The sequence below is a fragment of the Magallana gigas genome, chromosome 1 (assembly GCF_963853765.1).
Source record: "Magallana gigas chromosome 1, xbMagGiga1.1, whole genome shotgun sequence".
NCBI classification, from domain to species: Eukaryota; Metazoa; Mollusca; class Bivalvia; order Ostreida; family Ostreidae; genus Magallana; species Magallana gigas.
This window is the reverse complement of record NC_088853.1, coordinates 49,603,388-49,851,135: the sequence shown is the minus strand read 5'-3', so window position 1 is coordinate 49,851,135 and position 247,748 is coordinate 49,603,388. Positions and strand designations below refer to the sequence as shown.

At 32.1% G+C, this 247,748-nt stretch overlaps 10 protein-coding genes and 3 long non-coding RNA genes across 25 annotated transcripts in view; 9 read left to right on the top strand and 4 right to left on the bottom strand.

The window, feature by feature from the left end:
• Nucleotides 1-2,159: 2,159 nt before the first annotated feature.
• Nucleotides 2,160-15,527, bottom strand: LOC136269615 (multiple epidermal growth factor-like domains protein 10). The gene is made up of 14 exons (XM_066079570.1): nt 15,425-15,527; nt 14,976-15,113; nt 13,761-13,892; nt 7,312-7,449; nt 6,983-7,117; nt 6,327-6,464; nt 5,989-6,123; nt 4,889-5,020; nt 4,532-4,669; nt 4,117-4,257; nt 3,748-3,885; nt 3,168-3,311; nt 2,872-2,986; nt 2,160-2,789 (listed from the first exon to the last, which is right to left on the bottom strand). The coding sequence occupies exons 4-14, from the start codon at nt 7,433-7,435 to the stop codon at nt 2,624-2,626; spliced, it is 1,506 nt and encodes a 501-aa protein (XP_065935642.1). The 5' UTR covers nt 7,436-7,449; nt 13,761-13,892; nt 14,976-15,113; nt 15,425-15,527; the 3' UTR covers nt 2,160-2,623.
• Nucleotides 15,528-16,374: 847 nt separating this feature from the next.
• On the bottom strand, nt 16,375-19,567 carry LOC109621082 (uncharacterized). The gene is made up of 3 exons (XR_010708694.1): nt 19,407-19,567; nt 18,434-18,534; nt 16,375-17,470 (listed from the first exon to the last, which is right to left on the bottom strand). It is a non-coding gene; the product is annotated as an uncharacterized lncRNA (long non-coding RNA).
• Nucleotides 19,568-36,447: 16,880 nt separating this feature from the next.
• LOC136273858 (multiple epidermal growth factor-like domains protein 11) lies at nt 36,448-42,618 on the bottom strand. Its single transcript, XM_066079550.1, has 9 exons — nt 42,318-42,618; nt 41,827-42,057; nt 40,336-40,587; nt 39,595-39,732; nt 38,319-38,456; nt 37,880-38,020; nt 37,570-37,707; nt 36,898-37,041; nt 36,448-36,704 (listed from the first exon to the last, which is right to left on the bottom strand). Exons 1-9 carry the CDS (start codon nt 42,376-42,378, stop codon nt 36,586-36,588), a joined length of 1,362 nt encoding a protein of 453 aa, XP_065935622.1. The 5' UTR covers nt 42,379-42,618; the 3' UTR covers nt 36,448-36,585.
• Nucleotides 42,619-48,893: 6,275 nt separating this feature from the next.
• LOC117687181 (uncharacterized) lies at nt 48,894-52,306 on the top strand. Of its 2 annotated transcripts, none has more exons than XR_010712126.1 (4): nt 48,894-48,999; nt 51,649-51,750; nt 51,919-52,011; nt 52,225-52,306. It is a non-coding gene; the product is annotated as an uncharacterized lncRNA (long non-coding RNA). The 2 variants fall into 2 exon arrangements; XR_010712123.1 differs by lacking the exon at nt 48,894-48,999 and adding an exon at nt 51,219-51,288.
• Nucleotides 52,307-79,427: 27,121 nt separating this feature from the next.
• Nucleotides 79,428-137,215, bottom strand: LOC105348212 (SAC3 domain-containing protein 1). 4 transcript variants are annotated; one of them, XM_066069600.1, is made up of 8 exons: nt 137,133-137,215; nt 104,877-104,930; nt 85,233-85,361; nt 84,146-84,307; nt 83,197-83,400; nt 82,569-82,721; nt 82,078-82,270; nt 79,428-80,165 (listed from the first exon to the last, which is right to left on the bottom strand). In XM_066069600.1, the coding sequence occupies exons 1-8, from the start codon at nt 137,198-137,200 to the stop codon at nt 79,650-79,652; spliced, it is 1,479 nt and encodes a 492-aa protein (XP_065925672.1). In that variant the 5' UTR covers nt 137,201-137,215; the 3' UTR covers nt 79,428-79,649. The 4 variants fall into 4 exon arrangements, with proteins under 4 accessions (XP_065925672.1, XP_065925665.1, XP_034322202.2 ...); XM_066069593.1 differs by lacking the exon at nt 137,133-137,215 and adding an exon at nt 108,663-108,733 and having other exon boundaries at nt 79,429-80,165; XM_034466311.2 differs by lacking the exons at nt 104,877-104,930; nt 137,133-137,215 and adding exons at nt 86,115-86,168; nt 87,921-88,010 and having other exon boundaries at nt 79,436-80,165.
• LOC136269585 (multiple epidermal growth factor-like domains protein 10) lies at nt 89,046-105,066 on the top strand. Its single transcript, XM_066069586.1, has 10 exons — nt 89,046-89,179; nt 90,500-90,730; nt 99,245-99,496; nt 99,731-99,868; nt 100,005-100,142; nt 100,724-100,864; nt 101,113-101,250; nt 102,081-102,224; nt 102,471-102,573; nt 102,671-105,066. Exons 1-10 carry the CDS (start codon nt 89,119-89,121, stop codon nt 102,873-102,875), a joined length of 1,551 nt encoding a protein of 516 aa, XP_065925658.1. The 5' UTR covers nt 89,046-89,118; the 3' UTR covers nt 102,876-105,066.
• LOC105324614 (scavenger receptor class F member 2) lies at nt 109,834-192,599 on the top strand. Of its 2 annotated transcripts, none has more exons than XM_066069574.1 (10): nt 109,834-109,930; nt 139,962-140,195; nt 188,381-188,632; nt 188,856-188,993; nt 189,133-189,270; nt 189,840-189,980; nt 190,273-190,410; nt 190,754-190,897; nt 191,140-191,242; nt 191,342-192,599. In XM_066069574.1, the coding sequence occupies exons 1-10, from the start codon at nt 109,870-109,872 to the stop codon at nt 191,544-191,546; spliced, it is 1,554 nt and encodes a 517-aa protein (XP_065925646.1). In that variant the 5' UTR covers nt 109,834-109,869; the 3' UTR covers nt 191,547-192,599. The 2 variants fall into 2 exon arrangements, with proteins under 2 accessions (XP_065925646.1, XP_065925642.1); XM_066069570.1 differs by lacking the exon at nt 109,834-109,930 and adding an exon at nt 138,247-138,404.
• On the top strand, nt 168,081-172,518 carry LOC136273856 (G2/M phase-specific E3 ubiquitin-protein ligase-like). The gene is made up of 10 exons (XM_066079541.1): nt 168,081-168,310; nt 168,444-168,750; nt 168,856-168,917; nt 169,011-169,177; nt 169,270-169,383; nt 169,497-169,810; nt 169,966-170,147; nt 170,244-170,416; nt 170,562-170,776; nt 171,039-172,518. Exons 2-10 carry the CDS (start codon nt 168,459-168,461, stop codon nt 171,290-171,292), a joined length of 1,773 nt encoding a protein of 590 aa, XP_065935613.1. The 5' UTR covers nt 168,081-168,310; nt 168,444-168,458; the 3' UTR covers nt 171,293-172,518.
• Nucleotides 175,597-178,224, top strand: LOC136273855 (uncharacterized). The gene is made up of 2 exons (XR_010712115.1): nt 175,597-175,665; nt 177,927-178,224. It is a non-coding gene; the product is annotated as an uncharacterized lncRNA (long non-coding RNA).
• Nucleotides 192,600-208,253: 15,654 nt separating the features above from the next.
• Nucleotides 208,254-213,851, top strand: LOC136269657 (multiple epidermal growth factor-like domains protein 10). Its single transcript, XM_066086603.1, has 9 exons — nt 208,254-208,266; nt 208,750-209,001; nt 209,225-209,362; nt 209,502-209,639; nt 210,209-210,349; nt 210,642-210,779; nt 211,123-211,266; nt 211,509-211,611; nt 212,702-213,851. The coding sequence occupies exons 1-9, from the start codon at nt 208,254-208,256 to the stop codon at nt 212,904-212,906; spliced, it is 1,272 nt and encodes a 423-aa protein (XP_065942675.1). The 3' UTR covers nt 212,907-213,851.
• Nucleotides 213,852-215,783: 1,932 nt separating this feature from the next.
• Nucleotides 215,784-226,297, top strand: LOC105324048 (platelet endothelial aggregation receptor 1). Of its 6 annotated transcripts, XM_066069615.1 has the most exons (8): nt 215,784-215,939; nt 221,063-221,287; nt 222,280-222,531; nt 222,729-222,794; nt 222,891-222,962; nt 223,091-223,228; nt 225,675-225,789; nt 225,879-226,297. In XM_066069615.1, exons 1-8 carry the CDS (start codon nt 215,876-215,878, stop codon nt 226,072-226,074), a joined length of 1,128 nt encoding a protein of 375 aa, XP_065925687.1. In that variant the 5' UTR covers nt 215,784-215,875; the 3' UTR covers nt 226,075-226,297. The 6 variants fall into 6 exon arrangements, with proteins under 6 accessions (XP_065925687.1, XP_065925703.1, XP_065925681.1 ...); XM_066069631.1 differs by lacking the exon at nt 223,091-223,228; XM_066069609.1 differs by having other exon boundaries at nt 222,729-222,962.
• Nucleotides 226,298-232,068: 5,771 nt separating this feature from the next.
• On the top strand, nt 232,069-240,949 carry LOC136269725 (uncharacterized). 2 transcript variants are annotated; one of them, XM_066069491.1, is made up of 7 exons: nt 232,069-232,200; nt 233,438-233,665; nt 235,553-235,807; nt 235,986-236,123; nt 237,035-237,172; nt 237,779-237,893; nt 237,976-240,949. In XM_066069491.1, exons 1-7 carry the CDS (start codon nt 232,140-232,142, stop codon nt 238,163-238,165), a joined length of 1,125 nt encoding a protein of 374 aa, XP_065925563.1. In that variant the 5' UTR covers nt 232,069-232,139; the 3' UTR covers nt 238,166-240,949. The 2 variants fall into 2 exon arrangements, with proteins under 2 accessions (XP_065925563.1, XP_065925568.1); XM_066069496.1 differs by having other exon boundaries at nt 237,991-240,948.
• A 3,374-nt stretch (nt 240,950-244,323) lies between these two features.
• The window catches only part of LOC105345149 (delta-like protein A), an 11,198-nt gene continuing 7,773 nt past the window's right edge, over nt 244,324-247,748 (top strand). For both annotated transcript variants that reach the window (XM_066069486.1, XM_066069489.1), the window contains exons 1-2: nt 244,324-244,463; nt 246,827-247,057. In XM_066069486.1, the coding sequence (XP_065925558.1) occupies nt 244,403-244,463; nt 246,827-247,057 (292 nt within the window). In that variant the 5' untranslated portion in view covers nt 244,324-244,402. The remainder of the gene's footprint in view (nt 244,464-246,826; nt 247,058-247,748) is intronic.

Here is a 247,748-nt window from a genome sequence, read left to right as displayed (position 1 = left end):
TTATGTCGTCTGCGTGTGATTTCTTTGATCGATACAAATGTAAACAATACTTACAAAACTGCTGGGGTTCCACGGGACATCCGTCAGAATGACCTAGATCGTCTCTCTATAGGAGAAACGATCTGTAGAAATACTGAGCCGTTAGTAGAATAGAAATAACGTTCTTGGTATCGTGAATGTTGCAGGATAACCTCCTCGTTCTCGAAGTGTTGTTTGAAATGGCTAACGCCTTGGCTTTTATATTTCAAAACAACATTTCTCGACCTCGGAAATTATTCTGCAACATTCACAAAAACTCTTACTTTATTTCTTAAATATTCCCTTAGTACAACGATCTGTTGACTTGTATTACATGTACATGTTGTCTAACGTCTGTCTTCCCGACATGTGTTGTTAAACATTTTGTCGTCCATTTCTATCGGTCTGGGTTTCCTTTTTTTTTTACCTATTGTCATCATACTTGTACAGTTTTTTTATGTTGCTTGCCTACTAATTCGCAAAATGCATTAAAAAGCAATTTTACTTACTTTGGCATCGGCTAAGGATTTGTTCAAGTAAGGTTTATAATTTTTTTTAGTTACTGGTACGCCGCCTCAAACGCTGATGTCGCCATTTTACCACTTGTTCACACTTCAATTTGTCACAAAACAATCTTTAAAATCTTTTCAAATTATTCCTTCATTGCCAAAATATGTATTGGGAAAATGTTAGAATAATTAACGAATTAACATTCATGGTTTTTTTTATATTATTTTTTTTTGAAAAGTACTTCTCGTTGTAGTTTTCATTTCTTTAAGTTAATTTAACTATTCTTTCTTGGAATTGTGCTGCGTGTCGAAATTATAATCTAGTATGCTTTAATTTACATACATTACTTCATACAGCATCTGATATGAAACCAAATTATTTCCCCCCAAAAAAACTAATTGTTTTTTTAGCAAATTTTTAGGATTTTTGGGTACAATTTTGACGTGCTAGTTAACTAGTGACGAAGATAAACAACCGAAGACTAAGCAATTTACGAAGCCGTGGTTCAATATGTGCTGTGAAATTTTCTAACTCTTGACCATGTCAATGGGAGAATTCAAGATTTGTCACACGATGTGAATGGGACAGATGATATTTTCAGTGAAAAAAAAAACCAAATAAGTGTCAAAAGTGGATTTTTATACGCTTTGTTTATCGATTTACATTTGTCCTTGACTTTCATATAATAACTTTTCTCACTATAATATAGTGATGATATATGATACAATTACGTAAATATAGCTTAACAACCTGAGATATTTATTAGGTTATGCCATTCAGTCGACTAAAATTTAACCAAAAATTAACTATTGAGGAAACTGAATGAGAAATAGGTGTGTCATTCAGTTCATCTTCAGGAACTTTCAGTTAACTTTTTTATTTTGTATAAAATCAGCTTTGTAAATGATATAAATATTCTATATTTTCTTCCTTAAACTTTACCAGGCATGGTTTTATGTTCAACAATTCTTCGATATAAACAAAATAATTTGATGTACGTCTTGTTAAACTAAAGGATTCAAAACCCATATGATTTCAATATGTAAAAAAAAAACATTGTTTAGTAAGATCAACAATAGTGTTTTCATTTACCGAGGAAGTTATATACATTGTAAATAACAACTGTATGATCTTAATCATGTTTGTTTTCTATTTTTTAAGTAGAATATCTTAATCGTCATTATTGTCGATTAGATCAGATAACGTAGAACGACCTTATAATGTACAACTTAGCTACTCTTACTTATGCATCTTTATTTTTTCAAGGTGTCAAGATCTCCATTAAAGAATGAATTAGTTACATTAAACACCCGCTTAAAACTGTACAGGGAAGCAACATGGACAACTTATTTCGATTTCTTTTTAATGCAATTTGTTATATTCAATAATTTTAGGATACTTTGTTAAGATTATTCCAGGTTGTGGTCATAAAACAGAATCAACATTTTATTAAATTATGTTTCCGGTAATAAGTGTACTAAGAGTATACTTGAGAGAGAGAGAGAGAGAGAGAGAGAGAGAGAGAGAGAGAGAGAGCTAGGGATAGAGAGGTCTTTCTTTTGTATATCTTGCAATAAGTTGATATAATGATTATTTAAGGAGCAAGCTAGATTAACAAATTTAATATTGTAATAACCTGTTTATTTACATAAACATTATAAAAACATAATGTAATATTTATAAGAAAAAAACAGAGATGAAATTCTTCGTACATCATTTCTTTACAATATCTGTGTTTTCTTGTCATTTCAATGAAAATATGTGTGAGCTGAATAAAAGGCTATACTGTCATTGTAATACTTAAAGGAGGTTTTTTTTGTTATACCTAAAACCAGCTGTTAAGATTAATAATTAGTTAATGTTTTGTTGCCAGCTTCTAGTTTCAACATGAACTTTAATAAAAACCAAACAAACAACATTTTTAATTCTCACTTGATTTTACAAACTGATGCAAATTAGTAACAAAATCACATGCATGCAATTTTGTTTCAATATCATTAATATTAAAATATCCAAGTCTTAAAACTTTACAGGAATTCCAATTATATAATCATTCTAATAAAACTAACTCCTAGTCATCTTTGAGTACCAATGATTATTGAAGGTCATCATAATCCGGATTCTTTATAACTTCACCAACTTCATCATAAACACAATTGTCGCCCGTATACATGATATTAGAAATTTTGCTGGAGCTTAAGTTTCCATTTTTCTCGTTTTCTTGCTTACGTTGGCACTTTGGCAAATGGTTTCTTAGAACTCTACAAAACAAAAGATAAAATTCATCATCTAGGTTCATTTTTAGAGATGAACGATGTATTCTTTAACATGCGAGTTTCTTACCTGATAACGAAGCATACAATGATAAAAACACTGACACAGAACAATGAAATAAAAGTGTAGAGTGGAGCTGCCAGCTGACATCTTGCTTCAGTCGATGGCAGAAACAGGTCATTTTCTGCGTTGAAAAATAACAAAAAATTATAATATGCTCTTTTTTCAAAGAAATAAACACTTAGTTTTGTTTTTTTTAATATAAATATAAAACATATAAGATGAGAATCTATTTTTAAATATAATGTTCAAATCGCAGTGTAATCAGTTTTTCTGTATTAAAATCCTCCAGATACTAGGAATACCTTCAACACAAAAGTCTCCTTGAAATCCGCTGACACATCCACGTGGACATTGACCAGTCACGTGGTGACATTGTTCCCCGTACACGTAAAGACAGTTTCCACAACTCAGAGAGCAGTTTGATCCATATGTGTTGTTACTGCAAACTAAAGTTTAAAAATGACAAAGTTATGTAACCTAATTGTATTTTTGCTTTTCAAATGAAACTAGCAACTATATATTTACTTAATTTAATAAGTAGCTCATTATTTATTTCTTTTAAAAAGAACAATACAGAAAATTTCCACATGCTGGCAGACTACTTTATATTCTAGAAGTGATAAAAAAAAAATTCGAATTGCCAAAAAAACCCAACCAACCTACCAAGCTAACCTGAACAACCAACTTAAACAAAATTGCACCGAGATGTTCATTAACCAAAAAATATCAAACGAGCAAAAAAAAAAGAATAAAGGAATAAATATAGATCTACCTTTAAAAAAACACTCTACCTTTAAAATTCTTTTTCAAAAATTCGAATCTATTTTTTTTTCTTTAAATTGTTAAGGATAATCTTTAATTTTCTGTGTTATATCTACTCACTGTTTTTACACTGAATGCCTTGATACCCATCGTTACATCCATTGGAACATGTGCCATCTATGTAGTGGCATTGTTCTTTGTGCAAACAGTGACCGCAATCATTTGCGCAATTTTCCCCAAATTTACCTCCGTTGCATTCTTTGTAGATAAACATTTGAAATGTAAATATTATAAAAAAAAAATGCCTATCAATTTTCTTTACTTAATCATTTAAGGATAATAAATGCATTTTTATGATCAACTAATGAACAACTGATGCACACTATTTAGTATTGTGGTTTGACCTACTTATTTGAAGGTCGTCGTTACATGTAACAAGTATTACACAACTTTTTTTCATTATTTACTACAAGGACTGAACCGTCTTACTAGTATCACAAGTCTGTCCTTTCCATCCCACTTTGCACTCTCCCTTACACCGCCCTGTCACCCTGTCACATCTCTCTGGAATTCCACAGTTGATGCTACATTTGTCTTCACAATTGTAACCATAGGGACCATAGGGACAGGCTAGAATTAAAAAGGTGTCAATTTTCACAATACATCTTTAACATGTTCTTAAAAATATTGAGTCGGTTCTTTATCACTACATATAACACTTTAACAGTGAAAAAATGAGTAATGAAATGTAAATTAAAAAAGAAAAGGAATGAAACAGGAAATACCCCAACTTTAAGAAACGATGTAACTGATGCTTGAGAAAACAATGTACATGTCATTCCTGCATGTTTCATCTTTGTTTTGAAAGTAGCTTATATAGTATATAGATATTTATGTCATATACCAATGTCACAGTTAAAGCCCGTGGCTCCTTTGTCACACCCATTAGGGCAGCTACCGTTCACGTGATTACACTGTTCTCCATTTCTGCAGTTTCCACAGATCTGTTTACAGCCTAATCCATAAGTGTTTTCGCTACATTCTGCCATTAAAAATGGTACAATATTTGCTAATAAGTACCAATTATATACACCAATGTAGAAATTTAAAGCGTTGGAGCATTAAAATAAAAACAAAATAATAAGGTATACCTTTATTATACACATTCCATACTTTTTTCCTTATTTTAACTGTGGATTACTTTTATACGTTTTATTTATTCAGTATATGTATATATACATCTAGATGATTTTTGTACTACCATTTTGGCAGGTTAAGCCATTCCATCCACGTTTACATCCAAACTCACAGTCACCATTAAATCTGTTACAGCTGTTGCAGTTTGCACCACATTTGATAGTACAATTTGGACCATACCAACCCGGAAGACAAGCTGTCAATGATAAAGTATTAACAATGAAAAATCGTTCCTGTTTTCTTACAGGCTATGAATCAGTCATTAACAAGGACAAGTAATATTTATTTCCCTCTTCTTTCTTGTCAAGCCCTGCTTTCACCAATATGGCATGATATCAGTTGAATTTTTTTTATCCTTTCCTCATTTTATCTACAGATCAACTCCTGTATAGTACAGTCATATATATGTATTCAACAAATTCAAACCTTCTAATTTCAAAACCTAATGTTCCAGCTTTAATTGCAAATAAATATTGAATTGTAATTCTTAAATTTTATTCTATTATATTTGTTCACGTGACACAATAAAATAAAATACCACTGAGTTGACAACTTAATCATACGATGAAGCACAACTACTGATTTCTGTTAATAGATTCAATAATACCGCTATTCAAGTAGAAAATCCCAATTTCTCTCATGACATTAAAATATCCAGCATAATGTTACTTAAACTAGAAACCTAATTCTTCACTTACATACTTGTATACCAGCGATCATTTCATGATCTATTTAAATAAAAAGCTAAGACAGGATCGATATGAAAAATAAATCATGGACAGATAAGAACATTGAAACAGGCCACATGCGCGGATCCAGAATTTTTTTCCAGGGGGGGTCCGAAGGATAATTGTGTTTGCCAGGGGGGGGGGTCCGAGGCATATTTTCGCGATAATTTTACTATGTAAATTTAATAAATTTTCATTTTCCAGGGGGGGGGGGGGTCGGGACCCCCCCGACCCCCCCTCTAGATCCGCGCATGGGCCATATGTGTAATTTGTTTTGTTTGTTGGTAGAATTGTTGAACTGTAATGTCGTAAACTAACGTGTGAGCAGAGTCAAACAATAACATTTATTTGGTTAATATTGAACATGCGATGTTGTTTTCTATTTTTGATAATTAAAAAAAAAAGAGATCGACGTTTTCACGCGTTTAAGTCTTACGCGAGTCACATGTATCTGGTTTCCACCCCACTTGACAGTGGCAATGTCCTGTTTTCCTGTCACATATCCCAGACATCTGACAATGGATGCTACAGTTGTGTTGACAGTTGTATCCATACGACCCGTTTGGACATTCTAAAGGAAATTAATCAATTTCAAAAACAATGGAACCATTTTTATTTTTTTTTTGGGGGGGGGGGGGTCAATTATCATTTCTTTTTGCACTGTTCGCAAATAAAAAAAAATTGTATACACAATGACAGATTAAAGTAGTAAAGCTAAAACAAAAATGCAAGTGGTAATGTAAAAAATAAGATAATAGTGTTACATTGAATAACCTTCTATACAACTAGGGCCATGGAATCCCATGTCACATCCTTTCATACATGTCCCATTAATGTGGTAACATTGTTCAAAGTTAAGACACGAACCACACTTCTCTGTACAATTGATCCCATACATATGACTATCACATGCTTAAAGATAAAGATAACTCATAATCATATATTTAAATAATACAGAAATGAAAATGGTTTTCCTATGTAATACAATTTAACATTGTTTTACATGCACTCTTTCACGAGGGCCGTTAAAAAATTTCGCGGACCCTGCTATTTTTACGGTAATCAAATAGAGATTTAGTTTCACAGAAACAAATACATGTATCAGTATAAAAACAGCATTTTTTTTTATCATTATAGGAACTTTCCCTTTAGTTAATTTCTATTACAAATATTGTTGTAAGAATATCGCAAAATTGTATGTATTTAAGTACAGTTTTTAAATAAATTATGGATAGCTGTCATTACTGGTTTACAATTTTGATGCAATTTTATTGATATTAACAATCATTTTCTTGATATCTTGATATTCTGTGTTGTATTTATTTCGTAAATGACTTAAAGAAAACAATTAACTACTACATACTTTATAAAAGATGCGACGTATATTATATATTCATGTAAAATTCATTCATTGTTAACAACATTCTTACGTGAGTCACACTTTTCTGGTTTCCAACCGACCTGACAGTAACAATGTCCTGTTTTCCTGTCACACACCCCAGGCACCTGGCAATGATTACTACAGGTATCGTGACAGTTGTATCCATACGACCCGTTTGAACATTCTAACATAAATTATATAACTTGAAAAAAATCTATGCAATATTTATTTTTGAATCATTTGTTCATTCAATTTTTCAGAATTTGTTAAAGTAAAAAAATAATTTTTAAACATCATAAAAGATTAAAGTGGTAAAATTTCAAATTAAAAATTGCAAGTGCTCTTTTAAAAAGGATTGATATTGTTACAATGAATAACCTTCAATACAATAAGATCCGTGGAATCCTCTGTCACATCCATTCATACAAGTTCCGTTTATGCGGTGGCATTGTTCAACGTTTAGACACGAACCACATTTCTCTGTACAATTGATCCCATACATATGACCATCGCATGCTTAAAAACAAAAATATATGGAAATAATATTCACACATCTTATGTATTACAGTATACTTTGTGGTACACTTTTAAACTCACATAATTAATACACAAATGTTTATTTCAATATTAGACTATATTTTTATACACTTGTGTTAATGTGAATGGTCTTTTGATTTTATGACACTGGCTTTATTTAAAACCAACAAAGGTTGATAAATCCACACCTCTTTTGTTAGGTATTTTGTATGAAAACTTTATCAAAGCAAGAGTATGAGGTATGATATTGATACAGGAGCGAATTAACAAATTATTGCGGGTCTATGTTTGTAAAAAAAATAAATCATCAAAAGGTAAACAGTTGAAATAATAATGCATACGTTACATTGACGAAAGAAGAAGTGACAGGCAGATGTCACACTCCGAAAAGCGTATGCTTGAGCCTATTTACGGTCTAAAATCTATTTTCAGCTTTCAAGAAACCAATAATTATAAAAAACTAAATTCCTGTAGTAAGTTGAAATTTAAACTCAGGGAACAAAGTACCATCAAAGTACCAAATAAATAACGCTGACTAGCAATTTATGAATTAAAATTTCTATTTCATCAAATTGTCTCTAACGGGGTTAGGTTAAGGAAGCATATGAGCAATTCAGCGTCTTATTTTGTTTGTAATACACAAAATGATCAGATGAAAATACTCATCTGAATCGGTTCGAAAACTTTTTGTAAGTGACACTGCAATGAAACCGGGAAGTACATTACTGTCACCTCGGTACATAATCACGTGATAACTATCAATTAAAATATATTTTTTAACATAAAATAAGGTAAGATAAAACAACATAACCCAGCAGTTTCCTCAAAACAATAAACATATTAAGTAAAAAAGAAACATCTCAGTATTGTTAATAGCTGCAGAACTGTAGCTCTCCGGGGGGAAAATATTGACAGACCAGAGAGCTACAGGGCCACCCATTGAAAAAATTGTATATTTATTGCGCTAGTTTTGGACTGATTTAATCTCGATGTTAATTCAACATACTTGATTTTCCGAGGTCGGTAGCGTGTTTCGGAGAAAGTCTGGGGAAAACAAAGAGGCGATATCAGTGGTAAATTGCATGAAGAATTTAATGGTACTCATTGTTTTCATAGAATTTGTGTATAAATAAGGTCAATCAGTCCAAGACTAGCGCACGTTTTTCTGCGCAATTAATATACAATTTTTTCAATGGGTGGCCCTGTAGCTCTCCGGTCTGTCAATATTTTTCCCCCGGAGAGCTACAGTTCTGCAGCTAACTTTTTCTTAAATATTTGATAAACCTAACTAATGTTTCAGATTTTTCATGTTCAATTCTCAACAAATAATACCTAAATACTTTAGTAGAGTTCTTAGATTGTTTTTTTTATATTTTGAATCTGCAATGATTTTCGATTAAATTTAGACAAAATTCCAATTTCAGTCATGAATGATATGTAGTAATCCACGTATTACTATCACAGGCACTTGTTTCTGAGAAAAATGTTTACCCTATAGTATAATAATAAAACAATGTATCTAACTCCGAATGAGGTAAACCACCCCCTCCCGTGTGTTGCAGTCGTTTTCGCTTTTATACGAAATGCAATGCAATGTTTAGTACCATTTTCTTCTACAATAAATTATCTAAACAACCATATATAGCATGCTTACTTTTGTTGTATTCTAATGTGCATAATCTGCGTCAAAACATGATAGACTCCAATTGAACCGTAGGCACTGACATGATGATATCGCAGAGAATAAAAAAAAATAAAAACTAACGTGATTTAAAAACATTCTCAGTGTCTAAAATTTGCAAAAAAACTAATGATGTTTAAATAAAAAAAATATTGCAAAATAAACGTTTCGTTAAGTTAATTGAATATGAATTGATGATCAGCCACTGCTAGCTGCTATTTTTAGCTATTGGTGAATTGCAAGGTTTTCGGTATACCTCGGGAATTTTCATTGCGTTGAAAGAAAGAAGAAGACAATCAACGGATAGTGGATTTTTAAAACATTTCAGGTGGTAGAATTTGAAAACACAGTAAATTTTGCAATGGAGCACAAAGAAGGATTTTGTTCATGGTATGAATTAAATACAATAATTAAATATGAATTAAATGAATAACTATATAATAGACAGCTTACACTTATAAAGAAAAATACAAAAACCTTTTTTTTTTCAATATACTTTAAGTTAATGGTTTACAATGGGCTGTGTGTATTTTGCAAATTTAAAAAAATCACAGTCACTCAGTTCTGATTTTACTAAAAAAAAACCTACAGCATACAATGCTTATATTTCTGTATTATACCAAGGAGGTTTTTTTGGTTTAATCTGAGTGCATGTTTGGCATCCATGTTTTTCCTTCGAGGTTATAAATAACTCGTTCAGTTTTCCTGTGTAATTTTAGAAACAGACTCCTCGCCAATTAGTATCCGAATTACTATTCTCTGCGATATCATCATGTCAGTGCCTACGGTTCAAATGGAGTCTATCATGTTTTGACGCAGATTATGCACATTAGAATACAACAAAAGTAAGCATGCTATATATGGTTGCTTAGATAATTTATTGTAGAAGAAAATGGTAATAAACACTTTTGCATTGCATTTCGTATAAAAGCGAAAACAACTGCAACACACGGGAGAGGGTGGTTTACCTCATTCGGAGTTAGATACCTTGTGTTATCATTATACTATAGGGTAATTTTTTTTCTCAGAAACAAGTGCCTGTGATTACTATTATAATTTTAATTCTTACAGCAGCGTGAAAGGGACATAAAAAAAATTAAAAATCGGACGAATTAGGATCTGTTCGAACAAATAAGTTATTTGTTCGGACGAATTACAATTTGATCGAACAAATAAGTTATTTGTATAGACGAATAACCTATTTGTGCGGAGGAATTAGGTATTTGTTCGAACGAAATAGCTATTTGTTCGGACGAATTGTGATTTGTGTTCGGACGAAATAGGATTTGTTCGGACAATATAAGCTATTTGGTTTGAAGAATTAGCTAATTGTTCAGACAAATCAGGATTTGTTTAGACGAGTTTGGATTTGTTCGGACGAAAAAGTTATTTGTTCGAACGAATTACAAGTTCTCCGGACGAATTGGTTTATTTGTTCGGACAAATGAGGATTTGTTCGAATATAATAGGATTAGATCGGACAAATAAATTATTTGTTCGGATGAATAAATTATTTGGTCTAGATAAGAAAATTATCATAACACTGAGAGAGAGAGAGAGAGAGAGAGAGAGAGAGAGAGAGAGAGAGAGAGAGAGAGAGAGAGAGAGAGAGAGAGAGACAGAGAGAGACAGAGACAGAGAGAGACAGAGACAGAGAGACAGAGATAGAGACAGAGAAAGAAAGAAAGAAAAAGGAAAGAAAGATTTGATAATCATGGATACGCAGACGTGAAAAGTCTAAATCAGTTAACGAGATCATGCACAGATCCAGGATTCCATGATAAAGGGGGGGGGGGTTAAAGATAAGTTTGTTTATCCCCCTCCCACCACCCTAACTCCTCTTCCGATCTTGAAATGCATCCCCTGGAGATGCCCATTCTAGGCAGGTTTTTCTTAAGTAGCTAACAAAAAAAATTCACGCTATGCCATAACAAATAATATTACTCCCGCCATTTATTGCAGAATTATGACAGATTTTTAGACTTGTGAGACTTATATTCTGGCAGCAAAGCAGATATAAAAAAAGATTTCAGATATTGTATAAATGCAAAGGCATCGAAAGATATTTCATATTGGGACAGCGAAATTCATCGATAAGTTTGGGGGGTGGGGGTACTTAATTTTTATTCCTTACCTTTGAAAACATAATATGTGTATCAAGATAACGCAGTTCATATTGATATTAAAGACGCAAATGTGCATCAACCATATATCTTAGATAATTTTAATTTCTTATGTTTACATAGTAAAGTTACCTAAAATAGGTCCAAGACCCCTTGGTAAACATGGATACATGTATTTCTTAAACAGCCCCCATCCCCCCGGAAACATGTTCAGGATCCGCGCATATGCATGTATAACCACCAATCATGTCCACGTAAATTTGATTCAACTTATCAATCTCTGTTAAACTTCAAAGACGTTAACAAATCCTTAAATGGATTTCCATGAATCGTGTGCTTACATATCATACATACTTTCAAAGCTCATAAAATATATGAGATCACTTGTTTCTAACTTACAATTCAAGGCTCTAATGTCGAACCTATGTAATTAATGTACTGTTGATTGTCAAAACACGCCAGAACAATGTATATATACCCCACTGTTAACCGTGTAAGCAATAAAGTTAACACTTCGCCTCTCCATTAAACAAAAATTGACAGTATCATCGCCACTCAAAAAACTACAGATCACCGTTCTTTACTTCATTTCAGTTTAAATTTTCAAATTTAATTTTCTGTTCTGGCAAAATTATTTTGGCGACGACCGCATCTGCCGCCTCTGTTCCAACATCATTGACAAATCAGTGACCAGTACTTGTAGAACAATTAAATGCTATCATTTGAAGGAAAAACGTCTTTAAAAGAAAGGTCCGGGGTGGCCTGATTTCAGACCTTCTCCCCTTTCATTATCTACATTATTGCCAGATCAGATTGTCTTGTGAATTACTTATAAAAATTTAATTTTTTATGTACAAATATAAATTATTCGTCCGAAGAAATAACAAATCCTAATTCGTCTGAACAAATTACTTATTCATCCGAACAAATCCTAATTCGTCTGAACAAATCCTAATTCGTATGAACAAATCCTATTTCGTCCGAACAAACAACATAATCGTCGAACAAATCCTAATTACTCCGAACAAGTCGTAATTTGTCTTAGCAAATCCAAATTTGCCAAACAGATCGTAATTCGTCCGAACAAATCCTAGTTCGTCCGACGAATAAGCTAACTATTTCGAACAAATAGCTTATATTGTTCGAACAAATCCTAATTCGTCCGAACAAATAACTTATTTGTCCGAACAAATAGCTAATTCCTCCGAACAACTATTTTTTTTTCATCTGGCACTTCCACGCCACCGTAATATTTTAACGAAAATATGTCTCTGGTTTTATCATTACCTTTAAGTCTACGTTTGGATGTTTTGATATTTGAATAGTTACATATTTGATAATAATGGATAGTCATTTTGCAGAACTAAATTCTTAAACACCCACTCTGTAGTTTTGATAAATACCATATTTTTGTTAACCAATAAACCCATCCACAATTCGGAAAGTATATATATATATATTTATTACCTAATCAAAGGGATTTTGTTGTTTTATTACAAATTAAATATTTGCGTCTATTTTGAACTGCCGGTCAATAGACTGCGATCTATTAGACAGCCGGTCAATAGACTGCGATCTATTGGACCGCTGGTCAATAGACTGCGATCGGTTGGACCGGCAATGTTTTTCAGAACGCAGGTATGTTAATGTTACATCCTTTCGATAGTTCCCAGGGAATGTATATTCCTTAACATAGACGCTGTTTTTAGTACTTGGTGAGACCAATTCAATGTTATCAAAATGGAGTATCAAATAATCAACAGTTTTAAAGCATCATACAAGGTAAAAGACTATTTAAAATCTAAAGGGTTGAAGACTCCTCCTTCTTTGTGTAAACTAATATTAAATTGAGATGTTGTAATGCATGCAACAGGTTTTGTGCATGTAAAAGATGAAAAAAATCTTAGTATATTGCATAATGGCACGAAAACCATCTGCAATATGCAAATTGTAAACCCCGAAAACTAAAAAAAGAAATTAGGCAATAAAACAATTATTTAATGCTTGAACAGTCAATAGACCAGAATGTTTTCCCTTGGTGCAGGGAACAGCTCAGTATGATCTCGCCTTCGGCCGTTGGCCTCGGGCAATAGATCTTACTGAGCTGTTCCCTGCACCTCGGGAAAAACATTCTGGTCTATTGACTGCTCAAGCATTAAATAATTGTAGAATATATATATATATATATATATAGAGAGAGAGAGAGAGAGAGAGAGAGAGAGAGAGAGAGAGAGAGAGAGAGAGAGAGAGAGAGAGAGAGAGAGAGAGAGAGAGAGAGAGAGAGTATGAGTATACGCCGAAGAAGCGATCAGGCGAAACGCTTTAGAATAAATTCGGGAGAAACGTTAACGGATTATTCCTTTATTGTCTGCTTAACTATTTAGTTCATGCAGCGCTCGCCCAAAACAGTCAAATTTTGTTTTACTTGAAAGGAAATATTTGTTTATTTTATATATGCATATAGAAGTAGATAAAGATGTCACTACCATTTTCGCAGTTTATTCCTTTCCACCCAGGCTTACATCCAAACTTACAGTCACCATTGAATCGGTTACAGCTTAAGCAATTCTGATGACATTTGGTAGTGCAGTTTTGACCATACCAACCAGGAAGACAGGCTATCAATGATAATAAAAAGAATAATATTTTCCTCTTTTATTTTTTCCAAACAAAACTTTTTTTAAAATCCAAATTAACGTCCTCATGTATTTATTATTAAAATTAAAGTTTCCTATTTTAATTACCGATTATTTTGTACAGATAAGTTCTCCCTTACATTATTATACTATTTAAAGAGACAGTACAGCTGAGAACACATGTGTGAATAACTTCAGATTCACCTATTGTATAGTTAGGAAATAAGAAATAACGTTTATTGTAATAATTGAAATACACGAAAATCCCTTTTACATATTTAATTAACGTAATTATGAGCTTCCGGAAATTCAAGGGCCGTACAAACCGGAATAATCTTATATCGTTTATTTGTACCACGTGGACTTTGATTGACAGTCATTGACACGTGCTGAAAACTACAAGATCTTTGTCCCACTACGGTCATCATGGAAAACGAGGTTAAAGCGATTCTCTAAATGAAACACATCCTTACTTACTCAATAATTTATAAATGGTTTACCAATTAAGGTTCATTTTAAAATGAATAGACAAAAATATGTCAAATAACCCCTCAAGGGGCCTCATTTATAAAAATAGATTTAGGTTGTGGCAACTCCTATGATAAACACGAAAAATACATGCTTACAAAATAATAATTGTGATTGTTTAAAAAACGTTGAACAGTTATTACCTATGATAAGTAGAAAAGACATATTTGTATCAACAAACCTGTCCAGGAGATTCTTCGCGAGCCCTGCATGTGTATTGTTTACAGTAAATACGCATGCGTAATAGTATAGAAGGCTGAACCCCGAACACGTTGCGATGTATTTATGTGATAGGTTATACGTAATTATTAATTTTAATGAAATAATTAGATTTATTGCATGTAGAACTTTGTAATTTTCTGAAAGTTTATACATTCATGAGTAGTACAAAAATACCGAACGCGATCGGAACATTTTTTCAAGTCGGTTTTTCGATAAGATGCGCCGTACTGTCTCTTTAACGAAGAAAACGACTATTATAGATAACTCTTGAATAAAACGACTATTTTATGTACGTTGTAATATATTTAACGTTACCTTTATTACATTTATCACCAAAAAATCCTAAATCACATCCGTTTGGACAACTTCCGTTCACGTGATTACACCGATTACCGTTACTACAGTTACCACATAAATGTCCACACTCAATACCGTACGTGCCAATGCTGCACTCTGTCAATATATATATATATATATATATATATATATATATATATATATATATATATATATATATATATATATATATATATATATATATATATATATATATATATATATATATAAAATTCATTGTCATGTAGTATGAGCATGAAGCAAAGGTTGTTTTTTTTTTTCGTGTAGCTTCTGCATTACTCTAAACATCAAAAACAGTTTAAATGAACAGTTTCACTCAAAAATAATATTTACACTAAAAACTGTATATTTTTATTTATCCTACCTTGCAGGTAAAACGTTAAAAATTTCAAAAACGACGTAATTACCTTTGTTGCAGTAAGGACCTTGGTATCCGTCAACACAACCCAGACACGTTCCATTCACAATGTTACAGTGACATTGACATTTCAGTGGGCAGGATAAGTAACATTTCTCTCCGTAATATCCTGGTATGGGACATCCTGGGATTTTTTATGTTCAAGAAAAGCAAAAATGTTTCAATCCTCTTGTAAAAAAGATATGTTTAATTTTTTAAAAAAATAGAATTTAGGTCTTCTTTAGGCTAAATATGGACCCATTCACACCTCACAGCCTACTCAATATTCAGGGTCATGAACCCTGGGGAGCATTCATTATTGTCCCCAAGAGAGACAACTCTTGAAAACATGCATTAACTATAGTCCGTTTCTTAAAGGGGCATGGTCACGATTTTGGTCAAAAATTATTTTTTCGATTTTAATGTTTACAATGCTTCAGTAAGGCATTTTTAATAGGCAACCACAATTTGAGTGTCATTTGATGAGTTATAAGAGTTAAAAGCTTACAATTCTTCCTTATGTAAACAAAGCGTTTGTTTACATTTTGAATGTTGAAGTAAAAATTCCAGTTTTAGACCCAAAATAAAGGTATTAATCGTTAGGGACTGTTTATTTATGCTTTAAATGAATAATACGATAGACAAACCAGCTTTAAAAAGATTTTTTACTGGTATATTGAACCTAGGTTTAACAAAAACAGGGCACGATCCTTGTTTACATGGCGAAGAATTGTGAGTTCTGTATCTTGCTTAAAACTCAATGACTGGCACCCAAATTTTATTTGGTAATTAGAAATGCATTCCTAAAGCATTGCAAATAATAAAAACAGAAAAATAAAATTTGACCAAAATCGTGACCATGCCCATTTAATCTTATTAAAATAAATAAATTGATAAACGTTTTCAAAGTATTTTAATTATAAATAAAATAATACATATAACAATGAGTAAAAGGCATGAAAAAGGCATGAAAGAAGTACATTTATTCATCAAATATAGTAGGCGGTACATGTACCTGGTGAATATTAAATGTATATTGCTTGTAGGTACATGTACATAAATCTACACAACTACATTCAATTAATACACTGTGTTATGTAAACTGAAAAAAAAATACACAGGTTGTAAGTCTAGAGATCTTTTTTAAAATGAATTTTCTTAAAATGAAAAATAAATTAATGAAATTGCATATATCATTCTAAAAAAATCATTATACTAATAGACACGAAGTTCAACATAAATAAAGTGATACATTAGATGAATAGGATATAATGTACAGCAATTTAAGATTTAGATGTCATTTTTCATATGAAAGGTAATTAAAACTCCATACCATTTAAACAATGAAAAGAATGTGTTTTATTGGTGTAAGTTTCATTCAAATGTTGTTTTTTTTTTTTATTAATAATATCATTTATGGTCACATCGAATCAGTTTACCTTCTTTTCTATGAATCATTTTCTCAAAGAAGTGTTATTTTCATACTTTATATTATTTTTAAACAAACATAAGACTCGAGCTTTGTTTACATAACAATAAATTCTTACCCCTGTATCTCTTTTATAACTTGACTTCTAACGTTCAAATTATGGTCAATTATTCAAAATGTGCAAGTATATCATTTTATGCATAAAGAAATTGAAATCAAAATTTTGATCTAAAATCGTGTCCAAGTCCCTATAAAAAAAACTTGTATAAAATAGTAAGGCTAAATTCCAATTTAAAAAAAATAGCTGTTTCCAAAAATGTTACATGTATATGAATATGTTATATAAAAACATATGTTAGATGGATGGGTAGGAAAAATACAAATTAAGTGCACTCGATAAAAAGTTTGCTGGTATTCATTATGTGAACACAATTCATCCAGTAACATTTAAAGTTATGCAACATAAATAAGAATGTTATGAATGATGTGTATAGAACAAATTCTTCTGTGGTTGGCTCCATAAATCTTGAAAAGATGGTGTGAGTTGGTAAAAAGGCAGAATAAGGTTCCATTCTAATCCTCATGCATTTCATTCAAGAAATATTCATTAATGTCATGGTCTGGAAACTAAAATAGAATAAACATAAAGTGTTAAGAGAATTACATGTAATTTTGCAAACATTGTGCATGCACTCATCAAATACTTACATGTATATATTCAATGACGTTATTTATGGAATGTGCAATTACTAACAATGTAATCTTTTCTAATATTGTACATACATGTATTACATCATTTTGCCACTAATTTTAAACCCAGCTGACAGTTTCTTTTTGTTATATATAGAGCGTCAAAAGATAGTTGCATCATGTGCATGTACTTTCAGTAATTTTAAAAGCCGAAAAACATTTCAGTACTACAAAACACTTTAAATTTGTCAAATAATTTTACAAATGTAATATGTACTAATGCACCAGTAAGTCACAAGTGATATATACTTTTTAAAGCAGTACAATGTATCACTTATAAGACAGCATCAGGAAACCTGGCTCAATCAATTCTGCACACACATGATAAATGTAATGAATGTGTAACTTCAATGGTGTAACTTCAAAGATATTTAGATATCCAGTGGACAGAAAGATATTAAATATATTAAACAAAGATCAAAGTCACAAACACTTATGTAACACTTATGTAACATATGATTGTCTGTATGAGTTTCAACTATCAACATTCTATGTACACCAAAATATGATTGCGTCAATAACAAAAACTAATCTGAAAAACATATTTCCAGCATAAGAAATTCATGGGATTTCTGCAAATCCCATTTACTCAGAGAGTGTAAAACACATCTCTTAAAGTTTATAATATTTTCAAACTCCTGGTATTCCTTTCAGAGGTTCCCACCCCTTAAAATACAGATAATCAAGCATATTTGCAACAAGATGCCCATATAAACCTTTCCCTTTTACACAAGACATTGTAGCTATTTAGATGACCTTGCTTAGCTTTCAATCATCTTAAACCAAATATATCTACATATGGAAGACAAGTTGTAAGTTTATTACATGACAAAGAAGTACCTTCTGGGCTTCAGCAGACATGACTGGGTCATTAGCAATATCAAATTGACAATATTTTCTATATTCCCGATCTTCAGATCATCTGGAAGCCGCAGGTAAATCTGTAGATTAGAAGAAAAAAGATACACTAGCTAGCTATCATTACAAAGCTAAATGCTGTCATTATCAAAACAAAAGGGTGTGTCCTAGATTACACTTTTCATGGGCACATGCAGTATCTGAGACATGGTCAAAACATTACCATGATAACAGCTATAACAACTCATTAAGTGGGAAATGACATATAACTATAAAATTTGTTATGGCTTTTCATACTCTCTCTCTCTCTCTCTCTCTCTCTCTCTCTCTCTCTCTCTCTCTCTCCATGATCTCTCTCAACATCTTTGTCAGCAATATTTCTAGTGCATTGTGGCATTATTGAAATATATATATATGGTTCAATCATGGAAGCAAGACAATCAATAACAATTACATGTACATGTACACTGTAAATACTCTCTCTCTCTCTCTCTGAGTCTATCTCTCTCTCTCATACTCTCAATCGTTTAATGTTATATTTACATAACAAATGCAGACCCTTGATTCATAAACACTCTCATCGTTAATAGATAAATAAGACATAAAGTTAACAGTTTGAATGAGATACAGATATCAAAACCACATGTACAGTGTATACATTGTACGTGTCGAGGAAATTCTGTATGGAAATGACTGAAAGCATGATTGATACAAACTCAATATTCTAGGAAAAACATACAATATTTTTTAACGTATGCTACATAACAATATGTGTAAAAACTGACTATAATACACCCGCATACACATTTCATACTAAAACATGTCTTTCAAGTCACATTTCATCAACGACCATTAATTATCGACATTTTTGTAACATGTGTACTAGACTTAATGCATTGTAGGCTTTTAAAAGAGTTTTTGAGTAGTTTAACAATGTAAGTAAGTATGTTCTTACCGACGAATGACTACTCCTTAGCACGTTTTAGATTGTTGACAAAATCGAGGATTGCTGTTCAGACTGTTTCATGCAGAACAAAATTTAACGAGATAAGGCTAATCACCCCAAACTTCGACTTCACATTAATAAACAATTCTTCTGCAACTTTAAATAATTTAAAAGCTTGCCAATATAATAAACAAAAACTTTTACTTACTTTTTCCATTTAAACTCCTCTCTCGATTTTCACGAGTATGAAACTGGTCTCGTTAAAATCCCGAGATATACGACGTTTTGACTTTCTCGGGTTTTTTCATTCTTTCGTGAATATAAAAACCAGAAAGGTTCCGATTATGCTAATAAGGCTGTGAGGTGTGCCATTGCTTGATCTGAATTGTTTACTTGTATGGTAAAGACTGACCGTAACTGTTTCTAATTTTTCTTGTTTAAAAATCTTGTAATTATGAGGTTTTCTATGTCGTTCTGTAATCAAGTTTTGCTAATTTTCTAATCACTTAGAAGGAGCTTAATTGTTTAAGATTTAAGATGTGAAAATCTTAGAAATATAAAAGATCATTTGTGAACACTCTACAATTTTAGGACACAAAATTTTTAAACTTAAACACAATGTTCTTAAAATGGTTAAAAGGAACACAGCGTGTTGACGTTGTCATAACCGTGGATCATAGAGGCATATTTTAAAAACAAGCGAGCGGATATTATTTTGAGAAGAATAGAGATGCCGTAAATTTCTTAGCAATCATTTTGAAGATGAATATAAGGTTTAAAAAAAAACCTTCGGGCGAATCATAATACTCCCTAAATACGCTTAAAATATATGCCTCTCATAAGTAATGACTTAAAGGTATTATAATGATCGTGCTACCTTCATAATTTTACAATGCACCATACGTTGAAGATCAGCTGAACTTTGAAATGCCACTCGCGGACAAAACTTTTTAGGATTTGTATTTGATAATCACATCAAAAGACCAATAAATTAAGATTAAAATTGCTTAAAAAATGACATTTTTGTGATCGTTAAAATGCAGCTAATGGTAAAATGCAATCAATTGATAACTCCTGGTCTAAAGAATAAAATTTCAAGGTTAATAACCGGTTAAAACGATATGGCGAGTAAGTACTAATTAAATAGCACATTCTTGAATAAGCGCAATGCTGAAATAAGGTAACTATTTTTTTAGGTACACGATCATATCTCCGTGATCTGCAATATCTGCATACCTTTTTAACAACATTCGTATAAGCAGATTTAATTGTAAACATTTTGGTTTTGCTTTTATAAGAGTAGTATCGGCAAACTAATATTTATAAGTATTTTTTACATACAAAATAGCAACTACATGTTTGTTACATCATCGATTACAAAAGCTTTTGTATTGAATTCACTCACCATAAACTTCTAGTTCACATAGCTCGTTGTATGCACCGCTCGTAGAATATCCAGCAGGATACGGGAAGTGAGTCCTGTTGTTGTAGTAGATGACGTATCTCCCGTGTGTGGTACACGTTATGTTTGTAGGGTTGGGTATTGTGGCATTGGTATAATTAGTATCCTTAAAACATAGCACTCCATCATCTTTGTTCGTTGTGTTCGATATGTACACAGAGAATCCTAAGAACCTAGATGTGTAACCGTTCCAACTATCTCAAAAAGTAAAGTTTGAAATAGAAATTAGCTTTTTTTTATTTTGAAAAAAGTATGAATTACAATTTTAATTCAATAAAACTTTATTTATATCATTTTATATAAGAAACATATAAACCACAAAAAAGCTTTGTTATGCAAAAAAAGCTGTTTCACACAGACATCCTTATTTTTTGAAAGTTCGTAGCAACGGCAATAATTTTTATAAATTTGAGCTAATTGTTTAGTCAAGTTGCTTAAAAGTTCAGGACATCAGGTTTTTTTTCTCACCATTGCTATCAAATATTCACTTTTGATATGTGAAAGATACCCATTTAAACATGCCTCAAAATGCTAAGAGCTACCTTATTTTCACTTGTAACCATAGCAACGGTTCTTAATTTTATCTTTAAATTCTTTATTGCACAATCATATTAGTGTGTATAAAAAAAAAATCAAGGTTTGCATTTTAAATTCAAACTAAATGAAGAAATCGTAATTTGAAATTCCTCTTTAGTTACCATCGAAACACTTTTAAAGTATGCGTTTCTCCATAATTTTTGTTCTCTTCAAAAGTGCAATTTTTTTTATAATATCTTTTTTGTTGTCATTATTCACTGTTCGTTGTTCTAAAATAAAGATTACAATGAATTTTTTAAATCTCTGTTATCATGGCAATTTGACCACATAAGAACAAAGAAATGATATTATACTATTCACCTCTACAAAGTCTATTAAACTGTAACAAAGTCCGTGACTATGCATTGCCACCTAGTTTTGATTCTTACATGGAATTGATAAAACTTCTTATAAATCAATTACCACTGACAATCAATATTTCCGATTCCTTATACCACAAAAAAGTTTACCAAAAAACCATTTCATTGTATAAACTAAATGTTTTATTCTAATATATGAAATGAATAAAATCTATTTATTTTAATTCAGCAATTATTAATTAATTACAAAAATATCTTTCTTAAAATTTGGGCAGGTTGACAAACTAAGATTATCGGAGTAATTTTATCTTCAGGAAAATGAACTTTTTTCCTTTAAAAAATGTACCTCTATATATCATTTTTTTACACTTTTATGACACATGACAAACCAAATGTTTCATATGCCTTCAAAACAAAAGAAATCAAGTATTCAAAAGGGTACAAATGCAATGTTCTCCACCTATTCATTTGTAGACTATAAGCTTCAATAATACGATAAATATGTCTCTAATTATTTAGGTAGTCTAATTTCTATAATTGTAAAGACGAACTTTGAATGCGGAGAGAGATTAATTTTAGTATCTACACGTTTCTACCAATAGCATGTACAGGCGATGCATAGAGTTTATTATTATTGTTCAAGCATTCAAAAAATAGACTGAAATTATAATTTCATTTCTGTTTTTAGATTGTAACAAAGTAAGTTTAACTAATTATACATTGTTAAATATATTCTATTGGTCAGTCTGTTTTTTGGCAGCTTAGCTCCAGATTCCAAATACCTGGAAGTACATGTAACCCTAAAGTAGTAGTTTCAAAAGAACCCCTTTAAAAATCGCTATTTCGCAGATAGAGCTATTTTGTGACACAGATATGTTTTTTGCCATGAGCTCCTTTCTGGTGATACTAAGCAACAAATTTTAAACATACCTTTAACATATCTTGCAGCCAACCGATAAAAAGTGAAATTCTTAAATGACAGTATTAAACGGTTTAGCAATTAGCAAATGTCTTTTTTAGCAATTACTTTGTTTTAAAGTTTTTAAAGGCAATAAATTGAAACCATTTCGTCAACATGTATTCGAGTGTAATATATTACGTTATCGTACATTTGTATAACCCCTTTTCAATCTCAGGTTTATAAGGTTAAAATAACATAAAATAACATGAAGTTACATTTTCACATTATTAAAACTGGGAGTGTTGAAACCTGTCCCAAACAATCATCATATCTGAACTTATTTTTCTGGTAATTACGTCCAACGCTCGGTTTTATTTATACGTTTGTGTGATGATAAAAATAGAAAACAAGAACTTAACAAATCTAGAAATGAACAGTTACTGAATTGTAATAAAAACAATATTTTCAGTCATCGGTAATCAGGTAATTTTCAGTTAAATTCATTTTTAGGCAGTTTGGCCTTAAAAAACTGATAGACAAGAGCCAATTCAGTATTTTTGTTTGTAATTTTGTTAGTTTATGTATTCTGTTTGATATCTGAGTGTCTCAAACTACACAACATGTAATAGAGTTAAAAATCAGAATACATGTAATATATACACTGTGCTTCAACAGATCAAAATCCTGCGTTTCCAGACCAAAATACAACTGCCTGGAACAAACACATTACTCCCTCCCTCCTCAAGCAATATTGATCTCTGTAAAATGTTTGACTTTTTTATACAATACTTCTTTAAAACATTCTTGATAGTATGCATATTTGAGAGAAAGTGGTTAACCTCTAGTGTTCGTTTGCCAATAAAGGAGGAGAGGGGGTTTGGTCCTGAGTTTAAAGAACAGTGAGCGTGCTAGAAGTAAGCATTCTTATCATGATCGCACAATCTTTATGTTGGAAGTAAAGATCCAAGCAGTAATTAAATGTTTCTTTATTCATAACAAATCAATTTCATTTTTGCATCTTTTTTTTACGTTTTACGCTTTAAATGCTTTGTGACAGTTAAAAAATGAAATGGAATAATTTACACGTGTGTTGCATAAATCTAATCATCTAAAATAGTAAGTCATCAGTAGTTTGGACAATTGAAATAATGGATCTTTTAGAAAATCACAAATCTAAGTACTAGATACCCCAGACAATGTTGTCGGTCCTGTACTGTATAAAGATGTGATGTATACTGAGTACTCCTCCCAGGTCTACCCGCCATTCTGCTGTTGATTTGTGGTCGGCTGACATCACACACTGTCCTCCATATACAGACAGGTCTGAATACAATCCATCCACAGCTTTATCCGCTCCCCACTCTCTTCTATAAGAGTAAGGGTGCTGCTGCCATGCTGATTTGTTTAATGCCAAATTTTCTGAAGGAAAAAAAATGCACAGCCTTAATTTTAAATAGGTAATATTTTTCTAATGTTTAAATGCGTTTTATGTGCACTCAAATTGTTATCGAAATTATCATATATATATGTTTCGTTTTATATCTTTTCTTTTTTAGCTTTACAGTGGTATCTCTTTTTTTTTCTTTTTTTTTTTAGATTTTTATTACTTGCTGTATGGTTAACGTCATTTTTCTTCCTGCTGCTTACAAATTACATTATAAACATTTTTTTTCATTTACTAAGTTGATGAAGGAAATAAATCATAAAATACTTTTAACATTGCTCATGACTAAATAAACTGTTGAATTTTTCACTTAATTGTCCGATTTTATTCTTATATTTTGGTATGAGTGATTTTTTTGCAATGATAAAGTCTCAGAGTTAAAAAAAAATGAGTGAGTTAACTCGTGTAGGTAGAACAAATGCTTTGTTATGTCTTTCATCAGTAAATAAATAGAGAAATGTCTTTTTTAAAATTAAAATATCAATAAATATTGAAGGGAAATATACTTTTCATTTGGACATTCAATCTATAAACCTTTCTCATTAAATACAGTATAAAAAAGTACCTTGCTAACCTTGAATATCAGTAAACCTTTTCAACTAGATATTTATTTCTTTAACAGATTATACATTTAAAAAAGTACTGGGGTTACTTGTAACGTCAAAATACCCAATACAATTAAAACCCTTTACTGACGGAAGAAAACAAAAACTTCAAAGGGCGAAATTGTTCCATTCAATCATCTGAAATGTGACCGAAATGCAACTAATAAGAGAAACTAAATAGAACTAGTAGGCTAATTGTTCGAGAACAATTAGAGGTCTTTCCACCTAATATTTTGATGAATTGCTAGATTGCTCAATAGGATATACAAAACATTACTATACCTATGATATATGTTGTACTATAAAATGGGAAAACCACAAGGCCATTAATTGATAAATGGTTTTAAAAGAGATTTTTTAGTTTTATTATTATCAAGCCATTTCTTTAAAAATTCCGTGTGGTATATATCGGTAAAGATTTATCTAATTACTTTTCTGAATTTTTTTCCACTTACTATGAACAAAACTGAGCCAAGTGAATATTCTTTACACAATCGTATAAACAGTAATGCTAACAATAGAAGAGAGTATTCTACAGGCTAGCTGTCTTTGTACAAAATGAATAACAAGTTCCACTTGAGTAACCACAGGACTTGATGTGATACCTGGCTGACACAATTGAATACCATATTGCGCAATCCAGCAAGCTATTGAAACCCTTACTATAATTCTGTATTTCAAATGATATGAAAATTCATTAATTGAAAGACTTCTAAATGACGTTGACCTTTGACCTTTATGTCATTTTGTTTGGCCAAGGTAGACGCTTCTATTCCAAGTGGTCCGAAGTCTGTACGACAAATAATAAAGAAGTTGGAAATGATTTTATAGAAAATTAAAAACTTTCAGGGGGAATAACTACTAGAAGAGGGCCTCAGATCCTTTCGGTATGAATAGATTGAAGAATCCTCCAAGTGTACTGAATACATTGGTAAAAGTTCCAAGTCTTTATCTTTTATGGTTTCAGAGGAGTAGCGATAACTACTACAAGGGGGCCTCAGATCTTTTTGGTATGAATAGATTGAAGAACCCTCTAAGTGTAATGAAGACATTGGTAAAAGTTCCAAATCTCTATCTCTTATGGTTTCAGAGGAGTAGCGATAACAAGCATTTCCTTCTCAAAGGGCAATAACTCTGTAAGTTCTGGGAGTTCTTTGACACAGGGTCAATTGGTACCATAACTTTTAATGAGCAATTACATAAAGTTTAAATTGTTTGGATAACTCTAATAATAAAAAAGTCACTCCGAGCTAAATAGAAAAAAAGAAGAAGAAGAAGAAACTAGTAGACTAATTGTTCTCGAACAATTAGAGGTCTTTCCACCTCATTGTTTTTTATGTTTGAAATAAGATTGCTTCAATAGAATAAAGTATTTTTTCTGCGTTACTTCATAAAAAAAGTGTTAAACGATTAAGTTTGCAATTTTTTATTGCTTAACCTTGACCTTTGACCTTTATGTCATTTTCATCGGACAAGGTAGACGCTTCAATACCAAGTGGTCCGATGTATCTATGATTATTGATTCAAAAGTTATTTGTGTTTTTTATTGAATGTTCGAAACTTTCAGGGGCAATAACTGCTAGAAAGGGACTTTGGACCCTGTCGGTAAGAATAGATTGAAGAAGCGTCTCAATATACTGAATACATTAGTAAAAGTTTCAAGTCTCTATCTCCAACGGTTAATTAGGAGTAGCGACAACAAGCATTTTGTACAATAGGGGCAATAACTCTATAATTGTTACATGGTAAGGGTCAAAGGGTTATATTTTGAAATGTCTTAAGATGTCCTACTACATCCATGAAAAAGTTTTTCTCTACCATCCTAAACATTAGAGATCTAAAAACTCATTGATTAAGAGATTTCCAAATGACCTTGACCTTTGACCTTTATATCATTTTGTTCATCCAAGGTAGACGCTTCCATCCCAAGTGGTCCGAAGTCTGTATAATAAGTAATAAAAAAGTTGGAAGTGATTTTATAGAAATGTAAATACTTTCAGGGGCAATAACTACTAGAAGGGGGGCTCAGATCATTTCGGTATGAATAGATTGAAAAACCCTCTAAGTGTACTAAAGACATTGGTAAAAGTTCCAAGTTTCTATCTCTTATGGTTTCAGAGGAGTAGCGATAACAAGCTTTTCGTACAAAAGGGGCAATAACTCAGTAACTATTTAAAAGAAAGAGCCAAGGGGATATATTTTAAAATGTCTTAAGATGTCCTATTACATCCATGAAAAAGTTTTTCTTTACTACACTAAACAAAAGAGATCTAAAAACTCATTAATTAAGAGATTTTCAGATGACCTTGACCTTTGACCTTTATGTAATTTTGTTCGGCCAAGGAAGACGCTTCCATCCCAAGTGGTCCGAAGTCTCTATGATAAATGATAAAAAAGTTGGATGGGATTTTATGGAAATTCAAATACTTTCAGGGGCAATAACTACTAGAAGGGGGTCTCGGATCCTTTCGGTGTTAGTAGATTGAAGAACCCTCTAAGTGTACTGAAGACATTGGTAAAAGTTCCAAGTCTCTATCTCTAATGGTTTCAGAGGAGTAGCGATAACAAGCTTTTCGTACACAAGGGCAATAACTTCGTAAGTTCTGGGAGTTATCAAGCAAAGGGTCATTTGGTACCATAACTTTTAATGGCCAATCACATAAAGAAAAAATTGTTTCAATATCTCTTGAAATAAAAAAGCTGTCCCTGGAAAAAAAGAGAAGAAAAAAAATAAGAATAACTAGTAGACTAATTGTTCTCGAACAATTAGAGGTCTTTCCACCTCATTGTTTTTTTATGTTTGAAATAAGATTGCTTGAATAGAATAAAATATTTCTTCTGCGTTACTTCATTTAAAAAAGTGTCAAACGATTAAGTTTGCAATTTTTTATTGCTTGACGACCTTGACCTTTGACCTTTATGTCATTTTCATCTGACAAGGTAGACGCTTCAATACCAAGTGGTCCGATGTATCTATGATTATTGATTCAAAAGTTATTTGTGTTTTTATTGAATGTTCGAAACTTTCAGGGGCAATAACTGCTAGAAAGGGACTTGGGACCCTGTTGGTATGAATAGATTGAAGAAGCGCCTAAGTATACTGAATACATTAGTAAAAGTTTCAAGTCTCTATCTCTAACGGTTAATGAGGAGTAGCGATAACAAGCATTTTGTACAATAGGGGCAATAACTCTATAATTGTTACATGGTAAGGGTTAAAGGTTTATATTTTGAAATGTCTTAAGATGTTCTACTACATCCATGAAAAACTTTTTCTCTACCATCCTAAACAAAAGAGATACAAAAACTCATTAATTAAGAGATTTCCAAATGACCTTGACCTTTGACCTTTATGTCATTTTGTTCGGCCAAGGTAGACGTTTCCATCCCAAGTGGTCCGAAGTCCCTATGATAAGTAATAAAAAAGTTGGAAGTGATTTTATAGAAATGTAAATACTTTCAGGGGCAATAACTACTAGAAGGGGGGCTCAGATCCTTTCGTTATGAATAGATTGAAGAACCCTCTAAGTGTACTGAAGACATTGGTAAAACTTCCAAGTTTCTATCTCTTATGGTTTCAGAGGAGTAGCGATAACAAGCTTTTCGTACACAAGGGCAATAACTTTGTAAGTTCTGGGAGTAATCGAGCAAAGGGTCATTTGGTACCATAACTTTTAATGGCCAATAACATAAAGAAAAAATTGTTTCAATATCTCTTGAAATAAAAAAGCTGTCCCTGGAAAAAAAGAGAAGAAAAAATAATAATAATAATAATAATAATAATAATAATAAAAAACATAAGAAATACAAAAGGTCTTTCACCTGAAAGGTGGAAAGACCTAATAATAAAAAACATAAGAAAAACAAAAGGTCTTTCACCTGAAAGGTGGAAAGACCTAAAAACATAAAGAAAACAAGAGGTCTTTCACCTGAAAGGTGGAAAGACCTAATTATTATCCAACTAGTCACCACTCCTGAGCATTCGGTGATATCAGTTGACTGAATGGCTTAGTGTAATTATGTGCTTGCTAAAAAAAAATAGCTATATAAATGAACAGTATATCACATTATCCTCACACAATTTTAATGCATACCTATATTAATCAAATGGTCCAACAAACAAATCAGATAATAATTAATATTTATACATTACCGTATAATATGACTTTACAAAATATACTGCTCAGTAAGAACATCCACAAAGTCCCCATTTTACGGGAAGTTATGATTGTGTGATCTGAATAGTTAATCTCGATCGTTTATGACGTACAACTACAAAAATGAATATTCAGACACATTTTTATGTATGCAAAATTGGTTATTACTCGTTATTTGATCACTAAGCGCCGTTGCTATTATGTACAACTGAGCTCCATCTACCTATGCATCTATATGTTTTTAATTAGAAGATTGCTTGAATACTGAATTGGCTACATTAAACACACTTTAATTTGTAAAAGGAAGCAACAAGGACGACCTAGTTTTATTCATTTTAAACGCAATCTGTAATATCCGTTAATTTTATTATACATGTTTAAGATTATCAGTTATAGTAAAGTATTATCAAGGATAGTTACTGTCATAAACCGAATTGTGATTCAATTGTGTTTTCTATATCTATCTATCTATCTATCTATCTATCTATCTATCTATCTATCTAAACCAATAAATTTACAAATATACATATTCACACACAAAAAATAAAATATTGACAAAAAAAAAGAAAAAAAAAGAAAAGAAAAGTGTATGATATCCAATTTATCATGGCCACCAATGGTGGAACATTTGTCTGTAGTGTCCCTCTAGTGTTCCTCCAATGTGTCTTCCTTCGGTACCACGTTTTAAGATAACGTCTTCCGTCCACCAGCTCCAGCATAGTAAGTGAATACACGAAGGAGGTTAATCGGGTTGTAAAATTTAAAATATCGGAACACTGGTGACAATGGCTGGATCATCACTGGGACATTGCTGGAACCTTGCTGGAACCTTTTTATTATATACAAACAACACTTTTTCAACTATAATGTTCCAGTTTAACAATATACTTATTTATCTAATTACCATAACGGCATACCATACAATCGCACCGAACATTACTCGCTCTAAAAAAACCGATAAGTGTATCAGACTCCTTAACGTATAAAACACTGTCACAGTTAAGCGTATAAGACCTCTTAACACGCAGAATAGTTAAGTGTATAAGACCCTTTAACATTACAAAACAGTCAATGTATTACCAATAACGCCTTATCAGACTACAAAATATAAACTCACAAATAAACTAGCAAACCATGCTTGTCACGCAAACGCATCAAAACTCTACGGTAAATAAACAAGTATGTAAAACGTTAACCCGAAACTACTTTCGAACACGTATAAAACAGTTACCAAAAGTCTTAAAGTCAGTTACCAAAAAGTCTTATAAAGAAAAACGAACCTACCCCCAATTGAGATAGGATACGGTAAAAAATACGCTTAGCTATACATCGTGTTACCATTGCAGTGCCTGCTAATGGACCCCCGGCTCACTGACCAAAAACATGCGTATTTATAGTAACATAATGAACAAATAGAACAGTCCGAGAATAGTCCATTATTGACCGATATCTGAAATGACAACATTTTAGGCACCAAAAATGATATGAACATAAATTAAAAATCAGTGGTACCCTACAAGAAAATTGTAAGCATGGATGAATCTATTGATTGTGACAAATAAATGTATTTAAAAATATTCCTATTTGTTATAAAAGACAAGATATACAAGACGCAGATGGAAAAATATGAAATGTTAATGCAACTTGATGACCTTTAAAGCACATTTGTCTTTTGAAATGTTTTTTTTTCTTTTTCGAATTCGAAATTGCCGAATTCACCATGCCTTATGGGTTGTAGACGCTCGTCAGACTTCCTCCACAAGTATATCTGACTGTTGTTACTGATATCTATTATATCAAAGGGTGATCAGATATACACTCTTTACAGTGAAATAGTGTCCTTATCTTAATTTCCTACTAAGGGCTTTTCTTATTGTCAATATTTTAAATGAAACTTCATGTTCAAGAAAATAAGTCCGGTTATAAATCTAATGTTAAGGGTATTCATTTAAAAAACTGTTTTATGTTATTGAATGTAGGGGAAATGGTTATTATCTTTTTCATATCAAAATACGATTCACGTTTGTGTGGACTTTGGTGGCATAAAACATTAACAACAATGAGAGAGAGAGAGAGAGAGAGAGAGAGAGAGAGAGAGAGAGATAGAGATACGACACCTAATATGTAAGCGATCGTATCAAAATACAGTTTTAGTGTATATAGTGATCACAACGAACACCTTTCAGTTGCTAAGGCTGACCAATCGATATCGGGGATCTAATAGGACACAAAACACGTTTGGATTTGCCCGGTCCTATGAGAAAACAACGTTTGTGAACACCATTACAATTTATGGAAATGGAAAACAAGAGACAATAACATTATTGCGCATATGTAATATAAGATTAAGAATAAAGACATGCAGAGAAATACTCTCAACAGAATAATGGAGCGTTGGTAAGGTGAACAAAGCAGTGTAGTTTTTGGTTTTCTCTTTAGTTAAATAAAATCAAGTATTATTAAAACCACATTTTTTAAAATGTCAATTTAATTAAAAAAAAAGAAAAGAGAATTCATTCAAGTTTTGATTCAAATTAAACATACGCAAAAAAGCAAATCCTTTTGTCTCTACAAATACACACATTTTTCACCGCATAGTATTAATCTGCAGCACAATTGACTCTAAAAGGGCTTAACAGTAACCTTTTCCCAATTTTAGCATCTAACGTAACACAAGTATTGGCTGGTTACGTGACAAAAAGAAATAGACATTTTTTTTCAAAATGTATCAATTGTTTTGACTTTTAATATTATCAGTTATCTATATAAATGAAACAGATGGGGTAAACAAAAGCGTATTATTTCAACAAGCGATTTAAATTGAAGAGCAAAAACGGTCTTATCATATACAATTTAAGGATAAGTCTACAAATAGACTCTTCACAAGTACCATACTGTTTGAAAATGCTTAGATTGCATTATAAGCACGGTTTTAACGCAAAACTATAAATTCATTTATGTATGATAATAGATTATGTTCTTGACGACGAATAGAAATTGTGTTAACAGTCGGCATTGCATGTATCGACTATCTTTTATATGCCACTCAACAGAGAGAGAGAGAGGCTCAACTCAATTAAATTCTTTTTAAGTGTTTTATGTGATAAATATGAGGCTTTTGAACATTGCAGAATTAAAATGAATTCTGTTATATTTTACTAAAATTTATTTGATAGTTGCTCCTCAATTATTTAAAATTCAAGTAAAATGTCGAAATCGTCATTGATGTCGATTTGATCGTAACATAGAAGGCTTAGTCAATGCTTTTATGCATGTATAAGTTTTCAGCCCGTGCGGTGCATTGAAAAATATAAAATCATAATATGCAGTAATATGGTTTTCAGATTCATAAGTCATGAACGATTCTTTATAGGAATTGACGACACAACACTTCATTGGTGTAAAAGATATATTTATGAATACATATTATTCGTAAAAATAGCCTAAACATTTTCCCAGAATTGTCTTCTGAAGAATGTAGACGATACAGAACGAGAAAAATGGGAGCGGGATTTGAAATGAGAAAGAAATCAGCTTATAAAATCTGTACTTCAATGAGCACTACTAGCATTTAAAAAACTGTTATCTCACATAATGTATTATTCTTCAAAACAAAAGTAGCTGTTGTTTTAAGTGATTATTTAGGAATACGTTATAAAGTGTCAAAAGCGATGTACTCAAAACGTTTGATTATAAATCAATTAGCATTTGTCTTGTGGAGAAAAACTTGTCTCGCTATAATTGATATAATCACGTACCTTACATATACCAACCTTGAAATCTTTACTAGGTTATATTATTTACATATATTGGCGTTGGAAACTGTCCAATATATAATAAAAATAAGAGCTGCAATATTGGGACTGAGTGCAACATCTGTGTCATTGAATACTTATATCTCAGTTAACATTCCTATTTTGCATATTAAAAACTGAAATCAACTATGTACATAAGGAAGATATTGTATATAATCCCTCTTAAGGCCAGGAGCGACCTACCTTCCATTATTTTCTGTTTTTCTAAAAAAAAAAAAATTATCGCCGTAATTTCCACTACAGAATTCAAAAATTATATTTTCATTTCTTATGATATTTTTTTCCATTTGGATATATAGTTTCAAATGAAAATATATTCTATGACTTTATAAAAACCAATTAAATTGCATTTTATATTCATTTAAAAGAGAAATTGAAAAATATTCTAACGATTCCAAAAATAGCCTGGTTGTGCATTTTAGGTTTGAGGCAACATTAACAGGTTTAAATGCAATTGAACAAGAAATGATCTATAAAGGATAACTCTAGCTCTCTCTCTCTCTCTCTCTCTCTCTCTCTCTCTCTCTCTCTCTATATATATATATATATATATATATATATATATATATAAGATAGAGTGAGAAAGAGAGAAAGAGAACTAGAGAAACTAAAAATTCTTTACTTTGAACAACTTGCAATGAATCGAATCTCAAAAGCAGGTTGGTTGAACAAATTAAGCATTGTTATTATCTGCTTATTTACGAATGTTACAAAATTATTATTTACCCAAGAGTTGATAATTTTTGTACATAATTACTTTATTCATGTCATTTTATTTCAAAGGACCTAGACACGATTATAAGTGAACATCAACAACAGACATAATAAAATTAGCTTCATGGAGTCATATTAAAAAAATCAGAACAATGTAGTAGAATAAATCCTGTATAAAAATATTTAAAATTTGTTCTCCCAGGTATTCTTATGTTTATCATAGAACCCCTTTTGCAAAATGAGTATTTTGTAGTCATATTACATATTGAGCATTGGTGTTCTTTTCTGACAAATCTTAAACGAGTGTTTATATATGGGGCAAATCTGAACCCCTTGCGTGCCCAAGAAATGACCAGGGGCAAAAGTCTAAACAATTTTGAAAAATAAACAAAACAATAAAATGCAAGTAAAACAATAAATAACAATATTTGAGTTTTTGAGAATTTAATTATAGTCTTCCGTTTTTAACGGAAGACCTTGTTATTTCGTTCTGTTTATTATTTTTTCCTCCGAATTTTGTGCATGCGATTTTTCAAAAACTATTCTTCCGATCTAAGCCTTTTTTTCACAGATAATTAGCTGTGGTCTGAGTTTTATATATTTTTGAAATGTTTTTGTCACTTCCGGTCCTAATATTCGACCGATTTTGTAATTTTTACGACATATTTTGAGCAGGGCTGATCTCATAAACTATGACAATTAGGACTAAGAATTTTTCAGGAAAGGTAAACTATGGTTTGAAGTTGTGCACTTCTCTAATTGTTTTGCACCAAAGGCGCAATTTCTTTGAGATCACTTCGACACGAAAATTGGGTACAAATTTGGTATCAATATTTTAATACGTTCTCATCTGCATGTTTTCATTACTTGATATTTTGTTGAGACATGTTATAATAAAGGTGGTAGAGTATCAAAAGTTTTTTCTAACAAAATCAAGAAAAGGGTCTGGTACCTTAAATTTAGAGCCAGGAGACTCGTAACTTCTATTATCCATAACTTAAAAACGATAGAGATTTTGTAAAGCAATAAAAAATCAAAGTTGTTGATTATAACAATATATGCGTTTTGTTATGTATTTTTTTTATCAGTTGATATTTTGTGAAGATATATATAACAAAAATGTTGGTGTATTAAACGTTTTATTCCAACAAATCAAGAAAATGGGGTCAGCCACTTTAATTGGGGACCAAGAGACTCATACATACTATTACAAATAATTTTAAAACGATCAAGATTCTGTAATGCGTTATCAAAATAAGTTGTTCATCGTTGGATAAATACCCCATTGCCATACCCATCTATTACGTAATTTAAGTTTTAGGGGCCAAAGTCCTTAAAATGTGACGCAATTTATCTTTGGAAGGAGACATCTTTTGTTAAGCATAATAGTAGAAAGATGTCTGCATTAATGATTCTAACCAATTCCACTAATCGAAAACCCGATGTCTGTCCCAATTACGGATCTACAGGGTTGGTCCATAAAATATTCACTCATTTGTTTCTCATAAATAAACGATAATTTTTGATTTTAGACTAACAATGTTAGTATTGAAGATACCCGTCGAATGAAATGAAGGAAAAGTGGCTTTAATAAAGGATCAATACACTTGTAAGTCAATTTCAAATAACTTAAAAATGATCAAATGTTGTTTTGCATCATAGAAGCAAAGTTTTTGATCGTAACAATATCTCTTTGAAAAAAAAAATCGAGAAAAAGGGGCTGGCCTTTCTTGATAAGGGACCAAAAGACTCGTTATATAAAGTAATAACATACAATTTAAAAACGATAAAGAAGCAATGTTGTTGATCGTAATAATATATGTTTGAAAAATCATTTCAAACCTAGCTTTGATATTTACTGTTCCGTATGTAAAAAAAAAAAAAAAAAAAAACAAACCAACAACCAAACAAAGACTTTGATAAACACTGTTAAAGATTTTTTGCGATCTATTACTTTAAATAAAAAGAGAAGGCAATTCTTAAATTTTAGACCGATTTTCGAGAAGAAAATATTTAAGGTTTTTTATCAAAATAATCCTATGCGAAAATCCCCCTGTTGATGAAAATTTTAAATGAAAAACAAACCAAACACAATTCTTACCCAATTTTACATATTGGTGTTGATAGTTTGAGAAATCAAATACAACTGTCTGTGTTTGAGTAGTATTTATTAAAAACAATTTAGGAAATATGCACAAATTGTAAATATATCATCAGTTTAAGATGCACAATTTTATACCATATGCAAATAATAACTTTAACATCCAATATGAACACCTATAATTAGCTAAGTATATCATAATCCTGATTCTTTGTAACGTCTCCCACTTCATCATAAGCAGAATTGGTAGTGTAGATTATATTAGAAATTTACTGGAGCCTAAGTTCCCTGCGGTCTTGTTGTCACGTTGACACTTCAGTAGATTGTTTCTAAAAGGAATATATATATATATATATATATATATATATATATATATATATATATATATATATATATATATATATATATATATATATTCACTAGCGCTTTCTGGATTTTAACATCTGTCCTCAGGTGAACATACTTAAGATATGAAATTGTTTTCCTTAGAAACGTTAATTATGACGTCATGATGTAATGAGGGTTTTTTCAGGGAAGGAATAAATTCATGATGTCATAATACAATAAATAAAACATTGTAATAACTCTCAAATTGACATATACCTGTCCAAAGTGATTAAATAATTGGCCGCTCACTGCCAGGAGAATGAGTTCCATAGGTCGTGATTTCATGCCCTGGCCTTGGCGGCGGTGCAGCTCCTCTGAAGTGTATTTTCCCCTGCTGTATGTACATTTAAGTTAATCAATATAGACCAGTATATGTCAAATTGAGATTTATTGCAATATTTGTGCTTATTACGTAAAACTGTTCAATGTGTATCATCGTTACGATCCTCTCAAATTGTCGTTTAGCTGTAATCGTCCCGAGTGGTTGGCCCGGTGGCCGCTCACTGCTAGGGTTCCATAGATCGTGAGTTCAAGCCCCGGTCGGGGCAGAGGTTGAGCTCCAGTATAGTGAATTACCATGTTTTTTATATGGATGGATAGATAGATAGATAGATAGATAGATAGATAGATAGATAGATAGATAGATAGATAGATAGATAGATAGATAGATAGATTTTTTTTCTAATTGTTAATATCTTTAAGTATCTTACCTTAGAATTAAAATAATGTTAATGAGTGCACTGACACAGAAAAGTGTGACAAAAGTGTAGAGTGGAGCTGACAGCTGACTTCTTGTTTCTGGCGATGATGGAAACCGGTCATTTTCTGCATTAAAAATCAAATACATTGACTTTGCTTCTTCTAAATTACAGATATTTAAGAATTTGTTTGTTTAACTACCTTTTAAAATTTTGGTAATAACATGATGACACATATAACAAATGATTATGCTGATAAACTTCAGAGTTTTTTAAGTGATATTCTTCAGATTAAGTTATAATTTAACAGGAATGACTACCATCATCACAGAGGCTCCCTTGAAAACCACTGACACATGCACGTGGACATTGACCGGTCACGTGATGGCATTGTTCGCCGTGCGCGTAAAGGCAGTTTCCACAACTCAGAGAACAGTTTGACCCATACGTGTTGTTATTGCAAACTTAATATTAAAAATGTCAAAGTTAAAAATAAAATATTGTACAAAATCAGCAAAAATAATATAACGACATTAAGTTGATATTTAATAGTTATTTTTGATAATAACCATAGCGTTAAACAGCTTATCTATTTATTTTATGAAGGATAGATGGTCCTTTTAGACTGCATTGGTTTCACTTTAGAAAAAAAACTCTTTATTTGCAAATATTTAATATCGTATGAAAGATGAAATAAAAATAACGTCACTAAATAATAGTTTTTGATTGTTAATTTATTGGCCATCCAACCTCTTAAGTAAGAATAATAAGAAAAGTAATGTTATGATGCCAGCATGCATTTATATCTGAAAAGAAAAGGGAAAAACTAACAACCAAACAAACAAACATTAAACAAGCAAATAGACATATACTAAAATCCAGATCTACCATAAAAATTCACTTTACTTTCAAAAATGATTTTCAAAAGATTCAAAGCAAATAGTCTGTATATTTTAAGTGCAATCTTTAGTCTACTAGGTTAATATACTAACTGTTTTTACACCGGATGCCTCGATACCCATCGTCACATCCATATAAACATGTGCCGTGTATGTAGTGACATTGTTCTTTGTGCAGACAGTGACCGCATTCATAGGTACAATTTGTCCCAAATTTACCTCCGTTGCACTCTTTAAATATACATAATTTTCATTACTTAATCATGTTTATAATGGATGCTTTTATAAACAACGGAGTTTCTCTTTTGAGTATTGTTGTTCGTTTTATCTATTTGACCGTTATCTGTACCTGTATCAAACAACATTTATTTCATCATGTACAACTAGAGCAAAATAATCGTACTGGTATTACATGTCAATCCTTCCCACCCAACTTGACATCCTCTATCACACTCCCCTGATACCCTGTCACATCTCTTTGGGTCTCCACAGTTGCTGCTACAATTTTTTTCACAGTTGTAACCATAGTAACCATAAGGACAGGCTGTAATTAAATGGGCTGACATTTTCACAGAATGCTCATTTTACATATTCGTAGAAAAGATCTTGTACATTATTATAATTATTATAAAAATCATTAAAATGAAAAACAAAAAATAGTTTCACATTAAGCTCATGATACACATTAAAAAAAAAATTTAGGAAGCACGAATTAACCAAATTTAATGACGTGATTATTTTATTGATCTACCATTACATGTGTCAAAACACAATAATCGCTAATTTTTGTTTATAAACTTGCATTCGCTGTGCTTCAAGTAATCTAATACAATTTCAATTACCAATGTCACAATAAACGCCATTGGCTCCTTTGTCACACCCATTAGGGCAGCTACCGTTCACATGATGACACTGTTCTCCATTTCTGCAGTTTCCACAAATCCGTTTACAGTCTAGACCAAAAGTGTTTCTGCTACATTCTGTCATAAGTATCGTACAATATATCCACAAAAGTACTGATTTTATACACCAACACAGAAATCAAAAGCCTTGAAACATGAAAATCAATAAATCTTTTTAAGGTTTACATTAATAATTGAATACTAATCTTTGTTTTATTTTTAGTGTTGGTTATTAACTACAAATGCTTTCTGTACATTTTATCTATTCAGTAATTAGGCAAAGCTGATATAATCTTTTTTGAAGACCAAATCATATCATGCATCGCTGACCATTCACAATATATTAGGAGGTATTCAGGTAGCAACAGCGATATGCTCCAAACAGGACGAACCGCTGTCCTGCTTATAATGAATCATTAAATGTAGATAATTCAGAACCACCAGAATCCTGCATCAGATGGCAGAGGCACAGAATGAAATTCGGTTAAATTCAGTATTGAATCTTGACGTGGTGAAAAAATGAGTTTATTCTTTGCCAGTGTTTCATTTGTATTACATTTGTGCTATTTTAAAGGACCAGATGGTCATAACAATCTTATGATATTCAAATCAAATCGAAAATTTTTAAGTAAAACATTGTACAGCAAAACTCGGTTATAACGAAGTCACTGGGACCTAAGAAATTACTTCGTTATATCCGTAATTCGTTATAACCGTATAAGAAATTCATTAAATTTACATAGCTGGGGATCCAAGATGACTTCGCTAAATCCGTGAATTCGCAATATCCGTGTTCGTACTAAACGAGTTTTACTGTATTGTCTTCAGTTTAAAGTTTAATTTAAAGTCATACATTGAAGGAAATCGAATTCCATGGGCAGCACATCTTACACTGCAAAGATGTTAATTTAGAACAACACTTATTTTTCAATATGGTTAAAATATATTATTATATACAATAAGTTGTATTAATGCACAGTTCAACGTTAATGTAAACAATGGTATTGCGTTGTTCTATTTTATAGATTAAAAAAAGCATAATCATATATGAAACTACTTTTAAAACCTAAATTGGCGATTATATTTTGGCTTAACATGTATTACATCCTGTGGTGCATTTTCATATACCAATTAATATGTGATTTATTCCATTATAATACCAAAGTTCTTATAGAACCGATATACTACGTTTATTTATACAAAAAAAATATAATACTTTTATCACAGTTTGGTCCAGTGTATCCTGGAAGACAGCCCAGACAGGTTCCATCCACGATATCACAGTGACCTCCCTGACAGTTCAGTGGACACGATGAGGAACAATACTCTCCGTAATATCCAGGTGTGGGACAGCCTAGTAATTTAAGACAAAAAAGAAGATTACGACGATCGATCGAGTTCATTTCTACAATAGAATGCTTAACAAAAACTTAGATTGAATAGATTTTTATTTTTTTTTCATTGGCCGTATCAAAAATTACCTTAATCATGTCATTTTGCAAAAAAAAAAAACCCCAAAAAACCATGCTTTGAAAACAAATAAAACATACATATTATTCAAAGTTTGAATGTTTGCTTTAAATGTTAAAGTAAAAAACATTAGATATATTGTAGGCATATTCAATAAGATTGTAAAAGCTTCATATAAAGTATAAAATGATAATAAATTGTTAAATACATTTCAGGTGCGTATAAAAGATTGACGTTTGCTTTAAAAAAATATAGTTTTGTTATTTGGAATAAATTTTATCGGCAGCGCGTCACATAATTTTATATAAAGGTAACCGTTTGTTTATTTGTTTAAGAAAAATAGCTTGCGCAAACCTGTTTACAAATAGTTGTAAGTAATGGTGATATTAGCATGTTATTATTTGCAACTTAACTTTTTTTTTTTACTACAAAAGCAAACAAGCATTTGGAAGATCTCATGTTACAAATGCATTGTGATTTTACTCGCCATACACTTCCACTTCGCATAACTCATTGAAAGCGTACAGGTCATATCCATCAGGGTACGGAGGGTGGGTCCTGTTGTTGTAGTAGATGACGTATCTCCCGTGTGTGATACACGTTATGTTTGTTGGATTAGGTATCGTGGAAGGAGTGTAGAAAGTATCCTTGAAACAGAGTACTCCGGTATCTTTGTTGCTTGTGTTTGATATGTATACAGAGAATCCAAGGAATCTACCGGTATAGCCGTTTCTTTTATCTTTGCGAATAAGAAATATATTGATATGAAAAAATAAATAGAGAATAATACATGCATACCATTTTCCATATCACAGCTAGTATAAGTCCAGTACTCCATTATCAGCATGAGGGCCGAAGGCCTGAGGGATAATATTGGTCGAGGGCTGGTACTGGCTGTGATATGAATAAGGGTATCTATTATTATATTTACTTTATTAATTAAAAAAAATCAACATGAATTAATTTATTTTAAATATCATGTACAAGTAGTTTGCACATGTATTAAATAAATATATGAGATCAAGTTGTTTTACAAACATGTAGCTTAACAACCGGACTTTCCCGAGGTTTTAAAAAAATAATTGCTCCAAAACATTTGGTAGCTTTTGAAGTTTACAACAGAACTTATAAAATGTTGACTAGAACAATTCTTTTTAGCTGTAAACTAAACATGCACAAATAAAAAGGCAGAGAGGTACTGCAAGGGGTGTGATACGGATCCGTATCATTCCTAGATCCCGATACGAGTTTTGATTATGTCATATGTATCAAATATGTAAAAAAAAAAACAAAAAAAAAAACAAAAAAAAACCTTGCATTTATTACTAAGTATGTAATAAATTGGTATATCTAGATACTGCAAAAATAAATAAATCGTAAAAACATGCAATTTGAACATAAATGATTAAAACAGTGTTATACTCTTGATTAATCCATAAAATAGCATGTTTAAAACACCAGCGACCTTCCAAACTTTCAGATTTTACCATTGCTTTCATTGTTATTTTTTAAGTATTTCAACATTTCATATAGACATTTTTTCACTTACAAAATAAACATACTCTCGTATAGCCAACCACGCTGAGTATATTTTATCCATAGATTAAAACTAAAATGGAACTGACAACAATCTAATATATTGTTATATTTATACAGTATTATTTATACATTTATATCTATTATTTTGATAGACATCCAAATAAATCGTGTTTCTTTCGTTGTCTGTACAACTATCCCGAAAGTTAAAAAAAAAACAGAGCGTCAATGTTTTGGAAGTTCAAACTTGAATCCTTTCTTTGAATCCATTTTATTTATTTAATTTTATCTACTGCAAGTGCTTTTTTAATATAGAGATAAGACATATTTTATATTTCATAAGACATATTTCATACATGTATTTCATATGTATTTAAAACGAAGAGTAAAAAAATCAATATCCGTGCGTAATAACACGTATATTTTTTTTTTTGATACTAACTCCAGAAGAGATTATCCGTCCTGTACTGTATAAAGATATGGTGTATACTGAGAACTCTTCCCAGATCTACCCGCCATTCTGCTGTTGTTAGTTCGTACGGCGCCGATACTGTACACTGTCCACCCCAACCAGACAGGTTTGAATACAGTCCATCAACAGCAAGAGATGCTCCCCAAGATTTCCAAGGATATGGATACAGCTGCCATGCTGGTTTGTTTAATGCAAGATTTTCTAGAAATATCAACAACAAAAAAATAATGAAGAAAATTTCAACAGATCAATCTCCGTTAATTGCTGTTGCTATGTATAGTATATAAAAAAAATTACCCAGTGTTTACAATATTGCTAGCGCTGTACACGTATATATGAGCAGTTGAACCTGGAAACCTACACCTATAAATTAAGATATTTCTGAACACATAACAATTCTTATATTTAATCTTTTTTGTATTCTTAAAAAGAAAAATACATCAGACAATTAAATGTCTTACCATATGATTTTCCAAGACTGATTAATACTGTGAATAAAGAACACACCAAAACCGCATTCATTACAAAGTCTGAACGTCTTATAGACTAGACACCCGTTAATCGAAAAAATGATTATGACCTTCCGAAGCGAATGTAAACTGATTATAAATATCAGATGATTATATTAGAATGTCTTATCTTGTAAAATGGGATTTAATGTACTTTTAACATCCTTGTTTTTATCATGCAAGCTGATTAACAGTTTTTTCCTTAACAAAGAACATTTCTATTGCAATCTGTTTTCAGTAAAGGAAGGCAATGTCCTTTTTATCTTGATATGACATTATTTCCTTCAAGTCAAATAAAGTAGCTTCTCCACCCTTAAATTAAGCAAAAGTAAATAAATGTCCTGGTAAGGAATAAAATACTGATCCTTGTTTTTACAACAACGATTATAATTGCATAATTGCAAATTTTTAAATCAGGGTGTATAACTTCTATATACTAAAAGTGGATTCCTTTCTGAAAAACTTCTTATATACTTGCGACTTATCCGCACAGTTTCGTGTTGTGATGAAACAATCTTTCCAGCAAGATGTAAATAAAGAATATAAAATCAACTATAAAATAAACACTAGAAGAATAATTGTTCTCGAACGATTAGAGGTATATCCACCTCATTGATTTTTAGCTAAGAGCATTTCTATTTCAATTCAATTAATGCAATATATTTTCTCTGCGTTTTTAATGAATGTCCGAAACTTTCAGGGACAATAACTGCTTGAAGGGGATCTCGGATCCTTTTGGTTTGACCAGATTGAGGAAGCCTCTAAGTGTACTGAAGACATTGGTAAAAGTTTCAATTCTCTACCTCTAACAGTTAATGAGGAGTAGCGATAACAATCATTTTATACAAGAGGGGCAATAACTTAATTGTTTCAAGATATAGACAGAAGGATTATATTTTTATTTGTCTTAGGAAGCTCTACTATATACTTTAAAAAGTTTCTCAATATCTTAAAAAAAAAAGAAATATAAAAACTCATTTAAACAGAGATATCAAATGACCTTGACCATGAACTTTATGCTATTTTAATTTTCCAAGGTAGACGCCTCAATTCCAAGTGGTCCGATGTCTGTAATAATATGGTAAAACAGTTTTAAGTGTTTTATTGTATGTTAAGGATTACGTTTACTCAGGGTTTGAGATCTCAATAAATATTTTTGCAAAGTTCAATATCTGAAGTCCAAAGTTAATTCAAAAACATAAAATAACTACGTTATTAACAAATATCGATATTGATATCCAAGATTTGTTTATTTGAGGGAGATATGCTCTGGCAAAGGTAGATTAATATAAAAACAGAGGAAATTCGGACTAATTTTTTTCATTTTCTTTTTTACTCTTAAAACTTTATTTTGCATTGGTATTGCAAAAGTTAAGTTTCAATTTTTTTTTTTCATATCATTTTACATATTTTATGGTTGTATTTACTCGTCTATACATTTATATCACTGGCTGGCACGCGATTGGAAAAATCTTTATCGATTCAAGATAAAATATCTCGAAATTTTTATCATTGACCTTATATAATGTTAATGTCAACATAATACCGACAACGAAAACAGTTTTAGGCAATCAATGGTTTGGAGCTCCTATTAGTCAGTTGTTTGTAAAACTTGATCAAAAATGGGTGCAATTTTGGAAATTGATGGAGGAAATTCGGACTAAATTAAACTTATGATATGAGCTTAAAACGATTCAGTCAAATATAAAATAAGTAAAGCTATTCGTATTTTTTCATTTCCCAATCTACAAATTGTTTTATTATTTCTAATAATTACAAAATAAAGAAAACCTTGAAAATGGTGGACAATTTTGACAAATTTTCATTCAGAGGTCACTAGCAGAAAAAGTAGGTCATTAACCTAGTTATTTGAAAGTGAAAAATAGCACCACATTAGTAGGGCCACAATGTGCAATAAGTAGTTTTTCGTTCCTATTAGTGGATTTTTTTTCGCTCCTGAGTAAACGTAATCCTTAATAATTTCAGGGGCAATACTGTTACTCTGGCCCTAATTCCAACACCCTATGAGTTAACATATTTGCCTAACTTCATTTGCTTCAACAAAAAGGAATTTAAGTGTATTGAAGCTACATAAAAATGATATATGATAGTAACTGCAGCTTTCCAATCAATATTGTTTACAATGCCACCCAGCTCTATTGACTAATATGCGGTCAACAACACCAGCTGAAGCTATAAGTATTCATTCATCAAGTTCAACTTTTTACTGTATCAAATTTCTTTATCTTCGCTACCCGTTATTTTTCGCCAAAATTTGATGTGATTGATCCGATATAAAAGCTGCATGTAGATATTAACTAACTTATTTATTTGAATTTTTGACTTTCCACTAACCTTTTTAAGGTCAGGTTTGCGGCGTGCATTTTTAAGAGCTGTACCAAATTTACATACCATTATATTCACTTCACGGATTTTTTTTTTCTCACAAAAGATCAAAGTTCATTAATTCAAATTTTCATATTGATGATATATAAATAATTTCGGTAAATTATGTATGTTTTTATTTGACTATTATGGGGGTTATTTATGCTTAATGCACACACATTCCTAAATAATGTCACTATTCATGCCATTAATCTTTTTTTTCAATTTCTAATGAACTTTTTTTTAAAATTAGAATAAAATGCAACAAAAGTCTCGATTTTGGACTATTATGTACACTAAAACATCTTATTTAAATCCTTTACAAGTCCACTGATTTAAAGAAAAATGGATCTTAGTATATATATATAATCTGGTTTTTCTAAAACACTATTCAATACAATATGATCCGCACTTTATTTTTGTGGAAATTGATAAAAAAAAAACTAGCGACATATTGTTGAAGGGAATAAATTATAAAGTACTCTTACCAAGAGCAAAAAAGTGTTTCAAACTTCTTTGGCCGATTTTATATTGACAGTCTGGCATAGTGACAAATAAAAAACATGACTGTATCTACATTGTAGCAATGGGTTTTCATGTGTCGACTATATCGGTTCATTAATTAAACATGTAACAATATGTAGATAGGAGAATTTATTTAGTATCGTCTCTTTCAGAAAAAAAGTAAGTGTTTTATGTCGTATGAAAATCAACTTGTTTAAAAATATATTTACTTTGAAGAAAAACAAATTGTTTTGTCATTTGTTTTTTTTTAAACTTTCATAAAACGAACCCTGGCCATCATACGAAGTTTATAAGCATATAGCGTACCAACCTTATACTGGTCATTCCTTCAAACGCTTTTAGCAAAGTATATCATTCTTTAATAGTTTATACTTGTATTTTAAAGGTATTGGTGTTACAACTTTATAATATTGCATACAATATATCGATTTGTCTTAGTTCAAAATTTAATCCTGATACACTATACTATGTAAACAATGCACATATAGTGAATAATTCAAGAAAATTACACAATTAATGACGTTATACCAAAGCAAGTTTTTTTTTTCATTGTGATAAAAAATATATACTTTAATACCTGCGCTTGATAATAATGAATCTATTCTCAAACTTCAAATTTGACGATTTTATATTGACTTAACGACTCCCCTTGGTATTTTAACGTGAAGCTTAAAAGATTGACCGTTTGATTATGAAGCGATTAATACACCTATATACAATCAATCTTTTTAAATTAAAGCGTTTATCTTTTTTTTCATTTTTCATCAAATGTATAGGCATATACATTTAGATAATCCTTTTTTTTTTACCATTTTTAGCATGTTTTTCCTTTCCATACAGGGATACATTCAAACTCACAGGTTCCATTTTATATGTTACAGCTATAGCAGTTTGGGTCGCATTTGTTATCACAGTTTGGACCATACCAACCAGGACGACAGGCTATCAATGATATTGACAATGAAAAATCGTTCCTGCTCCTTTGTCTTTGCTTTGCATTTTTTGTATATTCACTGTGACAGAACATATAATTAATGAACTGGAAGAATTTGTAGTCATCATGTACAATCGATCCAGCAGTACTAGTATAGTAAATGACCCGCTATATGAAGACAAAACCCCCTATTCAACTAATTTTACTGGTTGTAAAGACTGTTCTAAAAATAAAAAAAACTTTTTGTGAACGTATAACTTTAATTCTCAAAACGATATTTGGGGATAATATATTTATGCTCGTTGCTAAGCGAATAAAATAAAAATGAATCGGTCAAATTAGTCCCTTCATGTATTTATCTTCCCTTTTATTCCGTCGATTACAATAATTGCTTGTAGTTGTGATGCTTTTCAATAGATTTGTTTGAAGTCAGATTTTTATTTCAGTTTAATTTCTTTGTTCTACATGTAAAGATGCATCCGAATCAGACCGGACACTAACAAGATGTAATAACGCATGGATTACGTCAGACGTTGTTTTGTTACGTATGAATAATTACCTTAATGCTAGTTTAAAAACATGCTAACCAATTTCCTTTGAACGTACAGGTCCTTTGCATATATACCTTATAGAATTATAAATATTATTGTGTTCAAACTCTCTTGCAGTATCACGCAGCCAATTATTTTATTTAATTAGGGACTTTCTGTTTCACTGTTTAAAGGGACCTAAAACGATTTGAGACGAAAATTTTACATTTGATGTTTGTAAAAAATGGTTTACTTGTGTATTTTGAATGATTCATTAAAATTTGAATGTTAGAATCAAGACATAAGCAAGATATGGAGGGAAAAAGTCGTTGAAATGTAAACAAAGTTAGAGTCCTATATATTGATTAACAAATCATTTTAAGTGAAGAATTTACCATTTCTTCGGCAAATTAACGTGTGACAATCAAGATAAATGATAACATGTGTTCATGAATAATTTTATCGACAACAGAAAGCAACCATAGTTAAAAACAACACATAATGTAAAAAATAAAAGGATTTAAGTTCTGTTTACAAAACAAAGATTTATAACATCGCAACACTCTTGCAACTCAATAAAGGACTTTCAAAATTTGACAAAGCGTTGAAAACATCTATTTTGACTATATAGGACATTTAAAAGGAAAAACAAGTATTCCTTTTAAAGGAATGATCGGCAATAATAATATACTGATAGCTAGAAGCAATCAACATGATCAGTGTAATGTAAAATAATTAAAAAGTACTGGGGTTTTTTTTTTTTTTAAATTGGAATATTTTGAATCTGTAGACCATAATTTCATCATTATAAACCGTCAACAAATTTAATTTTGAAATAAATTTGGGGAAAGTCGCTCGTAAACTTCTTGTCTAGTTTTATATTTTAACGTAATTATTAAATGCTACATGTAATGTATCTTCTTCTTCTTCTTCATCAGAATACTGAGTACGGCTCTTCAAAGAGCATTAACACGTATACAAAGAAAGAGTTGTATTAAAACAATTTAATGCGACTGGAAAACATAACTTCCTATTGAGGTCGCACCTTAACGTAGCCTTGTTTATGAATCAAGCCGTCTTCCTAGCTACCATTATGCAACATCAATACATGGAGCATCTTCTTATGATTAAGGTCATTTCACCGAGGCCAACTGCATTACTGAATGAATCTTTCGATCGAAATTCTTACCCGTGAGACAAAATGAGCATTCTTGAATTAACAGGTCGAACTGTATTTTATGTATGTTTGCATTTCTTAAGGTAAACGAATTGAAATAAAACTGAGTAAAATGTTATATAAATACTAAACCAAACTTCAAGTTTTTATAAGAACTACTTATGCAAGCGGAATGTTTGCGCACGTGGAAGCATTTGCCGGATGCCTCATATGGACACAATAGTGATCGGCCAAAGCTGATCACAAAAATAAATTTTGAACAATATTGAGCTAAAATCGTGTCTAAGTCCATTTAACCTTTCGTATTTTATTGAGTAAGTTTTCTTCCTGTTGTTTACACTTGATATTGTTAACATTTGTTAATGTGTGTTGTTTAGGGAAATTAGACACGAACTACTACCCTTGTCATTTGAACGTAAATAATAATCACCATAAGTGTTGTGATGACTATATCCTTTCAAAATTCGATTTACGCAGACGAACTACTTGTCATGTCATTTGGATGTCAGAAAATAACTTTGCCTACTATGAATGGTATCATAAGACAGCTTACCAATCTTGAATTCCAGTAAACCCTTTAAACAAAGTTTTCATATATTGTAAGTTATATCCAAAAAAGTTAAATAATGGTACAGATAACAGATAAATGAACTAGTTCTGCAATTCAGTATCATGTCAATTTTGCTTAATTTTATTTTCAACAACTTTTTAATATTGTCATATGCGTGATACGAAGTTTGTAGGCCGTCGGAAAGACTTGAAATTGTTTAACAAAGAAGCCAGTTAGTAAATAAATGATTTTTATCTTACCGTATGATTTTACAATGCAAAACATGTCACTGAGAGTGAGTAAAACGTGCAGTGTTCTCATTTTACGGGGAAGTTATGTATGTATTGTACACACACATACACTGTGCAATTATACCTTGTAAGAAGTAAACCTACGAATCTTATTGCATATATACGTTCAAATGTATATCCTACTGTGCTTATATGTCATTTCTTTTTGGTCGAGTAAACTGGTTGTGTTGAAGTTCATTTGAGCTCATTTTAATTATGTGTCTAAGTATCTACAACAAAAAGGTAACAATATAACTATAAATTCATGAACTTAAGCAATAAACTCGATGAAAAGTTATAATGTTATAATTGCTAAAAATATATAAGTCAAGGACGACCAAACTCGATTGGTTAAAACTATACGTTAAACTTTTAATTTTTTTTTCAGATCAGTATTTTACTTTATAACCTGTTTTTGTTTGATGACAGTTTGTCAAACAATACCTAAAAAATCAAAACTATACTTTAAAGAATTGAGAAAAAAAATAGCCTTTGCCAGGTGGCGCAATGTGCGACATCGAACATTTCAAGTCTTTACGTTGTTGTTTTACCTTCAAAATCGTTTATGAACGCTTTATATCCGATAATGTCTTAAACAAAATAACATTTTCCTTAAACATATACTCTGACTGCACATTCGTGATGCATTTCAAGTTTTGTTTTTAATTTTACTACAGTTATTGCCGAGATCAAAGAGATGCCGCGGACATTATTCTCCAATATACCACGAACGTCATCTGTAAATTATGAGAGCAGAAATACCTATTTGTCTCGCATTGATTTCGAGAGTAAATCAAAAAAAAAAAAAATCAAATCGTGATAGCATTAAAACCATGTCAATTTCACGAGATAGTTCCAGTCAAAACGATGGGTATTGCCTTAAATGTTTATTTTTAAGAGAACAAAGCGGTTGTTCTTAGGACCTCCCTAGCACATTTTCACTGCCTGTTTTTACATAAAATATAACGTGTATTAGTTTAAATCGTATTAAATTGCCCTTAAAATATAATGAATATAATTCAAAGATATTTTATAATTAAGTGAAGAGTATCAAAAATCCAAAGAAAAATTCTGTCGTCTGCATGTGATTTCTTTGATCGATACAAATGTAAACAATACTTACAAAACTGCTGGGGTTACACGGAACAGCCGTCAAAATGACCTAGATCGTCGCTCTATAGCAGAAACGATCTGTAGAAATACTGAGCCGTTAGTAGAATAGAAATAAAGTTATTGTTATCGTGAATGTTGCAGAATAACCTCCTCGTTCTCGAAATGTAGTTTGAAACGGCTAACGCCTCGGCTTTTATATTTCAAAACAACATTTCTCGACCTCGGAAATTATTCTGCAACACTCACAAAAACCCATACTTTATTTCTTAAATATTCCCTTAGTACAACGAGCTGTTGACTTGTATTATATGTACATGTTGTCTAACGTCTGTCTTCCCGACATGTGTTGTTAAACATTTCGTCGTCCATTTCTATCAGTCTGGGTTTCTTTTTTTTACCTATTGTCATCATACTTGTACAGTTATTTTTTATGTCGCTTGCCTACTAATTTGCAAAATGCATTAAAAAGGAATTTTACTTATTTTGGCATCGGCTAAGGATTTGTTTAAGTAAGGTCTTTGCAATTTTTTTAGTTACTGGTACACCGCCTCAAACGCTGCTGTCGCCATTTTACCACTTGTTCACACTTCAATTTGTCACAAAACAATCTTAAAAATCTTTTTAAAAAATTCCTTCATTGCAAAAATATGTATTGGACAATTGTTGGAATAATTAACGAATTGACATGGATGTTTATTTGATTTTTTTTTTATATGAAAAGTACTTCTCGTTGTAGTTTTATTTCTTTAGGTTAATTTAACTATTCTTTTTTGGAATTGTGCTGCGTGTCGAAATTATAATCTAGTATGCTTTTATTTTACATACTTTATTTCATACAACATCTGATATGAAACCATAGCTTAAATGAAAATTACTTGAACACTTTGTCGCACGAATTTCATCTTCCCTTATCTTCGTTTAACTAAATAACGCCACTTGTCAACGCAATTTTGCGACAACTCTTGTAAATACAAAATATGTTTATAAATGCATGAAGTTTATTTTAAAATATTCGATAGTCTATACTATTATAATTCCTGACAGAAATTCCAAAAAAACAATTTAACAAAAAACCAATAGCTACAGGTTGGACTAAATACAAATATAAATTTTATAAGTACATTTAAGAGTCCCTTTTCAACAATAATTGTTCAACTTTCATAAATGGATCAAAGACATTAATAAATACCTTTTGCTATCTCGTATCAAGCACTATTCATTTGTGTTAAAGTATAGATCATTAAATATACTGGGATGGGGAAGAGAATCCCGAAATATTTTTGACAACGGAAACCATATGACAGGATGTTTTCAAGCATTTTTGGTATAAATAGGCCATTTCTAAGATACTACAGGTCATCTTGAGTTTTCTAATTAAAGTGAAGAAATCAGGAAAAGAATGTCACAACAACAACAACAGTATGTAATATCAATATCTTATGGAAAAAAACCAATGTGACAAATCTAAACGCTTTATCTTTCTTTAAGAACAAGTGTTTGTTTTAAACAGTAAGAAGTACCCTAATGTCTCCTTAACATGTTGTTTTGTTTTAGAGAACACATTTAAAAGAAGAATTGAAACAGCAACTCATTATGCTTAAAATATTTGTCTTGAAAACAATTCACTAGAACATTTTACTAAGCAAATTTGATTTGCCAATATAGAATTTAAAAAAAAATTACACGATGTTTCATAGGTTCATCTAAAAATTCTCGAGATTCAGATATAAGGATTAAAATATTAAAATATTTAAAATTAAAACTATTCTGAATTTTTAGCCTTAGCGCCCCACAACAAGGCCAGAAAAATATGACACAGGATGGAAAGACAGTGCGACCACAACATGGAGGCGGGCAACAGCATGGAGGCGGACAACAACAGTAAGTTTTATTTTGTGATAATATTCCAATGTTTGAATTCTTATTCATGATTCCATAAATGCAAGGAAACATTCGACAAATCATCTCTTTTACGACATTCTGCATTTCAATCAAAAAGTTGTTTGGATTCTAAGACAATTTTGAAAATTAACCTATTCTGAACTTTAGCCTTCATGCCCCACAACAAGGCCAAAAAAATATGACAAGGGGTGGAAAGACAGTGCGACCACAAGGTGGAGGTGGCAAATAATTTTAACTATGGTAAGCGTTGCTAAAAAAAATACCAGTTTAAAAAAAATAACTTAAACGAATCTATAAATCAATTATCACATTAACAACTGTTATGCTTCTTATTTGATATATATATATATATATATATATATATATATATATATATATATATATATATATATATATATATATATATATATATATATATATATATATATATATATATATATATATTCATTTCAGACTATGCTAACACTGCAGATGGAAGTTTAAATTTTTACGCCTTTTTATATTAATGGATACATTTCTTAACTTGTAATAACTTGTAATAATTTTGATCTAAGAAATAAATCATGGTGAAATTTCAATTTGTTGTTTAGCTCACTTGAACCGAAGGTTTAAATGAGCTTTTCTGACTACCCGTTGTCCGCAATCCGCCTGTCCGTCTGTCCGTCTGTAAACTTTTCACATTCACTTTTCTTAAACCACTAAACAAGTTCTTAACAAACTTGATACAAAGCATCCTTATGGAAAGGTGATTTAATACATGTAGAAAACATGTTAAACATTTTCTCATGAACTACAACACAACTGTTTTGTACATTAATATGCATACATTCTTGGCTATTGTTAATTCTTAATTGTTAAAGTTGTAACATCGGACCAACACTTGGGCCCCAGAAGGGGATCAAAGTTTAACATAGAAGTAAATAGGGATAATGTTTAAAAATCTTTTTTTCAAGAACTACAATGCTACAGTTTTTAGTTATTAGTCAAGCATCCTTGAATTGTGAAGATTTATACATATTGGAAGCTGTGAACCCTGACGAATACTTTGGCCCTAGACGGGAGTTTGAAATTATTCTTCTCAAGAACTACAGTGCAGCTGTTTGTGAGAATACTATGCACGCATCCATGACTATTATTGATTCTAAATTGGTAAAATTATAATCTATACATTATACGGATAAACATTTTTTTATAAAAGATAATATATTATAATTTTATAATTTTTACAATAGGTTAAAAAAATGTGAACATAACTTTGTTCCATAAATACGTATGCATGAAATATTCATTTAGTTCAATTAATCTTACGAACTTTGGGAAATTAATCTTCCATGTGTTCACATTCTTACCGCAACATAAATCCCATATATTTTTTAAAATGTATTGCATCGGTTTAGCATTTGCCCTTAAACACAAAAACAGTGACAATGACAGTGCATCACTAATGTTAAAGTGTCAAATAAGAAATTAACATTGTATGCCTTTTTAAACAACGTCGCATACTGATATCTTTTATTTTCAGCATTTAACTTCATTGCTAAAGATTTATTGGTGTATTATTTTCAAAAAAGTCATTGAAAAATAGCATAACCGTATACAGATTTTTACAAGTTAATTGTAACAACAAACATACTGGCTAATATGTTTTGCACGTGAGTTAAATTGTTGAAAAATAATAGTTGTTACCGTTGATATTTTAATAAGTTATTTATATAAATCACTGCAACCCAAAATAACACAAAAAACTTAGCATTAATCTCATTGAATTATCAATAGCTTTTGAATATTTGAGCACTTTACATACAATTTGTTCATAAATTGATATTGGGTAAATAAAATGAAAAGAACAAAGCTAATTTCAAAGATCAAATATATGTTCATAAAATTTGCAACACACCTGGAACCCCTGAGAGAAATAATTCAAACTACTATATACAGATTACTAAACAGGTAATGATAAAATTGAAATGATTAAAACTTTACGGAAAATTAATATATACAAGTTCATTAAGTAATATTTACATTTAATTCCACTTAGTGTGTTTACCTCTATTTTTAATGGATATTGAGGTAAATTCATACATACATGGCGGGACATGAATCGTTGCAATACAAAGCACGGCCTAGGCGTTATAATAAACGAATTCATCTAATTTGCAAAAACTTTTATTAATGTATTGTTTAGCTTTAAAATGACTTTATTTAATGATGTTTCATTCATTTGTGTCATCTTTATACTTTTACTGCTTATTTTCTTAAATTGTTGCTTTTGAAATCAATTGATTTAATCAATTAATCAATTGAAACTAACACCAAACTGAGCGCACGAACTCCAAAGACTTGCAACGACTTGTCTCAAATATCAAAGTAGCATGTAGTTACAATTGCAATATTAGTTTATATGAAACTTGTCTGTTCATTTTGTGTAACGTTGTTTTTGAAAATAATAATAATGTACGTACGAGGGTCAATCAAAAAATACGAAGACTTTTGTCATAGCTATGTTACTTAACGTCATATCATTACTAAATTTGGTAGACATAATTTAGCAATAGTTTCAAACAATTTGCAAGAAAAAAAGTTCATAAATTTGTTTATTTCTAAGAATTATTTAGAATCTAATCCTGCAAAAATGAGGTCACGGCGCACGGTCAAAATTTGTCTAATGTCAACAATAAACCATATAATGTTGAAAGTAATATCTCTATAAATTGGGCTTAAAGCCACATTAATATTGAAACTTCAAATTTAATATAGTCATGGTATTATATGTACCAAAGAATGACGGGATATACTGTTTTGTCGAACAGATATTAGTTATTAAAGACAGGTAGTCCTCTTTAGAATTGACTAAAAACATCGACGTCGCCGGACGTCACGGCGCAACGAAAAGTACAAACAAAATAGATTTAACTCAGGAAAAAACCGATACAATCTGTGAAAATGCTCAATGGTGCATAAAATAAGTCAACAATTATTTGCAAGTTTGTGTTTAACTGTAATAAATTTTGTGGGGGTGGTGGTCATTGTATTCTGAATATAAAACAGTCCGAAACAGTAAATATTTGGTCAAAAAAGAAGTAACGTCAACCGACGTTCCAGGTTATCCTTACTGTGAACTAAGATATACACGGCTAAAAAATGAAAACTTTGAAGAACTAACTTATGATTCAAGAACACATGTGTGCAAATAAGATGTTAAGTGGTTCAGTGCCATTTTAAATTGTAATGAGCAAGGCACAAAATACTAAGCGTGATATAAAGATTGGGTATATCTATAAACTGTGCGTGTTTAATCTTGACGTCATGTTTTGAACGTTACCATGTGCCGTGGTGACAAAACATGTTGTTTTTAAAAAGGGGTAACAAAAATACCGTTTCATCAAATGGACTAAAACTTCGCATATCAATAACATAAGTGTTGGTGCACAGATTAATTTGTTAAGTATGGCTTTCATGAATAATATATGATAGACAGCCACATTGTCTTCGTATTTTTTGATTGACCCTCGTTCTTCAATTTATTTTAATTGGTTATTGACAAAACGAATCAAGAGTACATGTAAAAAGAAAAAAGAACGCAGGTTTTATATATTTCTGCAATGATAGCTACCTGCACACTCATAAAGCACATATAAAAGAGTTTTAATGTTTGAATATCACATCAAAATGCATTTATTTTACAACTTTATATTCTATTTTTAATGCACGCATTTATTCAAACATTACTTTTATGCTGCATATTTTAATCCATCAGCAAACGCTTTATATAATCACACCACGAAACTCTGTTTTGATATACTTCGATACTCTTTTTAAAAACGTGTTACATGTAGGAGTAGCGAATTAATGGATGAAATATAAATACTGTAGAAACAGAAATATTCGTTGAGGATTTACTGTCGTTACTTTCATTGGCAGAATAAATCAACAAAAATAAATCCATGGCGGATTTTTAACCAAAGTATTAATGAATACAAAGAAATTACTATACAATTTATGATGAAATTAAATGCCAACGGAATTTTATTTCTGTTTTCTCATGCTGTACAACCTCACCGCAGCTCTGTTTTTTGCTGTCTGATAAATGAACTCAACACTTGTGCATGATGGAATATGTTCTTTATTGAAAATGACGAAAGTAAAGAAAAATATAAACAAAATAATTGGGGATCAGACCCCAAAACTGTTCACACAAAATGTTAAATAACTTATCATCATGCTTATCCCCTTAAATTGCAGAAAAACAATATTTTGTTCAAAATTATAAAAAAAAAGGTACAATATATATATAGGACCAACAAAAAGATGGCACCTCAAAAATAAAATATGCAGAATAGCAATAGTTTGTACACGAGGATGGTGGTGGGTGTATCAAAACATTATTCGTGCTACCACTCTCAGAGATGAAGACAGAATGACCCCACTCTCACTGGTCAGATACCGACTGCATCAAAATACTTGACCATATCGTTTAATTTGATTGACTGTTAAATTTAATTTGGGAGAATTACACCATGGATGTTTTTTTTACAATTACATAATAGGTCACTTGGAGCTTTTTAGACTAGAGATTTGGGCTAAAAATAAACATGGACAGTGAACACTGAAGGGAAAAACATAATATGGCCAACGACCTTTACAAGGCCTGGGAAAGAAATGCAATATATCTAATCAAACATCAACAAAACAAATTACACCATGTAGCATGTTCAAATTTTAAATATATCAACGAATAGCTGCTAAGAAATCTTTGAGGAAAATTTGTTCGAAAAATTTAGGATTAAAGTGAACAAAGTCCATATTTAACAAGAAGTTAACGTTCGATCCCGCCATAAAGCATGCCTTATCAAACAGTGTGTAAAAATTGTATTCACCTACAATGATAATTGCTTAGCAAAATGCGACAGAATTATTGTTACGGACAGACAGAAGAACAGACAGACAGACAAACACCCAAGTGTAAAACAGAGTACCCCATCTCCTTCAGAGCTGCGGTATCAAAGTAAAAAAAAAAGATGGAATTCTGCATAATACATAATACTTTTGTAAAGTTTTGTCACTAATAATGTTATGTTGCAAAGCATATTGTGCAATACTTTGACAATCACGCAAAACTAGTGACATTGTTGCCTGAAAAAGAAATCTGTTAATAAAGGTATAAAGTTAGAGTGAAATTAAACGTTAAGAAATTGGATGCATGCACATGATGCTTTATATACATCAAATTGATTTTTACATTTTCGGGTTTACGAGTTATCGCACTTTCAATGTATCTATGAAAATATAATGAGTTAAATTAAGCTGGTAGAAAATAACATCTTATATAATATTTGATTAATATGCATTGACAGACTTTGGTGCGATAATCAATTATGGGAAGATAGAAAAAATAATTGATTCAAAGAGAAATAATGATCAAAGGAAGAAAATCGATATGAATGGATGCTTTTTTTAAAGTTTAAAAAAAGAATGATTCATGAATGTCATTTTTTAAATTTATAATGCCTTACAAAAATCAACGAGAAAAACTCTTACATGTCAATAAAAACATTATTAAATCTTTTTAACAAAACCTTCATTCGTGAAGTACGCGTATCTCATTTGAAAATAATCAGTTAATGTTTGATTAAACAAAACCTATTTGAAAGATATAGTTACATTGCACATGCATCTGCATAAATACAGAGTTTGTAAAAACGTTAACGTGATAAATCAAGTATTTTATTCATCAAAATGTAAAAGCAATATGAGAGAGAGAGAGAGAGAGAGAGAGAGAGAGAGAGAGAGTTCTGGTTATCAGGCTTAGATATGCTAACTGAGTCCAGGAGCTACATGTATTGGGACTTCAGTTTGATAAAACTCTTCAATGTAAATATACCTTTCGCTTTCACCTAACCAGATCATTATTTACAGCCTGAGATAAGATGGTTTCACACATACCTACAGTGTTCACCAGATAAGAAAATATCTGTTGAGGAAAAAAAGGATAACAAAGAATAAACATATGGTTTTACATGGTTCCTATCAACAGGATACAAGTACGTGTACAAACAAAAACAACGAAAAATTTTGCCTAGTGAATTTTACCCCAGCAAACCAAAAATTTCTTTTAACATTACAAATAAATATTATCAGTTCAATGTAAATCAAATATCATTTCCTATTGAAATGCTACGACTTTCTCAAGAAAACTTATTTGTAAACTTTAATTAAAATACTTTTACTTGAGAAGAGAATGAGAATTAGGCATAAGTTAAATCTAAAGTGTTTTAAGTATCCCCTGAAACTTCGGAACACAGATTATTGATAATGCAATAAAGTCGCACAAAACCAAATGCCTTTGAATTGCATAATTTACAAATTGTAGTACAATCAAACAAATATTTTCAAGTATTTAAAAAAAACATTCTTTTAATATCGATACAAAATGTCCTGAGCAAAAATATTTTTGCTGATATCTATTTTGTTTTGCTTAAAATAACATTGTTTTGACATGCACTATGTGTACATATAGATACAAACATCTACTTTGTTACGTTTTAAATACGTTTTGCATCAAAAAGCATAATCTGCATTTTGCACAAAATATCGTGAACGTTAAATCCCGTTGGTGTGCTATACAGACACGGTCCTTTAATTTAAACAAACCTTCCCTGTTCATTAGATAGTACATACATGCATCCATCATCTTTACTAGAAACAAATCAATGTATGTCCTTTCTTATACATATATGTGTTTTTAAAGTCTTTTCTTAACACGTTGTTCATATAAGTTTTACTTTATGTACTTACATTTAGATTTCACACTAAAAAATGCCCAGTATATGTTTCGTCCCCATGCCGATTTCACAAAATGTAAGTCAGTTGACAAAAAAGCAAACTTATTAAATTCCGTCACTTGCAACTAACTTTTTATTTATCATTTAGTTAACTATAAAAAAAGCTTCACGCTATGTTCTATACATGTTTGTTTTTTTTTTATTGTAAATTACCTTTGGCACAAAACAATTAATAAAAATATTTTAGTATCATGTGTTTTTATGTTATGGCGATAAATAACAAGGTTTTCATGTTATGGCAATAAAAAGCAACGTTCTTTAAAATAGAACTCTTACATGTCATTGAAAATTATCAAATCTTTTTAACAAAAATTTTCATCCGTGGAGTATAAATAGCACATGCAGAGAGAGAGAGAGAGAGAGAGAGAGAGAGAGAGAGAGAGAGAGAGAGAGAGAGAGAGAGTTAAATTATTATGCACGTGACACATATTTCCTATATTGCTTAAAATCACATCTTTATACATTTTTACATACTGTAAAATTAAAGCGTAACGTATAATTTCAACACTCGGAGAGAACATTGTAAACAATACTCTAAATTGCCAAATGTAACGTTTATTTTATAAATCAAGATCTTAATTGCAATGTTTGCCCTTTTTAACTGGTTTACCACAGTCTCTGAAAGACGGGTTATGAAAACCTTTTGTGGATTGAAGCCATTATTAAAACAGTAAATGTTGTTTGGATATTTCATGAGCATACTCTCTGTACATATGGATCGTTTGAAAAATAAATTGTTTATTTATCAAGCAGATTCTGTCGTATTTACACTCAAGAAATAATCGACTCCTGGTCATCAACAGCAATCACATTTCATGTTTTAAAATCAAAGTGATATAGCACAGGGTGTTGTTTATAAGCGTTGATATTCTTTCCAATTTCTCAACTACACATTTGCCAGTTAGACCCAAAGGCAAACATTTTTTCGTCGACATTAATATTTCGCTTCCTCCTTCAAGAGGTCTTTGATTTCATTACTAATGTAAAGCTTGGAGAACTATGAGAAGGTAGACACGCTCTGCGTCAGGGACAATTTCATGCATGTATGTTACGAATGTTAGTCTTTTTTCCAGTTTAATCCATTTTATTGTGCTGAAATAAATCACATTCCTCTTACGACTACTTTATGTACATGGTGTTAAAATTATACAACGATGAAATCCTATAAATTTTTTTTAAATAACGTTAAAACTCGCAGTCATTTGAGATAATACTTATACGCTACATTTCTGTACTTTCACGAGCTTTTTTTATTTGATACAACAATGTATCCTTTATTCCTATTTTAAAAAATGGAATAAATGTCTAAAAAAAATAAAAATCGACAAAATATAATGCTGCCAAAAGATAAAATAGAAATAAATAGCAATAAATAAGTCCTACATGCCATTTTATTTGAAAAGTACGCATACAAAACAGGGTAGTGCCTTTTTGATCATCCAGAACATCTGTCGAACTGCGCAGCTGCAGACTTATTTTGAAGATTTAAAAAATCTGAAAAATATGATGGTGGTTCATAGGTGACGTCTCTACAACCATTTGGTGAGAAAAAGTATTAATTTTGCTAATTTAAGTGGTCATATTTTTATCTTCTTTTAATAAATCAAAATGCACATCTTTTATAACACCTTTTGTACCTTAAATCAAATACATATTCCCTAAAACACAACCCTGCCTTTTTTCTTTTTAAACACTTCTCACGTTTTTTTTAAAAATCTAAATCAATTTCTCTTAAAACACACTCCTATTCTATTTTTTATTCTGAATAGATATCGCCTAAAATGCATGTTTTACTTTTTTTCTTTAAACTACAATGCATTTCTCTTTAAACACGTGAAAACCTTCATTTTCCTTAAATCAAAATACATGTACATAAAATCTTACTTACTTATTTGCATCCTTTTTTTATATCAGATACTTTTTTACCCCGATAAATTTTCTGAAATACCTCTCTGATTATTTCCTTTATTAGATTATTATTATCTCCTAAAAAGCATTTTGCTTATTCTTTGACATATCTTTTTTTTTCATTTTCTACTTTAAATTACCGGTTTTTTTTCTTCTAAATACACTTGTGTTTCTTTTTTAAAAAGAATTCCTTTATCACATTTACACTATATGCATGTATATGTTCAATCATAATGATATCGTTACGGGGCATGCTACAATTAAAACTTATTTACGTATCTACATTAAGTTGAAATAAGAGAGAGAGAAAGATGAGAAACAGAGAGAGAGAGAGAGAGAGAGAGAGAGAGAGAGAGAGAAAGAGAGTAGCTGAAAGAAAGAGCTATTTATACTTATCTTACAATAGTATTAAACAAAATCGTATTAAATTCGAATTTTTGTATACAATACGCAACATATTTGAATTGTCATCAACAAATCTTATATCTAAAAACCTTTTTAAAAAATATATGCTTAAATACGTAATATTCATTACGGAACTATTACCTAACTTCTATGGAGAAGGCTTACATAGGCATTGCCTGCTGCCTAATCAATTTATGTAAATAAATGTATATTTGCATAATAAAATATGTTCAAATCAAATCCAAATCTAACATCTGATTGAACTTCTTTAAATCATAAAATAAAAAATAATAATATTGATTATAAAGATAATAATAAAAAGCACATGAAAACAAAACTTCATGGCTAAAAAAAACGTATCCAAAAATCATGCAAAATATTTTTGATAATAATGAAGTACTTTCAAGTTTCTTTACCAATAAATTTATGAAGGTATATCAACACGTATACTTGGTAGACCGAAAGTGAACAACCAAGCAGGAATAACCATTAGGCACATTTTTCAAGGATACTTGCTAAGAAACTTTTTTCTGTAACACTTTGTCATTGTAGATGAAAACTAACGGTACATAGTAAGCTTTTGAGAGAGAGAGAGAGAGAGAGAGAGAGAGAGAGAGAGAGAGAGAGAGAGTAGTTACATCTGCATATAGTGATAAACCGAACTCTATGTTCAAGATCTTAACCGTCATGCGGGACTTGAAAAAGTCCCCCAAAAATTGTGCAGATCTTCTTTTATACAAATAATCCTCTATCATTTGACAATTTTAAAGAAATAACATAATTCGAGATAACACTTCGTCTTTTCATCGATTGAATTGATTTATTTTTGGAGAGAATGATGAGAAATAGACACATATTGTTTTACATTATCTTGTTACGTAAGTTATGAACAGGATACATGCGCATGTATTTCTAAAGAAAGCAATATGTTGTGTACAGTGAAATTAAGTACAACAAATTTCTTCTCACAACCAAGTCACTATCAAACAGCACTACGATGCAAATAATGCAAACAGAGAAACGCCGTCTATTTCATTTTTGGACCACTTATTTTCTTGTATGCTTATAAAAAAACGTAATAGTTACGTCTTTTGAAAACACGGCCGTGATAAGGCAATAACCCTGTATGCAATATTAATGCTTTAAAAAATGCCATGTAAAACGTAATACAATGTTTGACGACCCTGGCTTGATAAAACCTTAATAATTTATGAATAGCTGAGACAATTAGACAATTAGAGTGTTTACTTATACACAGGTACGTGCAGTCAAGAACAAAAAGAAACCACGGCGAACTTAAAGTTTTTTAAGGGAAATGCATTAATCATACCAATTTTTTTTTGTATATTTCTGAAAGGGAATAAAATATCTTGATGTTTATAAAACGTTTTTAGAATATATTATAGTATAATGAACTACAAATTCTGACTTAAGTCATCTTCAAATCTGATATAAAGGTACACTTTTTAATATGTAACCTCATTTATACTACAATGAATGATACTTGTACGTGACTTTTTCAATAAATAAAATAACGATCTCCAAATAAAATGTTCTTTTTCTCTTTTTCTTCTTATTCTTGTACATTTACATGCCTCCACTTAAAAAATACCCTTCCCTGTCTTTTTTCTAAGTGAAAATATCGGTTCTTTTCTCGTAGATACATTTGTGGGATTTTTTTTATAAGAATATTTTTAACTCATTAAACTCATATAAATGTACATGTATATTTCAATTTAAATGACGCTAATTAGGAGGACGCCACAATTTGAATTCATTTACGTCTCTGTATGAAATTGAGAGAAAGAGAGAAAGGTAAAGACAAGAAGAGACAGAAAGAGAGAAGGACAAGAAAGAGCTACACGTACTTATACTTCTCTTACAATAGTAATAACGAATTTCAAATCGTATTTAATACGTTTTCATCTACATATTGCGTAACACAATTGAACCACCATGGACAATTCTTGAATTTAAAAAAGGTAAAGGCACTAGGCACATCATTCAAGGATACTCGCTAAGATTCTTTTTTCCTGTAACAATTTTACAGCAAACTAAATGGTATCTTTTACAAGTTGTCCTTTCATATAGCTGAATTGGTCAGTCACTATTATATATATTTTCATTTTATCCGTTTGCGTGCGACCAAACTTCTGAACAAACCTCAACATCGACGCAATTTCAGAACTGTAAATCACGCTGACCACCAATGCAAAGTGTATTTTGCAGATAGAGGCGGCTTTTTATAAGCAGCGGGATGCGGAAACAATCTCTAAAAATTGAAAATCCGTGGGCATATATGCATCGATTTATACATGAGAGAGAGAGAGAAAGAGACAGACAGACACACGCACAGAGACAGAGATAGTGCATCGATTCACTTGCATACAAACGGTCATTAAAGCGAGCGCTATGTTCAAGATCTTGACCGGCGAGCGGGCCCGATAAAGTGTGGGGAATTCTTCTAGTTACACAAAAAATCCGCCATCACGAGACATTTTTGAGGAAACAGAATAATTAGAGATACGGATGTGTTATATGTTCGTCGTCTTTTCACCGGATGAAAAAAAATGTTTTGGGGAAAATGACGAGAAATAGACACATGTGTTTTTTTACATTATCTTGTAACGTAAGCTATCAGCAGGATATATTTGCAAGCATATTTTAAAAAATCAACATGTTTCGAACATTGGAATAATGAAAAACATGTTGCTTTTTAAAACAAAGTAACTAGCATACAAAACTACTAAATAAACAATGCAATCAGAGAAATCCCTTTTATTTCTATGTTCCACTGATTTTCTTGTATGCTTATCAAAAAAAGTAATAGCAACGCCTTTTGAATTTAACATAGCTGTGTAAGGACAAATTTATACGGGTTAGAAAACACACCTTCCGCAATAAAGTTTTTAAAAAATATGTCAAACGTGACACAATTCATTACGATCCTGGTTTATTAAAAAGGTAATGATTGATGAATAGTTACGGTTATTAAAAAATCAAGGTGATCACTTATATTCACGTACATGCGGTTTACAAAACAGTAAGAGAAACCACGGTGTACTAAAATGGGGGGGTTTTTGGTATAGAAAATGCTTATATTACATGCATGCTAAACTAAAAGGAAATCTGATATTTAAATGTGTGTATACATGTAACTTTAGCAACTTCGTTTTTTTATTTATATATATATATACATGTTTCTCGCATTATCACCGGTGTGAGATCGGTTTTTCCTGTGTGAGACAGCAGTGTGAGATTTTTCTGACTTACACTGTGTATTACTACGCCGTTTTAAAACGTAAACAAATGTTGTCTGCTGTACGGAAATGTAAAATGGTGCATTGAGATTATCCATTAAGTAATTGTGTTGCTTAATTAATTACAATTTATCATATTTTTAATTAAAAAACTGTCGTATGCTCTCATTTTGACTTGCACTATTTGAAGCACGCGGAGGGATATACCGAAAGTAATCTTTTGAACGTCGTAACAGAAAGTTGTCAAACATCATTTTTTAAGGTAATATAATGCGAGAAAAATAATCATTCATTATATACTCGTGTGGGATAGTGAAATTCCACCTCGGGGCCAAGATTCACGGTCTAGGACTCGGCAAAGCCTCGTCCTAGACCGTGAATCTTGTCCCCGAGGTGGAATTTCACTATCTTACACTCGTAATAATGAATGATTCTATTAATCTCCTTAAAGATTCTCTCTTTTAAATCACACACAAATCCCTTATAAACCCCCCAGCCTCTTTTTTCTAAACAAAAAATATCTGCCTAAAAGTACTGTTTGCTTCTTTTTTGTCTTAAAATTTTAAGCACATATTTAAAAAAAAAAGGACTTATCTGCTTATTTTTAAAATCTAAATATCTATCTTTTAAACAAATTATACCTCTTTTTCTAGATCAATAAATTAATTTCAATACAAGTATCCGCCTTGATAGGTAAAGACAAAATTCCTTCAATACCTCTCTGCCTTTTTTTAAAAATCAAAAAATATATTTCTTAAAACCATATTCACCTTTAAGACACATCCCTGCCTTCTTTCCTCAAAACTAGAGTATATATCACCTAAAATACTGATCGAAATCAAAATACATATCACCTAAAACACATCTCTCAATCAAAATACAGGCCCCTTGAAACGAAATACTACCAAAACAAGAATGTAACTTCTAATCTCAGCTCTACTTTTTTTTTCTAAATCAAAATGCATAATATAACTTAAAACACATCCATGCTTTCTTTCCTCTGAATCAATATACATATTATCTAATACAAGCATCTACTTTTTTTTCTTCATATCAAAATGCATATCTCTTAAAACAAATACACGACTTTGTTTTCTCCAAATTAAAACGCATACTTAGTACTGCCTAAAACAAGCATGTACCTTATTTTTTCTACGTAAAAAAAATCTACTTTCTTTTCTTTAATTTAAAATCTTATATCTCTTAAAACAAATAAACTAAGTATACCTCCTTTTCCTTATATCAAAATACATATAACTTAAAACACATCTCAAAACTAAAATGTAGATCACCTTCAATACGTATCGGCTTTTTTTTTTTAGTCAAATACTGTTTTCCTCGTGAAATGTTTTCAAAATCCTCTCTGTTCATTTTCATTTAATTATCAAAATCCTAAACAGCATTTTTTCTTATATGCCTCCTCTTTTAAAATCAAACCCTTCTTGGTCCCAATTACTTATTTCCAATATCGGTACTTTTTTCCTATAGATATAGCTGCCAATCTTTTTTCCTGTAAAAATTACTTTAACCCAATTAAGGAGGTGTATGGCCATCTTGTACATTTCAGGATAAGAATATAAACATTTCTTGAAATGGCTTGTTTCTGCCCGAAATGTCAAAAGATATAAAAACAGTAAATAAGAAGTCCTACATGTCATTATGTTTGAAAAGTATGCATACAAGAGCAGAAAAATACCTATTCAATCATTCAGAATAGCTGTCGAACTGCGCAGCTATAGACTTATTTTGAAGATTTAAAAATCTGAAAAAATATGAATGGGGTTCATTGGTGTCCTCTCTTTTAATTATAACTAAAACATAAACTATCAAACTAAATACCAGAGGTTGGGTATAATTCAGAAATTAGAGGCGTCTAATTCTTTTTTAAACAGCGGGATGCGGACAAAATCTTTTAAAACGAAACCCGAATATGAATCGATTTACACATGAGAGAGAAACACACAGAACGAAGTGGGACCCGAGCGAGTCTGACAAAATAGTCTCTAGTCACGTGACTTATTCAGGAAAGACATGCATTAGAGACTAGGACGTGTCATAACGATGTACATTGTTTTTAGGAAAAGAGAACATCTGTTTCAGGAAAACGCAAGAAATAACAGAAACATTATTTTTTTTATTTCAATTTATCAACAGGATACATGTTCCTGTACTTGCAAAGGGAGTGGAATTTTCCTATACACATTGTACAATTTCAATGAAAGATTAAACAAACAAAACTATCAAAATAGCATTTGCTTTAAATGTTCTTCTATTAAGTTTTAAAACAACTAATGCATATTGATCTTAAATTAATTTCATGATAAATAATTTTGCCAGAGATACACTCATTTACGTTTGAGAGCATTTCATGTGTTTATAGAAGAAGGCATAAAATAGAATGCAAGTTTGTTAAAAGGGGAAAAAAACCAGAAACTTTTTTCTGAAATATCTTGGAATAAAATATAACACATGTTAAATGAAAAAATTAATGCATCAATTTTACCCATGACATGTCAATATGAAAATCTTAACATTCTGCATGTAATTACTATTTACATGCAAAGGCAAGGAATCGACGAAACAAAAATAATTGCCTACGTAACTGTTTTCTGTTCTATATGTATGTGTTGTTTATCGGCATTACCTATATGCTTATAAATTGGTTGCGATATATTTCGCATAAAGCTTTCAGTAAAGATCTTAGAAGAGTTGTCGAAAAAGTTCGTGGACACATGTAATTTGTTTCAAAATAATGTCGCCATTATCAGGAAAGTATTACAATATTTTAATATAGAGTATAATGATGCATATGTTTAAAAAATCAGAACAGTGTACGTTTTTGTTTTGGAGTTATCATTATATTCCCATTGCAAATACAGGCCGCACGACCCAGTATAACCTTTCTATAACGTCGTAGTCCTGGGTGTACCTAAGAATAATATACCGCAATTACCATTTAGTCAGAGGGTAACATGGTAATTGCATTCATTGATATATCTATACAATGTTCTTATATAAAAAAAAAATAAATGTAATATTAACAAATACACCAGGTCCCGTGGGCATAAAGGTTAGACAAGCTAAGTCTTGATGTCAGTCTCACTTATCCAAATTAGAGGAATGCTATTATATGCCGGTAGTAGAAAATTGAAACTGAAATCAAAACTTACCTCGTCTAACTTTTAAGGCCTCGGGTCTGGACAATCAAAAGCGATGCTTTATTGTTAAAACTGGTGTTTATATTTAAAAACAGGAAGTGCATGAATCAAAATCAGAGCATTCTTATATGAGGGAGCGTTTTATAAAAGGTGGACATCACCTTTGCTATATGTGTGTTGTATTATGTATATTAAGCTGAGAGTATGAAGAAAAAATATATATAGATTCACATTAAATGTTTAAAGAAGGTGCACCGAATGTGGGATAAACAGGTCTTTGGCATTTATGCAAATGATTTCAACTTAACAAAAATTACATGTATCACATTGAATAGCGAGCATTTTTTTTTTACAAAAATACTGTAGCAAACAAATGTATTACGATGGTGTTCATTTTAAAAACCTCTAAAAAAAGATATACACGTTTAAAATAGTGTAACCATTTTTATCCATATTAGCGATCGGACATCATTAGCGACATGTTATATTTTTTAAACAAAATAATATGTCACACAGTTTGTTTGAAATCGAGAGCATTAAAACTTCCAAATTTTAATTGATTATTTTTATTTCGTTTCTTTCGTATTGATAAATGCTGTATGTCATTTGAATTATTTGAGAGATAAAAAAGATCATTGATGAAGTATACACTTATGAATATTATTTGTAAAATTTTCGTTCGAGCATATCAACAAGTTGTATTATATTTGTTCGTGAAGACATGTATTTGAATGCTTGGATGCTTCATCCGCTTTTTTAAAGTATCAAGGAAAACCCACAAGTGACATTGAAGTACATTTAAATATTAGTTTTGTAGCAATTTTTGTCCCTAATAACTGCTTCAACAATAACAAATCCAGCAAAAGAGACTCACTAAAATCCTTTTTTTCTCCCAAAAATATGTCTGGTAGTGTAATATTTTGCGATAATAAGATTCATTAATAAGTTTTAATCGCACTGTATTGCTCAATTTACGAGCATGATAAATCAAAGAACTATTTTAAAAGTGCAATACATTACGTTATAAACCTGAATATCATATAGTAATGTTGATACATGTACAAATGCATGCACATGTAGAAGCACGTACTAATTGATCAACATTTCAAAAATTCTCGTACATGTACTATGCGTCAAGACTGTTAGACTTAAGCTAATTATGCACATTTATTACACATAGTGCATAAATCGAATACGTATTAAAACAGTTTGAGTCTATATATGAACAATTCAGGACAAACATGTGAGCATACACAAATCAAGTAATAAAGTTCAACATCGTTAACCATCTAAAGAACGTATATTGTTATTTTGAAGAAGATAAAAAATATAGCACACAAAATTAATTAGATTTAAATATCAATAAAAACACTATATATATATATATATATATATATATATATATATATATATATATATATATATATATATATATATATATATATATATATATATATATATATATATTAATGCATAAACAGATGCTTTCTAACCATTCTGAAAAGGAAATTTTACTGCAAACGTATTATTATACATTGTACCTTATTCAATGTAATAGTGTATTAATCATCTTACGCTTAATTAAAGTAAAATTTCGACGTTGAAATGATTTGTCACACTTGGAACTCATACAATAAGTAGCCAATATATTAACGCAAAAAATCTAACATGGGTGTACTCGCTGCAAGCAATGAATTGATGTGTTGAAACACTATTGGGATCGCAAATTGCACTTTTTAAAAGAACCATTTCCATTGGCCGATTTAGTACCCGCCCCCTCTTACTTGTTAACGTGCTATTGATAATTTATGCACCAGTGTCGTTTAACTCTGTATCAGAACTGCAAAAACTAAATCATTGCAATAAGTGACTTAGAGTTCTCACAACAATCGCACCATGTTTTAATGGTATAAACAATTGCCAAATTACATTGTTTAAACAGGATCTAACCCCATTCATTTATCAGTATAATGTTTCACCGATAAATTCAATCATTATTAATGCATCAGTTTTAGATGAGGCAGCATTTAATTTGTTGTAGCTTATTCCAGACACTAACAATACATATTACATCAATTGCATTTCGTTGATTTTTCACCGATGAGTAACACATTTTTACAAGTGTGCGTGTGCTTTCAAACAAACTTGAAATTAACGGCACGTAAACGTGTTCATTTTGGACTGATCTGTGATTAAGCTCACTCAGTCTGTAGAAACATTCATTTTATTACACCTTCCTTAATACTCATCAGAAAATTTCTACTACGGATGTTGGCACTTTACTTGCCACTGACTTTCTCTTAAACAGGCTAATCGACCTCGGATTGTAAAAGTCACAAGCAGATCGAGACGTCATTTTAAAGTTTTACATGTATATACTCAGTAAACAAACCACACCTCTTCATTAAATACGGAGCTGGTAACTATATGTTTCAAATATTTTAGTGCAGATTTATTCTTTCACGATAGTCAAAGCTGCGCTGACAACAAAACGAGACTAACGACCTGACTGGTCGACTGACCCACAGAGAGGTCAAAAACATTATACCCCATGCAGCTTGTTGCGCGGGGAATAATTACTTATAATTAAGAAACAAATAATAAATAACTACCAATCTCTAAAATTCTGTCATTCTAAATCAATCTGCATAATATCTTAATGATCTTAATTGTCTTTGTAATCTTAAATATATCATATATGTGTAAATATACAATAAAATAAGTTCAAACCAAACCAAACCAATCTTTAATTCAACTATAATAAAAACTACCAACGTAACACAAACCATCCTTATTTACCAATATGACAACATACCAGAGCAATCGCATAACAACCTTTTTTTTTAAATAATTTTATGTTTTCTTACTAGCTAAAAACTAACAACGTAAAACAAAATAATCTTACCTAAATAACATGCCAAAACCAGCACATACATGTAACAATATATTCATGCTTAAATCTATGGTACTGGTTCTTAATGCTTGTTTCCCAAATGCCGATATTAAAACATCAGAACAGAGTTTATGACGGGTTACGGAGAACTCAGTTTATGACGGGTTACAAAAAAACGTTTACGAACGCTCGCAAAGTGAAACATTCTCCGTAACTGTTTAATTGTTTACTAATACTTCAAGTACAACTCAGTTTCTGTGTTATATTAATCTACATCGATGTAGAGTGTGAGGTAGCGTGTACGAGAATATATATCAACGACAGAAAATCGAAAACTGATAACTACACATGTATATATGTATCCTATCGAGTGCCGCAAAAATACTGGAGAGAGAGAGAGAGAGAGAGAGAGAGAGAGAGAGAGAGAGAGAGAGAGAGAGAGAGAGACAGAGAGAGAGAGACAGAGAGAGAGAGAGAGAGAGAGAGAGAGAGAGAGAGAGAGAGAGAGAGAGAGGTACTTCACTGTAACTCAGAAATGCTTTTAATTCATATGCATGTAACCATGCATGAACAACATAGTCGAAGTTTATTGACGATATAAGTATTGACAATTAGACACGTTTTTTATTTAAAAAAAAAAACACCTTACAGAAAAAAGTCCTTCATATCAAATCTTTCTGCAAACATGCAATTTTGTGTTAAACATCTTCTTAATTTTGTTTATCTTTGGGAGTTGCTTTGGTTAAATGTTATAGTTACTTCAATCAACAAATGAACGAAATGTGTTGACATATTGTTCATTACTAAATTTTAAAAAATGGTCAAATAAGTTTAAAGGGGCGGAATTCCTAGGAAAAAATGGAATTCGACGTCCTTGGTACAGAAATATGGACATCTTTAATTTACATTGTGTCCTTATTAACTATAATGTGTCACCAAATTCAGTGAAACGGTCTAAAAGTAGTTGCAGTGACCAAAATATAACATTATATCACCCGCAACTTGTTTCGTACGTTATAATTGATAACAATTGCTGTACTTCTTGATCTATCTTCTTAATATCTACTTATATCTAAATAGCTTAATTACATGTAATGTAAAACTAACTTATAATAAAACTAACAACGTAAACTTAAAGTTTTCTTACCTAAATAACAAAATGTAAAAGCAATCACAAAACAAAAAACATAATTATTCTACGGGGTCCGTAGTGATTGTTTCACTAACAGTGAGATACAAACTTTAAAGCAAACTTTTTAACGGGCTATGGAGAACGTTTGCGGGCGTTAATGTTAATTATTACACTTTCATGTTAAATACTGAAATCTAATTGGTTTAGACGCAGTTGATAATCTGTTCTATTACCCTCAGCGTTAGCAACACACTTAGCATCGGGTAGCACAACGAATTGTTACATGAACATGTGCGTAAATTATGCGCGGACGGTTCGCCGTAGAATTCACGTCATTTTTATATAAAAGCAGTAAAAAAAATTCTAAAATTAAGACATTCAGTATAATAAAGTAAATAGTACCTGTTTGGGAGGATAACTGTTGAAACTGACACCCTGAGAAAACCATTGTCAACCTCCGCTTTGCGTCGGTTGACAATGGTTTCCTCGGGGTGTCAATTGCGACTGTTATCCTCCCAAACAGGCACTATTTATATAATATCACCCGCAACATGTTTCGTACGTTATAATTGATAACAATTGCTGTACTTCTTGATCCATCTTCTTAATATCTACTTATATCTAAATAGCTTAAATACATGTAATCTAAAACTAACTTATAATAAAACTAACAACGTAAAATTAAAGTTTTCTTACCTAAATAACAAAATGTAAAAGCAATCACAAACGTATTCATGCAAAAAAAAAAAACATAATTATTTTACGGGGTCCGTAGTGATTGTTTCACTAACAGTGAGATATAAACTTTAAAGCAAACTTTTTTACGGGCTATGGAAAACGTTTGCGGGCGCTAATGTGAATTACAACCTTATCCCTGATCGGGAATCTGGTTAAATACTGTAGATTCCTTATTTTACGCGAGTACTTAATTCAGCGATTCCCCCGTTTTGTTTCAAATTGCGAGAAAATAAGATCGCGAACATGGAATTTTTATATAATTTTTTTTTATAGTTGTCAGCTCTCGGAAAATAAAAGCGAGATTTTAAAATCGCGAGGCGTGCTTTTCGCAATTTTACGCGGATATTATAATTAATTCCTATTATTTAATGAAGAATTTACAAAAGTACTTTAAACAGAACTCAAGCTACATGTACATCGATGTAGCGGGCGAGGCGGCGTTTAAGAGAGAGAGAGAGAGAGAGAGAGAGAGAGAGAGAGAGAGAGACTATTTTACCTACTGTATAAATTAGTAATACATCACGTAAGTGTAGTTCCTTTAAATTTAAATGTATGAAGCCATGCACAAAAATTCATTTAATTTGACTTGATGTGCAACCTTTAATAAATGGGTTTTTTTCTGAATAAAAGAAATCTCCCAGAAAAATGCACTTTTTTTTAAACTTCTTTTTTTTTTAATTTTTATGAAGTTGTACTTGTTTAAGAGAGGCATTTCTGGCAAATTCTTTTTTACTACAATCAACATAAGTACTAAATATAAAACTCAAAAGAACAACACACTTTCACCGAATTCTAAGCATCGGCTTTTAAAAATGAGCTGCGCTGACAAACTGTTCATTGCTATATTGAATTCATTAAATGGGCAACTACGTGGGTTTAAAAGGGCAAAAATTCCACGAAAATATAATAAAATCGGAGTTTCTCGTATTTTCGCATTAACCCATAGTGTCTTTACTACCTACAATTTTTTTTTCACTCAATTCTGCGCTGCAGTTTGAAAGAAACTGCGCCCACAACAAAACAAAAATACTTCACTGTCTGACTGACAAAGAGGTCAAAAACATTATATTTTATACCTAGTAGCTTTGTTGCGTGTAGGTATAATAACTTATAACTAAAGTAACAAGTAATTAATTACTATCTATCTCTAGCACACCGTACTTCTACATATATATCTACTTAATATCTAAATGATCTAAGTACCTTAAATAATCTAAAAAAATAAACTATAATCAAACTAGCAAGATAAAACAAAGCATTCGCACCAAATAAATAGCATGCATGCCAAAGTAATCACAAAACAAAGTTTTCATGCCAAAACAAAGTCATTCTACTGCTTCATAGTGTTTGTTCCAATAATGGCGACACAAAAACTTAGAATACAGTTCATGGCGGGTTCACGGACGCTCGTAAAGTGAAACTATGGACCGCCTCAACTGCCTCATGTAGGTAATCTTCATAATATGATGATACTTCAACATTACATGATGGTACTTCAACATTACATACTGATATTTCAACATTACATGATGGTACTTTAACATTACGTGCTGATACTTCATCATTACATGATGGTACTTTAACATTACATGCTGATACTTCAACATTACGTGATGGTACTTTAACATTACGTGATGGTACTTTAACATTACGTGCTGATACTTTAACATTACATGCTGATACTTCATTATATGACGATACTTCACTATGCGGTGGTTCTAAAAATAGGGAAGTTTTAACATTGGGCTGTATTTCTGTTTCAGAGATTGATCATATAGGAGACTGAGACTAGTTTGGGTCATGTCAAAAAGCTGGAACTACAAATAATAAAAAACAGGATTCTGCTTGAAAATATATGTTATTGAAAAACTGTAGATACTCAAATTATGAAAACCACTGGCAAACAATTTGTGAGAAATTATGACAAGTTTTATGACATATGTGATTGCTTAAACTATTCTCTTTTTTTTTTTTTTTTAGATTATATTGACTTGTGAACAAATATTTTGATACATGTATCCCCTTTTCTATTGTATTTTTTTTTATCTTCTATATCTCCCTTTTTCTCTTTTCATTTACTGCTATATTTTTTTATCTATATTTTTTTTTTGCAAGAAAACACGTTTTCACACTATACGGATAATCTATTTCCTTTAGATTAATAAGATAATACAATATGTAGAATCTTGAAATGTATGAAATATGTCTGAAATATGTGTGTATGTGGATTTATGTGTAATGAGAGAGGATCTCTACTGAATAAAAATATTGTCGAAACATACGATTTATTTTGGTGCAATGTATTTAGGCAAACGACAACCACACATGCAACTTATAAGATCATGCAAAGGATAAAGAATTGCATTGCTGTTGAATCTGATTTTAGCAGTAACTGTACTGTTGAACAAATCAGTGCTTTCATTGCCCACTCTTTCACGTGGATCTCAAGGAAGAACCCATTAATCCCCATAAGTCCAATCTACATGTAACATGAATGACAGAAGTATTTGTTTAGGTGCTTTTTAAAAAAAAATTAGCTGTTCGCCCTGACTAAGCGCCAAAAGATTGGGTTCTGAATGCACATTTTCAGACCAAAATTCCCTGAAGGACTTTTGGTACCCCCTGATTTTTTTGCGCTGAGCCCCAATGAACTCACAATGCAGCCATTCTTTAAAATTTAAAATGACCCATTTAAAAGACAACACTTAATCAAATAGTAGCATTTGTTGAGTATCTCGATCTAAACAAGTTTTAGTGGACCTTAGTCCAATCTGATCAATCTCTGAAACAGAGAAACAGCCCAGTGTTAAAAACTTTTCAGGCATCCACGTGTTCTGAGTTTTAGCGTTTCCGTTCCCTAGGCGACGCTTCCCTAACCCTATTTTTAGAACTACCGCATAGTGAAGTTACCATCATATAATGAAGTATCAGCATGTAATGTTAAAGTATCAGCATGTAATGTTAAAGTACCATCATGAAATGTTAAAGTATCAGCATGTAATGTTAAAGTACCATCATGTAATGTTAAAGTATCAGCATGTAATGTTGAAGTATCAGCATGTAATGTTAAAGTACCATCATGTAATGTTAAAGTATCAGCATGTAATGTTGAAGTATCAGCACGTAATGTTAAAGTACCATCATGTAATGTTAAAGTATCAGCACGTAATGTTGAAGTATCATCATATTATGAAGATTATCTACATAAGGCAGTTGACGCGTTCCATATGAAACAGTATCTGCATATTCTTGCATTATATCTGATTCAGTACAAACTCAAGCTATCGACTTGATGAAGCATAAGAAACAGCGTACACAAGAATATTTTAACGCAGGAATGTCGATAAATATAAATGTGGCGCATCTGAAAATCTCGGGGTTTTTTTTGTATGTAAAACGCATCGAGAGCCGGACAGAGAGAGAGAGAGAGAGAGAGAGAGAGAGAGAGAGAGAGAATCATTAACCCCGCATTTAAATGATGATACCAACAACCTTTACAAGCGATCACGGCCGAGCCTTGTTCAGCAGAGAGGGTGCTTGCGAGCGCTCGCCAAATTCAAATATTAATGATATTTTTTTTGGCGAATTCTCGCGAGCACCTGCCTTGCTGAACACACATCTATTCAAAGCTGCATCATTCCCGATGTCAGGGGTTTCTCATCTTTTTGCGGAGCAGATCATAGACCCTTGACATGGAAAGATGACGCGGTGATATGAGCAACAAAGATCTTCACAACGAAGAGGGACCCGGGCGAGTCCGAGGAGGTTTCGAAAAGTCCAACTATTTATTGAAATATCCCTTAGTCACGTGACTTATTCAGGATACAGATGCATTCGAGAAAAGGACGTGTCATAAAAATGTACATTGTGTTTAGGAAAAGAGAACATCTGTTACAGGAAACCGCAAGAAAGAGCAGAAACATGTTTTTTTTTTCCTTTTATAGTTTCAATTTATCAATGGAAAACAAGTTCATGTACATTTAAAAGTGGAAATTTCCTTTACATATTGTACATTTTAAATTGAAAGACCAAGCAAACAGAACTATTACAATATTTTTCGTTTTTAATGGTCTTCTATTAAGTTAACGTTGTAAAACGGCTAATGCATATTTTTTTTTTTCGATTTCATGATTAATAATTTTGCAAGAGATACCCTCTTCTATGTTTTGGTACATTTGAAGTGAGTTTAAAAAAGTTCAAAATATAGAAATATAGGCATGTATGTTAAAAGAAAAACAGACATTTTTTTTTCTTCTGAAATATCTGGAAACAAAAAGCACTCGTCAAATGAAAGGATTATCAAATCAATTTTATCAATATCAAAAGAAAATCTCTTCATACTTATGAGTATTTACATGCAGCTGTAAAGGATCGATAAAAAAAAAATCTAACTTTTTTTCTTTGGCCCTATATAAAACGTGTTGTTTATCAACATAACCCAGTATATACTTATTAATTAGTTGTAAAAAAAAAAACATTTCGCACAAAGCGTTGAATATAGATCTTTGTAAATATATACTCTTTGCACATAAATATCTAGAACAGAATACGATTAAGAAATATATTTTTACCCATTCTTCACAACTACATTAATAGATGCAAGTCTTTTAGGGAAAGATTTACCAGATTATGAAATGTTTCATATGATAGGAATGACATTAAGTAACACAGAAAATCAAAGAATATTTTGATATATTTTGATATAACTTGAAATTGACACCCCTCGAAAACCATTGTCAACCTCCGCTTCGCGTCGGTTGACAATGGTTTTCGAGGGGTGTCAATTTCAACTGTTATCCTCCCAAACAGGCACTATTTATTTTGTTATACTGAATGTCTTAATTTTAAGAAAAATTTACTGCTTTTATATAGGAATAACGTGAATTCTACAGCGAACCGTACGCACATAATTTTCGCGCATGTAACATTTTTTAATGTTACCCGTTGCTAAGTGCGTTGCTAACGCTGAGGGTAATAGAAAATATTATTAACTGCGTCTTAACCAATCAGATTTCAGTATTTAACATGAAAGTATAACAATAACAAATGCACCTGGCCCATAACTTGAAAGTTGGAGGAGCGTTGTTTTCATCTTAGTCTCTCTTTTACGAAAGGAAAATTAGTATATACCGGTTTTGGAAAAAAGAAGTCGAAAGCGATGTTTTATTGTTAAAACTAGTAGTTATTGTTCAAAAACAGCAACTAGTATCATGTAAATCTTATACTGAAAAATAGGAGATACACGTATAAATTATTTAAATGTTTACATCGACCACGTATAAATTATTTAAATGTTTACATCGACCAAGTATGCTTCCCTCTATTTCTTACAGAAACTTTAGTTAATTCATAGCTCTTCAGAAATTAACAGGATTGATATGTACACGCCCCCTTTAATGATTGGTCGAGACCTACAGCGACTTAAACTAACAAGAAATTGACAGGACTAAAATTGACACGCCCCGTTCATCGATTGGTCGAAGCCTAGAGCGACCTGAGAAACATCACGGACTGCACGAAATAATCAGGACGATGTCAGATTAAAGTTCCCATAAAAGAAGATATGGTTGTAAATTTATTCTAACATACTGATTTACATGTACATTTACAGTGATTTTGTTAATTCAACGACAATTTTTTTTTTTTTTTTTTTTTTACAATATTCAAATGTATTTGTAGTAACAAATATATAATAATTAATATATTAGTGACAATAATAATAATAATAATAATAGTAATAATAATACATGTAATAAGAGCAATAGTAGTAGTAATAACAGCTATTATATCTGACTAAGTACCATATATACATATATATATATAGATAAACATACAATTCAACGACAATTGATTTGTCCAAAGAAAGATGTAAATATAGACAATAAAATGCTTTCTTTAATGAATTGATGAATTAGTACATAACCCGTGTTAGCTTCATCTACTGCTGCTTCTGGACGCTGTCTTAAAGGATCTTATTCTTTAATCGTTTGAAAATCAAAATTGAAATATCACACTAGTTTTGTGTAATTCAAACAAGAAATTCTTGAAAACGAGAGAGAGAGAGAGAGAGAGAGAGAGAGAGAGAGAGAGAGAGAGAGAGAGAGAGAGAGAGAGAGAGAGAGCGTCAAGTAAAAACTACTCCATGTGGTTATTAATTAAAAGTACATAAACATAAAACGGTGCAATCTTGCGCTGGACAAGAGTCAACGTTAGTATTCACAGCCCAGAATCAATAGCAGTAAGCTTCAATCACTTGACAGGAACTTTACTGAAAGAAAATTAACCATATATGGGAATGTTGAACTTAACAAAGTGATTCATGCATAAAGACAATTGTGAATTGCGAATTAGCGTAAAATCGAGTACTTTAGAAGTTTTCATTACCGGAAGCAAAGACAGGAGAGAGAGAGAGAGAGAGAGAGAGACAGAGAGACAGACAGACAGACAGACAGGACAAATGCATGTCATAAGTATACAGTAAATATATACATAAAAAATCATTTCCATAAGTTAAAAATAATAACGTATGCGCATAATACATGTACAATTTATCATACATGTACATTTTATGTACTTTTCTTCGAGAGACTCTCGCAAGAGTCTGGGATAAGGGAGACTAATCCAATCTGTGTTTGTAAAGGAAATAACTAACAAATAAATAACAACCCCCTCCTCCTCCTGATTTCAATACAATGGCGTCGGGACAAATAAGACAACATACTAATTCTTATTCCCCCCCCCCCCCCCCCCCACCATACAGGATGGTTTTGTGTGACAGGAAAGATAACTCTGAAGTTAGAATGAAATGTATGTACATCTTAATTTTTTTACTTGCTACTTAACACACAAATACAAATATTAACCTCATAGATGATAGGGAGGGTGCACAGGGACCAAACCCGTTTTAACATTGATTTCAATGTAACCGTAATTAATGCTAAAACGGGCTTGGTATATGGTTACATTGAAATTAATGTTTAAACGGGCTTGGTCACTGTAAGAGGGTGATAAAGAATGAAGTTTCTTAACACTCCCTTCACAAAATCTGTTTTCATCACTGACTCATGTTTTAAACTAATTGGAATATCTTAAATCATTTTCTAAATATAGTGGTTTTAAAAGTAAAAATAAAAATGACTTAGTATTAAACAAAAGAAAACTTATTTCGGTAGATTGAAAATTTTAAAAAATTAAATAAATAAATTTTAATCATGCAAAATAATTTACAAACCACTTTTAGCTATGCATCATTCGTATTTAATATTCATTTTATTCACAATTTTAAAACAAAGTAAATGATATTAGAAATTTATTTTATTCACAATTTTAAAACAAAGTAAATAATATTAGAATGCAATAGCAATCAATTATATAAAAAATGAAATGCATTTAAAAATTATACAATTGAATTTCTCTTAAAATTCGACTAACAAAAATTTATGTACGTATTTCTAAAAAGTGTGTACAGATAAAAAAAAACCCAGAAATCTTGTTGTAATAAAAAATTAAAATAAAATAATACACATCTAAAATCAATTTTAGTTAAGTTGTTGAGATTTTCATATCTTCAGTAGTGAAGAGTTCCTCTTCCCATGATTCACCAGTCAACCTTTCAGCGTTCCTTAAAACAGACTGTTTAATTTCCTTCTTCACAAAAGTCGCATTCGTCTCACTTCTTACATTTTCATTTTCCATGTTATTTTCACACATGTTGGTCTTATTTTCACTTTCATATCCTAATAAGTTGACACCAGAAACCTGACCTTGACATATCCTTTCACTTTGACCTTTTGCCATTGAATGTTTCTCTTCTTGACCTGTTCTCCCCCTCCCCCTTCCTCTCCCCCTCCCCCTTCCTCGTCCACTATGAGGCTTACTTTGGTTGTACTCTGTAAAAACCCCACACGGTGGGACTGTCGTCATAGGAGGTTCACATGAGTTATCTGTCCTTTGTTTTAAAACACTGAGCTCCATTGGATTGTCTTTGTGGAGGAGGAGTTTACACAGAGGTCTCTGACACAACAGGGAATCTATTCCTGAGATGCGGACTGATTGAATCTGTTTTAAAAATAAAACATGTTTTTAATTATTTAATATAATTAAGTAGATACATGTACATGTAAAAGTATAGGGCAACTTTGCAAAATGCTTCCAGCATGTTTCTGTGTTTGATGAAGACAAATACAATGGAAACTGATTACCCGCTGCAGCTTATGATAACATAATTGGTTAATGATTAAATTAAAAATTACATGCATACCTCTCAATTTCAGCAAAATATTTCCCTTGAATGGAAATAAAGAGTTAGTTAACAGTGCTATACCTTCCATGGTTTAATGTGCATGTAAGATACGGATTTGATTGAACAGAATAATCTTATGATATACAGAGAAACCATTACTTTTGTGGAATTTTATATTTGTGGTTTAAGTGAAAATGTTTGATATGTGCAGGGTTGTCTCTAAGACCCGGGAGGCGGGAAATTTCCCCGCTTATAATGACGTAATTACCCAGCTATTATTGCTCTGCTCCCGCGACCCCAATGGGAAGGACCCCAAGACCCCCCACCCCTTCTACTTTTTCTTTTCTGCCTTCTACTTCCATATTTAGAGACAACCCTGTATATGACGCAATGAGGTATTAATTATTTAGTTAAGTAGACCGTTAATGTTATTGCATATTTTAGAAATGATCATATAACCAGCATATAGTTTTACGTCTTCCATTGTTCAATGTAACAGATAAACTTATACGGTCAGATACGAATAAAAAAAAATCAAAGAAAATTCATTCCTCTGAAGTAACTGCAGGATGTACATGTTTATGACATTGTGTAATAAACAGAAATGTAAAGAAATTATCTGATCAAACAGCTTTTGTTTTAACTTTCTGTTAACCTTGAAAAACATGTACATGTAACATTTAGCTTATTCTTCATATAAATATGTACTTGTAAATAATCGTTTATACTTTATAAACTGAAAAAAAAAGAACTCTTAACTGAACATAAATTTGGTCACACACTGTGGATTAAATTTTAATACAATGTACCTTGTAACTGGTTTTTTTTTCTGCAGGTGCAAATGTTTGCATTTTGATTCAATACAGGTATAAAAGGAAACATTTAATTTTTGCCTCTGTTATGCTATATAATCATTCATTTGATAACTGAAATAAAGAAAATAATAAATACATTATTTTGCAATTTAAGTTCATGCCATTAAAATAATTAGGCAATTAAGACATGCTATGGCAATTCAAAGCAAAAATACCATTCCTAAAAAAATATAGCTTCATGGTACATGTGTATTTTATTTTACATCAAAGAGCAAATACATGTATTGAACTCTTACTTCCTTGTGAGAACAGAGAATTCAGTATGCAAAATGAACGCGGTTCATGGAAAAAGGGGCATAACTCTCATAAGTTAATTCTTTCAGTGCATCATATTATTGAATCTGCTAGTTTTATATGTGTATTAAACAGGGTACAGGTTATCTGGTAGATCTTAAATGATGATTATTGAAAAAATAAATACTAAGTGTATCGATTGCGATTTCCCTTGGAAGGAACCTGTATGGTCCAATTTATTGGCCATTACAATATCAAACAATTTTCCATACAAACCAATGTTCTTATAATGTTACAAACAGTTGCCTATTTACACCACTGGTCTCCTTTCAAAGTTAGAAATATTCAAAGTAAATAAAAATAATTTCTTTGTGGGCATACAAAATGAAATATTTAATCGTACGATGGCTTGAAATTATATAAATATAAGTAATAAGGAATCATTCTTTGAATATTATGAGGTGATAATTTCGATCAAATTGATCAAATTGATCATAAAGCCCTAAGGGCTTTATTGGATTTGATCATGCCCCGACCAAAATTATCACCTCATAATACTCAAAGAATGATTCCTTATTCCTCAAATCAAAAACAAAATCATATACTAGTATACATTTACCTTTTTCTCTGGTTCTCTGAATGAAGTTTTGAGGAAGACAACCCATTCCTGGTCCTGGATTTGAAGTCCACAGAACTGACAGATGGACACACACGCGTCCGAATCGTCAAACCAGAGCTGGTCAGCCAAGTGATGTAGGGGGTACTTCAGGGCTTTAGAACTATACCCATGGGCCATGATTCTCAGGGCATTCCTACCACAAGAAAAAAAAAGAAAAAGCCTTAATACAATTAAATTTCATTCAATACAGGTTAAATTGGCAGAGAAAATTCAAGGACAGTATGGCACAACTGCAACTGTGTGATATAAGCTCAAAAACAATATCAAAATGCAGTTTAATGATTAATAAACATGTTCTACATTTTTTCATATAAATACAGTGGTATTTCATTGTTTACATGCTTATATCAGTTTAATGTAATAATACATGCACTTCTCCATCAAGGATGTAGGTCGATCGATTTGTAGGCGTTTACTTAGTACGCACTTACATTTGTAACTGGGACAGATTTCTGTGAAAGGCACATAACAGAAGAGGGTGCTGTGTAAAACACTCTGACTTCAACCCTCTCAGGACTCTGATGTAATTTCTTAAGTAGTAGTCTAAACATATGCTGAAGGTCTGCTTCAGAACTTTGTCTTTCCTAAACATTTAAAAAGAAAATGTTATATATAAGCTTTTTTTCACATCTACCTGTAAAAAAGTATATCCATCGCAATGATCTTATTTCCACATGTTTAGCATGATCCTGTAAGTACTTTTAAAACCCACTGTAAAAATGTCTATGTTTTATATTTCAACACTGGACTTAGATTATGATCTGAAAACATTTCCTCTTCACTCCCTTTTTTTCACACAAGTTATAGTCCTTGCTCTCATAGTTAATAGGAAAATAAAATTATAAAGATGCTTCCATGAGAGAGAGAGAGAGAGAGAGAGAGAGAGAGAGAGAGAGAGAGGTGTGGATGGATGGACAGACAGATGGACAGACAGACAAATACACATAGTGTAAGACAGAGGATGTGAAGATGAAACAAAGAGAAGAATTGTGAAAGAGCACAAAAGACAAGACAAAAAATATAAATGCAGCAATTGTTTTAATTACCTAGAGACATTACCTTACACCACTTGGTAGTTCATAGTAATGCTGTAATGCCTCAGTTTGACCCAGATTGAATAACAGATAGAGGCCCTCAAACTCGACCCTGTTTTCAGAACAACTATCGCAGGCTGAATAAAGGGACAGTAACTGCTTGAGACATTCCTGTGTGTGCTGGGCATTGATTTTAGGATCATATCTGTCGATCTGCTCCTCACATAACCTGAAAGTCAAAAATCAAAACAGTTGAGGTGAACTACATGTACTTTCAGTTACCTAATATATCTCTTTTTTTGGGGGGGGGGGAATAAATGGTCGAATCAGCTTACATGTGATGTTAACTTAAATTTACAGCTTTTCTGAACTACAAAATTTATCTAATCTAATCAAGTTGTATATAACTCCATTCCAAAAAATAATTCTATAATTTATAATTATGTGTGATGGTCAGACCGGTTTGAATACCGGTGCCAGAAAGCTCAATTGGTAGAGCACCTGACTAGAGATTCAGGGGGGACCGGGTTCGAATCCTGGTCTGGTCCGTCATTATTTCTCCCATCCCGTTACATTTGGTGCTGTGACCAACCCCTGGAACTGACAGGTTTACTCCTGCCTGGGGAAGAGCCTGGGGTGATCTTTCAGGGCAAAGATCATTTATGGGAGAAGGAATGTGATGGTCAGACCGGTTCGAATTCTGGCGCCAGATAGCTCAATTAGTAGAGCACCTGACTAGAGATTCAGGGGGACCCGGGTTCGGATCCCAGTCTGGTCCGATCCGTCATTATTTCTCACATCTTATCACATATGATTACCTGTACTTGTGACACCAGCATACATGTAAAACAAGGCAGCATGTTCTATTAGAACTTAATAATTCAAATTCTTCCTCCTTGTTAACACTAAGATGAAATTAAATACAACTTATCAAATTTAGAAGTTTCAAATCTCTAGAGCCATGATTATATTACCTGTATTCAGCATAGATGTAAAACCTCACAGCGTATTCTAGCAGAGTTATCGCCTCTGGTCCGTCCAGTTGCTGTATCGTCATGTCTTGCCTGACCGCCCTCAGTCTATCGAAGATGAAGTCGTAAACCTCGGCCCAGGGACGGTCATTATTCTGGGCTACCCTGTGGACAGCGAAGATAAAGTACATATTGTTTCATAAAGCACTGGTAGAAACCATATCAGTTTGATCAAGGAGGAGCAAAGTTACTGACTGATTAAAATTGTACTGAATTGGATTTAAATTTAATACTTGATTATAACCTACTTTTCCATTGGCTGATCTAAAATTTTGCAACAATGAAATGTTTTCCTTTTTATAAATCTAATGGTGACAAAAATTAGCATCACTGTAAACAAAGAAATCTTTTAATATTAAAAAATGAAAAGCATCACTTCATCTAATATCTGGGGCTTAGTACTGATAAAGCAAGGGATTAAAAAGCTAACAGGAACCAAGTTTTTCTTTGAAAACATATTATTTAAGAAACATAGATAATCACATATTACAGAGGTCACCACCTATATTATGCCACCATCATTATACATAATTATTATATGAAATCTTGATTACCGTCTATTCCTTATTTTATGCCAGACCTTTTTTCTGCAATTCTGCTATTTAGTTTGGTACACAATATTAATATCAAGTTTCGTTTCGTGGAATCTACAGTACCGATAATTCAAATCACATCCCAAAATCATCTTCGCTAGCCAAGGGTTTACGATTCGCTTCTCTCCTCTACAAGTTGTAGAGGAGAGAAGCGGATCACAAACCCTTGGCTAGCGAAGATGTAGAGGAGAGAAGCGGATCGTAAACCCTTGGCTAGCGAAGATGCCAAAAATTAGTTCACTACCTTCATAGCAAATTTTCTATTCTGCACAAAGTATACATTACTATACTACTTTAATAAAGACAAAGACATTTTAGAATCTGCAAGGGTATAGCTTTTCATGATTTTTATACAAACTATTAATATTTTATTTCACTACAAATAAGGATTTTACAGTTAAATGTACCTAAATTTAAATCATGAGAATTGTTCTCACCTTCCCAGCAAGTACTCTACAGTTGTGTGTAACACTGGGCCAGGTCGAAGGTCTTGTGTTGGAATTTCATGTCTCCCTGCGGCAGACCGACTGTAGGACTTGACCATAAAAGCAGGATCAAGTTCTGACCTTTTAAGGATAATAAAAAAAATTAATTTACTTGTCAATTCAAATTGGTCTCAAACTATGCTTGAATGTCACAGGGTTGTCTCTAAGACCCGGGAGGCGGGTAATTCCCCCGCCTATAATGCCTTAATTACCCGGCTATTATTGCATTTCAAACACAATGTAGCTATAAGCAAGACCCCCAGACCCCCCTGCTACTTTTTCACTTCCTCCTTCTACTTCAATTTTTAGAGACAACCCTCAAAATCCACGATGTGAAAAATAGTATTAAGCTCTTTGACAAAAATGAAATGATTCAAAAACATAAAGCTACCCACCCACATAAATCCAGCCACATGTATATATATTTTTGTTTGTTTTTATGCAGGAGTTCAATAAAATAAAAATATACACATTTTAGGAATTACTCTTACAATCATTTTGTCTCTTTTTTCAAAAAAATGAATTATAAACCAGACAGCTAGTTGATATTTAACATACTTTTTTTGGTTTATCTAGGCTAAATTACTGTGGAGTCATTAAAATTCAAGGGGCGAAGTTTTGTGGATAGTGGGTTTTTTGTTTATTCGTGGGAATGTTTTTTCATGGATGCCTCATTTTTCAGTTTCAGAAAAAAAGATAACTCTTTTTAATTTGTTTTCATGGAAGATATAAATCTGTTGGGGAAGGTAAGGGGGGCTACCCAGGAAAATTGAGCTACCATGAAATTCCACAGCATCCGTTTGAAGAAATTTCTACAGTTAATGACGTACTAACCTTTCAGATCTGTAGACTTTTTCCAGTGGGTGAATGAGATTTTCTCTAATCCTCCTGCAATTCAAGTTTATCAAAATTGAAATAAAAGCAAACAGTATCATTTTTATCTTAATTTTATAGTCACAGAATTGTTTCACCTTTCATTATTTCATTTTTATCATATTTGTATAACACTGAAATCCTATCTGCCCTATTTATTTTTTTTTTTGGTGGTTAATATTCACTGCATATATATTTTTTTTAAATTCCCTCGTTCTATTTCCGAATCAGCACTAATAAAATTATGAATTGTCTTAGTTTTCTCTAATTATCAACTTTGTAGTGTTATTTCTGCTTCAAAGCACTAACATTTTTTTTTTACAACACATCTTTTGAATACAAATACATGTTAGTATCAGGGATGGGGTAATCGTAATCAGTAATCGTAATCAGCTGTAATCGATTACAGGTTGCTGAGTAATCATGAGTAATCAGTAATCATCCATTTTTCTGATTACAAGTAATTGTAATTTAATCGATTACTCTGTGAAAAAGTCCTGTAATCATGATTGGTTTTTGATTACTTTTATGATTACAATGACAAAATTCAGTAGGTTGAAGTCATTATTCATTGGTGCTTCTGAAACTTTTGAAGATGCCACATTGATGGTGCAGCAGGAAAATAATGTTTCTGTGAGTCTAGCTATTCCTGTGACACTGGATATTGAGCACATGCTTGCCGAACTATCAACAACCTATAACAACACGATGGTATCAACGTTGATGTCTTCAATGTCAAAAAGACTCACAATTTACAAAGATGATCATGTTTACCAACTATCAACAGTTTTAGATCCAAGATTTAAAACTAGGTGGTCAAAATCTCCTGCTACATGTAATATAGAAGAAAAACTACTAATGTATGCTAGGAGGCAAGACTTGACCTGTGAAAATTCCAGTGACGATGGATCTCCTCCAAGGAAAATTAGTTTACATTGATACCAGAATAAAGAGTCCTGTCAAAAAATGCAGTTTTTTTAAAAAAATGAAACATTTATACTATGAAAAAACTGAAAAACAAATAATGTAATCTAAAGTAATCACAAGTAATCATGATTACAATGAGGAAAAGTAATCTAATGTAATTGATTACTTTTAAAAATTGCTGTAATTAGCCTGTAATTGATTACTTTTAAAACCCAAAGTAATTGTAATTTAATCAATTGCTTTTGAAAGTAATCGACCCCATCCCTGGTTAGTATATACATGTACATGTAAGTCTGTGTACTTATATTTACATCTACTGAGTATGATTCCCTCTATTCTTTACGGAAACTAATGGTCAATTCATAGCTCTATAGAAAAAGACAGGACTGAAATCTACACACCCCATTTATCGATTGGTCGAAATCTACAGCGACCAAAGAAAAATCACAGACTGCATGAAATAGTCATGATGATGTCAGACTCAAATTCACATAGGAGACGATTTCACTGTTTCTTTTAGCTAACGTAGTATATACTGATGTACATTAACAGTAATTAAGTGAATTTTACTTACTTTTTACAATCTATTTATTTATTTGTTAAAAGAAAGATGTAAATGTAAAACAATAAAATGCTTTCTTAGATGATCCATGCGCGAAGAGACATTATGTCTGTGATGCGGGTTATGAAGGTAGAATCATTGCAGAGAAAAATTACATAACCTTCCTTAGAGTATTATGTATTTCTTCTGCATTACCGCCACCTTCATATACTCTGCAGGAATCACCAAATAAAGCATTTTATTGTTTAAAAATTGGACACATGGCGAAGAGGACATACATTTACATCACTGGCTCATTTCACGCTATTTAACCCCTAGCTGCACTCGCTCACACGGTTGCACCATGAATATGCTATTTACATTTCTTTTTCCTTTGCAGGACACATCTGAATACATTTTCCTGTTGAATTTGGGGCCAGTCTTTCCATCACACAAAATGTGTTCAATGTTGATATAGATGTTTATGTTTACATAACATTTACCCAAGTCTTGAAGCGTTTTAAAGATTGTGACAATTCAATGTAGTTTCGGAGTTTTTTGGGATTAGTTTCCGAAATGGGGAGACGCGGAAAAACGGATGCGGAACGAGACGCAAAAGTTAACAAAATCAATTTAATTTAATGAATCTCTTTAGGCTGATTGGTAGTTCTATATAATTCAAGAATATGATACAATCTTTAATTTGTAACAAAATTCCTCATTCTATCTATTAACAATTGCTGACGACTAAGCAGAGAAACAAATATATTTTTTTTTTAATCAAAATCAATCAATATTGTAGACCATTTCTCATTTTCTAGATAATGATTGAACGACAATCTTAACTAAAGGTTAAGAATTGTTATTTGCTGGTGTGGAACGAGATTTTAATTTTTTTTTTTACTCTACCCCCTCCCCCCCCCCCCCCCCCCCCACCCCCCTTGTGTGAAAAAAACCGAAATCGAAAAACTTTATTGGTAACAGTTCGATTATCTTTAATTTTATTTTCTAAATTTCAAAGTCATTTTAAAATATCTGATTATAAATGTTAATATGAGTATTTTGAATAACCTTTAAAAGTTTGAAATCGCCACTGTGGATTATTTTTAAAAGTGCATATGCTAAGAGTGAAATATATGATTGCAGACATTTCGTCTCCCTAAGACTGTTATGGTTTCATTTCAAACAGAGGTAATATATTAGCCTGAATATTTTTTTAAAATGTTGAAGTCGTTTCCTATTGTACAGAATATAAAGGGTCAAGAGGAAGATGCTTACAACTAATATTACTTGTAGATGAATAAGCAGATTTTACAATGTATACACATGTACATGTATATATACCTGCATGAAATCACCCTATCCGCAAGGAAGATTGATATTCTAATTCATACGGTGTTTTTTAATCTGTTTATTTAATTGGGTATGTATGTTTAGTTTATTTAAAAGTCTTGATTTTTACTTCCTGGATGGTTTATCATATAAAGAACAGCCATAATGGAGTCAGTTTTGTTTTTCTCTTTTCTGTCTGTATGGATCAGTCTTGGAAGAGCATATGGTAAGGCATTCTACTGACTTACTCGTTTATTTTAAAATTAACAAGGAATACATATTGTTACTTGTTGTTTTCATATTCAGGTTGAGGGGCAGAAGTCGGTCCCTTTCTCAGCCCTTTTCACAATAAATTACTTGTCGCTGTTCCCTTCCACACCGGGTAACGGACGCATATATACAACGTACTAATAATCCTGACGAAACCAAGCAGTTTGACGCTTATACTTTTAGCCCACAATAGCCTAGTACAAATTTTATATTACAATGTATCTTCATAATGGTATGCACCTTTAAAGGGACATGGTCACGATTTTGGTCTAAAATTATTTTTTCGATGTTTATGTTTACAATGCTTCAGTAAGGCATTTTTAATATGCAACCAAAATTTGAGTGTCATTCGTTGAGTTATAAGCGAGTTACAGAGCTTACAATTCTTCGTTATGTAAGCTGTGGTTTACATTTTGAATGTTGGAGTGAAAATTCCAATGTTATATCTGAAACGAATGTGTGAAACATTAGGAACTGTTTATTTATGCTTAAAATGAATAAGAAGATAGAAAAATCAGCTTGAAAAAGATTTTTACTGATATATTGAACCTATGTAACCAAAAACAGGACACGTGTCTTGTTTACATGATGAAGAGTTGTGAGCTCTGTATCTAGCTTATAAATCAACGATTGACTCTCAAATTTAATTTGATCATTAGAAGTACATTTCTTAGGCATTGTTAGTAATAAACAAAAAGAATTTGACCAAAATCGTGACCATGCCCCTTTAATACGTACGTTACATGAAAGTAGTACAACGAAATCACAAAACTTGACATTGTATATGTTTAAAATATGTGTATATATTATTACCATCAAAAACAGTGACAAAAAAAAAAACGAATTAAACGAACTGGTTATAAAAGTATGATATAAGTGCTGTTCTGCATTCCTTATATTGACCTAGCATTAATCGTTATATACCTCAAAGTAACAATTGTGTTCATAACTTTAAAATTTGATAGTTGGTGAAAAATTAAATTCAGTGCTAGGCAATGCCCCTCCACCCCACCATAGCACTAGTCATAAACCAAAATGCTTTATTGACATGCTCGTATCACAGGTACTTGAGGACAGGATCGACCCCCCCCCCCCCCCCTTCCAACCCCCTGACTTTAGAAAAGCATACACGTTACATGTTGTATAGGCAATATTGGCGTGTGAAGTAAACTCTTAATCCTTTTGTTTTACAAAGAACATGGCTTTGTCTAAGCCAGCATGACAGCTGTGTTCTTACAACAACCTTTCAGTGTTACATATAACCACTGTTTTACAGATAATCTTGCATTGAACAAATCAGCATGGCAGCAGTATCCTTACAACGGTAACGACGAAGTGTGGGGGGCGGATCGTGCTGTGGACGGACGGTATACAGACCTGTCTGCTTCTGGAGGACAGTGTGTGGTATCAGAAGGACAATCAACAGCAGAATGGCGGGTAGATCTGGGAAGAGTTCTCAGTATACATCACATCTTTATACAGTACAGGACGGATAATGTTGTCTGGGGTAAATTACATTAAAAAAAATAATTTTCTGAATAACATATTCTTATTGTACTTACATGTATGAACTTGAGTGTCGAATTTTAATTTAAAAGTTTTATATTTTCCACTTACTGCTAATCGAGCGTGTATGAGAGGTGAATGAGTGAATGTGTGAATGAGTTTTGGTTAGTCACGTGAGGATTTTGTTTACGGGTGTATGTTGACCACGTGTTTATTCTTCACTACTACAGTGCAGCTGACCAATAGAAATTTACAACTGAATTCATTAATATGCATGACTTTACTAACTCACTATAAATAGCGTAAATCCCGCCAATTCCCCAACCCCACGACTTTTATCTTCAAGGTAGAAACAGTGAAGTGTATCTTTACCTTACCTGTACAAGATATTTCATATATTTTGTAAACGCATAGTTCTGGATACCTGGTAAGCTTCCGTTTACCTTGTAATTAAAATATATTAATTGTAATTTACTTTTAATTTAGTTTATTCAAATATTCTAAATTACCGTGCGATGTTGCGTATGAATTGTGTACCTAACTGTTTGTGAGTGTAAGTATGTTTGTTAGTATAATCCTCGAAATAAAGGACCAGTGAATAGCTGAAATCAGAACCAGGGATTCAGCATTATTCATTCACACAAGACCCTGCGACACAAGTATTGATACAACATTATATAAATAGTGCCTGTTTGGGAGGGTAACAGTTGAAATTGACACCCCAAGGAAACCATTGTTGACACTGGTTTTCGAGGGGTGTCAATTTCAACTGTTATCCTCCCAAACAGGCACTATTTATTTTATTATACTGAATATCTTAATTTTAGAGATGTTTTTACTGCTTTTATATAGAAATTGCTCGAATTCCACGGCGAACCGTACGCGCATAATTTACGCGCATGTAACAATTCGTTATGTTACCCGTTGCTAAGTGTGTTGCTAACGCTGAAAGGTAATAGAACGGATTATCAACTGCACCTAAACCAATCAGATTTCAGTATTAAACATGAAAGTATAATAATACAACATCTTACATTATGCTCAAAACACATCATGCAATATTAAAGCATCGCGATTCTTTAACACATTAATTTCATGGTTATTTGTTAAATATAGTTTCGATATTATGTAAAAGATAATTTTAATCCATCATCTTAAGAAACAATATAAAGTATAACGACAGATATTCCAAGGCAGGACAAATTGAGGTACCGCATATTCTGATAATTTCGAAACTTTCATTTGAATGGTGTTCATTTGATTGTTGTGCAGTTTAGCCTTATATCATTTAAAAATGTGTAATTGTTGTTCCGTTCAAAGTAAAGACCTGAAATTTGGACGCAACCATTATCATTATCAAGGTCATATCAAAAGGTCACAAAGATGATGACGTCATTTAGCATTTTTATCAATTTACACCTTTGTCAAATATATACTTAAACCTTTGTTAATTTAAAACCCACCGTTAAATGTTTATCCTAATAATATATTTGATATTATTTAAACAAAAAAATGATGATTCATTCGGGATATGAAGGAATGTATTTTTCCTGCAATGTTGCATTGCAGTAAAAATACATAACCCGCGTTATATTAACATCTTTCTTTAACTAATAACTAATTTATAAACTGATTATGAAAAGTTAGTAAAATTCACTAAATTACTGTTAATGTACAAAAGTACGTTAGCTAAAAGAAACAGCCAAATCGTCTCCTGTGAGACTTTGAGTCTGGCATCGTCATGATTATTTCGTGCAGTCCGGAATTTTACTAAGGTCTCTGTAGGTTCAGACCAATCGATAAACAGGGCGTGTCAATTTCAGTCCTGTCACTTTCAGCCGCTGTAGATTTCGACCAATCGATAAATAGGGCGTGTAGATTTCAGTCTGGCTGTTTCTACAGAGCTATGCATTAACTATAAGTTTCCGTAAGAAATAGAGGAAATTATGCTTGGTAGATGTAAAAATATTATAATTACTGCATCATGACAATCACATTGCTAATTTTGATTTAAATTTGAACCATACAATTTCTTGTTAAAGACCGTTACATGTTGCACACTTTCGTCTTAAAGACGATTTACAAGTGCTATATGTAAATTATATCACATCAGAAGTTACTTTTGCTTACCAATTAGAATTTATTTCAGTGTCTGTTAGTAACAGAAATTTCTCTTGTATGAATATCAGTACCAACATTTTAGTAATATTTTAAAAAGAAACTTACTATAGTCTGTCCCAAGATATTTTTGCCGCATATTTTTTTAAATTATTCAATATTTATAAATACCTCTTGGTTCAGACGATGTTCATTCAATAGTATGAAAAAATCCCAAGATTGTCCCTTTGAAACGCTCCCTCTAGCTTGTCGGGTATCAGTACACGGCTAAAAATAAAAAGTCTACGAGGTTTTTCCATTGCCAAGGAGATGAAGACGCCCGGATGATAACGTTGCGCGAGGTGTCCCGAGAATTTCCGAATGGAGAAAAGATGTCAACATTCCCCATTATAAATCTCCGTAGGAAATCTGTTTTCGTTCCTGTGAATTTTTACGAGGGAAAAATGATAATGTGTGAATGAAGTTATCTTGGGAATTTCCCTTTCATGGATTTTAATTGCACTTTAGTCACAGGTATGTGTATTTTTATTAAAAACTGTTCAAATATGCAGCATATATATCTTGGGACAGAGTATAACATAGATAATTTTAACAATGTCTATTTCATTTTACACTCAACTGAAAGGGATTCAAATGGTAGGTTTGCTCACATTTTCAACTTCTCAGGCCTTTTCGACAGGCTCTATCGGAAAGGTTCGAAAAGCTGCGATTGGTTTGCTCAAGGCGATGTGGCAAAATATTGTCAGATCGGATTTTTTTCTTCAAATTTTACATATTTAATAAAAATATATCTCATTTCAATTTACAAAATTTCAGAAATAGGAAAAAATTATTTTACCTGTTTTGTACTACCTTAATGCTAAGCTATGGACTGCGAGTTTTTTTTTTTTAATGTTATGAGATTTATTTGCTATGCTAGAGAAAATTATATAGATTGATGGATGTTTTGGCACATGCCTGTTTATACTTTGAAATTTTACCAAACAAACCTCATTGTACAGAAAAGTCTCATAACTTTCGTAATCAATTACATGTAGTAACGAACTCAAGAAATCCATCAATTTTAAATTCCTGTATGCATTAAATTTTTTGAAAGAATTGCATAAGAGAGCAAAGTTGTATATAAAATACAAGGTTCATTGACATATATTGAAATGACGGATGTCAAGTCATAAATATTTCTTGAATACAGATTTGTTTTATTCCTCTTAAATGTTATACATGTAGCTTATAACCACAACCTTATTAAACAGAAATTTGTGAAATGGTCAAAAATAGAATGTGTCCATTTGAACTTATTAAAATGCTTCATGTATAATGTTAGTATTGTCTATTAAAACTTAAGGGACTGGATAGTCAACAGATAAAACATCATATCTACCTGCAATTTTAAGATATACATCCTTAAGCTATAACTATAATGTATTGAAAAGAAAAATAAATCCATATGCCTTTTTTAAAATTTTCATATTTTCCTAAATTTTGTTATAGAACTCTTCTTAAGGAAGGAGTCTTTTCATGTCAAAAATCCATCTTATAATAAGAAATTCATGAAATTTTGACACAGTCAAACTGATCATATTACAAATTGATTCATTCAGTGTAATCAAATTGACCCCCTTTTTATAATAAAGGGCAGGTCAAGGTCACGACCCTTTCCTCAACTTAAAGGATGAGAAAATAAAGATAGTTCTTTGCGGTTATGTAGACATCTGTATAAGATATGAAGACTCTATTCTTAAAGGGGCATGGTCACGATTTTGGTCAAACATTATTTTTTTTTAATTTTAATGTTTACAATGCTTTAGTAAGGCATTTTCAATAGGCAACCAAAATTTGAGTGTCATTTGATGAGATATAAGCGAGTTACAGAGCTTACAATTCTTCGCTATGTAAATTAAACAAAGCGTTTGTTCTCATTTTGAATGTTGAAGTAAAAATTCCACTTTTAGACCTAAAATAAATATGTTAATCGTTAGGAACTGTTTATTTATGCTTCAAATGACTAATAAGATAAGATTGTTGCTAGTATATATACTAAACACATGTAAACAAAAACAGGGCTCGGTCCTTGTTTACATGACGAAGAATTGTGAGCCTTGTATCTTGCTATAAACTCAACGACTGGCACTCAAATTTCATTTGATCATAAGAAATGAATTCTTAAAGCATTGCAAATAATAAAAACAGAAAAATAAAATTTGACCAAAATCGTGATCGTGATTTACGTTTGACAAGTCGAAAACCAGAAAAGACTCCTTCTTTAATTAAAAAAAAAAATCATTTTTATTAAAAAATGATTTTATTGTTAACATGTTCTAATTCCTCTTACATGTATATTAACAATTGTTGACATATGTACAACAATACAGTTTTATACATTATGCTCAAAACAGTTTCGTAATTCTTTGGCACATTCATTTTATGGTTATTTGTTATAGTTTAAAGTAGTACACAACACATGTGAAATCAATTATCTAAACCATGTTCTCATATACACAAAAAAGTTAACACAGGACGAAAAACCATCTTTAAGCAAGTCCTTAAAGGTGGCTTAAAGGTGACTTAAAGGAGCTTAAAGGCTATACAACCTTTAAGCCGCCTTTAAGTCACCTTTAAGCAAGTGCTTATAGGTCCTTAATGTCCAAACTTCTTTAAGCCACCTTTAAGCCACCTTTAAGCATCTTTAAGTGGCATTTACGCTCTCTTTACACTGCCTTTACACTGTCTTTAAGTGGCCTTTAAGTCAATATTGATCAAGCTGAACAATAAAAACATATATTAAATGCAAAAGCTCTTTTATAGAGATGGGAGGGGGTCATCCGAGTGATAATATAATTTCCAAGGAAGGGGGGGGGGGGGGTGTTCCAGGCGGTTTTAATCGTCGCTCCATTAAACACAGATCGCTATCATCAGCACCGCTCCGATGGACACAGATTGCCGTTATAAAATTCTTTATAATTTTTGGGGGGTTTCAAAATTATTGTAGGGATGAACGCAGTCTCTGTATCTTAATATGTGCATAAAACTAGTTAAAGTATGTTTGTTTCCTATTATAAATTAATCGGTGAAAAAAATCTCTCTCTCTCTCTCTCTCTCTCTCTCTCCCTCTCTCTCTCTTTCTCAGTTCATCCGGTTATTAAACAAAATAAAGATAATGAACCAAAAATGTATGATTTAATTTGTTAATCGGTTTAAGGTTTGTATTTTTTTTCCAATTTTCATTATTTCTAACTCTAGATCTGCTAGATACATGTTAAAGATGAAAAGACTCTCAACTGCCTTTGTTATATCGGGCAGGATATTACTGCTTTGTTTGTCTAGACATAGTTTTGTTCGTTTGTGTATATCTAATTAGAGTCTATTGTTTGTCCAACTTAAGAAAACCCCTGGAACTAACACAGAATATACAAGATATACACAACAGTTGTGTCGTGTGCCCAGGTGCATGTTTGTGTATATCTAATTAAAGTCTATTGTTTGTCCAACTTAAGAAAACCCCTGGAACTAACACAGAATATACAAGATATACACAACAGGTGTGCCGTGTGCCCAGGTGCACGTCAGGGTTTCTAAAGGCGTTGAATCTTAGTATGTACGAGTAAAAGTTAATTTACATTTGTAATTTATTTTCAAAGTATTATTTCCTAGCTCTGGGTTTCAAAGATGTTGCGTCTACAAATTAACGATACATGTATGTAAGAGTAAAATCTTGAGGCTAATTTATTAATGTACCGGTGATCATAAATAGGGGTTGATTATTTAAATATATGTATTAGGGTAAATATGTCAAATATACCCGGCCTGGCACATCATACAATTGTATGTACAAATCATTTGCAATTGCCACATGCAGTAAATACGTCACCGGTAATTGGTAATTTTGTTTGTTATAGAATTGATAGTTAATAAATCATGTACATACAATTACATGTAAATATTTAAACATATTGGAACGGCGCCGCGATCATGAAAACCGGGAAATTGCAGGAAATTGAACGAATACCCTAATAGTATCATTGCATTTAATAAAAGAAATGATTTCATTTTCTTTCTTACATTTTTATAGCTATAAATAAGATGAACGTATATCTACTGGGTTTAAATTTATTAACTACATGTAAGAAAGCCTACTATAGTGAACCTAACGGTTTCCATTTAGGTATAATATATTTTTGTTCACTGAAGACCAAGTTCCGTATTTCATTCTAAATACATGCATGCATGTAATTGTAATTTAATAAATAGATATAATTGATTGTTACAAACCGAATGATTTGTTAAAATCTTTTCAAGTAAACACATTCAATACAGTGATTCAATATCCACTGATATATAGGATATAAAAACGCTCATATATATGTAAGTTGCCGTGGCGCAGAGGATGTGTGGTGATGCTAGTAAACCAAGGGTCCCGGGTTCTATTCTCGCCGTGGCCGGTTTTTTTTATGTGTTTTTTTTTTCTTTTTTCTTTTTAGAACAGAAACCGTTTTAATACATTTTCTTTCATAAAGTTAATACATTTTGTTGGAAATTAAGCACAATATTGAATTAATTTTTTTTTTAATGGCTTAAAGGCGGCTTAAAGGTAGCTTAAAGGTGGCTTAAAGGTGGCTTAAAGAAGTTTGGACATTAAGGACCTATAAGTTGTCCTTAAAGGTGGCTTAAAGGTGGCTTAAAGATAGTCTTTAAGCTGCCTTTAAGCCATCTTTACGCTTTCTTTAAGCCACCTTTAAGCAATACATATAGCTTAAAGGTAGCTTAAAGGTGGCTTAAAGATCGTCTTTAAGCAACCTTTAAACACCTTTAAGCTATCTTTAAGGAGGACTTAAAGATGGTCATTCATCCTGTGTAATTTTTAATCCAATATCATATTTTCTTACATTATTCGATATTTATAAATAACTCTTGATTCAGACGATGCTCATTCAAAAGTATGGAAAAAACCAAAAAACAAAAGATTTCTCTTTTGAAATGCCCTTTCTAGGTTGTCAGGATTCAATACACGGCTAAAAATAGAAATTCCATGGGGATTTTGCATTGCATCGGCCATAATTTAGCCCGGATGATAACGTTAAAAAGTTGTGCGAGGTAATCCGAGTGACCTCCAAATGGAGAAAAGATGTCAAGATTCCCTATTATAAATATCCGTCTGAAATCCGTTTCTGTTTTATGATTTTTATGAGGGAAAAATGATAATGTGTAAATATAATTATCTTGGAAATGTTTCCTTTCATCGATTTCAATGGCACTTGTGTATTTTTATTAAAATCGTCCAAATGTGCAGAATAAATATCTTGGGACAAACTTTGCATAAAATAGCTTATGACCGCAACATAATTTAACAGAAATTTGTGAAATGGTCAATAATAGAATTTGTCCATTTGAACTTATAAAAATGTTTTATTATGTTATAGTATTGTCGGATTGTCAACAAATTAACCATTAGATCTACATACAATTTTAAGATATGAAACGAAAAGCTATTAACTATAATTAAATAAATAATTCAGTTAACTAGAATTGATCTATATGCTCTTTGAAAAATCATATTTTCCTAAATGTTGATATGGAACTCTTCTTAAAGAGGAGACCAATGCAGTATAAAATGGCAATGGCCACTGAACCCTCTTAAATGCTTTGCAATGATATTTTAATGCTGCAGTAACATGTATGCTATGATAGATGTGGTAAAAATGTTTTGATCGACTGTATTATAGAAATAAATAATTTAACCTTAAAAAAATATGTTTAAGGAACAGGCCACTTTAAAGACATTTTTATAACAGTATGGTTGATATTTGTAACCTGTACCTCTTAATGCTAATATTTTTTCAGTGTCTTTGCCTGTGATACCATTACGTATTGATTTTGCACTACATGTATACAGTCCAATGAATTAAACTGACAAATAATTGGTGCACAAGTTGGGCTTGCTTATTTATACTCAAATCTTAACGCGTACAATATTATCGCTTAAAATTATATCAATTTAAGTAATAAGAAGTATTCTTTGAATATAATGAAGTGATAATTTCTGTCGGAGTGTGATCAAAGCCTTGCTAAAGTCCTCTAGTTTTATTGGATTTGATCACGCCCCAACCAGAATTATCACCTCATAATACTCAAGGAATGAATCCTTATTCCTTAAATGTGGCAGTTGAAAACAACGGCTACACCGTAGAATTCTTTGGATTATCGGTTTTAAAGTTTTAAAGACACTTAGTATAGCAGGGCAACATAATCTAATCCTACAACCAAAACGTGTACTTTACATGAAAGATACTACTACAATAACAGAACTCACCTTGATGGGCATTCTGTGTATGCTTTCAAAATATTTCAAATAAGTGTTTTAAATTAAGTGTGATTTGTTGGTTTGTTTGTTGTTTCATAGATATAAACAATGGCTACACTGCTAGATTTCTGGGATATTCTGCCTACCTATCGAACTCAACCAATAAAGAGGACGGTGTTCTTTGTTTTAAGGACACCAGCTATACCAAAGCCACAATACCGAATCCTACAAACATCACGTGTATTACACAGGGGAGATATGTCATATACTACAACAACAGGACCCAGCCTCCGTATCCTACTGGGTATGATTCGATTGCTATGAATGAACTGTGTGAAGTTGAAGTGTATGGTGAGTACATTTAATAAAGAAGGTGTTTGTAAATTGATGAGCTAACGAGTGTTTCGTAGTTATGCTTATGTATTGTAGAAGTTAATAGATGAATGGTGGTAGAATTTTTGTATTCCGTTTCGAAAAAAGATACGTATACCGTATACATGCAGGGTATTGTAAGTAGGGATGTTTTAGTTTGGAGTATTGAGGTTTTGTCCTTAGTATGTATCATTACTTAAAATGTTTATATAGGATGTCCCATACCTGGATATTACGGAGAGGACTGTTCTTTACCATGTCCACAGAACTGTCAGGAAAGTCATTGTCACATTGTGGATGGAAGCTGTCTCGGCTGTGTACCAGGATACAAAGGTCCTACTTGTAATGAAAGTGAGAGGTTTTAATCCAGTCTTTAGATTATTCTATCAATTTTAAAGTTGAAATCATTGTTACTTAGTAGTTTATCAACCCATTTTGAACAGTAATCAGAACTTTATTATATTAAGTAAAAAAGCTTTTTTTTCAGAATGTCTTGATCAAACGTACGGCCTGGAGTGTCAAAGGAATTGTGGAAATTGTAAAAACAAAGAACCTTGTCATCACGTGAACGGAAATTGCCTGAACGGATGTGCCAGCGGATTTTATGGCGATACGTGCAATTTAGGTACTAACACTTACAGTCATAATATTGGGTTTTGAACTTCTTAAAGTATGACATATAGCAAGTATAAACTTTGGGAACTTATTTCCAATACTATAAACGTATTAAATGTGCCCGTGTATTCTAATTAGCTTATTTGGCGAAACGGGGCTTCCGCAAAATCAAGTACACCAACAAATGTTAAACATATAATATATGTAGATATATAGGTGCATTAAGACATGTGCTTAATCATTTCCACGCTTACTTAATGAAAAATGAATAACTGCAAGATACCGTACACGCCAAATATAATACGTTTTCAGTATCTCATGGGAAACATCATTAATTGTTGCTTGGTTTTCCGGGAGTAGCTTATCGTCTATCACTGTAAAAACATATTACATGTATATTTTTAAACGTCATTTTATAACAAGATCAAAGTTATAATTTAATACTTAATAAATGCAGTTTTTTCCAATATGTTTCGCTGCTTCTATTCGCTGTAAAAAAAAAACGAGAGTTGCCATTGAATTGCTAAATCAAAATTTAAAAAAATATATACTAGTGTCTTATAATTGACGCTATGTTTTGTCTATAAATAGATTGTCCTGACGGCTGGTATGGGTCTAACTGCCAGGAACAGTGTAACGTCAACTGTGGAGTTCCATACAGATGTGACAGGGTGACAGGGCAGTGTGAGGGAGGGTGCAGTGTTGGATGGAAAGGCGTCACGTGCGATACAAGTATAGAACTCATTCACCATTTATAAATTAATCAGTATTCAATGTCTTACGATAAAAACAAATGTATTGTCATGTTTGGAAGAAAAGTTAACTTAATATATGTATAGGCCGTGTAATTCTAATCAAATACATTTCATACTTTTGTTATATCTCTGTCTATATATTCATAGCTATATTGAAATTATGTAATGTTGAAATCCTATTTATTGCTGTTGCTAGTTAATTGTTAAATAGCGTGTATCAAATAGATTGCAATGGCGGACAGTTTGGACAGAATTGCAGCTCTGTTTGTGGCCACTGTCTTGACAAAGAACAATGCCACTACATCCATGGAACCTGTTCCAATGGATGTGATGACGGCTACCACGGACGAGACTGTACCCAAGGTATTAAAGGGACATGGACACGATGGTCATGGTCAAATCCTATTTTTCTGTTTTTATTATTTACAGTGCTTGAGGAAATCATTTTTAATTATCAAATGATATTTGAGAGTCAGTAGATAAGGTATAAGCAAGATACAGAGCTCACATTTCTTTGTCATGTAAACAAGGCCTATACCCGATTTTGTTTACGTGGGTTCAATATACCTGTAACGCACCTTTTGTTGAGCGGATTTGTCTATCTTCCTATTCATTTTTAGCATACATAAACAGTTCCTAACGTTTAACGCATTCTTTGTACGTCTAAAACTTGAATTTACAGTATGGCTTTTCGAAATTTAAACAAACGATTTGTTTACATAGCAAAGAAATGTAAACCCCGTAACTCGCTTTTTACTCAACAAATTACACCCAAATTTCGGTTGCCTATTGAAAATGCCTTACCGAAGATTAAAATCGGAAAAAATGATTGAAGACCAAAATTATGACCATGCCCTTTTAATAATTATCTATTTACCTGCAAAGAAACTGAAATATACAATGTATTTTAAAAAGATATACAAAGAAAATTACCTCAATTACATATTTGCATATTTCATCTCAACGGTTGTCAATGAATTCATAGCAGACAACATTACAGCCCTTTGATGTAACCAACAAATATTAAATTTGGTAAACGTAAAGAATAGAGTTCTATCTCCGCTGGTTTAAAGTTTGCGCTCAAAGATTCAAAAGCATTTCATCTTGCAAAAACCGTGAATGAATAATGCAAATTTTTGCAACTTATATAATTCCGTGTATGATTTGAATTGAATTCATTGTTGTTATTTTAGTTTGCAAAAACAATACATTTGGATCTAAATGTTCATTTACCTGTGGGAACTGCCTTTACCCGTATGGAGAACAATGCCATCATGAGACTGGTCAATGTCAACATGGATGTGACGTTGGTTTCCATGGTGATCGGTGCGATCAAGGTATCGATAGTTAGTGATTTACTGAAGGAAATATTTCTTGATTTTATCTCATATTTATAGTAGCACTCTGAATGATGTGAAGAAATTTGAATGTCTTGGATTTGTTTTATTTGATTGGATGCATTCAAAAAATAAGCTTTGAAGAGAGTTACACATGTCGTATAATGTTAAAGATATTCTTTATATGTCTTAATGAATTGATTTTTAACTATAACCGGGATTGAATTTATTTATTTTTTTAATCAGCTTCCAGTGATCCTGCGTCGACATGTCAATCATCCACTGCATTATATGTTTCTGTGACCATTATAGTGCTTAGTGTATTATTAAATGTGTTTTTAATCATCAGGTAGGCAAATTTTTAAATATATTTTTTCTCTATTGAGTTTTTTAGTTATAACAGGATTTTTTTTAATTTGATTAACGAATCGTTTATTCTTTTCTAGACAACTAAGAAAAAGCTTGTGTACATGTACATGTTTACAACAAAAGATCCCAGATAACGTCGATAAACACTTTGATGGAAAAAATATTGAGTTAGAAAAGACAACGCATTTTTCAAAGTCCAAGTATGACGAAGCAGAAGACAATGCTGCCTATCAAGAGCTTGAAGAAATAACGAAAGAATCCGCGTATAACAATCTTTCTTGATGGAATAATTAGGATCCAGAGTGGTTATGAATATATTTTTGTGAACGCTTATTAATTTATATTGAAAACCGCAGTTTATCGGCCAGGATGTACTTTCGATATAATAATAACTAGATGTTGTCATTAGACAGTAATACCCGCACCAAGTGTTTGCCCCTAAATAACACTGTTTTGTACCAGTTTAATTAAAAATGAAGGCCACATGCAAGCTCCGGTAATACATTTAAAAATTACAATTTTCATAACTGAAGGATGAGATCCCTTCCCATATGATATTACATATGAGCAGCACTTTATGTGCAATTTGGGGTTGAACTGTTTGCAGTGAATTTTCAGTTAATCAATAATCTTAACATTTCATGTCATAGAAAGTATAATGGTCTATATAATTATTACAAACAAAATTAAAAATTGAATTATGCCCCCTCCCCGTGGCGGTTGCCGGTTTTAGATTTGCTTCTGTGTGCCTACATGTACATCATCGTGTGCACAGATTTAGAGAAGGGGTGGGAGTGAGGGGTCCAGACCCCCCCCCCCCTGAAAATTCATTTATATCAATTGTAAAATTAACAAAAAAATACACCTTGGACCCCAATACTCTTACAGACATGTAAACACTCTAACCCACTGCGCTTCAATGTTAGGCAACATTATTTGGGGGGTAAATATTTAATTAATATTTAATATACTTTATTGTTTATCTCAATAGGAAGTATACATCACAATACTGCACCACCTTAAAGCTGTTATTTACCTAATAAAATAGTCCAAGTGGATTTGAAGAATAGGTCATAAAAATACATGCATGTTACAAATAACTGATCTTTGTCTGCAAATAATGCTGAAAAATTCAAATCTGTACTTTATTCATTTCTTGAGAAAATGAATAATTAGTAACAACAAGTTTTGTCAGGCGGCGCAATGTGCGACGTCGAAAATTTCCAGCCTTTTGTTGTTGCTAAACTCTCCACATCGTTGACGATAACATTAACGTTTTATTTCCGAAATGTCTTAGAAAAAATATTATCTTTGAACATGTACCCTGAGTGCACATTAAACATATATTTCTAGTTTGTTTTTTTTTTTGTTTTGTTTTTATTTTATTTTCTTAGTACAAACGACCTGTCGGCTCCAAACTTGCCCTGTATTTACTTGTAACGTCCGTCTTATCAAAATGTGTCGTTCAGCATTTTGACGTCCATTAATACAGTAGGGGTTTCTTTTTTCCACTTATTGCCATCATATTTGTTCTAATATTTTCAATGTTGTTTAACTACTCATTCACAAAACGCATTTCTAATCGAGTTTGTTAATTTCATTTACTTCCAAAGCCGCTTAAGATTTATTTCATGGTCTATACAAAATTGTATCAGTTACTGCTGCGCCGCCTTAAACGCTGACATCGTCATTTTATTACGAGTTAACTTTTTAACTTGTCACAAAACGCGCTATGAAATATTTGAAAGTTTTGTTATAGCCAGAACATTTTCTGTGTAAATAATACAATTGTTATCAAATATCAATGTATGTTTTATTTGCATTTTGCATTCGAACAGTACTTTTCCTCGCAATTTTCATTTCATAATGTTGATTTTAACATTTTTGTTTTTGACATTGCGCCGCATGTCGAATTTCTGATCTAACATGCTTTTATTTCACTAATTTATTCTCAAACAATATTTGATTTGAAAACATTATTTGAATGCAAATTTCTTGAACCCTCGGTGGCACAAATTTCATCTTCCTTTGTCTTCGATTAACTGAGTAACGCCACTTGTCTACGCTATTTTGGGACAATCCTCGTAATTCCATGGATGCGTTGTTTTTCAGTATTATTAAAAAGATAACTCTTTCTAAATCTGTTTTTGTGGAGGATATAGATCCATGGGAGAGGGCTACCCAGGAATACCAAAATTGAAAATTGAGCCACCGTGGACTCTATTGATTCCACAGCATCTGTTAATTGTTTAAAGAAGATTCTACAGTTAATGACATACTAACCTTTCAGATCTGTAGACTTTTTCCAGTGGGTGAATAAGATTTTCTCTAATCCTCCTGCAATTCAACTTTATGAAAATTAAATCAAACAGCAAACCATGCAATTTTTTTCTTTATTTTTATAGTCACTAAAGTGTTTCACCTTCCATTTTTTCATTTATTATGTTATTTGTGTTACACTGAAATCCTTTCTACCCTATTTGTTTTGGTGGTTAATATTCGCTGCATATATATTTTTTAAAGGGGCATGGTCACGATTTTGGTCAAAATTTATTTTTCTGTTTTTGATATTAACAATGCTTTATAAATGCATTTCTAATGATCAAATGAAATGTGGGTGCTCGTCAATGAGTTTTAAGCAAGATACAGGGCTCACAATTCTTCGTCATGTAAACAAGGCTCGTGCCCCTTTTTTGTTTACATAGGTTCAATATACAGTCATTTCATGCATATCTTTTACAATTTTATGCTATGCTATGGTATGCGATTTTAATGATATGCTATGAGATTTGTTTGCTATGCTATGAGATTTGTATGCTATGCTATGAGAAATTGAAATGAAGGGCTTAATGATATAGTATGCTATGTTATGCTATAGTATGCTATGAGATTTGAACAAAAACGCCTCCATACACAGAAGAGTTCCACACATTTCAAAGTAAAATAATAAGAAGCCAAAGTTTACCACAAATCTATTATGTAAACATTTATTTTTTCAAATTAAAACATTTAAAACCGAGTTAAAAGAATGTTGTATGCTATGCTATGGTATGATATGACGAATGCGATTCTATGAGATTGTATGCTATGGTATGAGATTCCAATGTTATGCTATGAGATTTCAATGCTATGCTATGTTATGGTGTATGTTGTAAAAGATATGCTTGAACCGGCTGTACCTGTAAAAATCTTTTTTCAAGATGATTTGTCTATATACTTATTCTTTTTAAGCATAAATAAACAGTTCTTAACGATTAACTCATTCATTTTAGGTCTAAACCTGACATTTTTACTTCAACATTCAAAATGTAAACAAAAGCTTTGTTTACATAGCGAGGAATTGTAAGCTCTGTAACTCGCTTATTACTCAACAAATGACACTCAAATGTTGGTTGCCAATTGAAAATGCCTTGCTGAAGCATTATAAACATTAAAATTGAAAAAATAAATTTTGACCAAAATCGTGACCATGCCCCTTTAAATTCCCTTGTTCTATTTCTGAATCAGCATTAATAAAGATATGAATTGTCTTGGTTTTCTCTAATTATCAATTTTGTAGTGGTATCTCTGCTTCAATGCACTAATATTTTTTTTATTTACAACACATCTTTTAAATCTATGAACGAAATATTTTCGGCTCTGAGTGTGAGACACACCTTCAACACTGTCAATGGCCACTGTGTCAGATTGAGATGTGCAGAAATGGATTAAAAATGATTTTGATGGGTAATTGTTAGGAAATAAAAACCAGGAATTGATTGACATCTGGTGTCTAACCTGTCACTATGCTTAAAAAGCTTTTCCTGTTTATCTCGTAATAAAACTGCTAATTGACATATGTTAATGCAGAATTTTTTTTTTAAACCAAAATGACTTGTGTTGTCAAATCTGCTGAAAATCATAATCAATGAATTGGCAGAATCGATTGTCTCTTACCAACTAATGATCAATCAATAATCAAATCAATTTAATATGTTCTTTTTTATTGTATTCATCTGTAAAACCTTAAATATTTTTTAAAGTAAATTATTACAATGATACGTATGTAATACATATTTAAACATAAGCTGCGTTCATCCAATGGAAGCATCATAAAACATAGTATGTAGTGATTGTTCTTGTCTGATCTGTTAGTATACACATGTACTGAGTATGATCAGAGACATAGATAACAGAGACTGATCGAAATCTCAAAAAATACCGTGGTCCCTATTGTAAAGTGTTCCCATGCAGTTTAAATCAGTAAATCTTTCTTATAAACAATTATATCGAAATATAAACAGCTAAAACCTATTACCAATACATTCAAAATATTATATGTTCATGAGTTTAGGTCATATAAACAATATTAAAGGAGGAGTTTTAGGAGGCAGTTGGCTACCCGTCGTGCGAGATTTCGCCGATGTTTTATAGCTGGCCAATATATTTTCTATATATAAATCTTATTTTTCTTTTTTTTTGTTTCAAAAATGTCTAAAACCTATGCATGCACACTTTTTATTAAAACAATATACTTTTGGTTTAAAATCATTATCTCAGTTAACTAAAATGTACTTCTCAAAGTAAGATTGGTCCTGCACCATTTCTCAACAACAAAACATGCTAATGGTGGAGTTGCCAATCTCTGTTATTAAAGCTGACATGAATTCATAAATACGCATTACTTCCTTTTTATCTCCGACTACCGCCATATTAGTTGTCGATTTCTATTGATTTGCTCATCGCTACACACCCCCTATATAAGGCGGAGAGCTCTCGTCATGCTTCACCGCATTCAGGAATTTCATACACCCGAACACGTTACCTTGGACGAAAAGACTTGTAAAAACGCGTTTTGATCAAAAATAATATGACAACCACTTCACTGGCAAGATATATCCAATAAACGACGAAACAAGACAGACTGAAATCCAGGCGCAGATACTTCAGAAATTCCTCGATTAAATGTAGACCATGTTCCTGTGTATGTTATAACATCGCACATGCGCAAACCACACCCTGTGGCAGATCGAGCAATGTCAATTATCGCATGGATTTTATAAACGGGGAGTTTTTGTAGGAACGGATAGAAACATTGTTACTTTCTTGGATTTACTATCATTTAGCTACTGTGTTGGATGTAGTGTCGCCAGGGTTTTCAAGAAGATGCAGACGTAATGCACTCTGAATGAACGACACACGTGTTCGATGTGCATGCGAAGTAAGGCAGCACTGTCTGTGCAAAATAATACAGATACCTTGGACATCCTTTCAAAGAATAAATATATTTTGTAATTCATTGATTGTTGTTTTCTTTATTCTTTATTACTACATTTTACTACATGTACAATGTGTAGTTCATGCATTAGAAGTCCGTGCAACGTGAATGCCTCGATCGGAAAGCAACCGACCGTAACTTTCTCAACCGGTATATATACCCCAGTGGCAGTAGAGGAGCGATCGAAACTAATATGGCGACCAAATGCTTTTATGAATTCATGTCAGCTTTAAGTCTCTATTATGATTCACTCTATTTCTTACAGAAACGTATGGTTAATTCATAGCTCTATAGAAACAGACAGGACTGAAATATACACGCCCCGTTTTATCGATTGGTCAAAACCTACAGCGACCTAAGAAAAATCACAGATTGCACGAAATAATCATGAAGATGTCAGACTCAAATTCACATAGGAGACGATTTGACTTTCTTTTAGCTAACTTACTGATGTACATTTACAGTTATTTTGTGATTTTGACTTACTATTTACAATCAATTTATTAATTTGTTAAAAGAAAGATGTAATATAAACAATATTATGCTTTCTTTGATGACTCATTCGGATTATGAAGGTAACAAACATTGCAGAATATTTTTTGCATAAACCACGTTAGTGTGTTATGTATTTTTTTCCGCAATGTCGTTACCTTCATACTCCGCATGAATCACCAAGCAAAGCATTTTATTGTTTATATATTGGACACACTGACTGCGACGAGGACATACATTTACGTCACTGGTTCATTTTTACGCTATTTAACCCCTAGCTGCACTCGCTCAAACGGTTGCACCATGAAGATGCAACTTACATTTCTTTTTCCTTTGCAGGACACATCTGAATACATTTTCCTATTAAATTTGGGACCAGTCTTTCCATCACACAAAAGTGTTCAATGTTGATATAGACGGTTATATTTATATAACATTACCCTAGTCTTGAAGCGTTTAAAAGATTGACAATTCAATGTAATTTCGGAGTTTTTTGGGATTAGTTTCCAAAATGGGGAGACGCGGAAAAACGGATGTGGAACGGGACGCAAAAGCTAACAAAAACTATTTCTTTAAGTTAATGAATCTCTTAAGGCTGATTGGTACTAAGGTATAATTAAAGAAAATGATATTATAATAAACTTCAATTTGCAACAAAATGCCTCATTCTATATGATAAGTAAACATTTGCTGACGACTAAGCTTAGAAACAAATATATTTTATTATCAAAATCAATACTGTAGACCATTTCTCATTTTTTGATAATAATTAAACAATAATCTTAAATAACGGTAAAGGATTTTTATTTGCTAGTTATGAAACTGGTGTGGAACCAGATTTTAATTAGTATTTTTTTACTCCCCCGTGACCCCCCCCCCCCCCCCCCCAAATCGAAAAGCTCTTATAGTAACTGTTTGGTTATCTTTATTATTTTTTATCAATTTCAAAGTCATATAAATATCCGATCATAAATATTTATATGAGTGTGTTGATAAACTTTAAAAGTTGGAAATCGCCATTAAGGATTTTTTTAAAATGTGCCTACAGTGTATGTACATGTGCATGTACATGCATAATTATAAGCTAAGAGTGGGTACGTATGATTGCAAACATTGACACGTACTTCCTTCGTCTCTATAAGACTGTTATGATTTCATTTCAAACAGACGTAATATTCTCTGAAATTTCGACGACATAAGTTTAAATTTCCTATTGTACAGAATATGATAGAGGGTCAGGTAGATGATGGCTATGACTAGATCTTGTAGACGAATAAACAGTTTTTACACTATACATGTATTTACATATGTACTTGTACCATAGCTTGGCGAGTTTTCTATTGTTAAAAGTGTGGGTTATATGTACAAGTACCTGTATGAAATTACACTCTCCACAGGGAAGATCTATTATTCTAATGTATACGGTTTTTTTTACGCATGGACTGTTTATTTGGGTATGTATATTAGTTTATTTAAAAGCCTTGATTTTTACTTCCTGGATGGTTTAACATATAAAAAACAGCCATAATGGAGGCAGTTTTATTTTGCTCTTTTCTGTCTGTATGGATCAGTCTTGGCAGAGCATATGGTAAGACATTCTACTGACTCTTTCATTTATTTATTTATTTACCAAGGAATACATATTGTGACTTATTGTTTTCATATTCAGGTCGACGGGCAGAAGTCGGTCCCTTTCTCAGCCCTTTTCACAATAAATTACTTGTCTCTGTTCCCTTCCACACGGTAACGGACGCATATATACAACGTACTAATAATCCTGACGAAACCAGGCAGTGTGACTCTTTTTTATACTTTTAGGCCACAATAGCCTACTTCAAATTTGATATTACAATGTGTCTTCATAATGATATGCCCCTTTAAAGGGGCATGGTCATGATTTTGGTCCAAATCATTTTTTGATTTTAATGTTTACAATGCTTCAGTTAGGCATTTTTAATAAGCAACCAAACTATGAGTGTCATTCGTTGAGTTATAAGCGAGTTACATAGCTTACAATTCTTCGCTATGTAAGCGAAGCTGTTGTTTTCATTTTGAATGTTGGAGTGAAAATTCCGATTTTATATCTGAAATGAATGTGTGACTTGGAACATTAGGAACTGTTTATTTATGCTTAAAATGAATAAGAAGATAGAAAAATCAGCTTGAGAAAGATTTTTACTGATATATTGAACCCATGTAACCAAATACAGGACACGTGCCTTGTTTACATGACGAAGAATTGTGAGCCCTGTGTCTAGCTTATAAATCAACGATTGACTCTCAAATTTCATTTGATCATTCGAGATGCATTTCAAAGGCATTGTAAATAATAAACATACAAAAAAATTAAAAGAATTTGACCAAAATCGTGACCATGCCTCTTTAATACGTACGTTACATGAAAGTAGTACACCGAAACCACAAAACTTGACATTGTATATGTTTAAAATATGTGTATATATTATTGTCATCAAAACAGCTAAAAAATAAAACGAACTGGTTATGAAAGTATAAAATGAGTGCTGTTCTGCATTCCTTATATTGACCTAGCTTTAATCGTTAAATACCTCAAAGTAACAATTGTGTTCATAACTTTTAAAAAAATTGATAGTTGGTGAAAAATTAAATTCAGTGGTAGGCAATGCCCCTCCACCCCACCATAGCACAAGTTATAAACCAAAATGCTTTATTGACATGCTCGTATTAAATGCATCCAATCATTGATTATTTTTTTTATTGCTAACTATACTGTACTTGACTCCCTGTATTATTAATTTCATACATAAGCATTTATTTAATAAAGTTGATTACTTCTCTCAAATTGAAATTTACGTGTCGATAAAAGTATTAATAATCTTTTTATGCAGTAATTATAATTTTAAATAAACCAGACTAGCAGCAGTATCCTTTCACATGTAATTGCGGACATTGTCTCCATGTGGATGAACGATATTCAGCACAACATATATGTACATGTAGATTTGCGTCTCTGACTTTAGAAAAGCATACATGATATAGGCAATATTGGCTTGTGAAGTAAATTCTTAACCGTTTTGTTTTACAGAGAACATGGCTTTGTCTAAGCCAGTATGACAGCTGTATCCTTACAACAACCTTTCAGAGTTACATATATCCACTGTTTTACAGATAATCTAGCATTAAACAAATCAGCATGGCAGCAGCATCCTTACCAAGGTAACGAAGATTGGGGAGCGGATCGTGCTGTAGATGGACGGTATACAAACCTGTCTGCTTTTGGAGGACAGTGTGTGATATCAGCCAACCATCAATCAACGGCAGAATGGCGGGTAGACCTGGGTGAAGTACTCAGTATACACCACATCTTTATACAGTACAGGACAGCTAATGTTGTCTGGGGTAAATTACATTTTAAAAAATAATTTTCTGAATAACATATTCTTATTGTACTTACATGTATGAACTTGAGTGTAAAATTGTTATTTAAAAGTTTTATACCCGGTATTTTGCGCATATTGCAAATCGAGCGTGCATGAAAGGTGAATGAGTGAATGTGTGAATGAGTTTTGGTTAGTCACGTGAGGATTTTGTTTACGGGTGTTTGTTGACCACGTGTTTATTCTTCACTACTATAGTGGAGCTGACCAATAGAAATTTACGACTGAATTCATTAATATGCATGACCTTACTAACTCACTATAAATAGCGTAAATCCCGCTAAGTCCCTAACCCCATGACTTTTATCTTCATGGTAGAAACAGTGGAGTGTACCTTTACCGTACCTTTGCAAGATATTTCATATATTTTGTAAACTCATAGTTCTGGATACCTGGTAAGCTTCCGTTTACCTTGTTATTGAAATATATGAATTGTAATTTACTTCTAATTTATTTTATTCAAATATTCTAAATTACCGTGCGATGTTGCAACTGTTGTGCAACTGTTTGTGAGTGTGAGTGTGTTTGTACTTATAGGTTTTATTTAATAGAATACAATCCTCTAAATAAAGAACCAGTGAATAGCTGAAATCAGTACCAGGGATTCAGCGTTATTTATTCACAAGACCCTGCGACACAAGTATTGATACAACATTACAATATCTTACATTATGCTCAAAACTACGGAAGCGTATTAGTGCCACTCTATATATATTTTTATTTTTTAAATTCCAACTTTAAAGTTGATTTTTCCAACTTTAAAGTTGGAATTTCCAACTTTAATCTTGGAATTTCCAACTTTAAAGTTGATTTTTCCAACTTTAAAGTTGTAATTTCCAACTTTAATCTTTGAATTTCCAACTTTTAAGTTGGAATTTCCAACTTTAAAGGTGAATTTTCCAACTTTAATTTAATCTTGGAATTTCCAACTTTAATCTTGTGATTCAATTCAACATACTTATTAATTGTTCAAGATTATCATGCACATTCTACCGTATACAGTACAGGCAACGCGGATCCCGTGTTTCCCGCGCCCCGTCACGGTATAAACACATCGAGGTGATCGGCCAGGTGAGACAGGTATACCGCGTTCCCATCACGGTAAACTCATCATCTACCTGTCCCCGCCACGGTAAAATTATCGATGGAAAAGTATCGTATACAAGCGGGAGTTATCTCCCCGAATGACAAATAAATTGAATGTTTCTTAATATTTAATGACGATATTTAACCAGATTTTGACAGAGATTATATCGAAATACTTGGAGTCTGTTTTACTATTTTTTTTATTTCATAGCTATTAAATAAATTATAAAAGTATTTAATTTAATACTCGTGCAGCAATTGCAAATAAAATATTTTCGAATCCATTATCATATTTTAAGAAGGTCGTTAAATTAAAAATTATCATGAAATGATTTTAATTGCCAATAAAATTATAAATATGTACGCAGTGTGATTGTGTTTTCTTAACAATTAATTGGTCCGCCTAAATTTGTATTGTTTGTTTTGAAGTCCATGCGTGTCAACTAATGATGAGCAAGTGATTAAAAATGAGGGCTTCCTATAAAATTACCAACCCGGTATTTTTAGCATGTTCCGTTCATTTCTTACAAGGTATTCTACGTGTAAAGAACATTTTTTGTGAATTCACGTTTAAGTGAATTTGTGTTGCGTTACTTTAGATACATATATGGCTCGTCGTTTGTCATAGCGCGAGGATTCCCACTTTCTAGTGCGTTACGTTTGCGACGACAATCTTTAAGTGCGAAGCCGTGTGTTCTTCAAGACTCAGTCTGACTGAGAGAGTAAGGAGCCTTAGAGATACCCAGAGTTGCATAAAATTATGTAATCGAAAGATATTGTGGGTATCCCATGTCATGGTGTCGTGATGGTGTACCAGCTACCCGCCGTGACGGAGGTTAGCGTTCGCTCGCGACCGAGCCCCCCTCTTTCTCCCTCTCTCTTAACATAATAACTAGATAAAAAAAATTTGAGAAGGAAATGTTGTTAAACCGTTCTTATGTTCTTACACATTTGAAGAAATTAAGAACATGTTTTGAAAGTTTTGTTTGCATTTCTTGCCGATAAAAAAACTTTTAAACATTTCAGTAAATGTATTGATATCATTTTATGTGGGCATGTACATGTAATCTTATTGAATATAAAGCTACTACAAATACAGTGTATGTAAACCCGTTTCCCGTTATCGTAACCTTACCCCCCCCCCCCCCCCCCCCCCCCCCGCTTTATGACTGTCGAAGTTAACTTTATTTGACTTTAGTCCCAATTGTTTTACACAAAGGTGTGAAACCGTCGCACTGACAGGAAATCACTCTACGCTTGAACGCACAGAATACACAGGAATGAGGCAGGTAGATAATCTGTGTAACGATTGACCAAGAAGCTTCTACATGCATATCAAACAATTTAACTAATAGTTATATCAAATAATTGATTCATTTTACTGCATTCTTTAACCACTAAACGTGTTGAAGATGTTCCTTCCCGCAAAAAACCTCCATTATAAACTAAAAGAGATAGGGAAAAACACAACGAATTAAACTTTCCAAACGCAGTATATCATGCATCACGAACATTGTAAAAAAAACTTAACTGTTAAACACACTTCTTATTTTCTTTATTAAGAATAAAACTTATAGAACGAAACTTTATCATGGAGGACACACGTGGTAGAGCTAGCGGGTTGATTTGATTGACAGGTGCAGCACGTGGACTCAAATCTGAAATTGCATGATAGATTCAATCACAGTGTACCATATTCTTTTATGAATACTAATTTTATGAATATTTAGTATTGGATATTAGTATATTTCACATAAGTGTACGTTAAATTACGCCTAAACGTCTCTCTCTCTCTCTCTCTCTCTCTCTCTCTCTCTCTCGTAAGGTGTTGTGCGATTAGACGAAGCCGTACGCGATATAGACTTTTTCTTTTGTCGTGAATAGGTGTGAAAACCCTCAAGGGCATGTCGTTTTCTACCCTGAGTTTGTTAATCACTACATGTATACACAGAAAATGATCGTGGCTTAAACTTTATATGTATACACAGGAAACGCATACTGATACACGTTATGATTCCATGTGCTTTAACGCAGCACCAACTTTATATATGAATGATAATTTTATTATTGAATGGAAAAATAGATTTCTTATTTGATTCCCGACATTTGTTCATTTCTCAATTTAAAACATACACAAGTCATGTATTGACAGTTTACGGCGCTATGCGTGTCAACTTATAAAATGAGAAGATAAAATTTCTCTGCATTGATACGAGTTCATCTTATGAAAATATTTAATTTTAAGATTGTTATAAAAACAGGATTATCAACTTATAGAAATAATAACTGAAATAAGCACGTCAAATACAAAGATATGTGTTCTTATTTACACATCACAAAATTTAACAGCATAATAATCATGTTATGTTGTAATTCGAATGTAGTTTCCGATTTCATGAAATTCTATTTCATAAATATAATTTATTAATTTTATAATAATATGGACCACAATTTATATACAATGCAGCTGTTATGCTTAAATCTGAAGTCGCATTTTTGACGTGGATTTACGCGACCTGCATTGCCTGTAATGTACAGTACAGGTAAAGTAACAACAACGAGCAGCAGTAGGAATAACGGTAAATCACACCGTCGCGGTGTCATCACGGTCGCTATCCATACCGCGATCAAAAACCGCGATGGTGTATCGCGGGAACGATAAAAATACCGTGACGGTAACGCGGGCCAATACGGGATCCGCGTTGCCTGTACTGTATGTATGTGTTAACTCAAAATTCTTTGTTGAAAATTGTAGAATAGATTATTGGTTACATATAATTACTTTCCTTAATGTTTTTCAGTACTATGCTTCATTATGCTTAATCCTTTTAATTCTTTTATTTATTGAGGATTTTTTTAATTTATTTTATATGTATCAAGCAACCTTTTATACACACACACACACACGCACACACACACACACACACACACACACACACACACACACATATATATATATATATATATATATATATATATATATATATATATATATATATATTTATATATATATTGATTATGACATACCGGTAGTTATTGTTTTCATGGAATTCAAAAAATAAAATTGAAATTATAATTATGACATGTTCTATTAATTCCAGTGAGTTCGAGTTGTGTTATTATTATATTGAGTTCTTCTTGAAAGCAAATGAGCGCCCCCATTCTTTTTATGAGTAAAACACTGGACAAAAATCATAGTATATATCTATCTATCTATATATATAAATGTAATAAAAATCAGCTTTAAAGTTGATTTTTCCAACTTTAAAGTTCGAAATTGCAAGATTAAAGTTGGAAATTCCAACTTTAAAGTTGGAAATTCCAAGATTAAAGTTGGAATTTCCAACTTTAAAGTTGGAAAAATCAACTTTAAAGTTGGAAATTCCAAGATTAAAGTTGGAAATTCCAACTTTAAAGTTGGAATTTTCAAGATTAAAGTTGGAAATTCCAGGATTAAAGTTGGAATTTCCAACTTTAAAGTTGGAAAAATCAACTCTAAAGTTGGAAATTCCAAGATTAAAGTTGGAAATTCCAACTTTAAAGTTGGAAAAATCAACTTTAAACTTGGAAATTCCAACTTTAAAGTTGGAAATTCCAAGATTAAAGTTGGAATTTCCAACTTTAAAGTTGGAAAAATCAACTTTAATCTGGAAATTCCAAGATTAAAGTTGAAAATTCCAACTTTAAAGTTGGAATTTTAAAGAAGAAAAAAATACAAAGTGGCACGAAGACCCTGCGACACAAGTATTGATACAACATTACAATATCTTACATTATGCTCAAAACTACGGAAGCGTATTAGTGCCACTCTATATATATTTTTATTTTTTAAATTCCAACTTTAAAGTTGATTTTTCCAACTTTAAAGTTGGAATTTCTAACTTTAATCTTGGAATTTCCAACTTTAAAGTTGATTTTTCCAACTTTAAAGTTGTAATTTCCAACTTTAATCTTCGAATTTCCAACTTTTAAGTTGGAATTTCCAACTTTAAAGGTGAATTTTCCAACTTTAATTTAATCTTGGAATTTCCAACTTTAATCTTGTGATTCAATTCAACATACTTATTAATTGTTCAAGATTATCATGCACATTCTACCGTATATGTATGTGTTAACTCAAAATTCTTTGTTGAAAATTGTAGAATAGATTATTGGTTACATATAATTACTTTCCTTAATGTTTTTCAGTACTATGCTTCATTATGCTTAATCCTTTTAATTCTTTTATTTATTGAGGATTTTTTTAATTTATTTTATATGTATCAAGCAACCTTTTATACACACACACACACACACACACATATATATATATATATATATATATATATATATATATATATATATATATATATATATATATATATATATATAAATCTGATTTAGGCATTGAGGAGACCATACCCTAAAATGTAGTTTAGGGAGACAATATACAACATTTTTATATGTGCATATTTTTAATGCAAATAGTCATTTAGAGGTCTTCAAGATTCAAATAACTTTACATGTGTTTTAATTTTTCAATATATCTTGTCCTTAAAAAAATACAGCAAAAATGGTCTCCTTAATATTTTGTTACTCTCTCATAAGGCTTAAGGAGACCGTGCATATATTTTCATATATATTTTTTATGGCTTAAGTAGACCATTCTTTTTTCCCATAATTTTCATGATTTGCAAATGCTCTATCATTTTTTATCGCCACGCAACATAGAATTAAGATATAATGCAAGGTCACTGTGTACATGTGCATGTATATGTAAGCTTTGTTAATATCTCACATAGTTGATGGTGTGGACTTTTAATATTCATAGTCGGTCATTTAGAGGTCTGTGGAATGGCAATAATCTCACATCTGTTTTAATTTTTCATTACTATTAGCCCTTAAAAATATACTATATTGTCACTCTAATATTTTGCTACTGTCTTATGCGGCTATGGGATACCGATAATACATTTTTATTAATATTACTTAATTAGGGTTTAGGTAGACCATTCTTTTTTTTACCATAACATTCGTGATTTGCAAGCCCTTTAATTTTCACTGTCCGGTTTTTTTTCGCATGTCACGAAATTTGCGAAAATGGGGAAAATATGTAGCATTTTAAATTTGCGTCCCTACTGAAGATTATCTTCTCAATTCAATCCATTCTACATGTATCCTAATGTGTTTTAGAATTTCACATTAATAAATGAAAAAAAAAAAACATTTCAAGTTCATGAACAAACTTTACTAATCATCAAAACTAATTTCAAATAGATTCCATTTATAATTTATGGACCAGGGTGTAAACATTAGTTAAATTTTGAAAGTTTAAACAATTAATCATTTCAAATTTATTAATAGAGCAATCATTTCCATTCAAAATTCAGTGTACATAACATGTCCATTATTTTGGTGAACTTGCAGTTCAATTACAACAGTTTCATTTTTTTCGGTGCAACAAAATCATGTTTGTAAGGATCTGTAAATTTATGAAATCAAAATATTCATAATCTATTTTCAACCTTCATATTTCAAATTTCATACATTTCAAGAAAATAAAGCTTTTAAAATTGATTTACTTAATATTCTTCATTATTCATATATAACAATAAAAAAAGGTGATCAAAGATCACGTATTGAATGAACCATTCATTAATAAATGTTAATGAATAACATTGATAATAAGTACACATGTAAGAAATTGACAAAGTTTAAAAGTTACCCTGGGAGCAAAAATGACTGATCAAATGCATGGCATAAAAAATATTAAAGGACGAACAGGATTATGCAGCTAAAAAAAATTCAAAATTTTCAAACATAAAGACATTAGGATGTCGTCTGCAATACATATCACGTTTAGGGGCCACTTTCTTGCCTTATAAGAAACAAAGGTAATCACAGATTACAAAGCACCGAGACGAGGCATCACCTTTATAAAGCATCACCTTTATGAGACCACCTTTATCATATAACCTGAAAATCATAGTTAATGATCTTGGATATCTATGGATACTGTTTCGAAACAATATCATATTACTGTATCATATGTTAAAAAATTGGATAATAATCATATGTTCATTTCATATATTTATATAAGATACACACATATAATAATAAAAATAAAATACTGTAATAAATAATGATGCAATATGATATTGTAACATATGATATGACATAGTGTCATATTAAATACATTATTGCATTTGATCACATAATACAATATCATAATATATGATACAATGTCATATCACATAATACATCACAATTTTGTAACACATTATATTATATTGTATACTTAAGTATGATATTATATAAATAGTGCCTGTTTGGGAGGGTAACAGTTGAAATTTTCGAGGGGTGTCAATTTCAACTGTTATCCTCCCAAACAGGCACTATTTATTTTGTTATACTGAATGTCTTTTTTAAAAATTTTAAGAAAATTTTACTGCTTTTATATAGGAATAACGTGAATTCTACAGCGAACCGTACGCGCATAATTTTCGCACATGTAACATTTTTTAATGTTACCCGTTGCCAAGTGCGTTGCTAACGCTGAGGGTAATAGTAAATATTATTAACTGCGTCTTAACCAATCAGATTTCAGTATTTAACATGAAAGTATAACAATGTATGATATTATATCATATTTGATACATAATATGATATTGTATCATAAGATACAATATAACTTGATTCAACATTGTATCAAATCATATGATACAATATCATGTGATACAGTAATATATTATATAATACAATATCACTTTATACAATATCGTATCATATGTTACAATATTATATATTCCAATATCAAATAATACTATTTCATGTGATAAAATAATATATTATATAAACCAATATCATTTTATACAATATCACATCATGTGATAAGATATTATATATTGCAATACAATATTGTATCATATTATACCATATTAAATATGGCAATATAATATGAAACAATAGCATGTGACAAAATAGTATATAATACATTATCATTTTATACAACATTGCATCATAATAAAAAATACTTTACATTACAATATAATGATACAATATCATATCATAATGCACAAAAATATTGATACAATATCCTACTAACTTTTTATAATATAATATATGATATAACGTTGTATCATATAAAACAATAGTGTATCAAATCTGACAATACTCACTGGCGTCGGAAGCAAATTGAAAGTGGGGGGGGGCTAGAAAAATTCTCAGAAATATTTCCCAAAATCATGAAAATCCTAATCCGTGGGGGGGGGGGGGGGGGGGGGGGGGAGTAGTATGCCTATCCAAAATTTTTTTTCCTACCCAAATTCTTTTTCTCCCCCAAATCATGAAATTCCTAATCCCTGGGGGGGGGGGGGGGGGAAGTAGGCCTATTACTCCAACCTTATCAATCTTTCACGGTAAATTTAGGAACAACTATAAACTATCCTTCCGTCGATAAAAAGTGGGGGGCTAAACCCTCTATAATGCTATGTGCCTAATGGATAGGTCTACATTTGCAAAAAAAGTGGGGGGGGGGGGGGCTAAGCCCCACCTAGCCCCCCCCTCCCCGGTTTCGACGCCTATGATACTATATCATATGAATCATGTTATATCATTTAACAACAAACACATCTATCAATCAGGTTAGAGTGAGGTAGGATATTCTTTTTAAACATCCTTGATAATAGAGATCAGGATCTGAAACTGAAGCAACCTCTATGATTCATTTATATTATAGTTAAATTAACTATGCAAACTATTGTCTATAAATCATGTGACCTGTTCCAAAATAACTAAACCTCATCCAGCATCCAAAACCTATGACTCAGATTCGGCATTCAAGCCTGCCAGATGCATCAGTATCATAAGACGCATCATCAATTCAAGTTTGGTTAAGTTAGGACCAGTCATTACTAAGATATATTTTTTAGCATCCTTGATTATGAAGATAAGGCTCTGCATCTGAAGCTACCTTTGCAATTCATTTATATTATAGTTAAATCAACTATGCAAGTTTGAAATAGTACTAAATAAATTTAATATGTGACCTGTTCCAAAAAACATAACCTCATCCAGCATCCGAAACCTATGGCTAAGATTCAGCATACAAGCCTTTCAGGTGCATCAGTATCTTAAGATGCATCATCCATGCAAGTTTGGATCAGTAGTAATTTAGAAATTGCTATCAAAGGCCACCTGCACCAAAAACTTTAACCTGTTCCAAAAACCTTAACCTCCAGCATCTAAAATTCATTGCCCAGATTCAGCATCCAAGTTTTTCAAGTTCATAAAAAGGTCCAGATGCATCATCCATGCAAGTTTGGTGAAGATAGGACAAGAAATAACTAAGATAAAGGACCTGCAACAAAAACTTTTACCAGGTCCGGACGCGGACGCCAGCAGTATAGCATAAGTTCCCCCGAACTTCGTCTCGGTGAGCTAAAAATAAATTATCATACATGCCCTACATCTTGTTGTTACATTACAGTTACATTATATGTAAAATGATGAGATTCATGTTTGCTTTTTCATTGATTTCATTTCATTTAATTTTTTAAATGTCCTAAGTCTTGTTGTTTTTCTCTCGTTGAAGATTTAAGATCTAATCTTCAAAAATTTGGTCCTCTCATCAAGCCGTTCCAATGAATACATTTCATGTTTTTCCAAAAACTCCTGGATTTCTCTTTTACCTTGAAAAGATTTTAAACATAATATGAACAATCAGAATTATTATATTGTTACATATTCATGTAAAAAGGATAATACCTATGTATAGATTCAAGGCATACCATACTCTGTATGGTTTTTGCTTCCACTACTTCTTGCTGAATATTTTGATTTTCATAAATACATTCATGCTCGAACTACATTCATCCACTTATATGTCAAGATTATCTGTTTTGAAATGCCCCCTCTACCGCTTTAGGCTTCAATACACAACCCAAAATAGAAAGCCTATAGGGATTTTGCATTGCATCGGCCATGAAATAGCCTGGATGACATAATTGAAAAATTGTATGAGGTATTTCAAGTGGGTTCTGAATGGTGAAAAGATGTAAACATTTCACATTATAAATCTCCATGAGAAATTTGTTTCTATTCCTGTAACTGTCACCTGAGTAGCATATAACCCATACACAAACTTGTCGAGGAGTCTCATATATGCATTTAATTAATTAGGTTTTATTCTGGAGTAGAAAAATTATAAATTAGTAATGACGGCCACTTCCCTGCCTGAAATCTTTCAAAAAGAACTGTGAAACCTACAATTTTGGCAAAAAACTTAAAAGATCGGGTCTACAAAATCATGAATTCAGTTTCCTTTCAGGTGTGTGGGAGTAAAAAGGATAATTTTTTAACATTATATGCAATAACACCTATACATCCATTTTGGCCCTGCCCTAGAGATAAAACCCATACTCCAGGGGACATGAAAATTAAAATTTCAGTAGAGGACTTCCTGGTAAACATAATTATAGGTCAGTTTTTTATACAGATGTGTGAGAATAGAGAAGAAAATGTTATAACATTATATGCATTAACACTATATTGCCTCCCCCCCTCATGTCCTGAACCCCTGACCCAGGGGCCATGAATTTTACAATTTAGGTAGAGGAGTTAGTGGACATCGTAACCATGTATTCAGTTTTTTGCCAACATGTGTGGGAGTAGAGAAGAAGATTTCTTCAGATTTAAAACATTTTACTATATGGCCATATTGGCCCCACCCTAGAGCCTGAACCCCTGACCCGGGGGTCATAAATTTCACAATTTTGGTAGAGGGCTTCATGGACTTTATAACCAGATATATATATATTTATATGGGAGTAGAAAAGAAGATTTTCTAAGATTTAATACATTTTTACTATATGGCCATATTGGCCCCACCCTAGAGCCTGAACCCCTGACCCAGGGGTCATGAATTTCACAATATGGACATCATAATCATGCATTTAGTTTTAACAAATATATATGGGGTAGAGAAGAAGATTTTCTAAGATTAAATACATATATACTATATGGCCATACTGGCCCCATTCTAGAGCCTGAACCCCTGACCCAGGGGCCATGAATTTCACAATTTATGTAGAGGGCTTCATGGACATTATAACTATGCAACCAGTTTTTTCCTAACATGTGTGGGAATAGAGAAGAATATTTTTTTAAATTTTGCTCTTTTTTTGCAAATTTGGCCCCACATGTGGCGCCCCGGGGGTAGTAGAGCCATGAATTTTACAATTTAGATTCCTCTCACCATAGAGATGCCTCACATCAAAAATGGTAATAATCAGCCCAGTAGTTTTTAAGAAGAAGTTAAAAATGTAAAATTGTTAAGGCACGATGCACGATAACAGACGAAAACGGATTGCAATAAACTCAGGTGACCTAAAAATTGCTAATTCATCAAATTGTGGATAGATAGACCAAGCAACAAAGATATATCACCTGAGCTGCTTTTAGTCTTCTTGGCTGCAACTGGGCTTGCAAGAACTTTAGTTCCATTATCATCTTCGATCTCAAAGAAGCACTCTGTAATAACAATATCATGAATATCTTACTTTGCAAATACTAAGGACAGGCATGCATAAAACGTAATGAAAAGAGAAAACATTATGGATGGGTTTTAATTATTAAACGATGCAAATCAATGTACCATTGTCATCTTAAATAAAGAAAGAAAATTATTGAGAAAAGTTTTTATCATTTCAATAATATGACTTCTATTACCCCCCCCCCCCCCCCCCCCCCCACCACCACTACCACACACAGATTCACACACTGATCACCTTGTGGTGTAACATCCGATGCATTTGCATTTCCACTCTCGCAGGGTTTGGACATCAAATCTTCTTCAGTCACATGTGATTCAGGTGCTGTACTTGGACCTTTAGGATTGTGCACATGTAACTCTGACACTCACCCTTTTAGATAAAATTTCAAAAATGTATACAAATACAAAAATTATTTAATGAAGAAAAAAAAAAAAGAAATACATACACAGTGATTTACCACACTAAAGCACTGCCCATATGCAAATGTGGGGGTATTTTACCCAGTTTTAAGCTTAAGTGTAAATTTTCCCTTACATGTAAATAATCCCTTTTACAGTATTGAAAGTGGTACTCAGCAAATGTAATTAAACACTTCACATTTTCATTACTATCTGAACATTTCTTGAAAGTCAAATGGAATTGTGCACTACAGCCTCTGTCACAAGTCACAAGGAAATAACTCCATCTATACATTGTCATTCAAAAGCCAGAAGCCTAACACCTAGCTGCAATAATGTAGCCCTTTCCTGTTTTTTTTTTTTGTTTTTTTTTGGGGGGGGGGAGGGGGGGGGGGAGTAAACATCAGTTATAAAAAATCGGAGAGGGCTACATTGTTGCAGCTACATATGTATGACTAACCTATTATCAAACAAGAAAAACATTCACAAAATATATTGAAACAAACCTATCAAGTTGACTTCTTTCATCACAGGAACTGAGAGAGGGAAAACAATGGTATGGAACTGCAAAAGATCAAAGAATCGTTATTGCATAAATAAAGTTTAAAACAAGAAATCTTTTAAAGAAACAGTTGCCCCTTTTGTGGCTTTATCAATCTTAAAATGATTACTTTCTTTCACAAGTCAAAATTAATTATTCTTACTAGACTTTGACCCGTGCGTGCACGGGTTGACATTGCATATGATATCGGACATTCACTACATCGACGCACCGTATTGTTTACAATTACATAACCAAGCTTTAAGCCTACAATAATGCTATTAATTTCACTACACTCTGCTTAGTTATAATAATCTGACAGGAATGCCTCCGATATACCCGTAATGTAGCAGAAAATTGCAGAATCGCTCCGAATCGATTTTTGAGAAAAATAATGAAGTTGTATTGAAAATAACAGTCAAATTATTCATAACAAACCATTCTGAGGCTGTAAATACTTTTCATCTAAATATTTAATTCATATTATTGAAGGATTCAACACTTTTTTGCTCGCTTCAAAATTACACACCATGTTGATATTCGGATCTCTTGGGATTTTACTCTAACACAGTGTATTTATATTTAGGAATATTATTACATATAGGAGAATTTATTACATCCATTACATTCCACTCATATCATGGAAATCAAATGCATTATCACAGCATTAGGGAGACCAGACAAATATGTTAATTGTTATACATAATAACGTTGCAACTTTGATTCTAATTCATTTACTTTGTTCAAAATGCTCACTGTTTTCTCTGAGGTTCAAGATGTCCTGTTTTTCCATTGCGTTGCGGCTAGCTCTCAATAAATCTGTGGTGGACTCTGTATAAAAGTACTAATATATTGTATTGTAAATACAAGCTTCAACACTTACTTTTTAAATCATTGCAAATTTTATTCCTTATGACTAATTAAAATAAATATTACAAATATATTACCGGTACATCCATTACATTCAACTCATGTCATGGAAATCAAATACATTATCCCAGCATTAAGGAGACCAAGCCCCAGGATCACATAATAACATTGCAACATTTAGTTTAATTCATTTACCTTGTTCAAAATACTCGGTGTTTTCTCTGTGGGTCAAGATGTCCCGTTTTCCCATTGTGTTGCGGCTAGATCTCAATGAATTTGGGGTGGACTCTGTAAAAAGTACCAATATATTGTATTGCAATTTCAAGTCTCTAAGTTTACTTCTTTATATCATTGCTAGGTTTATTCCTAATGATTAATAAAAATAAATATAACAAATATATTACATCCATTACATTCCACTAATATCATGGAAATCTAATGCATTATCACAGCATTAGGGAGACCAGACAAACAATTTTATTATACTTTCATGTTAAATGTTAAATATTGAAATCTGATTGGTTTAGACGCAGTTGGTAATCCGTTCTATTACCCTCAGCGTTAGCAACACACTTGGCAATTGGTAACACAACGAACTGTTACATGCGCTTAAATTATGAGCGTACGGTTTGTCGTAGAATTTACTTCATTTCTAAATAAAAGCAGTAAAATTTTCTTTAGAAATAAGACATTCAGTAAAATAAAATGAATAGTGCCTGTTTGGGGAGTATCTATTGAAATTGACACCCCTCGAAAACCATTGTCAACCTCCGCTCACTGCTTTACCTTAGGGTCAAGCTGTCCTGTTTTTCCATTGTGTTGCAGCTAGATCTCAATGAAACTGGGGTGGGCTCTGTAAAAAAGTACCAATATATTGTATCATAAATACATGCTTCTAAGTTTACTTCTTTATCTCTTTGCAAAACTTATTCCTAATGACTTATACATGTACTTATAAGTATAACAAATATATTACATCCATTACACGCGGCTATGTTAAGGCTGTCCGAAGCTAAATATATATCGAAAAATGATACTATTTTAATTATCGAAAAATGATTTAACTGAGTGAGTTTCTTTAAACTTTTATTACATAAGTTAACAGTGGCATCCAACACTATATTTGATGAATTTTTGTGACGTCATATATTTTTTTTAAGCACGCGACGGGTGTATTCTAACACGGTAAATAATCTATAAAAATCGCATCGGCACAAGTGAATAATGACATTAAATCAAAAATATTTTTATGAAAAATCCTTCGATAAGTAATGTATTTTGCAGTTCTTGCTGGGGGTTCATATAAATATTTCGTTTATTTGAAATATTATCAAGACATTTCGCACCGCCATCGAAATTAGGCACATTTTTACCTTTTAGGCTCGATTTACACAAAATCAGGTCAATCTGTAGGTTTCCCCCAGCAAAATTCACAGTGGTACTTATTTTCTCTCCCGATTTCACGTAAAATATACTAAGATTATTTTTATCTTTCACTTGTGCCAAACCGTTTTTTATATGCACATACATATCACCATTCATTAGAATACACGTAGCAGGGGGAGTCTCAAAACCATTAGTTTATGAATAGTTTTTTACCTATTACGAAGCTTTAAAACTGTTGATTTTTGTATACTCCATATCGGTGATATTGAATTTAGTATCACTAGTATTTACAACAGTGTCTATGTAAAGGAATGAAGCGGTTTTATTATGCACAATGAATATCACTTATTACGTTACGATACATTCCCTAAGAACGATCGAAAGGAATGCAGATCGTGACGTCAAAGTTAACTATGACGTAATATCTTATGAAGTACAGACAAGTGACTTTCTACATATTGCTGTGAAAATAATCGGGCAGCCTTAACATAGCCGCGCATTCCACTCATATCATGGAAATCAAATGCATTATCACAGCATTGGGGAGACCAAGCCCCAAGATCACGAGCAATCTTAGACTTGAGTAGTAAATTGTACACTGTCAGTGGCGTAGCTACCATGTTTGCTTATATGCCTGAGCATGCTCATCATTTGGGGGAAAAATCTGTAAAAAAATAAAGAAAAAAAAAATATAAAAAAAGAATTCAAGTATTAAGGTCCATACTTAGTTATTCCATCAGCCCGTTTCCGTCACTCGGTCCTACTTTATCCGAAATCAATGCTAAACAAAGACGTATTAAGCACCAAATATAGCCACACAATATGGTCTTAAAGTACCATATTAAAGAAACAGTACACAATGCATGTACCTAAAAAGGCAAATATTTATTTTGCAGTTGAACTTAGTTTTACACATTTTAAATTTCCCCGATAGAATATCACAGCTTTATTGAGATATTCATTACCATAAACTATGTGAAAATGAACTTAAGAATAAAAGCTTTGAGTGGGTCAAAGGCAAATGTCAAAAAAAATTTCTTCTTTTAACTTTTAATAAGTTTTGTGATTTTATTTTATGCCTAAACTATAACCAAAACAATTTTAACTGCCTAAAAATAGGCTTAAATAGTGAGCAATCCTTTCAATTTCTGCTTTAATTTTTCGTGTTAAAAATCGTCAGAATCCATGAGCTTCCAGGGGCTTTCGCCCCCTGGGCTTTGTCCTGGACCCACTGGGGGCCTCATGGTGGCTCCCACACCCCCTGCCATTTTAAGCGTGCACTTCGTTTCAGGTCTAGCTACCCCACTGACGGTATTAATGTTTCTTGCTTAAAAACATAATAACATTGCAACATTGAATTTAATTCATTTACCTGCTTCAAAATGCTCACTGTTTTCTCTGAGGGTCAAGATGCCCTGTTTTTCCATTGTGTTGCGGCTAGCTCTCAATGAATTTGGGGTGGACTCTGTAAAAATACCAATATATTGTATTGTAAATACAAGCTTCTACGTTTACTTTTTTAAATCATTGCAAATTTTATTCCTAATGATTAAACAAAATAAATATAACTGTTACAAATATATTACATCCAGTACATTCCACTCATATCATGTAAATCTAATGCATTATCACAGCATTAGGGAGACCAGATCAACATGTAGATTGTTATACACAACTACATTTCAAAGTATATTTAGTTAATATAAATGGATTTACTTTAGTCTGAATTAAAATGACTGGGCTCTCAGCCTCTTGTTCTTTCAGGTATTTTTTGCAAAGTGAAAATGGACTGCAGATGCAAAATTATTCTTTAAATAATAACATTCCCAAAACCTTCTTGTTTTCATCTGATTCAGAATCAGAACTTTTTTTTTTTTTATTAAATTTTTATTGTCATTTTCATAATTATTACAAGGAATTCAAAAAGACAAAGCAAATATTTATTGGCACTCACACACCCTTTCATACACTTGCACACATAAATATCAGAAACACATTCTAATTGTTTACAGGAGAATTAAATTTCAAAAATATTTTTCCAGTTTGACCATTGTTTGTCAAATTTTAACATTTCACATGATTTAATTGATATGTATCTTTCAACCTTATATTTGAAATAGATATGTTGTAATAGTCCCTTTAAGTGAGGGATCTTTTTTTGTTTCAAACAGTTAAAAATATACTGTTTGGTATACAAAATTATAAAGTTTACAACTTTGTTACCCTGATTTAGAGGTATTTCACCAAATATTACATTATTAACATTAAATCCAATTCTATTTGTAGTTTTACAATAGATATGCATGCTGAGTTTATTCCATAATGGCAGTATTTCTAAACATTTAATAAATACATGTTGAATTGTTTCTACATCTTCTTTGCAAAAAGAACAACAATCATCAGTGCTTACATTGATTTTTTTAAGATAGTATTTTGTAGGCAACATTCTGAAAAGAATTCTGTACTGAAGCCATTGTACTGAGGTATCAGCACTTGTTTTAAAACATACTTTAAAGAACTCTTTAACAGAAACATTAATTTCTAGTTGCATGGATAGTTCAGTGTTCCATTTCTGAATGGAACTTGGTATAATATCTTTACTATTAATAAGATTGTACAAGTTTTTCGAACATTTTTCAAACAGTAATACATACTCAAAGTAAAATGGAATGTATGGATAGTAATATTTTCTAACATCAGATCTTTTTATAGACTGAGATCTAAGGAAACTAGATATTGCATTAATAACACTGTTGTATAGCATTGTACATACATTAGACAGTCTATAATTTTGTGCAAAATCATGCTGTTTCAAAAACTGACCATCTTCATTTAGAAAGTCACCTATAGTTTTAATACCATGTTCATACCAATTATAAACAATGATAGGTTTATTACCAACACATATATTTGTATTGTACCAGATTGGCATAGCACATACATTTGTTGTAGATAATGAATAGTCAATTGTTCTTAAAACTTTTAACCATGAGTGTAAAACATCTTTCCAAAAATTATTACTATGATTTATTATGTTTTGTACATATTTGTCACCAAAGTCTAACAAATGCTTTACCACTTTGTTGCCATGAATGTCTAAAAATATATCCGTCCATGGTTTGTTATCTTTTGTTAACCTCTTTATCCATGAACATTTTAATGACACTAAAAAATTGTTAATATCCAACATTTTAATACCACCCTTTAAGTAGTCTTGAGTAATGAGTTGTCTCTTGACTTTATCTATTTTTGAATTCCATATAAATTCATAAAAAAGATTGGTAAGGGAAGAAATAATTTCTTTATCTGGACTTGGTAAGGAAATAAAAAGGTGATTGAGTTTTGGAAGAAGTAATGTTTTAACTACAGTAACTCGACCAAAAGGAGTAAGAATTCTCCTTTTCCACTGTTGTATTAAAGCTTTGATTTTAGGTATTTGAACACTATAGTTTAGACTAACAATTTTTTCTAACTCAACAGAGAATTCTATTCCCAGCAGATTGAATTTTGTACAACCCCACTCCAGTTTCCATCTTGTATGATGGTATACTTGTTTAGAAAATTTTTTTGAACCTATCCACACAATTTTTGTTTTTGAACTATTTATCTGCAATCCTGAAAAAGTTGAAAAAAGATCTATGGTATCCAGAGCAGCAAAAAGGGATTCTGAAGAACCATCAAGCACCAAGGTTGTGTCGTCAGCATATTGGGATATTTTATGTTCTTTTCCATTGGCTACAATGCCTCTAATATTTACATTTTGTTTAATAAGGATAGCTAATATTTCTGCACAAAGAATAAAAAGATATGGGGCAATTGGGTCGCCTTGTCTACAACCTCTATATATAGGAAATTGTTCAGATAGCACACCACACTGTAAAACAGAAGCTGTGATCTTGGTGTTTAGGATTTTTATCCAAGTGATTATATTTTCACCGAAACCAAAATATTTTAAAACTTTGTAAATAAATTTCCAGGATATAGAATCAAAAGCTTTCTCAAAATCTATGAGCACCAGTAAACCAGGTATATTTTTAGACTCAGTGAAGGATAATAAATCATAGACAAATCTAGTATTTTCACCAATATAACGACCCTTAATGAAGCCAGATTGGGTTTCCGATATTAAAAAATCTAAGGAGGATTTAATTCTATAACTAAGGCACCCTGAAATAAGTTTATAGAAAACATTCAAAAGAGTAATTGGGCGCCAGTTTTTTAAAAGTTGCCTAGGTTTGTCACCTTTTGGAAGACATGTAATGATTCCAAGTCTTTGCGATATAGGCAGCTCCCTATTAGCAAAAATATGATTAACAGCTAAAACAATATGGTCTTTGAGATCCCTCCAGAAAAACTTAAAAAATTCTACTGTAAAGCCGTCACTTCCCGGTGATTTGTTGTTTTTCATATTTTTTAAAACAGTAAGTATTTCATTCTCATATATACTACTCTCTAAAACTTTAGAGGTGTTTTTGTCCAACTTTGGAACCCCCAAATTTTGTATTAAATCCTCTAAGTTGCTATCTATGGTATCTGAATCTTTGCTAGCATAAAGGGTTTTATAAAAAGTTCTGACCTGATCTAAGATTTCAAACTGATCATAAATAGTTTTATCATCAATTTCTACTTTTTTTATAGTTTTATTCAAAAAATTCCGCGATTCTAAAGAACAAAAATATTTGCTAGGCTTTTCCCCTTCTTCAACCCATTTTGCTCGTGATCTAATGATATGACCCTGTAATTTTTCTTTCCTTAACCTTTCGAGTTTCAACTTCTTTTCCTCTAAAAGATCCAAATCTATGTTACACATTGCCTCAATAGTTTCAATTTCTTCAAGCAAGATTTTTTCAAATTTATCTCTCTCTTTTTTCTTGTATGATGAGTATGAAATAGTGATGCTCCGAATTTCCATGAGAAGAACTTCAAGAAATAAGCTATGATTTTGAAAAATATTCAGAATCAGAACTTGGCGAGTACTTTGATACACTAAATGGGTCAGAATCCACATCAGAGGGAACTGAAAGAAATTAAAACAATATAGAAAATTTTCTTTCATAAACATTCATCAATTATTAGTTTACCACATTTGGTAATTGATGTTTCTTTTTTATAAATCTGACAACAGACCACTGACTAAATCAAAATTTTCAGCCATGGTACAAAAACAAGACTGTACCAATATTCAGTGAAAAATGAATTCCAATTCAGATTGATGCTTAAATTAACTAACCTACCAAATCTGATAATTCTATGTAAATGTATATTTTTCAAGAAGTACATTCTGTAAACAATTTGCAAAATATACATATTCACTAAAGAAACAGATTTTGTAATTTATCTAACAAAAAACAATTTTGTTCTGCAAAGGAGACTCTCCACATTAGTGACAGATTCACAATGCACACTAACTTATATTAATAGCTTTTTGTTGGCATGGATGTTAGCGCGAGTGGGTCATGATGTGGGAAGAAGTTGGGGTGACTGGAGAAAACCCACGTGTCCAAGCAGGCGACCAATGTACCCTATCATATACAACAACTGTCGATCATGGGGATTAAACTTGGGTCGCAGTGGTGATAAGCAGGTGCATTGTCCACTGCACAACTGGACACCTCTTTCAAGCTTCTAATTTAATAGTGCTTGATAATGAAAACAAAATAAATCTATTCAGGTCAGCACAAGAACCGTATATAATGTTAAAATTGAAAGAAAATCAAACAACTATAAACAAAATAAAGTGAAATAAAACCTAACAAAACCATTACCAAAATCAAAAGGATCACAGCCTTTTCTGAAATCAATCAAAACTAGTACCGGTAAAAACATGTACATGAACAGGGGCTAGTGTTGTCACGATGATTGAATTTCAATCAATGATCAGTTGAAAAGGTTGTCGATTTATCATAATCGATTTTAGATTTTATAATCAATTATTCTCAGTCTGGGTTTATTACATTAATATTATACCTATCATTTTTTTTTCTAATCTGTATTGAATGAAATGAAAACTGTTGTGAGCTGGGGGTTTTCTTCAATCTCAAAAGATGTGTAACATTCTGCCTAATAAAAATACAGCAAAAGTCTTATAAGCTTTTAAAAGGAAGTGAAAATAGCACTTATATATTTTAGATTATACATAGCATAAAATTTAGTGCCCCATATTATTGAATTTAATATAATTTGTTACCGATTCGATTATTGACCGATCATCAGATGGCAAGAGACAACCAATTCTGCTGATTAATTGATCACGATTTTTAACCTATTTAACAACACTAACAGAAGTTTTAGGCTTGTTTTTCAATAAAAACATATAAATTATCTATTCCAATACTTTTTAAATTCTTGAGAAAAACCTATTTTTTAGATTAGTTTAAAACAAATCAATGTACAAAAAAATGCAAAAACAAAACCAAAGCCAGATAAGGAGATATCCAAAGCCTGATTGTAAATCACTAAACTCTCTCTTAATAATTATTTTTTGTGTATAATTAATCCAACCATTTTCCTACCTTGCTGCGCCACCGCAAGCTTTTCCCATCACAACCATAGTCATATACATGAAGTACTTCTTCCCCAACCACAATGTCTCTCTTAGCAAACAATCATAGGTATTCCCTTCCATTAAACACTCTGAGTTTATGGTGGAGTTTGCATCGTCCTTGCCATCATTTACAAACTGGCAGATACATGTATGGTTGTTCACTCCTGACAGCATCAATACTACAGTGTACATAAAAAGAAATCAAACCTTAAATAAGAAGCATATAATTACTGGTATTTTTGCTTGACTTAATTAGAATTGTTTATAGTTATTTCTAGAAACATTACTGCCATACATAAATGTTAAAATATTACATTTAGCTGCAGGTCTGTATCTCCTGGTCTGAAAAAAAAAATTGGATAAACGTTGCTTCAATTTTTTTTTTTCACATCAGGAGCTACATACCTCCAGCTTCATGTAAATATGTATAAATCGTATTACCAAAGTTCTTTTCCGGTATATTTATAAATAAATATTTTGTTTTCTGTGCTTGTCTTCAATCTCTCCTCCCCATCCTGTCCTTTTAATGTTTCTCCTGCAGGAGAAAATCTCCACTGACATGACTGGTTGTGCTAATAACTCCAAAACCTACATTAAAACCACAAGCACCTGTGTGAAAGCATTGTTTATATGCAAAGAAAACTTTTGGATTCATAAACATCTACATTAAGCCCCATTCACAATTGGCGTACGAGCACTTTACAACTCTTTGCGATCGGAATGTTTTAGATTCGCACGAGCTCTCTCATATATTGCATGAGGTCTCGCATTTGTTGCATGCGTTTTAGTGCTTGCATCAAGTCTCCTTAAAAATTGTGGACATGCACACTATTCAGACGCGACTGAATGCGATCCAAATCATCGCAGTGCAATGCACGAACAATATATAGTACGAACATTTTACAACATTTTGTATACTCACAAGAGTGCAGGTGCATGATTTTTAAAGGTCATATTAAGATGAATCGCTGCTGGAGAGAGAGAGAGAGAGAGAGAGAGAGAGTTGAATGTGATAATAGTCTACCATATATCATATGTGCATGTTCTAGTGAGAACATACATTAAATTGGTAAACAACAAAATATTTACAACCATCGACCATTTCTAATGCTATCATGTATGAAACATGTCATGTTATTCTAATAAATCAACAATTACAGGGGGAAGGGCGCCCCGGGTGCGCATAAACATTAAAATTAATACAAGTATCAAAAAGTAGTTTTAAAAGTGTTGCTACATTGGTCATGCTTCTGGATTGAATGTTCTTGAGAGCACATTGTGCACAACGCTGTGTAATCAAGACATACATGTTTTGCCTGGTCAACAGATCACACTCAGCCCACTTGATCATCAATCTTTATTATCGACATTTTTTAAGACAGAGATACGTTAAGACCGTAGTGATATACCAAAAAACGTCCACGTATCTTTAAAACATTTAAATGAAACCCATGTGTTATTAAAAGAGGAGAAAAAAACATGTATCAGCCAATTATTTCTTTGTATCCAGGATCTCCAGAATACATATTTGCTTTTTCATAACTTGTTTCAGGCATGTTTTTCATTTCCTAAGGTATAGTTAGCAGCTTGTGTATTATACAATTGTTTCTACTATACCAATGTTTCTGCTTACAAAATGCAAATGATTTTGACGTACCCGTTTTATAACCATTTATGTTCAAAGTGTAATTGTTATGAATTGGCTACAGCCTGATGAAAATACATCTTACATGTGTCTGGTTGCAGAGTTATTTATGCTAAAAATGTTCAGTAAAAATGTCACTATTTACTTTTTATTTAGTTATAATATTAGTCTCTTACAAATAAAGCAATAATGGAATAAATTATGACTTAAATCAAAATATTTTGATTTTCGTCCATATTAACAAATACACCTTAAATTTTGTTCTACAGTGACTACAGTCGTATCTGGTCTAAAATAATATTTTAAATATTTTACGTTTTAAAGTGGATTTTTTTTTCATTGTTTGATGTATATAGTGATTTGCCTGAAACTGGTACATGTACAATGGAAGAACTAAAGGAGTTTGTTAACCCCCTTCCCCAGAACTTCGACCTTGATTTCCCCAAATGAATACAGTAGAATTTAAAAGTTTTACACATGTATACATGTATATTGAAGTAAAAGTAATCATTGTCAAAGACGATACCTTGGGTTCACATCGCCAAGCTGGTCAAAACATTCTGTCATTCACCGAATAGGATGCAACTAATGACCGGTAACATTTGACTTTGTACTGACAAAAAAAAACACAACAACGTTAAAGCTGACATGAATTCATAAAAGCACAAGGTCGCCAAATTAGTTTCGATTGCTCCTCTTCTGCCACTAGGGTATATATACCGGTTGAGAAAGTTACGGTCGGTTGCTTTCCGATCGAGACATTCAGGTTGCACGGACTTCTAAATGCATGAACTTAACATTGTAGTAGAATGTTTGTAATTTAGAACAAAGAAAACAACAATCAATGAAACACAAAATATATTAATTCTTTGATTTTCCAATGTACCCGTATCATTTTGCACAGATAGTGCTATCTTACCGGTACTTCGCATGCACATCGAACACGTGTGTCGGTCATACAGAGTGCATATCGGCTGCTTCCTTTTAAAAACCCCTGCAACACTTCATCCAACACAGTAGTTAATCTATAGTAAATCCAAAAGAGTAACAACGTAACATCGTTTTTATCGGTTTTTACAAAATCTTATTATATTGTATTATATTATATAATATTATATTTGATAATAAAAAGAAACATTACGTTAAAGAGGCATGGTCACGATTTTAGTCAAAATTTAATATCTGATTGATATTGAACCTATGTGAACAAAAGCAGGACACGAGCCTTGTTTACATAACAAATTGTGAGCCCTATATCTTGCTTATAACTCTACGCTTGACTCTGAAATTTCATTCTTAAAGCATTGTAAATGATAAAAACAGAACAATATAATTTGACCAAAATCGTGACAATGTCCCTTCAATTCTAGGGTTTGTAAACTTTGCAATGTGTGAAAAAATCGTTTTTCGTTTTGATCACCAACATAGCATCCATATACTTATAAAGCACTCTTTATAGCGCTCTAGTAATGCACTTAAACTTGAGTAATGATTTGGCCAAAATGTATGTTTTTAAGAGACAAAAAAATGAAAAAAGCAAAAAATAAAATTAAATACAGTTTATCAAATTTAGAAATTTTGAATTTTTTACAATCATTTAATTAATTTGTTAAAAGAAAGATGTACATATAATCAATAAAATGCTTCCTTTGATGATTTATGCGGGTTATTAAGATAAAGTATCAAGATATTTATGCAGCAAATTTGGACGATTTTTAATAAAAATACACATACATGTGAAAGAAGTTCAATTGAAATAGTTTAAAGGGATAATCTCCAAGATAATTTCATTGACACATTATCATCTTTTACTCAGAAAAATTCACAGGAATGAAAACAGATTCCTTACGTAGATTAATAATGTGGAATGCTTTTTTATCCATTTGGAATACCATCGGAATACATCTCGCCATTTTTAAACGTTAACATCCAGGTTCCAGGCTTGCTGCAATACAAAATCCTCATAGACATATTAACATTTTTTAGCATTGTATTTAAAAACCTGATAATCTAACAGGGGCGTTGGACCGAGAAATCTTGAAAAATGTTCCTACTTCTGAATGAACATCGTCTGAACCCTGAGGTATTTATAAATATCAAGCAATTAAACAAAATGTGAATCCAGGATATCTTGGGACAGAGTATTGCGATCATTGCAGGAAAAAGGTTACATAACCCGCATTAGCGTGTTGTGTTTTTTCCGCAATGTCGTTACCTTCGTACCCCGCATGAATCACCAAGGAAGCATTTTATTGTTTATATATTGGACACACTGCAACGAGGACATACATTTACGTCACTGGTTCATTTTCACGCTATTTAACTCCTAGCTGCACTCGCTCAAACGGTTGCACCATGAAGATGCTACTTACATTTCTTTTTCCTTTGCAGGACACATCTGAATACATTTTCCTGTTGAATTTGGGGCCAGTCTTTCCATTACACTAAAAGTGTTCAATGTTGATATAGTTGTTTATATTTATATAACATTTACCCTAGTCTTAAAGCATTTTAAAGATTGTGACAATTCAATGTAATTTCGGAGTTTTTTGGGATTAGTTTCCGAAATGGGGAGACGCGGAAAAACGGATGCGGAACGGGACGCGAAAGCTAACAAAAACAATTTCTTTAAGTTAATGAATCTCTTAAGGCTGATTGGTACTTCGGTATAATTAAAGAAAATGATATTATAATAATCTTTAATTTGCAACAAAATGCCTCATTCTATATGATAAGTTAACATTCGCTGACAACTAAGCAGAGAAACAAATATATATATATTTTTTTATCAAAATCAATATTGTAGACCATTTCTTATTTTTTGATAATAATTGAACAATAATCTTAACTAACGGTAAAGGATTTTTATTTTCTAGTTATGAAACTGGTGTGGAACCAGATTTTAATTAGTATTTTTTTACTCCCCCGTGACCCCCCCCCCCCCCCCCCCCAAATCGAAAAGCTTTTTTAGTAACTGTTTGGTTATCTTTAATTTTTTTTTAATTTCAAAGTCATATAAATATCCGATCATAAATATTTATATGAGTGTGTTGATAAACTTTAAAAGTTGGAAATCGCCATTAAGGATTTTTTAAAAATGTGCCTACAGTGTATGTACATGTACATTTACATTCATATTTATAAGCTAAGAGTGGGTACGTATGATTGCAAACATTGACACGTACTTCCTTCGTCTCTATAAGACTGTTATGATTTCATTTCAAACAAACGTAATATTTTCTGAAATTTCGACGACATAAGTTTAAATTTCCTATTGTATAGAATATAATACAGAGGTAGATGATGGCTACAACTAGATCTTGTAGACGAACCAGTTTTTACACTATACATGTATTTACATATGTACTTGAACCATACCTTGGCGAGTTTTCTATTGTTAAAAGTGTGGGTTATATGTACAAGTACCTGTATAAAATTACACTCTCCGAGAGTAAGATCTATTATTCTAATTCATACGGGGTTTTTTTTACGCACGGTCTATTTATTTTGGTATGTATATTAGTTTATTTAAAAGCCTTGATTTTTACTTTCTGGATGGTTTAACATATAAAAAACAGCCATAATGGAGGCAGTTTTGTTTTGCTCTTTTCTGTCTGTATGGATCAGTCTTGGCAGAGCATATGGTAAGACATTCTACTGACTCTTTCATTTATTTATTTATTTACCAAGGAATACATATTGTGACTTATTGTTTTCATATCCAGGTAGACGGGCAGAAGTCGGTCCCTTTCTCAGCCCTTTTCACAATAAATTACTTGTCTCTGTTCCCTTCCACACGGTAACGGACGCATATATACAACGTACTAATAATCCTGACGAAACCAGGCAGTGTGACTCTTTTTTATACTTTTAGGCCACAATAGCCTACTTCAAATTTGATATTACAATGTGTCTTCATAATGACATGCCCCTTTAAAGGGGCATGGTCATGATTTTGGTCCAAAATCATTTTTTGATTTTAATGTTTACAATGCTTCAGTTAGGCATTTTTAAGAAGCAACCAAACTATGAGTGTCATTCGTTGAGTTATAAGCGAGTCACATAGCTTACAATTCTTCGCTATGTAAACGAAGATGTTGTTTTCATTTTGAATGTTGGAGTGAAAATTCCAATTTTATATCTGAAATGAATGTGTGACTTGAAACATTAGGAACTGTTTATATATGCTTAAAATGAATAAGAAGATAGAAAGATCAGCTTGAGAAAGATTTTTACTGATATATTGAACCTATGTAACCAAATACAGGACACTTGCTTTGTTTACATGACGAAAAATTGTGAGCCCTGTGTCTAGCTTATAAATCAACGATTGACTCTCAAATTGCATTTGATCATTCGAAATGCATTTCAAAGGCATTGTAAATAATAAACATACAAAAAAATTTAAAGAATTTGACCAAAATCGTGACCATGCCCCTTTAATACGTACGTTACATGAAAGTAGTACACCGAAACCACAAAACTTGACATTGTATATGTTTAAATATCTGTATATATTATTGTCATCAAAACAGCTAAAAAATAAAACGAACTGGTTATGAAAGTATAAAATGAGTGCTGTTCTGCATTCCTTATATTGACCTAGCTTTAATCGTTAAATACCTCAAAGTAACAATTGTGTTCATAACTTTTAAAAAAATTGATAGTTGGTGAAAAATTAAATTCAGTGGTAGGCAATGCCCCTCCACCCCACCATAGCACAAGTTATAAACCAAAATGCTTTATTGACATGCTCGTATTCAATGCATCCAATCATTGATTATTTTTTTTTATTGCTAACTATACTGTACTTGACTCCCTGTATTATTAATTTCATACATAAGCATTTATTTAATAAAGTTGATTACTTCTCTCAAATTGAAATTTACGTGTCGATAAAAGTATTAATAATCTTTTTATGCAGTAATTATAATTTTAAATAAACCAGACTAGCGGCAGTATCCTTTCACATGTAGTTGCGGACATTGTATCCATGTGGATGAACGATATTCAACACAACATACATGTACTTGTAGATTTTCGTCCCTGGCTTTAGAAAAGCATACATACATGATGTAGGCAAATATTGGCGGGTGAAGTAAATTCTTAACCGTTTTGTTTTACAGAGAACACGGCTTTGCCTAAGACAGCTGTATCCTTAAAACAACCTTTCAGTGTTATATATAACCACTGTTTTACAGATAATCTTGCATTGAACAAATCAGCATGGCAGCAGCATCCTTTCAACAATAACGACGATGTGTGGGGGGCGGATCGTGCTGTGGACGGACTGTATACTGACCTGTCTGCTGCTGGAGGACAATGTGTGGTGTCCGGAAACGCCCGATCAACAGCAGAATGGCGGGTAGATCTGGGAGTAGTACTCAGTATACATCACATCTTTATACAGTACAGGACTGATAACGCTGTCTGGGGTAGGTATGCATTAAACGAGACGATATGGCAATAAAAACGCATTTATAAGTTTATGCTTTAAATGAAGCAGTTTTAAAGATAAAACATTATACATGTACAGGTAGTTATCATTATATAATCAAATGTTCCATTAGTACCCCATGTGTTGGATTGATTATTTAAACAAATTACATTAAAAAAACCAATTTTCTGATTAACATATTCTTATTGTACTTACATGCATATGAACTAGTGTCGAATCGTTATTTAAAAGTTTTATATTTTGCACACGTTGCTAAAGCATGCTTAGGACAAAGTTATATCTTAGGAAAGAACTTTTTCCTAAGTTCATTACTTATTCGTTTCACTATTCCAGTCTTATCTTATGAAATTCCTAAGTTTTGTCTTAACTTTAAGACAGGTAAATCGATGTCTTAGGAACAAACTTAACATGGCGAATGTTTGTTTTATAATGAAATGAATCACATGCACATTAAAGTTGAACAAAAATACAAGAAAAACGAATCATTAGGACTTGTTAACTTTACTTCTTAAATGAAAATTTTAGAACTATCAAAATAAGCATAATCATATTTCTTCAATTAATTTCTTTTGTGTACACTTTTAATCTTAACCTTTTTTAAGATTATCTGGTCGCACGCGCAGATGGGTAGCGGGTATTGTTATAGCTAGTGCACTGATGACAATGAAATTATTCATGCCCGAGAATCACTGATATCATTAGTAGTTTGATAAAAATAGGAATAAATACTAAATAAAACTCAATATACAAAATGACTGGATGATTTGTCCTATCCCTCCACCAAATAAGCTTTTCTTTTACCGAAACAATTTTAGGTGTTTTCTTTGCGGTGGGGTGTGGGGCTGTTTATTTCAGTTTTTGTTTAGAGGGGTAGGAGTGACCGGCAAGTGGTTTAGGTATGTCGATTCTAAATCATCCATGGGAATGCTGTTTCATTAAGAAATATTTGTCGTGTATCCTCACTTCCTCTATCAGCCAAGATGCATTTATTTGCAGTGTTGTTTTTTTTTGTTTTTTTTTTTATTTGCAATTTATAAATTTTTCACATAAACAATCATACACACACTCATGCAATCTCAACAAGAATATACAATAAATAGTTTGAGGAATATTGTTGATACAACGTACAGAAAAGAAAATATACGAGTCTACTCTTGAAAAATATTTCTCCACAAAGTCCATCTTTTGTCAAATATTTTCATTTCAGAATTTGTATAAGATATACATTTTTCAATTTAATATTTCACTTTTAAGTAACATAATAAACCAGATAAACATGGAAGTTTGTTTTGTTTAGAAGAATAAAAAATGAATAGTTTTCCATATAATATAAGGAAATTCACAGCCATGTTTGTATCTAGAAGAGGACAATTTCCAAAAATGACATTTGATATATTGAAACCAACTCTTTCTGAAGTAGTATAATTATAAATGTGAATACTAAACTGATTCCACATAGCTAATGAATGGGAACAACTAACAGAAATATGCTAAATAGTTTCAGTAGAATTCCCACAGAATGAGCAATCATCGTTATCAGTAGCTTTTATCTTCTTCAGATAATTTTTAACTGGGAGAATTCTGTGTAAAATCCTATACTGGAACCATTGAGCAGCAGAATCTTTGGTCACACTAAAACATATTTTAACGAGGCCGGGTCTAATTTGTTCTGCCCTAGATTTTTGGATGAAACTTTTTACATGAATTTCTACTGATATAATTATTATTTTAAGATTAAAAAATAATACATTTACCACACCGTTTGTTTAGGGGGTCATCTCAAAGTTTGTTAATCTTTAACATAGGACCCTATGGGATTTTGGTTGAAATGTATCAATTTTGCATATTTTTTACATTTTTTCAAAACTTCTGCCCTAGGGATTTCTTTTTCTGTTCTACATATAAAAGTTATTGCTGGTTTGTTCCACGGGTCTTATCAAAGTTGATTTTTGTATGCCAAATTTTCCAGATTCGTCAGATAATGGCTATTTTTATTTGACAAAGGCGGAAAAGGTGATCTATATAGTATTATTAAATATACAGACATATTTAAGTAATAAAAAATATATATAACATCACATATTAAGGGTCATTAATATAAAATACATGGTTACTGTCTTGAAATATATGAATTAAGCTATATTTAGGCGGGTTAAGAAAACTTGACAGAGGGCTAGGCTTGCTGAACCCTCTTCACGTTTTCGACCCGAGCCCAAATATAGTTTATACTTCGAGACATTTATGTTTATTCCACAATATAACATTATTTTTACGCATCAAACGAGATATTTTCAACAATTTTCGCTCATTATTTGCAGTTGAAACTATCACGTCATGGCGTCAACCAAGCAAAAAAAATGACGTCACAATACAATTAAACGCTGCGCGAAAGCGTGCGTACTCGTTCTGTACTCGGCCTCGTTAAATACATCTTTGGTGGTTTTTTCTACATAACCATTAAGTGACATTTCAGAGTTCCATCTGACAACAGAAGCTGGAGTTTTGTCCTTAGTGTTAATATTTTTATAGATAATATTGGTACATTTTTTATAAAAGAACAATGGCTCATAATACAATGGTATAACGGGACCTATAGTATAACAATACATTTCTTTGGTGAAACTGAAAAGTCTTAAAAACTTTGCAATGACACTTATAATGCTATTATATTGCATTGTACATACATGACTAATGTTAAATTTGTTTTCAAACATCTCTTTTGGTAGAAAAGTTCCATTATCATCTAAGAAATCATTAACAGTTCTTACACCCTTTTCATACCAGTATTTTATAAACAAACTTTTCTTACCAACCGTTATCTTAGAATTGTACCATACAGGAGATGAAGTAACCTTGTAGGAATTTTGCAAGTTACCAATATATGATGCCAGTACATACAACCATGATTTTAAAACATCAACCCAAAAGTTGTTGGTTGTCTTATCTAAAAGGTTCTAAATAAAATTATCACCAAAATCCAGAATTTTTCTGACAGCAGTGTCACCATATATTGCAAAAAAAAATATGAATCCATGATTGTTCTCCTCTAAGGAGCTTTTGTATCCAGGAACTTTTTAACGATACTAAAAAATTATCAATATTGACCATATTAAGTCCACCGTTAACATATTTTTGGGTAACAACCTCCCGTTTGATTTTATCATACTTGGCTTTCCATAGAAATCTAAAGAGTTCTTGGGTCAAAGATGACAACAATTCTTTATTGGGGTTTGGTAAAAAGATAAAAAGATGATTGAGCTTCGGCAATATAAGTGTTTTAATTACGGTTACTCTTCCAATGGGAGTGAGAATTCGTCTATTCCATTGCTGAATCAATGCCAGTATCTTTGGTAATTGTTTATCATAATTTAAGTCAACAATTTTATTGAGATCAACTGAAAAATATATACCTAATAAATTGAATTTTCTTGAGCCAATCCAAATAATTTTTGTTTTCGAACTGTTAATTTTCAAACCAGATAACCTTGCAAAAAATTCTAAATTATCAAGAGCAGCAAAAAGAGACTGTTCAGAACCATCAAGGGTTAGTGAAGTGTCATCGGCATACTGTGTTAGTTTATATTCCTTGTTATAAATAATTATACCTTTTATTTCTTTGTTTTGTTTAATCAAAATAGAAAGTATTTCTGCACAAAGTATAAATAGATAAGGGGCAGCTGGGTCCTCTTGTCGACAACCGCGTTGAATACTAAATTGATCTGATAAGTAACCACTTTGCAGAATTGCAGATTTAAAATTGGTATTTAAAATTTTTACTCAGTCAATAATATATTTACTTAATCCAAATAATTCTAAAACTTTGTAAATGAATGACCATGAAATAGAATCAAAGGCTTTCTAAAAATCAATTAGCATAAGAAGGCCTGGGATGTTATTAAATTCTGTATAATCCATGAGGTCATAAATAAATCTAGTATTTTCACCTATAAACCTGCCCTGGATAAAACCGCTATGAGTATTGGAAATTAGCGTATCCAGAGTGGATTTGATCCTATAACTTATACAACCTGATACTAATTTATAAAAAACATTTAGAAGTGTAATAGGTCTCCAGTTTTTCAAAAATTGCCTAGGTTTGTCACCCTTTGTAAACAAGAAATTATACCAAGCCTCTGTGATATGGGTAATTGTTTTTTAATAAATATGTCATTGATAGCACTAATTATAAAATACTTTAAATCATTCCCCCCAAAAATTAAAGAATTCAGCCGTAAAACCATCACTGCCTGGTGACTTATTGGTTTTCATATCTTTAAGAACATGGAAAACTTTTCTGTAATATGTTCATCAAGTTTCTTTGAGACCTTATCATCTAAACATGGTACACTGGGAGAAGAGATCACACTCTGAATGTCGATATCATTCAGTTCATGATCAAAATTTTTATATAAATTTTCATAGAATATCTTAACATTATTCATAATTTCTGAATGATCATATATGATCTCTCCTCTTGTGTTAACTTTTTAATTGTTTTGTTGAGAAAGTTTCTAGATTCAAGGTGACAAAAGTATTTTGTAGGTTTTTCCCCAAGCTCTACCCATTTTGCCCTAGATCGAACAAAGTGGCCTTGTAGTTTTTCTTTTCGCAACTTTTCAAGTGCTGTTTTTTTATCTTCTAAAAAGGTATGATCAACAATCTTACTGTTATGTTCAATATCATTTCTTTAATACGAGCACATTCTAAATTATTGCGCTCTTTTTTTTCTTAAAGAGGAGTATGATATGGTAATTCCACGAATTTCTATAAGTAATATTTCCAAAAAAAGAGAGTCATTAAGTTTACATTTGGTCTCCATGGAACTATTTCCATACTGTGTTTTTACCATCTGTATTTGATTCTTGACCTTATCAACGTAAGTTTTGTCATAAAGTAGACTATTATTGAATTTCCATAAACCTCGTCCTCTTTCAAATGTATTTAATCTAAATTCAATATCTTCAACTATGTTTTCTTTTGTAAAAAAAACCCCTATTCTAATAACAACCATTACAAGAAACCTCGCGTTACATTAAACTTAGTTTAAAAGTTCCACATCTTTCCATTCTAAATGCATGTTAGTATTGTATCCCATTTTGAAATATACCGTAAGATATAGTAAAGTCATAATATTTGGATATCCCAACGGGTATTTTTAATTTAGGATTAAACATATCGGACTACACTGTTTTTATAATGGACCAACTAGGCAAACACAAAAATACACTCGATCATTTATAAAGAATAACAGAAATTATAGCAGTGACCAATTTTTTCAAATGATTCATGCTGTAAAGAATTAAATATACATGTAGCAAAAAACAAGAAAGATATTGCGATTTCTCAAATTCAAAAAATATCGTTTTCATGGTCAATATGGTTTTATAATGTTATTTTTATCTAATTGTGTATGCACGAACTATTTGCACTGTTTTTACACGTTTTAACTTTTTTTCTAATTTGTTTCTAGGTGAATAAGGGAATGTGTTTTTACATTTACTTAGAAAGTTTACACCCATGCCATATTGAAGAGAATTTACATGATCGATATCAGTAAGGCATTAATGAAATGATTTAAAAGTGGCTTGCTATGTATTTAAAGATAAGATTAAGTCAGCTGCGTTACACTAAGAAAGTTTTGTGAAACAGCTATGACAAATCTTATAACTTAGGCATATCTTAAGTTCTATCTTAGAAAACGTCTTAGGAAATCTTTGTGAAACGGGCCCCAGCTGACCAATAGAAAACGACTGAATTCATTAATATGCATGGCCGTACTAACTCACAATAAATAACGTACATGTAAATCCCGCCAATTCCGCAAACCCCACGATTTTTATCTTCATGGTAGAGACAGTGAAGTGTACTTTTTCCGTACCTGTGCAATATATTTCATATATTTTGTAGACTCATAGTTCTGGATGCCTGGCAAGCTTCCGTTTACCTTGTAATTAAAATATATTAATTAAGGTCTTCCGTTACAACGGAACACCTTCTAGTGATTGTAATGTTTTTTAAGGTCTTCCGTTTCCAACGGAAGACCTTATAGTGATTGTAATGTTTCTTTTTAAGGTCTTCCGTTTCCAACGGAAGACCTTATAGTGATTGTAAGGTTTTTTATTATTATTATTTTTTTTTTTCCTTTTTTTGTCCACAAGATTTCTCGGAGATGGCTGGATAGATATTTTTGAAATTTTCTGGAATGAAAGACAATGAAAATATCTCTAGGCGTTTTTTTCATTTTTTCAAAATTTATTTCCGGTCGTCCGTTTCCTGTCCAGCGTTGAAAAAGCTTGTCACCTCGAGATCTCAAAAACGGTTAAGTTTTGAACAGCCAAACTTTGTGGGATGATAGAACTATAGCTGTAGATGTGTTTAAACTATTTTGTTTTGTTCGTCGTAACTTCCGGTCGTCACCGGAAGCACTTCAAAAATTATCATTTTTACGCATTAAATTTCTTTTCCATAGAATAAACATAAAACTATAATTCTATACATAACTTATCTATGCGATGTTATATCAACCAAAAAATTCTACTTCCGGTGAGATATCTCAATTATCTCAGGTAGCTTTTTTAAAACACATTTTTGTACCCGCGAGATCTCAGAAACTATAAAAGATCAAATAATGAAACTTTCATGAATGATAGACATTTGATTGAAGATGTGTTTAACCAGTTTCATTTGGTCTTCCGTCACTTCCGGTCCACACAGGAAGAGAAAAAATAAAATCAAGCTTTTAATCAGTTTAACTGTTTTCCTTAGATATTTTAGGTATTTTTAATTATCAATTATGTTCAAAATGCAAGTTTAACTGAAATATTTAATACAATTTACACTGAGCACTTCCGTTTGTCCGTTTCCTGTCCCGAGACAAAAAACCTTATTTCGACGAGATCTTAAAAACGGTAACAATTTGAACAACCAAACATTGTGGGATGATAGATCTATGTATGTACATGGGTTTACATTAGTTTGTTCAATCCGGCGTAACTTCCGGTCGTCACAGGAAGTACATCCACTTTTGATTTTTTTTTTAAATATTTGGTTAATTAGCATGGAAGTAACATTTAAGCTATAGAAATACAAAAGGTCGTTTACACATCATAAATAAACAACAAAAAGTTCTACTTCCGGTGAGACATCTCAAATATCTCAGGTAGCCTTCTTTTTAAAAAAACAAAGTACCCACAAGATCTCAGAAACTGTGAGAGATCAAGAAACAAAATTTATATGTATAATTAACATTTGATTAAACATGTGTTTAACGGGTTTCATTTGGTCGTACGTCATTTCCGGTTCTCACTTGAAGCGTTCAAGGAATAGAAGATTTTTTTTTAACTTTACATTTGTTTTAATATTGTTTTATTATTTTTTAATGTTTTAATATTGTTTTAATATAAACGTACCGTAGGTAAATGAACTTAAACATCTTCTTTTCATTTCTTAAATCACTTCCGTTTGTCCGTTTCCGGTACCGAGACTAAAAACCTTTTTTTTAAAGAGATATTATAACTTACAAAAACTTGAACATCAAAACTTCGAGGAAAGACAAAACAACGTTTGAAGATATGTTTACTATGTTCTGTATGATACGGCGTACATGTAACTTCCGGTCGTCACAGAAAGTACTCAAGAATTGACATTTTGTCTTTTTTTTTATTTCTTTGGAATTCCTTTACAGTATATGTTATATCCATTTTCTGTTTACAAGAGAAATGGACGTTTTGTACAGATTAATACATGAGGAACGGAAGACCTTTTTGTTGCTATAGCAACAAGTGTCTAGTTATTATTATTATTATTATTATTTTTTTCCCCTTTTTCTCTCGTGAATTTCTCAGAGATGTCTTGATGGATTTTTATAAAATTTTCAGGAATGACAGAAAATAAAAAGATCTAGAGGATTTTAATTAAAAATATTCTAAATTCACTTCCGGTCGTCCGTTTCCTGTCCTGCGACAAAAAGCTTGTCACCTCGAGATCTAAGAAACGGTAAAGACTTAAACATTCAAACTTTGTGGGATGATAGACCTATAGCTGTAGATGTGTTAAAACACTTTTGTTTTGTTCGTCATAACTTCCGGTCGTCACCGGAAGCACTTAAAAAAAATTTTTTTTACGCATCAATTTTTTTGTCAATAGAATAAATATATAAGAATAAATCTATTCATAGGAAATCTCTGCGATGTAATATCAACAAAAAATTTCTACTTCCGGTGAGATATCTCAATTATCTCAGGTAGCTTTTTTAAAACACATTTTGTACCCGCGAGATATCAGAAACTATAAGCAATCAAGACACGAAACTTTCATAGATGATAGACATTTGATTGAAGATGTGTTTAACCGGTTTCATTTTGTCTTCCGTCACTTCCGGTCCATACCGGAAGAGTTAAAAAAAAGAGCTGTCTATCAGTTTAACTGTTTTCCTTTGATATATTTTAGTTAGATAAATGAAAAATAATGTACAAAAGGCAAGTATACAAGAAAGATTGAATACAATTTACATTGAACACTTCCGTTTGCCCGTTTCCTGTCCAGAGACCAAAAACCTGATTTCGACGAGATCTCAAAAACAGTAACGACTTGAACAACCAAACTTTGTGGGATGATAGACCTATGTATGTGCATGTGTTAACACTATTTTGTTTTATCCGGCGTAACTTCCGGTCGTCACAGGAAGTACACCCAATTTTGATATTTTTATCATTCACAATAATTTTCGTATCCATTTTTTATTTATTTGAGAGAAGCAATGTCTTACAGTTAAATTGAAATATGTATATCAAAACGGAAGACCTTTTTGTTGCTTTTGCAACAAGAGTCTAGTTAAGGTCTTCCGTTTCCAACGGAAGACCTTATAGTGATTGTAATGTTTCTTTTTATTATTATTATTAAGGTCTTCCGTTTCCAACGGAAGACCTTATAGTGATTGTAAGGTTTTTTATTATTATTATTTTTTTTTTTCCTTTTTTTGTCCACAAGATTTCTCGGAGATGGCTGGATAGATATTTTCGAAATTTTCTGGAATGAAAGACAATGATAATATCTCTAGGCGTTTTTTTCATTTTTTCAAAATTCATTTCCGGTCGTGCGTTTCCTGTCCCGCGTTGAAAAAGCTTGTCACCTCGAGATCTCAAAAACGGTAAAGTTTTGAACACCCAAACTTTGTGGGATGATAGACCTATAGCTGTAGATGTGTTTAAACTATTTTTTTTTGTTCGTCGTAACTTCCGGTCGTCACCGGAAGCACTTCAAAAATTATTATTTCTACGCATTAAATTTCTTTTCCATAGAATAAACATAAAACTATAATTCTATACATAAGTTACCTATGCGATGTTATATCAACAAAAAAATTCTACTTCCGGTGAGATATCTCAATTATCTCAGGTAGCTTTTTAAAAACACAATTTGTACCCGCGAGATCTCGGAAACTATAAGCGATCAAGACACGAAACTTTCATGGATGATAGACATTTGATTGAAGATGTGTTTAACCGGTTTCATTTTGTCTTCCGTCACTTCCGGTCCATACCGGAAGAGTTAAAAAAATCGAGCTGTTTATCAGTTTAACTGTTTTTCTTTGATATTTTTTAGTTAGATAAATGAAAAATAATGTACAAATGGCAAGTATACAAGAAATATTGAATACACTTCAGATTGAACACTTCCGTTTGCCCGTTTCCTGTCCAGAAACCATAAACCTTATTTCGACGAGATCTCAAAAACAGTAACGACTTGAACAACCAAACTTTGTGGGATGATAGACCTATGTATGTACATGTGTTAACACTATTTTGTTTTATCCGGCGTAACTTCCGGTCGTCACAGGAAGTACACCCAATTTTGATTTTTTAAAAATATTTTGGTTATTTAGCATTGAAGTAACATTTAGCTATAGAAATACAAAAAGTCATCTACACATGGTAAAAAAAGTTCTACTTCCGGTGAGACATCTCATATATCTCAGATAGCCTTCTTTTTTAAAAACAAAGTATAAATAAGATCTCAGAAACTGTGATAGATCAAGACACAAAGCTTATATATATTATATCCATTTTTTGTTTACAAGATAACTGGATTTTTTGTGCAGATTAATACATGAGGAACGGAAGACCTTTTTGTTGCTATAGCAACAAGAGTCTAGTTATTATTATTTTTTTCCCCTTTTTCTCTTGTGAATTTCTCAGAGATGTCTTGATGGATTTTTATAAAATTTTCAGGAATGACAGAAAATAAAAAGATCTAGAGGATTTTAATTAAAAATGTTCTAAATTCACTTCCGGTCGTCCGTTTCATGTCCCGCGACAAAAAGCTTGTCACCTCGAGATCTAAGAAACGGTAAAGACTTAAACATTCAAACTTTGTGGGATGATAGACCTATAGCTGTAGATGTGTTAAAACACTTTTGTTTTGTTCGTCATAACTTCCGGTCGTCACCGGAAGCACTTAAAAAAATTTTTTTTTACGCATCAATTTTTTTGTCAATAGAATAAATATATAAGAATAAATCTATTCATAGGAAATCTCTGCGATGTAATATCAACAAAAAATTTCTACTTCCGGTGAGATATCTCAATTATCTCAGGTAGCTTTTTTAAAACACATTTTGTACCCGCGAGATATCAGAAACTATAAGCGATCAAGACACGAAACTTTCATAGATGATAGACATTTGATTGAAGATGTGTTTAACCGGTTTCATTTTGTCTTCCGTCACTTCCGGTCCATACCGGAAGAGTTAAAAAAAAAGAGCTGTCTATCAGTTTAACTGTTTTCCTTTGATATATATTAGTTAGATAAATGAAAAATAATGTACAAAAGGCAAGTATACAAGAAACTTCCGTTTGCCCGTTTCCTGTCCAGAGACCAAAAACCTGATTTCGACGAGATCTCAAAAACAGTAACGACTTGAACAACCAAATTTTGTGGGATGATAGACCTATGTATGTACATGTGTTAACACTATTTTGTTTTATCCGGCGTAACTTCCGGTCGTCACAGGAAGTACACCCAATTTATGATATTTTTATAATTCACAATAATTTTCGTATCCATTTTTTATTTATGTGAGAGAAGCAATGTCTTACAGTAAAATTGATACTTCTATATCAAAACGGAAGACCTTTTTGTTGCTTTTGCAACAAGAGTCTAATTAAGGTCTTCCGTTTCCAACGGAAGACCTTATAGTGATTGTAATGTTTCTTATTATTATTATTTTTTTTTTTCCTTTTTTTGTCCACAAGATTTCTCAGAGATGGGTGAATAGATTTTTATGAAATTTTCTAGAATGAAAGAGAATGACAATATCTCGAGGCGTTTTTTTCATTTTGTCAAAAATCATTTCCGGTCGTCCGTTTCCTGTCCCGCATTGAAAAAGCTTGTATCAACGAGATCTCAGAAACGGTAAAAACTTCAACATCAAAACTTTGTGGGATGATAGACCTATAGCTGTAGATGTGTTAAAACTATTTTGTTTTGTTCGTCGTAACTTCCGGTCGTCACCGGAAGCACTTTAAAAATATCTACTTTTTCGCATAAAATTCCTTTTCCATAAAATAAATATATAAGGAAAAATCTATGCATAGGTTATCTATGCGATGTTAAATCAACAACAAAAATCTACTTCCGGTGAAATATCTCAAATATCTCAGGTAGCTTTTTTGAAACACATTTTGTACAAACGAGATCTCAGAAACTATAAGTGATCAAAGCACAAAACTTTCATGGATGATAGACATTTGATTGAAGATGTGTTTAACCGGTTTTGTTTTATCTTCCGTCACTTCCGGTCCACACAGAAAGAGTTCAAACAAATAGAGCCGTTTATCCATAAAACTGTTTTTCTTTTATATTTGTAGTGAAGTCGATGAACAATTAAGTAGAAAACGCAAGTACAAATGAAATTTTAAATACAATTCACATTGAGCACTTCCGGTCGTCCATTTCTTGTCCCGAGACAAAAAACCTTGTTTCGACGGGATCTCAAAAACGGTAACGACTTAAACAATCAAACTTAGTGGGATGATAGACCAATGTATGTAGATGTGTTCCCACTATTTTGTTTTGCTCGGCGTAACTTCCGGTCGTCACCGGAAGCACATAAAAAATAACTACTTTTACGCATTTAATTCCTTTATCATAAAATAAATATATAAGTATAAATTTTATGCTTAAGTTATCTATGCGATGTTATATCAACAACAAAATTCTACTTCCGGTGAGATATCATAAATATCTCAGGTAGCTTTTTTTAAACACATTTTGTATAAACGAGATCTCAGAAACTGTAAGTGATCAAAAGACAAAACTTTCATGGATGATAGACATTTGATTGAAGATGTGTTTAACCGGTTTTGTTTTATCTTCCGTCACTTCCGGTCCACACAGAAAGAGTTCAAACAAATAGAGCCGTTTATCCGTTAAACTGTTTTTCTTTTATATTTGTAGTGAAGTCGATGAACAATTAAGTAGAAAAGGCAAGTACAACAAAAATATTAAATACAATTTACATTGAGCACTTCCGGTCGTCCGTTTCCTGTCCCGAGACAAAAAACCTTTTTTCGACGAGATCTCAAAAACGGTAACGACTTAAACGATCAAGCTAAGTGGGATGATAGACCAATGTATGTAGATGTGTTCCCACTATTTTGTTTTGCTCGGCGTAACTTCCGGTTGTCACCGGAAGCACATAAAAAAATAACTTCTTTTACGCAATTAATTCCTTTATCATAAAATAAATATATAAGTATAAATTTTAAGCATAAGTTATATATGCGATGTTATATCAACAACAAAAATCTACTTCCGGTGAGAGATCTCAAATATTTCAGGTAGCTTTTTTAAAACACATTTTGTACAAACGAGATCTCAGAAACTAAATGTGATCAAAGCACAAAACTTTCATGGATGATAGACATTTGATTGAAAATGTATTTAACTGCTTTCATTTTGTTTTCCGTCGCTTCCGGTCCACACAGAAAGACTTCAAACAAATCGAGCTGTTAATCAAATTAACATAATTCTTCTGACATTTGTAGTGTGCTCGATGAACAATAAAGTACAAAGGACAAGTATACAAATAATATTTAATACAATTTACTTTGAGCACTTGCGTTTGTCTGTTTCCTGTTCCGAGACAAAAAACCTTATTTCGACGAGATCCCAGAAACAGTATTGACTTGAACAATCAAACTTTGTGGGATAATATACCTATGTATGTACATGTGTTTACACTATTTTGTTTGGTTCGGCGTAACTTCCAGTCGTCATCGGAAGCTCATCAATTTTTTTTCTTAATTTATATATAGGACATAGAATGAATATATCAGTATACAATCTTAGTTATTACATATATATAATGTTAAATTAGCAAATAAATTTTACTTCCGTTGAGATATCTCAAATATCTCTATGTAGCTTTTCCAAATGTGATGCCCGCGAGATTTTTGTCAATGTAAGTGATTGAGACACAAAGCTTTCGTGAATGATAGACATTTAATTGAAAATGTGTTTTACGGGTTTTATTTTGTCAACTGTCACTTCCGGTTCCCACCGTAAGGGTTCAAACAAATCATGTTTTTAACAAGTTTAACTAACCTTCTTGTGTGTTTTATCTAGCCCCATAAACAGTGATGCACGCTAAGCAAATGTATGCGAAATACGAGCCCTTTTTTAAAAACTTCCGTTCGTCCGTTTCCGGTCCCGAGACAGAAAACATTGTTTCAAAGATATCTCAAATTTGGCAGAGATGCGAACAACCAAACTTTGACGAAAGATTGACTTATGATAGTAAAACTGGTTAACATGTTTTGTTTAGTTCGTCGCTACTTCCGGTCGTCACAGAAAGTACTTCAAAAACTGATTTCTTTTTTATTCCGGTTGTTTTACATAGAAGTAACGTCTGGATATATCATTCACAATAATTATCACATCCACTATTTTTTCTATGTGAGAGAAGTAATGTCTTACAGTTAAATTGATACATGTAAATCAAAACGGAAGACCTTTTTGTTGCTTTTGCAACAAGAGTCTAGTTAAGGTCTTCCGTTTCCAACGGAAGACCTTATAGAGATTGTAATGTTTTTTATTATTATTTTTTTCCCATTTTTTGTCCACAAGATATGTCAGAGATGGCTGGATCGATTTACTTCAAGTTTTCAGGAGTGATAGAAAATGATCGTATCTCGAGGCGTTTTTTTCATTTTTTCAAAATCGACTTCCTGTCGTCTGTTTCCTGTCCCACGACAAAAAGCTTGTCACATCGAGATCTCAGAAACGATAAAGATTTGAACATCCAAACTTTGAGGGATGATAGACCTATAGTTGTAGATGTGTTCAAACACTTTTGTTTTGTTCGTCGTAGCTTCCGGTCGTCACCGGAAGCTCTTCAAAAATTATGCTTTTACGCATTTAATATATTTCTCGGAGAATTGAAGTATAAGTATACATGCTTACATATGTCATCTATCCGATGTTTAATAAACATAAGAATTCTACTTCCGGTGAGATATCTCAAATATCTCATGAAGCCTTTTTTAAAATAAATGTTTGAACCCCAAGATCTCAGAAACTGTAAGTGATCAAGACACGAAACTTACAGGGATGATAGACATTTGATAGAAGATGTGTTTAACCGGTTTTTTTTTTGTCGACCGTCACTTCTGGTCCACACAGGGTGACTTCAAACAAATCAAGTTTTTTTTAAGTTTAACCCGATTTCTCAGAGATGCATGGATGGATTTTCTTGAAATTTTTAGGACTGATAGAAAATGATAATATCTCCAGGCGTTTTTTTTCATTTTTTCAAAATTTACTTCCTGTCGTCCGTTTCCTGTCCCTTGACAAAAAGCTATGGACAATGAGATCTCAGAAACGATAAAGACTTGAACCTCCAAACTTTGAGGGATGATAGACCTATGGATGTAAATGTGTTTAAACTATTTTGTTCTGTTTGTTGTAACTTCCGGTCGTCACCGGAAGCACTTCAAACATTATGTTTTTACGCATTTTATTTCTTTTACACAAAATTGAAATATAAGTATAAGCGCTTTCATATGTCATCTATCCGATGATTAATAAACAAAAAAAAATACTTCCGGTGAGATATCTCAAATATCTCAGGTACTCTTTTCAAAACAAATATTATTACAGTTAGATCTCAGAAACTGTAAGTGACCAAGACACAAAACTTTCATGGCTGATAGACATTTGATAGAAGATGTGTTTAACCGCTCTCATTTTGTCAACCGTCACTTCCGGTCCACACCGGAAGATTTCAAACAATTCAAGATGTTTAAGAGTTTAACTGTTTTTGTTTGACAATATAAGATATGTTGATAGCCAATAAAGTGCTGTTGTGTAATGGTTAAGAAATACTAACTTTCATTTTCATTGAACACTTCCGTTTGTCCGTTTCCTGTCCCGAGATAAAAAAAACCTTGTTTCCTAGAGATTTCAAAAACGGTGACGACTTGAACAATCAAACTTTGTGGGATAATAGACCTATGTATGTACATGTGTATACATTATTTTGTTTTAATCGGCGTAATTTCCGGTCGTAGCCGGAAGCACTTCAAAAATTTGTTTTTTTTCATATTTTTTTCATTTAACATAAAATGAAAATATCAGTATACAATCTTACATATGTCATCTATATAATGTTAAATTAGCAAATAAATTTTACTTCCGGTGAGATATCTCAAATGTCTCTATGTAGCTTTCGTTTTTACAAATTTGATGTCCGCGAGATTTTTGTCACTGTAAGCGAATTAGACAAAAAACTTTCATGATTGATAGAAATTTCATTGGGGATGTGTTTAACGGGTTTAATTTTGTCAACTGTCACTTCCGGTTCTTACTGGAAGGGTTCAAACAAATCATGTTTTTAACAAGTTTAACTGACTTTCTTGGGTGTTTCATCTAGCCTGACATGCAGTGATGTACACTGAGCAAATGTATAAGAAAATCCAGCTTTTGTTTTTATTAATCACTTCCGTTTGTCCGTTTCCGGTCCCGAGACAAAAAATATTGTTTCAAAGAGATCTTAGATTTGGCAGACACGTGAACAACCAAACTTTGAGGAAAGATTAACTTATGATTGTACAAATGGTTAACATTTTTGTTTAGTTCGGCGATACTTCCGATCGTCACAGAAAGTACTTCAGAAATTGATTTCTTTTTCATTCTCGTTGTTTTACATGTAAGTAACGTCCGTATATATCATTCACGATAATTATCATACCCACTTTATTCTCTATTAGAGATGCAATGTCTTACAGTTAAATTGATACATGTATATCAAAACGGAAGACCTTTTTGTTGCTTTTGCAACAAGAGTCTAGTTATTATTATTATTTTTTTCCCAGTTTTTGTCCACAAGATTTCTCAGAGATGACTGGATAGATTTATGTGAAATTCTCTGGAATGGAAGAAAATGACAATATCTCGAGGCGTTTTTTTCATTTTGTCAAAAATCGTTTCCGGTCGTCCGTTTCCTGTCCCGCGTTGAAAAAGCTTGTACCAACGAGATCTCAGAAACGGTAAACACTTGAACATTCAAACTTTGTGGGATGATAGACCTATAGTTGTAGATGTGTTTAAACATTTTTGTTTTGTTCGGCGTAACTTCCGGTCGTCACCGGAAGCACTTCAAAATTTTTTGTTTTTACATATTTAATTTATTTCCCATAGAATAAAGATATTAGTATAGATCCTTACATATGTCATCTATTCAATGTTAAATAAACAAAAAAAATCTACTTCCGGTGAGATATCTCGATTATCTCAGGAAGCTTTTTTAAAACATATTTTGTACCCGCAAGTTCTCAGGTACTGTACGTGATTAAGACACGAAACTTTCACTAATCATAGACATTTGATTGAAGATGTGTTTAAACAGTTTCATTTTGTCTTCCGTCACTTCCGGTCCACAGCGGAAGAGTTCAAACAAATCAAACTGTTTATCCATAAAACTGTTTTTATTTGATAGTTTTAGCTACTTCGATGAATAATAATGTAAAATAGGAAAGTAGCAAGATATAAGAAATTTAAATTTCATTAAGCACTTCCGTTTGTCCGTTTCCTGTCCCGAGACAAAAAACCTTATATCGACGAGATCTCAAAAACGGTAACGACTTCAACAACCAAACTTTGTAGGATTATAGACCTGTGTATGGACACGTGTTAACACTATTTTGTTTCATCCGGCGTAACTTCCGGTCGTCACAGGAAGTACACCAAATTCTGATTTTTTAAAAAATATGTTGGTTATTTGGCATGGAAGTAACATTTTAGTTATAAAAATACAGGAGGTCATCCACAGATGGTAAAAAAAACCCAAAAAAGTTCTACTTCCGTTGAGACATCTGAAATATCTCAGGTAGCCTTCTTTTAAAAAAACAAACTACCCCCAAGATCTCAGAAACTTTGAGAGATAAAGACACAAAACTTGTATGGATAATGGACATTTGAACGAACATGTGTTTAACGGGTTCCATTTGGTCGTACGTCACTTCCGGTTTTCACTCGAAGTGATAAAATTAAAGCAATAAAAGGTTTTTTTTTTTTAAATTAGAATTTTTTTTGGCATATTACTCAATGTGATGAACAATAAGTTATCATAGGTAAATGTACTAAAATACGTATTTTCAATTTCTTAATCACTTCCGTTCGTTCCTTTCCGGTCTCGAGACAAAAACCATTTCTCAACGAGATATTATAACTAACAAAAACTTGAACATCCAAAATTTGAGGAAATACAAGGCAATGTATGAAGATATGTTTACTATGTTTTGTATGATCCGGCGTAACTTCCGGTCGTCACAGAAAGTACTCAAAAATGAAGCTTTGTCTTTTTGTTTTGTTTATTTCTTGGGAATTCTTTTTAAGTATAAATAATATCCATTTTCTGTTTACAAGAGAAATGCATCTTTTGTACAGATTTATACATGAGGAACGGAAGACCTTTTTGTTGCTATAGCAACAAGAGTCTAGTTATTATTATTAAGGTCTTCCGTTTTCCAACGGAAGACCTTATTGTTTTCGTTCGGTTTCTTTTTCCCTATTATTATTATTTTTCTTTTTTTTTCCAACCAATTTTGTGTACGCGATTTCTCTAAAACTACTCCACCGATTTACATGAAACTTTCAGGTCTGATAGATAATGATTTGAACCTTATTGGAAATTTTTTTTAATGATGACGTCACTTCCGGTTTTGAGTTATTTACAATTTAACGATTTTCAGAGGGTCGGCTTGTCCAGGGGTAAACTCCTAAACGATTTAAGATATTGAGTTCAAAATTTCAGGGATTGTAGACAAAAGGTTGGTGATCTGACATGTGGTATATATATTTTCCTGTGACCAAAAGCGCCGAAGCTCGCCCGAGCTCGAAAATTACAGTTAAAAAAGCGTCGTGATTTTTCGTGGTTTTCTTTCAATATCTCTTTCCTCGATCGTATTTTGTTATAACATGTAGAACAAAAAATCTTTATAAAGTCAAGAGCTTTTATGTGACATCAAGAAAAAGGGGCTTGCCCTTCAAATAAGGGGCTGAAGGGGCTCTAAAGTATTTTAATGATAACTTTTCCCTGTGAAATATTTTGTGATACATTATAGAAGCAATTATGTTTATTTTAACCTTATCCACCTACACATGGCAATCATTTACTCCTATGTTACGTAATTAGGGATTTTAAGGGGCCAGAAGTCCAAAACTTTGATGCTCAATATTTAAAAATGGAGGACAATTTTGAAAAGCAATATTGAACAAAAGATGCTCAAAATATGGAGCTTAACAATCTGCAACAATAATTTCTTTGTTATGCGGTCCCTAAAAGGAGTTACAGGGTCGGCCCCTAAAACGACCCTCTCAAGATATCTCGAGAACGGTACAAAATTTGTAAACACTTGTTGAACAAAAAGTGTTTGAATTGACAAGAGCTTTCATTTGAAATCATGAAAAAGGGGCTGGCCCTTCAAATAAGGGGCTGAAGTGCCTCTAAAGTCTTTTAATGATAACTTTTTACCGTGAAATATTTTGTGATACGTTATAGAAGGAATTATGTTCATTCTAACGTTATCCACCTATACATGGCAATCATTTACTACTATGTTACGTAATTAGGGATTTTGAGGGGCCAGAAGTCGAAAACTTTGATGCTCAATATTTAAAAATGGAGGACAATTTTGAAAAGCAATATTGAACAAAAGATGCTCAAAATATGGAGCTTAACAATCTGCAACAATAATTTCTTTGTTATGCGGTCCCTAAAAGGAGTTACAGGGTCGGCCCCTAAAACGACCCTCTCAAGATATCTCGAGAACGGTACAAAATTTGTAAACACTTGTTGAACAAAAAGTGTTTGAATTGACAAGAGCTTTCATTTGAAATCATGAAAAAGGGGCTGGCCCTTCAAATAAGGGGCTGAGGGGCTCTAAAGTCTTTTAATTATAGTTTTTTACTCTGAAATATTTTGTGATACGTTATAGAAGCAATTAAGTTCATTCTGAGGTTATTTACCTATACATGGTAATCATTTCCTCGTATGTTATGTAATTAGGGATTTTAAGGGGCCAGAAGTCCAACACTTTGATCTTCAATATCTCGAAATAGAGGAATATTCTGGAAAGCAGTATTTAACAAAAGATGCTCAAAATAATGTGCTTAACAATGTACAACCATATATTGTTTGTTATCTGGACCCTAAAAGGAGTTTTAGGACCGGATATTAAAACAATTTTTCCCAGATATCTCAAAAATGGTTACTAATTTCTAAACACTTATTAGCGGTACACAAAAATACCTTTTAACAAAAATGAATGAAAAGGAGCTGATCCCTCAAATAAGGGACACCAAAGGGATAGATAGTCTTTCACCCATTACACTCATATATTCCGCCTCCTTTTCCGGATAAGTTTCGTTGACGAAGATCAAGAGTAAGGTCATTCCTTATTCTAAAAATCGGACGGAAGACCTCCTCGTTGCTCGCAACGAGATCGTGTCTAGTTATTATTATTATTATTTTCCCAGTTTTTGTCCACAAGATATCTCAGAGATGGCTGGATAGATTTACTTGAAATTTTCAGGATTGATAGAAAATAATCATATCTCTAGGCAATTTTTTCATTTTTTTAAAATTCATTTCATGTCGTCCGTTTCCTGTCCCGCGACAAAAAGCTTGTCACATCGAGATCTCAGAAACGATAAACACTTGAACATCCAAACTTTGAGGGATGATAGACCTATAGTTGTAGATGTGTTTAAACATTTTTGTTTTGTTCGGCGTAACTTCCGGTCGTCACCGGAAGCTCTTCAATTTTTTTAGTTTTTACGTATTTAATTTATTTTCCATAGAATAAAGATATTAGTATAGATCCTTACATATGTCATCTATACAATGTTGAATAAACAAAAAAATTCTACTTCCGGTGAGATATCTCGATTATCTCAGGAAGCTTTTTTAAAACATATTTTGTACCCGCAAGTTCTCAGGTACTGTACGTGATCAAGACACGAAACTTTTACTAAACATAGACATTAGATTGAAGATGTGTTTAAACAGTTTCATTTTGTCTTCCGTCACTTCCAGTCCACAGCGGAAGAGTTCAAACAAATCAAACTGTTTATCCGTTAAACTGTTTTAATTTGATAGTTTTAGCTACTTCGATGAATAATAATGTAAAATAGGAAAGTAACAAGATATAAAAAATTTAAATTTCATTAAGCACTTCCGTTTGTCCGTTTCCTGTCCCGAGACAAAAAACCTTATATCGACGAGATCTCAAAAACGGTAACGACTTCAACAACCAAACTTTGTAGGATTATAGACCTATGTATGGACACGTGTTAACACTATTTTATTTCATCCGGCGTGACTTCCGGTCTTCACAGGAAGTACACCCAATTTTGATATTTTTAAAAATATTTTGGTTATTTAGCATGGAAGTAACATTTTAGTTATAAAAAATACAAGAGGTCATCCACACATGGTAAAAAAAAAACCCAAAAAAGATCTACTTCCGGTGAGACATCTTAAATATCTCAGGTAGCCTTCTTTTTAAAAAAAAAAACTACACCCAAGATCTCAGAAACTGTGAGAGATCAATACACAAAACTTGAATGGATAATGGACATTTGAATGAACATGTGTTAAACGGGTTCCATTTGGTCGTACGTCACTTCCGGTTTTCACTCGAAGTGTTTAAGCAATAAAAGTTGTTTTTTTTTTAACATTAGAATTTTTTTAACATTTTACTCAATGTGATGAACAAAAACATATCATAGGTAAATGTACTAAAATACGTATTTACAATTTCTTAATCACTTCCGTTCGTTCGTTTCCGGGCCCGAGATAAAAACCTTTTCTCAACGAGATATTATAACTAACAAAAACTTGAACATCCAAACTTTGAGGAAAGACAAGGCAATGTATGAAGATATGTTTACTATGTTTTGTATGATCTGGCGTAACTTCCGGTCGTCACAGAAAGTACTAAAAAAAATGATGTTTTGTCTTTTTGTTTTGTTTATTTCTTGGGAATTCCTTAACGGTATAAATTATATCCATTTTCTGTTTACAAGAGAAATGGATCTTTTGTACAGATTTATACATGAGGAACGGAAGACGTTTTTGTTGCTATAGCAACAAGAGTCTAGTTATTAAGGTCTTCCGTTTCCAACGGAAGACCTTATAGTGATTGTAATGTTTCTTTTTATTAAGGTCTTCCGTTTCCAACGGAAGACCTTATAGTGATTGTAAGGTTTTTTATTATTATTATTTTTTTCCCAGTTTTTGTCCACAAGATTTCTCAGAGATGACTGGATAGATTTATGTGAAATTTTCTGGAATGGAAGAAAATGACAATATTTCGAGGTGTTTTTTTCATTTTGTCAAAAATCGTTTCCGGTCGTCCGTTTCCTGTCCCGCGTTGAAAAAGCTTGTACCAACGAGATCTCAGAAACGGTAAACACTTGAACATCCAAACTTTGTGGGATGATAGACCTATAGTTGTAGATGTGTTTAAACATTTTTGTTTTGTTCGGCGTAACTTCCGGTCGTCACCGGAAGCACTTCAAAAATTTTTGTTTTTACATATTTAATTTATCTCCCATAAAATAAAGATATTAGTATAGATCGTTTCATATGTCATCTATACAATGTTAAATAAACAAAAAAAATCTACTTCCGGTGAGATATCTCGATTATCTCAGGAAGCTTTTTTAAAACATATTTTGTACCCGCAAGTTCTCAGGTACTGTACGTGATTAAGACACGAAACTTTCACTAATTATAGACATTTGATTGAAGATGTGTTTAAACAGTTTCATTTTGTCTTCCGTCACTTCCGGTCCACAGCGGAAGAGTTCAAACAAATCAAACTGTTTATCCATAAAACTGTTTTAATTTGATAGTTTTAGCTACTTCGATGAATAATAATGTAAAATAGGAAAGTAACACGATATAAACAATTTAAATTTCATTAAGCACTTCCGTTTGTCCGTTTCCTGTCCCGAGACAAAAAACCTTATATCGACGAGATCTCAAAAACGGTAACGACTTCAACAACCAAACTTTGTAGGATTATAGACCTTATGGACACGTGTTAACACTATTTTATTTCATCCGGCGTAACTTCCGGTCTTCACAGGAAGTACACCCAATTTTGATATTTTTAAAAATATTTTGGTTATTTAGCATTGAAGTAACATTTTAGCTATAGAAATACAAAAAGTCATCTACACATGGTAAAAAAAAGTTCTACTTCCGGTGAGACATCTCATATATCTCAGATAGCCTTCTTTTTTAAAAACAAAGAATAAATAAGATCTCAGAAACTATGATAGATCAAGACACAAAACTTATATATATTATTCATTTTCTGTTTACAAGATAACTGGATTTCTTGTGCAGATTAATACATGAGGAACGGAAGACCTTTTTGTTGCTATAGCAACAAGAGTCTAGTTAGGGTTTTCCGTTTTTCAACGGAAAACCCTTCTGTTATTCTACTGTTTCTTATTATTATTTTTTTTTTTCCCGCAAATTTTGTGCACGAGATTTCTCGAATATTTTTTGTCTGATTGCTATGAAACTTTCAGGGTATGTAGATGATATTAATATCTCTAGACGTTTTTTTCAAATTTTTAAAATTCACTTCCGGTTATGAGTTATTGCCCTTTAATTGAAAATTGGGGGGTCTTTTGTCCAGAGTTGATCTCGGGAACTACAGATGATAGATACATGAAATTTAGCAAAATTGTCGGTAACATTTTATAGTTTTGCTGGCATGAAAATTTTGGTAATTTCTTTGTTACTTTTTGAGCTATTTGTCGCCAAAGTTTAAGATTTTTTCGGGGCTGAAATTTTGTTGCTTTTTGTATTATAACCTTTAAACTAAAAATATTTTGTAAATACATATAGAACAAAAGTTGTTTAGAATAACGAGAGCTTTCATTTAAAATTAAGAAAAAAGGGCTGGCCCCTATAATTAGGGGTCAGCAGCTCATACACGTATTTTTCTGATAGCAAAAATCGTTATCATTTTATGAAAAAAAATTAATTCAGTTATTATTAATATATTAAATAATGTCACTTGGTATCAAATTAAACAAGTTCTGTGCTATATTTTTTTTTCAAATTTCATAAAACAAATATGTGAGAATCGTACATGAACGAGTTAATATGTCTACATAGACACACAAGCAAACAAATGCCACATTAAGGCCCAGGCATTTACTGCATTACGTTGTGTTGCGTCTTAGATAAATTGTTGTGATTCAATTTCATTTTTTTCATCTATATCATTTATGAATTCAATGAACACAAATTATTTAATCGTTCTATGTGCAACTATTTGTCGGGGCGCCCCTGTTTGTAACCCCCGCGCGCGCGCCGAATGTAAACAGTAACGAACGGCATTGTAGAAAAGAGAGAGCCGTAATGCAGAAGAGAAGTTGTGTATTCTTTCGGTGTACACATGCATTGTCAATTTTCTGTGAAACATATGAACATGCACAGGGAACAATACTACATATTTGTTTAAGGAGGATATTTTTCTCGTGTGAATCGTTTACGAGGAAATTCTGACAGCCACACTTCTGTCGACGATCAGCCGTTGATAAGCTACGTACGGAAGCCCGTAAGTGCCACATGATATATATAAAGAAAACTATATATAGAGAGAAAACCACATATATATAGAGAGAAAACCACATATATATATAAAGAAAACCACATATATATATATAGAGAAAACCATATATATATATATAAAGAAAACCATATATATATATATATATATATATATATATATATATATATATATATATATATATATATATATATATATAAAGAAAACCACACATATATATATAAAGAAAATTATATATATATATATATATATGTGTGTGTGTGCGTGAACCCAAAAATTTCCACTACGCGACCTTCACCGAACAAGGGAACCCTGCCTCCTCATCTGCATATCTACATAAAGCCCCGCCTCAGTGTCCAGCACTATCGCATAACGCTTCCGATGTCCAATGATACAAAATGCATAATTGTCGATATTGTGGTGCAGAAAACCAAAAAGACGTGTTTTGTTCAATATGTGGAGAAAAACTTGCTTCAAGATCAGAGGGTGAGTGTCTTTTTCTCGATTTGTAACATTTTGTTTTAAAAAGTTTTTTTTATATATAATGTTGCACGTTTCCGTAACGAACGAATTGTGTCTTTGGTTTTTTTCTGTTCAGAACAGTGAATTGAAGATGGAAAACGTTTTCTTTCATATTGCACTTTGTATAAAAATATACGACAGAATAATTTCTATATGGTGAATATCTAAGAATTTGATAATATTCAATATTTCTTTCATTGATCTACAATTACCCATTACCAACTGCTAGATTTATAAACTCTACTTACCGACTCAGGAAAAATAACATTCAAAAGTAAATATGTTAAAATATTGTACGTCAGAAATGTAATTTTCGTATATACTCTTCACTTGGTCCTATAAATGTAATGTCCAGAAGTTAATATAATGTAAATTTAAAATCATGCAGGCATTACTATATGTATTGTAAGTTACAATTGTATAAAGTGACTTAGTAATATGTCCATTGACCCGGGTGCCAATTAATTGAAATTTCGATATATTACTTTGAATAACATGTGTCATATATGCACAATTTCAATATAATAAACAGTTACTTACTTTACTTATAAAAGTTAAAAAAAAATGAATAAGAACGTGGTGCAAGGAGGGAAAAGATTTGTTTCATTAATTACCACTAATATTATCAAGGTGGTATGAGACATCTAAAGATATTAATATGGACAGAAGTACATAATGCCTGTCATCAAAATACTTCCACTGTTTTAGAGTTTTCAAATTTTACAACGTTTGACCAGAAAATAGTTTTAATTTTTTTTTTGAAAGGTAAAAAGTATATAAGCCCCAGCGAGATTCAAACTCATGCCTTACATATTCATAATCAACGACCTAACCCATTGCGGTACGCAGTTAGGAAATCATTTTGGTAAAGAAAAAATCATAATATTAAGCTTGAATTTATTGTTTATTACGATAGGATGTTCATCACAATACGGAGGTGTCCCGTGTAAAACACTTGCTAGCCGGCTAGCGAAGATGCGTGTAAAATTATTTTGAGGAACTGTTCCTCCTACTTTTTTTTTCATTTGATGCTTCGTGCCTTAAATGCACAGCATTTTTTTAAAAAGATATGTAGAAAACTAGACTTCAAACGAAACTGCCTACATTTTCTTTGATGCAACGTGCTTTAAAACACCTACAAAGTATGTGCATGTAAGTCTCAAGATTATAGAACATGCAAGTCATTTACATGTATTTCTCTCAAAACCATGAATTACCGGAAAAAAAATATTATAGATATTACAATGTGTTTGCCAGGGAGAGTCAATTTGCTTATCAGTGTAATTATCTTTAAAAGAGCTGCGAGATTTGTTGACAAGACGCTACACACCTAGCGCATTATTTAAAGTATACTAATCCTGATTATCTTATCTTAATCGTTCTTTTCATCGGCATTTACATGCAGGCATTGTTTACCAAATACTTGCTAATGGGGGTATTTTGCAAGCTAAGTTTGATTGTACATAATTAGGTCAAGATTCCCATCCCATCACCATCTGTTTGAAAGCAGATGCCTATTAATTATAACTCTAACATGTTGATGTAAATTAAGGCTCTAGCTGTGAAAATATGAAACTGCAGGACTGAGTATTTCATTCAATATGTTATCAGATTGTTGTTACATTATTCGTATATTCGAGTGTTGATTAGGTAACAATATTAGATCTCTTCGTCGTCGCTAATGACAGGAAAGCTAATCGTTCAATTTAAAAGAAGAATAGATAGATTATCTATTTCCAATAGGGCATCACAAAGAAATAACATAGTTAAAAAAACAAATTATGTAAGTAAATGTATTATAATTGATTATTATAATATCTTTCTTTATTTGCACAAGACATACATCTGATGACAAATGTTGATACATATGATAAAAATGCAATATTGGAATAATGGTATGGTACATGTACAAATATACATAATAGTGATATTGTGTTCGATCCGAGTTTAGTTTTAGAAACAGCCAATATGTTCTAAGTTTAAGTTTAAGTTAATGTTCTAAGTTTTCATTAGTTAAGTTTAGTAATTCGCCAAGATGATGTGCACCAATTCCTTTTGGCTGTTATGTTTGAGAAGCAAAAATGCGCCGGCTCAAGTATTAATGATTTACAACTCCAAGATGCTAAAAGAAAAACCCATATTATTTTCTAAAAATACAAGTACGTGTATGATTCTATTATATTACCATGATTTATCTAGATTTGTCAAGTGGTTGTGCAGAATATTTATGCAACCTAGTCCGACTTTTTTGATTGGGTTCGAATCCGGGAACAATTAAAATCTGTTTTATACATTATAATATTAATTTTAATTTCACGAAAAGGTAATCTAGACTATTTAAGAATTTCAGAACAAGGATATGTAAACGTTTGCTGTGCGAAGTCCCCATCATAAACTTGAATCATAAACATTTTCTTCTGAACAAGGGATTTCAAAACGATGTACGCATCAATATAGAAAGGATTTTTCTCACCTCACATTTTTATAATGAAAAAACAGAGTGTGTGGTTTTAAAAGATGTAGGTACATGTTGTTAAAAGTAAAAAAAAAAATCATTAAAAAGTACAAATAGATTTACAGATTAATGTGTTCCACCTTCGTATCTAGATTAGGCGTTTTTAAATTATATAGAAACATGCGATGATTATGATTACGAATCTGGCGGTTTTGAAGACTCAGAATCATATTTACATGTGTTCATGTAGCTCTAAAGAGAGATATTTTAAAGACGCTGGACGGTAGAAATCAAATTGATTTATGTAATAATCAAAACACAGAAGGCCATCCTAACTGTATTTGTAAACATCAAATGGTGGTTGCCATGTTTGATATATTTTTTTCAAGTTTTATGGTTTACATTACTCTAATAATGTAATTCTAATAATCAAAGTTTTAGTGTTGGCCGTAAAATTATACGCAAGATACAAACTCTCTCTCTCTCTCTCTCTCTCTCTCTCTCTCTCTCTCGATCGAGTATTCAAAACCAAAACAAAAACCACCAAACGAGTAGCAGAGAATTGTGAGCTCTGTACCTCGCTTTTAACTCGACCACTGACCCTCAAATTTCGGTTGCCTATTAAAGATGCAAAGCATTCTAAACATTAAAAAAAAGACCAAATCGTCACCATGTCACCTATCACTATAACTTTACTATTGTTACATTGCACATGTATATTGTTTATTTTCCACTAATTAGAAAATGTATTTTTGATTCTTACTAATTAAGAAATATTAGCTTTTAACGGCGACGATACTTAAATTTATTGTTTATTTTATTTTACACATTGTAGAAGCAAACTTGCCAACCCGCGGCATTCCATCGTATAAAGATTTTCAAAAAGTTCGCCAGGACAAGGAGGCAGAACGGAGACAAATATTTGTTGCAAAACGAAAAAAACCTTCGAGAATAAAAGTAGGTATTGTACATATACATGTATGTAGCTTTTTAAAAAAAAAAAAAGATTTTCTTATGCATATATTTATCTTATTGTTCACATATAGATTTTGTAATTATTTTATCAATGCAACATCTTTTAATTAATTAGATAAATGTTGGAGTGATGAGGCGTGTTGGGCATGAGGCAAAATATGTCAGAGGGAGTCTTCTGCCTGTAGAAATGTTCCCTTCAAGTACCGAAAGGGACGTTTTAGAGATGGCTACCAAAAAACACAAAATGAATGACAAATCGCTGCCCCTCGATGAGTATGTTCTTTTGTACAAGGATGGGTCAAGGGCAAAGACACTTCCAGGGACAACAAACATTTTTTCAGTTCGAGGATATAAGGAATTCATCGGGAAACCGTTCAATTCCATACAATTATTCATATGTCCGAAGGACGAATATGATTCCAGTAAGTAATTAGAGTATTAATATTTTTCTGTCAAAAATAATTGTAAACATACCATTATAAAATGTAATTTTCTATAATTATTTCTATAATTATTTATTTCTTCAGTTTCGACCAACAGCAGTGATTCAGATGATCTTCCTGATCCACATCTTAACACTGGTTATCAGGTTGGTTCGACATTTATTGTAAAGCTATTTCGATTTATTATGTACCAATATCTTTAACTTTAATCCTTATATTGAATTGATGTTGCTAATTAGGAAAGTGATGCTTCATGGGAAACACTGGGTACACCAGAACTTTTGCGAAGAAAGAAACCTCGCAACAAAACGGGGACGAAGAAACCTGTGTGTACCACTTCAAGTTCTTCAACGACAACAGACACGGAATCTAATGTGTTAAAAGCAGATAAATTGGCTCCATACAGGTAACTAAACTCAACACACAATATAAATATTAATATCTCAGAAGGTATAGAACTGTGTATTTATACTTAAACATATCTATATCATTTAAAAGGCAGTACATAACCATCCTTTCTGATGGATCCGAAGATGAAGATGAAGAGCGAGGTGCACAGAATCTATCGGCGTCTCCATCGGAGAACGATGCCAAGCAACACACAAATATCAGGTCATTTTACTAATTTTCTAAATTTGTATCATGCAGGTCAATTACATAATTGTTTTGAAATTTCTTTAATTTTTTAAAATATCTTTTTCTAAAACTTCATATATCCATTGTAGTTCCATGCCATCGAGAGAAACAAAGGATATTCTGCAGGAATTGGCTATGCAGATCCAGCCAAATAACATTTCACGATTTAACATAAATCGCCGAAATGTTTGGGATGGTGCTTGCAGGGGATTTCGGCGAAGTACTTTCTCCCCAAGTAATACCCTGCTGGTAAAGTTTACAGATGACAGTGGATTATCTGAAGAAGCCGTCGACCAAGGTGGACCAAGGCGGGAGTTCCTCCGCCTATTAATGGATGCCATTCAAAACAGCTCAATATTCGAGGGACCACCAACAGCGAGGATTCTTACTTTAGATAGTCATGGTAAATGTGCCAATTCGTTTAATAATGTATGATCTAATGATAAATCAATAATTTCTTCTGGCATGTCATGTACAACGACTCAAAAAAAATGATATTTTAAAATTATTGGTGACTATGTTGATAAAATATACGGGTTTTTTTCTTGGAAATTTTAGCAATACAACGTGACGACTATTTTCTGACGGGCATGATGTTGGCTGTCAACCTTGTTCATGGAGGTCCACCCCCTAAGTTCTTTTCAAAATTACTTTTCGATACACTGGTGTATGATGCAGAAAATGTAAAACCTTCGATAGAAGATATACCGGAGTCGGAATTCAAACAGTCACTTACCTCGGTATGTTGTTATTATGTCAGAATCCCTAACCCATCCTCAATTAAATAACTACAATCATGTATTTCATCAAACTGAAAAAATCAATTTATTTTACAGATCATGCATGCGGAAAGTTTGGATAAGCTACGAGAAGCTATGGACAGAAACTCCAGCACACTGACACTAGCAGGGTGTTTTCATCATGTTAAAAGTGTTGAGGACAGACTTGAAATTGTCAATGACATGTTGCAGTGGTATGTTCTTGGAAGAACAAGGGCCGTATGCGAAAGGTTATTGTCAGTTTTGTCTTCATTAAACATGTCTTAATTATTTATGCTTTTGAAATTCACAAGTAGGTTAACATACATGTACTAAATAAAATGACATTAAAGTTTCCTTTTATTAGACATCATAGCTTTGCAATTTTTTTTTCAGACTCAAGGCAGGATTGGAAACTCTGGGTGTTTTGGCTACAATGCAGTCATACCCAGACAATTTTAAAAATTGTCTTGTCTTCTCGGAGGAAAAACTAACTGCAGTTTTAGTCGAAGACCTTTTCAAACCGGGTCTTAGTCCTGGTGGAAGCAACAGAAGAGTAACCGAGGAGAGAATTATTGGCTATTGGATGGATTTTCTGCAAGATGCTGAAGGTAGAGCAACATCATAGATTAAATGTTGAAGTTATTCCATTGATTTTCATTTTAAATTAGAGTCAGATTACATTATAAAGGAACATTCATTGATAGAGAACCCTCCCCCCACCCACCCCACCCACCCCACCCCCACACATTTTACAGTATTTACAGTTTTGAGTAATTTAATATTTTCGACGGTGAAAAGGAAAAAGATCAAGTAAATGTGTAACACTTTGAGAGAAAATAGAATAATTTATTTTTCTGTATATTTTTACAGAGGGAAGTACAGTCGTCACCCTGGAAGATGTTTTGATTTTTGCGACGGGAACAAACAGAATTCCACCACTGGGGCTTCTTCCTTCTCCCAATCTATCTTTCTTACATAAAGACGATGAAGACGGTCAATCAAAGTTCCCGATTGCCAATACATGTGCCAATCAATTAAAATTGCCGATTCATCCGTCATATGACCTTTTCAAAGAAAACGTAGAATTTGGTATACTCAACTCCCCAAACTTTGGTCGCGCATAAGTTTAGGCGCACCGAAAAGGTTGATCATACAATTAAGAATTATATTTTTAATAGCAAGAAATATTTGTTCAACGGTTTGTTGAAGCATATATGTGCAAATTAAAGTGTCTTCTGACAAATCTGAATTTAGAAATCAAATTTTGTATTAAGCTAATTCGATGTTGATACCTTCAGCATCTTGCAAAAAATCCATGCAATTCCCAATGATTCTTTCTTTGTTCATTTTTCTGTTTTGTAGTCCACACTTTATTTTATATCTATATGTTTTTTAATCCTATAAATGACATGCCAATATTGTTTTGTGTGTGTTTGTGTGTGTGTTGGTGAATTTCTTAAAATATCCAACAACAAATGTTTCCATGTTATATTCAACTTTTTAATATTCTTGATACTCTTTCCCATGTTGTTTTTTGTTCAGGACATCAACATTTTAAATGTTCAGTATTTTCAATCTGTTTCAAATATCTTTATTCCATTTATTTACATATAATTACAGTTCAACTGAATGAGTAGTCGTCTATAATTGAATTCTGCTATTTGTTTATCAAATGCATATATTATTTTTGCCTTGTATATACTGTCCCGCTGATAATTTGATATTTTGAAATATTTTGACCATTTTGCTATATTATTGGTTACATGATTTCTCAAGATATGTACCTGCGGTACACAAAATGTACAGCTTTTTCGACCCCTTTCACTGTGTACCGGCGGGACACCAAAATTCACGGAATATAAAAATTTCTACGGTTTTTTAATTTCCAGCTAAATGCCGCCATTTTCTTCTCATTCTCGCTCGCGAGACACTGGAATTTATATGATTCTTCTAAAAAATGTGATTATAAAACACATTTATGAAATTTTAAAGTATATAAACTTAATTACAGCATTTAAAAAAAAGACATTTGCGATAATTTACATTTGTTGGTTTAGAAATAAGGTGCTTTATTTGAAGAATTTAATTGTTCCGTTTTTTGTACCTGTTTTTAATGGGTAGTGTACAGTTTTTCACCCAAATCCCAGTTTTTATGGCTCCTGTACTACAGTTTTACGGTCTTTGACTGATGACTTATCATATGTATGAGTTCTTGCTGGGGTTTTTTTCGCAAAAATGAAGGTATTGCTTTTGAATATTAGTATTTCTTACATTAGAACTTTTTTGATTACAAGATATTCACAAAGATATTTCCTCCGTATTGTCATATTTTTTTAATCTTGTATCCTTTATACCAACTTTTGAGAGTATACATTTTTTATACACGATTATAGGAAAAGTGGTTTTTCCTTACATTTAAAAATTCTCGTTATACCTGTATATTTGGGGATTTACATTCCGGAAACAAACTAAAAAGGGGGGGGGTGGATGGGGATGGGGGGGGGGGGGGGGGGGGGGCTTTTCCGAAATCTTGAGAAGGGAATTTGTTTTAGCATGCAATCCTCAAAATTCTAATCCGTGTGGGGAAGGGGTGGGTTTGGGTGGGGAATAATAACCGCGAGGCATTGTTACTCGTAGAACTATAACATGTACATGTAAATTTTAACTGATTGATTCATTTATTATGTTTTTCTATAAGAATAAGTGTGGGTAGGGGTTAAGTGTTAGCCCCCCCCCCCCCCCCCCCCCCCCGGTTTTGATAACGCCTGTGTTATTGTTCTAAAATGTTCTTTTTCGTCATACAATATGTTCGACATACATGTACGTGTACAAATGTGTGGGTTTTTTTGTTATTTAGTTAAAATAGATTTTATAAAAAAAAAATGCAAATGTGTTTTTGTTTATTGCTATACATGTATTTGCATTCCAAGCTACTGGACTTTCTATTGTGTCACAGTAAGTAACATATTAAATAACAGCAACAGTATAGAAGACAAACGACATGTAGCGCTGGTAAATAAGCAATTAAATCGTGTGAATTCACTTCGAAAAAAACCCAAAAGTGAATGTATTTCAAATAAAATAACAAAATAATATTCCATCAATATCGGTGTTGAAATTTTATTTGGTTTCAAGACATTCATAACCAACTGCCCGTTGTACTTTTCGTGGATGCCATTAATTATACGATAGCCAATTAAATGAGTAAAATTTCGTTATTCTCCAGATATGCGCATCATATCAATATAATTTTGTAGCGCATCCTCCACATTACTGGCTTCACGCCACTGAATTCTTGATTTGACAAGGTTTAGATATTCGTACACCTCCATATCGTCACATCTCCCTTTAGGTTTTGTGATCTGTGTAAAAGGTTCTAGATCATGTTCAGAAACAGGTATCTTGAAATCAGATTTAGAATGCTGCTCAGGTAGGAAGTAGATTTCATTAGGTATTCCAGGAGGACAAGAACCTGTATTTGGTCTTATTCTATGACAGTTCCACGCAACAGCAGTTTCATTCAACTGTAACTGAATAAAATCCATAAAACAAAATTGAAAACATGAACGCTGGAATCTGTTGTCTGGATCATATACACCTGAATCGTACAGATCGGAAAAATAATCCATCCACCACTGGGCTCTGTTTCTCTTAAAATAACTCCACCAAGCCTCAATTCTTTGATTTCGAACAGACGTCACATATGCATGACTATTAGGATCGTTTGTTAAAATTGTTTGAATAGTTGCCAATATACCATTTTCGGTACCAGGGTCAGTTCGAGCGTTTGCAGGACATCCGTGAAGTTGTTTAACACAATTTAGGAAATAAAATCCTATTACAGCGGGGTCACTATTTGATGATGCTACCTCCAACCATAAAATTCTCCTTGAAAATCCGTCGATCGCACCGTGAATTGCAAACCCGTAAGGTTTTAGTTTATCAAATCCATCAATATGCCACGTGAAATTTGGTCCGTTACTTACGTAGATTCTTCTTTGGAGACGACACCTAATTCGTCTTTCAATTCCAGAGGGATTTAACCTTTGTAAAAGTTTCATTACCTTAGTCTTTGATGCTCGCAGTTGATGTTTTGAATTTAAAAGCTTCCACATTTCTCTGTATCCTATATTTCCACATGGTCCAGACAGTTCAGTTTGGATTTTTTCTTCTAAAGTAGCATCAGGTGTAAGATATTTCCTCCGAAATATATTAAACGATTTAAGTCGTCTTTTCAGTGTTCGCAGGCTCCATTTTATACCATGGTATAACGACAAAAATAACAATATACTCTTATATGGGTAACCTTCATTAACATAGGTTTTAAGCATTTCCTCTTCGGTTTCATATTCTCGCATTTGTGGTGCTAATGGAAGGACAGCATGTATAATATCTATGCACTGATAAGAGAGCAAAACGTATATCCATAATTCGGCTGTCATCTGTAAACAAAATTAATACTGTGATTAATAAAATCACGTTTACTTTTTAAAAAATTATTCAATACCAGGTAATGTTTTACAAACTGGGCGGGACTGGTGCAAAGCATGAAGGGCATTCAATATTTCACTCGATCAGAATTAGTTAATCATCTGTTAATGTGAATAAATCCCTTCAGATTTATTTCGCTCAAAATATCTAGACTCATCTTAACCAGGTGGAAAGGGGTTCGAATCAAATTACATGCACAGATCAAGAACTTCCAAAGAGGGAGGCGGTAGAGAAAATTACGTTGGGGGGGGGGGGGGGCTGGGTGTGTCCGTAACCTATTTTTCTGTAGCAAATTTTTAAAATAGGTTGAATTTTCCTAAATACCCGTAACCTGATGACCCCTCCACTTATTCCACACATGTATGCACAATTTTGGTTGGAATAAACTTATGTGCAATTTTAAGGCGATGGTTATAAGGATATAAATATTAAACAGTAAAACATAATTTCGTTACAATAGAGTTACATGCAATTTATTTTAACACATCGTCTATAGTACAATTAAATTCTTTACCTCTCTTTTGATCGGCTGACCATGGAGCGATAATTGCATCTGTGGCCTCTCTCCTCTGTAGGCGGAGTTTGTTATATGCAGCATTAGGCTGCAATCGGTGAAGGTCATGTAGTGGAATTTTTTGGCTTTATATAAATATCACTCGTGCTTATATATCGCGATTTTCTTTATATATATATATCAGTGGTTTTATATATATATATATATATATATATATATATATAGTTATATATAGTTATGTATATATATATATATATATATATACCCACACGATTTTATTTATATATATTCGGTTTTCTTTATATATATATCGTTTTCATTATATATATATATCATTTTCTTTATATATATAAATATACGATTTTCTTTATATATATATGTAGTTTTCTTTATATATATCATGTGGCACTTACGGGCTTCCGTAGCTACGAGTAATAAAGGACAAAAGATGGACATTAAAGTGTGTGATTTATGTGGATGTTACTGAAGAAGGTGAGGCTTTTACTCCTTTTAAAGTTTCTTGTTAACTGGTTAAAATTTAGTATATTGTATAGATGTACATGTAAGTACGTGCACACTGTTAGATGTTTTTGTTATGGTGTGGGTGTTTGTTTACTAACGTGTAATTTTTACATGTTTCATGGGTGTTTAGACTCGCTCGAGGTTCATGGGGGACTGGAAAGGGTAACTGAATTTATCTATTTAAAAAAATAACAGATTGTGAATTTTCAACTCAAAATTCAAAGCAGGGTCTAATTAGAAACATATCATATATTCTTGTGCAGAAGACTCCAAATGTAGTCATGAATACCCTGTAGACATAACTTCAAGTAAATAAAATTGTATACTTCAGACTTCAGAGTTAAAACATGACTTTAATATCTTTATGATGCCGATCATTGTATCATTAAAGAGGTTTAGCAGACCAACGGGTACCCGTTACATGTACTTGTACATGTAGGTTACAAGTTAGAACTATGCCTACCATTCTACCAGTTCACATAATTTTTCTTGTTTAGCAGTTATGATGTGTACTTAAATTGTCCTTGTTAATGTTTTAAATGTAATTTTTTATTCTCTTTTTTTAATCTGACTACTGGCAGTACTGGCGTGCGAGCAGTTCTCGCCGAGGACCATTTCTCGCTGGTGCACTGTTACATCATATTTTCGTATATGATTTTATGTGTTGATAAAATGACGTAACAATGCACTGGTGAGAAATGGTACTCGGCGAGAACTGATCGCACGCCAATATTGATTAATTACAGACAAAAACTGAAGGTTGCGAGTGTTATTTTTTATTGAACAACATTGTTTAAAATAATTCTTTATATATGTGACGATCAGACCAGTTTGAATACCAGTGCCAGATAGCTCAGTTGGTAGAGCACCTGACTAGAGATTCAGGGGGCCCAAGTTCAAATCCCGGTTTGGTCCTTCATTATTTCTCCCATCCTGTTACAATATTGGTGTTGTGACCAACCCCTGGAACTAACAGGTTAACTCGATCCTGCCAGGGATGATCTTCGAGGGTGAAGATCATTTAAGGGGGAGGAATGTGACGGTCAGACTGGTTTGAATACCGGTGCCAGATACATGTAGCTCAGTTGGTAGAGCAGACTAGAGATTCAGAGGGCAAGGTTCGAATCCCACTTTGTTCCGTCGTTATTTCTCCCATCTTTTACATATACATGTATATCAGATATATGACAGATGATTAAGGTCATCACATGTTTTGCAAGATGCAATAAGTGTTAAAAACCTTTACTTTACAACAGAATACATTTAAGTGAATATTTATGTTTCTTGTTATTATTTGGTGTGGTTTTCTTGACAGTGTCGCATAAACAATTTACCCGCTCCTAAAACACAAACTTTCTTTTTGTGGATTCAGCTTACCGCTGATTGGCCGCTGTTGCAGCAGACAAATAAGATATGCACGCACAAAACACAATGAACTTATCAGAGAATGAGTTGAGTTTATTTAAACTGTTGGAATTTGGGTATTTTTTTTTAAAATGTATACTTGTGACAAAACATATATGTGGTACATACAGCTGTAGCTTTATGAAGAAAATTTTGGTTAGACCATATATACCTATCATGCAAGTAAATGATATTTACAAAAAACTTGCAATTTATGGTGCACGAAATATACGCTAGTTTTATAAAGATTGACATACATGTAATGTACCACATTCTTTGAAAAATAATCTATTAAAAATTCTTCATTCAGTTTACTCGTACATGTTTTATGCTTATTACACGTAGTATTGTTTTTAAACCATGTAATTTATAAGAAAATAAACAAAAACCCTCCCTAAATTTATTTGCAAAAAAAAAAACACACAGTAGAATTGATAAAAAATGGTATACCAGAAGCTAATACCAGTACATGTACTTTGACGCTGTTCGCTGGGTAATATTCGTTTGTAATTTACAAATTGAAATATTGACTGTTGCACTACAAGTACGGTAATAAACTCTCTCTCTCTCTCAAACTCTCTCTCTTTCTCAATTTGATAAGTGTTTATACCTATGAAAATTTTTTAATATTATATTATGACTTGATATGCAGATTTTTGATCTTGTACTGCCTAAATGTTATGTCATGTATTGGGATATGTCATACTTATTACACTGCATAGTCAGTGTATTTTTTACAGAAATACTATGCATATGTTAATGTAAAACACAGCTATTACTAGTACATGTATGTAAACACAGCTAATTATTTTTTTTATTTATTTCAGCTCAAAACAGACTCTTGTTACCACATGGCTTTTACTGGTACCTGTTGATTCTTGTGGGTCAGCTCCTGAGATTAACCTGTCACCTCTATCCACATGCATATTCCTTGTGTTCTACAGACCATTTACCGGTAATTCAAATTAAATCCGATAATGCATGAACAATAATGGAACTTGAAGAAAGCATCATGCCATGTTGTGGTTTGTGTTTGATAAGAAATTATGAAAACAAAATTAAGGCTGTTTAAAGAAATTCATAATTGCTGTGAAAATTTGTTTTTCAATAAAAGTATACAATTATGATCCTTTATTTTTTATTTCATAAAGATATTTAGATGTGTTTACATAATTGAACCCCCCCCCATTTAATTGTCTGCATTAAGATTACATGTAGGATATGTAAATGTACATTTGACTTTGAAATAACATCTGCTATGATAATTACTTTTGAAATGAACAAGAAACAACCTATTTCTACCTTTCTAAGGTATATATGCATAAAAAAGTAGAAAAACATGTCAAATTTGAACATTGTTCATTGAAATCAACTCTGTCTCCAGCTACCTGGGTGTGTTTGAATTTATTTCTAATTTAAGGCAGATGTCTAACTTGTAGGTTGTAACTTACTGTTTTAGCATGGTTAGAAGAAGACTAGAAATCAGAATAGATTAGATATTCACTAAATATGATTGTTAGCTTACTTTTTTCATGAAAACAAGAAATCACAAGCAGGACAGCTGTCTATTTGTTAATTAAAATGGTACAAATCATACAATAAACAAATAAAGATTAAATTTTAGAATCATTGATGATTCTTTTCAAATATGTGTGAGAAATGACTCAAGGAAATTGCCATAAGTTTCATAAAATTAGGTAAAACATTTCAAACCATGACTTTTTATGAAAATCAAAAGATTGGGGGGGGGGGGGGTATACATGTAAGGGTATTTCTAAGTGATGTGAAGCTTTTATCATGATTATATCAAGTAGGCGTATGTTGTATTGAATAAGGTTTCTTTTTAAAGGTGGTTGAACAACAGTTGACCTCTAAAAGGTCAGGTAAAGATGTTTTACTATGGAGAACCCTGTAAATCTGTGTTTACTAAAGGAAATTGGGAATGGTGGGTTCACTTAAATGGCCATATTTTTATTAAACCTCAATGGAATTGGCAATATGTGGTATTCTTTTTCTCAGAATTGCATTAGCTTTCTTATTCTAAGACAAACCGTCTTTTCAGAAAAATGTTAGTGTACTAAGTTAAAGATACAAGGAACAGTTTCGGATAAAGTACCGTCAATATTTTTGTAAAATTGAGAGTGACTGAACTTGAAGGTTTATCATTGTTGCGTAGATTCATGAAATGAATTTTAATGATTATCAATAGTTAGAGGGATGTGTCTTGTTGGAATTGGTAAGCAATATTAAGGCCCCTAATTTTAAGTACATGAGAAGCAGAAATAAATTGTGAAACTTGCGGCTATGACAGATATGTTGACTTTACAGTGAAATTGAAGGTTACAAACGGGAGGTTATATAACATGAAATGTAGGTGGATGGGATATTATATGCCTATTTAGTATTTACTGGGTATGAGGACAATAGCAAGTTTATTGTCCCCCAAGACAGCAACTATTTAATGAGGCAAAGCCAAGGGAAATAGTTGCTGTGGAATGAGACAATAAACTTGCTATTGTCCAAATAGTCAGTTAATTGGTATTTCATTATACAGAAGAAAACTTTATTTGTCAGCGATGCAGAATTTCTTGATGATAAACAAATTAGAGTTAAATCAAACTTTGTATTTAATGCGGCGATCTTATTAGGTCAGAGGTGTTCCGAGTTTAAGGTGATATGGGACACTTCCATGTTGTGATGTATTGTTTATCGAAATAAACAATAAAATAAAGTGTAATTATATAAGTACACATAGTTTCTTTTCAAAAATGGTCACCTAACTCCTTAGCACAGTGGGTTAGAGGGTTTACAAGGAACCTGTAAGTCATGAGTTCGAATCCCGCTGGGGTTTTTACAATTTTTACCTTTTCAAATATTTTTAAAAGCTATTTTTTGGTTAAATATTGTAAAATTTGAAAATTCTAAACCGGTGAAAAGTTTTCAATTATATAGTACTTTAATCCACATTAATATCGACAGATGTCCCATACCACCTTAAAAAGGAGGGAAATCAAATTCTGCTGATGAATGGTTTTGATGACTATTCACCATGGGCAGATAGCATGGATACTATTTTAAATTAGATAAAAAGGCATGTTTATGCGGGCGCCTTCTAGTGATCAATTTGTCCATCTGTCCATCCGAGATGGCTTGACAGGAGCATAGCTTCTCTCCCCTTGGCCCAATCTGGCTCATACCTCATCCACAGGGTTCCTTTGGTTGAAGGATGTGCAGTGACCTTGAACCATGTTTTTAGGTATAAGGTTAAGGTCATAGCAGAATTATATATATAAAATCCTTGTCTGGGGCATATCTTTTTTCCCTTTGGTCCAATCTGGCTAATACTCACAGAGTGTCTCTATGGTTAAACGATGTGCAATGACCTTGCATGAAATTTCTAGGTAACGGGTGAAGATCATATCGGATCATGCAAAAATCCTTTTTTGAGAGCATATATAATTTCTACTAACCCCTATTTGGCTCAGACTTCACATAAGCAGAGCTTTTGAGTAAAGGGTGAAAGGGTGTCTAGTGACCTTGAACCTATTTTCAGTGAAAAGAAACTGTGAAGGTCATACCAGAATTATATTTTTAAAAATCCTTGTCCAGAGTATATCTTCTCTCCCTTTGCTCCATTCAGCCTCATACTTCACCCACATGATGCCTTTGTTCAAAATATATGCAATGACCTCGAATGATATTTGTAGATGAAGAGTCAAGGTCATATCAGATCACACAAAAATCCATATTTTAAGAGCATAGATATACTCTCCTTTTAGCCCCTATTTGGCTAATATTTTAACTTTACAGAGTTTATTGGTTAATGGCGTGCAGTGACCTTGAACCAAGTCTGTCAATATGAAGGTCATAGCAGATCTTTTTAAAATTAGTTTTAAATAGTTGATTATTTTCCAAATATGCTTAATCTTGGTCAGATTGAACATAAATGCATGTATGTTGGGGGAATGAAATTGAATTAAAAGTTCTATGCCAGCTGGAAAAATTTCAAGTTATAGGTCAAGGTCAAAGCAGAATTCTCTGAAATAACATAAGCGGGGCCCTTTTAAATGTTCACCATTTCAATGTTGTCTGGTTCAGAGTAATTTTACATAGAAAATATTCACAGAAGTACAGTAAAGTAAACTTTACATCGATAAGTTTCTGACAATTAATGACGCAACGAGCACACAGTACGAAAGGTCAACCTTTTGAAAAGCAGTGAGGAGGAAGAGTTGCTCAGAATTATGTTTTAAACAAAATTGATTTTTTACATAAATTTTAATTTTGCATTCTGGGTTAAGAAAAAAGATGTTAGTTCAAGGTAAAGTAAACTTGTACCTAAAATGAAGTCAAATTTGTTAAGTCGTACTTAAACACATTGTGTTTTTTTGTTAAGTCGTTCTTGAAATGGTTAAGGGTTTTTGGTTAAGTCGTACTTAAAAACATTCGGATCATGTTAAGTTGTACCAAGAATCATTCCATTTTTTTTTTTTTATCTTTTTGTACTTAGGTTTCTTTGTTACTAGATTAAGAACTCTGCTTCTTAGACGTACTTCTAGCGTTGCTTTCGACATTAGCGGAAAACCCACTCGTTGCTTTGCAACGAGCTTTGCTCTAGTTATTATTAGGGTCTTCCGTTTTCAACGGAAGACCCTCTTGTTATTCTATTGTTTTTTTTTATTATTATTAATCTTCTTGTTTTTCCTTCTGACTTCTTTTTTGCTTTATATCTCAAAAACTATTCAACTGATTTGCAAGAAATTTTCAGAGATTATGTTAAATTCTTGTCCCTTGAGGCTTTTACAGTTTCAGTCATTAAATCACTTCCGTTTTCTAGTTACGTCATTTTAAAAAATTTCAAAAAGTGATTTTGTCCAGGACTTTTCTAGTAAACGGTTGTTTATAAAGACTTGAAATTTTCTGTGATTTTAAATCTGCGGATTTACTTATGGCATTTGACCAAAAAAATGTATTTTGTCACTTCCGGTCGAAACCGGAAGTGAAACAAATTTTTCGAAAAAATGAATGTTATGATCAAATCGAAAAAGAATATGTGTTTTGTAGAGCTTATTAAGCTGAATCTAACACTGAAACCGTTTTCAAATCGGACGATGCATTTCAGAGATATCGGGGTTTAAAAATTGATTTTTCCGGAAATTTTGATTCTGCGGCCTTGGTTCAAAAAATAGCGTAATATTCAAAGTAAAATTAACTCGTACCAAAAATAATTGCTAAGTCGTACCTGAACACATTCGGATTTTTTTGTTCAGTCGTTCTTAAAATCGGAAAGGTTTTTGTTAAGTCGTACTTAAAATCATTCGTATTTTGTTAAGTCGTACCAGGAATATTCGATTTTTTTCATATTTTTATTTTAGTTACTCTTGTTATTGGTTTAAGAGCTCTGCTTCTTACAGGAACTTCCAGCTTTACTTCCGACATTAACGGAAAACCCACTCGTTGCTTTGCAACGAGCTTTGCTCTAGTTATTATTATTATTATTATTCTTATTTTTTCCCCCGATTTTCTCAGAGATGACTGGATAAATTTCCTTGAAATTTTCAGGAATAATAGAAAATGTTAAACGCTAGGGACGTTTTTTTCAATTTTTCAAAATTTATTTCCGGTCGTCCGTTTCCTGTCCCGCAACAAAAAAGCTTGTCACCTCGAGATCTCAAAAATAGTAAAGACTTGAACAACCAAACCTTTTACGATAATAGACCTGTGTATGCAGATGTGTTTAAACACTTTTATTTTGTTCGTCGTAACTTCCGGTCGTCACCGGAAGCACTTCAAAAATAATTATTTCACGCAAAAAATTCATTTTCCACAAATTAATTATATCAGTATAAATCTACACATAAGTTATCTATGCAATGTTAAATCAACAAAAAAATTCTACATCCGGTGAGATATCTCAATCATCTCAGGTAGCTTTTTAAAAACACATTTTGTACCCGCGAGATCTCAGAAACTATTAGTGATCAAGACACGAAACTTTCATGGATGATAAACATGTGATTGAAGATGTGTTTAACTGGTTTCATTTTGTCTTCCGTCACTTCCGGTCCACACCGGAAGAGTTCCAAAAAATCGAGCTGTTTATCAGTTAAACTGTTTTCCGTTGATATTTTAGTTAGATAAATGAAGAATAATGTACAAAAGGTATGTATACAAGAAATATTTGATACAATTTACGTTGAGCGCTTCCGTTTGTCCGTTTCCTGTCCAGAGACCAAAAACCTTATTTCGACGAGATCTCAAAAACGGTGACGACTTGAACAACAAAACTTTGAGGGATAATAGACCTATGTATGTACATGTGTTAACACTATTTTGTTTTATCCGGCGTAACTTCCGGTCGTCACAGGAAGTACACCCAATTTTGATTTTTTAAAGAAATATTTTGTTATTTAGCATTGAAGGAACATTTTAGCCATAGAAATACAAAAGGTCATCTACACATGGGGAAGAAAAGTTCTGCTTCCTGTGAGACATCTCAAATATCTCAGGTAGCCTTCTTTTTTAAAACCAAAGTACCCACAAGATCTCAGAAACTGTTATAGATGAAGACACAAAACTTATATAGATAATGGACATTGATTGAACATGTGTTTCACGTGTTTCATTTGGTTCTACGTCACTTCCGGTTATTTTAAGAAGCGTTTAAGCAAAAGAACATTTTTTTTTAAACTTTTAATTCTTTTTTAAAAACATTTTACTCAATTTGATGAACAGTAACTTACCGTAGGAAAATATACCAAAATATCTATTTTCCGTCTCTTATATCACCTTCGTTTGTTTGTTTCCGGTCCCGAGACAAAAACCTTTGTTTTCAACAAGATATTATAACGCGCAAAAACTTGAATATCCAAAATTTGAGGAAAGACATAATGTATGTTATGTCCACTTTTTGTGTTTACAAGATAACTGGATTTGTTGTGCAGATTAATACATGAGGAACGGAAGACCTTTTTGTTGCTATAGCAACAAGAGTCTAGTTATTATTATTTTTTTTCCCCCTTTTTTTGTCCACAAGATTTCTCAGAGATGGCTGGATAAATGTTCTTGAAATTTTCAGGACTAATAGAAAGTGTTAATATCTCGAGGCGTTTTTTTCATTTTGTCAAAAATCATTTCCGGTCGTCCGTTTCCTGTCCCGCGTTGAAAAAGCTTGTACATTCGAGATCTCAAAAACGGTAGTGACTTAAACATCCAAACTTTGTGGGATAATAGACCTATAGTTGTAGATGTGTTTAAACAACTTTGTTTTGTTCGTCGTAACTTCCGGTCGTCACCGAAAGTACTTCAAAATTAACAACTTTTACGCATTAAATTCCTTTTCAATAGAATAATTATTTAAGCATAAATCTACACAAAAGTAATCTTTGCGATGTTATATCAACAACAAAATTCTACTTCCGGTGAGATATCTCAAATATCTCAGGTAGCTTTTTTGAAACACATTTTGTACAAACGACATATCAGTGACTATAACAGATCAAAGCACAAGACTTTTATGGATGATAGACATTTGATTGAGGATGTGTTTAACCAGTTTCATTTTGTCTTCCGTCACTTCCGGTCCACACAGGAAGAGTTCAAACAATTCGAGCTGTTTATCAGTTTTACTTTTTGTCTTTGATATCTGTAGTGTGCTCGATGAACAATAAAATGCAAAGGGCAAGTATACAAAAAATAACTAATAAAATTTACATTAAGCACTTCCGTTTGTCCGTTTCCTGTCCCGAGACAAAAAACCTTATTTCGATGAGTTCTCAAAAACGGTGACAACTTGAACAATAAAACTTTGTGGGATGATAAACCTATGTATGTACATGTGTTTACACTATTCTGTTGTGTTCGGCGTAACTTCCGGTCGTCACCGGAAGCTCTTCAAAAATAACTATTTCTAAGCATTAAATTCTTTTGCCATAGAATAGATATATAAGTATAAATCTATACATACGTTATCAATGCAATGTTATATCAACAAAAAATTCTACTTCCGGTGAGATATCTCAAATATCTCAGGTAGCTTTTTTGAAACACATTTTGTACAAACGAGTTCTCAGAAACTATAAGTGATCAAAGCGCAAAACGTTCATGGATAATAGACATTTTATTAAAGATATATATGTTTAACCGGTTTTATTTTGTCTTCCGTCACTTCCGGTCCACACAAGAGGAGTTCAAACAAATCGAACTTTTTATCAGTTTAACTGTTTTTCTTTGATATTTGTAGTGAGCTCGATGAACAATAATGTACAAAAGACAAGTATACAAGAAATATTTAATACAATTTACATTGAACACTTCCGTTTGTCCGTTTCCTGTCCCGAGACAAAAAACCTTATTTCGACGTGATCTCATAAACGATGTCGACTTGAACAATCAAACTTTGTGGGATGATAGACCTTTATATGTACATTTTTTAAAACTATTTTATTTTGTTCGGCGTAACTTCCGGTTGTCACCGGAAGCACTACAAATAATATGTTTTTTTCTTTATTTATTTCTTTTACATGGAATGAATATATCAGTATACAATCTTAGATGTGTCATCTTTATAATGTTAAATTTTCAAATAACTGTTCCTTCCGGTGAGTTATCTCAAATATCTCTATGTAGCCTTTCTTTTTACAAATTTGATGCCCGCAAGATTTTTGTCACTGTAAGTGAATGAGACTCAAAGCTTTCATGAATGATAGACATTTGATTGATGATATGTTTAGTGGGTTTTATTTTGTCAACTGCCACTTCCAGTTTTCACCGGAAGGATTCAAATTAATCATATTATTAACAATCAAACTTTGTAACCTGTTTTGTTTGGTTCGGCATTACTTCAGGTCGTCACAGAGAGTACTTCAAAATTGATTTCTTTTTCAATCTCGTTGTTTTACATGGAAGTAACGTCTGGATATATCATTTACAATACTTATCATATTAACTATTTTCTCTATGTAAGAGAAGCAATGTCTACGGTTAAATTGATTCATGTATATCAAAACGGAAGACCTTTTTGTTGCTTTTGCAACAAGAGTCTAGTTGTAAATTACTTTTCATTTATTTTATTCAAATATTCTAAACTACTGTCCGATGTTGCGTATGAATTGTGCAACTGTTTGTGAGTGTTAGTGTGTTTGTACTTATAGGCTTTATTTGTTAATATAATCCTCGAAATAAAGAACCAGTGTATAGCTGAAATCAGTACCAGGGATTCAGTGTTATTTATTCCCATATACCCATAGATAACTCAAGGCAGAAAAAATTGAGGTTCCGCATATTCTGATAATTTCGAAACCTTCATCTGAATGGTGTTCATATGATTGTTGTGCAGTTTAGCCTTCTATCATTTAAAAATGTGTAACTGTTGTTCCGTTTAAAGTAAATACCTGAAATTTGGACACAACCATTACCAGTGTTAAAACTGTATGCCCATTAAATTTCAAGGTCATATCAAAAGGTCACAAAGATGCTGACGTCATTTAGCATTTTTATCAATTTACACCTTTGTCAAATATATACTTAAACCATTGTTAATTTAAAACCCAACGTTACATGTTTATCCTTGTAATATATTTAATATACAAATGTATTATAATTACTGCGTCATGACAATCACATTGCTAATTCTTATTTAAATTTGAACTATACAATATCTTGTTGAAGACCGTTACATGTTGCAAATTTCAGTTGGTTTACAAGTGCTATAATTTCTATATGTAAATTATATCACAGTAGTAATTACCTTTGCTTACCTATTTGAATTTATTCCAATGTCTGTAAGTAGCAGAAATTTAACTTGTATGAATAGCAGTACTAACATTTTAGCAATATTCTAAAAAGAAACTTACTCGCATAGAGAATTTTAACAATGGCCATTTCATTATAAACTCAACTGAAAGGGACTCGAATGGTAGGTTTGCTCACATTTGCAACTTCTCGGGCCTTTCCGGTAGGCTCTGCCGTATACTTATCAAAACCCGCAAATCCGTACTGTCATGTTTTAGAACTTCAAGGCATTTTCTTTTATAGAGTGGGTCTGTGCTCCATATTTTTCTCATAGTCTAAATAAGGTCTATTGGAAAACAAACCGATTTCACTCAACAGAAACGTGGAGAGAAGACCCACTATACATACATAAAAAATATCATTCTGTATCCCAACAATTGAACGTTTTGAAAAAAAATAATACAAGTCCGTAAATTCGTGGTCAGACATAATATTTAAACAGCCTCCTTTTTGTGTCTGAAATGGTTCTGTGGTTAGAGTACCTGACACAAGCTAACATTAAATACATAGGGTTTTTATGTGATGGGTTCGATACCGCAAAAATTTCTGGCAATATTTGTTTTCATATCTTTAGTTAAATGTATTTAAAACTGAATATAGTTAGAAATTGTGCTTTAGCAAACGCGTATAATAATATATTTGAATACATTAAATTGGGAAAAAAGAAATTTCATCAAATTGTATTTCACTATTAAACCGAATGGGAATTTGCACCATCTTATTCCCCCATCTTCTTTTATATTTTCCTAAATTTTATTATGAAACTCTTCTTAAGGAGACCAATTATACTACATTGTAAGTCTAAACTAAGTCTAATACAAGTCTGAAATGGCCTCGACCACCGAACCCTCTTATAAATTGCTTTCAAATTATATTTTAATGCTATGACTACATGTATGCTATAGTAGATAAATGATTCAACATTATAAATATGATTAAGGAACAGGCCACTTTAAATTATAACAATATGGTTGATATTTGTAACCTTACATGTATCATTCTTTCAATATTCATATTTTTTCAGTGTCTTTGCCTAGCTGTGATAACATTACGCATCGATATTGAACTACATGCATACATGTACATATGATTTCTGTCGGAGCGTGATCAAATCTTAAATAAAGCCCTCCGGTTTTATTGGATTTGATCACGCCCCAACCAATATTATCACCTCATAATACTCAAAGAATGATTCCCTTTTCCTTAATTGTGTCAGTTAATACAACGGCTACACTGCGGAATTCTTCGGATTATCGGTTTACGTATTGCACAGTACGGACAAGAACCACGAGTCATTACGTTTTAAAGACACTAAGCATACCTGGGAAATATCATCTAATTGTACAAACAAAACGTTTACTTCACATGGAAGATAATACTAAAATAACAGAACTCACCATTAAATGGGCATTTTATGAATGCTTTCCAAATATTTCAAATAAGTGTTTTAAATTAAGTGTGATTTGTTTGTGTGTTTTCTTTTTTATAGATGAACGCAATGGTTATACTGGTAGATTCCTGGGATACTCTGTCTACGTATCAAACTCAACCAATAAAGAGGACGGAGTACTATGTTTTAAGGACATTAACTACACCAAAGCAACCATTCCCAACCCTACAGACATAACGTGTATCACACACGGGAGGTATGTCATCTACTACAACAACAGGACTAACCCCCCGTATCCTGATATATATTCTCCGTACGCATTTAGCGAGCTGTGTGAAGTAGAAGTGCACGGTGAGTAAATTTAACAAAGAATGTGTTTGTAATGACCTAACGAGTGTTTAGTAGTTGTGCTTATGTATTATAGAAGTTAATAGATAAATGGTTGTTGAATTGTTGCATTCCGTTTCGAAAAAGATACGTATACCGTATACATGCAGTGTATTGTAAGTAGGGATATTTTAGAGTATTGAGGTTTTGTCCTTAGTAAGCATCATTACTTAAAATGTTTTAATAGGATGTCCCATACCTGGATATTACGGAGAGGACTGTTCTTTACCGTGTCCACAGAACTGTCAGGAAGGTCACTGTCACATTGTAGATGGAACCTGTCTGGGCTGTGTACCAGGATACAAAGGTCCAACTTGTAATGAAAGTGAGAGTTTTTAATCCAGTCTTTAGATTATTGTATCAATTAAAGAGTTCACTTTATTGTTATTTATTAGTTCTGTAACCCATTTTAGGACAGTAATCAGAACTGGTTATTTTTAGTAAAAAACACAACATTTGTTTAGAATGTCTTGATCAAACGTACGGTCTGGAGTGTCAGCAGATTTGTGTAAACTGTAAAAACAAGGAACCATGTCACCACGTGAACGGAAGTTGCCTGAACGGATGTTCCAGCGGATTTTATGGCGATTCGTGCAATTTAGGTACTAACACTTATAGTCATAATATTCTGTTTTGAACTGCTTTAAGTATGACATATAGCAAGTATAAACTTTGGGAACTTATGTCTAATACTGTAAACGTATTACATTTGCCCATGTATTATAATTAATAGCTTATTTGTCTTAATAAGACTTCCGCAAAATCAAGTACACCACCAAATGTTGAACATATAATATATGTAGATAAATAGGTGCATTAAGGCATGCGCTTAATCATTTCCACGCTTACTTAATGAAAAATGATTAATGCAAAATATCGTACACGCCAACTATAATACGTGTATAGTATCTCATGGAAAACATCATTAATTGTTGCTTTGTTTTCCCGGAGTGGCTTATCATCTACCACTGTAAACACATATTACATGTATTGTTTAAACGTCGTTTTACAACGAGATCATAGTTTTAATTCAATGCTTAATAAATGCAGTTTCTTCAAATATTTTTCGCTGCTTTTTTCGCTTTAAAAATGACCATTGAATTGCTTGAAGAAATAAAGAGAAATACATACTAGTGTCTTATAATTGACGTTATATTTTGTCTATAAATAGAATGTCCTGACGGCTGGTATGGGTCTAACTGCCAGGAACAGTGTAACGTCAACTGTGGAGTTCAATACAGATGTGACAGGGTGACAGGGCAGTGTGAGGGAGGATGTCAGGTGGGATGGAAAGGCGTCAAATGCGATACACGTATGGAACTCATTCACTATTGATATATTACAGCGGTACACCATGGAACTAATTCACTTATAAATTAATCAGTATTAAATGCCTTACGATAAAAACAAATGTATTGTCATGTTTGGAAGAAAAGTTAACTTAAAAAATGTATAGGTCGTGTAATTCTAATCAAATACATTTCATACTTGTGTTATATCTCCGTCTATAAATTCATAGCTATATTGAAATTATATTATTTGTAATGTTGAAATCCTATTTATTGCTGTTGCTAGTTAATTATTCAATAGCGTGTATCAAATAGATTGCAATGGCGGACAGTTCGGACAGAATTGCAGCTCTGTTTGTGGCCACTGTCTTGACAAAGAACAATGCCACTATATCCATGGAACCTGTTCCAATGGATGTGATGACGGCTACCAAGGACGAGACTGTACCCAAGGTATTAAAGGGACATGGTCACGATTTTGGTCAAATCCTATTTTTCTGTTATTATTATTTACAATGCATAAGGAATTCATTTTTAATGATCAAATGAACATGTTTGCACGTCTAATCTCAACGATTGTCAATAAATTCAAACAGACAACATTACAGCCTTTTAATGTAACCAACAAATATTTAATTAAGTAACGTAATGAAAAGAGTCCTATCTCCGTTGATTTAAAGTTTACGCTTATTGATTCAAAAGCATTTCATCTTGCAAAAACCGTGAATGAATAATGCAAACGCTACTTATTTAATCCCGGGTATTTTTTTAACTTAATTCATTGTTGTTATTTTAGTTTGCATAAACAATACATTTGGATCAAAATGTTCATTTATCTGTGGGAACTGCCTTTACCGGTATGGAGAACAATGTCATCACGAGACAGGTCAATGTCCACGTGGATGTGACGTTGGTTTCCATGGTGATCGGTGCGAACAAGGTATCGATAGTTAATGATTTACTGAAGAAACGATTTCTTGATTTGATGTCATATTTATAATAACACTCTGAATAATGTGAAGAAATTTGAATGTCTTGGTTGTGTTTTATTTGATTGGGTGCATTTAAAAAAGCTTCGAAGAGAGTTACACATGTTATATAATGTTTAAGATATTCTTTAAATGTTTCAATCAATTGCATTTATATCATAACCTGAATTGAATTTATTTTTTTCTGAATCAGCTTCCAGCGATGCTGCGTCGACATGTCAATCATCCACTGCAATATATGTTTCTGTGACCATTACAGTGCTTAGCGTATTATTAAATGTGTTTTTAATCATCAGGTAAGCACATTTTTCAATATTTTTTCTTTATTGAATTGTTCAGTTATTAGAGTTTTTGTTTTGAATTTGATTAACGACGAATCATATATTCTTTTCTAGACAACTAAGAAATAGCTTGTGTACATGTTCATGTTTACAACAAAAGATCCCAGATAACGTCGATAAACACTTTGATGGAAAGAACATTGAGTTAGAAAAGACAACGCATTTTTCAAAGTCCAAGTATGACCAAGCAGAAGACAATGCTGCCTATCAAGAGCTTGGAGAAATAACGAAAGAATCCCCGTATAACAATCTTTCTTGATGGAATAATTAGGATCCAGAGTGGTTATGAATATATTTTTGTGAACGCTTATTAATTTATATTAAAAACCGCAGTTTATCGGCCAGGATGTACTTTCGATACAATAATAACTAGATGTTGTCATTAGACAGTAATACCCGCACCAAGTGTTTGCCCCCAAAATAACACTGTTTTGTACCAGTTTAATTAAAAATGAAGGCCACATGCAAGCTCCGGTAATACATTTAGAAATTATAATTTTCATAACTGAAGGATGAGATCCCTTCCCATATGATAATACATATGAGCAGCACTTTATGTGCAATTTGGGGTTTTCAGTTAATCAATAATCTTAACATTTCATGTCATAGAAAGTATAATGGTCTATATAATTATTACAAACAAAATTAAAAATTGAATTATGCCCCCTCCCCGTGGCGGTTGCCGGTTTTAGATTTGCTTATGTGTGCCTACATGTACATCATCGTGTGCACAGATTTAGAGAAGGGGTGGGAGTGAGGGGTCCAGACCCCCCTCCCCCCTGAAAATTCATTTATATCAATTGTAAAATTACCAAAACATACACCTTGGACCCCAATACTCTTACAGACATGTAAACACTCTAACCCACTGCGCTTCAATGTTAGGCAACATTATTTGGGGGGTAAATATTTAATTAATATTTAATATACTTTATTGTTTATCTCAATAGGAAGTATACATCACAATACTGCACCACCTTAAAGCTGTTATTTACCTAATAAAATAGTGCAAGTGGATTTGAAGAATAGGTCATAAAAATACATGCATGTTACAAATAACTGATCTTTGTCTGCAAATAATGCTGAAAAATTCAGATCTGTACTTTATTCATTTCTTGAGAAAATGAATAATTAGTAACAACAAGTTTTGTCAGGCGGCGCAATGTGCGACGTCGAAAATTTCCAGTCTTTTGTTGTTGCTAAACTCTCCACATCGTTGACGATAACATTAACGTTTTATTTCCGAAATGTCTTAGAAAAAATATTATCTTTGAACATGTACCCTGAGTGCACATTAAACATATATTTCTAGTTTTTTTTATTTATTTTTTTTTTTATTTTATTTTCTTAGTACAAACGACCTGTCGGCTCCAAACTTGCCCTGTATTTACTTGTAACGTCCGTCTTATCAAAATGTGTCGTTCAGCATTTTGACGTCCATTAATACAGTAGGGGTTTCTTTTTTCCACTTATTGCCATCATATTTGTTCTAATATTTTCAATGTTGTTTAACTACTCATTCACAAAACGCATTTCTAATCGAGTTTGTTAATTTCATTTTCTTCCAAAGCCGCTTAAGATTTATTTCATGGTCTATACAAAATTGTATCAGTTACTGCTGCGCCGCCTAAACGCTGACATCGTCATTTTATTACGAGTTAACTTTTTAACTTGTCACAAAACGCGCTATAAAATATTTGAAAGTTTTGTTATAGCCAGAACATTTTCTGTGTAAATAATACAATTGTTATCAAATATCAATGTATGTTTTATTTGCATTTTGCATTCGAACAGTACTTTTCCTCGCAATTTTCATTTCATTATGTTGATTTTAACATTTTTGTTTTTGACATTGCGCCGCATGTCGAATTTCTGATCTAACATGCTTTTATTTCACTAATTTATTCTCAAACAATATTTGATTTGAAAACATTATTTGAATGCAAATTTCTTGAACCCTCGGTGGCACAAATTTCATCTTCCTTTGTCTTCGATTAACTGAGTAACGCCACTTGTCTACGCTATTTTGGGACAATCCTCGTAATTCCATGAATGCGTTGTTTTTCAGTATTATTAAAAAGATAACTCTTTCTAAATCTGTTTTTGTGGAGGATATAGATCCATGGGAGAGGGCTACCCAGGAATACCAAAATTGAAAATTGAGCCACCGTGGACTCTATTGATTCCACAGCATCTGTTAATTGTTTAAAGAAGATTCTACAGTTAATGACATACTAACCTTTCAGATCTGTAGACTTTTTCCAGTGGGTGAATAAGATTTTCTCTAATCCTCCTGCAATTCAACTTTATGAAAATTAAATCAAACAGCAAACCATACAATTTTTTTCTTTATTTTTATAGTCACTAAAGTGTTTCACCTTCCATTTTTTCATTTATTATGTTATTTGTGTTACACTGAAATCCTTTCTACCCTATTTGTTTTGGTGGTTAATATTCGCTGCATATATATTTTTTAAAGGGGCATGGTCACGATTTTGGTCAAAATTTATTTTTCTGTTTTTGATATTTACAATGCTTTATAAATGCATTTCTAATGATCAAATGAAATGTGGGTGCTCGTCAATGAGTTTTAAGCAAGATACAGGACTCACAATTCTTCGTCATGTAAACAAGGCTCGTGCCCCTTTTTTGTTTACATAGGTTCAATATACAGTCATTTCATGCATATCTTTTACAATTTTATGCTATGCTATGGTATGCGATTTTAATGATATGCTATGAGATTTGTTTGCTATGCTATGAGATTTGTATGCTATGCTATGAGAAATTGAAATGAAGGGCTTAATGATATGGTATGCTATGTTATGCTATAGTATGCTATGAGATTTGAACAAAAACGCCTCCATACACAGAAGAGTTCCACACATTTCAAAGTAAAATAATAAGAAGCCAAAGTTTACCACAAATCTATTATGTAAACATTTATTTTTTCAAATTAAAACATTTAAAACCGAGTTAAAAGAATGTTGTATGCTATGCTATGGTATGATATGACGAATGCGATTCTATGAGATTGTATGCTATGGTATGAGATTCCAATGCTATGCTATGAGATTTCAATGCTATGCTATGCTATGGTGTATGTTGTAAAAGATATGCTTGAACCGGCTGTACCTGTAAAAATCTTTTTTCAAGATGATTTGTCTATATACTTATTCTTTTTAAGCATAAATAAACAGTTCTTAACGATTAACTCATTCATTTTAGGTCTAAACCTGACATTTTTACTTCAACATTCAAAATGTAAACAAAAGCTTTGTTTACATAGCGAGGAATTGTAAGCTCTGTAACTCGCTTATTACTCAACAAATGACACTCAAATGTTGGTTGCCAATTGAAAATGCCTTGCTGAAGCATTATAAACATTAAAATTGAAAAAATAAATTTTGACCAAAATCGTGAACATGCCCCTTTAAATTCCCTTGTTCTATTTCTGAATCAGCATTAATAAAATTATGAATTGTCTTGGTTTTCTCTAATTATCAATTTTGTAGTGGTATCTCTGCTTCAATGCACTAATATTTTTTTTTATTTACAACACATCTTTTGAATTTATGAACGAAATATTTTCGGCTCTGAGTGTGAGACACACCTTCAACACTGTCAATGGCCACTGTGTCAGATTGAGATGTGCAGAAATGGATTAGAAATGATTTTGATGGGTAATTGTTAGGAAATAAAAACCAGGAATTGATTGACATCTGGTGTCTAACCTGTCACTATGCTCAAAAAGCTTGTCCTGTTTATCTCGTAATAAAACTGCTAATTGACATATGTTAATGCAGAATTTTTTTTTTAACCAAAATGACTCGTGTTGTCAAATCTGCTGAAAATCATAATCAGTGAATTGGCAGAATCGATTGTCTCTTACCAACTGATGATCAATCAATAATCAAATCAATTTAATATGTTCTTTTTTTATTGTATTCATCTGTAAAACCTTAAATATTTTTTAAAGTAAATTATTACAATGATACGTATGTAATACATATTTAAACATAAGCTGCGTTCATCCAATGGAAGCATCATAAAACATAGTATGTAGTGATTGTTCTTGTCTGATCTGTTAGTATACACATGTACTGAGTATGATCAGAGACATAGATAACAGAGACTGATCGAAATCTCAAAAAATACCGTGGTCCCTATTGTTAAGTTGTCCCATGCAGTTTAAATCAGTAAATCTTTCTTATAAACAATTATATCGAAATATAAACAGCTAAAACCTATTACCAATACATTCAAAATATTATATTTTCATGAGTTTAGGTCATATAAACAATATTAAAGGAGGAGTTTTAGGAGGCAGTTGGCTACCCGTCGTGCGAGATTTCGCCGATGTTTTATAGCTGGCCAATATATTTTCTATATATAAATCTTATTTTATTTTTTGTTTGTTTCAAAAATGTCTAAAACCTATGCATGCACACTTTTTATTAAAACAATATAATTTTGGTTTAAAATCATTATCTCAGTTAACTAAAATGTACTTCTCAAAGTAAGATTGGTCCTGCACCATTTCTCAACAACAAAACATGCTAATGGTTGAGTTGCCAATCTCTGTTATTAAAGCTGACATGAATTCATAAATACGCATTACTTCCTTTTTATCTCCGACTACCTCCATATTAGTTGTCGATTTCTATTGATTTGCTCATCGCTACACACCCCCTATATAAGGCGGAGAGCTCTCGTCATGCTTCACCGCATTCAGGAATTTCATACACCCGAACACGTTACCTTGGACGAAAAGACTTGTAAAAACGCGTTTTGAACAAAAATAATATGACAACCACTTCACTGGCAAGATATATCCAATAAACGACGAAACGAGACAGACTGAAATCCAGGCGCAGATACTTCAGAAATTCCTCGATTAAATGTAGACCATGTTCCTGTGTATGTTATAACATCGCACATGCGCAAACCACACCCTGTGGCAGATCGAGCAATGTTTATTAAGTTTTTGTAGGAACGGATAGAAACATTGTTACTTTCTTGGATTTACTATCATTTAGCTACTGTGTTGGATGTAGTGTCGCCAGGGTTTTCAAGAAGATGCAGACGTAATGCACTCTGAATGAACGACATACGTGTTCGATGTGCATGCGAAGTAAGGCAGCACTGTCTGTGCAAAATAATACAGATACCTTGGACATCCTTTCAAAGAATAAATATATTTTGTAATTCATTGATTGTTGTTTTCTTTATTCTTTATTACTACATTTTACTACATGTACAATGTGTAGTTCATGCATTAGAAGTCCGTGCAACGTGAATGCCTCGATCGGAAAGCAACCGACCGTAACTTTCTCAACCGGTATATATACCCCAGTGGCAGTAGAGGAGCGATCGAAACTAATATGGCGACCAAATGCTTTTATGAATTCATGTCAGCTTTAAGTCTCTGGTATGATTCACTCTATTTCTTACAGAAACGTATGGTTAATTCATAGCTCTATAGAAACAGACAGGACTGAAATATACACGCCCCGTTTTATCGATTGGTCAAAACCTACAGCGACCTAAGAAAAATCACAGATTGCACGAAATAATCATGATGATGTCAGACTCAAATTCACATAGGAGACGATTTGACTTTCTTTTAGCTAACTTACTGATGTACATTTACAGTTATTTTGTGATTTTGACTTACTATTTACAATCAGTTTATTAATTTGTTAAAAGAAAGATGTAATATAAACAATATTATGCTTTCTTTGATGACTCATTCGGATTATGAAGGTAACAAACATTGCAGAAAATTTTTTGCATAAACCACGTTAGTGTGTTATGTATTTTTTTCCGCAATGTCGTTACCTTCATACTCCGCATGAATCACCAAGGAAAGCATTTTATTGTTTATATATTGGACACACTGATTGCGACGAGGACATACATTTACGTCACTGGTTCATTTTTACTCTATTTAACCCCTAGCTGCACTCGCTCAAACGGTTGCACCATGAAGATGCAACTTACATTTCTTTTTCCTTTGCAGGACACATCTGAATACATTTTCCTGTTAAATTTGGGACCAGTCTTTCCATCACACAAAAGTGTTCAATGTTGATATAGACGGTTATATTTATATAACATTACCCTAGTCTTAAAGCGTTTAAAAGATTGACAATTCAATGTAATTTCGGAGTTTTTTGGGATTAGTTTCCAAAATGGGGAGACGCGGAAAAACGGATGCGGAACGGGACGCAAAAGCTAACATAAACTATTTCTTTAAGTTAATGAATCTCTTAAGGCTGATTGGTACTAAGGTATAATTAAAGAAAATGATATTATAATAAACTTTAATTTGCAACAAAATGCCTCATTCTATATGATAAGTTAACATTTGCTGACGACTAAGCTTAGAAACAAATATATTTTATTATCAAAATCAATACTGTAGACCATTTCTCATTTTTTGATAATAATTAAACAATAATCTTAACTAACGGTAAAGGATTTTTATTTGCTAGTTATGAAACTGGTGTGGAACCAGATTTTAATTAGTATTTTTTTACTCCCCCGTGACCCCCCCCAATCGAAAAGCTCTTTTTGTAACTGTTTGGTTATCTTTATTTTTTTTTTAATTTCAAAGTCATATAAATATCCGATCATAAATATTTATATGAGTGTGTTGATAAACTTTAAAAGTTGGAAATCGCCATTAAGGATTTTTTTAAAATGTGCCTACAGTGTATGTACATGTGCATGTACATGCATAATTATAAGCTAAGAGTAGGTACGTATGATTGCAAACATTGACACGTACTTCCTTCGTCTCTATAAGACTGTTATGATTTCATTTCAAACAGACGTAATATTCTCTGAAATTTCGACGACATAAGTTTAAATTTCCTATTGTACAGAATATAATAGAGGGTCAGGTAGATGATGGCTATGACTAGATCTTGTAGACGAATAAACAGTTTTTACACTATACATGTATTTACATATGTACTTGTACCATAGCTTGGCGAGTTTTCTATTGTTAAAAGTGTGGGTTATATATACAAGTACCTGTATGAAATTACACTCTCCACAGGGAAGATCTATTATTCTAATGTATACGGTTTTTTTTTACGCATGGACTGTTTATTTGGGTATGTATATTAGTTTATTTAAAAGCCTTGATTTTTACTTCCTGGATGGTTTAACATATAAAAAACAGCCATAATGGAGGCAGTTTTATTTTGTTCTTTTCTGTCTGTATGGATCAGTCTTGGCAGAGCATATGGTAAGACATTCTACTGACTCTTTCATTTATTTATTTATTTACCAAGGAATACATATTGTGACTTATTGTTTTCATAATCAGGTCGACGGGCAGAAGTCGGTCCCTTTCTCAGCCCTTTTCACAATAAATTACTTGTCTCTGCTCCCTTCCACACGGTAACGGACGCATATATACAACGTACTAATAATCCTGACGAAACCAGGCAGTGTGACTCTTTTTTATACTTTTAGGCCACAATAGCCTACTTCAAATTTGATATTACAATGTGTCTTCATAATGATATGCCCCTTTAAAGGGGCATGGTCATGATTTTGGTCCAAAATCATTTTTTGATTTTAATGTTTACAATGCTTCAGTTAGGCATTTTTAATAAGCAACCAAACTATGAGTGTCATTCGTTGAGTTATAAGCGAGTTACATAGCTTACAATTCTTCGCTATGTAAGCGAAGCTGTTGTTTTCATTTTGAATGTTGGAGTAAAAATTCCAATTTTATATCTGAAATGAATGTGTGACTTGGAACATTAGGAACTGTTTATTTATGCTTAAAATGAATAAGAAGATAGAAAAATCAGCTTGAGAAAGATTTTTACTGATATATTGAACCCATGTAACCAAATACAGGACACGTGCCTTGTTTACATGACGAAGAATTGTGAGCCCTGTGTCTAGCTTATAAATCAACGATTGACTCTCAAATTTCATTTGATCATTAAAGATGCATTTCAAAGGCATTGTAAATAATAAACATACCAAAAAATTAAAAGAATTTGACCAAAATCGTGACCATGCCTCTTTAATACGTACGTTACATGAAAGTAGTACACCGAAACCACAAAACTTGACATTGTATATGTTTAAAATATGTGTATATATTATTGTCATCAAAACAGCTAAAAAATAAAACGAACTGGTTATGAAAGTATAAAATGAGTGCTGTTCTGCATTCCTTATATTGACCTAGCTTTAATCGTTAAATACCTCAAAGTAACAATTGTGTTCATAACTTTTAAAAAAATTGATAGTTGGTGAAAAATTAAATTCAGTGGTAGGTAATGCCCCTCCACCCCACCATAGCACAAGTTATAAACCAAAATGCTTTATTGACATGCTCGTATTAAATGCATCCAATCATTGATTATTTTTTTTTATTGCTAACTATACTGTACTTGACTCCCTGTATTATTAATTTCCTACATAAGCATTAATAAAGTTGATTACTTCTCTCAAATTGAAATTTACGTGTCGATAAAAGTAATAATAATCTTTTCACGCAGTAATTATAATTTTAAATAAACCAGACTAGCGGCAGTATCCTTTCACATGTAATTGCGGACATTGTCTCCATGTGGATGAACGATATTCAACACAACATACATGTACATGTAGATTTTCGTCCCTGGCTTTAGAAAAGCATACATACATGATATAGGCAAATATTGGCGGGTGAAGTAAATTCTTAACCGTTTTGTTTTACAGAGAACACGGCTTTGCCTAAGACAGCTGTATCCTTAAAACAAACTTTCGGTGTTATATATAACCACTGTTTTACAGATAATCTTGCATTGAACAAATCAGCATGGCAGCAGCATCCTTTCAACAATAACGACGATGTGTGGGGGGCGGATCGTGCTGTGGACGGACTGTATACTGACCTGTCTGCTGCTGGAGGACAATGTGTGGTGTCCGGAAACGCCCGATCAACAGCAGAATGGCGGGTAGATCTGGGAGTAGAACTCAGTATACATCACATCTTTATACAGTACAGGACTGATAACGCTGTCTGGAGTAGGTATGCATTAAACGAGACGATATGGCAATAAAAACGCATTTATAAGTTTATGCTTTAAATGAAGCAGTTTTAAAGATAAAACATTATACATGTACAGGTAATTATCATTGTATAATCAAATGTTCCATTAGTACCCCATGTGTTGGATTGATTATTTAAACAAATTACATTAAAAAAAAACACTTTTCTGATTAACATAGTCTTATTGTACTTACATGCATATGAACTAGTGTCGAATCGTTATTTAAAAGTTTTATATTTTGCACACATTGCTAATCGAGCGTGTATGAGAGGTGAATGAGTGAATGTGTGAATGAGTTTTGGTTAGTCACGTGAGGATTCGGTTTACGGGTATTTGTTGATCACGTGTTTATTCTTCACTACTATAGTGCAGCGGCCCGTTTCACAAAGCATGCTTAGGACAAAGTTATATCTTAGGAAAGAACTTTTTCCTAAGTTCATTACTTATTCGTTTCACTATTCCAGTCTTATCTTATGAAATTCCTAAGTTTTGTCTTAACTTTAAGACAGGTAATTCGATGTCTTAGGAACAAACTTAACATGGCGAATGTTTGTTTTATAATGAAATGAATCACATGCACATTAAAGTTGAACAAAAATACAAGAAAAACGAATCATTAGGACTTGTTAACTTTACTTCTTAAATGAAAATTTTAGAACTATCAAAATAAGCATAATCATATTTCTTCAATTAATTTCTTTTGTGTACACTTTTAATCTTAACCTTTTTTTTTAAAGATTATCTGGTCGCACGCGCAGATGGGTAGCGGGTATTGTTATAGCTAGTGCACTGATGACAATGAAATTATTCATGCCCGAGAATCACTGATATCATTAGTAGTTTGATAAAAATAGGAATAAATACTAAATAAAACTCAATATACAAAATGACTGGATGATTTGTCCTATCCCTCCACCAAATAAGCTTTTCTTTTACCGAAACAATTTTAGGTGTTTTCTTTGCGGTGGGGTGTGGGGCTGTTTATTTCAGTTTTTGTTTAGAGGGGTAGGAGTGACCGGCAAGTGGTTTAGGTATGTCGATTCTAAATCATCCATGGGAATGCTGTTTCATTAAAAAATATTTGTCGTTTATCCTCACTTCCTCTATCAGCCAAGATGCATTTATTTGCAGTGTTGTTTTTTGTTTTTTGTTTTTTTTTTTTTATTTGCAATTTATAAATTTTTCACATAAACAATCATACACACACTCATGCAATCTCAACAAGAATATACAATAAATAGTTTGAGGAATATTGTTGATACAACGTACAGAAAAAAAGTATACGAGTCTACTCTTGAAAAATATTTCTCCACAAAGTCCATCTTTTGTCAAATATTTTCATTTCAGAATTTGTATAAGATATACATTTTTCAATTTCATATTTCACTTTTAAGTAACATAATAAACCAGATAAACATGGAAGTTTGTTTTGTTTAGAAAAATAAAAAATGAATAGTTTTCCATATAATATAAGGAAATTCACAGCCATGTTTGTATCTAGAAGAGGACAATTTCCAAAAATGACATTTGATATATTGAAACCAACTCTTTCTGAAGTAGTATAATTATAAATGTGAATACTAAACTGATTCCACATAGCTAATGAATGGGAACAACTAACAGAAATATGCTCAATAGTTTCAGTAGAATTCCCACAGAATGAGCAATCATCGTTATCAGAAGCTTTTATCTTCTTCAGATAATTTTTAACTGGGAGAATTCTGTGTAAAATCCTATACTGGAACCATTGAGCAGCAGAATCTTTGGTCACACTAAAACATATTTTAACGAGGCCGGGTCTAATTTGTTCTGCCCTAGATTTTTGGATGAAACTTTTTACATGAATTTCTACTGATATGATTATTATTTTAAGATTAAAAAATAATACATTTACCACACCGTTTGTTTAGGGGGTCATCTCAAAGTTTGTTAATCTTTAACATAGGACCCTATGGGATTTTGCTTGAAATGTATCAATTTTGCATATTTTTTACATTTTTTCAAAACTTCTGCCCTAGGGATTTCTTTTTCTGTTCTACATATAAAAGTTATTGCTAAAAGGCATCAAATGGTCAAATAAAAAAAAACCTTTTACCTCCTGGTTTGTTCCACGGGTCTTATCAAAGTTGATTTTTGTATGCCAAATTTTCCAGATTCGTCAGATAATGGCTATTTTTATTTGACAAAGGCGGAAAAGGTGATCTATATAGTATTATTAAATATACAGACATATTTAAGTAATACAAAATAGATATAACATCACATATTAAGGGTCATTAATATAAAATACATAGTTACTGTCTTGAAATATATGAATTAAGCTATATTTAGGCGGGTTAAGAAAACTTGACAGAGGGCTAGGCTTGCTGAACCCTCTTCACGTTTTCGACCCGAGCCCAAATATAGTTTATACTTCGAGACATTTATGTTTATTCCACAATATAACATTATTTTTACGCATCAAACGAGATATTTTCAACAATTTTCGCTCAATATTTGCAGTTGAAACTATCACGCCATGGCGTCAACCAAGCAAAAAAAATGACGTCACAATACAATTAAACGCTGCGCGAAAGCGTGCGTACTCGTGCTGTACTCGGCCTCGTTAAATACATCTTTGGTGGTTTTTTCTACATAACCATTAAGTGACATTTCAGAGTTCCATCTGACAACAGAAGCTGGAGTTTTGTCCTTAGTGTTAATATTTTTATAGATAATATTGGTACATTTTTTATAAAAGAACAATGGCTCATAATACAATGGTATAACGGGACCTATAGTATAACAATACATTTCTTTGGTGAAACTGAAAAGTCTTAAAAACTTTGCAATGACACTTATAATGCTATTATATTGCATTGTACATACATGACTAATGTTAAATTTGTTTTCAAACATCTCTTTTGGTAGAAGAGTTCCATTATCATCTAAGAAATCATTAACAGTTCTTACACCCTTTTCATACCAGTATTTTATAAACAAACTTTTCTTACCAACCGTTATCTTAGAATTGTACCATACAGGAGATGAAGTAACCTTGTAGGAATTTTGCAAGTTACCAATATATGATGCCAGTACATACAACCATGATTTTAAAACATCAACCCAAAAGTTGTTGGTTGTCTTATCTAAAAGTTTCTAAATAAAATTATCACCAAAATCCAGAATTTTTCTGACAGCAGTGTCACCATATATTGCAAAAAAAAATATGAACCCATGATTGTTCTCCTCTAAGGAGCTTTTGTATCCAGGAACTTTTTAACGATACTAAAAAATTATCAATATTGACCATATTAAGTCCACCGTTAACATATATTTGGGTAACAACCTCCCGTTTGATTTCATCACACTTGGCTTTCCATAGAAATCTAAAGAGTTCTTGGGTCAAAGATGTTTTAATTATGGTTACTCTTCCAATGGGAGTGAGAATTCGTCTATTCCATTGCTGAATCAATGCCAGTATCTTTGGTAATTGTTTATCATAATTTAAGTCAACAATTTTATTGAGATCAACTGAAAAATATATACCTAATAAATTGAATTATGTTGATCCCCAATCTAGTTTCCACCTAGTATGATGGAAGACTTGACTAGACAATTTTCTTGAGCCAATCCAAATAATTTTTGTTTTCGAACTGTTAATTTTCAAACCAGATAATCTTGCAAAAAATTCTAAAGTATCAAGAGCAGCAAAAAGAGACTGTTCAGAACCATCAAGGGTTAGTGAAGTGTCATCGTCATACTGTGTTAGTTTATATTCCTTGTTATAAATAATTATACCTTTTATTTCTTTGTTTTGTTTAATCAAAATAGAAAGTATTTCTGCACAAAGTATAAATAGATAAGGGGCAGCTGTGTCCTCTTGTCGACAACCGCGTTGAATACTAAATTGATCTGATAAGTAACCACTCTGCAGAATTGCAGATTTAAAATTGGTATTTAAATTTTTTACTCAGTCACTAATATACTTACTTAATCCAAATAATTCTAAAACTTTGTAAATGAATGACCATGAAATAGAATCAAAGGCTTTCTCAAAATCAATTAGCATAAGAAGGCCTGGGATGTTATTAAATTCTGTATAATCCATGAGGTCATAAATAAATCTAGTATTTTCACCTATAAACCTGCCCTGGATAAAACCGCTATGAGTATTGGAAATTAGCGTATCCAGAGTGGATTTGATCCTATAACTTATACAACCTGATACTAATTTATAAAAAACATTTAGAAGTGTAATAGGTCTCCAGTTTTTCAAAAATTGCCTAGGTTTGTCACCCTTTGTAAACAAGAAATTATACCAAGCCTCTGTGATATGGGTAATTGTTTTTGAATAAATATGTCATTGATAGCACTAATTATAAAATACTTTAAATCATTCCCCCAAAAAATTAAAGAATTCAGCCGTAAAACCATCACTGCCTGGTGACTTATTGGTTTTCATATCTTTAAGAACATGGAAAACTTTTCTGTAATATGTTCATCAAGTTTCTTTGAGACCTTATCATCTAAACATGGTACACTGGGAGAAGAGATCACACTCTGAATGTCGATATCATTTAGTTCATGATCAAAATTTTCATATAAATTTTCATAGAATATCTTAACATTATTCATAATGTCTGACTGATCATATATGATCTCTCCTCTTGTGTTAACTTTTTAATTGTTTTGTTGAGAAAGTTTCTAGATTCAAGGTGACAAAAGTATTTTGTAGGTTTTTCCCCAAGCTCTACCCATTTTGCCCTTGATCGAACAAAGTGGCCTTGTAGTTTTTCTTTTCGCAACTTTTCAAGTGCTGTTTTTTTATCTTCTAAAAAGGTATGATCAACAATCTTACTGTTATGTTCAATATCATTTCTTTAATACGAGCACATTCTAAATTATTGCGCTCTTTTTTTTCTGAAAGAGGAGTATGATATGGTAATTCCACGAATTTCCATAAGTAATATTTCCAAAGAAAGAGAGTCATTAAGTTTACATTCGGTCTCCATGGAACTATTTCCATACTGTGTTTTTACCATCTGTATTTGATTCTTGACCTTATCAACGTAAGTTTTGTCATAAAGTAGATTATTATTGAATTTCCATAAACCTCGTCCTCTTTCAAATGTATTTAATCTAAATTCAATAACAACAGCAGAATGGTCAGACCGATAACCAGATTTGATACACATATCTTCAACTATGTTTTCTTTTGTAAAAAAACCCTATTCTAATAACAACCATTACAAGAAACCTCGCGTTACATTAAACTTAGTTTAAAAGTTCCACATCTTTCCATTCTAAATTCATGTTAGTATTGTATCCCATTTTGAAATATACCGTAAGATATAGTAAAGTCATAATATTTGGATATCCCAACGGGTATTTTTAATTTAGGATTAAACATATCGGACTACACTGTTTTTATAATGGACCAACTAGGCAAACACAAAAATACACTCGATCATTTATAAAGAATAACAGAAATTATAGCAGTGACCAATTTTTTCAAATGATTCATGCTGTTAAGAATTAAATATACATGTAGCAAAAAACAAGAAAGATATTGCGATTTCTCAAATTCAAAAAATATCGTTTTCATGGTCAATATGGTTTTATAATGTTATTTTTATCTAATTGTGTATGCACGAACTATTTGCACTGTTTTTACACGTTTTAACTTTTTTTCTAATTTGTTTCTAGGTGAATAAGGGAATGTGTTTTTACATTTACTTAGAAAGTTTACACCCATGCCATATTGAAGAGAATTTACATGATCGATATCAGTAAGGCATTAATGAAATGATTTAAAAGTGGCTTGCTATGTATTTAAAGATAAGATTAAGTCAGCTGCGTTACACTAAGAAAGTTTTGTGAAACAGCTATGACAAATCTTATAACTTAGGCATATCTTAAGTTCTATCTTAGAAAACGTCTTAGGAAATCTTTGTGAAACGGGCCCCAGCTGACCAATAGAAAACGACTGAATTCATTAATATGCATGGCCTTACTAACTCACAATAAATAACGTACATGTAAATCCCGCCAATTCCGCAAACCCCACGATTTTTATCTTCATGGTAGAGACAGTGAAGTGTACTTTTTCCGTACCTGTGCAATATATTTCATATATTTTGTAGACTCATAGTTCTGGATGCCTGGCAAGCTTCCGTTTACCTTGTATTTAAAATATATTAATTGTAAATTACTTTTCATTTATTTTATTCAAATATTCTAAACTACTGTCCGATGTTGGGTATGAATTGTGCAACTGTTTGTGAGTGTTAGTGTGTTTGTACTTATAGGCTTTATTTGTTAATATAATCCTCGAAATAAAGAACCAGTGTATAGCTGAAATCAGTACCAGGGATTCAGTGTTATTTATTCCCATATACCCATAGATAACTCAAGGCAGAAAAAATTGAGGTTCCGCATATTCTGATAATTTCGAAACCTTCATCTGAATGGTGTTCATATGATTGTTGTGCAGTTTAGCCTTCTATCATTTAAAATGTGTAACTGTTGTTCCGTTTAAAGTAAATACCTGAAATTTGGACACAACCATTACCAGTGTTAAAACTGTATGCCCATTAAATTTCAAGGTCATATCAAAAGGTCACAAAGATGCTGACGTCATTTAGCATTTTTATCAATTTACACCTTTGTCAAATATATACTTAAACCATTGTTAATTTAAAACCCAACGTTACATGTTTATCCTTGTAATATATTTAATATACAAATGTATTATAATTACTGCGTCATGACAATCACATTGCTAATTCTTATTTAAATTTGAACTATACAATATCTTGTTGAAGACCGTTACAGGTTGCAAATTTCAGTTGGTTTACAAGTGCTATAATTTCTATATGTAAATTATATCACAGTAGTAATTACCTTTGCTTACCTATTTGAATTTATTCCAGTGTCTGTAAGTAGCAGAAATTTAACTTGTATGAATAGCAGTACCAATATTTTAGCAATATTCTAAAAAGAAACTTACTCGCATAGAGAATTTTAACAATGGCCATTTCATTATAAACTCAACTGAAAGGGACTCGAATGGTAGGTTTGCTCACATTTGCAACTTCTCGGGCCTTTCCGGTAGGCTCTGCCGTATACTTATCAAAACCCGCAAATCCGTACTGTCATGTTTTAGAACTTCAAGGCATTTTCTTTTATAGAGTGGGTCTGTGCTCCATATTTTTCTCATAGTCTAAATAAGGTCTATTGGAAAACAAACCGATTTCACTCAACAGAAACGTGGAGAGAAGACCCACTATACATACATAAAAAATATCATTCTGTATCCCAACAATTGAACGTTTTGAAAAAAATAATACAAGTCCGTAAATTCGTGGTCAGACATAATATTTAAACAGCCTCCTTTTTGTGTCTGAAATGGTTCTGTGGTTAGAGTACCTGACACAAGCTAACATTAAATACATAGGGTTTTTATGTGATGGGTTCGATACCGCAAACATTTCTGGCAATATTTGTTTTCATATCTTTAGTTAAATGTATTTAAAACTGAATATAGTTAGAAATTGTGCTTTAGCAAACGCGTATAATAATATATTTGAATACATTAATTTGGGAAAAAAGAAATTTCATCAAATTGTATTTCACTATTAAACCGAATGGGAATTTGCACCATCTTATTCCCCCATCTTCTTTTATATTTTCCTAAATTTTATTATGAAACTCTTCTTAAGGAGACCAATTATACTACATTGTAAGTCTAAACTAAGTCTAATACAAGTCTGAAATGGCCTCGACCACCGAACCCTCTTATAAATTGCTTTCAAATTATATTTTAATGCTATGACTACATGTATGCTATAGTAGATAAATGATTCAACATTATAAATATGATTAAGGAACAGGCCACTTTAAATTATAACAATATGGTTGATATTTGTAACCTTACATGTATCATTCTTTCAATATTCATATTTTTTCAGTGTCTTTGCCTAGCTGTGATAACATTACGCATCGATATTGAACTACATGCATACATGTACATATGATTTCTGTCGGAGCGTGATCAAATCTTAAATAAAGCCTCCGGTTTTATTGGATTTGATCACGCCCCAACCAATATTATCACCTCATAATACTCAAAGAATGATTCCCTTTTCCTTAATTGTGTCAGTTAATACAACGGCTACACTGCGGAATTCTTCGGATTATCGGTTTACGTATTGCACAGTACGGACAAGAACCACGAGTCATTACGTTTTAAAGACACTAAGCATACCTGGGAAATATCATCTAATTGTACAAACAAAACGTTTACTTCACATGGAAGATAATACTAAAATAACAGAACTCACCATTAAATGGGCATTTTATGAATGCTTTCCAAATATTTCAAATAAGTGTTTGTTTTCTTTTTTATAGATGAACGCGATGGTTATACTGGTAGATTCCTGGGATACTCTGTCTACGTATCAAACTCAACCAATAAAGAGGACGGAGTACTATGTTTTAAGGACATTAACTACACCAAAGCAACCATTCCCAACCCTACAGACATAACGTGTATCACACACGGGAGGTATGTCATCTACTACAACAACAGGACTAACCCCCCGTATCCTGATATATATTCTCCGTACGCATTTAGCGAGCTGTGTGAAGTAGAAGTGCACGGTGAGTAAATTTAACAAAGAATGTGTTTGTAATGACCTAACGAGTGTTTAGTAGTTGTGCTTATGTATTATAGAAGTTAATAGATAAATGGTTGTTGAATTGTTGCATTCCGTTTCGAAAAAGATACGTATACCGTATACATGCAGTGTATTGTAAGTAGGGATATTTTAGAGTATTGAGGTTTTGTCCTTAGTAAGCATCATTACTTAAAATGTTTTAATAGGATGTCCCATACCTGGATATTACGGAGAGGACTGTTCTTTACCGTGTCCACAGAACTGTCAGGAAGATCACTGTCACATTGTAGATGGAACCTGTCTGGGCTGTGTACCAGGATACAAAGGTCCAACTTGTAATGAAAGTGAGAGTTTTTAATCCAGTCTTTAGATTATTGTATCAATTAAAGAGTTCACTTTATTGTTATTTATTAGTTCTGTAACCCATTTTAGGACAGTAATCAGAACTGGTTATTTTTAGTAAAAAACACAACATTTGTTTAGAATGTCTTGATCAAACGTACGGTCTGGAGTGTCAGCAGATTTGTGTAAACTGTAAAAACAAGGAACCATGTCACCACGTGAACGGAAGTTGCCTGAACGGATGTGCCAGCGGATTTTATGGCGATTCGTGCAATTTAGGTACTAACACTTATAGTCATAATATTCGGTTTTGAACTACTTTAAGTATAACATATAGCAGGTATAAACTTTGGGAACTTATGTCTAATACTGTAAACGTATTACATTTGCCCATGTATTATAATTAATAGCTTATTTGTCTTAATAAGACTTCCGCAAAATCAAGTACACCACCAAATGTTGAACATATAATATATGTAGATAAATAGGTGCATTAAGGCATGCGCTTAATCATTTCCACGCTTACTTAATGAAAAATGATTAATGCAAAATATCGTACACGCCAACTATAATACGTTTATAGTATCTCATGGAAAACATCATTAATTGTTGCTTTGTTTTCCCGGAGTGGCTTATCATCTACCACTGTAAACACATATTACATGTATTGTTTAAACGTCGTTTTACAACGAGATCATAGTTTTAATTCAATGCTTAATAAATGCAGTTTCTTCAAATATTTTTCGCTGCTTTTTTCGCTTTAAAAATGACCATTGAATTGCTTGAAGAAATAAAGAGAAATACATACTAGTGTCTTATAATTGACGTTATATTTTGTCTATAAATAGAATGTCCTGACGGCTGGTATGGGTCTAACTGCCAGGAACAGTGTAACGTCAACTGTGGAGTTCAATACAGATGTGACAGGGTGACAGGGCAGTGTGAGGGAGGATGTCAGGTGGGATGGAAAGGCGTCAAATGCAATACACGTATGGAACTCATTCACTATTGATATATTACAGCGGTACACCATGGAACTCATTCACTTATAAATTAATCAGTATTAAATGCCTTACGATAAAAACAAATGTATTGTCATGTTTGGAAGAAAAGTTAACTTAATAAATGTATAGGTCGTGTAATTCTAATCAAATACATTTCATACTTGTGTTATATCTCCGTCTATAAATTCATAGCTATATTGAAATTATATTATTTGTAATGTTGAAATCCTATTTATTGCTGTTGCTAGTTAATTATTCAATAGCGTGTATCAAATAGATTGCAATGGCGGACAGTTCGGACAGAATTGCATCTCTGTTTGTGGCCACTGTCTTGACAAAGAACAATGCCACTATATCCATGGAACCTGTTCCAATGGATGTGATGACGGCTACCAAGGACGAGACTGTACCCAAGGTATTAAAGGGACATGGTCACGATTTTGGTCAAATCCTATTTTTCTGTTATTATTATTTACAATGCATAAGGAATTCATTTTTAATGATCAAATGAACATGTTTGCACGTTTAATCTCAACGATTGTCAATAAATTCAAACAGACAACATTACAGCCTTTTAATGTAACCAACAAATATTTAATTAAGTAACGTAATGAATAGAGTCCTATCTCCGTTGATTTAAAGTTTACGCTTATAGATTCAAAAGCATTTCGTCTTGCAAAAACCGTGAATGAATAATGCAAACGCTACTTATTTAATTCCGTGTGTTATTTGAACTTAATTCATTGTTGTTATTTTAGTTTGCATAAACAATACATTTGGATCAAAATGTTCATTTATCTGTGGGAACTGCCTTTACCGGTATGGAGAACAATGCCATCACGAGACTGGTCAATGTCCACGTGGATGTGACGTTGGTTTCCATGGTGATCGGTGCGATCAAGGTATCGATAGTTAATGATTTACTGAATAAAAGATTTCTTGATTTGATGTCATATTTATAATAACACTCTGAATAATGTGAAGAAATTTGAATGTCTTGGTTGTGTTTTATTTGATTGGGTGCATTTAAAAAAGCTTCGAAGAGAGTTACACATGTTATATAATGTTTAAGATATTCTTTAAATGTTTCAATCAATTGCATTTATATCATAACCTGAATTGAAATTATTTTTTTCTGAATCAGCTTCCAGTGATCCTGCGTCGACATGTCAATCATCCACTGCACTATATGTTTCTGTGACCATTATAGTGCTTAGCGTATTATTAAATGTGTTTTTCATCATCAGGTAGGCACATTTTTCAATATTTTTTTCTTTATTGAATTGTTCACGCGGGTATGATAAGGCAACTCACAGCGATCAAATTCCTCTAATCGATATGACGTCACAATAAGCAGCATGATGTCATATTTTACTCAGAAACATGTCGATTTTAACTTTATATCTGGTTTATATTATAAAAATTACAGACATAAAATATCACTATAAACTCTTCTAACTGAATATATCTTCGATTTCTCTCTATTACGTATAATTATCATTGATGACGTCACAAGCATGTTTAAAAGAGAAGATCATGTCGGGAGACAAATTATCGGAATGCAGTGTAAACAATGCCGAAATAAGACTTATTTAATACGGATACCTAAGATTTAGATGAGTGTCAGTTCGAATATAATCAGGATAATACAGGCATGGATATTTTGTTTAATCAGCGAGTGTTGTAAGGTAAGGGGATCGACATTTATATGGCTTGACCAGCCTTTCCTCTGTCAGTGTGTACAAAAAATGGCAAAAGTGTAACACTACCCTGGATATTAGGAAAGATGACGTTGGTAAATATAAACGGTATATGACCTAAACTACATGAAAAGTGCTGCTAGAATCCTGTGCTTTGTTGTTTTAAACGAAAAATACGTAGTATTTTCAATGAAATTTTAGAAGTTGGGAGGGTTTCCGATAAATATTTACAATATTTATTTTATGCGATGTACAATAGGATTCTAGCAGTAATACTAATAAACATGAACTAATTTCAAATCGAATTATTGTAGAAAACATACAAATGAACTTCGGGGTAGTGTTACACTTTTTGATTTTTTGTTAAGGTAAAAAAGTGATCTATTTTTAACTGTCACGTGATACCATGGCACGGCAGCTTCAAAGATTGAGTCGATTCCGAAGTAGAAAAATAATACCTTGGTGAACTCTTTCACTTGGTATTAATATCCAGCGCTGTTTTCATAAAAATAAACATTATTTAAATTGATCATAATTTTGACGGTCATTAAACTATGAGTTGCCTTAACCTACCCGCGCAGTTATTAGAGTTTTTGTTTTGAATTTGAATAACGACGAATCATATATTCTTTTCTAGACAACTAAGAAAAAGCTTGTGTACATGTACATGTTTACAACAAAAGATCCCAGATAACATCGATAAACACTTTGATGGAAAGAACATGGGTTTAGAAAAAACAACGCATTTTTCAAAGTCCAAGTATGACCAACCAAAAGACAACGCTGCCTATCAAGAGCTTGGAGAAATAACGAAAAAATCCCCGTATAATAATCTTCCTTGACGGAATAGTTTGGATCCAGAGTGGCTATGAATGTATTTTGTGAATGCTTATTAATTTATATTGTAAAACAGCAGTTTATCGACCAGGATGCAGTTTCGATAAGATAGAGATGCTATGTGTTATAAAATTTAAACCCATTCATATATATATATATATATATATATATATATATATATATATATATATATATATAGAGGATATCTATATTGTGTGATTTTATATTTGCTTTATCCAACGAGTTGAAATGGTGTATATATTCGCGAGGCTTGCCGAGCGAATATAACCATTTCAACGAGTTGGATAAAGCAAATATAAAATCACACAATTATAGATGTTCTATTTATCTCATACAATTTGATTTATATTATGAAGCTTTTGAGACAGTCCCTTGTGTGACCCAAATTGGTTTTTTTCAAAGATTAAAAACGATGATGCAACGTTGTGTTATGCGGCTATTGTGACCTTGCGCAATACAATTTAGTACGTCATTCCTGAGATAAATCTAACTGTTTTAATGTAAAGTTTCACTGAAATAAACCTTAAAATAATTTTTTAGCTCTAGATAATTTTTCTTAGAGCTAATTCACTTGATTAAATGGAAATTCCGATTAGAAGACTTGAATAATCAAGTTTGTTGACATACACAAAGTTGCGAATGCTCGTTAGTTTGAATTGACTCGAACGAGGAACAGTTGTTGATGCATGATGTTTAATAAAACAAACACTAGGCTAGCCTTATGATTCAAAATTGAAAATAGTGAATAAGCATGCTTACTGGTGGTGGAATAAAAGTCTCATGAAACATTATTTCGGTAAGTTCTTGTATATAAACACAACCAGAGCGCCCTGTTTTCGTCGCGTCGTCAGGATGAACTCCTTGATAGTTAACGTAATTTGTAGTTTTATAAACTTCACAAAGCAAATTGAAAGTTGGGAGTGGGCTAAATTTATCAAAAATCTTGACAAACAAGAAAAAAGGGTCTTGTGGTTACGGTTATGAATAACTTTGCAAAAAATGTGTGTGTGTGGGGGGGGGGGGGGGGCTAACCCCCCCCCCCCCCCCCACTCACAATAGCCCCGCAGTTACGCAGTTATGTGTTTTCCTTCATATTTGTAATTTAAATCTTTGACAAAATCAATTTTATATTAATTTTTGTAGTAGATATAGTTATGTTAAAAGTCTTCGAAAATAGGTCACTGAAGCGTTGAAGCGAGGGGCTGTGTCAAATGTAGTTCCGACCGGAAGTATTTGATATAGCATCACCCGTATGATATAGCAAAGGTTTATCACACGGGTAATATACACCACACGTATGAGATAAATATATATATATATATATATATATATATATATATATATATATATATATATATATATATATATATATTTTTTTTTTTTTATTATTTTTATTTTTTTTTTCAAATAGTGCCTAGTATGTAGCAGACTTATTACAATCGGTTATCGTCCGTTAGCAATTCATAGGGGTTTTCAAGTTTTAAATTAGTTCATGCTTTCACGAAAAAATTAAATCGCTAATAACATACATGTATATGTACTATAAAAACGGCTTGCTACTACTTATATCTGCATGTTCCATACAAACTTATGTACAGCAGTGAAAATAAAAAAAAATGTAAATGTATATCTAATAAAGTTATAAATACAAGTTTCGAATGGAATTATTTTGTTTACTCATGCAAGCTTTTTGGACAGCAATTACTTGTCAAAATGTCTGTTTGTGAAAATTTTACAGAAGTCATAAAACGTTTCAAAGACCTTGATATGTCGATGTAGTTTTTAAGGTTTTTGAAAAAAATCTGAAATAGGGCGACGCGGTAATAGGAACGGGACAAAATGTTTTTTTTTCAATCAAAGGGAACACTTTTTTTTATATTAATAATGTTTTTGATAAAATACTAAGAATTTTTAGCGGCAAATTGTTAAGTCTTTATGATACTAACACTGGCGATATTCTAGGAACGTATGAAGTTGTAATTTTCACACAAATATCACGTATCTTTTCATATAAAAATATAGTTCAATAATTTTACAATCAATCCTTTTTGCGTGGACTCTTATGTGTACGAATAAAATATGTAAGCGAGGTAAAACCGGATGCGATAGGGAAAATTCAGCTGATGCATCATCTAGGCTGGTTCCTGTGAGGAAGTATGGGTTGGACAGGAAACCAAGGCAACACGCGATTGTATGAATCAGAATCAAGATTTCATGCCATGAACACAAGTTTAAAGGCGCTGAGATTATAAAGGGGTCGGTTAACAGAACATAAGCAAAGTTTTCCTTTTAAAGAAATAATTAACATGTGATATCAACTGTCATTATCATATGTTATGCCGAGACTACAACATGCTTCAAATATATAGCTAAAATCGCCCTGTGTTTTTTTTTCTTCTAAAATATAGCTTATCTTTACTTTTAGGCGAGACTAATGTACTTCTGAACATTTTTTTACGCATTTGAAGGAAAACATGATCAAATAAATATTTGAATGTATATATGGTCAATAATTATGTTACTGTATAAAAGGTTACTATAGTAAATCTCGAGAAAAATGCATCATTAGATAAAATTAAAAAAATACACGTAGCTGCCATTGTATAGTAAACAGTCCGACTCGTTGTTTACATCGAGATTTGGGAAATTACCTGAAATCGGCGCAAGTATGTCGTAAACTTTAAGTTTGTAAATGATTAAAAAAGTAAAACCTTTTGATGTTAATGTTGATATTAATGATATTTTATGCAAATTCATAAACTTACACATTTTATTTCACTGTTTTAAATCTTAAATTAAGCAAATAAACCATCGATGTGGAAATACGACAGCTCATCGTCAGACGACAGTTCGCGTTGCGCAATGAACTTGTTTTTGTCAGGTTCACATATCCTTAATTATTTAAACCCCAAAATTAACTTCCTGGATTGTTTAATATACGAAAGCACATTTTATGATGGAGTCAATTTTGTTGTTTTCTTTTTGCTCTGCATTGGTCACTCTTGGAAAAGCGTATGGTAAGATAGTTTGATGACTTAGTTATTTTTTACATTTGATATACAAAAAAAAAATTCATTGATACAAGTTATTGTACGGGTTCATATGCATATTTATTCATGTAATGTGAAACTTTGCGTTTTAGTATGATTTCATTCCTCAATTTTTTAAAATAGACAAACGGAAGTCAAATTTTTATTTCAATCCCTAATACAACTGCACACATAATTATTCATATGTGTACGTATATTTACCATTTACTTACAGACTCCTATAGATTTGAGCAATAGCATAAACCTCACTAGAATTTCTTTACTACAAACAAACTGATAGTAGCCGGCACCAGTAATATACATTTCGTACAATTTTTTTTTCAACATTTTTTTTATTATGAAATACACACAGAGACGCATGCGGCTCAATTTCAGTTTACGTAGTATAATTATCAAATATAGGCCTCTGAGTCCTGACAATCCATCAGATTCCCTTCAAAATAAAAACCTGGATCTGTGCATGTGTTCGATGATCACTCAGTCTCCTTACGGAGACTCTACATCTCATTTTGAGCAAATCCATAAAATATCCAATTTTCCGTAACTAAAATTATTTTTTTATATGAAAGTTCAATGCATGAAAATTACGCTTTGTGAAACATGAAAAATCTTAATTGATCGGCAAAAAATCAATTTAGCGGACCATGCAGTAAATATTGCAAGCTCAGACTTTCGTTCAAGCATATCATTTGTAAGGATTTTAGCGTGGCTTTCTTCAAAAGGGTAAAACGACCGCGAATTTCGACAGATTGTGCTAGAAAATGATGAAGATTGATGAAGACAAAGCACAAGTGCGAACTACATGAATATATCTTGTACGATATTCATAAACATTACACATCTACTTTCAAGATCAGTACATCATTGTATTTAAAGAATATTTAGATCCACCAAGAATTTTCATTTCCTTTTTTCGTAAAGTGTCTCATTTAAAAGAACGATTTGAGGTCATAACTGAAGAAATTTCTTAAAGAGACAGTACAGCTGAGAAACATGTATGTTTTACTTCAAGTTTAGCATTGTTATCGTTAGGAAATAAAAAAAAAAAATAACGTTGATTGTGACAGTTAAAGTACATAAAACACATTTCAAGTACTTTAGTAATGCAAATATGAGTTTCCGGAAATTAAAGCGACGTACAAACCGGATTTATCTTATATCATTTATTTGTACCACGTGGATTTTGATTGACAGTATTTGACACGTGCTGAAAACTACAAGATCTTCACCCGACTAAGGTTATCATTGAATACGAAGTAAAATGGCTATAGCTAAAGGAACACACCATCACTTTATCGAACAATCATTAAACGTTTACCAATTCCAATTTATTTAATTTGAACATATACGGACTTAAATATGTTAAATATCCCCTCAAGGGGTCTCAACTTAGTTTGTAGCAACTCCTTTGATGTAATTAAAAACATAAAAAGCAAAATACATACTTACAAAATGATAATTCTGGATATTAAAAAAATTCCAGAAAGTTCCAAAATTACAATAAATTTGGGACCATATCAGCGCACTTTGAAAAAAAAATTTCAAAAATTTGTGACCAAATCAACGCACTTTGAAAAACAGTTTTCAAGGTGCGTTATATTTAAGACCAAATTAACCCTATTTGAAAAAAGAAATATTATAAAGGTACAACGCTCTTTGAAAAAATGTCTAAATCACAAATTGTAGAACTGAAATTTCTGATTCGTTGATAGTATGATGATTTGTTAACGCTAGTGAATCTCATTTATCATCTTTGAGAATAAGGTTGGGTGTGGGAGTGGGGGTTTACCAACGATACATGTCAATTTCAAGTACACCATTTTACTGAATACAGGAAAAGGGTCCCCTGCCCCTCATTTTTCCTTACAAAACATATTATATTCAGCAACTTGAAGTAAACATTTCAGATCGGAAAAAGATTACGCATTCTTTTAAATTAAGTAGATTGGTATTAAAAAACGAGCTAACCGAACACTGGTAGTTTAAAGAGTCTATAAGTGTTTCAACCTAAACACTCTTTTCAAATTCTGATCAAATAAAACACTTCATTATAAAAACAAGTTACATTGACAACCATTATGTTATTATAAAGGTATAATATTTTCTCATCTTGTTTGTTTATTAGTATATACAATTGAAGCCAGTTGAAATATGTTATACAATGATCTCCATTATCAAAATATATCAGAGTCATTTTGTTTCTGGAATGAAATTGCCCAATTGTTCAGATGAGAAGTACTTAAGCTGCGTACACAAAAAAGGAAAATGCAGTTGCTAAGCGATGCATTGATGTCATTTTTGAATAATTCTAATCTCTCGAGTTGTTCTGTATGTGTGAAGAGTCAAAGCTAGTAAGCTTATGAGAAAAGAAAAATATTTATAATCCAAAAACTGTTTTTCAAGTTAGTTCAGCATGCATTAAGTTCTTCAATTATATCAAATTGAGCTTAACAAGGTTAAAACAATCATTTATTGCATATAAAAGTATCATTTATATCAACTAAAGACTGTACAGTTTTTTTTTTCAGTGTGCATTTACTTGCTCCAAAATTTGACGCATTTTGAAAAGAAAATTCAAAGTGCTTAAGTTTTCAAAGTGCGCTGTAACTCACCGTAACGCGTTGCAACGTAAACATGTATAGATACAGATCAAAAAAGTTTTTCAAGTCGGTTTTGAAATAAGATGCGCAGGACTGTCTCTTTAACATTAAGAGTAAAGGCGCTCTATTTGTCCTGTGCATGACCCTCTCCCGGAATCATTCTCAATACCAGTTTAGTTTTATTAAATCACCTCCAATTCCAACTGCTGTCATTCAAACTCACGTGATGTAAGTAAAATTTCAAAGTTCGAGTCAAAAAGATATAAAATTGTTAATTCCGGGAGATATTTGGCGCGCAATCGTAAGCTTACTATTAATGTGAACAGATTTAAACTTTGTTACATTACAACTCTTCTTTTAATGTGTTTATAAAAAAGAAATGACCAAGCTAAAGAGATTGAGCTGTAGTGTCTCTTTAAGGTGCCTCACTACACCTTGAAATAGTTTCTCAAATCAGCAGACAATTACTTGATTATGATAGAAAGCATGATGGATAAAAAGTATATATATATATCAAATAGGCGAAAAAATGTGCAATTTTAGATAAAAATTGGACTTTCAAAAATTTCACTCTGAAAACATAAACAAAAACCCCAGATGGATTCGAACTCATGACCTGCATCTAAATCGATTGATACAAACAGTTTAAGAAAACATTTAAATCGCCATCTTGTGACGTAGTGTCTTAAAAAGTATAAGTCTCGTTGTAGTGAAGTACCTTAAGTTCAATGACCAACACTCTGTCGCTTGTAAGCGGCGTGGACTGGTTGTATTTCGCCTATCATCACACCATGCGTTTGCTAATATGATACTTTTTACCACATAATGACTTTTTGTCTTATTCTTGACGCACAGCAGCTAGAAGGGAATTCCTGTAACCACCTTAAGAACATCTATACTACACATAAATCTTATTGACCGTGAATTCAAATTTAATCGGAATCATGATGACAATGACAATCACTCTTATGAGCCAGTTTTATCAATGCATGTTTGACAAAAATTTCAAACTTGATAAGATGATTCTGGTTAACACTAACTCTAGAAAGATTTTGTAATTCATTAATGGTTATAGACTTGTTTTAAATGGCTATAGAGTTGTTAAAAGTAAAAACAATAAGAAGTAACAAAAATGACTAAAGAGAAAAAGTAAAAAAAAAAAAAAGTAGTTACAAAAAGGGCAACATGGAAAAATACAAGCAGAGGTATGAAAAGAGAAAACGTACGGAAACGCAAAAATGTCAAGAATAACCAGTTCAATATTATTTCCTACTGTGTCTACATAAAATCTTATATATATAATTAATTTTAAAAAGTGAATAAATAATGTTCATTTTATTGAAAAAAGACTATCAAATATAATGAAAATCAGGTAAAAGCATATCAACTCTCATCATGGTTTACTGGAAAACTTGTTGAATACGGAAAGCGGTGTATTTTCGTATAAATACATGTAACAATCAGTTAGATATCCTCATTACTTTCTCTTTATTTCTTTATTTCGAAAACATACTGGTACTGTACCAGTTATCGGCTAAGACCAGTTATCGGCTAAACTGAGGGTTCGGGTTTATAGCATGCGACTATCCGAGATTTTTTAATTCAGTAATCTGTTTCGTATAAAGAAAAGTAAGTTTGCTTGAAAACTTTCTTGAATATGTTTTAAACATGAGCTTTAACGATCATTGTTTACCGCTGATTTACATCTTTGCATTTTCACCTATGGGGAAAGTGACGTAATAACTTAAAAATTGAATATGACCTCTTTGTGATACGTTATTATATTCCTTTTTTGATTTGACGTATAATATCAATACATTAACAATTTCTAAACAAAAGAAATTCACTAAATTCTGAGAGATCCATGGTGCAGTTGAACGCCTGATTGCACAATTATGTATTGAACAGCATACGTTCTTATGTATTAATATATGATGATAAACGGATAATTTTATGAGTTTTGTTTATATATACATTGTAGTAACCCATACGACCTATAGGCTGACCCCGCAAGGAACATAATTCAATTTAAACTTTGCAGAATATAAAATCAACATGCAAAGGGATTTTACTGTGTTATTATCATGAAGCCGATAACTGGTACAGTAAATCGTAAAAACTCGGCAAATTCGGAGCGTGCTAAATAGCACAAAAACAATATATTTGGGTTCTAAATGATGATATAATCTAACAGATTGATAAATAAGGAGTTTATCATTTAAAATATGTCAAGTTTTATTCAAATATATCAAGAAATAAGGAAACACGAAAAGAAAACGTTAAATTATAGCCGACAACTGGTACACTGCCAGTAGCTCTCTAAAAGCCAGCATGACAGCAGAGCCGTTTAAACCTCAAGTGGGAGGAAGATCGTGCTGTTATGGAAATAACACAGATATGTCTGCTTTTGGAGGACATAGTGTGCTATTAATATCAGCTAACGAACAATAACAGCGTCTAAATTAAATTCTCATCTGTTTTGTTTAACAGAGAACATAGCTTTGTCTAAGCCAGCATGGCAGCTGCATTCCTACAACAATGAGTGGGGAGCGGACAAAGCTGTTGATGGACTAAAATTGGATCTTAGTGCTTTGGGAGGACAGTGTGCGATATCGGCAGACAATCAGCTGACAGCAGAATGGCGGGTAGATCTTGGAGAAGTTCTCAGTATACACCACATTTTTATACAGTACAGGACGGAAAATGTCGCATGGGGTAAGAATGTAAATGTGAAATGTGGGAGTATTACTAATAGACAAAAACTTTTTTTTAAATGACATTATCGATTATACATAAAAAGAATATCAACCATCACAACACTAGAATGCTCAAAGTATACCTGCACAAAACTTTACACTTTTACCGGAAATTCACGCGATTTTTTTTGCATTAGCTTCCACATAACAAACAAACAAGCTTCGTAACAACTGTCATTTTACGTGCGTAATAGATGGGGAGAACAATACAGTAAAACACGGTTATAGCGACCATACTTATAATGAATTGACGCTTACAACGAAGTAATTTTCATTTCCCGTGACTATATAAAATGTAGACTTGACGGATATAATGAACTACGCTTATGACGAAGCAAAATCGCCCGTCCCTGGCGATTCGTTATAACCGTGTTTTACTGTATATATAGATTGCTTGGCTGCTTACTTAATTACTCATTCATTCACCCATTTCTTCCATATTCACTTTGATTGCCTACTTAATTACACACTTACATTTTACATGTATCTAATTTGCTTATACATTGTTGCTTTCTTTCTTGTTTTCTTTATCACTAACTCATTGCCATAATTTATTTTTTAACAAAGTTTTGATTTTGAAAAGCAACACATTTCCTGTTCCTTGTATATCAATTCGGAAAATGACTGGGTATGTTTCAGTGACATCAGTCATGTATGTTCAGGCTTTGGGATCATGAAGCATTTCTAATCTTTCGTCTAAATTTCAATCCCTTACAAAATTATAATTTGTCTTAAAGTTATACTTAAAATTTGTAATTATATACATAATATAGAGGCATATTCTAAGACTGCTTCATGATCCCGTGGCCTGGTTTTTTGGTTCGTCTTTTGTTTGTTTGTTTGTTTTTTTTTTTATTTTGTTTTTTTTTTTGTTTTAGATGCTAGGATTGAGGTATATCTATTGATTAATAAAATGTATTATCAGCAAATTCACATTTTTAATTGATTTAGGTGAAATCGATAGCCTTACCAGTAGGTTCCTAGGATACTCGCTTTACATATCCAACTCAACCAATAAAGATGACGGAGCCCTGTGTTTCAAGGACACCAACTATACCAGAGACACAATACCCAACCCTACAAACGTAACGTGTGCCATACATGGGAGATACGTCATCTTCTACCACAACAGGACCCACCCTCCGTATCCTGCTGGGTATTCTGAGTACGCATACAGCGATCTATGTGAAGTGGAAGTTAATGGTACGTTTCTTCAGATTTATACGGCCCATGTGTGTTTATGTAAGATATTTGATAATAAAACAAAATAATAACATGCTTGTTTGTATTTCTTTAAAAATACTTAAAGATAATGCATGAAATATATGAAAATACTTTACTTATCAGAAACACTGTTTCAATGTCATCTGATATATTGACATTTTTAATGTATTGATAAGGATGTCCCACACCAGGATTTTATGGAGAGGATTGTTCCATACCGTGCCCCCAGAATTGTCAGGAAGGTTACTGTCACATCATTGAGGGAACATGTCTGGGTTGTATCGATGGATATTACGGAGACGACTGTTCTTTACCGTGCCCCCAGAACTGTCAGGAAGGTCACTGTGACAGCATTGAGGGAACATGTCTGGGTTGTATCGATGGATATAAGGGGGCAACATGTAATGAAGGTAAAGGTTTTTATCAATTCAATTCTATTACTTTAGGATGTTTTTTTATCATCGATAGCTCCATTTACAGAATTATTTTAAATAGTGCTGATTAGAAGTAAACAAAAATGAAAATATATTTTTCTCAGAGTGTCTCGATCAAAATTATGGCCTGGAGTGTCAGCAGATTTGTGGAAACTGTAAAAACAAAGAACCGTGTCACCACGTGAACGGAAGTTGTCTGAACGGATGTGCCAGCGGATATGTTGGCAATACATGCAATTTAGGTACGCTAATTAAAAATAAAAAGTTGATACTATCAATTTAAAGTTCTTGGACTAAAATATTATCTTGATCACATAAACTCAAGATTTTGAATCTCATCTTTAACTCATATTAGTGGAGGTTGACAATGGTTTATGACAGGTGTCAACTTCAACCTTTGTTGAAGAACATATATTTGTTTGGTTAAAATGTCATTGTTTTAAAACGAAATACAATTTCGTTGGGATTAATTTCGTCATAGTGTAATATTTAAGATTTTTTAACGGTTCAACTCTTTATCTATGAATACTTAAAAACGAACATACATGTATTTTTTTTGTGGTGATAACATTGCTGATGAAGTATGTATTTCGTTTAACTTGATACTCAGACTTGCCAGGTACCCAAAATGTTTAAAGTTGGGAAGGTTATATCCGTTTTCAAAGGTAACAACGAATAGAAAAGTAATTCTACAAATTATAGAGGCATAGCTCTAACATCAGCACTTAGTAGACTGTTTGAGAAGGTTATTATGTCTCACATGCTTTTGATAGAATACAGCACAATGGTCTCTTGTATTAGTTATATGAACTTGGAATTGACAATACGTTGTAAATTATTTTGAAAAAAATTGTACTTTGAAAGCAAATATTCTTTTTATCTTTTGCTGGAGTCAATTCTGAACTCTATAAAATGTATCAAGGTGTTGGCCAAGGTAGAGTGCTCAGTGCCTTTACATGTATGTTTCTTGTTTATATTGATAACTTATTGTATGAACTATGTACGTCTACCAATGTAAAACTGATGGGCAGCTTGCAAATTCCAGGAATTCTACTTGCCGATGATACAGCGCTAATAAGCAACTCGCCTCGATCTCTTCAAGAATTTTTATTTGCTGTGGAATCATATGATTACAATAGGAGATTATTTTACAATCCAAATAAAAATGTTTCTATTGTATTCAGCAAACAGTAACATATTTCACTGAAACTTGATGTCAAACTCTTTGGCTACGTTATATGCTGACTGTTTATAGCAGGCAAATCTGAAAAGTGATAGACTTGTAGAACGAGATTGCAAAAACGCAAGAGGTCAAATTCATTACCCCACCCTGTTGGCGTTAATAATTCCAAAATCAACCAAGTTGTATCAGCCAAAATTCGTAAAAAAATTGTTCTTCCCTTTGGACTGATCTTACAAAAAAGGACCAGTCCAAACTGAAATATACCAAACGACATTTTTCAAGAATTGTGCAAGGACTCTCGAAATACTCACCTTTTCTATCCTGTACATCAAAACCTCGGCCTTTGGTCAATAAAAAAATATTTAGAAAAATGCCGCCTTTTATTTCTCGGTAGACTAATGAGAACGGACAAAATCACTGTTCATAATAAAGTTTTTATGTTTTTATCTTCCGAGGATGTTTCAGATAAATATACTGTTTCTAAGACTATTCAAAATACAGCAATTGAGTGTGAATTGTCTCTTAAGGTATATACAAATTGTTTTTACAACAAAGCTCCATTTTCAAAACAAGTAGTCAAGAATGTTATTATTTTGAAGAGGAAACACAATATAAACAATTGTTGTACACCACTCATGAAATGCCAGTATATATAGAAATATTCATTGCAAATTAAGGCCAATTCATTTATAGGCAATTTTTAAAGAAAACCCTGGCCTGAGAAAATATTTTAATCGTTTTATTGCAGTATTGTCTATGAAAACGGTTCCAAAATCGGATACTCACTGTAAAAGAATGGAAAACGGTTTTAACATGCATATTATGCTACATGTTTCATTATTTATGAATGAGAGAGACAAGCTTTTAAAGGATTTTCAAGATATTTTAGATGTATTTGAATGTTACTTTTGATTTGCAAGATACCGAAATCCAATAGTTTGCTCTATTAGGATATATAGCAAATACCAGTTCTGCCCAAATTACTTTTGAAAAGTGGAAAAAAAAATCTGGTTTGTGTATCGAAATTCGCACTTCTATTGTGGGATCATGTTGTAATTGATTGTAGAAAAATTGTAAATTGAATATTGTTTTCTCCTGAACTGATTGTAAATATGTTTGTATTTATGTTTATTTTTCTCCTATTGATTTTTGTTATTTAGTTTCATAATACTCTCCAATAATGTCTTATCTCATATATATATATATATATATATATATATATATATATATATATATATATATATATATATATATATATATATATAATTTGAAAGGAAATTTATCCAAAATAAAATCACTATTCTGTCAGACTGCAAACTTTTTCGCCATCCCTGGCTCCTTAGGCAGTTATTTACAAATGACTAATGCCTTGTTGTATGATTTTATTTATGAAGCGAAATATGAAAAAAAAGTTTTGATTAATATCCTTTCTGCTGTTTTATTTAATTCCTACATATTTAAATTGTGACTTTTAAAACTGAAATTTGAATTTATTTGCTTTTCAGCATTGGAATCATGTTCAAGTGGTAATGAATCTAAGTGTAAAACATCAACAGTTCTGTATGTCTCTGTGGCCATTACGGTTCTTAGTCTATCGCTTAATGCATATTTCATTATTAGGTAGGCAATTTTTAATCACCTTGATTGAATTATTATACTTTTGGTTTTGAAGTTCAGGATGGTCATAGATTCAAGTATTTTTTATCCAGACAGCTAAGAAACAGAAGCGTCCGTAGACAACAAAAGAACACAGAGAATGCTGATACACCCACTGATAAAAGAAGCAAGGATTTAAAACCGACAGAACATTTTTCAATGTCAGTGTATGACCAAGCTGAAGCCAAACCTGCCTATCAAGAGCTAGGAGGAATAACTGAAGAATATCAATATGATAAACTTTCTTGACAAGACTTGCATACAACGAGAGTGTATAATTTCAAAAACACTTTAATATTTGTAAATATGTATATCGCAGATTTTTATCGGTTAGGGCTAGATTTGATCGTGAAATGCGTTAAACGAGTCATGTATCAGTACTTACAACAACAGAGTCGTATAATAATCTGATAATCATTTACTGTAACGTTTGGTAAACTTCCCTTCTTAGATTGTATTTATTTTAATTAGAGATGTCAAACAAAATCATTTTTTTTTGTTTCATGATCTTACAAACATCAAAACAATAGGCAAAACCATTTTGTAAAAACAGTTCTATCCAACATGTAATATGGACTGAAATTTATGATAAAAATATGAGAGTCTATTCTAACCATTTTTTCATTATATCATGTGCTTCACCAAATACTGTGGAATCATTAATTTTCGTGGGGGCCAATTTTCGTGGATTGCTGAAATTTTATAGGTTCATGGGGATGTAATTTCGTGTATTTTCTTATACCTACAAAACGAAATATGACTTTATAACCCTAATATATTATTCGTGGAGGATGTTAATTCATGGATGAGAGGTACCCACGAAATCCACGAAAATTGAGCCACCACGAATTCTAATGATTCCACAGTACACTGAGCGATTGTTATGAAAATTCATTGATAATAATGTTTTGATGATATAGATATAAAATAAACAAATTCGCTTGCTTTGCCCTTTGGATGGCTGATTTCTATCTAGCTTTTGGAGGATATAGAAAACACTTCCGGTTTATTTAAATTTCCACAAGAACGTTCAGATTGTAGTTGATTGCCGATGGAAATGATTATAAACTTATACCATTGAAAAATTATGTAAAAAACGTTTATAGTAATCGTCATTTATTTTTAAAATATCAAGGACGAAATAACAGTTAGCCTGTTGAATGAACAATTCAGGCACCAGCATTCCAACCGTACAGTTATTCCCTCCATTGATGTTCTGTACATGCTATGTGCATTCCGGGCTATTACTAAAGACTACTGCCAGTCGCAAAAAAAAAAACCCGAGGAATTAGTATGAATTGATTATGTTCTAAATTATTCTGTTGTTGAACTATAATTTTTTTTACTACGATGTCCCGAAGAGAAGTTCACTCTGCTCTATCTACAGCATTAAATACTTTGTACTCCTTAAAGGTATATGTGGCTTATTTTGTCATGCTAAGAAATATTTGATTAATTGATTTATTTAAATATATTATACAAAGATACATCTTCACAATAAATTACGCAGTTTATATCAATTGGGTTAAAAAGATATAGAAACTAATAAATAATTTTTACAATTATTTTCGCGTCCACAATAAATACAGCATTTGAATAAACCCTGCCTTAAATCGGCCACGTGATGCCACTCTCAGTCTATCACAACAACAATGGCGACGACGAGAAAGATAGGTACACCCGTAATACCGTTAAGTTTGACAGATTTGGTCAAGAAAGAAAAAAAAGACAGACCGACAAGGATAGGAACAAAGGGAAGATTTTCATCGGAGACCATGTAGATTGATGGAATAGGAATTAAAGGCGAATTAAACTTAAGCTTAATAAGTTTTTATCATGAAATTGTAGGGGTTTTGTTAGTCAGGTTCGTATGTTCTCCATTTGTGTCATGTCCTTACTTTTTAAGTGATGAACCACAAGTGGATTTTCGCTTAGAAAAATTTTTGAATAAAGAATAAACACTCTCAGTACATGCATCCTTCCGGAGAGGCGGTATTCACTCATTTTACCGTGTGGTTGATGCTTAAAAAGTGTTTCATCTTTATTACACATAATTAACAATTTATATCGTTCTACGTTAATAAATAACGGAATAATAATGCTTCGGGTATTATCTGATATAAGAATTATCTAATTCAAGACATGAAAAATGTGATTCCAATTTGTAAACAAACTGTTCTTCCATCGTGTTTTCAATACTAAGTTTTCCCGCACTCATGCGCAGTTGCGTTACAAATGGCCGATAACATTAATATTCATCAGACGTGTATGTAGCAAAGGACTGCGAACGATAGCATTGTCTAGCTGCCTAACTAAAAGTCATTTTTTTTAAAAGTTGTCTAATTAAAGTTAATTTTTCATAATAATGTAAACATTTATGTATATTTTCATTAAATATTAATGATTTGGTCAAACAAAGAGAGATAACTTTGTATTTTGGGTTAAAATAGCACATTTCATAATAGAAAATAACGGAAAACGGAAATGTTTTAAAGCATCTTTCCCCCCCGTGAAACAAAAATTCCCTTTGAGGGGTTTTAATTATTGTTATTGAGCATATTTTTACCAAAGGGTTTGTTGTTTGACGGGGGGGGGGGGGGGGACATCTGTCTACAGACCGAAATACATTCCAAAAAAGAATTTTGCTTTGTAAATTTTTGAAAACTAATAAACTGATATGAAATAAAATGAAATTTTACTTTAATATAAATCGTAAATATGTTATCATTAAGTTTTTATACACATATTGGCCGCTAAATAATATTTTCCTCACTCATAGAGACCGATTTTAATGAAAATTGTTTTAGACCCCGCGTTAGCAAAACTTTTGTTTAAAAATAAATAATTTGATTACAAATTTTATTCTGATATAAATCGTTTAGGATTTGATTATACTTTTTAGTAGAAAACTTAGTTTTTGAATATCTGGCAGAAGTTCCGAAATATTTGGATGTAAAATGTAGGCGGGAAACGGGCGTTAGCGTTAGCAGTTCGTTTAGAGACAAATAACTAAAGAAAGATTATGTTTTACGGGCTTAGAGTTTGTGAAACGTCTAATTATAAGAAGCATGATGTATAATTTTACTAAAAGTAATGTCAATAATTTTACTCCAAATACGCCACATATACCTTTAAAATAGTTTCCAAACTATGTCATAGTATTCAACAAAGTCATCGCCACATCCTACCAACGTAGTTTTATCAGTTTATAAGTACACGTATGTTCTGAATCTGAATCTGAAGAGGAAAGAAATGGATGATTTTTATTCTGTGGACAGGTCATTTATTTTCATAGATTCAATCACTTCGTAGTAAGTAAAATATTTATGTGTAAAATATTATTATTTAAATCAGTGAATTGTTTATCAAGTAAATAACCGGTACTCAGATAACAAAAAAGATTGACTTTTTTTGTACAGTTCTAAACATTGACATGACTGGATGGTCGTGGGCATTTAAGGCTTTATTTAATTCTTTTAGATGAAGAGCTCTTCCTTAATTAGTCAATCCGCATTCTTGGCTACCCCGTTCTGGAAAGTTGTATCCCATTCTCTCAACAGAGGTTGTGCTTCGAAAGCGAATGCGTATCAAAACTAAAATCGCCCACTACAGAAACGAATTGACTGATTTTATTTATTCAACATTTGTCAAATCTTAATTTCTGTGTATTCTTTAAATAGGTTCACAGTATATATATTCACTCTTTACGTAATCATAAAATATTATTTCATTGCAAGTCAATATTTTGATGGAGACAATGCATGCCTTGGATCCACCAAAGCGGCCCACCACCTGACTCTAATTTTTGCTATTTCGGGCTTGTTTATTGAAAATGAAAGTAGGTTTTTGTTGATTTCATAATAATAACTTATTAGTTAAAATTCAAATATATTTACGGACATCAACACACATGTGTTGAAATACCAAAGGTGTCAGCAAGTACTCTGGTGCAGGCGTTTTGTAGTTTATTTACAAAATTTCTTTATTTATAAGTATAGAATCGTATATATTATACCCTTTTTTGATTCTGTAAAATGTGTTATTTGTTTGCATAAATTATTCTTGATTATGGGTTAGGTAAGTAATTTAAGGAAAGTGAATATTATTTTTTAAAATAATCTTGGTATAGTAGTGATGTTTGCGTCGTTGTAAATACTGAAACAAAAATTATCTAGTCTTAATTATTTTAACTAAGGTCTCCCGTTTCAAACGGAAGACCTTATAGTGATTATAGTGTTTTTTCCTTTCTTTCCTCTTATTTTTTTCTCTTTTTTCGTCGGCAGAATTTTGCAGAGATGGCTGGATAGATTTCCCTGAAATTTTTCCTGAAACATGTGAACATCCACATGATTCAGATATTTTTTTTAGGGAAATCAATTCAGCCATCTCTGAGGCTTTGTGGGATGATAAACCAATAGTTGTAGATCTGTTTGACTGATTATGTTTTGTTCGTCGTAACTTCCGGTGACAAATTATTTTATCTAAATCTTTAATTTATATTATGTAGAATGAATATGATAACATAAATCCTGACATATGTTTTCGACGCGATGTTAAAAAAATTAGCATTCTACTTCCGGTGGGATATCTCAATTTTCCCACATTGCTTTTTTAAAACCAAATTAGTTCCCACGAGATCTCAAAAACTGTAATTGATTAAGACAGAAAACTTTTATGGATGACGTACATTTTTATGAAGATGTCTTTAACGGGCTTCATTTTGTCGACCGTTACTTCCGATCTTCACTGGAAGAGTTCAAATAAATCAAATTGTTAATGAGTTTAACTGCTTTTCTTTGACATTTTTATTAAGCTTAATAAACAATGTATACGTAAGGTAAATTTGAAGTAAATTCTAACTTTTATTTTCAATAGGCACTTCTGTTTGTCCATTTCCTGTCCAGTGACAAAAAAACCTTGTTCCCATGAGATTTCAAAATACGGTAAAGACTTAAACAATCAATCTGTGTGGAATGGTAGACTTATGTATGAATATGTGTTTAATTTTTATTTTGTTTTATCTGGCGTCACATCCGGTCATCACAGGAAGAACTCCAAAAATTTTTTTTTTTTAAAGTTTTTTCTTTATTAGTTAGAGTATAAGTCAATTTCAAAAACACAATAGGTCATCTACACATAGTTAAATAAACAAATAATTATACCTCTGCTTAAATATATCAAATATTTCAGTAAGCTTTGTTAATTACAAATATTGAATCCACGAGATCTTAAAAACTTAAGGGATTAAGGCACAAAACTTATATGTAGGATATATATTTGATTGAAAATGCGTGTAAATGGCTTCATTTTGTCGTCCATTACTTCTGGTTTTCACCGGAAGTGTTCAAGCAAATGAAGGTGTTTATTAGTTAAATCTTTTTCGCTGAATATTCTATTTAGTCTGCTGAAGAGTCATATATCGTAGGTAAATGTACAAAAAATACGTACTTTTAATTTCTATGATAATTATTTCCGTTTGTTTGTTTTCAGTCGCGAGACAAAAAAACTTTTCTCCACGAGATCTCAAAACTAGCAAAACCTTGAACAACCAAACTTTAAGGAAATACAGAACAATGCATGAAGATGTGTTTACCATGTTCTGTTTGATCTGGCGTAACTTCCTGTCGTCACAGGATGTAATCAAAAATTGATTGTATGTCTTTTTGTTTTGTTTTACATAGAATTAATAACCGGAAAATTCCTTCACAGTATATATTTTATCCATTTTCTTCTATCAAGACAAATGCAATTGTTTACATATTATTATACGATAAACGGAGGACCTTTTTGTTGCTATAGCAACAAGACTCTAGGTAATATCATAATTACAATTCCTACTTCCTCTAGAATCTATCACATTTTCAATTGCTTCTTACATCTGTACATAACTGTGTAATCAAAATTGTGTAATCAACTGCGTTGTCAAAAAGTTGACAAGAACTAATGTCATAGTTATAGCCTAAAATTTACGTCTCTAGTTACGCCGCTTTATGAAATGCAAAGTATGCCCGACTAAGTTTTGGTGCAAGTCCTCGGACTAGACTAAAGTTAAGCCCTAAACTTAGAACTCTTTATGAAAACGAGCTCCTAAAAATTTGTCTACATGACATATATATATATATATATATATATATATATATATATATATATATATATATATATATATATATATATATATATATATATATATATATATATATATATACTATCAAATGTTTACTTCTGCACAAATTGTACATTTCTTCCGTTTTATAACTGTTTAAATAACACATGACGATTATTGCACTTCCTAATACACTGTAACCCAAATTGTAATGGAGTCAGTTTTGTTGTGTTCTTTTTTTTCTGCATTAATCATTGTAGGAACAGCTTATGGTAAGATTGTTTAAAGAATAGTTAATCAATTACTTTGAATTCATACAGATATTAGATATTTATGTATTGTAAAAGTGTGTGTATATAAATAACACTGTGCCGGTTTAATGAAGAATAATAACCCACGTAGAATAATGAATTTATAACAAATTTATATACATTGAGGAATTAAATTGTGTGATAATTAACGAACAACAATCATAAAAGAATAATTGTTGTAATAATACATGAATAAGCAATATTAAATTGTGAATGAATTGTCAAACAGAGAATGAAATATATATTTTCGTGCTGAAAGAAAAGAATTTTAAAGGTGAAATGTCCCTCTGATGAGAGATATAACTTCTATGTAAAATATTATCATTTTGTTTCTGATAACTCATAATTATTATGGCAACAAGGACAACAGGCAACAAGGGAGGCGGTACGAACTGGGCCCCATTTTATGCGATATCTATATTAATTTAAATATCATTAGATGAAATTTGAACGGAACGAACTGAACCCCAACTTTCAAGGGGGGGGGGGGGGGGATACAGTTAGAAATGTTTTACCAAAAAGTAAAAGAAACTAAGACTAATCATATTAATCAAATTTTATGAGGTGATATCTATACCCTCCCTTCCTTCTCCATTCCTCGAATGCATTGGTGTTGTTGTTTTTTTCAAATATACCTTAATTCTATGTACTACATGTAGTACAGTCCACACACAATACATGTTTTATGGTCTAGGCCAGAGAATCTTTTTTCTCTCTTAATCGCTCGTTCACAAAGGTAAATGAATTTAAATTGGGAAAAACATACCGGTACTAAGAAAATTGCAAACTCAAGACTTAGTCATCATTATTTGAACTTAAAACATTTCAAATGATTAAAACGGATTCGGGTTTTTCTATTCTAAAAGATCAAATATGAGGAAACAAAATAATGAAAAAAATATATAATTTGAATTTCTACGAATCTGCATCCTAAGGAAAGGGTTGTTTTCTGGGTTTTTTTTTTCAAAAGTAAAATTTATTAAATGTTTATTAAATCAAGATGGAAGGAAATTTAAATATTGTATTTTTACCGTTATGTCTGTGAACACGTCATCATATTAATATTGAAAAAAACTATTGTTCCTACAATGAACGGTTGTTTAGTGAAAAAAGTGATGTATTTCTTTACTAAAATGAATGCTATCAATACTAACGTTCTATATTTTACAAAACCTATCTTTCTTAATCGAATTTACAGAAAACATCGCATTTAACAGACCAGCATGGCAGGAAAACCCTTTCAATATCCTTACCTGGGGAGCAGAGTTTGCTGTGGACGGGCGATATTCAGATCTCTCGACTAGTGGAGGACAGTGTGTGATATCAGAGGTGGGACAATCAACAGCAGAATGGCGGGTAGACCTGGGAAGAGTTCTCAGTATACACCACATCTTTATACAGTACAGGACGGAGAATGTCGCATGGAGTAAGTATGTAAATGTGACATGTAGGGGTATTACATGTACAGATGTGAAAGCTATTAAGATTTGATTTTTTTTAATAACGTAATAGACTGTTAGAAACTAAACAGGTTTTAAAAACTTTTTTACAGCTTCTATAATGATTCTTAATACTAATATAAACTTTCGCCACATTTCAATTACCTCAGAAACAGCAATGAAAAAAGAGAAATGATATTATTCAACTAATGTTTTATTCGTTTTTCAACATCTTTCAACATGTGTAAACCATCTCCTAAACTATTTTTCTGTAGATATAATTTTGAAACAACCTATTTGGTCGAACCGAACGTCGTTTTTACTTATAAATAAAGGACATCTGTTTTTATTACTGGATAAAAAGTGGAATATCAAAATACAAAACACTTATTCAATGAAATCTACTAAAATATAGACAAATACTATTAAAAAACTTAAAAGGCAGTAGATAAAAAGTTACTAAAGTCGAAGTCAATGAGTGATAACCACTGTAATATTCGAAATAGGCTATAAGACACACCATGCATAAAGAGCATGGTCTTCTTTCTTTTCTTGCATTCATAGTTTAAGATCATTAATCTAACTTGATTATGAAGAAGAGTCACTCTAAAATTATTTACGCAAGTACTTGTTGATTAAATAATTCAATGTAAACATATTCACACTTTATCGAAAGTACATTATGATGAAGCTTCACAAAAGGTTACTTACAAATTATATGTACAGTGTATGCACGTCGTATGCATGTTTTATTTTACTTGCTTCCGGGTTTTTTTTTCTTGGTACATGTATGTTGCTGACTAAATCATACACTCACTCATCCATTTGGTTCTTCCTTACTTATATTTACATGTCCTTTGTGTCTTGCTTGGTAAATAGTCAACTTACTTCACACACAAAGATTCACTCAATGATTAAATGTATCTCATTTACCTACATGTTATATGTTTTAGATTTTTTTTGTTTAATCAAGTTACTCCCTCATTTTGTGTAATACTTTCTTTTTAAAGAGTTCCTATTTTGATGAGCTACGCATTTAATGTTTAATCACTAAAAATCATAATCTTGGAAAATAACTACAGGCACGTAGCATCGGCGGGGGGGGGGGGGGGGGTGGGACCGCCCCCCTCCCCCCGCACTTTTTATCGAAACAAACATTTTTCTTAAATTTACATATTAAGAAGACTGTTATGGACATGTTCCCCACCACTATTTGGGCTCGTGTAAGAAATAAGATTGAAAAAAAAAGAAGAGTGAAATTAATGTTATCGGTAAACAACGCTACCTACCCCCGCCCTCCCCACTGATTAGGATCGAAATAACTTTTTTTTTCATTTTCAATTTTTTTGGAAGATCTGCCAGACAGCCTCCTCTAGCTTGTCGATCAGGTTTCAATGTACGGTTAAAAATGAAAAGTCTGCGGAAATTTTCCATTGCTAGCGAGGTAAAAGTTCCCAGATGATAAAGTTAACAAAAATGTTCCAGGTATTTTGAGTGACTTTCGAATGGAGTAAAACTATCAACATTTCCCATTATAAATCTCTGCAAGCGCAAGAAATCTGTTTTCGTTCCTGTTAATTTTTACGTGTGAAAAATGATAATGTGTCAAAAATGAAGGTATCTCGGTTATTTTCCGTTTTCTTTTCAAGACTTCAATTGCACTTCTTTTAAAGGCGTGTGTATTTTTATTAAAAATCTTTCCAATCTGCTGCATAATACCTGGTATCTTGGGAGTATAGCTACATTTCAATTACACCATTTATATGACTTTTATTATTATATCTTTTTCGTTTTTTTATGGATGATCATGTTGAGATATATTTATTTATCAATAAAATCTATGATCAACAAATTGATATTTTTTATTGTATCAGATGCGAATAATGGCTATACCAATAGATTCCTGGGATACTCTGTTTACATATCAAACTCAACCAATAAAGAGGACGGAAAACTGTGTTTTAAAGACACCAACTATACCAAAGCCACAATACCCAACCCTACAAACATAACGTGTATCACACACGGGAGATACGTCATCTACTACAACAACAGGACTCACCCCCCGTATCCAGATGGATATTCTACAAACGGTGCATTCAACGAGCTATGTGAACTGGAGGTTTATGGTACGTATCTTCAAATAAAATATCAAAAATATTTGATAATAAATCAATGATTACCCGATTGTTTGTATTTCGTTCGAAAACTTTACCATTTAACACACCACTTATATAAAACACTTTACCTATCACAAGCAATATTTGAATATCCTCTGCAATATCAATATTTTACTGTTTTGATAAGGATGTCCGGTAACAGGATATTACGGAGAGGACTGTTCCTTGTCGTGTCCACAGAACTGTCAGGAAGGTCACTGTCACATTGTAGATGGAACCTGCCTTGGTTGTGTCCCAGGATATACTGGCGCTAGATGTGATAAAGGTTTTCAATACTGAACAAATCAAATTATAAATTAATTAGCCCTAGTTGTTTCCCGTTTTTAGCAAACGTAGTTAGCCGTACAATTTTAACAATTTTTCTATCATTCTTGCTCACAAATAAAAGATCGTTTGTAGCTGATAATGAAATGTTAACAGGATGGTCGGGAGAATACAGCGTTTTGTTTGAGATAAAATCAACAAAATATTTTGTCTTCATTAAACACTATCTTCAACAAACTAATTTCATATTTAACACGAGCCAGTGATGTTATGTTTTTGGGGTTTTCGTTTTGGTTAAATCTTGCAGAATGTACTAATAACAAGTACGGTCTGGAGTGTGATTCTACAGTGGCAAATGTTTAAGGTGGCTCACTACACCGTGAAATATTTTCTAAAATCGGAAGAAAATTACTGGATAATGATAGATATCATAATGACTAATAAGTATTTAAGTCTCATAGGCCAAAAAATATGCAAATTTGGATGAAAAATTACATTTTCAAAAATGTAATTCAGTTAACATAAACAAAAGGTCCAGGCGGATTCGAACTCATGATCTGCGGTTCAGAATTCCAATATTTTAACCACTGAGCTACGACGATATATAACCCAATAGAACGAAATAAACAGTTTAACAAAAAAAATTAAATCGCCATCTTGTGACGTAGTGTCTTAAAAAGTATAAGTGTAGGTGTAGTGAGGTACCTTAAATGGAGTAAGGTGTAATCACGTGAACGGTAGTGTACATTACATAGGTTACACTAAAAGATCACAAAAAAGTTCGAAATTTAATTTAACCTTTTACAAAGTAAAATTTAATATTCAATCGTCTTTAAATACATTTCACCTAAAAATGTTTCAAACTAATTTATATTGCTATTTGAAATGCACATATGTTTATTTATCTAATAGAATGCAGTGTGGGTAAGTTTGGACAAAACTGCAGCTATCTGTGTGGCAACTGTCTTAAAAAGGAACAATGTCATCACATAAATGGTACCTGTCTCAACGGATGTGTTGAAAACTATAACGGAAGTTATTGTACACAAGGTAGTATTAACTCTGTTTGTAATCACATTAAACCAATTGAACTTAATCTGCAGATATTTAAAGCTACCTAATCACATATTCCTTCAGATTTTATCGCAAATTTTACTTGAAAAAAAAAACATAGCTGACATCATTACACCATGATTAGAAATAAACGCAATGCATACTTAATTTATACTGATGCATTAAAAAAAGTTTTCCAACTTGTTTTTATTTTTAAGATAACTTAAAGGCTTACTGCTTTTGAAACAGTTCAATCCTGTAAACATTTTCAATAAGTATATAATATTTTCGTTTTTTTATGTTACTGAACTGAAATTAAATTTTGATCATTGTCCAAGTGGATGTGACGTTAGTGTTAGAGGTGAATGTTATAACCAAAGTATAACACTTATACTTGCCCCTTTTTAACTCACAGAAGGTTTTTTTTTATTGAACAAACGGAGATGGATATAATATTAAAATTGTTTTCGGTTTTTTATACAAGTAATGTAAAAAATGAAACAAATCTTTTGAGGTAAGGTTATTAGTTTTTATTTTTATTTTTACACTGAAAAATTGAGTTGGGAATTTGATAATGATTGATAATTTGATTTATTTCACCAGCTATTGCATTAACTTATGGTGATCCTGCATCAGTGAGTGAACCTTACACTACACTATATGTCTGTATTCCGATAATAATCCTGAGTGTATCGCTAAATGTATATCTCATTATCAGGTAGGCACACAGTTTTTCTTATTTCTCAATTGATTTATTTACATAAATATTATGGCACTTCTAAAGATAATTTTAATTCTAGCATTATTCTGTCCAGACATCTAAGAAACAGAAACAGCGAGGAGAAACAACAAAAGAACCCAGAGAACGTCGATGAACACGTTGAGACTACACGTTTGTCAAAGACCGTGTATGACCAGGTTGAAGAGAACTCTGCGTATCAAGAGCTTGGAGAGACAACAAAAGAATCCCAGTATGATAAACTCAAATAACGAAACTTTTCAAACAGAAATATTTATTGATTTTGTGGGTTTGAAGTTCTGAAGATTCTAACTAAAATTCTAAAATCATTTTGATACCGTAATGCTCCAATGCATGACATTTACAAGATAATATGAACCAACATATATCGTAAGGTTTGGTAAACTAATTTAAATACATCGTATGTTTAAATAACTTAAAGCAATGATGCTCAACAATACACGATTTTTTAATTTCCAGATCTTATTATCGGATACTATTTTTCTTGTCTTGTCTCATGTGTTTGACGATACCTATACTTCCTTGCTTTTATAATGTAGCCAAATGTTTAAGAACAGTTTAAAAAAGAAATAAGATTCTTTGATATTTCCTTACACCCTGTTGAAAATTCTTTAACACCAAATTCAATTAAAATTATTTTGCTTACTTTTTCTTTACCAAGAGAAATTGTCATTCCTTTCGATAAATTTAACGCTATAATTCATATTGTACTGAAAAATATTCAATATTGCCGTAAAGTGTGTCGTTAACTATTAAGAAATGCTTTGTAGTTAGAAGTTTTGTTAATAACAAGTTCGTTTTCTATTGACACAGTAGTTAGTGTTAGTGTTAGTGTAAGTGTTATTTTACTACATTCTTAAAGTACTATATGCAATAAGGTAGATTCTGTCTCAGTCTCTTATAAATTTAAAAAAGCAAATGATATCATAAAGATATTTTGATAAAACATAAAACTGACGATGCTAGTTACCGAAGTTTTTATAACATCAATTACTCTTCGTGCTTATATGGGGTCACGTAAATGGACCATGCCCAGCATATTTTCAAAAGCATTTAATATCATTAGTTTTTTCTTCATATCCAAGAGTACGAGGCACAGAGTGTAATGTTGCTCAAAATCCATTTTTACATGTATTATTGTTCATGTTATTTTGCATGTTATAATAAAAAATGGTATTAGAGCAAGCACGCGCTCGATGTTCTGCTTTTCAAAAAACTGTTGGTTAAAATATTAACTTTTTATGAAATTATCTCATTATTAACAAACCGACTTCAATTAGATAACTTATCTTTTATAAACCTGAGCTAGATATATACATGTATTAACCTATCGTGCAGCAAATATCCCGCTCTATTCATAACTTTGAATTTTGGGGCATAAACGCATTTTACCCGCACATAGTCATCTTGTCGTGTTATGTTGGATTAAAACATTCTAGTAGTTAGACAGAAGGGTTATATCAACCCCATGTTGCAATTTTGAAAATTCGTAGGTGAAAGTTTGAGAGCAGCTGGTTTGTGGAATGTTTACTCAATTCGATCAACTCGGAAAGAGTTGTGAAACTGTAAAAATTGATTTTTGGGGGGTTTTTGTGTAAAAAAAAAATATGACATTCTAACCACGACGGTGTTTAAAAATCAAATTTATTTTGGTAACCTTTCTTAAACTTTATCATAGTTTCGAACATGTAATCATTTTAAGTATTGATTTAATTAAGTAGTCCTATAAAACAATATTTTTTTTAAAACGAAAGTTTTGGAGCATCCAGCCTTTGATATATTAGCTGTCTACCATATAGAAGTACTTTGTTACCTTGTTTGATTTTTTTTAATAAATATGGCTAAATAGTCCGATAGTACTCTTACATATATAGCCGATAGCCGAGACGTAACACCTACTTTACGGCTTGGTTTATTTTTTCCTGTTTTCCTTGAAAACAATATGATCATACACGCCAAACAAAGTGTGAATATGGTGACGGAAGCTCAGATCTACGAATATAGACGGCGAATCTGTAAATAACCGTATACCATGACAATCTAATATTTAACTTTTCCTCTGAAAGAGTATTGTAAATACTGCTCACCGACATGTTTGCTATGTGTTTCAAGATCTACATAGGCATATGCTGAACTTCTGTGGTGTCAGTAGTCTAGTGTTTAGTGCTTAACATGTTAGATACTGCCTGCGTCTACCTGTCTTAGAGGGGAAGGAAACTAAAAATATGTTGTACAATAAATCAATTAATTATCATCTACTATAATTGTAAATCGTATTTATTTTCATTAAAAACCCCGGAACAATGAATAAATCAATAAAATCGATTGCTTAATTTAAATTTCCCGCCGCCATGGGGGCTGCCATTGAACTTTAATCTATGACGTCACGCCATCTATTCCGGTTTGTCTTATCAACATAACATCATGATATTCGCTCTAAATAACAAGTTCTGGAAAATTTGAAACAATATTGATTTGAGACGTTCTTTTACCTTTGCAAACTACAAACTAACGTCAAATGTAGCATGTTCTTTGAAATCTAAAAGCGGGGGTTAGTGTCAGAGAAATCTCCGCGTAAATATGGAAATTGTCAACAGATGCCAAGTATCATACAAAATGTCTGCCGTCGTTATTTCGACATGGTAATTCCGACTTTTAAGAATGAATTTTAAACATCCCGATTACAATTATAACAATTATTCAGTTAGTGAAGATCTTGACTTGGAATTAAAAAAAATAACTTTAAATGATAGCAGATTAACAGCTGTCATCTACTTATAAAAATGCACATATTTGTTCATTCCTTATATCACGCGAGTACTTTCTTCCGCGATTCCGCTGTTTCCGCTCAAATCGCAAGAATAAAAAATCGCTATCAGGGAATTTCCTTCCTTATTTCTGTGAGTTTTTAACTCTTAGAAAATAAAATTTAAAAATGCACGAAGGGTGCCTCTAGCGATTTTACGCGGATATTAATTCCTTGCGTGTAATTAGAAATCCACAGTATATATATATATATATATATATATATATATATATATATATATATATATATATATATATATATATATATATATATAGATATATATATATATAATTTTTTTTAGGGGGTGGGGGAAGGATTGCAATTGCACATTGATTTTCTCCTGAGTTTCTTTATTTCTTTTGTCGTTGTTCCCGACGATTACAGTTGAGGTTGTCCGGCTGTCCAGGACACAAGTTGTAAAATAATTACAGGGCCAATGTATATACCTTGTACATTGTAGTATAGACATTTTTATTTTGTCTTTAATGTTTGTCTCTGCACGTACATACACTTTTTCACCTTTTTTATGCACACTTATTTTATTAGTGCGGATTTGGTTCTGTGTTTAGTGTTTATCTACATGTATTTATATTCGGTATTACACAGTTTGCGACCCATGACACTGCTTCTTATTTTTTTTTTTACGTACTAAGCCTTTTTATTTTTAACACCAATGTTTAAACATATAAAGATTGATTACAAGACATGAATTTATCAACTTAATATTTTTCTTTTTGTATGTCTCACTTATGAACAAAAAATTGCAGTATTTACTATCTAAATATGTACACGAATGAATTACAAGTTCAAAGAGATTAAATTGATCTATTCAGTACTACTTTTTGTTTGATACCACAGAACCTAAACTTGTGTATTATGCATGTTTTGTTTTGCTTGTATGTTTTTTTTCTAATATGTATTATCCTTACTACGCAAATTTGCTTCCATTCACAATTACCTATATTATATACTAATTATATCATTAAGTATTATTATAGCTATTGTAATTACTGGTCATATATATACAAATATACTTAAATGCATTTATTATTCAATATAATATATATTATGATATCATTGTCTACGTTGTAAAACACAAATGTCGGAGAGGATTTATATACGCAATGTCCATTATCCTATCCGGTTTTTTTTATGCATGATAAATCATTGCTAAAAAAGTGTCAACTTTAGAGCTATTGTTTTTAAAATTATGATTGATAAGAATTGTATACTATATAGCATATTATTATCCTCTGTGAATATTTTCATTATTAAATTACAAAAACATGATACTCTATCTTAATGTGAAATAGTTTCCGTGCTGTCTGACGATGTTGCATAATTATTGAAACTATTCATCGATGGCATTCGATTTATCTAGTTTTTAAACTTGGAACACCTCTGGAGTAATTCGAGTCGCTACGTGAAGAAAAATCCGATAACTCTTTTTTTAACCATCAAGAAAATTTGCATTGCGGACAATTTAAATTTCTTTTCTATAATAAAATACCTATTAACTGGCTATTCGGACGATAACAAGTTTATTGTCTCTCTCTACAGCAATTACAATTTGTATTTCCCTCAGCTCTGCCTCTTGAAATTATTGCTTTGCTGTCTCGGGGAAAAATAAACTTGCTATTGTACTCATAGCCAGTGATTAGGTATGTGTTTCTCACGGGGTCGTTTCTCCTTCTCCAAAATAAATAAAAGGATGCATGCTTCAGTTTTCCAACTTTACTGCATTATGATGAATGACAATGAAAACGTTGGACCGTGACCTGAAATAAAGACGTTTATACAAATGACGCATATGTTTTTATAATATTTACACATTTTAAATCTAAGATAAAAAAAAATTATAGAAAGTATTTCTCACCAAATTTGCCTTCAGTAGAACTTAAACGCAATAGGATGAAACTCATGACAGTTTCAAACTATATACAAAGACAAGTGTAAAACTCTCGCTGTCTAATGGCGAACGAGTTATGTTCTAAAATCATGATGCAAAACATTTAGAATTGAGTGCTATCACTCACACTTGGTCACTGACCATACACACCCATAAAAACCTGTTTAACCACTTCCAAATATATACAGATTTTTAGCTATTACCGTATATGGTGAATCACAACCTAAAATAACACAATTACGTGGCAGAACACGAATACAAATCAAACACAAGTAAATCATCAATGAGTTAATAATGAAATTCCCTGGATGAATATACATTTCCATTATATATCAATATAATACATTGCCATATTGTTATTGACTGAATCGTATTATTCATTATAAAACCATTTGTATCATATGTGTATCATTTATAAAACTTCATTATGAATCTAAAGCAGGAGTTTTGCTTCATGAATTAGACAAAACGAACATCATTCAGTAGAATTTTGAAAATAACAAAAGGGATATTGATATCAACGATGGAAATTTAATTACATGAAATCATTTACAAATATTCAAACAAACAAACAAACTAGAGTTCAAGCCAGAAATACAAAAAGATATATTTCTTAATTAAGAATCCAACTGTTTTACGCAATATAAAATATCAGCAAGCGCTAGCGCTCTGGCATTAAAATGGCATGGTCACGATTTTGATCCAAATTTATTTTTCCGATTTCAATCTTTACAATGCTTCAGAAAGACATTTTTAATATGAAACCAAAATTTGAGTGCCATTCGTCGAGTTATAGGCGAGTTGCAACGCTTGTGTTTACATTTTGAATGTTGAAGTGAAAAATCTAGTTTTATACCTATATGTAAAAATTTTAAAGATTCTATGTATATCAAAAGTACCAAAAAAATCATTTTAAGATTTCAAATCGATTGTGAAATCCTAATGCAATGCACTAATACAGTTTATGAATTTAGAATTAATTTTTAGAAATTTGGCAATGCAGAAAAATGACTACCTTTACTAGCTAATTTGGGGTTTTTTCCATGGCGAAGAGGGGGATGTCCGACATGATGTGTAATTCTTTCAAGTTCAGTAGCGTGATACTGTTGAAGAGGAAAGTGTCCGGACTCCTCTGTCCTGGATGTACCTGTACTTAAAATGTATGACTTGCGATTAAGATTGTTAAACAGGACTAAAACGTACACACGCATGTATTTTCAAACTTAAAACGCATTGTGTTAAGCTTAAAGTTGGAGATGAATTACTTACAAAGCAAAAAAAATAAAAATAAAAAAAAAACTTGCATAATTTTTAAGGTACCATGTTTTCAAAGGGAACTCGCCTTTGTGGATCAAAGCACACGCTAATACTCAAATTTGGTAGACCAAATTACTGCAGAAAATAAATTTAATTGTCTCCAATAAATGTATATCAATTTACTTCATATCAAGGTTGAAAACGTCAGACTGATTGAATATACCAAATTCTCATAAAAGACATGCCTATTTTTGTAATTGTATTAAATGTCAGGAGACAAAGTCTTAAATTTCAACAAGACTGTATGGCGAAAATAAAATGAATTTACACTGCAGTCATTTAAACACCCTCCCAAGCAATGATATATGCTCTAATTCACACGGTTATTCATGGATGCATTGTTAACCTTTTGTAAACTGAGTATTTTTTGTTTGAAATGCATTATATAGTTTTCTACCTCCTGGATGGCTCACTTCCTTGAACAACAACTTCATAATGGAGTCAGTATTTTCGTGTTCTATGTTATTTGCATTGTTCAGTTTTGGAAGCATGTATGGTAAGATACTTTCACGACTAATTCATTAATTGATCTAAATACACATGTACAGCGATTATTCAATAGAATGTATTATGCCTTTTTGTAACCAGATTCAAGTTTATCGACCGGTTAATCTATGCCAAGGTATACAAACATGCATGTTAGTGAATGCGGTGCTTCAGTCACTAATAAACACATACATGTAAATGTACACTGTGCTTTTCCCAATCCATTTTCAACCCTCTTTAAGACCAAACACCCTATGCTATACAATGTACATACTGTCGATTTGAGCTTTCATTTAATTACTACTAGATTATGTACCGTTTTTCAAGATTGTCATAAAATTACGCAATGTCAGAACGTTGACACGTGTAAATGAAACAGACGTGTTTGTAATATTAGTAGTTTTGATGAAACATCGGAACGAAAATTAAAACAAAGTCAAGTAATGTTTTATTCTTTTTTAATTATAAATTGTTAGGGGTGCATATAATTTATTTAGCACGTAATTAAACGTTGAATGTGACAACTTATTAGATCATTGTTACAACCTATCCATGGAGAATTTAAAAAAAATATATCAATATCGCTAAGTGGTGAACTAGACATTGCAAATATCCTTAGAGCCTACTCATTAATAAGGAAGTTTATCGTCACAAACCACGGTGTTAAGTACACAGTCCCTGACACCGTGTGATGAGAGAGATAGGGAATGAGAGAGAGAGAGAGAGAGAAAGAGAGAGAGAGAGAGAGAGAGTATGAAGTAAATCACATGTGCATTACCAGCTATGAAGGAAAGTAAGCTTCTATATGTATATTAAGATTTGAATTTGATCCCACGAATGTATCGATCATGACATTGGTACACTTCAATACACTATTCCTTTTTTTTGGGGGGGGGGGTGGGTGTTGTTGAGGTTTTTTAGTTTCCATCTCATAATTTAAATCATGGTGTTTGAACTTCTTCATAACCTCTATTTTGGCAAGTTCTTTCAATTGAATTTCGTTTCAATCATAATTTTCATTATTAAGATGATAATAGACTGTGCCCATTTACCGATTTTTATACAATTGAGGTAAATACAATTAAGAAATGAACATTAATTTAAAAAATTCACCGGGATATGAAAATGGTTGGTCGCGTGATCAAATCCTGTGAAGCCCGAACCAACTTCATATCCGGGTGAACTTTTTAACATTGCTGTTTATTACTTTTATTTACGTTTGAACAAACCGTTCAAAACTGTTAAAATAACCGAGATTACAATAATCAAAGCGACAAGCAATAATCGCGTGCTATAAACATTGGGACGTCACTAAAAAGTTTATACAGAATTGAATGTTTTCGCTATTCTATAGCTTAATATTTAAGAAATAAACAACGTTATTTTGTGAACATGGCGTTATGAATAGCAATTGCTCTGTTAGCGCATCATGGAAAATATGCCAGCATAGCAGTTGCTATTCATATCGCCATATTCACTAAATAATCGTTGTTTATTACTTATATTTGAATTTTACTACTCGCAAATACCCTGTATTAGCCCAGAGTTTGACATTTAGCTATTGCATCAAAAATAAACATTCAGACGGTAATGTATCTTTTTAATTCACATAGATTTGTTAACAGAATCAATGATGTGTTATAACAGTAATTCCTACAAAATGTCATTATAAGAAATGTTTTAATATTAATACATCAATTTTATGGAGTTGGAGAAAAACACATGATGTATCATATAGTGGTTTAAATCTATAACGTCATGGAAAGTGTATGACGCCTCACCTTTATGGCGTCATAGTATACAGACAGAGCAATTGCGATTATAGAAATATAATTGCAGTTCCTTCTTATGGACTTACAGTGGGAAAGAACAATTGATATGCAAATATAAGGAAATGTGTTTGCAAATGTAAATTTTACAGGTTATACTATGTCAGGGAAGAATAAACACAGGACGAGCAAAATCATAGAGATTCGCGAAACACACACTATTATTATTTATATAATGGTTTATATTGTGTCTTTAAATTCAAACAAAGTTAATTTAACCATTGTATAACCAATAAATAACATTTATTTGTACGGATGATCTTTATTTAAAACAGATTGATGTCGATAAAATACATGTTTTCAGAATCATTAATTACTTCGTTAAATTAGGTATTGAATCTTGAATTTAGAATCTTGAATTTCGTATTTCTATTCTGGAATTAGCCTTCTGGCTTTCGTACTACATGTATGCCTAGCTGTTTTAAAGAAAATAAGAACCATTGCTTGACGTTTATAAAAGCAATTTAAAGTATTATCCAATATTCTGATCTTTATACGGTGACTTCTTTTTACGAATGCATTTCACAGTAATATTTTTTAAAAGAAAATGTCGCCTTGAACAAATCAGCATGGCAGCAGCATCCTTACAAAGGTAACGACGATTGGGGAGCGGATCGTGCTGTGGACGGACGGTATACAGACTTGTCTGCTAGAGGAGGACAGTGTACGCTATCAGGAAACTCCAAAACAACAGCAGAATGGCGGGTAGACCTGGGAGGAGTACTCAGTATACATCACATCTTTATACAGTACATGACGGATAATGTTGAATGGAGTAAGTTTAAGAAAAGAAACAAAAACAGAAAAACAATAAGTAAAAGAATAACAATATCTCAATTGATCGTTTTTTACAATAAATATATTTGCCAGTAATTAAACTGTGTCTAAGCAACATTCGTTGAGTATTTGTTACATTTTTACTGACATTTTTTAAGCGCCCATTACATGTTTCATCACACGCTTTCGTTTTTACCAGCAAACACAAAAAAACTTCTATTGCGCTATAAGCTTAAAAGTACTTTGTTAACAACTTCGTGCAAAAAACTAAAAAAATGGGAATATGGACGTAGCCCTGTAAACTCTTGCGGACAAGTGTTTGCAAACCGACACAATCCTGAATAAAATTACAGCAAAAGTGTTGTCTTCATGGAAACAATAGTGTATATTTTATAATTTTCAAACTTGATGAAACTTTTACAGATTCATTAATATGTCTAAATTGTGTCTTTAAAAAAATAATAATATTTGAATTTCTATAGCTGCAATATATTGAGAGTGTTTGAAATTTTGGTTTACAAATAATCGAATCTAGGTAAAAAATATAGACAACAGTTACATGTGCCATGGAAACATTCATACCATTTTCATTCAACTATAGCCAATTTATTATTTCAATTTTGCTGGAGATTTTGTAGATATATTCTGACAAAATAGGTATGAAGAGGGCTGTCATTACAAGGTTTTTT

What these genes read in the sequence shown, in the direction of transcription:
- LOC136269615 (XM_066079570.1), bottom strand. Translation starts at nt 7,435, where the DNA reads ATGTATGGGATCAATTGTACAGAGAAATGTGGTTCGTGTCTAAACGTT. An exon ending in CGGATCTTATTGTATTGAAG is followed by an intron (nt 7,118 to 7,311) that starts GTTATTCATTGT and finishes AATTTATGTTAG; the next exon opens with AATGTTCAAACGGGTCGTAT. An exon ending in ACCAGATACATGTGACTCGC is followed by an intron (nt 5,021 to 5,988) that starts GTAAGACTTAAA and finishes TATCATTGACAG; the next exon opens with CTTGTCTTCCGGGTTGGTAT.
- LOC136273858 (XM_066079550.1), bottom strand. Translation starts at nt 42,378, where the DNA reads ATGAATGCGGTTTTGGTGTGTTCTTTATTCACAGTATTAATCAGTCTT. An exon ending in AGGCATCCGGTGTAAAAACA is followed by an intron (nt 37,042 to 37,569) that starts GTTAGTATATTA and finishes TTTAATATTAAG; the next exon opens with TTTGCAATAACAACACGTAT. An exon ending in AGGGAGCCTCTGTGATGATG is followed by an intron (nt 36,705 to 36,897) that starts GTAGTCATTCCT and finishes TTTTTAATGCAG; the next exon opens with AAAATGACCGGTTTCCATCA.
- LOC136269585 (XM_066069586.1), top strand. Translation starts at nt 89,119, where the DNA reads ATGGAGTCAGTTTTGTTTTTCTCTTTTCTGTCTGTATGGATCAGTCTT. An exon ending in GTGTGAAGTTGAAGTGTATG is followed by an intron (nt 99,497 to 99,730) that starts GTGAGTACATTT and finishes ATGTTTATATAG; the next exon opens with GATGTCCCATACCTGGATAT. An exon ending in AATGTGTTTTTAATCATCAG is followed by an intron (nt 102,574 to 102,670) that starts GTAGGCAAATTT and finishes ATTCTTTTCTAG; the next exon opens with ACAACTAAGAAAAAGCTTGT.
- LOC105324614 (XM_066069574.1), top strand. Translation starts at nt 109,870, where the DNA reads ATGGAGGCAGTTTTATTTTGCTCTTTTCTGTCTGTATGGATCAGTCTT. An exon ending in AGGACGAGACTGTACCCAAG is followed by an intron (nt 190,411 to 190,753) that starts GTATTAAAGGGA and finishes TTGTTATTTTAG; the next exon opens with TTTGCATAAACAATACATTT. An exon ending in TGGTGATCGGTGCGAACAAG is followed by an intron (nt 190,898 to 191,139) that starts GTATCGATAGTT and finishes TTTCTGAATCAG; the next exon opens with CTTCCAGCGATGCTGCGTCG.
- LOC105348212 (XM_066069600.1), bottom strand. Translation starts at nt 137,200, where the DNA reads ATGGAAAGACTGGCCCCAAATTCAACAGGAAAATGTATTCAGATGTGT. An exon ending in AAAGTCTACAGATCTGAAAG is followed by an intron (nt 85,362 to 104,876) that starts GTTAGTATGTCA and finishes TATCCTTAAAAG; the next exon opens with GTCAGAACTTGATCCTGCTT. An exon ending in TCAGAGAACCAGAGAAAAAG is followed by an intron (nt 80,166 to 82,077) that starts GTAAATGTATAC and finishes TTTTTAAAACAG; the next exon opens with ATTCAATCAGTCCGCATCTC.
- LOC136273856 (XM_066079541.1), top strand. Translation starts at nt 168,459, where the DNA reads ATGAGGCGTGTTGGGCATGAGGCAAAATATGTCAGAGGGAGTCTTCTG. An exon ending in TCTTACTTTAGATAGTCATG is followed by an intron (nt 169,811 to 169,965) that starts GTAAATGTGCCA and finishes TGGAAATTTTAG; the next exon opens with CAATACAACGTGACGACTAT. An exon ending in TCAAACAGTCACTTACCTCG is followed by an intron (nt 170,148 to 170,243) that starts GTATGTTGTTAT and finishes TTTATTTTACAG; the next exon opens with ATCATGCATGCGGAAAGTTT.
- LOC136269657 (XM_066086603.1), top strand. An exon ending in AGGCGTCAAATGCAATACAC is followed by an intron (nt 210,350 to 210,641) that starts GTATGGAACTCA and finishes TGTATCAAATAG; the next exon opens with ATTGCAATGGCGGACAGTTC. An exon ending in AGGACGAGACTGTACCCAAG is followed by an intron (nt 210,780 to 211,122) that starts GTATTAAAGGGA and finishes TTGTTATTTTAG; the next exon opens with TTTGCATAAACAATACATTT.
- LOC105324048 (XM_066069609.1), top strand. Translation starts at nt 215,876, where the DNA reads ATGATGGAGTCAATTTTGTTGTTTTCTTTTTGCTCTGCATTGGTCACT. An exon ending in GACGGAAAATGTCGCATGGG is followed by an intron (nt 221,288 to 222,279) that starts GTAAGAATGTAA and finishes TAATTGATTTAG; the next exon opens with GTGAAATCGATAGCCTTACC. An exon ending in ATGTGAAGTGGAAGTTAATG is followed by an intron (nt 222,532 to 222,728) that starts GTACGTTTCTTC and finishes TGTATTGATAAG; the next exon opens with GATGTCCCACACCAGGATTT.
- LOC136269725 (XM_066069491.1), top strand. Translation starts at nt 232,140, where the DNA reads ATGGAGTCAGTTTTGTTGTGTTCTTTTTTTTCTGCATTAATCATTGTA. An exon ending in CATTGTAGGAACAGCTTATG is followed by an intron (nt 232,201 to 233,437) that starts GTAAGATTGTTT and finishes TCGAATTTACAG; the next exon opens with AAAACATCGCATTTAACAGA. An exon ending in GACGGAGAATGTCGCATGGA is followed by an intron (nt 233,666 to 235,552) that starts GTAAGTATGTAA and finishes TTATTGTATCAG; the next exon opens with ATGCGAATAATGGCTATACC.